This window comes from Lissotriton helveticus, chromosome 7 (assembly GCF_964261635.1).
Source record: "Lissotriton helveticus chromosome 7, aLisHel1.1, whole genome shotgun sequence".
In the NCBI taxonomy this organism is placed as follows: domain Eukaryota; kingdom Metazoa; phylum Chordata; class Amphibia; order Caudata; family Salamandridae; genus Lissotriton; species Lissotriton helveticus.
This window is the reverse complement of record NC_136068.1, coordinates 740,873,566-741,157,913: the sequence shown is the minus strand read 5'-3', so window position 1 is coordinate 741,157,913 and position 284,348 is coordinate 740,873,566. Positions and strand designations below refer to the sequence as shown.

The 284,348-nt window shown below is 45.4% G+C and overlaps 1 protein-coding gene across 3 annotated transcripts; it reads left to right on the top strand.

Annotated features, from left to right (window-relative positions):
• Window positions 1–81,926: 81,926 nt before the first annotated feature.
• On the top strand, window positions 81,927–222,829 carry LOC144769073 (E3 ubiquitin-protein ligase RNF14-like). Of its 3 annotated transcripts, XM_078653071.1 has the most exons (9): window positions 81,958–82,103; window positions 133,152–133,313; window positions 144,467–144,571; window positions 147,676–147,827; window positions 154,382–154,900; window positions 173,178–173,406; window positions 205,558–205,730; window positions 206,102–206,232; window positions 220,636–222,829. In XM_078653071.1, the coding sequence occupies exons 2-9, from the start codon at window positions 133,160–133,162 to the stop codon at window positions 220,691–220,693; spliced, it is 1,521 nt and encodes a 506-aa protein (XP_078509197.1). In that variant the 5' UTR covers window positions 81,958–82,103; window positions 133,152–133,159; the 3' UTR covers window positions 220,694–222,829. The 3 variants fall into 3 exon arrangements, with proteins under 3 accessions (XP_078509198.1, XP_078509199.1, XP_078509197.1); XM_078653072.1 differs by lacking the exon at window positions 144,467–144,571 and having other exon boundaries at window positions 81,927–82,103; XM_078653073.1 differs by lacking the exon at window positions 144,467–144,571 and having other exon boundaries at window positions 81,933–82,103; window positions 147,676–147,838.
• Window positions 222,830–284,348: the final 61,519 nt, after the last annotated feature.

Genomic DNA, 284,348 nt, shown 5'->3' with positions numbered 1-284,348 from the left:
CCTTAGTGGCATCCAACAAAGCAGCTGCGGCCTGGGCCTTCGGATCTAGGTAATGCAGCAGTCCAAATAATGTACGCAGGTTATGTGATGTGGACCTACCCGCCACAAATCCCGATTGATCCGATAGCGCTATTTGCGGTATCATAGGTGTCAGTCTCTCCGCCAGCAATTTAGCATATATCTTGGCATCTAGGTTTATGAGGGACAGCGGCCTATACGAATCTGGACTTGTGGGGTCCTTGCCCGGCTTCAGGAGCGTAATGATCACGGCCTCACGAAGCGACGGGGGGAGGCTTCCAGCCTCAATCGCTTCCATGTACACCCTGTGCAACCTAGGGACTAGGATGTCCGCATATTCTTTATAGAAAGACGCCGTGAGGCCATCAGGGCCAGGCGCCTTGCCCGAGGGCATGCCAGCTATGGTTACACGGATGTCTTCTTGCGTGATCGGCAAATCCATATATTCGCGTGCTCCATTGTTGAACCACGCCAGCGCCACCGTGTCGAGGTAGTCCGTGACCACCTCGTCCGCTGGCTGCACCCTGGAGGTGTAAAGTCTCTCATAGTAAGCTTCCATAGTTTTCAGGAGATCTCCCGGCGTCCGTGCTGTTACGCCAGTGTCGGTGGTCAGTTCCAGAATATATTCCGCACCTCTAGGTTTCCTGAGCATTGCGGCAAGTGTCCTCCCGGGGCGGTCCCCCTCCCCATACCTCCTAGCCTGAGCGTATTTGTGTAGGAATTTCACCTCCCGTACGGCCTCCTCTTGATATTGGGTGAGTTTTGCAGTGAAGGCCGCCTGGGTCGCAGCCGTAGGTGAGCTAATAAGCTCTACCTCCAGAGCTGCCAAGTCTTTTTCGAGCGCAGCTAGTGTAGTTCTTATGGATCTCAGTACGCCAGTCTTGAGCGCCATGCAATGCCCCCTCGTCACCACTTTGCAGGCCTCCCAGAGTGTACCGGGTGAGTCCACAGTCCCCTCATTGAGCGCAAAGAACTCTTCGAGTTTATCTCTCAGCTCTTCTTTGAACACCTGGTCTAGTAAGGCCTGTGAGGGAAACCGCCAGCTGAACGGTTGTGCGTACTGTGCTGGGGTAGCTAAGGTTACTTCCACCGGAGCGTGGTCCGACAACGATCTCGGCAAGTGCACCGCCTTCAAAACCGAAGCATGCAGTTCCCTGGACAGCAGCCAGTAGTCGAGTCTCGACCATGCGGCCCTGTGGGCCGTAATGCAAGTGCCCGCTCGCGCGTGAGGGTGTAATAGCCTCCAGGAGTCTACCAGGGATGCTTCCAAGATAATACCACCCAGAGCCTCAGCCGCCTTCGGGTGGTGCTCACGGGCAGCGCCCTGTCGATCCATTGCGTTAGACAGCACTACGTTGAAGTCACCTGACCACAGTATCGCTGCATTGGTGAATGGACGCATTTTGTCCCATAGCTGCTCATAAAAGGCAGGATTGTCATCATTGGGACCATAGACATTCACAAGCAGTACCTGGATTCCACACAGCACTCCTAGGATTAACGTGTACCTCCCGTTCCCGTCTTTCAGCACTTGGTGTGTCACCCAGTGTAGTCCCTTTCGGATCAGAACCGCCACCCCCCTGGCATAATTCGAGTAGGGGGCATGCACCACCACCCCCCATCTAGTGTGTTTGAGTTGTGGAGCATCAGTGATCTGTAAATGTGTTTCTTGAAGCATGCAGATATCCACATTTTTCCTAGCTAAATAGGCATGAACCAATCTCGCTTTCCTTCTGTCATTCATTCCTCTCACATTCCATGACAGGCAAGTTATTGATGCCATGGCGCCGGACGTATCAGTAGTCGTAGGTGCACTAGACCTTAAGTCACCAGCAGCTGCCATAGTAATACCAAGAGTTGCGTGTACATTCTGACCAATAGTGCGCCCAGCACAGTCCGCCCAAGGCCGAGTAGGCCCCACTCCACAGTCATTCGGAAAGACGACCACCTCCAATCCATCCACAAGCACGCCGCATCGGTGCCATAGACTCTTATGTAATTGACCTCCGGTGACAATATCAACATAGCGTTATCGTAGGTTAACAATGCAAACCAAACATAACCAATCCCCATCCCACCTCCACCACCCGCTCCAACCCCCCAATTAGGTCGTGCAATCATCCCCACCCATACCATCCCAACAGGACAAAGTAACAACAATAGTAGATGGTCGAAACATATTGTGGGAGTCATCCCCTGGGGTACGCGGGTATGTGCCATCTAACCCTGCACTTGTGGCAAGGCGATCGAGCGCAGGCCGGACACTATGAGCTACAGGGCCCCCCGCCCCTCAAACCAAGCGGAGCAACAGTGTTTTAATATCAGAGATCGCAATCAATCAGCAAACAGTAACACATCCCTCACCCAAACGGGCAGCGTCTCAATACCTATCCGCTGTGCGCTTGGCCGGCTTCCCTCCATCAAGCCCCCCTCCCTTACATGAGAAGTCCCCATCAACGGGAGACATAAAGGCACTGTGCATTATTCAACATCACTTAGCTGTGCAGCGTCCCCCTGCTCTGCCACCTCCTGTTGTCCCTTCTGTTCCTTGGCAAGCTGTTTAGCAAATTTCAACGCCGCTTTCGCATCTGTGAAGAATGTGGGCTTGCCCGGGCCCTGAACCCTCAGTTTCGCCGGGTAGATCAGTGAGTATTTCGTGCCAATTTGCTGAAACACTTTTTTCGCAGGCAGAAATTCCCTCCTCGCTAATTGTACTTGTAGCGTGAAATCTGGGTACAGTGCTATCCGGTTGCCCTTGTATTGTATCTCCGCCATACCTCGTGCCAGTCTCAATATCGAGTCCCTATCTCTATAGTTGAGGATCCGGGCCAGGATGGGTCGAGGTGTGGCTCCCGGTTTTGGAATCGGTCCCAATGTACGATGCGCCCTCTCCACCAGGAACATGGGGGACAGTCCTTCTCCAAAGAGGTCTTTCATCATTTGTTCTATGTAACGTTCCATATTTGCAATGTCTGTTGATTCTGCCACTCCCGTAATGCGCACGTTATTCCTTCTGGACCTCGCTTCCAAATCCTCATTCTTCATTTGGATCAGGGCCAACACCTTGTCCATACCACGTAGCTTTTTGTCTAGATCCGACTGGCATTCCTCCGTCTCCGTCACCCGCGTTTCTAACACCCCAACTACTCCTTCTTGCTTGTCCATTCTTCTTGTCATGCCGTCCATCCGAGCAGCCAACGCGTCCATCTTACCATCTATGCCCTGCAGACTTGATTTGAGATCTTGGAACATGGCCTTGATGTCATCCGCTGGCAATACGGGCCGGGCTTCTCCTTGTGATTCCGGCTCCTGGACATCTGGACCCTGTGGTTTCTTGGTCGTCTTATCAAACGCGAGTTTGGGCTGTCTCGTGTCTGGTTTGCCCATGATGGCAGCTGGTTTCGGCGCGCCCACCGACAGTTGTACGAATCCACCCCTCTTCCACTCGCGTCAGCCAGTCAAGGCACCGCGTCTGGCAGCGGGCGTGATATCGGCACGGTATAGTCCACAATGTAGGCAGCGCGCTATGGTATTACAAGCAGTGACCTCAGTCTGGAATCCCGGTGCATAGTCTCACAAAGCCACGATAGTCCGGCTATGGTGCGCTGATATGAGGAGGCAAAGCGCGACCACTGTCCCGATTCAGTTATCTCCCACGTTCCGTAATGTATGCGGTCACAGGCACCAGGACAAAAATGGCGGTTCGCGCCCAAAAGATCAATCGGTGAAGCTGGCAGCTCCGTCCGCCCAGATGTAGCAGCGAGTGGACCTAGCCCCAGGGCACTATCCCCGTCACCAGAGACAGCCACGACCAGGCAGCGCAAACAGAGACCAACTCACTGTGCAGTTGTGGAAGCGAGGTTCGCAGCCGCGCTCTTCTCCGTCCTTCCGCCTCAATTGCCCTGCGTTCCTCGGTCACTGTGGCCGGAGCTGCGATGTAGGTAGCCTCCGCCGCCAGCCCCCGCTGCAATATGCCCGTCAGGCAGACGGCGCGGTCAGAGCCTCCAGACCACGATCTCAGCGGCACAGGTCACTCGTGCGGGGCCGGGGTGGCAGCCACTTCCGGTCGGGCAGTTTCAACGCGAGGTCCCGGCCTGAAAATCCACAGCGGGCCTCGCAGCGTTCACAGGGAAGGGGGACAGGACGCCCCCGGGGCGAAGCCGCACCGCAGTAAAGCTGCCGCCGTTCAGTGCGGGGATACTCCGCTGGCTCAAGGGGCACGAGATCCGAGCCCCAGCGTCTTCAAGAACGGATTATTGCCGCATTAATGTGCTCGATCGGCGGAGCTGCGCGTTCAGGCAGCCATTCCGCTCGGCAGTCAAGCCACGCCCCCGGGGAGAAGCTTCAGTTGAGTAAAATGCCCCCTGGGCATCAATTCTAGCTCCAGGCCCCCACACCTGCCAGAGGGATGCCAGAGTGGACAATAACCGACGCCGGCATGGGCAGAGTGCAGCGTCAGTGTTTCCGTACGTGTGAGCTCGGTAAGAAAGCCCATGGGGAGCGTTTTATAGGTAATTCTAACAGTATGCCCCCTTCCCTGGGGCACCTGATTTGTTAGGATGTAGGAGAGAAATTATTTTGACCATCCTTGGGGCATGAACTACAGATGCTGATTCCCAGGACTGTTCACTAATAGGATAAACCTTTCAACGACTCAAGAACTAAAGCTTACCATGAACATAGTGAGATTCACAAATATTAGAAATGGCAAATTCTGGAAACCCTTGTATATTTGGCTGTGGGGGGATGGTAGGGGAAAAGGTCAGAAACAAAGGGTTTAATTGTGAAACATGGGAAACAGAAGGTACTTGCCAGGAGACAGGCAACTGCAAACAAAAAAACACTGGGTTGACAATGTGATGCCCAAAAAGGGCCAAGAATGAGTGGGCTAAATTTGGGATGCCTCCCTATAAGAGGCAAAAAACAGGGAAATAGCCAAACATTATTTCCCATCATGTAACTGGAATAGTTACTATTTACTAAATGTTGCAAAAACTCAGAGGCTGCAGGTACCTCTAAATCGGTTGAAATAATCTCTGGACTCTTCCTATGATGAGACCTCTGGACACAGAAGAAATGTGAGACTCCAGTTACAATGCGGACACTATTGTTGGAAGCAAACTCAGCATAATGCAATAAAACTACCCAGTTGCTACAAGTATCATTACAAAAACATCATAAAAAATTGCTCCACAGTCTGATAGGTGCTTTCAGTCAACCAACTTGTCTGGGGACGAAATCTAGAAGATAAGGAACAAGAAATTCCCAAAGCCAAGCATTCTATTTTCCAAAACTTTTTTATGTATTCCGGGCCTTTGTTAGAAATGATAGTTGATGGCAATTTATTATGCAGGTGAAAAATATCTTTGATAAAACATCTTGGAGTATCTTGGGCAGAACGTACTTTCTTGAAGGTAGAAAGATGTAGCTTTTTGGAAAAAGTGTTCACGGTGACCATAATGGTAGCCTTACCTTCAGAAGGAGGAAGTTCAACAATAAAATCCGTTGAAAGTATATGGCATGGCCTAGGTGCCTACAGGTAAGGGATGAAGTCAACCATAGTGTTTGGCAGATGATCACTTAAATTGAGCACAAATAGTACACAGTGAAATATACTCATTAGTTACTGTCTGTATGCCACCAAAATTACTGTAGAATGAGATCTAAAAGTGGCAAAGGCAAAGTGGACCATTAGAGAATCCAGGAATTCTTTGAGTTTGTTTGGATCCCCATTAAAGTGCTGGCATCGCAATCTGTGAAGTGGTGGCGTACAGCGCTTCTCCTGATAATATGGTCTAAACTTGATGGTGGAGTGCACTTCTGCCGAAGCCACTGGGCCAGCCAGTGAATAGAAAACACCAAGCTGAACTAGTGCCCTCTTAAGAAAAACACCAAAAGGAAAAAAGCCTTCATGGAGTGCAGTCCAGACTAGTGCATGCAAATAGAGCTTGATGGACACAGGAAGAGTAATTACAGGAAAAGAAGGGCAAGAAAAACAAATCTAAACCTGAGAGCATTGCAATGCAATCAGAAGACCGATTACTGGACTTAAATAGCTTGCCCTGACCTAGAAAAGATCTTGTAACCTGAGATATTAAATCTGCCATCTTGGATGGGGCAGAAACAGCCCACAAGCAAGAGGATGGCTTCGGAAACATAAATCCCATCCACCACAGCGGGGAAAAGCTTCAGGCAAACAAAATGCCACCTGGGCATCCATCCTAGCCCCAGGCATCACCAAAGCCTGCCAGAAGGATGCCAGAGCTGTACCCGGCAGCCTGTTAAGAATTATAACCTTGGATGGCTGTAGCAGGAACATACACCCCGTGGGCAGAAAGAAACTGAAGGGTAGCAGGGAAAACAGTAAGGAAAGACGACTAGGGAGACAGGATTACCGGAGGTTTCCCAGGTTAGGGAGGTAGATGAGACATAATTGCTTTAGACAAGAAGGTCATGGCGCCACATTAACTGTGTAGCTACTCTTAGGCCATCTCGTGGAGCTTCTCAGTTGAGTCCCAAATGTCTCTAAAGAGTGCTTTGTGGGAGACAGTATGTTCCTGAATAAAGGATCTGGGAGTAGTTTTGGTAAAGTAGGTGAATCAATCAATCAATCAATCAATCAAGGCATTTGTATAGCGCGCTACTCACCCGGAAGGGTCTCAAGGCGCTGGGGGAGAGGGGTACGTCACTGCTTGAACAGCCAGGTCTTGAGCTGCTTCCTGAAGGAGAGATGGTCTTGGGTCAGCCGAAGGTGGATGGGGAGGGAGTTCCAAGTCTTGGCTGCCAGGTAGGAGAAGGATCTTCCTCCGGCAGTGGCTCTGCGGATGCGTGGTACGGCGGCGAGGGCGTGGCTGGTCGATCGTAGGAAGCCGCTCCGCACCGAAAACAGCCCGTTGGATCGGATTTCCAGAACCATATACCCAGACTTACGTGGTTATGACGAATTTTAAAGAGGATTAACTCCCTTGGAAGTAGCGTTTTGGGGATTGAGAGAAGCCACAATAGAACGGAAATACTGTATTGGCCCAAGTCCTGATGAGGCCCATAATGAGAGGGCTGAAACGCGTCAACACCTTTATTTAAAAGAAGACCCCAACCAAAAGACTGGGAAACTGTAAATGGGACAATTGACCTTTCAAGGAGTAAAAAAAGACTTGCGACAGATCAAAAATTTTATATGATCTGCTAGACTCCTTGCAAAATAGGTTTGGGGTACTTACTTTGTTTAAAAGGAATGCTGAGGCTAAAGTAAAAGCAAAGCATCCTGTAAAACAAGTTGGGCTAACTACAAAAAACCTTGTAGTGTTTGTTCATTGTTGTATATATTGTATATGTCTGTGTAAAAATATTATGTGTATGTGTGTATATATATTGGTTGGTCGAAATAAGGTAAAAAGAGACTCTAAAAGATAAACAAAAAATCTATTTTTCCTTTCAAAATAAATTGAAAATCAAAAGAAAAATATTTGGTGTTCTTTGTGCAGGGCGGGGTTATCTGTGAATTTAAACATAAGAATTAGATTCATACAAATACATCAAGTATAGAATGAGATAATTAAGTGATCCCATTCTTGAAATAAGTTTTGTTCTAATTAAGTCCAAGGCATCATTTTGTTTTATAAAAACTGGTCGATCGTAGCTGGCGGGTGGGCGTGTAGAATTTCAGGCGGTCGTTGAGGTGCTTGGGGCCCAGGTCGTGGAGAGCCTTGTGTGCGTGGGTGAGGAGCCTGAACGTGATTCTCTTGCTGACGGGGAGCCAGTGCAGGTCTCTCAGGTGGCCGGCGATGTGGCTGTGTTGGGGGATGTCCAGGATGAGTCGTGCGGAGGCGTTCTGGATGCGTTGGAGTCTTTTTTGAAGTTTTGCTGTGGTTCCGGTGTAGAGGGTGTTCCCGTAGTCCAGTCGGCTGGTGACGAGTGCCTCGGTGACGGTCTTCCTGGTTTCGGTGGGGATCCATTGGAAGATCTTGCGGAGCATGCGCAGGGTGTTGAAGCACGATGAGGAGACGGCGTTGACTTGTCTGGTCATCGAGAGGGAGGAGTCCAGGATGAAGCCCAGGTTGCGTGCGTGATCCGTTGGTTTGGGAGGGGTGCCCAGGGCAGGGGGCCACCAGGAATCGTCCCAGGCGGAGGGCGATGATCCCAGGATGAGGACTTCTGTCTTGTCTGAGTTCAGTTTCAGGCGGCTGTTCTTCATCCACTTGGCGACGTCTTTCATCCCTTCGTGTAGGCTGGCTCTGGCGGTGGCGGGGTCGTTGGTGAGGGAGAGGATCAGCTGGGTATCGTCGGCATAGGTGATGATGTTGAGGTTGTGTTGGCATGCGATGGCTGCGAGGGGGCTCATGTAGACGTTGAAGAGGGTTGGGCTGAGTGATGATCCTTGTGGTACGCCGCAGATGACTTTGGTGGCCTCGGATCTGAACGGGGGAGGCGGACTCTCTGGGTTCTTCCGGCAAGGAACTAGATGATCCACTCCAGTGCCTTCTCTTGGATTCCGATGTTGCTGAGGCGCTGCAGTAGGGTGCGGTGGCAGACAGTGTTGAATGCAGCAGAGAGGTCCATGAGGATGAGGGCCGCTGTTTCCCCGTTGTCGAGCAGGGATCTGATGTCGTCGGTGGCTGTGATCAGGGCGGTCTCGGTGCTGTGGTTGGCTCGAAAACCGGACTGCGAGAGGTCGAGGGATCCGTTCGTCTCGAGGAAGGCGGTGAGCTGTCTGTTGACGGTCTTCTCGATGACTTTGGCAGGAAAAGGGAGGAGCGAGATGGGGCGGAAGTTCTTGGTCGTGGGGTCCGCTGTTGGTTTCTTCAGGAGGGCGCTGAGCTCGGTGTGCTTCCAGCTCTCCGGGAAGGTGGCGGTGTGGAAGGAGGTGTTGATGATGTCCCGGAGATGGGGTGCGATGATGGCCTCGGCCTTGTTGAAGACGTAGTGGGGGCAGGGGTCGGTTGGGGATCCGGAGTGGATGGTGTTCATCGTGCGGGTGGTGTCTCTGGTGCTGACCGGGGTCCAGTTGCAGAGGGTGGTGGTGGCGGGCGTTGGTTCGGTGGTTGGGTGCGTGGTCTGTGCGCCGAAGCTGTTGTGTATGTCGGCGATCTTGCTGTGGAAGAACGAGGCGAGTGAGTCGCAGAGGTCTTGCGAGGGAGTGATGTCGTTGTTTCCGGCGCTGGGGTTGGAGAACTCTTTGACGATGCTGAAGAGTTCCTTGCTGTCGTGGGCGTTGTTGTCCAGTCATTCTTTGAGTGCTGTCTTCTTGGTGGCACGGATCAGCTGGTGGTGCTTGCGGGTGGCGTGCTTGAGGGCGGTCCTGTTGTCTGTGGTCTGGTCGTGGCGCCAGGCTTTCTCGAGGGTGCGGCAGTTCTTCTTGGAGTCCTTGAGTTCGTTGGTGAACCAGGGGTTTTTCTTGCTGCCGGGTCTGCTGTGAGGGTTCTTTAGTGGTGCGAGGTCACTGGCGCAGGCGGTCAGCCACTGTGTGAGGTTGCTGGCTGCTTCGTTGGGGTCCGTTGTGCTGGTAGGAGGGTTCTGGCTGAGGGAGGCGGTGAGCTGCTCGGCGGTGATCTTGCTCCAGCTCCGGCGAGGAACCTGTTGCGGGTGGTGGTGGGTCGTGGTTCTTCTGAAGCTGAAGTGGACGCAGCTGTGGTCAGTCCAATGAAGTCCGGTGGAGTGGCTGAAGGAGATGTGGTTGCTGGAGGAGAAGACGGGGTCAAGCGTGTGGCCGGCGTAGTGGGTGGGGGTGTTCACCAGTTGCTTGAGTCCGAGGATGGCGAGGTTGTCCAGCAGGGTGGTGGTGTGGCTGTCATTGTTGTTCTCCAGGTGGAAGTTGAGGTCCCCTAGGAGGATGTAGTCAGCGGAGGGGAGGGCGTGCGGGCTGATGAAGTCTGCGATGTCTTCGCTGAATTGTGTGCGTGGTCCCGGGGGTCTGTAGATGAGGGTGCCTCTGAGGGTCGTCTTGGGGTCGGTGTGTATCTGGAAGTGGAGGTGTTCGGCGGCGGTGAAGGTTTCGTCAAAGTTGGTCGAGATGCGGATGGTGTTCTTGTGTAAGATGGCGATGCCTCCTCCCGTCTGGTTGACGCGGTCCCTCCGGGTGATCTTGTATCCGTCCGGGATGGCTATGGCGATGTCAGGCGCTGAGGAGGCGTTCATCCAGGTTTCCATGAGGAAGGCGACGTCTGGTGCTGTTGTGTCGAGCAGGTTCCAGAGTTCGACGGCGTGCCTGTGGACGGAGCGGGTGTTGAGCAGGTTGCACTTGAGGTGGTTGTTGCTGGGGCTCGGCCTGGCGGGAGCGGTGCAGGTCCGGAGGCAGGAGAACTTGCAGGCTTGGCAGGTGAAGGGTCTGTGGGTGCGTTTCAGGGTGGCTTGGTAGCAGGCGGGGTTCCGGCCGGCGTTGAGTGCGTTGAGGGTGGTGGAGTCGTAAGTCTGTCGTGTGGGTTGGCATCTTCGGGGGCCAGGGGTCCTGGCGCTGGGCGTGGTCCAGGCGCGGACGAGCGTAGACGGGCTTGCCTTTGGCACGCCTTCGGCACACAACCGGCGCGCCCGCTGCGCATCCGCGCGGTCTCCATTTAAGGCGAAGTGGGAGGGAGGGGGAGGCGGGAGCGGGGTGGACACAGAAGAAAAGGGGGCGGGGCTGCGATGTCACGGCGGCGGGGAGCGGGGGCCACACCAGGGGGGTCAACGAACCAGGAAACAGAGGCAAAATACAACACAATATACAGAATACAGCAGAGTCAAGAGCAAGCAATAACAGGGCACAGGTGGGAAAAGAAAACGGCACTACGAGCAGCAGCGGGGGGGCACAGACACAGCTGGAGGGCCGTGAGGCGCGGGGATGTCCTGAGGACAGGTCACACTCACCTGCGCCGCGCGGTCTCCATTTAAGGCCAAGTGGGAGGGAGGGGCAGCTGGGAGGCGGGAGCAGGGTGGACACAGAAGAAAAGGGGGCGGGCCGCGATGTCACGGCGGCGGGAAGCGGGGAGCGGGGGCCACACCAGGGGGGTCAACGAACCAGGAAACAGAGGCAAAATACAACACAATATACAGAATACAGCAGAGGCAAGAGCAAGCAATAACAGGGCACAGGAGGGAAAAGAAAACGGCAAAAAACGGCACTACGAGCAGCAGCGAGGGGGCACAGACACAGCTGGAGGGCCGTGCGGCGCAGGGATGTCCTGAGGACAGGTCACTCTCACCTGCGCCGCGCGGTCTCCATTTAAGGCCAAGTGGGAGGGAGGGGCAGCTGGGAGGCGGGAGCGGGGTGGACACAGAAGAAAAGGGGGCGGGCCGCGATTTCACAGCGGCGGGAAGCGGGGAGCGGGGGCCACACCTGGGGGGTCTACGAACCAGGAAACAGAGGCAAAATACAACACAACATACAGAATACAGCAGAGGCAAGAGCAAGCAATAACAGGGCACAGGAGGGAAAAGAAAAAGGCAAAAAACGGCACTACGAGCAGCAGCGAGGGGGCACAGACACAGCTGGAGGGCCATGTGGCCCGGGGGTGTCCTGAGGACAGGTCACACTCACCTGCGCCTCGCGGTCTCCATTTAAGGCCAAGTGGGAGGGAGGGGCAGCTGGGAGGCGGGAGCAGGGTGGACACAGAAGAAAAGGGGGCAGGCCGCGATGTCACGGCTGCGGGAAGCGGGGAGCGGGGGCCACACCAGGGGGGTCAACGAATCAGGAAACAGAGGCAAAATACAACACAATATACAGAATACAGCAGAGGCAAGAGCAAGCAATAACAGGGCACAGGAGGGAAAAGAAAACGGCAAAAAACTGCACTACGAGCAGTAGCGAGGGGGCACAGACACAGCTGGAGGGCCGTGCGGCGCGGGGGTGTCCTGAGGACAGGTCACACTCACCTGCGCCGCGCGGTCTCCATTTAAGGCCAAGTGGGAGGGAGGGGCAGCTGGGAGGCGGGAGCAGGGTGGACACAGAAGAAAAGGGGGCGGGCCGCGAAGTCACGGCAGCGGGAAGCGGGGAGCGGGGGCCACACCAGGGGGGTCAACGAACCAGGAAACAGAGGCAAAATACAACACAATATACAGAATACAGCAGAGGCAAGAGCAAGCAATAACAGGGCACAGGAAGGAAAAGAAAATGGCAAAAAACGGCACTACGTGCAGCAGAGAGGGGGCACAGACACAGCTGGAGGGCCGTGCGGTACGGGGGTGTCCTGAGAATGGTTAGGCAATACTGAAGATGGTGTTCTTCAATTAGTTTTAACTCCATTAATAAGTGTAATGATTTGTGCAATTACTCTATTCATTTTATTAAAGTTGCTAGACTGTATGGTTAGTAGATATAACAGAAAGAGCAACGGAAAAAGAAAAGATCAATAGATGAGGATAATGACAATTACATGGATCAAGTGTATCAACAACTGAGTCAATTAGAGGAGAATGTCTGATTATCTAAAGAGATGAGGAGGTCAACGACTAGTGGCTGATTAATATAGTTTATTAATGGATTATTTAAAAATATGAATAACGTTTATGAATGGATTATTTAAAAATAATCAAAATGGGGTTGTGGAAGTTCCTTTAAGTGCAAATTTGGGGTGACAACTTACTTGTGCTAATTATTATTTTTTAGTGATGCATTGAGTTCTAACAGATGTTTTAATAATAAACTTGAAATTAGATCACTATTTGATTTAGAAGTGTGATTACTTATGAAAATAGATATGCCACATTTTTGAGTGAGTCTCACTTTATTAAAAAAATGGATGCAGTGTCTGTGTTAGTTCATTTTGCTCCCCTCTCTTCTCCCCCTCCCAATCAGTGGCGCTCTGGAAATCATCTATCCCCACAATTTCTGTGGAGCACAGAAATATTATGACAACACAGGGCTAACTGAATAGAATGAATGTATTGAGAAAAAGTTTTCTTTCCGTTGTTTACCTAATGTATCAAGTCAAGTACCAACTTTATTCGATCTAAATTAATTAGACCATAAAAGCACATCAAAAGAACATAAAAATATAATAAAAACATTTTCAAATCAGTTCATTTAATTTAATTTAAATATTCATCAATCATATAAGTCTCGTTTGTTTCGCTCCCACTTACATTTTGTGCATTCAATTGAGAAAATAGTAAAAGAGATGAAGGAGTGTAAAAACCTCAGCTCAGGGTCCGCCATACATTCCTAATTAATCTCCTATTATAGTTAATCGTAGCAGATTATTAAGATTTTAGTTAGAATCCATATATTATGATATATATCGTATGAATTAATAACAAGATAGTAAAACATCATGAATCAATCACTTATCGAATATCATGTACTATAAATGCATGATGCATTTGTCTTTTAGATCTTTTCTGCTGATTGCTTCCAAGGATGCAGGGTTATTAAAATAGTCTGGGTGACCCAATTCTCGACAGAAACGTTGTATGTATATCAGCCAAGGCATGCATGTGTGCAAAGTTGTAATTAAATAATGAATAATAAGAGTGAAAAAGGTGAGTGTCAAAGTGAAAATAAACAAAATTGTTTTGTAAAACCCTCACTCACCCGTCTATTGGGTGACATGCTTCATCATCGGGTTTTGTTCACCGGGCAGGCCGAATGCGTTTGTTGCACTTAATGGGACATTTTGACTCAAATTTATAGTCAAGCCTGTCCATTAACCATTTTTAGAGGTGTGCCTGCATCAACCTTTATTAAAGTTGGGGTTAGGTTGGAGCTCGCACTCTTTTATCTCACTTTTTTCTCACTATCACTTTTCACACTGTTTTTAATGAGTAAACCAGCTCCACTGCAGTTGCAGGTGTAGTAGCACACCGGGCACGCATTCGGCCTGCCCGGTGAACAAAACACGATGATGAAGCATGTCACCCAATAGACGGGTGAGTGAGGGTTTTACAAAACAATTTTGTTTATTTTTACTTTGACACTCACCTTTTTCACTCTTATTATTCATTATTTAGTCACTCCTTTGTTGCTTAGTGATATTTAGACTAGGGTAGAGGAGTGTCCCTTGAGCCCTATCTCTCTTGTTGTTCTTATATACAAAGTTGTAATTAGGCAGTCCCCTATAATAGAACAAATTAAAGAAGTGTAATCTGATGTTGGGACTTTGTGCCAAAGTAAAATGGGTTGGATCCTAATTAAGTCAGTAAGAAGCAGGGCTCCCAACTCAGCATGACATACAAACATAGAAGCGCTTTTCGGTGTAGCAAGCAGATACCTCAAGAACTAACTTTCCATCAATTGTGCGCCGTACTAACACAGTTGGCCTCATAAATCATGAGCATCTCGAGGGGGGTTTTAGCCAAACTGATGGCAAACTTTGGACGGTCATACAAGCACTAGTTCCCTACTTTAGATAGCGTGACTCCATGTGCCTCTTTTATCGAATAGGACTCCCAAATGTGAGAAATTGTTTGTAAATTCTATAGTGGTGTCCAAAATGTTGATGTCATGACAGGTGCCAGTTTTCCGACCGCAGTTCATTAGAAATTTTTCGATTGATTTACTAGCAAGTCAAGGTTCTGCAAGAAGTCGACAAAATCATTAAATACAGACTGTAGGGCAAGAGGTGTGCGGGCCAATAAAACAGCATCATGAGCATAGAGGAGGACAGGCACAGGGCGGTGGCCCATCTGAGCCAGATCTTTAGGGTGTAGAGTCAGGGCTGTGCCTACATTGTTAATATACAGTGAAAAAAGAAAAGGTGCTAAGACACAGCCTTGTTTTACCCCTCTCTCCACACTGAAAGGCTGCGTGCATTCTCCTGCAGTCCCTTATCTGACCCTAGCTTTCGAACCTGTGTACAAGACTCTCAGAAAGGTAATAATCGGTGTCTCCACTCCCATATCGGATATAATTGTCTGTAACTTAGAGTGATTGACACAGTCAAAGTAGGAGGACAGGTCTACAAATTCCAGATATAAGTGCCCTCGCTTTATCTTAGTATATTTTCCCAATAACATACTCAGATTAATGCCCGTATTGAAGGTCAGAAAAAATACCCTTAAATTCAGCCCATTCTTGAAGCCTATTTAAAATGATACGGCTTGCTATCTTCACTAGGGAGTCAATCAATGAGATCGGTCTATAGCAGGCAGGGTTATTTCGCTCTCCTTTCTTATAGATGGGTACTATTACTGATTCCGCCCATGTGGGGAGAAAACCTTTATTACAACAGGTCCATAAAACAATGGTTAATATTGGTCCCCACAAAGCAATATTGGCTTTATGCAGGTCCACTGGAATAGCATCGGGCCAGGTGCCTTTCCTCCTTTACTAGAGTTTATTGCACTGCTAACTTCCTCCAAATTAAACAGAGTAATTGTGGTAGTTTGTCTAGGAGTTATATCATCGTTAGGTTCAAGTGGTGAGGAGTTAACTGCCTTCCAGAATGCATTGTTGTCATTATTCATACTTGCTTCAGGTATAGAATCCCATGCCTCTTCTATTAGCCATGTTTTCCTTTGTTTCACCGCCTGTTTATAGGCTAATCTACAAGCTTGGACCTCAACTCTACATCTTGGGTTTTTGAGTAGGGCATCATTTAGCCTCTTATTAGCCTTAGCACCTCAGTACAAAGTGAGTCAAACCATCCACTTCTCTCCTTTTTGACTTTCCTAGTAATATGAAGGCTCTCCTTCACACCCTGCGTAATTGCCAAAAAGGCACTAATGATCTCCATGGGCTGTGAAGTGTTGTCTAGACAGATTTCAAAGTTTTCCCCTCTGCTACAGGAAAATTGTTTTAAAAAACCCTCAGGGATGATCTGTTGCCACCGCAGGTAATAGCCATTGAGAGTAGCTAGCTTGGGTTCTCCAATATGGCCCGAGCTGTAACTATGCTGTTTTCTAGATAGTAACACAGATTAAATTTGTACAGACTGCGGAAAATGGTCACTTAGTGGGATAGAGTGAGTGTGAAAGTTAAAAGCATGAACAGCAGAGTTGTTTGATAATAAGACATAATTAATGATACTGTTAACATTTTTCCCATTAAAGCTACATCTAAAGGGGCCATATGGGGATGAAATTTCATTTGAAAATGATAAATCAAAATTTTATAAAAGTTCATTTAATTTATCTCCATATCGGTTGTGAACAAAATGTGTTTGGCCCACGTCATATAAATTAATTATACTGCATGTTTTTTTGGAGGGCAAGCTGCATAATTGGATGTTAAAATCACCCCCGCCCACCCCCAAAATTGAGAGGTTCTTCCTGCAGCTTTTGTCCAGACATTTCTGATCCTCATCCAGTTTGTGTAGGTTTGTTATGATATCACAGCTTGGAGCGTTGTTATACAGGTTAATCACTGCTAGCCTGAGATTTCACAGACAATTACTTGATAGTAAGGATTCATTCATTCTTTAGTTATTTTACTAATTGTAGGTTATTAGCAACAAAAATACATAGGCCGCCTTTTGATCTACTACGTGATGCAGAAACGGCAGGGACATGATATGTTCTAAACCCATTCATGTACACAGGTTCCATGAGCCAAGTCTCTTGGAGACAAATTTAAAGCCCTCGTCAAATTCTAACTTTTCTGGATTACTGATTGTGTTCCGGAGACCTGCCACATTCCAAAATAGAAATCTAGTATTAACAGGAGAGTTGCCGGCACAACTCTCCATACAGTTAATTAGTGTGGTATCAGTAATGGAGTAAATGGTTGGCTGTATAGTGGCAGCAGTTTGAAAAGTATTTAACCCGCTTAGTTCTTGAATAAGTGTCCCATTACCAGGGTTAAACTGAACAATATCAAACTTTGGCCCCCCTCAGAAACCCCAAATGCTCCACGTCAAGTCATTCTAACCCATCAAGATTTGATAAATCCTGAAACCGACTAAATTATAACTTGGATTGGTCCATGGGATTAGAATGCGCGGAGACTTTGGTCGATATAGGTCCCCAATCAAGCTCGGTTGATATAAACAGCATAAGCAGAAACGGTGTTTATAGATCCCTATGTGGTCCTGGTTCTATTCAGGACAGCCTCCACAAATCTTGGTGTTTTAAAAGACAAAACTACATAGCCTCCTGGCAGAGTTTTCCGTGTCCTACCCACCTATTTAATTCGCCTTACCATCTTTATGTCCTCGAACAGATGTTCAGTTAAACCTGATCTGACCCCTAGCCAATGTAATGCTTTAGTCCAAACAATGGTCCATGATGGTAGACTGAAATAGACACGCATTTAGAGCTCCCATACACGCTATTATTATACACTCCATGTAACAAGTGACTGGTTTAAACTAGCCATGTTCGCATGTCACACAGACGTTATTATCTGTAGATTGGGAATCAAAATGCAGTAATACAAAGGGGGAGTAGGATGCAACATTTTATCAATATAGGCCTCGTGTAGAGGCGTGTATGCACTACTGTGTATTGTAACCACATTCCTATAACACATCACAGTATATGCATTCTTCTTAAACCATCAATTCGTACATGTATGTACGATACCTTAGATGACCCTGGATTTTTACACAATTTAACAAAAACAATAAAGATATTTAAAAAACAAAACAAAAAAAGAAAGGTCCACAATTCGATACTCTGAGGTGGTAAGATAGGAACTTTTGCCAAAACAATTACATATGGGGCGGCAGCCGGAGGAAGATCTAAAAAATCAGTTGTCTGCAATAATGGAGCTTGTGTGGGTCTAGTGTTAGCTAACGAAGGTGAACATTACCTGGTTTTTCCCTTACTGACAAGCCTATCCCAGGATAGACAGAAGGCGTTGTGTACTGGGTACATTGATTGCATGCTTGATTGCATGCTTGATATGAATGCCTCTGTGTACTGTTTGTGTGTGGGTTATGACTGAGTGTTGCATTACCAATAATGTCTTGTGATGTTTGTAAAGTAATGCATTTAGTTTCCAGGTATTTTAGTCGAGTGTTGATAGCTTCTAAGGAGACTTTCACAAATTGTTCAAAAGAGTTGACTGCTAAACATAGGGAGTTTACTTTTTGATTATTTAAATCACTGTTCTCTTGAGTAGTTTCAACACTTCTCGGCATTAACCTACATGGAGTCTTATGTTGAAGTTTAGTTTGTTTATTCTGAATGACCTCTTTATTTGCAGAAATAGTTGTAGTACATTCACAAGTCTTTTTTATGCGTTTAGGTGGTGGGGGAGAGTCCAAGTTGGATACATTTATAGTTTCAGATATATGCTAAATGCACAAATTCACCTCCTTGTCAATCACTGTGGGTCTACCTTTACCACTGGTTTTAGGTTTTTTGACATTATTAACGAGGTACTGTAACATAGTCATGGGGGCCGTTATTTGACCTCCACAAACTAGCAAAAACTCCTCAACGGAGGAAATCTGTTTTTCAAAGTGCTGTGTGGCGTTTTAGGCTCCGAGTGAATTTTCCTGATTCATGCCCTTAAATAGGTACAATTCACATTGCCCTTATATAGGCATAGAAATCAATCCCTTATTTAGGCATAGCCCATGCAGACCAAATACCGGCATAGCTACTTCCACCCGTACCAAATGTCACAATGATTTCTTGGAAAATCGGCTTCAGCAGTTAGGGAATTTCCCCTTGTTTGAATATTGATTTGTCCAAGAACTCATGCTTTGTACTTTTCAAAGAACAACTATTCCCTAGAGGTACTTTCCTGATGTTATTATGCCCGACTTTAAGTCAATCTATGGCACTCCTAAACACACTCAAGGTATAAATATACCTTTACTTGCTATGGCAAACTACGGTGGTTTGGAGCAATTCGACTATCTAATTGCCCGACGCATCTCGCTACAGCAAGTGCAGAAGGAAGCTGACTCTCTAGCTGACGCACTGATCAAGAGGTTGCCTCTCTCTCGCCGAGAATCCAGCTCCAGTGTTTCCAAGCTCCCCTTGCGGGGTGTTGGGAAATCGAGTCCTGAGACAGAGATACCAGACCTCCTTCATTCTAAACCAAGGTATGGAGCTGATTAGAACCTAGAGAAACCTTTGGTAGATTCTTGGCAAAAAGCAACTAAACCTATGCTACACAATACTTACTTCTTCTCGCGTACTAGACTTAGGTTAGGTACATTGGGGTAGGCATATTTAGAAGCGCCAGTTGAGTATTTTAGTCAATGTTATTTATGTATGTATTTTTATATGGCTTAGAAACCATACAATGCTTTTACAGTATTCATTTATACTATTCTCGCTGTACGCATTATACTTTGCAGTCTGCTTAACGATTGTAGCAGTTCACTTCTCTTGCATGAGAAAGAAGACTGCTCAATGAACCCTTTTAATGAAAATGCCCGTCTCTCTATTTCTCTGCAAACTCTGTTGAAACAAAGCATGTACGATTGACTAAGTGAAATACTTATCTATTGTTTCCGCGACTCTAAAGATATTTTTTTTTTTATTGGGAAACAAAGTTGTCATGTTTATGCGGTTGTCAGAAGCTAATTCCTTCTTGTGAATTCAAGAACGTTTCTAGTGACCTCTGAGCTATCTGGCACTCACTATTAAGTTTAGTATATTCAATAGAGACCTAGTCGACCTCAGTACTACGTCTTATCTATAGGATATATTATTCCAATGCGCAGAGCCTTTTGGGAATATAGGAACTACACTACATGGCGCCCAACGCTTGGTAAGGCACTAATTTAACGCTAGATACTAAAGTAATTCAGTCGTGCTTTTCTCAGAGACCCCTTTTCCTGTCAAATACTCCAATAGACGTTTGGAGTGGGTAAAGGGATCAAATATTCGCCATAGCTGAGTAGGACGAAAATCCTATGTATTAGTTTTTGGTTTGCTCACTGTTGAAGGATACAGTGTTCCAAAATATTGTGCACCTTATCTTTCTTTCCTTGAAACTTGCTCTGCAAACTTTCATTAAACAAAAATGTCACTCGATGACAATACCGAGGCCGGTGGAGCTACAGGCAGCAACGCCGTACAAGCTTTAAACTTTACAGGTTTCCAAGAGACCGACGATGATGCTATAAGCATTCCAGAAACTTTAAGGAAAGCCATCACTAAGAAATGGCCTATCATCCAGAGGTGGTAGGGTAGTTTTTGTGATAGAGGCACATGAATATCATCAGACAGAGGTATTCTATTCATGGATAATCTTCCCTGAAGCAAATCCAGGAACAAAAGTGTTTCACTTCTACAAAGAAGATGAAGCTCCAGAGGAATAGATTCCTTTCGAGGATGTTGAAATTCCACTAACATACCAAGAGCATGCGCTCTGGTTTAAAGGCGCCCTAAAACATACACATCACATTACCAGGCTCGGTCCACTAGGTAGACCAGGAGCAACATGGCCAGTATTAGCCAGCTATACACCACATCCTGCCATTGAAAATATGACAGATGCGGAACTATTAGTTCAAATAAAAGAGCTAATTAAAATTCACAGACAATTGGTTCAATATGTCATGCGGACCTTTACTGTCCAAACAGCAATAGGGATTCCGCAACATACCCCTTACAAGGGGAACACAAATAAAATTACACCACAGACTGTACAATCGGTCATTGGTAAATTACCCGCAAAACGGGAACAAATTCCATTCTGGGTAGCTCAAAAAATTACTCAAATTGAGGCAGTATTTCCTGATACTACCCCTCATGAAAAAAAACAGGATTCTAACAATCTGTTTACCAATGGGGATCGCACCACACCTGGAGGACTGCGACCCTTGGGGTACAGTCTTTGCTGCAATCTGCACCAAAACACATGGTCATAGACATCCGTCTATGGCGGTAATGCCACACGTTCTGAAACAGATTCAACATTAATACGGGGCAGAGCCTGCTTTAAATTTAGTTATGAAATTACTGAAAGATTTCAAACAGGTCTCAACAATAATATTAGCTAATATTAATGGTGAAGCAGCATCCGTGACGATCCGCCAAAAATTACGAGAATTTGATGTGACTGAGCAACCATAGGAACTGGCCAGAATAATTGAAAAATTGTATGAAGAACTAGGAAGAGACAGTTTGGGTGGTAAACCAGTAAAACCCCGACTGACTGAAAGTCCTGAAAAGGCATTTATTAAAAACACTCCTACTCCTCCCAAAAAGAAGTGGGAGAACACTAAACAAACTTTTAAAGAGAACCATTCTCAATTCTGAGGTAGGTTTCATCAAAATGAACCCTCTGAAAGGAGGTATAACCTCAGGAATAGGGATAATGTGAGAAAACCTGATAGATATCAAGATACTGATACACGTTCCTCTCATACCTTTCAGACTTCATCACAGAAATCCGAAAGAAGAGGACGATCAGAACAAAAAGAAGAACGCGTGAAGTCCAAAGACGATCAAAACTTTCCAAAAAATAAGAAAACTCAATTCACCAAAAAGAAGGTAGCAGGTCTAAAGATCAGACATGCTGAGGATCTTGAGGACATAACTCAAGAACGGGGAATGGGCTCAAATGATGTTGGACAGCGCAGCAGAAGTCACCATAGCTCGCAAGTACTTGAAGGAACATCTGGAGACAGTGGACTTGAATGAGTACATCCAAGTTGAAACTGCAGATACCAGGGTTAGTGTCCCACATAAGTTATATGTAGTAACATTACGGATGGAGGGGGACATAACTAGAAAAATAAGAGCACTCTTTTGGGAGAAGCTGTCTCAGGGTTATGACATTCTTTTAGCTGAACAAGACTGGACACCTGAATTTGTCAGGGAGTGCCCACATGGCGAAAACATCATTATGCCAGCTTTCTCCAATCATATTCCTATTCATAAAAAATATACCTATGCCAGGGAATGGGCAGTAGCCCAGGCTCCTGCATTATATAAAAATCATGTAGGATGGAATGAGGATTCTCCTCAACATAAAATCCAGTTAAAAACTCAACTAACTGCACAGCGGCAGTACCCAGTTAAGCAAGAAGCTAAAAAACAGGTCAGGGAGATATTACATCAACTTGAATATCAAGGGGTGATTGAAACATGCACCTCGTTCATGTCAATCCGTTGTTTCCTGTCTGGAAACCAGACAAGACATATCGTCTAGTTTTGGATTACAGACATTTAAACTACTTTTGCAGTACAAAATGCACACAGTGCAGCACTAATGAATAACATTGTGCGTAAAAAATACAAAACCACATTAGATATTTCTAATGGTTTCTTCTGTCAAAACATTGCACATGAAAGTAGGTATTTGACCACTTTCTCAATCATGGGGACACAGTATCAATTCTGTTGTCTCCCACAGGGATTCAAGAATAGTCCAGGGTTATTTTCAGCTAGAGTAACAGAGTTACTACAAACCTATGATGATAAGGCATTATCATATGTTGATGACATCTATCTAATAGACGATGACTTGGATAGGCACTTGAACAGGGTGAACACCATCATACTTGGATTCGCCTCTAAAGAGTACAAATTCAATTTTAAGAAATCACAAATTGCCCATTTAAGCGTCCTTTTTCTAGGATATGATCTTTCAAGTGAAGGCAAAAGCCTGGCAGTAAACTTTCTAGAGAAATGTGCACTGCTTCAACCTCCAAAACGCTGAAAAACTTACAGTCGATTCTAGGTTTCCTAAATTTCGGAAGAACTTACATTCAAAATTTCTGCAGAAAGGGTTAAACCTCTCTACAAATTAATCAAACCAGATTTCAAACCAGTTAATTGGACTCAAAAACACACAGAAATTGTGCATCACACTCTGCACACGCAGGTGTTTCCGCCACAGTGTCATTATTAAAACAGAGATACTGGTGGCCGCGCATAAGGAAGCAAACCAGAAACTATGTTTTGGAATGTGAAATCTGCCAAAAGATGAAAGTGTCTCCAGTGAAACGTCCTGCGCAGACGCCCCTATTGATTTCAGACAAACCATTAGCTTGCATTTACCTGGATCACTGCGGTCCCTTACAGAGGGATGGTAACTATAAATATATCATGGTCGCAGTGGATTCGTGCTCAAGATTTATTTGGATGTGGCCTCAGCGCTCGGCTGACGCTCGAACTGTTATAAAAGATTTGCGAGTCTTTATTGGCAAAACGCAGTCGGCACGCTACATTCTGACCAGGGTCCTGTATTTAGCTCTCAAGCTTACAAGGAGGCCATGGTCAATATAGGCGTTGCATTGCGGTACTCTAGTCCATCCCATCCTGAGGTAAATTCTGTAGTGGAGAGAAAAAACCGGGACATAAAGCAATCTATAACAGCTAGGGTACTAGGCTCGGGTGACGGGTGGGTTAAACATCTAATAAGTTCCAACGTAGTCTTAATAATCTGCCAAGATGTTCTCTAGGGGGAATCACTCCATATGAAATCCTTTTTGGAACTATAATGATTGTGCAGGATCTCGATTGTCACACTTCAGTGGAGGAACAAAAACCCTTTGATATCAGAGATCGTTTGGCTGTTTTGCAGGACTTAAATGAAATAAGATCCAGACAAAGTAACATACTCCTGAAGCTAACAACCACTGAAGAGAAACCATCCGTCCCAGCAAGACCTGTCTGGATTCCGAAGATTGGGGATCTTGTCGGAGAAAAGATCGAGGACAAGAAGGAATTTGGGCCTTCTTACAGACAACCAGTACCTGTCCTAGCCATCCATGGATCAAGAACAGTATTACTGCCGCCCCTTGCTGGTAAAAAAGAGAACAGGTTTGTGTCCATCGGCCTGGTAGAACCACATCATGTGGCCAATCATAAGTAGTAGGCCAAGTGGACTTCAAAGATGTAGCAGATGCCCAAATCTGGCTACTATCCAAGAGGTTCAAACTAAGAGACTCATCACCTTTGAAGAATCTGCAGTGCGAAAAGAGGGACTATGCAATACAGCCATGGAACTTGTACTTCTTGAGACCCAAATAACAGTTCGTCAAGAAACGCCTGTCTACATTGAAATAGCAACTGACTATACAAATGTAACAAGTGATCAAGTGGTTCCAGCGATTTCACCAAATCCTGATGCAATCCCTACAATTGATACAACTGCCTCTGGCTATTTCATTAACTTTGATACGTTTCCGAGGATCCCAGCGAACCTGAAACGACGCCAGTAAAAAGAACTTTCAAAGAACAAGCGACAGAATAGTTTCATCAATTGGAAAATACTTATCTGGTTTCACCATGGGTTGAACTCTGGATTGTGTTGGGTGTACTTTTATTCTACTTTGGTTGACTCTTGTATTTACTTTGGGTATGCTGATAAATGGAAGATATGTTAAAGAGGACACAGCAAGTAAGAACATCAACTTACTCCTCAAGCGACACAAATCATCTCATCATGAACAAAGAGACTTGTCATCAGTGAACATCACAGCCGTTCCGATACCAGGTGGTATAGCTTGGGACAGAGCTGAATATGACATTCTTTGTCCGGCGGAGCTGTTGAAGATTCCACACCAATTCAAGATTTCCTTGAGTGACTTTGTTTCATCTAGTACCTTTTCTGATGATTGGGACTTCGAGACTGTTAATAATATGATGTCAGACTTAGAAATGTCTGCAAAGTTTACAAATCATGAATACTTAGAAGGTTCATCAGATTATGAACAAATGTATTGTTTTAATCACTTTGGTCATCATTTCTTGCATAAATCTGTAAATCCTAGAAATGTATTAACTTATAACCAATGGGAACATTGTCCTACACCACCAAAGGGTAGCTCAAAAACATTTTTGGGCAAATTTCCATACTTTTCAGGGTATAATGTTTCAAATACAGAATTATTTTACTTTAAAAATGTTAATAGGACAGGAATGAAAAGTATGATGACAAATACAAAGTAAATTTACTCTGCGGCCTTTTATGCTCAGCTGTCCACATTAAGTTTTTTACTTTTGGAAAGACACCATTGAGACAAAAACTGTCTGGGGCACAAAAGACTGGCAAGTGCAGGGATTAGAAGCTTTATTTAGAGCAGCATCATCCCAGAGCAAATAATGTTTTTGAATGACACTGTTCAGCAGACATCTTGTCTTGGATTAGCCAAGATAAAAGATTTAAACAAACCGTCCATACCTACACCTACACCTGATAGTAATAACACTTCAGAGGGGGTGGTCGACGTACATACTATTTTGCTTCAGAACAGAACAGATCCTGATTGGAAAAAATGGTTAATCTGGCCCACAGACACAAACACCTATCAAGATAGATTCCTGAAAAAGACACAAGGTTCACATTCACTAGGCCAGATCCAAGATATGTTAAAAGACAGCCTCCAGGGATAGGAACATCATACAGTGTAGGGAAACTGTGCCCTGAGTGGCTACATAAGTCTACACTGATGTAAGTAAAACTACACTTATCTTTACTTGACGATGGTGCTGACCTGAGGGACTTCTTACAAGGACCTAAAAAACTGCATCAAAAAAGTTTTATATACGCTGGTATCTATGCCATGTATAATGAAGCATCGAAGATTACGCAAGCAGAGATTGCAGAACGAATATGAGAAATTAATCGTATTCATTTAGAGAAATCTCTCTCTGTAGTTGACAATGGGCTAACGACTCTGTCATCCAGGATATATTCTTTGGTATCCTCTGCCATAGACATAATGGAACAGGACTTGGTCATGTTGCAACATGTTCAGTCGCAATTACGTTCTATCATGCTATTAGGCTGGACGTTACAAAACCTTCTTTAGGCAATGTGCCTTGGCGTTTAATCAACACAACGTCACTGTTTTCTAAATTTAATCTCACAGATAAACAAATCAAATTGGCACAGAGGGGAGCAGACTATACGGTGCTGAGCATTGAAAAACTGGAAAGATTGCCATTTACATTTACACAGTGCAATCACTCTGCCTGTTATAATTTTCCATTTTCAGTATTGCTTAAAACGTATACCAGCAGGCCTATATGAAAGGTTGGGTAAAGAATACATAAAGACATCCTGGGAATTACCTTATACACACAGATGTTGGAGTGGGGGGAAAGAAGTGTTTCTTACTGGCAATAATTGTGAAAACGCACTAAGCGGTTCTCTCCTATGTCAGGGTGTAAACTTACACGGGGCCTGCGGTGGTTCCTCGAACAACTTATCCTGCCACCTGCAAGGTTCACCAGCTGTAGTGATTGATCCAATTTTTAGGCAGCTTACTAATGGAAGTTAGATTATGTTGAATGATCACAGCTGCTCAGGCATACTGCCAGGTTTAGCCTATCTCGTAACTGTGTCAGCCAGAGTCACTTGCTGTATGTGTCAAGACCCAGCTTCGCAGGATTCGATTGTTGTAGAATAATGATCAACCTCCTGACATAACCAAGTCCCCTGACATGGGGTTTCCCCCCAGGGTCTTCGAAGTATCAGGCGAGGGACAAAGGTAGGGAAGGGGTCTGCAGGGACAAGGGCTCTGAAATGACACAAACACGACAATTATATACTGTTAAACATTCTACTCTCATGAATTCTCACTAAACAGTTGTAAGTGATGGTGTACCTGTTTGCCCACTGCATTGGATCAAAAACCTTGAATCACACAACCCATATCCGAACATCCTACAAGGGGAAAAAACAACCACTTGATGAATATCTAGTCCAATGGGTTTATATTACATGAATTTTCCTTGTACAGTAATGACCCCTACCCTGTTCGATATCCTTAGATTCGGTAACTTAAACTTCCAATATGTACAATGCACTATCTGCTTTAGACGGGTTGACCTCACCCAGAATAAGCAGACATAAGTCCAGAAGTACAATGATTAGAGGATAGGCTCCCCAAACCTCCCCTACCATCAGATAGTGTTAAAAGCTTCAATACAGAAACCGGTAATACGCGGTTGTGACCGCCGCTGTATTCCGCTTCTGTCTCTGTCTCAAAAATGAAATAAATGTTACGCTCGTGACACGAACGGCAATACGCGGTTGCGTCCACCGCCGTATTCCGTTTTACTCTGCCACCAATTCAATTGATTTCCAACCGATATAAGAGAGGCAATGGCCACTGCCTCTAATCCAAAGAAGAGAAATGCAACACACGGCGTTACGCGGTTTGCACACGCCGTAACCCGCTGTCACAACCAGAAGAGTACTAACAAGGAACAAACAAAGTATCCACCGCTGATGGTCGGATCTAAACCACAACGAAACAGATCCTAAGGAAAACGGCAATACGTGGTTGAGACCGCCGCCGTATTCCGCTTCCTCACTCCAATTACTCACGGGCGCTGAATCTCCGCAGGCAAGACGCTGACTCTCGGGCTCCAGACCGATTTCCTCCAGTGCTTCCTCAGCTGAGGAAGAATCAGGAAACAACACAGATTACGCACGACATCTCGCGCTATCACAGGGCTTAAATCACATTCCTAATTCCGGGCATTATGGGAGATGTAGTTCTTCCCCCATACGAGCCGGCCGCTTGCTACTCCTGACAGTATGCAAGTATTGTTTCCAAAAATCAAGACAGACCCGAGTCGCCGTTATTGCCTTCACTGAACACCTCTATTATACGAATTGATACTTTGAGCAGAATGAAAGCCATTCTTTTACAAACAAGCATTTACAATGCAACGGTTTCGCCTTTGCTAAAGTTAGAGCTATTGGCATTGTAAATGACAAATTTTTTATTTATGTGTTGGTTTTGAAAACTGATAAATAAATGGCATTGTCATTTACATAGCCAATAGCTTAATCTCTTGCAAATGTGAGACCTATTGTACCCTACTGGACGAGCTCAGCAGACAGCAATTACTACCACACACACACACCCAGTGCCAGCCACACACCCAATGCCAGCCACACACCCAGAGCCATACACACACACGCCCAGAGCCACACACACACACACACACACACACACACCCAGAGCCACACACACACACACACCCAGAGCCACACACACACACCCAGAGTCACACACACACACACACATACACACCCAGAGCCACACACACACAAACACACCCAGAGCCACACACACACACACACACCCAGAGTCACACACACACCCAGTGCCACACACACACACACACACCCAGAGCCACAAACACACCCAGAGCCACACACACACCCAGAGCCACACACACACACCCAGACACACACACACACACCCAGAGCCACACACACACACACACCCAGAGCCCTTTCTAATTCGTTCATCATACCACAAAAACGAATAATCAGAAGTTTTAGTTTCTCCACCTCTGCCCTTAATTTCATAATTGGATGTGGCGAAGTTATTGTACCTATAGGCCCACAGGGAAATGCAGGGTTGCTTGCTCCCCTACCTAGGGCAAGAAGCGATTACTGCAAGGTAAGGCCTCTATGGTGAAAGGTAAGCTGTGATGCTGTGGGGTGTTGTGCTCTCTCCTGCATGCTGATTCTACATCAGTAGATAGAGAGGGCGGCCTGGGCAGTAGATTTTCTAGTAATTTTTCCTTTAAAATAACCTGGAAGGGTTTGTGGTTATTTCTTGGAGCTACCCGCTAAATCGCCTTAGGTTGCAGGATCCGCACCTATGATGGATTTGAACTCTTCTATTAAAGAGGTCTATTTCATTTAGGGTACAATTGTTTGGATGTTTAGATCCCTTACTATGCTTTGCAGTGCCCTGCACGAGGTCCAGTGCCTTGCGTTTTCCCAATCTGTAACAGATCTATGTGAGTAAAGGGGTCCACAGCCCTAATAAAGGATAAAACAAAAACCAATGTAGTGGGGGAAAAGGACTTCAATGATCAGCCAGGTTATGGAAAGTAGTCTAGTGAAGTAATCTATAACAAAGAGAGGGGGGTAGAACAAAGAGGGGCAAAGTAGACCAGTAAAATAAAAAAAAACCTTGATATACAAGAAACTTCATTACACTTCCCCAACGTAGCCAAACCTTGAGGGTTTATTAAAACCCACAAACAGAGAAAAAGAACACTTAGCATGGGTGTAAAGTTCACAGTGGCTGATGGGTCACCCCAAGGAAGAGCTCTTTAAATGTCACTTTTAAGCGTCAAGGGTGCAGGAAAGATAGGGCAGAGTGAACTTATGAACATAAGTGACAGTGAAAGGATATTGAAAAACGCAGTACCTTCGGTATCATAAAATGAAAACCCAAGAGGGGCGCAGGAGAAGGATGGGCCAGCCCACGACCCACGTGGGCCCCATGCATTGGGACTGAAGCAAGCGCTTGTAGCATTTTCGCCCCGCCCCCTTCCTCGCAGCTGTTAGCACACGTGCCACCTGGCGTGAACAGCGGTGGGGGGTGGAGTTCCCTTGATTCAGGTTAGTCTGCAGGGGCTGAGAAATCCTTTTCCAAGGTCTGAAGTGTCCCAAATAGTCAAATCACAATACTTGGTAAAACACAATTTAGCCTGCTGCTTGGGCAGCCATCATGAGTCCCTTTCTGTTACATAAGTTTCAAATGCAGCAGCAACAGTGATAAAGCAACATATTTGGTAAGCATCAACGACTTCAGATACAGGTGCAAACTACATTACATCATGTAAGAGGTTATACTAAAGTCCCAGTTGCCATCATGTTTCTTATGCTAAAATTGGCTTCTGTTTGCAGCAGTTTTATGCCTCGTGGCTTCTTTTGGCATACTTTTATATTTCCATTAACATGGTCTCAGAAGCAAAATAAAATGTCCGCTGAAGTGTAACTCTTTAAAGGTGCTGCAAAATTACAACTTGTGAAACGGAGGCACCTATAAGAGGATTTAAAAAAATACCAGCTGCTTTATGCTATCAGTGCTGGCATGTAGCATTGCAGCAGTACCTCTAAATACAAAACATTTTAAGTTACTTCAGTGTATTAGCGCCACAGTTACAGCTGTCCTTTCTGTTCCGGTAGAACGTGCATAGTGTGAACTGCGAAGTCGGAGAACATTTTTCCAATCCTAAGCAGATTGAGTTCATTTTCTTCCAAGATGAAATGTCCCAGAAGATCAGTTTGTAATACATGCACGCTGGCTTTTCTTGCTTTCCTTTGAATGGACATTTCATGATTACACTGGTAAAGACAACGATGGTATTTAACATTAGAGAAGTGGCGTAGCTAGAGCTTTTGGTGCCTGGGGCGATCCCAGAGTTTTTCGGTGCAGGTAAGAGCAGGGGGTGGGGTGGGCGACAGACAACGGTGAGCAGGGGAGGGTGACAGACAATGACGATGGGGGGAGTGTGACATACGACAAGTGGGAGGGGACAGACAATGAGGAAGAATAACAAAAAAATGCTCGAACCTCTGCTTTAAGGACGCAGACATGTTGAAAGCTCTTGGGCTAAGCTCTGGGGAGGGTATTGGGGCTGGGAAGCTTGGGCACTGGCAGGTTAGGATGGTCTCCCTCAGCTCTCGGGTTTAGTGAGGGGGCTGGTGCCATGTCAGCTTCCGGGTCATATGTGAGGGGTCGTCTCGGTTTCTGACGTGTCAGGAGTACTGTACCCGACCCCGGCCTCACCGCCTCAGGCTTGTCCAGGATCTTGGCAGCAGCCGAGCTCAGCTTGTTTGCGAGGCCTTCGGGCAGCTGCGAGGCCAGGAGGTTGGTGTCTAGCTCCAGGAAGGGCATCTCTGCGTCGCCGTGTGTCCGTGGATGTAGGAGCGAAGCCGGTGGGAACTGCAGCGAGATAAGTGCAGAGACCAGAATGCACCTTTGCACACCCGCCTCACTGTGAAGTGAGGGTCAAACGAGGCTCGCCATTGGATGTCCGGGAACCGCCTCTCGGTGCTCTAAAAGAGGCCATACACTGACCTTGGAGTTTGCTCTGAATTTCCTGAAGTTGTACATCAAAGGGAGGAAGTTAGTGGTTACAGCATTACGAGAGAAATTGTTAATGTGATCACCGATCACATTTCAACCACTGGCGGAAGATTTGTAAAAAGAAAATAAAACCTGTCAATTTCCAAGGCACTCGAGTTCTGGCAAAGCTTAGAAGTGTTTGTATACTTCAAATATAACGATACCGCTAGTGTCGCGTGGTGTGTTCACTTGTGTGACAATGTGCGTGAAGAGGAGACTCTACAGAAAACAGAAACAAGCATTTACAAGTGGGGCCGGAGACACGGACAGCGGGAGGGGGGCAGGAACGGGCACACGGACAGCGGGAGGGGGGCGGGAATAGGCACACGGACAGCGGGAGGGGAGGGGAGCACTCACCTGGACTTCTTCCGGCGGCGGTCGGCCTGGAGGAATGACCAAAAACAACCTTCGAAGAAAAAAAAAATAAACCACCGCCGCAATGACGTTCTAAAAGAGGCGGGATGAGTAAAAGTCGCCGGAACGCCCACGAATCTGCTCCGACAATGACGGACAGATCTCTCTTCCAATGGCTAGCCTCCATTTATGGAGCTAGCCAATGGAAGAGAGAGGCGGGACAAAGCCCCATACTGGTAAACATAAGATTTCGCCTGCGCGAGCACTGCTGCGCAGTGCTACGGCCAGGCGAAACCTAAAAACGGTGCCATTGACCTCGGCCAAAGAAACCTATGATCTGCAAGTCGCAAGGACTTCTGCAGAGATACAGACCCTATTAACTACAAACTGCCCTGTACATTTCTCAGAAATGTTAGGTCGTATCTTAAACATAATTTCAAAAAGGGGGTGGTGATGGACAGAGTATCTGAGTTAATCAGAACACTCCTACCCAGTCAACAGATCAGGGCTTGATCCATCACCGTCCCTTGCTCATTGCACCATCAGGATTCAAGCAAGCCGGGCCGTCGACGCCTGAAATGGCAGAAACCGGTCCCCGGAAGCTTGTTTCCTTCCCAGTATAAGAATTGGCTTGGTAGTTTGGTTTGCCCTGTTCCCATCATGCACTGGGACGGGAACAGACTAATTTGCATATAGCCAAGTTCTGAGCTGGGATGGTGCAGTGAGCTAAAAAACGGTGATGGATCAAGCCCTGATCTTTGGACTGGGTAAGAGTGGTCTGCTTAATTCAGGCACTCTGTTCATCACCACCCCCTTTTCAGAATCATTTTGTCCACCATAAGCGTGGAAGGGTATACTCAGATGTGAGTCCCTTGCTCATTGCACCATCAGGATTCAAGCAAGCCGGGCCGACGACGCCTGAAATGGCAGAAACCGGTCCCCGGAAGCTTGTTTCCTTCCCAGTATAAGAATTGGCTTGGTAGTTTGGTTTGCCCTGTTCCCATCATGCACTGGGACGGGAACAGACTAATTTGCATATAGCCAAGTTCTGAGCTGGGATGGTGCAGTGAGCTAAAAAACGGTGATGGATCAAGCCCTGATCTTTGGACTGGGTAAGAGTGGTCTGCTTAATTCAGGCACTCTGTTCATCACCACCCCCTTTTCTGAATCATTTTGTCCACTATAAGCGTGGAAGGGTATACTCAGATGTGAGTCCCTTGCTCATTGCACCATCAGGATTCAAGCAAGCCGGGCCGACGACGCCTGAAATGGCAGAAACCGGTCCCCGGAAGCTTGTTTCCTTCCCAGTATAAGAATTGGCTTGGTAGTTTGGTTTGCCCTGTTCCCATCATGCACTGGGACGGGAACAGACTAATTTGCATATAGCCAAGTTCTGAGCTGGGATGGTGCAGTGAGCTAAAAAACGGTGATGGATCAAGCCCTGATCTTTGGACTGGGTAAGAGTGGTCGGCTTAATTCAGGCACTCTGTTCATCACCACCCCCTTTTCTGAATCATTTTGTCCACCATAAGCGTGGAAGGGTATACTCAGATGTGAGTCCCTTGCTCATTGCACCATCAGGATTCAAGCAAGCCGGGCCGACGACGCCTGAAATGGCAGACACCGGTCCCCGGAAGCTTGTTTCCTTCCCAGTATAAGAATTGGCTTGGTAGTTTGGTTTGCCCTGTTCCCATCATGCACTGGGACGGGAACAGACTAATTTGCATATAGCCAAGTTCTGAGCTGGGATGGTGCAGTGAGCTAAAAAACGGTGATGGATCAAGCCCTGATCTTTGGACTGGGTAAGAGTGGTCTGCTTAATTCAGGCACTCTGTTCATCACCACCCCCTTTTCTGAATCATTTTGTCCACCATAAGCATGGAAGGGTATACTCAGATGTGAGTCCCTTGCTCATTGCACCATCAGGATTCAAGCAAGCCGGGCCGACGACGCCTGAAATGGCAGACACCGGTCCCCGGAAGCTTGTTTCCTTCCCAGTATAAGAATTGGCTTGGTAGTTTGGTTTGCCCTGTTCCCATCATGCACTGGGACGGGAACAGACTCATTTGCATATAGCCAAGTTCTGAGCTGGGATGGTGCAGTGAGCTAAAAAACGGTGATGGATCAAGCCCTGATCTTTGGACTGGGTAAGAGTGGTCTGCTTAATTCAGGCACTCTGTTCATCACCACCCCCTTTTCTGAATCATTTTGTCCACCATAAGCGTGGAAGGGTATACTCAGATGTGAGTCCCTTGCTCATTGCACCATCAGGATTCAAGCAAGCCGGGCCGACGACGCCTGAAATGGCAGAAACCGGTCCCCGGAAGCTTGTTTCCTTCCCAGTATAAGAATTGGCTTGGTAGTTTGGTTTGCCCTGTTCCCATCATGCACTGGGACGGGAACAGACTAATTTGCATATAGCCAAGTTCTGAGCTGGGATGGTGCAGTGAGCTAAAAAACGGTGATGGATCAAGCCCTGATCTTTGGACTGGGTAAGAGTGGTCTGCTTAATTCAGGCACTCTGTTCATCACCACCCCCTTTTCTGTATCTTAAACATGTCTGATGCGAGTGGTATTGTACATGTATTTAAGACGATTTTTTCTGGACTGTTGGCACCTTTTGAAGCAGTCCTAGGAATTTTTTCCAATCTTCGTGCACTCTGTGTTTGGCGGACTGCCTCTCGTTTTGGGACTCGCAGCAGGGATACTATCTTTGCTCCTACTGCTTCGATATGGCAAGCCAAGTCACCAGCGATACCCAGTTCACCATGGAGAACATTCTTCTGGCGATGAAATGTTGTGAACGCATAGTCCAACTTTCTTTTCAGACTTAGAAGATTTGATGTTTTCTCCAAACACTAACACTGACTTTTGAATTGGCACACAGTGTTCTGAGAGACTGTGAATTCGACCTTCATTTTTTCAAAACAAGTTTCTAACTTTGGAAACTCCACCATGCAAGCGCTGGTTACGTCATTACCCAAACCGGGACGTGATGGACTGGATTTGTCCAATTACAGACCCCTTTCCCTACCAGCGACAGAATATAACATTTTAAGTAAGGCCCTCGCCAACCGGATACAGCCCTACCTTAATACACTCATACATAGTGACCAATGCAGATTTTTGCCGACCTGTAGCATCTCTCTCAATACCAGACGGTTACATTATGTCATGAAGGCCACTCCACATGCCTATCAAGCCGCTGAATGCATAGCACTGGATATTAAGCAGGCCTTTGATTCTCTATCCTGTGATTTTATGTTCGCGACTCTCCAATGCTTCGGGTTTCCGGACACATATCTTAAATGGGTGCGCCTACTATATACATCCCCACTGCCCGAGCCCGTACTGGTCGTTACATTTCTGACCAATATATGGTCCACAAGGGTATGAGACAGGGATGCCCGTTATCTCCCCTGTTGTTCGTCCTTGCGCTGGAGCCCCTAGTGATAGCGCTTAGGCAATCAGCAGACCAAGTTCTCATACCCATTGATGGTTCGTCCCATCTAATTTCCATTTATGCGGACAACGTCCTCTTGTACTTACGTCATCTAACAGCCAAGATTTCCCCCCTTCCTGATATTTTTGCCACTTTCGAGCGTCTCTCGGGCCTGGCTATAAACCTGTGAAAGTCTATGGAGTACTTTTTTCATGAAACACCATACCCTAACAATCTACGTTTCGGCAATTATGAATTGCCAGTAGCCCCCACCACTTTTAAATACTTAGGCATTCAAGTTTATAGAACGCAGGCTGATCAAATTGAGGGTAACATAGTACGGGCCATAACAGCCCACCGTGCCAGTGTGGCCTTCTGGTCCTCTCTGCCATTGTCAGTGATGGGGTGTATTGCCAACTCAAAGAAGGTGATACTCCCTCGTCTATTATATTAGTTTGTGAACTTACCTGTCATGGTCCCGCAGGCTATTTTCAATATACTGAATACTATGTTGGTGGGCCTAATTTTGGGAAAGGGCCGTAGGAGAGTGAGCCTACGGAAACTTCAACAAGAGACTCGGAGTGGCGGCCTGGGGGTTCCGGACTTCAGGGCGTACTACTACGCCAGCCAGCTCCAATGGCTGTCTTACTGAACCTCAGGGGGGAATCTGCAGGAAATTAGATATACGCCTAGGGATTTAGACCGGGGCGCATTGCACTCCCTGCTCCTCCCTAAGGCCAAAATCCCAGTGGACAGCCCTCCCCTATTAAAGACTGCAATACAGTTCTGGAGGAAGGGGTTATCATATACCTCCATGGCGACCCCCTATTCGACGAACATCCCCCTCTTGGGCATCCCCACACCGCAGGGTAGGCTTACGAAGGCCAGGATACATGATTGGACGGAGGCGGGAGTGGAGGACGTCGGGGAGTTCTTCAGTGACGGTAACTTGCATGATCCAGACACCTTTCTACAAGCTACGGGCGCACCAACACGTCTGTATCTACTACATGCTACGGTTTCCCATTACATAGAGAACACATGGGCCCCACAACGCACTGAACCCCCACAACATAACTTGGTACACCTCTTATACTATATGGGGAATGGTGGACACCTAGTCCGGTGGCTGTACACGGGCATTCGGGCACACGACGCACCTTCACTTATATCCCTTAGAGCACAATGGTCCGAGGACTCTGCTGCGGAAACCACTGACAAGGCTTGAAAGAGCATGCTAGAACACCCCAAAAGAGTGTCCCGTAACGCTAAATTAAAGTTCATTCAGACGATGATCCTGCATAGGTCGTATCTCACCCCCAAGAGAATTCATCGCATGTTCCTGGATGCCTCACATTGCTGCCCCCATTGTATGGGAGACAAGGCGGACATCCTTCACATGCTATGGTCCTGCCCCCGCCTTCGAGGCTACTGGGAGGGAGTTTGTCAATCTCTGAGCGAAGTCACACAAACCCCTGTCTCGGACGACGCCCTGAACGGCCTCTTAGGTCTGCGTAGACGTAGAAAGGTGCAGAAGGTACGACTACGATTCTTAGACTTAGCCCTCATATTGGCGGTAAGAGCCCTTACCATGAGGTGGAAGTCCCCCAGGTGCCCGGCAGTATCCAGCTGGCAGGCCGACATGATACAGTGGGGTAGAGCTGAGGGTGCAGCCCTTCGGAGGGAAGAAGAGAGGGGACTACGAAGGCAACCCATTTCGATGGAATGGGAGATCATGCTACACGACCTCGAATAACTTGACTTATTTCCCCCACGGAGCACCCTACCCACATAACACGCAGTTTCACCCTGTGCTACTCTAACAATAGTTTCCAGGACTCAGACCCACGCTTCATAACCTACGGGTGACGCAGACTCCTTGGTGTTACACCACACTACTACCATCTCACTTTCGGTTACGACAGGAACTACACATTGACTGACCAGGAGTAGGGGTCTGGAGGGTTAGGGAGGGAGGGGACATGGTTGAATCTGTTCATCTCGTTATTTGGAGATGTGAAAGCTTAAGTTGTATCTTTATCTGCCATAACTGTAATGACCTGGTACTTACGTTGTTGTCAGGAATCATCTGTTCCTCATTTCCTGTCTAATAGGGTGAAAAACGTCTGATAGATTCATGCAATGTATACATATGGTACTTATTACGAGTACAAAAGGACTGTCACCTTATAAAATTCGTTGCATTGGATGTGATGTTACAGTCAGCAATAAAGTATGTTAAAAAAAAAAGAGACTTCATGTGTGAGAACAACTAAAATCCTGCAGTTCCCTGAGTGAGATATCTCTATGTTAATGTTTGCTCTCTAATAGTGCAAAACGTCTGGATAGATTTGCAGCGAACTGGACTTGAAGACACGGCTTTAACCAGAGCAGATAGTTTTGTTGGAAATCACTTCAATATTTATTGAATAAATTAAAAATGCAGATTACACTAAGTAAAATTTACCTGTATCTTCACTGCAAACTTTGGTGCAGATTATTATCATTTTTTTTATTATTTATTGGCAGAGATGACTTCTGGCTATTAAACTCAGCGTCTGTTCTAAAAAAAAAAGTTTCTAACTCTGGAGCTCTATTTTTTCTATGATCAAGCTTTTGTTTTTCCAAATTTGTATTTTTTATTTTTTTTCCACAAAGTAATCTATTCATAGAGAACTAGAATTCTTTGAAAAACTTCCAAGAGACAATATTTGACCTTGTCCACATTCAAACAGTTTTATAATCTGCCATAGAATGGTCTCGCCCTTTTTTCTTCTGTAATTAGGAGCCATTTCATAAATGCATTTTCGTGATTCATTCGGATAGCATTTTCAGATGTCATCTATATGCTTTGAATGAAACATTGCTTAAAATGCATACAGCACATATGCTTTTCGTGTACAACCAGTACCAATGCATTTTTGGGTGGGTTTTAACACATCATGTTTAGATATGTGTTAATGTGTTTAGAACTTAGTAAGTGAATTTTCCGATTCATGCCCTTATATAGGTACAATTCACATAGCCCTTATATTGGCATAGAAATCAATCCCTTATTTAGGCATAGTCCATGCAGACCAAATACAGGCATGGCTACTTCCACCCGTACCAAACGTCACAACGATTTCTTGGGAAATCGGCTTAAGCAGTTAGGGAACTTCCCCTTGCTTGAATATTGATTTGTCCAAGAACTCATGTACTTTGCAAAGAACAACTATTCCCTAGGGGCTCTTTCCTGATGTTATTATGCCAGACTTTACGTCAATCTATGGCACTCCTAAACACACTCAAGGTATAAATATACCTTCACGTGCTATGGCAAACTACGGTGGTTTGGAGCAGTTCGACAATCTACTTGCCCGACGCAGCTCGCTACAGCAAGTCCCGAAACAAGCCGACCCTCCAGCTGAAGCACTGATCAAGAGGCTGCCTCTCTCTCACTGAGAATCCAGCTCCAGTGTTTCCAAGCTCCCCTTGTGGGGTGTTGGGAAATAGAGTCCTGAGACAGAGATACCAGACCTCTTTCATTCTAAACCAAGGTATGGAGCTAATTAGAACCTAGAGAAACCTATGCTACACAATTCTTACTTCTTCTTGCGTACTAGACTTAGGTTAGGTACATTGGGGTAGGCGTATTTAGAAGCACCAGTTGAGTCTTTTAGTCAATGTTATTTATGTATGTATTTTTTTATGGCTTAGAAACCATACAATGCTTTTACAGTATTATTTTATAATACTATTCTTGCTGTACGCATTATACTTTGCAGTCTGCTTAACGATTGTAGCAGTTCACTTATTTTGCATGAGAAAGAAGACTGTTCAATAAACCCTTTAATTGAAAACGCCCGTCTCTCTATTTCGCTGCAAACTCTGTTGAAACGAAGCATGCACGATTTACTGAGTGAAATACTTATCTATTGTTTCCGCAACTCTAGAGATATATTTCTTATTCTTGGGAAACAAAGTTTTCATGTTTATGCGGTTGTCGGACACTAATCCCTTCTTGTGAATTTGAGAAAGTTTCTAGTACCTCTGAGCTAACTGGCACTCACTATTAAGTTTAGTATATTCGATAGAGACCTAGTCGACCTCAGTCCTACGTCTAATCTATAGGATATTATTATTAATCAATGCGCAGAGCCTATTGGGAATATATGAAATACACTATAACCCCCATAGCTCCTGATATGTTTTTAAGTAGTGAGGTCTGTGTCTGAGCTTTTTCTGGGGTGTCCGGTCTTTCGGGATCACCTATAGGTTTCTTTTGCCCATACTTGATTTGGAATAGTTTCAATGAGCTAAATGGATATGTGTGTGTGCAATATAAATAAAAACGAACATACAAGGCAAATAAAAATTGGAATATAGCGATTATAAAATAGTTACTCAACTCCCACTTGCCTTTTAAAATGCACTTAAAGACACCACACAGCACGGCACCATGCGAAGGTCCTCTAGTAGATGAATGATAGATTTCCTAGTATCTCAGAATCTCATTTGAAGCACAGAGTTTATTTTTCTCTCGCCACTTTCTGGTTATTGAAATTCAAGCTCTGAAAAGGCAGTCCAACCCACCTACGCCGAGCCTCAAGGATTCTTGTAAAATAGAAAAAAAGGGAAAGCTACAAGTTCCTTCTATGAAATACAAAGTACCTGTATTCCTGCAGTTTCGCAGTTGTTAAGGCGATGGTGTTACCGTTTCCTCCCAAAACATTCTTATGTCTCAGCGAGGTCCTCTGGCTAGAAGTGATCAACCACCTCTTAGCTTTTTCACCAGGCGACGGTTCCTTTCAGAGCTTACCCTAGGTCAGAATACCGGGGGGGGTGGGGGGGGGGGAGGGGCAGCCCAGCCTCCTCCTGTCTCTGATGGGCCCGCACTAATGTATCATTTTAAAGGATTTCCTTAAGGAAGTTACCTTAAGGAATAGATTTTTTTTTTTCATTTGCGTAGCTGTTTTTTGATTTATAAATACAACCTAACCGTGATCATGCTAAGCTGTATTTGAAGTTTTCATTATTATGCATAAAAACGTGAATTAAAAACGCCAAAGTTTGGGGATTCAGCGCGATTTTCCATTTTCCTCCCGAGACTGTTCGATTATTTTTATATTTTCGCCCTCTTATAGAATGCTGTCAGTACTCTTCATGAGTTTGACAGTTATAATATCTTTGTTTTCTTTGCATGAATAGGGTATTTGCTAAGCTTTGTGATTTTGTAATTGAGACCGTATGGCAGACTTAGACATTTTTGGTATTAAACTTATTATTTCTGTAATAAATCCTGTTTCCCCTATTCTGAACAAGAACAGAGTCATTTAGAGATGTAAGTTTTATTTCGATTTTTAACTCTCCTAAATGAATGATCCATGGTTGGGAGTTGTGTTCTGTTGTGTTTATTGCACCTTTGTCCTCTCGGGGACACCGTCCCCTTTTCCCCTCTTCATGTCATCAGCTGTCCGTTCTAAAATGTTGACACTGACAGCTGATGACTGAAGCGTTTGGTTGCGTTCCTGGAGCTCTTCACCTGAGAACACCTGTACTTCTATACGGCGTTTACTTAACAATTTATGGCGTGGAGCGACCAACACAGAACACCCACTGAGTGAAGATTTACAAGAATGAAAATGTATACAATTTTCTACAGGGGGGTCATCTTGAGGCTTTAAGCAAATTTTCTCAGGTCAGTCAGCATATATGGAAAAAGGCAAATGCGCTGAATGAGTGCAAGTTAGTTTGAAAGGAAATTAAATTGTCTGCATGTGTTTGAAAAATAAATCCATTACTGCGTACACCATTACAAAATATTCAATTATATGGAAAAAGGCAAATGCGCTGAATGAGTGCAAGTTAGTTTGAAAGGAAATTAAATTGTCTGCATGTGTTTGAAAAATAAATCCATTACTGCGTACACCATTACAAAATATTCAATTCTGCGTGCTGCTACGTATGCAAATCAGTTTGAATGTGATAGCTTAAAAGTGCGTAACTGAGTAGCTAAGACTTTGCAGTTACAGTTTGACAGTTCTCCGCATCTACTCATAGCAACCGTCAGCTGTTCGAGCACTCTCTTCCAGTGTGTATTGACATTAATTCCAGATGCGTCACCGTAACCAGGATACTAGTATTACGCTCTTTGTAGTCGTCCAGGCGCCATCTTTGGTAACCTACACAGCTCTCTAGTGAGCAGAGCAGTGTTCAAGTGCGACGCACTTACGCATCACGCAGGAAGACAACGTGCCGCCATCTTGGGAACAGATCACTTCTGTGTCCCTTGCAGATCATTATGGATGTAACTAGACGAGCAGAACTCACTGGGAGGTGTGCTAAGGCAGTCCTATCCGAAAACAGAGAAAAGAAAGAAGAAAGCACTATTTCCAGGGTTACGGAGGTAGGTCGGAGTTTAATAGAGCAAGAAATCTAGTGGCAGTAAACCAGTTTCAGGCTGGGTACACGTAAACAACAAACGATGTTGTTACAGATGTGGTAGCTTCAGCCATTTGGCAAACAACAAGAAATATCCTACAAGAAAAGTTAAATGTACCTTCTGTGGAGTGGATGGCCACTTTCAAAAAGTTTGCAAGAAAAGATCCTCAGGTTCAGTCAAAACGGTAGAGATTGATGATGAGTCTGCTAACATTACATCTGATGAAGACGATGTAAATATGTGTGTTCTAAATATTGATGACGACAGCGTCATGCAAGTCAAAGATAGCCAGGCAAATAGGGTAGGGAAACCTGTGTGCAACATGTCAATTGGAGATGTAAATATAAGTATAGTGGTAGATTCTGGGCCTCCATACACTATCGTAAACAAAAGTGTTTGGGAGGAAAAATGTGTACCATCCCTAGGAAAACAATTAGAGAAATCCGACATTACCATAAAAACATTCAATGGTGATCTCATTGAGGTCTGTGGTTTTAGGAGATTAAATTTCAATTTAAGGGGCAGGGAGTCTGTAGGAAAGCTATATGTATCTTTGTTCGGGCCCTCTGTGTTGGGATGGATGGACCAGGGTAGTCTTGTTGTTATCCTAGACGCCAAAAGTTCTGACCCTGTCCTAGTTTCCAGAATGAGGAGTTTATCAAGTGCTTATTGCTCATGTTTCCTAAAGTGTTTTCAGGGAAGATTGGTAGGTTGAGTGGTTTCAAGCACAAAATACATGTTAAAGTAGGTGCTATTCCTGTCGCCCATAAGGTCTCTATTAAATAAGATGTACAGAATCAACTTGAGAAACAACTGCAGGGTGGTGTCACTGAACAAGTAGAAGCATCTGAATGGGTGGCTCCCTTGGTCGTCGCCAAAAGGGCCAACGGAAATTTGAGGTTATGTGTTGATTTACGTGACTTAAATGACAACATCATTGTTAATCAATTTCCACAACCTAGAATAAACAAATTGCTATCTCATACTAAGGGGGTGAAATGATTCTCATCCATAGACCTTAAGTCAGCCTACCACCCGGTTCCCCTGCACTCTGACAGCAAGAGTCTTCCCACGTTTATAACACCTTTTGGGTGCTACAGGTTTAGGAGAGTGCCTTTCGCACTTGCATTGGCGGCAGCCATGTTCCAGAGGCTTATGCATGAAATCTTCACAGGTGGGAAAGACATACTTATGTTTCAAGATTACATTCTTTTCATGGGTAAAACCAGAGAGGAGCATGACAATAAACTGAATCAGGTTCTCAGTATCCTTGATGCTAAGGGTTTAACTGCTGAGCATAGCAAATTCAAATTTGCATGCACAGAAGTAACATATCTTGGACACAAAATCACTGGAGAAGGAATTTGGCCAAAGAAGGAATTACTGGATGTTATACGTAATGCTCCTGTACCAGGTAACAAGGATGAATTACGATCGTTTTTTGGCCTGGTTGAATTCTATTCTTAATTCATCAAAAAAAATTCAAACAAAACTTACAATTTAAGACAGTTACTCAAGCTTAAGAATAAGTTCTTTTAGTGGGATGCTTGTCAAAGGTTATTTGAATCTTTTAAAAAAGAGATGTGTTCTGTGCTCCCTTTGAAAGGTTTTGCTCCTGCTTTGAAAAACATCATCACTACAGACGCCTGCGGCAAGGGTCTTAGTGCAGTTCTCATGCAGAAAGATGACCATGAAGTGGAATGCAGCATTGCTTTTGCTCTTACCCCCATGGAGAAACAATACTCTGTAATAGAGAGGGAGGAATTAGCATGTGTGTGGGGACTTGAACACTTTTGCCAGTTTGTCTGGGGCAATAAGGTCAGCTTACGTAGTGACCACAAACCCTTGAGAAAGGTTTTCACAACAAAATGTCTCTATGTTGTTTCGGCCAGACTTGCACGAATGTCAGTACGTTTGTTTGATTTCAACTATGAGGTCCAGTATGTGTCTGGTTTCAAAAACGTTTTTGCCTATTTTTTAAGTAGCATGCCCGTCTACTCTGATGCCCCAGTAAATGACAAGGAGTACGAGGAGTTATGTGTTGCAAACATCAATGTGGAATCACATGGAATTTCAATGAATAAATGGAAGTTAAAGCTATCTAAAGATGAAGTCTCATGTGAGGTTCTGGGTATGATTGCCAGAGGTTGGCTTGAAAAGAAGGACGTACCTGAAGAAATTCACCCTTATTGGGAGGTTAAACATGAGTTGTCGGATGAGGATGGTTTGTTGTTGAGAAGCGGAAAGACGATCCCTCCAACTAAACTTAGAAAAGACAATTCTAGACATTTGCCATGAGGGTCAGCTGGGCATCATCAAGACAAAACTTAGAGTAAAGAATTGGTATTGGTGGCCAGGATACCTCAACAGCCGCCTCAACTTCTACCCGCCCACACGCCAGCTTCGATCAACCAGCCACGCCCTCGCCGCCGTCCCCCGCATCCGACGAGCCACCACAGGAGGAAGGTCCTTCACCTACCTGGCCGCCAAGACTTGGAACTCCCTCCCGACCCACCTCCGCCTGACCCAAGACCACCTCGCCTTCAGGAAGCAGCTCAAGACCTGGCTGTTCGAGCAGTAGCGGACCCCCCCCAAGCGCCTTGAGACCCTCCGGGTGAGTAGTGCGCTATATAAATGCTTTGATTGATTGATTGATTGGAGTAAATATTACAATAGAAAGAATAATAAGAGAGTGTACTATGCATAGTAATTCAGTCAAATCCCAGGTTACATTCAGACCCCCAGAACATCCCATCTCATGTCCAACTATTCCATGGGAGGGAGTGGGAATCAACATCATGGGGCCCATTATGGATCATGGTGAACAGGTGCATACCATTGTACTTATTGACCATTTTTCTAAATGGCCTGGAATTGGTTTTGTAATAAAAGCTGATGCCCACGGTGTTGTCAAATTCCTAGATGCATTTGCACGGGTCACAGTCCATTTGAGGTCATGAGGGGCAGATCTCCCATGTCAAAGGACAATATGGGGTGGTTGTCGGCTGCCAGGAGAGTGGACTGGTCTGCTGACCATGTGAAGTGTAGGCTTGAGGAGGCACAGGCAAATTCTCAAAAACGTTTTGACAGGAATCATAGCAGTGAAGTACATTTAATGGTTGGAGACATGATAAGGGTTAAAAGGAGTGTTCACCCGAACAAAGGAGAGAACAAGTTCTCAAAACCCCTCTCCGTGAGCAAAATCTTTTGTAACCCAGACCTTCTCAGTGATGGTAGAGTGTGGCATTTTTCAGCACTGTGCTAGTGTTAACAACCCAAGACAATGGCGTTAGTTCAGGACATTACAGCTCTGTTAGTGATTTGCACAGGTCTATTGATACCAACACTTTAAACTCCGGAGGAGACTACGTAAGTGATTCTGATAACTAGGTTGAAGGTGAATGGTTGCAACCCAATGTTGTTGACATGCATGAATGACATGTATAAACTAAAGCATAATGTCTTTGCTGTCTAATAGATCGATGTTCTCTATATTTTACAGGCATATGAGACATACTCTGTCCTTGTCTGTTGATATTATATCTGAGGTGACAACTTATTGGGAGTAGTTAGCGGAATGATCCGGATGACCCCTTGTTTACTCTGGGGTCGCAACTTAGAAGCAAAGAACTTCTTTGGTAGGTGCAATTTTGCAACAGTACATAGTGGGGGCTTTGTTTATCATGAGGGTTACATAATATCAAAATATTATATGATTGACTGTCATATTACAAGTTTGGACTGGGTAATGGTTTTCTCCTAGTCTTTAGGTTTATCTTCTTTTCCAATTCTTTTTTGTTATGTTCAATATTTAAGACTTGGGCGGGAAATGTTAAGCCATCAGGTTGTATTATTATGAATGAGTTGTCTTTGCCACGATGGGTTGTAATAAATGATCAGGCGTCAAAGGGCAAGCTAAAAGTTTTTTGGTGACATGCGACATGACTGGTGCTCAGCAAGTAGGAATCTGTTTATACACAAGTTGTTTTGATGAACAAAAGGATTAGAGTCAACTTTATGAATATATATTGAATTATGTTGATTGGGAGTGTAGAATAAAAGCATTCTATAACTCCCTTTGTAGTAAGGTTCTCCTGTCTTTGCATTTATATTAAATGTTTGTGTAATTATTTATATGTATTATATTGTATTTAATATATGTTTTTAAATGTGTTTTACAGCCCTGATGAAGTTCTTCTAATAGAACGAAATGCGTTGGCGTATATTTTTCAAATACAAAGAAGAATACAGAATTTTGAGTACTTTCAACACTGGACGGACATTCGTAAAATTATTTTGTTTGGACATTGTAATTGGGTGGTTCAACCTACAGTTGTGAAAGTGTATGTTGGTTAGTCTAACCGCCCCAGAGGAATGGCAGGGGCAGTGGAGTTGCACAGTGTGAGCATAAGGCTCGGTGTTCTGTTTAAAACTTGGAGAGATATTATGTAAGGACTTACTGTTTTGTTTTTACTTAGTGGGAGGTGCATCACAAACCTTGGGTGTTTGTATGGGTTAGCTGTTCCCTTGTTGTTTTGAATTTATTCAAACCCTGTTGCACTCCACTGGTCTCCAATACAACCATAATACAAAGAGAGAAGCAATGGCAAGATTCAAAGACAGGCAAGAGGAGTTTGCCTAAAATGTATTTTCCTCCCAAAAACTAATAGGTAACTCAATGAGTGAACCTAATGCGATGGGGGCATTGAAATCACAATTCCAGAGACTTGAAAGGTTGAAAAAACAAGAACTTTCAAGGTGGTGGGACGGCATCACCTTGCAGCAATACCTGGATAATAATAGGGTCCCACGAGGTTTGAGGATTCTAATCTTCCCTACATTTGAAGATTTAGATGAACACCTAAAAAAATGGGAGGATAATCTATCTCATTCTTCTGCAACTATGATTAAAATCTTAATAGTCCACGCAGAAAAGAAAGCAGCATGCTTACTAGCAGAAATTAGATACATTGGAAAAGGAGATTGAGGCCTACCCACTTACGGAGGTGGTAAAAAAAACTATGAAATTTTAGAAAAAGTGATGGAGGAATATCAGATCTAGCAGAGACAAAAAAGATAAAAAGATACAAAGATTACAGCGAAGGTAGAATATATACCTTTGCCAAGAAGTATGACATGGTTAAGACCACTGAGTCAACTAAGAGAAATAGAGAGGATGTGGCTGAATCTAGATCAATTAGCAGTAGCTCTTTCACCTCCACAGAAAGTGTTCAGTCAGGAAGTGATACAAATGACACCATACCACCACAAGAAAAAAGTAATTTTTTATTGGAGCTGGAAAGGCTACGCCTCACCAGCATACAATAAAAAATATATGCAAGACAAGGCGGGGAGGCGGGGCCTGGCATAAAAAGATAAAAAAGATTTGCCAAAGTTGGGGTGGACTTGCAGTCATCCAAGAAGAATTAAACAATGCTATCATTTAAGATACAGTTGGGAATGGGTTAGACACACTGGTGCTCAATGTTTGTAATTTGTCGATTTCGATTGTTAATCTGTCAGACCACTGTCTTACTACAGAGGAATGTAATGTATTACTAAAAGGTATTGGTTTATGTCCGACACAGGCATGCAAAATTATTGATGTGATCGTTGATTTACATAAGTTCACAAGGATTTTGAAATTAAAACATTTTTTTCACATGAATTTTAAATGTAATGTGCCTGTTGTTTCCTAACTCTGTGACCTCTGGATATACGGTGGGGGAGGTGGAGGCTACACATTTACTGATGACACTAAATGAGGACACTCCTATTTCCTGAGAAGAACTTAATATGGAATTGGGAGTTTTTACCAAATCGGATATAGATAGTGGGTTAAAAATGCGACCTAAATTTACTCCCCAGGTATCTTATCCCAAAATTTACCTTTTTAATACAGGTGTAACTGAGGATCTTCACAAACTATTGAATGATGATCAGTATAGGGATAAGGGCCCATTCAATCTAACTAGGGCAGAACAACAAGCTTTACAGAGTCTAAGGGATTGTGAAAACTTGACAATACGAGATAGCTCAAAGGACAGGGTTTTTGGAATAGGGGGAATGTTGGGCGCTCAGTTAATATTTAACGCAAAGATTCTTAGAAATATAATAGATAGGTGGTGATGCAAGTAGGTGAGAGGATAAGCCCTATAACCCCTCAAAAGGCGTGTGTTCAGGGAACAATACGCTAAGAGACAACAGTATGGTCCTTACTTGGAACACGGTATTCCGCACGGCCGCACAAGAATTCGCCAGCGTTATGAACCACCCTTACAGGGATATTCCACTTACGGGAGTTTACTCGCTCCATTAACCTCTCTAGCACCAGCCCGCGGGATATCCTGATTGAAATACTTCTTTGTTAGCTTTACTGAGCTCGCATCTCCCGCCAGAACCCACGAAAGTTCTTTTTATACATATTGACTTTGGTACTGGATTACCAAGAACTCGAACCCGGCTTCTTTGACTGGAATAGAGAGTCCACATCAGGGACTTTCACATTCAACCTGGTCTTGAGCCGGCCGGGTCGGAAGTATCACCGGCTTAGCGACCTTTTCTGTCTTTTACTTCAACTATACAGCCCTGAGGAGTCGCATTTCAATGCGACGAAACACGTGTCGGCTGGCTGCAAAGACATTAAATGAAGATACCTCTCTAAAGACATTGTGGTTTCTCTGACAGCTGTGACTTAAGTGTACATGTGTCCACCAGGACACTGAAATTTGCGTTACTCTCTTGTTGTGTGCAGTGGGTACTTTGCTGTTGACAATACGAGAAGCCGACAAGGGCGGAAACGTTGCGATTATGAGTGTCATGTGCCATTTTTTCGCTATTTTTATTCACAAAAAATTATTTTCCCTAATCTGACTAATTTTTATGTTACAATAGAGAACTAATGTATGGTGAGTATTTGATGGTGATTGCACAAAACAATTTTGATACTGACCAGAGTAAGTATTATGTGTGTTTGTTGAGTAATGAAGAACATGAATTGTTTAGAGAATAACATGAGAGTAGTAAAAAATGGTTGAGATAAAGGAAGAAAAATGTAGGCATTCAGGTTTACATTCTAGAATTGAAAATGGATCAGGAAATAAGATGTGAGATGTTTATGGTAAGGAATAGTCCTGCAGACACAGAGGGAGTAGAATTTGTAGGTGATAGGGAAAGAGTAATAATGGTAGGTGAAAATGCAGGGGACAAATCTTAGGAAATTAGTAAAGGTCTTTTGGCTGGAGGAGAACCGTTTATGAGGAGAGTTTATTACATTTGTGGAAAGACTGCTTACTTTAATCTGCCGAGAAATTGGGTAGGTTCGGTTATTTGGCTTTTGCTTTCCCTAGAATTTATCATGTGGAAGAATTGAATGAGGAACATAGTTTAGGGAGAGCGAAATTAAGTTTTGGACAAGTGCATTTGATATTTTAGGAGCTGTTATTCCTCCAATGGGAAAAGCAATGAATGATGTGAAGATTTAATGACTGTCTACATTAGTAGATAGGCTTGCTCTAGATACAGGTGAGTCTTTTAGATCAATACCTGTAGACATGGTAGCAACTAGAGCAAGGGTCATGCTGAACCGCCTGGCAGTGAGATTCTTTTGGAGAAAGAGGATGCAGTTTGTAAGGTAATTAAGACTAAGAGGTGTTGCACATGCATCCCAAATTTCAGTGGAGAGATTGATCCTTTCATTACTAACATAACTAATTTGACTCCCAAAATTAATTTGCTGGAATAGCCAGGATTGTGGGAGACAGTATGTTCCTGGATAAAGGATCTGGGTGTAGTTTTGGTAAAGTAGGTGAATGGTTAGGCAATACTGAAGATGGTGTTCTTCAATTAGTTTTAACTCCATTAATAAGTATAATGATTTGTGCAATTACTCTATTCATTTTATTAAAGTTGCTAGAATGTATGGTTAGTAGATATAACAGAAAGAGCAACAAAATATCACGGGAAAAGAAAAGATCAATAGATGAGGATAAGGACAATTACATGGATCAAGTGTATCAACAACTGAGTCAATTAGAGGAGAATGTCTGATTATCTAAAGAGATGAGGATGTCAACGACTAGTGGCTGATTAATATCGTTTATTAATGGATTATTTTAAAATATTAATAACGTTTATGAATGGATTATTTTAAAATAATCAAAAGGGGGTTGTGGAAGTTTTTTTTAAGTGCAAATTTGGGGTGACAACGTGTGCTAATTATTATTTTTTAGTCATGCATAGAGTTGTAACAGATGTTTTAATAATAAACTTGAAATTAGATCACTATATAGATATGCCACATTTTTGAGTGAGCCTCACTTTATTCAAAAAATTGATGCAGTGTCTGTGTTAGTTCATCTTGCTCCCCTCTCTTCTCCCCCTCCCAATCAGTGGCGCTCTGGAAATCATCTATCCCCACAATTTCTGTGGGGCAGAGAAATGTTATGACATCACAGGGCTAACTAAATAGAATGAATGTATTGAGAAAAAGTTTTCTTTCCGTTGTTTACCTAAAGTATCAAGTCAAGTACCAACTTTATTCGATCTAAATTGATAAGACCATAAAAGCACATCAAAAGAACATAAAAATACAACAAAACATTTTCAAATCAGTTCATTTAATTTAATTTAAATATTCATCAATCATATTGGTCTTGTTTGTTTCGCCCCCACTTACATTTTGTGCATTCAATTGAGAAAATAGTAAAAGAGATGGAGTGTAAAAAACTCAGCTCAGGATCCGACATACATTCCTAGTCAATCTCTTATTATAGTTAATTGTAGCAGATTATTAAGATTTTAGTTAGAATCCATATATTATTATATATATATCCTAGAAATTAATAACAAGATAGTAAAACATCATGAATCAATGAATCACCTATCGAATATCATGTACTATAAATGCATGAAGAATTTAGCTTTTAGATCTTTAATGCTGATTGCTTCCAAGGATTCGGGGTTATTAAAATAGTCTGGGTGACCCAAATCTCGACAGAAACATTGTATGTATGTCAGCCAAGGCATGCATGTGTGCAAAGTTGTAATTAGGCCGTCCCCTATAATAGAACGATTTAAAGACGTGTAATCTGATGTCGGGACTTTGTGCCAAAGTAAAATGGGTTGGATCTTAATTAAGTCAGTAAGAAGCAGGCTCCCAACTCAGCATGACATACAAACATAGAAGCGCTTTTGGTGTAGCAAGCAGATACCTCAAGAACTCATTTTCCACCAATTGTGTGCCGTACATTTTGCATGCCCCCATATGCCTGCACAATATAAGCTATACTAACACAGTTGGCCTTATAAATCGTGAGTATCTCAAGGGGGGTGTGTAGCCAACCTGATGGCAACATTTTGTAGGGCCATACAAGCACTTCTAAATAATAGTTCCCTACTTTAGATAGCGTGACTCCATGTGCCTCTTTTATCGAATAGGACTCCCAAATGTGAGAAATTGTTTGTGAATTCTATAGTGGTGTCCAAAATTTTAATGTCGTGACAGGTGCCAGTTTTCCGACCCCAGTTCATTAGGAATGTTTTCGATTGATTTACTAGCAAGTCAAGGTCCTGCAAGAAGTTGACAAAATTAAGTACAGACTGTAGGGCAAGAGGAGTGCGGGCCAATAAAACAGAATCATGAGCATAGAGGGCAGGCACAAGGCGATGGCCCACCTGAGCCAGATCTTTAGGGTGTAGAGTCAGGGCTGTGCCTACATTGTTTATATACAGTGTAAAAAGAAAAGGTGCTAAGACACAGCCCTGTCTCACCCCTCTCTCCACACTGAAAGGCTTTGTGCATTCTCCTGCAGTCCCGTCACTGACCCTAGCTTTCGAACCTGTGTACAAGACTCTCAGAAAGGTAATAATCGGTGTCTCCACTCCCATATCGGATATAATTGTCCGTAACTTAGAGTGATTGACACAGTCAAAGTAGGAGGACAGGTCTACAAATCCCAGATATAAGATCCCTCGCTTTATCTTAGTATATTTTCCCAATAACATACTCAGATTAAGGCCCTGTTCTATAGTCCCAATCCCCTTGCGAAACCCATATTGAAGGTCAGGAAAAATTCCCTTAGATACAGCCCACTTTTGAAGCCTATTTAAAATGATACGGCTCGCTATCTTCACTAGGGAGTCAAGCAATGAGATCGTCTATAGCAGGCAGGGTTATTTTGCTCTCCTTTCTTATAGATGGGTACTATTACGGATTCCGCCCATGTGGGGAGAAAACCTATATTACAAAAGGTCCTTAAAACAATGGTTAATATGGGTCCCCACAAAGCAATATTGGCTTTATACAGGTCCACTGGAATAGCATTGGGCCAGGTGCCTTTCCTCCTTTACTAGAGTTTATTGCACTGCTAACTTCCTCCAAACTAAACAGAGTAATTGTGTTATTTATTTTGTCTAGGAGTTATATCATTGTTAGATTCAAGTGCCTGCACAGAACACACAGTAAATGTTGAGAAAGAATAGATGCCAGAAAAGTGTTTTATCCAATCATCCTCTGGTATCGCAACCACAATCCCCGGGCCAACATCCTCTTTCAATGGTGCGGAGTTAACTGCCTTCCAGAATGCATTGTTGTCATTATTCATACCTGCTGCATGTGTAGCATCCCATGCCTCTTCTATTAGCAAAGTTTTCCTTTGTTTCACCCCCTGTTTATAGGCTAATCTACAAGCCTGGACCTCAACTCTACATCTTGGGTTTTTGTGTAAGGCATCATTTAGCCTCTTATTAGCCTTAGTACTTTGGTACAAAGTGAGTCAAACCATCCACTTCTCTCCTTTTTGACTTTCCAAGTAATATGGAGGCTCTCCTTCACACCCTGCGTAATTGCCAAAAAGGCACAAATGATCTCCATGGGCTGTGAAGTGTTGTCTAGACAGATTTCAAAGTCTTCCCATCTGCTACAGGAACATTGTTTTAAAAAACCCTCAGGGATGATCTGTTGCCACTGCAGTTACTGCCAAGTGCGAGGCTAGACGAGCACGCACTTAGGGCCCGGCCCCCCGGCCCACGCAACGCCATTGGCAGGGTAGGGCAGGCCGGCCGGCCTATCGGTGGCCGGCCTGAGCCGGCGTTTCCGGTCGGGGCGGTGACGTGTGTCCGGTGGGGGCGTGGGGGCAGAGGCCGTGACCTATTTAGGTCAGGGTCACCAGGAACTCTGCCTCTACCTTCGCCCACACCGGACCGGGTCTCGCGCCGCTCGTCCTCGCCACCCGCCCTTGCCTGTAATAGAGAGGATTTGTAACTCTCAGTTAGCCCATCGGCCGTTAGCTTCCCTTCTCCCGTAGTCTCCCCCTTTGCCGCCGGAGGATCGATCGGCTCGGGCAGCGAGGTGCCCTTCCAGCCCTGCGACCGGAGCGGAGCATACAGGGAGAGGAGAGCAGTTGAAGTGGTCAGCAGGCGGCTCGCCAGGTGAGGTGTCGGGGCTCAGGGGGCAGTGGGCGGGTGCGGGCACCCGGAGATCAGGTTTTTCCCCTCCGTCTTCATTCTGTGGTTTACGGCGCGGGGGGCATCTCTGGGGCCCGCGCCCGAACACAGGAGCCTGGAGTGTGTGTTTAGAGGGTCCCGGCACCAACGCCTCTCGAACGACTGTAGCGTGGGCAAGAAGGTAACGAGGGTGGAGGCGCTCGGTGCGAGGCCCCCTAGGGAGCGAGAAAGCGTGCGAAAAGCTAGCGAGTCATGCCAGCCAGGAGTCAGGGCCATAAGCGCAAGGATAAAGATCCGGAGATCGCGCACTTGCTTTCATTGCTACTGGCGAAATTTAATGGAGATGGGGACAGCAGCGGAGGGGAGGGAGATGAGCAGCCTTCTGAGCCAGAAGGAGAGGCCCCGCTCAGTGTAGAGCGCCCCCGCAGACAAGGTGTTCCCCCCAAGGCAGCTTTCCCGCCCTTAGTGAAGAAACCCAGGGTGCAGAAGGCGGGGGGTCGTAGCAAGCGTAGGAATAAGGTTGGCGGGAACACTCCGGCTATTGTTCCTTTGGAACCCGTCATTACTGTAGTGCCTGCGTCCATTCCTAACCCTCAGCCGCATGTGGTGCCGAGCGGTAGCGCACCCAGTGTGCCGGTTGCGCCCCCCCTTGCAGATGGGCCGGGGACTATTGTTGACGAAATTCGAGGAGCCTTGGCAGCACTAGGAACAGCACCGGTGGTGCCGGTAACGACAGCGGCTCCCCCGGCACAGGGAGCGCGCTACAAGAAATATTGACCGCAGTGAGGGCGCTGGCGCAAGGGTCCACACCACAGAATGGGGGAGGAGCGGGAGCGGTACCGCCGGTGGCGGCCCGGCCCCCCCCCCCCGGTAAAGACATCCGCAGCGGCAGCTGTTGCCCCATGGGCACCAGGAAGGGCTGATGAGGGTGCGCTTGGTGAAATAAGGGAACAATTAGCGATTTTGATGAAATCACAGGCCCCTGTCTCGCCAATGGTTAATCAGGCGGCTTCAGTCGTGACATCCACGAATACTACGTCAGGAGGTAAGCCTGAGAATGTGGTCGTGGAGCCTGGAGGGGTGGCGAGAACAGAAGGGGGCCACGGCTATGTGTTATCTAAGCCGGGTCGTTTGGCAACGCATGTGTCACCAGAGGTAAAAGAAAAAATTTGGAAAGGGGAGTATGTCGACATTTTTTCCCTGATAAGACCAAAACGATGGGAAGTGGAGTGCAAAGACAAGGAAGGGAAGGAGAACTCATATAGGGACAGGAGACCGAAAGTTGAGGAATCCATCATGAATTGGCTTTGTGGCTTTCAGGTGTTTATGACTGTGATCATTGAGAAAAAGCCAGAGCTAGCAGGGCCTTTGATTTATTACATGAACAAGGTGCTGAAGGCCCATATGACACATGGGGGCACCGCCTGGCTCGATTACGATAGGGACTTTAGATGGGAAAAGGTGCAAGACCCCGATATTGGATGGGACCAGGTGGAGGTTAATGTGTGGCTCGAGAGCATGAATGGCAAGTCGGGGGGATCCCAAAGCAATAGGCAGCCTTTTCGGACATCCCAGGGAGGGCCGGGGGAAAAGAGAGGGACTTGCTGGGCATTTAATAAAAAAGCATGCACCTGGCCCACTGACAAATGTAGGTTTAAGCACGCATGTTCCTTTTGCGGCCACCCCTCCCACCCTGAGTTCAAATGTATTAAAAAGTCCAAGGAGAGGGGGGGGGAGGCAAGGACATTAAGCCACCTCAACCTTAAGTTGCCCACGCCCGTTGACATAGGGAAATTGATTTATTGGCTGAATCAGTACCCTGACCGATCGGCAGCCAAATTGTTGTTTCATGGTTTTTCGGAGGGTTTTCGCATTCCAGCGCAGGGCGTTACGGCAGTGGAATACTGCCAGAACTTGTTGTCAGCCAGGGCTCAGCCTAGAGTAGTGGAGCTGAAGGTGGAAAAGGAACGGGGTTGGGGCGCGTGGCGGGCCCCTTCCCGGCCCCCCCTTCCGGACTACGTGTGCTCTCCTTTGGGAGTAGTTCCAAAAAAGGAGCAGGGGCAGTTCAGAATGATTCACAATTTGTCAGCCCCAAAAGGGGAGTCAGTTAACGATGCTATTGACCCAGCCCTGTGTTCAGTGACATACTCATCCTTTGACGCTGCTTTGAGTAAACTGAGGGCCCTAGGCCCAAATGCGATTATGGCAAAAACAGACATAGAATCTGCCTTTCGCCTTTTGCCAGTACACCCAGAGGACTATCACTTGTTAGGTTTTCAATTGAATCACCAATTTTACTATGACCGGTGTATGCCTATGGGGTGTGCAATATCATGCAGGTATTTTGAAAGCTTTAGTTGCATATTACAATGGTTGTTTACGCACAGGACGGGCCACAAAGAGGTAGTGCACTACTTGGATGATTTTATGGTAATGGGTCCGGCCTCCTCCACGGCTTGTGCTCAAGCGTTACAGCAGTTGGTATACATGTTCCAGGAATTTAAGATCCCTCTGGCCCCAGGTAAAACGGTGGGCCCAGCGACTTGTATGTCTTTCTTGGGGATCGAGATTGACACTGTGGCAGGGGTATGCAGATTGCCAGCAGACAAGGTCCAGGCCTTTTCCCAGGCCATTGATGCGGCCCTGGCCAGCCCAAAGGTAACTCTACACCAGTTGCAGGTGTTGGTAGGGCAGTTAAACTTTGCCCTCAGGATCATCCCTATGGGCCGCCCTTTCTCCAGATCGATAGCTAGGGCTATGGGGGGCCTGACCCAGAAGCATCACAGGGTGCGTTTACGGGCTGAGGTTAGAGACGACCTGAAAGTATGGCACGACTTCCTAGCAAACTTCAATGGGGCTGTAGTGTGGCCGGCTCCCGCGGTGTCCAACGCTGAATTGGGGCTATTCACGGACGCTGCAGGCAGCATTGGTTTTGGGGCTATTCTGGGTCTGCAGTGGTGTGGTGCCAAATGGCCAGAGGATTGGCACAAGAATGGTTTGACAAAAAACATAGCATTTTTAGAGTTGTTCCCAATCTTGGTAGCAGTAACCATATGGGCAGAGTGTTTCAGGAATAGATCAGTTGTATTCTGGTCAGACAACATGGCGGTGGTAGAGGCCATCAACCGGCAAGGAGCGACATGTACGCATGTTCTGAGACTGTTGAAACGTTTGGTTTTGGCTTGTTTGAAATTGAATCTGTTGTTCAGGGCTGCACACATCCCTGGTGTTGACAATCATGCTGCCGATGCTTTATCTCGTTTTAAGCTGCAGGAATTCCGGAGATATCACCCCGAGGCAGAGGAGCGGATGACGGTGTTTCCACCATCACTGTGGAGGATTGGAGCCCCGCTTTAGCGGGGCTGGTAGGTGCCTCAATGAGTAGCCGCACTCGGAAGGCGTACCAACAGGGTTTTCTGTGTTACAGGACATTAGTGCAGGAAGCTGGGTTCTCCAGTTGGTTTACAGATCAGGCAATGTATCACTTTATACAAACAATCAGTGACCAGGGCAGATCACTTTCGTATGCTAGGTCTCATGTGTCTGCAGTAGGGTTCTTTGCCAGATTAGCGGGCTGTAGGGATCCTGGGGCCTCATTTGTGGTCAAAAGGGCGTTAGCAGGCTGGGCCAGGCGGCAGGGCCCCAGGCGGGATAGCAGACGCCCGTTAGATGTGAAGACTCTGAACGACATACTGTGTGCTCGTCTACTTTCGAGGGCACTTTATTCTCAGCAGTTTTCTCATTAGCCTTTTACGGGGCTTTTCGCCTGGGAGAAATTGTAGGAACTTCCCGGGCTGACCAGGGGGGTGGAATTCAGTTCGAGGACACTAGAATCGGCGCCAGGGGTTTGGAGGTGGTCTTGAGAAAATCCAAGACAGACCAGACAGGTAAAGGGGCCGTGATACTGTTGGGCCCCGCGCCAGAGGCACTTATTTGCCCTGTCGCTTGTATGCAAACATACCTAGCCATCCGCCCGGGGTTGAAGAGTCAGGCTCTATTCATTCATGAGGGGGGGGAATGTGTATCGCAGTACCAGTTTAAAGCGGTGTTGCGGTTAGCCCTAAGTCACATTGGCCTAGGGGACGCTCATTATTCTTCTCATTCCTTCAGGATAGGGGCAGCTACGTTAGCGGCAGAGGCAGGGTTGTCTGCCATGGCAGTGAAAGAGGTGGGCCGTTGGTCTTCTGAATGCTACAGGCGGTACATAAGGCCTGATTTGCTGTGACTGCATGTAATGAGTGACCAGTGCCTAACTTTTCTATTTCCTCTCCGGTTATTAGTATGCCAAGAACGGTGGTGTGGGTATTGGGACACTCGTTCGTTCGGCGGGCAGCAGTGCGATTGCGACAGCGGCGAGTGCGGAAACCACCAGGTCTCGAGGGGACAGAAATGTTGTGGCACGGTGTAGGAGGGATGCGCATCCGGCACCTGCGGCGGCTCGTGGAGGAGATTAGAGAACGTGAGGGACAGCAGTCCCCTGATTTGATCATCATCCACCTGGGCGGCAACGACATGGTAGACCGGGGACGCTTGGCGGTCAGAGAGGCACTGCTCACGGAATTTGCTTGGCTGGGGAGGACCTTCCCACAGGCCAGGATAGCATGGTCTTGCATGATCCCACGACAATGGTGGGGCGACGGAATCCGGGCAAGAGCGGTAAATGTGTCAGTGAGACGTCTCAACGGGGAGCTGGCAAAGTTGTGCTCAGGACAGGGCCGCTTGCTACACCTCCCGCACAAGATGATTTCGGGAGCTTCAATGTTCCATCACGATGGAGTACACCTATCTGACTCTGGCACGGACACTTGGATTAAAGGGATATGGTCCTTTGTGCAGAACTTGCTTGAAGGGGGGAAGGGCGACGGACCTGTGGGCCCTAGTCTCCCTTGTGGCGGAGAAGAGACATTGGACCATTGAAAGAGACTTATAAAAGTGATGGGAGTTCGCCTTGCGCACTCCCTAGGCCAGCACTGAGGGGAGAGAAGGTAAGCCCTCCGCAGGGGGATGGAGGCCACCGGCTGGGGAGGCTAGGGCGTCAGGTACGAGCCTCCAGGCAGCCTGGTGGACGAGAGGTGGGGCCCTGGAAATGGCGGACAAGGACCCGAGGGCTGGGGCCCATCGCTCAGGGGCGCAGGTGGGTTGCACCTTGCGTGGGCATCTCAACCTGGGGAGATGCGAACCAGAAGGACCCTTGGTGCTGGGGGAAGGAATAATATCTTACAATTTTTAGGCACAGTGAATAATAAATAATGTAATTTGATGATTTGCCTCAATAATAGGTAATGTTTTATAGATGTGTTTTTAATAACTGTGCTTGTCATGTTTATGAGTGTTGTCATTAAACATGGCCTTTTTACACCCACCTATCTCAAAGTCTTGGTTAATTGGTGGGTTGGGGCGGGCGTGGAGCATGCTGGGGGATCCGGGTCCTATAGCCATTGAGTAGCTAGCTTGAGTTCTCCAATATGGCCCGAGCTGTAACTATGCTGTTTTCTAGATAGTAATACGGCTTAAATTTGTACAGACTGCGGAAAATGGTTACTTAGTTGGATAGAGTGAGTGTGAAAGTTAAAAGCATGAACAGCAGAGTTGTTTGATAATAAGACATAATTAATGATACTGTTAGCTTTTTTCCCATTAAAGGTACATCTAAATGGGCCACATGGGGATAAAATTTCATTTGAAAATGATAAATCAACATTGTATAAAAGTTCATTTAATTTATCTCCATATCGGTTGTGAATAAAATGTGTTTGGCCCAAGTCATATAAATTAATTATACTGCATGTTTTTTCGGAGGGTAAACTGCATAATTGGATGTTAAAATCAACCCCACCCACCCACAAAATTGAGATTCCTGCAGCTTTTGTCCAGACATTTCAGATCCTCATCCAGTTTGTGTAGGTTTGTTATGATATCACATCTTGGAGGGTTGTTATACAGGTTAATCACTGCTAGCCTAGCCGGACCTGAGATTTCACAGACAATTACTTGATAGTAAGGATTTATTCATTCTTTAGTTATTCTTACTAATTGTAGGTTATTAGCAACAAAAATACATAGGCTGCCTTTTGATCTACTACGTGATGTAGAAACGGCAGGGACATGGTATGTTCTGAACCCATTCATGTACACAGGTTCCATGAGCCAAGTCTCTTGGAAACCAATTTAAAGCCCTCGACAAATTCTAACCATTCTGGATTACTGGTTTTGTTCCGGAGAACTGCCACATTCCAGAATAGAAATCTAATATTAACAGGAGAGTTGCCGGCACAATTCTCCATACAGTTAATTAGTGTGGTATCAGTAATGGAGTAAATGGTTGGCTGTATAGTGGCAGCCGTTTGAAAAGTATTTAACCCGCTTAGTTCTTGAATAAGTGTCCCAGGGTTAAACCGAACAATATCAAACTCTGGCCCCCCTCAGGAGCACCAAATGCTCCACGTCGTCATTCTAACCCATCAAGATTTGATAAATCCTGAAACCGAATAAACGTTGGAACATTATAAATTGGATTGGTCGATGGGATTAGAATGCGTGGAGACTTTGGTCGATTGAGGTCCCCAATCAAGCTCGGTTGATATAAATAGCATAAGGGGAGAGCAGAAACAGTGTTTATAGATACATATGTGGTCCTGGTTCTATTCAGGACAGCCTCCACAAATCTTGGTGTTTTGAAAGACAAAACTACATAGCCTCCTGGCAGAGTTTTCCAGGTCTTACCCACCCATTTAATTCGCCTTACCATCTTTATGTCCTCGAACAGATGTTCAGTTAAACCTGATCTGTTGAGGATGTTACCTAGTGATGGTTACCATGCTATCTCGGAATGTTGGGAGGAGCTGCTCAGTGGGTGAAGGCAGTTGATGCAGATGCAGACATGCCTTGGGGTTGCTCCAAATAACTTAATAAATATATTATTTATCCCAATCTACAAAGTGTACTTTGTAATAATGGCGACGAGGATGGGATAGTGAAGAAGAGTAGAGGATCACAACCACTGGTTAGATCGAGTTGGACAACCCCTGGCGCTGGAAGAAATCAAGGCCAGGAGCACTTTGTGTATAGTGCTTGGTTCATGCAAATTCCTGGAACTTGTCATGAAGGAGTGGTTTTAAGGTTAGTGACAAGTATGTTGGTGAGAGTGCCTTGATAGCACCAGTGTATAGCATACAACAATTACTGGATGAATGTGCAATGATAGCACCAGCGGCTGTTACCGCGTTTCCTTAAGAAAACATGTAATATTGAAGTAGCGAGGATTGAAAAGCACTGAAGAGAAACCTTAACGACAAGCATTTGCCCATAGTGTGTTTATCTGAATCAGCGTAAATGAGTGTCAGTTGAAGATTCAACACTGAATGGATATTTTTAAGTGAAGTATGTCGTTCTGCACTTCTATTTAGTGAAGGAAGGATTTGTATTTAATTAAATTGTTTTGTTGCGTGCGTTGGTACATGAAGAAAGATTGGACCTCTACTGTGCTTAACTGAATTACCCTGATGCGTGTATAACATTGAAGCAGGAAGAAGAATTAGATGCCGGCTGTGCATCGTTATCCTTAATCAAAAGTAAACAAAGCGAGCGCCCAAAACCAGTGCGAGTGAAGCCCTTCACGGACAGACATTCATAGATAAAGAAATTGTGTATTTGAGGCGAGTGCTACTGAAGGTGTGTGAGCGCTAATGGGGCAATAACGAGAAAACGAGCGCTTAATCTGTGCTAGTGAAGCCTTTCAGCAGACAGTGTAATGCTAACAAGGCAGTAACGAGATTATTATTTTTTTGAAGTGTTATTCACAAATAAACCCGTTTGTGAGCCAGCACGAGGAAGAATCAACTTGCGAGGAAAATTAATTGCCTGCTGTGTTTGTTTGAACTGTTCTGCCGAATGTTATTCATAAGTAAACAAAGCGCGAATCAACGAGCGCGTGAAACCTAACGTGAGAGGTGCTGTGGAACAAGTCAATTAGCCAACGTGAGCCCGAGCGCTGTGGAATTTTAATTTTACAAGTAAACAAGTCTATGTGCCAGTGCGAGCAAGAATCTAACACCTACTGTAGCTAATGAGTCGTCCTGCTGCGCGCCTGCACCTAAACGCGAGGGAAGAATCAGAAGCCTGCTGTGAGGCGCGTGCTAAAAAGCTTTTAGGAGGCTTTTAAAAATAAACAAGGCGCGCGTTAAGGACAAGAATAGTTAATCAAGCGCGAGGGAGTGCTTTAAACACTTATAATGAATATTTGATATGTTTTACCTTCCCACACGCGACTGCACAGTGAAGGCTTAACTGGAAGAGCATTAGGAGAGTATGACGCTGTGATAACATCTTGTGTGAGTAGCGTCAGATCTCGGGCTGTGATTAGTGACTGAACAGTTTGAAGGAACAGTACACCAGGAACTGTGATTAGTGACTGTACAGTTTAAAGGAACAGTACACCAGGAGCCAACGTGAAACTGTGATCATCAGTTAATAGTTTAAAAGAGCAGTACACCACATAACTGAAACCAACAATATTTAACTACTACTTGAAGGAACTGTTATTCAATAAGACAACGGTGACTACTGTAATTATTTTAATTTTTTATGTTTACTTTTATCTTGTAAATATTTATTTATATGTACTGACGGTGATATATATATTACTATATTTTGAGCAAGTATTATAAAATAATTAAAACCTCTAACTTCTAAATTTTGGTGTGCCTGCCAGCATGGATCTGTCATCTGTGGTAGCCCCACCAAAATGTTTACAAAACCCAGGGGAACCCTTTATGCCCTGGGAGGATTGGATTGAGACTTCTGAGACCTATCTAGAGGCAATAGGTGGTGAAGATTTCGTATCGGGTAGAAAGGTGTTAAAAAACATTACCTGTCCGCGTTAGAGTAGATTCCACTAACCAAGCAGATGAAGAATCTAATGAAGGTGAAGAAAGAGGAACTAACCATTTTGATGAGTATGTAGAGATAGTAAAAGCTCTAGAAGAGAAGTTTGGAGAAAAAAAATCAACATTGTAGTTGAAAGACACAAGTTTTTCTCTAGAGCACAACAGTCTGGAGAATTTGTTGAGCAGTATATTTCGGTACTTAGAACATTTGCATCTACATGCAAACTTAAAGATCTAACAGAAGAAATAATAAGAGACCAATTTATTAATAACTCTTAGACTTAAAAGATCCCTCCTTAAAAAAATTCATAGAGGTAGCAAGACGCCTGGAAAACACATTAAGTACGTTAAGGAACTCAAATCAAATCAAGTTAAAGATAAGGGGGATCAGACCAAAGTGTGTGCTATTGGAAAGAAAAAGGATAGCAAGCAGACAAGCGACAAGTTTGTTAAAAGTGTGCCTCAAATTAATAAGAACTCCCAACCTAAATATAATCACGCATGTTAGGGATGTGGCAGCCCCAGGCATACAGCTGATTCTGATAAGTGTATAGCGGTCACGGAAAAGTGTTACAAGTGTAAACGAATTGGGCATTTTGCTCGTATGTGCAAAACCAGTACATCCAACAAGTGGAGGCGTACTGTACATGCCATACAAGAGAACAGTGAAGAGGAGTTCTCTGATGAAAGAGAAACAGTAGAAGTGTGTGTGATTTATGATGATGAAATGAATGAAATTCGTGAAGGATACAACCCTCCTAAGTGTATGCTGGGCATCAATGGTACTAAAATCTTAGTGTGGGTGGATTTGTGCTCTCCATATACCATCATAGACAAAGATGCATGGATAAAAATTGGAAAATGCAAGTTGAATTCCCCGGACATTGAACCTGTGGGTTATTGTGTGATTGAGTTACCTTTGATAGGTTTTTTAAAGTGCAAACTATCTCACAAGAAAATGGAAGCAACTAGCAAAGTCTATGTAGTAGCAAAAGGAAGAAACCTTGCTAGGGTGGCGCGAACAAAAATGTTAGGGATTAAATTGGATCCGAACCATCCTGAACAAGTGCTAGTAACAGAGAATTCGGAGAAGAACAAGTGGAGTTTGAAATATCCTAAGTTATTTAGAAGTGAACTAGGGTGCTTAACCAAATTTGAGCATCGCATTGTCCTTAAAGAAAATTACATTCCATGTGTGCACAAGGCAAGTAATGTCCCGTTTGCACTGGGAGAAAAATTAAAGAAGGAACTGCAGAGGTTGTGCGAGGCACAAGTGATTGAACCAATCCAATCATCAGAGTGGCTTAGTCCCATAGTTTTAGCAGGCAAATGGGATGGAAATTTGCGCATGTGCATCGACCTAAGAGACCTCAATCGCAACATTTTAGTTGATCGCTGTCCACTGCCACATATTAATGAGATGATGTCCTCAGTTACCAATGCAGCGTATTTTTCTTAAATTGACCTCTCAAGTGCATATCATCAAGTGTGTTTACACACTGCGTCGAAACACCTCACGTCGTTCATAACACCAGAGGGGGCGTTTAGATTCGTGCGGATGGCATTCGGACTGGCGTCTGCCTCTGCTGTATTCCAGAGAGTAATGTGCAAAATATTGGAGAATTCACACTAAGTTCTAGTATTTCAAGATGAAGTGTTGGTGTGGGGTGAGAACAAGGAGGAACATAATATGATTTTAGATCAAACGCTCAACAAATTGCAGAATGCGAGATTAACAGTAGAGATGGACAAGTGCAAGAATAGAATATTTAGGACACACGTTATCAAAAATGGGAGTTAAACCAAAGAAAGAATTGTTGAATGCCATCGCTGATGCAACAATTACGCTCGTTTCTTGGGTTGGCGGAATTTTATTCAAAATTTGTTCACCATTTCGCTGATAAAGTACATGTTCTGAGAGTGTTAATGAAAAAAGGTAATAGGTTTGCTTGGACGGACGAGTGTCAGAAAGCATTTGAAACGATTAAGGAACAGATCTTGAAGTCTGTGGCTTTAAGACCCTTTAATCCATTAGATCCAAGCATTGTTGTAGTGGATGCAAGAGCGTATGGTTTGGGGGCAGTACTTATGCAAAAACACCTGGGTCAAGAGCGGGTGGTGGCATTTGCGTCACGTACATTGAAGGGTGCAGAGTCAACATATTCAGTTATTGAGAAGGAAGCCCTTGCGTGTTGGTGGGGTGTTGATCACTTCGAAAATTACGTTTGGGGGAGGCATTTCGAGGTCAGATCTGACCATAGGCCGCTCACTGATATTTTCACAACCAAGGGCACAGGGAAGGCAACACCCAGGATAGCCAAGTGGTTGTACAGACTGCAGGGATATGATTTCACTTTGAATTATGTGCTGGGTATACGTAACATTAATGCTGACTGTTTGTCTAGGTTACCATTACAGTGTATAGATGATGATTATGATACTGGTGACGAATATGTGGTGGCGGAGCCATCACGGAAAGTGAGTGGAAGGCTGCAGTGGAGAAAGATGCCATTCTAGTGGAACTCATGCAACATCTGAGTGTACCGACTAGTTCCAGTGTGGAATTGAGAAAAAAAAATTGTGATTATTGGACGGAGTTATCTGTTATCTGTTGTGGACAAAATTATCGGCAGAGATGGAAGATTGGTAGTGCCAAGCGGTTTACGTTCCAGATTACTTAATTTGTTGCATGAAGGACATAGTGGAATGTCAGGGATGAAAAGAAGAGCAAGAATGACATTTTGGTGGCCGGGTTCGGACAAAGATGTAGAGGGATGCGTACGTGACTGCCTGGAGTGCATGTGTAGCAATAAGTCCCATCAAGTTGAGGAGTCTCCTATTATTCCTACCAAATTTCCTGATAAACCGTGGGAAAGAGTAGCGATGGATATTTGTGGGCCATTTAGTTCAAAAGGTATAATGAATACGTTTGCACTTGTGATGATAGATTATCACTCTAAATGGCCTGAGGTGGCTTTTTCTGACGAGATTAAGGCGTCTTATGTCATTGAATTTTGCGATCAAATTTCCAAACATACTTGTCACTGACAATGGACCACAATTCACGGCAGAAGTGTTTGAAAGGTATTTATCCATGATGGGTATCGTACACCACACCACAGCAGTCTACAATCCTAGGGAGAATGGTTTAGTCGAGAGGTTTAACCGAGTGTTGAAGGAGTGTGTTCAGTTGTGTGTGAGCAGTGGGGGCGATTGCAAGGAAGGCGTGAAGGAGATGTTATGGAGCTATAGGCAGGGCTCGACAAATCCACTCGCCCGCTCGCATTTGCGAGGGAGAATGGATGAGGACGAGCTATTTTTAGGTCCTACTCGCCCTTTCTGGCGAGTAGGAAATCAAACTAACTTTTGTCTTCTGTCTTTAAAAACAGAGCAAAAGTGACAAGATAACACGATTTAAAGGCATTTTTATTGCTCACAAAGGAAATGAGCAATAAACATGCCTTTAAATCTTGTTATCTTGTCACTTTTGCTCCGTTTTCAGAGACGGAGGTCAAGTGGGTTGGAGTCAGGTCGAGCAGATTTTCCATGGTACTAGACCTGCAGGACTAGTACCATTTTTCGGATTTGTCGAGCCCTGTATAGGTCTACACCCCATTCGGTCACCAAGGAAACTCCTTTGATGCTTTTAAAGGGAAAACAGGCAGGTACCAGAGTGTCTCCAGTATGGATGCTTAGAGGAAGTACATATTGTCTAGACAAGAAGGGATTGATGGACAGGCTTCGTGAATATCAAGACAAATACACTAATAGACATAATGACAAATTAAAAAATTAAAGAAGGGAGTTTGTTGTTGGTGATTGGGTAAGAACTAAGGTATTCAGCACCCATGGGTCTGAAATGTCAAAATGGTCAAAACCTAAAAGCATAGTCAGGGTGAAGGGATGTAATGTATGGTTATCGGATGGAAATAAATGGAATGTTCGTAGTGTCACATTGTGCAATCCTGAGGAGAGACATATTTTGATAGGAAAACAAGATGGCACAACATCAAGTGAGGAAAATGAGAAAGTACCTGCAATGAACAGAGTGCCGCGCATTAAGAAACGTTCAAAGTGGCAAGATGACTATGAGTGTTAGTAGCTTATTCAGTGTATATATATATACGTAGATGGTGTACAAAATGTTACGTTGTTTACTATCTATATTTCATGTGTTCATTGGTTAAAATGTTATCTTTGAAATATGAGTATACATTTTCTATAAAAATCATTTGTTAAGTTTAAGAAGGGGAGATGTGTTGTATCCCAGCAACCATGTTGTGGATGTTATCTAATGATGGTTACCATGCTATCTCAGAATGTTGGGAGGAGCTGCTCAGTGGATGAAGGCAGTTGATGCAGAAGCAAACATGCCTAGGCGTTGTTCCATGCAACTTAATAAATAAATATATTATTTATCCCACTCTACAAAGTGCACTTTGCAATACTAACTAATGTAATGCTTTAGTCCTAAGAAAGGTCCACAATGGTATACTGAAATAGACACGCATTTAGAGCTCCCATATACGCTATTATTATACAAACCATGTAACAACTGGCTCGTTTAAAATAGCCTGTTCGCATGTCACACAGATGTTATTATCTGTAGACTCAAAATGCAGTAATACAAAGGGGGAGTAGGATGCAACAGTTTATCAGCATAGGCCTTGTGTAGAGGCGTGTGCGCACTACTGTGTATTGTAACCACATTCCTGTAACACATCACAGTTATATGCATTCTTCTTAAACCGTCAACTGTATGTATGTATGATACCTTAGAGGACCCTGGATTTTTACACAATTTAAGAAAAACAATAAATGTATTTAAAAAACAAAACAAAAAAAGAAAGGTCCACAATTCCATACTCAGAGGGGGTAAGATAGGAACTTTTGCCAAAACAATTACATATGGGGCGGCAGCCGGAGGAAGATCTAAAAAATCAGTTGTCTGCAATAATGGGGCTTGTGTGGGTCTAGTGTTAGCTAACGAAGGCGAAACATTACCTGTTTTTTTCCTTACTGACAAGCCTATCCCAGGTTAGACAGAAGGCGTACTGATTGTGTGCGGGTTATGACTGAGTGTTGCATTACCAATAATGTCTTGTGATGTTTGAGTACTCAGTAAAGTAATGCATTTAGATTCCAGGTGTTTTAGTCGAGTGTTGATAGCTTCTAAGGAGACTTTCACGAATTGTTCGAAAGAGTTGACGGCTAAACATATGGAGTCTAGTTTTTGATTATTTAAATCACTGTTCTCTTGAGTAGTTTCAACACTTGCCGGCATTAACCTACAAGGAGGCTTATGTTGAAGTTTAGTTTGTTTATTCTGAATTACCTCTTTATTTGCAGAACTAGTTGCAGTACATTCACAAGGCTTTTTTATGCGTTTAGGTGGCGGGGGAGTGTCCAAGTTGGATACATTTATAGTTTCAGATATATGCTAAATGCACCAATTCACCTCCTTGTCAATCACTGTGGGTCTACCTTTACCACTGGTTTTAGTTTTTTTTGACATTATTAACGAGGTACTGTACCAGTCATGGGGGCCGTTATATGATCTCCACAAACTAACAAAAACTCCTCAACAGAGGAAATCTGTTTCTCTATAGCCCCCCATAGCTCTCAATATGTTTTTAAGTAGTGAGGTCTGTGTCTGAGCTTTTTCTGAGGTTTCCAGTCTTCCGGGATCACCTATAAGTTTATTTTGCCCATACTTGATCTGGAACAGTATCAATGAGCCAAATGGATATGTGTGTGCGCAATATAAATAAAAACGAACATACAAGTCCAATAACAATTGGAATATAGCGATTATAAAATAGTTAAAAAATAGTTACTCAACTCCCACTTTCCTTTTAAATGCACTTAAAGACACCACACAGCACGGCACCATGCGAAGGTCCTCTAGTAGATGAATGATAGATTTCCTAGTATCTCAGAATCTCATTTGCAGCACAGAATTTATTTTTCTCTCGCCGCTTTCTGGTTATTGAAATTCAAGCTCCGAAAAGGCAGTCCAACCCACCTACACCGAGCTTCAAGGATTCTTGTAAAAAAAAATTAAAAAGGGAAAGCTACAAGTTGCTTCTATGAAATACAAAGTACCTGTATTCCTGCAGTGTCGCAGTTAAGGCGATGGTGTTAGCGTTTCCTCCCAAAAAGATTCTTATGTCTCGATGAGGTCCTCTGGCTAGAAGTGATCAACAACCTCTTAGCTTTTTGACCAGGTGACGGTTCCTTTCAGAGCTTACCCTAGGTCAGAACACCAGGGAGGGACCAGCCCAGCCTCCTCCTGTCTCTGATGGGCCCGCCCTAATGTATCATTTTAAAGGATTTCCGTGGAAGTTCTGATGAATGAGTGCACAGAGAACTCTATGAGTTATTGTTTGAGAAATGTTTCATATTAAGTTTACATATCCAGAATGTAGGTACTGAGGAAGCAAGCAGATTTATTTTACCTTAAGGAATACATTAGTTTTAATAACTTCATTATATGAGTAGCTGTTTTTGATTTATAAATACAACCTAAAGGTGATCATGCTATGCTGAATTTGAAATGTTTATTATCATGCATAAAAACGTGAATTAAAAACTCCAAATTTTGGGGATTCAGGGCGATTTTCCATTTTCCTTCCGAGACTGTCCGAATATTTTTATATTTCCTCCCTCTTATAGAATGCTGTCAGTACTCTTCATAAGTTTGACAGTTATAATCTCTTCGTTTTGTTTGCATAAATAGGGTATTTGCTAAGCTTTGTAATTTTGTAATTGAGAACTTACGGCAGATTAAGACACTTTTGTTAATGAACTTATTATTTCTGTAATAAACCCTCTTTCACCTATTCTTAACAAGAACAGTCATTTAGAGATGTAAGTTTTATTTCGATTTTTAACTCTCCCAAATGAATTATCTATGGTTGGGAGTTGTGTTCTGTTGTGTTTGTTGCACCTTTGTTCTCTCGGGGACACGGTCCCCTTTTCCCCTCTTCATGTCATCAGCTGTCCGTTCTAAAATGTTGACACTGACAGATGATGACTGAAGAGTTTGGATGCGTTCCTGGAGCTCTTGACCTGAGAACACCTGTACTTCAAGTACGGCGTTTACATAACAATTTATGGCAAAGAGCGACCAACACAGAACACCCACGGAGTGAAGATTTACGAGAACGAAAATGTTTACAATTTTCTACAGGGAGGTCATCTTGAGGCTCTAAGCGAATTTTCTCAGGTCAGTCAGCATATATGGAAAAAGGCACATGCGCAGAATGGGTGCAAGTTAGTTTGAAAGGAAATTAAATTGTCTGCATGTGTTTGAAAAAGAAATCCATTACTGCGTACACCATTACAAAATATTAAATACTGCGTGCTACTACGTATGCAAATCAGTTTGAATTTGATAGCTTAAAAGTGCGTAACTGAGGAGCTAAGACTTTACAGTTACAGTTTGACAGTTCTCCGCATCTACTCATATCAACCATCAGCTGTTTGAGCACTCTCTTCCAGTGCGTATTTGCATAAATTCCAGACGAGTCACCGTAACCAGGATACTAGTATTACGCTTTTTGACGTCGTCCAGGCGCCATCTTTGGTAACCTACACAGCTCTCTAGTCAGCAGAGCAGTGTTCAAGTGCAGCGCACTTACGCACTTACGCATCATGCAGGCCGCCATCTTGGGAACAGAATCACTTCGGTGAGAATTTGTTTTTAGACGACGTGCGTCTGTAACACTTTACAGACAGTGCATCATTTACACGGAATTTGCGATGCGATATAAAAAGAAGAATTTATTATAACAGCCATGGAGACAAGTATGCTACATTTGTGCTCAATCGCTGATGGGCACAGCATAACATAGACTATAGTTATTCCACTTCAAGGAGAACACTGCTCTAACTTTAGTATACCCTTGTGATTCTCATCACAAGAACGTTGGTACTTATATTTTACACAGTTGTGGTGGCATGTTTATAGGTTATGAATATCTTGATATAAGTACAAATTCTAAATACTATGTTGCGTACAAGTGTGTGGCAGTTCTCTGGGCACATTGACTTTTACAAAGCGCATACTTGCAACATTCAAATATACAAATTTTAAAAAGAGTATAAACATGGCATGCGGATTTTATGCAACTTGTCACCACCTAGAAATTTCTCCCAACAATCGGAGAACCTGTACTTAAATGAGACGAATGGAGGGAGTACTTAATGAACTACATCTCTGCATTTGATGTTGATGCGGAATTCACAGCGGAGGAGAAATACAAGATACTATTGCATTGTTTGGGGGAAGGTGGCATTAAGCTGTACAATGGAATTAATAAGAAAACTAGAGCAGCTGATGAGGGTGATATGTTCGTCAACGCAATAGAAGAGCTTAACAGTTACTATAGACCAACGGTTTGTGTAGCTGTGGATAGTTAAAAGAAATTCACAGAAGGCAGGGAAAGGAAGAAACAACAGATGATTATGTTTCTGCATTGCAGAACTTAGCCATTAATTGTCGTTTTGGAGAATTGCATGACGATTTTATCAGGGACCAAACTGTAATGCAGAGTTCAAACAGCAACATTCAGGAAAGTCTTTGGGCTAAAAGGAAATGTCCCTTGCAGATCATTATGGATGTAGCTAGACAAGCAGAACTCACTGGGAGGTGTGCCAAGGCAGTCCTATCTGAAAACAGAGAAAAGAAAGCACTATTTCCAGGGTTACAGAAGGTAGGCCAGGGTTTAATAGAGTAAGAAATCTAGTGGCAGTCAACCAGTGTCAGGCAGGGTACACGTAAGCAACAAAATATGTTGTTACAGATGTGGTAGCTTCAGCCATTTGGCAAAAAACAAGAAATGTCCTGCAAGAAAAGTTTAATGTTCCTTCTGTGGAGTGGTTGGCCACTTTCAAAAACTTTGCTATAAAAGATCCTCAGGTTCAGTCAAAATGGTGTAGATTAATGACGAGTCTGCTAACATTACATCTGATGAAGACGATGTAAATATGTGTGTTCTAAATATTGATGACGACAGCGTCATGCAAGTCGAGATAGCCAGGCAAATAGGGTAGGGAAACCTGTGTGAAACATGTTAATTGGAGGTGTAAATATAAGTATAGTGGTAGATTCTGGGCCGCCATACACTATCGTAAACAAAAGTGTTTGGAAGCAAAAATGTGTGCCTTCCCTAGGAAAACAATTAGAGATATCAAACATTACCATAAATTATTCAATGGTGATCTCATTGAGGTTTGTGGTTTTAGCAGATTAAATTTTAATTTAATGGACAGGGAGTCAATAGGAAAGCTATATATATCCTTGTTCGGGCCCTCTGTGTTGGGATGGATGGACCAGGGTAGTCTTGTCGTTATCCTAGACCCCAAAAGTTCTGACCCTGTCCTAGTTTCCAGAATGAGGAGGAGTTTAGCAAGTGCTTATTTCTCATGTTTCCTAAAGTGTTTTCAGGGAAGATTGGTAGGTTGAGTGGTTTCAAGCACAAAATACGTGTTACAGCAGGTGCTATTCCTGTCGCCCATAAGGTCTCTATTAAAGAAGATGTACAGAATCAACTTGAGAAACTACTGCAGGGTGGTGTCATTGAACAAGTAAAAGCATCTGAATGGGTGGCTCCCTTGGTCGTTGCCAAGAGGGCCAACGGAAATTTGAGGTTATGTGTTGATTTACGTGACTTAAATGACAACATCTTTGTTAATTAATTTCCACAACCTAGAATAAACTAATTGCTATCTCATACTAAGAGAGTGAAATGATTCTCATCCATAGACCTTAAATCAGCCTACCACCAGATTCCCCTGCACTCTGACAGCAAGAGTCTTACCACGTTTATAACACCTTTTGGGTGCTACAGGTTTAGGAGTGCCTTTCGCACTTGCATCGGCGGCGGCCATGTTCCAGAGGCTTATGCATGAAATCTTCAAAGGTGGGAAAGACATACTTATGTTTCAAGATGCCATTCTTTTCATGGGTAAAACTAGAGAGGACATAACAGAATCAAGCGAAACCGCTTGCCCTCTGCGCACTGTTGCTAGTCCCCTTTGGGTTTACACCATATTCAAGGTATGAATCATTGCTTGTTCAAGATACAAAGAAAACAACATAGACTGTGTTGGAATTCAATCAATGTGTATTTTTTAGTTTTTCCAAATTCTTGTTCATCATATTCTTTAGTTGTGAATGGATACAACAATTTCATTTAATCTTGATGTTATAATCACATCAAACATTTATTTGTTTAATTCATCTTACAAGTTGCCCTGCCCAATGCATTTCGGGCCCCACGGCCCTTCGTCAGGGGCGATACCTGAAATGACAAACATAAAGCATACTTTCACTCCATTGATCGGTCTATCAATGTACAGTAGAATAATTCACCACAGTCACTAATTAGTATTTACAAGAGAATTCTCATATATGCGAAATGATTAATTTCAAAGGGAAAAGAAACCAAAACATCATGCGGGAAGTCATGGCTAGCTACGCAGTGTATGGGCAATAACTCACTTGTGAAACTAAAACCACTGGCGGAAAGAAATGGGGTCTGTGAGATGTAATGTAAGGAGAACGTGGTGCTCCTGATCTGACGTTCCGAAGTGCTAAAAAAAATAATAACAGAGAACAGGAATGAAACCATAATGAATAAGGGTAAGTGCGAATAATTGCGTGAAAGCTGAAGCGTCACACTCACGTAGGCTGTACTGTGATGGCAGGGTGTAATGAAGACAGGAGTCTAATGTTGATCCTGTACAGAGCTGCTACACTGAACCTATGAAGGCGATAAACACACAATAAAAACCTGAGTCATCCGTCCTATTTCTATTCAACAAGACACGATCTCGAAGAAACTAATAACCATGCTCACCAACTTTTCTAAAAACATGTCCATCTACGAGTTTAAATAAAAAACGCTCCGAATAACTATCTGAAACTAACCTTATTAAATCCGAAATGGCTCATGGACTCTGCTCAAATGGTCATGGTGCTAGTTCCAAGTTGACCCGGCTTTCTACAACAAAATTAACAACATGTCTGAAAAAATCCTATCCTGAATGCGCAAATACCCTCTTTCTAAGACAATACGATGTACCTGAAACAGCCGGTATCGGTCGAAAATAACCCACGCTTTCACATCCCGGTATGCGGACGCCAAATGTTGAATGCCGTGTCGAACGCTGAACCGTGTGCGACGACAGTATATGATGACGTGATAAGATCATGAAAATAAACGACGGACTAGACGGAGACGTGGAAAAAGGGTGTAGGAACTGATAACCAAAATGAACAACGGACTAACCGAGCAAGGAGAAAAGAGTGTAGGATGTCATGCGGACGCCATGATATAACGTGTGCAGTGTTGACCTAATCATCTGTATTACATATAATTCACTTCATCAGATACATATACAAGAAAAATTATTCATAGAAAAAAACGAAATGTACAAAATTAATGCAGTCCTTATGCGTGCATTATTTGTGCAGAAATCACAGGAAACAAATAAGGTCCACTCGATCATTGATCCCCTTGGGATCTTGTGTCTGTAATTTCCGAATCCAAAATATCTCTCTCTGTAAAAGAGTCTTGGTGAGACTTTTGCCGGGTGTGGGGGTAACAACTTCAAGGATCTGGAATTTCATTTGCGCTATTGTGTGTCTATTATTCTCCCAGTGTACAGCCAAACTGCTTTTAGTGTTTTTATTCCTGATGGTGCTCTTATGCTCAGATATACGCGTTTTAATCTTTCTTTCTGTTTTGCCTATATACAAAAGTCCGCATGGACACTTAATGGCGTATATAACATTGGCAGTATTACAGTCTGCACTAATCCTTACTGGAATGGTCTCTCCTGTGTGAGGATGCTTTACGGTGTCAGTCACAATAACGTTATTGCAATGAACGCAATTTTGGCATTTTTTCATGCCTTTGTGGGTCAATGTTTTGGTGATAGGGTTAAATTTTAATAGTTCTTTGATTTTCCGAGATCGCTTATATGCAAAAATGGGTTTATTGGCAAACAGCCCTTTGAAATCGGTCTCATGACTCAACAACTCCCAATGTAGAATAATGCTCTTTTTAATCTCATTTGTGCTGGTATTATATTTTGAGACAAATACCTGGCGTTGATGTTGCTGTTTGGTTTTTGTGATGAGTAAGGACTCCCTGGATTGTTTTTCCGTCTGGTCTTTTGCAGTTTCTAACACTGTAGCAGGATACTTTTTGGATGCATACTTAGTGATGATGGTATCCAAATTAGTTTGAAAGGTTTCTGTTTGCGAACAAATTCTTTTGGCTCGCAGCATCAATGAATATGGCAGATTGTTGATGAGATTCCTGGAGTGGAAACTGTTATACATGAGAGCCGTGTTTTTATCAGTCGCCTTGTGGTATACCTCGGTGTGTATGGTATTGTCCTCCAGTTTCACAAGTACGTCCAAGAATGGAATCTCTTTGTCATGTATGTTATAGGTGAATTGGATGTTCTCATCATGCAAGTTCATTTGTGAGATTTTTTGTTCCAACATTTCTTTGGTGTTCTGCCATATCAGAAAGATATCGTCAATATAACGACAGTATAGAATTACATTGTCTGTCCAGTCTCTATCTGTCTTCAAGAACATATCTTCATACCTTGCCATGTATGTATTGGCGTATGCCGGGGCTCCTGAAAAGCCCATTGAAGTACCCTTGTTCTGTAAATAGAAATCACCATTCCACTTGAAATAACTGTGATGTAAACAAAAATGCAAAAGTTCCAACAGAAAAATCTTATTCACAAGTAACTCATCCTGTTTCAACAAGGCCCATTCCACAGCCTCTATACCCGCGGTGTGTGGGATAGAGGTGTATAGGGCCTTAACGTCTAAGGTACACATCAGCATGCCTGGTTTTGCCTGAACTTCCATGAGTTTTTTAAAGAAATGGGTTGTGTCTTTAGTGTAGGAGTACCAAGATTGAACAAACGGTTGTAGAAAGTGATCAATGTATTGACCCAGAGGCTCAAAGATGGTGCCACACCCGGTGACGATAGGACGAAAAGGTGGGTTGGAAAGATCCTTATGGACTTTAAGCAGCATGTATATTCCTGGCTGTTTAGGAAACGAGACCGTCAAAAATTGGCGGGTTTTTTTGTTGATCCATTTCATGTTTTCTGCCTGTTCTAGTATGCTATCCAAGGTTGTATTTAGTTCTTTTATTGGATCTTGGTCCAATTTGAGATAAGTGTTGGTATCAGATATATGTTCCAAAACTTTAGATTCATAGAATGTTTGGTCCATGACGACGATGGCGCCGCCCTTATCTGCTTGTTGGATATGTATCCTGGGATTTTCTGCCAATTCTTTAAGGATCGTTCTATCATGTTTTGAAAAGTTCCAATGACAGCTTTTCTTTGTGTTGATCTGTTTCAAGTCTTTTAATACAAGATTTTCAAATGCATCCAGTATTTTGTGTGATGTTGGTGCTTGAAAAGTAGATTTGGGTCTAAACTCAACATATTCAATAGGATTGGATTCTAAAGGTTGATCCGGAAGATTTGAAAAGAAGTATTTTAATCGCAAAGTCCTCATAAATTTGAAGAAATCAACTTCAGTTTCTAGTGAATTCGTTTGGTAAGTTGGTACAAAAGTCAGTCCTTTATTAAGGATTTTGATTTGTTGAGTAGTCAGTTCATATGTAGAAATATTGATCACTAGGTTTGTCTGGAACTCCTCAGATTCGGTTTTGCTACCTCCTTTGCCTCTCCTGATTTTCCTTTTGTCTTTCCTGGTGGTTGGGTAATATCCGCGTCCTGCGCGGAAAAAGACGTTTTAGAAGAGGAAGCGCTTTCCACTGTTGTCGTGTCACTGATATCTGTGGTTCTTTCAACTACTCGTGGTGGTGCTCTGTTGACATTAGTGTCTCCCTCTGAGGCCATGCTTTCTTGTGACGAGGTGTTGGGGGTTCTTTTGACAAAGGTTCTCCTTTGGGCATACACCTCCGCCCATGTGTATACTTCGTTTAACTTATAATCGAGAGTATCTCGTTTATATTTCCTACGTTTCCCTTCCTGAATCTCCTTGGTATGTTTCTCCATTCTGTTATTCATTTCCTCTAAAAATTTTGACCAATCCTCAGGATCCATTCTGGCCTGAAGATCAGATTCGATGAGTGTGATTTCATCTGTTATCTCTTTGATGACTACTGCTAATTCCTCAATCAACAGTAAAATCAGGTCCAAAGAACATTTATTAAGCACTGCATACCAGCGGTCCATAAAGTCTTTCTTCATATGAAAACGGAATAACATAGGTTTTATGGGCATTCTTAATCCTCTTGGAATTCTCTTTGCCCGGTGATACTGCACAAGAGTGGACGCATGAAGGCGCTGATTCAACTGTCTTTTGGTCAAAAATTCCAATTGTTTTAATTGCTGCGGCAAACTGCTCCCTTGCACATTGAAGGACCTGATGTCATGAATCAGGGAGTATATTTCTGAAGCTTGTTCGTTGGTATAGGCTAAAGTATTAGCCCGATTATCAGTTAGACCTGTAATAGCATCAAACGACATATTTGTGGTGGGTGCTCACTCCCTGTGGACAGGGAATAAAACAAGAATTAGTTGTGGGAGAGGCACTCCTAGGGAGTGCCTCTCCCACAACTAATTCTTGTTTTAAAACCAGAGAGGAGCATGCCAATAAACTGCATCAGGTTATCAGTATCCTTGATGCTAAGGGTTTAACTGCTGAGCATAGAAAATGCAAATTTGCATGCACAGAAGTAACATATCTTGGACACGAGATCACTGGAGAAGAAATTTGGCCAAAGAAGGAATTACTGGGTGCTATACGTAATGCTCCTGTTCCAGGTAACAAGGATGAATTACAATAGTTTTTTGGCCTGGTTGAATTCTATTCTTAATTCATCAAAAAAATGTCAAACAAAACTTATGATTTAAGACAGTTACTCAAGCTTAAGAATGAGTTCTTTTGGTGGGATGCTTATCAAAGGTCATTTGAATCTTTTAAAAAAATAGATGTGTTTTGTGCTCACTTTGAAAGGTTTTGCTCCTGCTTTGAAAAACATAATCACTACAGACGCCAGCGGCAAGGGTCTTGGTGCAGTTCTCATGCAGAAAGATGACCGTGAAGTGGAATGCAGCATTGTTTTTGCTTCCGGCTCTCCTACCCCCATGGAGAAAAAATACTCTGTAATAGAGAGGGAGGCATTAGCATGTGTGTGGGGACTTGAACACTTTTGCCAGTTTGTCTGGGGTAATAAGGTCAACTTACGTAGTAACCACAAACCCTTGAGAAAGGTTTTCACAACAAAATGTCTCTATGCTGTTTCGGCCAGACTTGCACGAATGTCAGTACGTTTGTTTGATTTCAACTATGAGGTCCAGTATGTGCCTGGTTCCAAAAACGTTTTTACCTATTTTTTAAGTAGCATGCCCGTCTACTCTGATGCCCCAGTAAATGACAAGGAGTACGAGGAGTTATGTGTTACAAACATCAATGTGGAATCACACGGAATTTAAATGAATGAATGGAAGTTAAAGCTATCTAAAGATGAAGTCTCATGTGAGGTTCTGGGTATGATTGCCAGAGGTTGGCCTGAAAAGAAGGTCGTACCTGAAGAAATTCACCCTTCCTGGGAGGTTAAACGTGTTGTCGGATGAGGATGGTTTGTTGTTGAGCAGCGGAAAGACGATCCCTCCAACTAAACTTAGAAAAGAAAATTATGGACATTTGCCATGAGGGTCAGCTGGGCATCATCAAGACGAAATTTAGAGTAAAGAATTGGTATTAGTTGCCTGAGGTAAATATTTCAATAGAAAAAATAGTGGGAGAGTGTACTATGCGTAGTAATTCAGTCAAATCCCAGGTTACATTCAGACCCCCAGTACATCTCATCTCATGTCCAACTATGCCATAGGAGGGAGTGGGAATCAACATCATGGGGCCCATTATGGATAATGGTGAACAGGTGCATACCATTGTACTTATTGACCATTTTTCTAAATGGCCTGAATTTGGTTTTGTAATAAAAGCTGATGCCCACGGTGTTGTCAAATTCCTAGATTAAATTTTCGTGAGAGAAGGATTACCAAAATGCTTAGTTAGTGACAACGGGAAAAAATTCACGTCAGAGGTCTTCCAATCGTATCTAACTAGAAACGAGATAAGACAACGTCTGTTTACCATCCTGCTGGTAATGGTGCAGTTAAGCGCTTTAATAGCGTTATTAAGGGCATTATCCAGTTGGCCAAGAATAACGACCTGGTATGGAAACAAGAAATTCTAAAAACATTGTGGGCGTATTGCATAACACCTTGCAGTTGCACGGGTCACAGTCCATTTGAGGTCATGAGGGGCAGATCTCCCATGTCAAAGGACAATATGGGGTGGTTGTCGGCTGCCAGGAGAGTGGACTGGTCTGCTGACCATGTGAAGTGTAGGCTTGAGGAGGCACAGGCAAATTCCCAAAAACTTTTGACAGGAATCATAGCAGTAAAGAAGTACATTTAATGGTTGGAGACATGATAAGGGTTAAAAGGAGTGGTCACCCGAACAAAGGAGAGAACAAGTTCTCAAAACCCCTCTACATGAGCAAAATCTTTTGTAACCCAGACCTTCTCAGTGATGGTAGAGTGTGGCATTTTTCAGCGCTGTGCTAGTGCTAACAACCCAAGACAATGGTGTTAGTTCAGGACATGACAGCTCTGTTAGTGATTTGCACAGATCTATTGATACCAACACTTTCAACTCCAGAGAAGACTACGTAAGTGATTCTGATAACGAGGTTGAAGGTGAATGGTTACAACCCAATGTTGTTGACATGCGTGAATGAAATGTATAAACTAAAGCATAATGTCTTTGCTGTCTAATAGATCGATTTTCTCTATTTTTAGGCATTTGAGACATATTCTGTCCTTGCCTGTTGATATTATATCAGAGGTGATAATTTATTGGGAGTAGTTAGCAGAATGATCCGGATGACCCCTTGTTTACTCTGGGGTCGCAACTTAGAAGCAAAGATCTTATTTGGTAGGTGCAATTTTGCAACAGTACATAGTGGGGGCTTTGTTTATCATGAGGGTTACATAATATCAAAAAATTATATGATTGACTGTCACATTACAAGTTTGGACTGGGTAATGGTTTTCTCCTAGTGTTTATGTTTATCTTCTTTTCCAATTCTTTTTCGTTATGTTCGACATTTAAGACTTGGGGCGGGAAATGTTTAGCCATCAGGTTGTAATATTATGAATGAGTTGTCTTTGCTACGATGGGTTGTAATAAATGATCAGGTGTCAAAGGGCAAGCTAAAAGTTTTTTGATGACATGCGACATGACTGGTGCTCAGCAAGTAGGAATCTGTTTATACACAAGTTGTTTTGATGAACTAAAGCATTATAGCCAACTTTATGAATATATATTGAATTATGTTGATTGGGAGTGTAGAATGAAAGCATTCTATAACTCCCTTTGTAGTAAGGTTCTCCTGTCTTTGCATTTATATTAAATGTTTGTGTATCTATTTATATGTATTATATTGTATTATATATATGTTTTTAAATGTGTTTTACAGCCTTGATGAAGTTCTTCTAATAGAACGAAACGCACTTGGCTGCTTGGTGTATATTTTTCAAATACAAAGAAGAATAAAGAATTTTGAGTACTTTCAACACTGGACGGACATTTGTAAAATTATTTTGTTTGGACATTGTAATTGGGTGGTGCAACCTACAGTTGGTAACATGGATGTATACATACACCAGCCGGGACCGCGGGGACCAGATCCAGGTTATCAGGCAGATGACTCTTCTTTTCCAAATCGGATGCGAGTTGACCCTTTCCCCCCGAGCCCCGATTTTCGCTGAATAGCTTTTAGCATTGAATTTTTTGCTTATTTGAAGTGGCAGTAAGTACGCCGACACTTTTTACCACACACCTTAGCGCGTGTGTAGGTACCACATTGGTTTTGTCACGTGGCTTCATTCACCCTTCGCCACTCACGTATCACCTTCATGGTCCTGAAGAAAGCCCCGTTAATCACTCAGTGGGGGCTGAAACATGTAGACCACCACATATAGTCATCAACTGATAGGTAATTAATCCTTACTTGTTGCATCACACATATTTTAACTCATATCCTGAGCCGCCAATAATAAAATTAAGGCAAGGATTCTCAGAGGTATTTTAAACTGTAGAACTTCACATTACATTTTCGCACCATCACCAGCTCCGCTGTAATCAGGCGTCGTAGAACTACCGGGGGGGCATTCGGCCACCCTGTTGGGACCCTAATGATGAAGCATGACACCAACCAGGTTGGTGTGTGAGGGGTTTTTGAACAACACCCAATGGGACATAGCTCATGCCACAGTGACTACAAGTAATTACATGCGTGTATCAAGATGGAGAGAGAGGACCAGAAAGCTAGTCCTTATCCCCCGGATTATATGTAAGTAAATCAAAAGTGGACTAGCTAAATAATCAAAAGAAAACAAATTGTTTTAATTTATCAAGGACTCAAGTATGTTTTGTCAACGGTTTGTGGCACCTGGTAGGTGTGCTCATAAAGCCCTCACCCACCAACCTAGTTGGTGGCATGCTTCATCATCGGGCCCACCCAGTGACACCTAGCGTGTCCCGGGTGTGCTTCGACGCCTGAAGACAGCGGAGCAGGTATGTCGCTGTGTGTGCGGTGAAGACTGTTATGGATTGTGAGTTTAAAACGGAGGAACTGTCCGAATGGTAGGTTTTCTCTCAGGGGCCGGGGGTGAAAGCTGTTGTAGTGCAGTAGGGAGTTCCTTGCCGTTGGTTTATAGTAAGTCGTCGTGGTTAGGGTTCCATCTTTTGCCCTGATGTCTAGGTCCAGGAAGGGCAATGCTTCGTTACTGGCGGAGCTAGTAAACTTCAAGTATTGGTCCCTGGTATTGAGCCATGTCATGAAGTTGTCCAGGTCAATCTGTGTGCCTTGCCAAATGACCAGGATATCGTCAATGTACCTGTGCCATTTCAGGATATGGTGACTGAAGGGGTTACTGGTCGTGGCAATGTGGGAGCACTCAAAGTCCTGAAGAAAGCCAGCATAGACATAAGGCACTGGCTGAAACATGTTGACACACCCCAGGATGTGGGAGGTCGTAACTCGCCCCTAGCATCCAATAGCCTTATTTTTAACCGCTGACGGTGACCCAGCCAATAAAGTGTATTTGCCCTTGGGCACTGGGATCCCCGCCAAGCCGTTTTAAACTCACAATCCATAACAGTCTTCACCGCACACACAGCGACATACCTGCTCCGCTGTCTTCAGGCGTCGAAGCACACCCGGGACACGCTAGGTGTCACTGGGTGGGCCCGATGATGAAGCATGCCACCAACTAGGTTGGTGGGTGAGGGCTTTATGAGCACACCTACCAGGTGCCACAAACCGTTGACAAAACATACTTGAGTCCTTGATAAATTAAAACAATTTGTTTTCTTTTGATTATTTAGCTAGTCCACTTTTGATTTACTTACAAGTAATTACACCCACATAGTGGGCCCGTCCACATTGTTTAAGTACTATACGCTCCTGGGGACAAGGATGCGCCCCCCCAAAAATCCTTGCTCTCCCATTGATTTCTCTAACATGCATGAATCTCCAACCTGCTCAGAGAGAAGTACGGACTCCGCTTCTGTGCACTGTTCGAACAATACCAGTAGAGTGTGGCAACGTGTTGTTCCACCCATACAGCTTTCCGACTATGTATGTGATTAGTATGTTATTAACAAATGGATATGTAACCCCCTCTTTGCATCCTTTTCCCAATCCCTCCACCCTCCCTATTCCTTACGCACTTTGTTACAATTCAAAAGGGGGAAGATGTGTTCTGTTTCTTTTGTCCTGTCCGGGACACCGTCCCTTTTCTAGCCATCAGCGGCCGACAGCTGGTGACTGAAGCGTTTGGACGTGTTCCCGGAGCGCAACCACCAGAGAATACCGGTGTTGGTCATTCAATAAAGCTTTCCCTAAACTACTTCGAGTACGGCGTTTACTTAACAGGAGAGTAGTCTCTTACTTAGAACAACGAGAACTGGAGCCGAATTAAAAAATATTGAGATACATTATTGGGGATCCGTTGTGTGGGTTCGGCTCCCACACAACTAAGTAGAGTTTATAGCGAATAATAATCGTAGATGTTCATAAACCCACGCATCGCCATTTTAGTTTAAACCTAACGATGAACACCAAAGAAAAATGAATTCAAAATAGGCGCCTTACAAATTCTAGAAATATATCAATTGAGTGAGTTCGTTCTTCCCAAAAGTTTATTTGGTTCAATCATAGAATTACACCTTCGGGTAACGTTCGCGCTATATAAAATCGCATTAAATAAATAGGACCCGCCGAGCACTACTGAACGGCCTACCAAGCCCGCCCTGGAAGCGGTGAATGATGAAGAGTCAAACCATCCCCTTAAAACCAAAGATAGGAGCAGAGAGGGGGATACGTCACAAGCACCGTCCTCGTGACAGCGGGACGTTTAGCCAGTCGGTTAGGCACTAAGGAGTGGTACAGGAGACTCCTGGAGGCTTCGCACTCAGCGATCGTGACGCAGTATACAGGTCGGGTGGCTCTCGTCCGCGGAAGTCTGCCTAGCACAGCTATGGTGTTCACGAAGAAGTGCTGGAAGCAGCAACAGGAAGCGACGCACTCCTGAGTCGTGACGCAATGTGCGGGCCGGGTGGCTCTCGTAGGCGGAAGTCTGCTCATCCACACCTGTTCATGGGGGACAGGGGTGTTCCAGCTTTGTCAGGTCTGATTTCGCCCGCTGATCGGGGGCAAAAGTAATCCAGTGAATAGTAGGACCCGTCAAGAGACGGCAGTCGGGACACCCAACAGGTATATTTTATGATAAATGTACCTCTGTCAAGAAGTAAGGAACAGAGTTTCCGGTCTTTTTTCTGCACGGTTAATGCGAAAGGGAAGCCGGTGCCCTGCTCTCAGGGGGTGCAGTGACACGCAAATAGGTGTGTACAGCCTGACCCAGTATTCTGTACTTACAAGAGGCAAATAACTACTAGTAGCTTATCAAGTGATCCCATGTCATGGGTGCTACTTTTCGCTCGTCCTAGTTTTTTAGTCAGCAGCACTTTCAGTTCTGCGATTTCTCTGTCCATACTTAATATACAAACACAAACTACTAGTGACAGAAATCAAAGTCATGTAGGCTAAAACTCCATAGCTGCCTCAAAGTTTTAGGCACGACATGAAGCCACTTGGCAGTAGAGCTTGACTTGAAACCCCAGCACATTGATGCGGAAAGCTTAGCACGAACCGAGCTGGTTCATTAAACGATTTGTCGTGAAAATGACACAGCAAACGTCATGTTAAAATATGATGCTCTCAAATTGAAGATCTTATTTTTTTGAATGGTTGTTTTTTTATTTTAGTCCATTTGAATATGTCACTGCATAAACATTTGTTAAAAAGGTACTTTCGACATGAAATTTTCCCCACCTTTAACACCCCGACATCGCTCTCATGAGTGAACTAGGAGATCAGTTAGTCATGTACTCTGTATATGTAAAGCCAATATTGTTTGTGGAGCGACATTATGGTCATAATAGCCATACTTAAATATAACACTCAATTTCAGCTGAATTCCTTTAAGCTGATTTCAAATTTGACACTTCATCGAAATGAGGCACAGTGAATTGTAGTGATTTTCATACCATAAATAACGTTAACAAAATAGGGAGTCCCACGAATCGACCCCTCAATGACTATTTTGTGCCTTTTTAGGTTTCGCCTGGCGATCCGCTGCGCAGCAGAAAACTTTTGTTTACAAGTATGTGGCTTATTCCCGCCCCTCTCTTCCATTGGCTAGCTCCATAAATGGAGGCTAACCATTGGAAGAAAGATCTGCCCGTCATTGTCCGAGGCGATTCGTGGGCGTTCCGGCGATTTTTTTTCCCTCTCCGCCCCTTTTAACACGTCATGCGGCGGTGGGCGGATGTTTTTTTTTGGGGACGCCATGTTTTTTTCATTTCATAGTGGCTTTTGCAGGAGTGGGCTGCGCTTCAAACTTGTTGTGCATGTGTGCAATTATGTCTGGCACTTTGTTGGTCCGTGTGCACTGTTCTATATGCATACGTGGAGTAGGTATGGTGTACGTCGGTCACAGTGTGCATGTATAGATACTCTATGCACAACAAAACAAAACCGTTTTGCTTTGTCAGCGTCTCCAGTGCAGTGAATTTGATTACGGTTGGGTCGCGTTTCAGCTACATTTTTATCCCATGCCAAAGAGTTCCCGTACTGTACGGAATTACATTGTATTGTCCATACTTCTTTTGAGTGGGTTATATATTTGTATTACTACTGCTACTTTGCCCCGGATATGATTTCTCCAATGCAGCTGCAGTTCAGCAGTGAATGCTATGCTACAGTGGCGTTCAGATACTCACGCCCACAATACTCCCATGTTGTGAGCTTCTCTCCTATACGTCTCTACGGGCTGCTGAGCAAAGTGAGTTGTCTTAAAACATAAACCTCTATTGGAAAAACATGGTCCGCGTTTGCAAATTTTGTGTCTCACTCGAATCCTTAGCAATAACAACATGGTCATGGAAGAGCAATGTGTTGCACAATTAGAGTGCGCTTCGGGCTGTGCATGTTGGTAAGGAAAACAGAATTAGCCTGCGAAGCAAGAGCTTTACAGTCAATACGGTAGTATCCATAGGCAACTCCAGGCTGAGCAGTGCGGTGTTTGTGCAGCGGGGGAGCTGCAAGGAGCTCGGATGGGGGAAGGCTCAGGATCCTCAAGTGAAAAGTTAGCAACAGACGGCGCGCTCGCGCCCGGGCAGGCTCCGCATCATCTGCAGCAGCCCGGAATCCCTGCAGCTAGTTGTGTTTTGTAGATTTTTTTTCGCTAATCGCTGCCGGTCATAGTCTCTGCTGCCCCATCCAAGTTCTGTTCTCGTCGCTTTTGTTCGCCTTTTGTTTTTGAGACTGGGGTTTTTGTGCTGCTGGTTTTCCCACCTTCTCCTTCTTGCATGGATGAATCATGGCTACGCTTGTGTGCCGGGTCCAGTTCTTAGATGACACAGATCCTTTCAACAGCACCAACTTTCCCGAGCCCACCCGGCCCTGCTCTACACCTTCCGGGAGGACATCGCGCTCATCAACCAGGTGGCAGGGGTGCACCGGCTGCTGAAAGCCCCGCACAAGGTAAGACCGCGGGGTGGGTGTGTGGTGCGGGAGGTGCCCTCCGTGGCGGGCACTGTGCGAGAGTGGGTCGGTCCCTGCAGGAGGACAGTTTAGGGGATCTGATGATTGCAGCCTGGGGTTACGAGTGGGGGTCTTTGTGTTTTACAGCCAGGGGTCCACGGAGGGCTCCTTCACTTTGTATGGAAGGGGGGGGTTTTAATTGGGTGTCACTTTATTGGAAACACAACGTGGATCTGAGACCGCCCACAGTGCGCAAACATACACTGACACTGCACCATTTTTCGAACTGTGTGATGATCACGGGCACAAGTGTGCCCTCTCCCCACATCAGCCATTTACCTGTATCCCCAGCGACCACTCCTGAGCCCAGAGAACAATCTGCGACCCTTTCGGGGTCGTGTAATTTTTTAGCTCCTCGATGCCCCATCTCCCGTGGTGCACCCACCCCGTGCCACAGGCACGCCAGAGCTGGAGGGCTGATGGCAGGACGCGCCTCCAGACAAGAGTTGGTATTGAGAGCGCCACCGAGGATGGGGTGTAGGGTGCACTGCAGTGCTGCTCCACTGCGGGAAACGAGGCAGCCTGCCAGGCTCTGCTGCTGTGTCACCAGATACCACGACTCGCTGCATCACCGTCCCGCATGTGTCGCAGATTTCTTAGACTTCCCCTCCAGTCCAGTGGCATAGATGGGGTGCCATGACCCCTTTGCATGTAATGGGAATAAGCCCCGAACTGCTTCCTTGAGAAGTCAAATTCAGCTGTAATCAGGGTTCACTGGGCCTCTCTGGCCCTGGTACCACTACACGTTCTGCACCACCATACCTATGCCCTTGATCGAGTCACCACCTCTCTCCGCTCTGCGACCTCCCAATGGGCAACCGTCAAACAATTGACTTTTTACATGCAGATCTAGCATACATTCTGTTAAGACGGCAGGTCACCCGCAGACCCACTTTCTACCAGTTGCAGTGATGCCCGCTGGCTGGCCGCCTCACGCCTGGTTATCAGTGAGCCCCGCGCGTTATCCAGTCATCTGTCAAGACGCTGGCCCCAGCCACTTTTACATCCACAGAGAAAGCAGTGGGGGGTCGGAAGGGACGCTGCGACGGGTGGGGGAGGGGTGAGAGGTTCAAAGGTGCCACAGCTGAAACTGCCTCGCCGGCATTTTGTGCCCCATGCCTGCTTTTGCTGGTAGAAACAGTTCCTCGGTGGCTATGCGTTGACAGGGTTGAAAGGCATGCGTTTTTGAGTTTGAGCATCTATCTATGTCACTGCTCGAGCCTCACAGGCGTGCGCACTCTGCACTCACAGGAGCGACAGTGCCTCACTTAGAAGAGACATGTCCCCAAGAGACAGATCAGGACCGCTGGCGTTATGACAGGCATTTATACACACTCCCCAGAGTTAAGGGTTCGGGTATAGTTATGTGTCCTCAGACCCAGGGTTACAAGTGTGTGTAAAAGGCTGAGACTTTGTAAATAGCAATTTTATAATCTGGACGATTATCAAGTGGGAAAGCTACTTGTGCATTTCTCGTAAACAGTTGCTGTGATAAACAGTGCAAGGTGTAACCGGCCAGAGTTCTTAAGTGTGTTCTTTTGGCAAAGCTTTGTGTTTTGCTAAAACCTGCAGTTTGCATTTTTCACTAGCAAAAGTGGACCTGCACTGCAGTTAAAAATCTTTTTTTTTTTTAAAGCCCGCAATGTAAAGGCAAAGCTACAAATTCTAAAAAGCACCTGTTTGAGGTGTTACACATAACATAATGACGCATCGGTGTATATTACTCTGGGCAGTGTTTAATTTCTTTAAAGCGCAGCTCAGAAGCCACAGCGGCGATATTAAATACCTGTGCGCCGAATACCAAGGCTAGTACCTCTTTCATACAATGCCAGACACTCCATGGCCCCTTATCTTACTCTCGCAGGTCCCTACTTTTTTTCCTTGGTGACTTTTTTCTGTCTTTTTCTTCCTCCGTTTTTCCTGTTCGAGTGCCGCTCCCCTAAAATGATTGTCGGTTGGCGCACCTGCTACCACTTACTCAAATTAAGCAAGTACAGCAGTGGGAGAGTTGTCAGCAGTAAATGTTTCTCCCAGTCGTCCTCTGACCTGCAATAGATATTGGCTGTTTAGGTAAGGCTGCAAGTGCTTATGAGACAGCATTTGTTGTTTTGGGTTATTAAGTATAGATTCCGATCGGACTAGCCAGTCAGCTCACAAAAGAGGCTCGCGCAAGTTCTGCTTCCCGCCTGTGCAAGACTACCTGCCATTCTCGGGTTCGGTGCCTCCATTTATCCTGGGTGCAGAGTGTATGGCGGCGCTACTGCTTCCTTAAAGTAATATTCATTGTGTAAAAGCAAATGATGAAGGATACAGATTCTGTCTTGCCCCGCCAATAAGTGTAGATATTGTGGGCATAGAACTCGGTGAGAGATCACCATTGAAGTTATTTATGTCCTGACACGCATTTATTTATGTAGTGCATCATACATGCAATTAACCTAATTCTAAGCACTTTTGGTTTTGGGCTGAAGCAAAGAGAGATGAGTTAATTCACCTACATCACCTAGCAACAAGGTTTTGGTCACATGCCATTATTTGCCCCTATTTCGCCTGGGTCGAAAGTTGACAGGTAAGCCACTACACCACATTCAACATTGAGTTACTGTGTGTACATGTGTGGGTGTATAGAATGGAAATAGGTGAATAACTGGAGACAGGTGTGGTTGTGCATGTTGAAAATTATGTTGTGGGCCATTTACAAACCAATAAAGTTAGGAGTACAATGTGTAACGATACAGTCTTGAACCCACCCGATGTGGGTTATAAAGGCATGTTACGTAGTACGTTGTGGGTTAAAGCCAATGTGTGTTGTGAAAAAACTGTGAGAAACGACAAAGCTTCTGTTTACAATATATTATCCACCAGTTGGTGTCTGGGCACATAAAATGTCTGTCGTGTGTGTTGCTCTGTCTGTGTGTGTTGCTCTGTCTGTGTGTGTTGCTCTGTCTGTGTGTGTTGCTCTGTCTGTGTGTGTTGCTCTGTCTGTGTGTGTGGCTCTGTCTGTGTGTAGCTCTGTCTGTGTGTGGCTCTGTGTGTGTGTTTGTGCTCTGTGTGTGTGTGTGCAAATGCAATAGGTCTCGCATTTGTGAGAGATTAAGCTATTGGCATTGTAAATGACAATGCCATTTATTTATCTGCTTTCAAAACCAACACATAAATACAAAATTTGTCATTTACAATGCCAATAGCTCAAACCTTTACAAAGGCGAAACCGTTGCATTGTAAATGCTTGTTTTCATTTTGCCATCAAAGAGCAATGCTTTTTATTTTTTAACAAATATTTTTATTTGGTTTTCCAACATTCAACAATAAACAAAGTGACTGGTCAAGAGTTATATAGAGTATCCATGTGACATCTGCTGAATACAGGAGGATGAGGGGTCCAAAACGTGGACCTCTGTGTGCAATGGGGAGGGCCAAATATGCCTCTTGGTCACACAGGTGGCTCAATGGTAGCATGTACAGACCTTGTGTCGAGATGAGGACACAAAGTTTGGAAAGGGCTGGGAAGGGGGTTGGAGACCATGGTGCTGCTTGACGTGGGTTGTAGATGGCTTGGGGCTCTGATAGGGCTTAGTTATGCCGGCAGAGGCAGGGTTAGGGAAAGAGGAAGAGCCCCCAGAGGTGGGCGTGTCACAGGAGCCCAGACATAGGAGAGGGGCTCAGATTCCTGAAGGGCTATGTTGCAGGATTCATAGGGGCAGAGTGTCATCTTGAGTGAGGCTGAAGAAGTGGTTGAGGAGGGTGTCCCATGCAGGGGAGATGGGGTGCCTGTAGATAAGCTGGAATGCCTCAAAGCATAAGACCTCTCCCTCGGCTCTCCCCACTGCTGCACTCCCCCGTACCAAGCCTCCAACCTGGGGTGCTGGGGCGATCGCCACTTGAGGGTGATAGCACGCATAGCGAGTAGCAATGCGGGGCTAGCAAGGCGTGCCCTAACCACTACGTGCTTTCCATGTTTGAATACGCCAGGGCGCTGGCCTCTCAGGTTCCTATGTCCAGAAGCTCAGTCACCTCGTGGAGCGTCTCGCGTTTTGCCTGCCAGTATGTGGAGAGGATAGGGCTGGACCAAAGCATCTGCTGGAGGTCTGCAGAACACTCATGGCAGCACAGGCATCTGAGGCAGGCCATGGGGAAGAAGCCGTTGAGCTGGTGCAGCATGAAGTATGCCCTATAGGGTAGGGTGAACTATATAGTCTGAAATCCAGCAGTGCGAAAGACTTGATGTGGGAATTCGAGGGCTCTATCCAATTCAAATGAACCAACAGAAGAAGGTGTAATGTGGGCACAACTTACAAAACGAAACCTCATCAAAGTGAAAACTAAGATTAGTCACTTGTCTAATTGTCTTTGCGTGACACTATATGATTTATTCATTCCTAAGCCAGCTCCAGACCTTCGTTCTTTTCACTTTAGATCTAAAAACACACACATATATATATATATATCACAATATAAACAAAAGTACAAAGATATAAATACAAAGGACACTCAAAACATAAATTATGCAAATACATAAATTCACGAAACAGTGTAACAATCGAATACTTTGTCCTGTCTTCCAAATGTTTGGGGTACATGGGGCTATTTCTCTAGTTACATATCCAGTCCAGTATCTCCTTTGGACATTTTTCTTTCTGAGGATCAGTTTATCCTCCTTCCACGGAGGGACGTATGCATAAACCATAGTGGCTGGTGCCTAAACCTATATCGGCCCAAGCACCTCCGTCATTGTTTTTGTACTCCAGTTCTTTCATTGTCCTGAAGAGGCCCGTATTGAAAGGGCCGAAACGTGTCAACAACTTTTGTTGGATTACGTCTCATACTGGACTCGATGTGTAACTAGGGAAACAGCCATATGTACTTCAAACATTTGGAAGAGAGGCCTAAGTATTCAATTAGACCAGTGACTAATTTGAGTTTTCAGTGTGTTGAGGTTTTGTTTTGTAGTTTATCCCCACATTATACCTTCTTCTGTTGTTTCGCTTGTACATGCCCAGGTATAGCGGGGTTAGTTGGGCAAACCCTTGTTGATTTCTATCTGTGTCCCATTTGTCTCTGAGTGACGTAAGTGGGGTCCCTGTATGTTCCTTCATTGCCCTGTAAAGCCAAGTGATGAGACGATGTCCCGTTCTCGTGGTCTGAAGTGTCTGTATAACTGTGTGTCGGAGGTTCAGTATCCACTAAGGATCATTCGGTACGGAGGGTGTACTGCAGCTGGTGAAACATGGATGTATGACGTTACAACGCATACTTTTACATCGCATGCCTTTACAACGAGGTATTTACAACGAATACCATTACAACGCATAGTGCTTTGGGGCGCTGGATAGTGAATAGTTTAATTTACTATTCCAACTCCAGTCCCCGTGGACACTAGGGAAGGTGTTGGACAGTAAATTAAACGTATTCCCTATCCTAGAGCGCCCCCCAGCGCAATGCGTTGTAATGGTTTGCGTTGTAAAAGTTGCGTCGTAAAGGCACTGCGTGGTAAAAGTTGCGTTGTAAAGGATGTTTCCTGTGAAACATTGACCCCTAAGGAGGGCAATCAAGGAGCAATGCTTTGACCACCTAAATTAATACAGTTGGTTCAATATACTCATATATCACTTTAAAGAGGGAAAGGGAAGTGCCTGGGAATCTTGAGTGGTACTGTTTGGCTTGCTAGTCCCTATGGAATAAGGACGGAGTTAGATGTTTTGCTTGGGTTGCCCACCTCTAATTTAAACAGGCACCGTTTTATAGTACCAACCTCTATTTGGAAGGTATGCAGTGCCATACGGTGTCCACAATAGTATGATGTCTGGACTTTTGCATTTCTGTGGTTCTAAAGTGCTTGTTGGCTTGCTCAGAATAGAGGGATTTTTGACCATTTAAATGTGACAACTGAGTCTTACAGCAGTTTACATTATTATTTCGCAGAATACGTTAGACCTCTTACTTTAATATAACAATATTAGTTTTATGTATAGCACACATTTTCTATTTAATACATCATGAGATGAACTCTTTGCATCTTACAAGCCTTCCTGTTGGGATTATTCCTGAATCCTGCTGTGAAATCGCCTGACGAGGACCTCTAAGATCTGGGTCCCAGCCCTCCCGCCTCCCGCCGCCCGACTCCTTTCTTTCCTGGGGTTTGGCCGCCGAGCGGAGTGCGGTCGAAGGGCCAAGAAGACTACAAGTCCCAGCACCCCTAGCGGCACACGCCGCGACATTTGCGCGCCAGGAGGCGCTCAAAAACAGCGTCACCCCCGTCTCGCGGGACGCCGGGCGAAGCCCGGGCCAAGGGCGGGCCCGTTGTTGCCCGGTAGAGACCGGACCGGGCCACCCCCCTTGGTTCTTATTGCCAATTCTTCCATCTTACAGCACACAGGGTTTTTTTTTCATATGTCCACCATGCCTGGTAGAACCAGAAGTAAAACCAAAACTGCCCTGGCTGTAGCTCAAATCACTGGACCGATAGACCAATTTATCTCACGGACCAATGAGGCAATTGATCATAGTATCTCTCTTCTGGAACGTAGAGTGTCTCTGGACCTCATGAAAGCAAAACGCTCGTCCTTGGGTCTTTTAGCAACTACAGTATCCCCCATCCAGCAAACCCTACCTACCTCTTCCCTTCCCTTACCTGTGACTGTTGCTGATATCAATACAGTCCCATGTACAGTTGATTTATCAGTAACTCAATCAGAGTCCGAATCATTATTATCAGATGACCTAGAGGTCACCCCGGATCTAGAAGCCTGTCAAACACTCGAAAGACTAGAATCAACTATAGATAAACATCTTCGAAGAGTAAGGGAAGGAGCTATTCCCAAACAAGGTAACATGAATCCATATGATAATACAGTAGCTCCTGTCATCCCTACGGGACATGAGAGGGAATCCGGGAGGGATCGATCCTAACAGTCAACACAACCCGCACAATTAATGCCAATTACTTCAACAGAAAACAATTTCTTATTTCCTCCTATTCTTATTGAGGATACAGATAACCCCTGCAAAATATGTAAAACTACATCGCAAATACTAACCTCAATTAAAGACCTTCTTTCTCAGCAGCTGAAACCTATACAAATTAGCATAAGGAACCTGGAAGCTCAATTAGCAATCCTATCACGTACATATCCCAGCACAAAAAATCCACATTTAGCTAAGCAAGGGACAGGAAACGTTATTCACCCCCCAAAAGTATCTCACCAACCACAATCAGCTATAGCAATAAAACAACCTGTCCCGATTATCCCACCCTCTCAAAAACCAAAACATAGTGTTCCAACACAAAAACTGCAAGATTCAATGCCTAGTGTACAAAAGCCCAAAACCACTATGGAGTTGCCCCAACACACGCCCAGCACAGGTCCGGTAAAAACAGGAAAAACTGGGAAAACAGCAGGCAATGTAACCATAAATCATACTATAAATAAATCGATACCTACACCCTCCAAATCAACGGTTACACCCCAGCTGATATCCAAAAAGACACCAAGAGTTAGGCGCCCAGTGCACCTCCCACCAGAGGCTACCCCATATACATTCATTCTTACAGGCGTACCTGAACTAACGGAAGGTATGACTGAAACTGCCTGGTCACTCAAGAACAAGGTCATGCAGTGGCTAAGTATAAACAGACCACTAGAACCATACCACTCTGGAGGGATCTCCACAGTCCGTAGAGTAATATGGGTAAGTGGAGAACCTAAGTCGATCCACGGAGACTGCATTATAGTAACTTGCAGAGATCCATCTACTGTGAACCACATTTGTTCATGGCCCTCACTGGAGAAAAAAGGTGGAATAGATGCCCAACACCTTTCTTTCTTCTATCCACCATTGAATACACATCAATATATTTCCACCTTGAACTGGCAGCACCCCCAAGAAGATCAGTGGAAACAGGTGGGATATAGCTATGGTCACGGAAATAGAAACAGAACTAGAGAATGGCACAAGCAGCCTTGGCAAGGTAGACCCTATCATCCACTGGAGGGCTGGCAGGGTTTTCCAACAAGAAACCGTTATGACTGCCTAGAGATGGTGGATTGACCGTCAAGGCCCCAAAAACTTAAGAGCAAGAACGTCCACATCATGCTTTCTCCACTAAACCCTAGATCCCAGCCATGCCCACTTAAACCCGGAAGTCAATTAAAACAAACTTCGCCTATTAACATAAACTCCAAGCCCGGGACTATTGTAGATACCTGCCACACCATTACTAACGAAGCGATGACCAGAGTTTCGGTTATCCTTATGGATAGTATAGATCTAAATTCTCACCAGTCAAATGATTTGAGAGACACTATTAACTCTCCTTTGATTTCGACAGAGAGTTTTCCTAGTGAACCCCCCGTCTCACACGTATCCCTTGATCCCAATAAATTGAACCTTTCCATAATGTATTGGAATGTCGCAGGACTGTCTTCCAAAATAACGCTAGAATCATGGTCTGAAACAGTAAGGGAACACCAGGTACTCTGTTTTCAGGAAACATGGTCTATTATTCCAAAACACTTAACGGGATACAAAACCTTTTTCACCCCAGCAGTGCAGGGAGCCTTGGGCAGGCCTAAGGGGGGTCTTGTGATTTATGTCGCCAATACTCTCCCTTCTCTATCCATTAAAATGCTAAAAGAATTCCCGACCTATCAAATCATGCAAATAAATTTCACAAATGATTGCACCTATATTTTTATTAATTACTACAATAACTTAACTACATTGGATTGTTTGACAATCCTAGTAGAGATTGCCACTTTCTTAATATCCCTGCAAAATGATTTTAACCAAAATACAGTACCAGGGGTGTGTAATTTATTAAAATATCTACTTGTCCATGGGGCAAGTTGCTTCATAAATCTACTTGTCCTTTAAGAAAATCCACTTGTCCCTTTGGTGCCATGTGGTTCTGTGACAAATTATGGCAGCAATCTCATTATATAAGGGCTTATATACCCTCTCTGATTATGCCAGAGCTCATACCATAGTGGTTCTTGAATGCTGGCAATCCCTTTATGTTGCCACGTTTCTACAGATCTACATACTGGGACTGAAAGTAGTGGTAAGCAATGGTTCGTGGGTTGGAATGCCCTTTAAGTCTGTGCAAATCTACTAACTTGCATGTTTTAAGGGTTTTCAACAGCTCTTCTCTAATATTTTCCAATACTGAGAAATGTTGGAAATTTACTCCTGACAATGGCAGACGTAAACCTTTTTCCAGAGTTGGGAAAAAAGTGGTTGATGGGAAAATGACTTTGCAAACACTCGGGTTTTCGTATAAGCAAATCTACACATGCATATTTGCTCATGATAAACTGCAGTTCACAAATATTTTCCAGGAGTACATTTCTTGCCCTACTTCAATAAATTCTTGTAAATTCCCGAAAGCCATATAGCTGCACTTAATGCAAGGACATATACCAAGGGTGCACAATGAGACTTTCTTTAATAATAGGGCCCCTAATTTGGTCTGGCGTTAACCACAACCGTTTGTGTTTATTAAAATTCTCTCTCCCTCTCTCTGTATCGGCTGGATTCACTGTGAGTGACGGCATTAAGCTCTTTCACACGGAGTATATTGGCACACAAAGTAGTTTAGTTCAGTGGCTGTAACTAATGTTGCAGTGTGTGCTTTTTTAGACATTTTTGTTTTGCTTTTGCCAATGTTTGTTATAATGGTGAGGGCCCGGCAGCTCTCACATCAAGAACGCTTTACAAAAACCATGCCAAAACAAGTCACGTATTAAAAGCGGACACTAATTTCAGACCTACTGGCTTTGCCAATGCTTGTTTATTTTTGTTTCTCATAATCTTATTGAAACTGGTTACACTGATTTTCCAATATCAATTTTTTTGCGAAATACTCGCATGTATCAACACATTTTACTAAATGATGCTGCAAAGAAATGATACCTGAAATTTCACAGTAGTTTAGCAAAATGTATATGTTTCCTACTTTCAGTTTTTTTAGGAACATTTTATATTGAAAGCAAAGAGTCATTAATCTTGCTCTCAAGCTTCTGCAAATATTTGCATCTAATCAGAGAGCATTCTGGGAGCATTCTGCATAGCCTCATATTACTAAACGTTGAAACCGTGAGGACACATTTGTATACTGTAACCACTGTCAGTAGTGCAGTCAGAACTTACATTTACTTAGAGCTGTCCCCCTAATAATCAAGGCTTTCAATTAATGAACCATAAATACAATTTTGAACAGCATTAACATAGGCACACAAATAATTAACTTGACTTCAGGCTCTGCCCTTCCCTGGCCCTTAATGTGCTACTGCAAACTGACAGCAAAAGGGTTTGCGCTGCAGGGGGTTGGGCCTACTTGTCCCAAGGACAAAATACACATTAAAACTTGTTGCCCTTGACCCCAAACAATATGTCCTGGGAGTCGGGCTATAGGAATTCCACATCCCTGAGTACACTTAATATGGGGCGGTGACTTTAATCTCCCACTATGTTTCAACCACAAAAGTGGAAACTGTGGGCTGCAAAACGAACATGGTAGTCCCATGCCCCATTTTGCTCACTCGACCTGTGGAAACAAGTTAAATGAGATTCTATTTTCCTTAGATCTGGACTTTGCAAATGAGTTAGTAGAGCCACAGAAAGATTTTTCTCCAACTTTCCATGGAAGAGGCTTCCTAACAACTATAGACTATATACTGTCCTCCCAATCACTCAAGGGGCAACTAACCAACTTTGTAACCGGGATAAATGTAACGAGTGACCATTATCCAATCAGTGTAAGAATCACCCCAAAAATGGCCAATGCACACCCTGCAAAAATGAGTCTCTTAAACCAAAACTCACTAACCATGAACAAACTGAATGGCTATACAGTCAAATGGGCCAAGATTGACCCGGTGGAAGTAACAGAGAAGATTCTTGAAAAATCTAAGCCTTGGATACTTGAATGCTTATCTTCAGATACTACACCTCGGTCAATCGTCAATAGCTTCCAGAACATCTTAGAAACAATTGGTAATGAACTTTTTGTCAAGTTAAAGAACATTAAGCCCTCTACTACGAGATGGTTCGACGCAGCTTGTCGAAAAGCCCTCTCAAGCTTGAAAGAAGCCTTACATAGACCCACAAGAAACCAAGTGGAAATCTCCAACTTAAGAAAACTTTATAACCTAGCCAGACGGGAACGCAAAAAAGAAATTAAGCAAGACCTATGGACACAACTCCATGACAGCTGCCAACGAAAGGATAGCGCCCTATTCTGGCAAGTTATAAGATCTCCTTTTCTGGCCGATAGTACAGAAGGTCAGCATCTAGATGTAGCAGTTATGGAGGATGACTGGGTTATGCATTTCTCTAAAATCTTCGGTCCATCCTCTCAAAATGCAACAGAAATAGGAACAGAACCAAGTGAAGCCCATACATCGAAGAATAACATCTATCCGATAAATATCCATTTTCATCATAGTGAAGTTATTAAAGCAATTAAGGCATCGAAACCAGGCAAGGCTCCGGGCCCCGATGGAGTTCCAATGGACATTTTTCTCCATAACATAGAACTCTGGTCACCGATAATTACTCAGGTTCTGGCAGCAGTAACATCGGATGGGCTTTTTCAGTCATGGTCAACGTCAACCTTGTTACCCATCTTTAAAAAAGGCGACCGTAACGACCCAGCCTGCTACAGGCCAATCTCCCTTCTGGATTCCATGGGTAAAATTGCAAGTCGAGTGCTCCTGGACCGTTTACAATCTTGGGCCCAGGAAAATAACATCATGACCGACCTGCAATATGGCTTCCAGAAGGGGCTTGGGACCGTGGAACAGGCCCTGAACCTTGCCCTCTTGACCGGGAAATATGTTGGCGCCAAAGGAGGTAACATCTTCCTCGTCTATGTCGACCTCAGTGCGGCATTTGACTGCGTCCAACATGGAAAACTTTGGAAAATACTCAGTGACCTTGGAGTGGATCCACCTTTAATAGTCTTCCTCCGTGAACTTTATTCCAATGCTTCAGGGCGAGTCAGATACGGTACCAACGGTGAGCTGTCCCGCTCATTTCCAATAACAAAGGGAGTAAGACAGGGTTGTGTACTGGCTCCCTTCCTGTTCAATCTTTACACCAATGGACTAGAGCAGGCTATGCTGGAAGGGAGCCAGGATCTACCCCAGATAAACCACCGTCCAATACCGACACTGCTATATGCAGATGATTCAGTCATCCTGGCCCGTACACTAAATCAACTCCAAAAACAAATCAATAAATATAGCAGCGTTATGGACTCACTTGGCCTGAAAATTAATATAAAAAAGACCTTTACCATGCACATTGGCCCCAGGGTCAAAAACCATAAATCAATATTGGTGGATAACACAAAGTTGGAAAAAACCTCTGTTTACCCTTATCTGGGAATTCTTGTGGATGATGCTTTAAACTGGCGTCAAGCTACGGCCACTAGAAACCTCCTTTTTCGGCGTGCAACATCGGCCCTGATTTCTTTTTCGAGAAAACTGGGGAAACCTGCTCCACCTGAACTCTTGAAAGTCTACTATGCTAAGTGCCACAGTGTGGCTACTTATGGAGCAGGCGTGTGGGGGTATGGCCATATAGATCACCTACAAGTAACAGAGAACGGCTTTATCAAATATGTGCTGGCCCTCCCGCAAAGCGCCCCGAACTTTGCTTCCCATAGCGAGCTTGGCATGGAATACATTACAGACACTATCCGTTCCCAACCTATCTTATTGTGGCAATGCATATGGTCCAAACCCGAGTGCCACTTAACACGATCCCTGATCACAGACTGTTTAGCTCTAACCAACTGGCATAAGATCCCATGGTTGGTCTATGTACGGAACTTTTTTAACGACCTTGGCTACAAGTCTTATTTCGATGACCCTCCTACTATCGAAGATATCTCCAGAAAACAGCTAAAGTCAATGTGCTTGGCTCACCTGAGAGAGCTGCGAAACCAGGCAGAGATTACAAAAACTTCGAATACCCAAATTTGCGCAATACAACCTCTCAAAGGTATGCAACCCTACTTGTCCTACTTTCTGTCAAACCACGAGAAATTCTTATTAACAAGATTTCGCTTTAACACTTTTTTTCGTTTAGTTTCTTTTCCTGAAATCCACAACTGGTCCCGCATGCTCATGAACTGTCCATGCGATGGAATATCTCCACAAACAACGATTCACATTATTTTGTTTTGCAAATATTACAAATCTCCACGTAAATCTTGGATTATTCCACTTCTTCGATCTAGTGGTCATAGACAGTGTTATTCTGCATTCCTCTTTCTGCAGTGTTTGGACTCGCCACATGTAGCTAAATTCATAGCGACTTTCTTAAAAGCCACTATCACAATACGCCAAAAACTTTCAAACTGAACAGAAACACTTAAATCATAAGTTTTTTCTTAAGTACCTTTTTAAACTTTGTCTTTCTTAAATTTATGTTTATGATGAAATCTTTTACTATGTACTTTTTATGATTATACAAGTGGTAATCGAATAAAAGTTATTGAACTGAACTGAACATCATGAGATGTGATTATTACCCACATCTATGGTTCTCATTTCATTGACCAAGAAGATTGAGTGAGCACTGCACAAACACATGACGAGAATCAAGGGTTACCCTTTTGATGATATTGAAAAACTGGAAGCATGAAAGGTGTAGTTGGCCTTTCTGGATTACAAATATGTGGATTGTGAGTTGCACATAGTCTGAAAAGTGTGTAATTAGTCTCCAGTGGTTTGCTTGAAAACATTTAGGAGTCAAAGACTGCCATACATTCAGAAATATGTTGATAAACCTTTAAGGAGGGACAGGCTGTTATAATCTCACCAGTCTTCCTTGTCTTAGACCTAAACCTGTCATTTGACAGCTCTCCCTCAGTTGTAATAAATTGCATCTATTGTATGCAAAAAACATAAGCTGAATTGGGAGAAGCTTCAGCCCATGAGGAATGCTGAAAGATGGTGGAGGTTATCGTTCCTCAACATGCGGACTGAATATTAACTCAATCTTTATTAAAAAAGGTCTACTTCCATGCTATACTGTTAAAATTGTTCCAGTGCAAACTATAACAGAAGTATACTTTCATGTTAATCCAATATTTCTGTTTAGTGGAATATGTGATGTCTAGAAATGAATATTGGTTCATATAAACACTTCTGGTTTATACCAGGAAGGCCAAGAGGATGTGAAAAAAATAAGTTGTGAAACACATGTTGGGCAAGTTAGAGTTTCTTACTGTATCGAAATACATAAAATATAGTATTCTTCACCTCCGATAAAGTATTGAGACATTTTCAGAATAAATCTGATGTATTGGATTCCATAATTTTTTTTAAAACAAATTAATTTGTCTCCCTGACTAAGTGGATATGAATTATATGTCCTAAAACTCTTTTTGTCTTTTTATAACAACCTAATTCTATTGCGTTTGAATTTCTTCAGCAATATAAAGATTAGCCAAGTAGCTCCTCATAACAGTCTCTTTTTGCAACACAAATGCACATGATACTACATTAAGTCTGCACGAACAGTACAGGGAACAATTCTTATCTATGGCTTTTGCTGAAACCTAAACTATCCCACCCTCTCTCAAAATTCCCCTTCCTAAGGAAGAAGCAATCATACTGATTCATGTCTAGCATTGTCACTGGCTCAAGGTGTTTAAGAATATTGTCTCTGACAATAGGTCTCCAACGGTAAATGGCAGTGTGGTTTATCTCGTTTCCCAGATTCAGGTACTGGTCCTCCCTCTTCTCTCCCCAGATTCGAAGACGTTAAGGACTTTAAGCTTTTGTGAATAGGTCTTCTTTTGGTGTCCCCCTACTGGAGGTTCCCAATTAAGCACACTCTTTGGTGTTGTCAAACATGTTGCAATACGTTTTTTCCGTGGCCATAAGATGCCAAAGCCTAGCATGCCATTGAGTGATGTCTGGTGGGTCCTTCTTTTTCCAACAGGTTGCCACTGTAGTTTTCATTGCACCCAAACAGTTCCAAAGCACGAGCTTGTCTCCCTTAGATTGGTATTGCCATTCCTGGAGGTGCACTCCAAAAAGGATGAGTATTGCACCGTCTGGGATATCCTACTATGAATCGTAAGCTGTTCAGCAACTAAAAGATTTATATCTTTGGACCCACCCACCAAATGAACATCATATGCCCCACTCTACTCTATCCAGCACAGTCGACTCGTTTGATAGATTTTATGCGTTTTTGCTGGATGCATATACCAATCATATAAAAGCCTGTAACCGGACCTTAAACACTATGTGAGGTTTTATGTAGATCTTGCCGATCGTGGCGTAAGTAGATCCATTGACTCTCTGTGAGTTTCCTTTCAATCAGCGCTTGCCACTTTGCCTTGTGAGAGCAGGTGTTAGTGTCTCAATTATAAGTAATTGATATAGATTACCTCTTTGGAACCCAAGACATAGGTTTCGTGCCTTAGAGTTTTTATGGTCAGATGTAACACCCAATGTCTTAATTTAGCATAATGCAATCTCTTGTGATCGATCCATTTAAACTCTTTTTTACATTAAAAAAATACTTTCCCTTTTCCTTTAGAGTACATATCGATCACCATCACTCTTATCTTTTTATTGGTTCTATTGCGTAACTTGTCTCCTAATGGTCTCTTTGATTTTGTTAAATCACTGCTTTCAGGATAAGTTTAATATGTATTATTTTTTCCTTGCTACTTGCACTACTGAAGCAGGGTTCTGGACCATGACCCATACACTTCAGTTTGTGCCAGTGGCATTCGCTGGAAACATGGGAATTGGTGTTGCTCCTGTTTCACATTAGGGACATCCAGGTGAGTAAAACTACACAGAGCATATTTAATCAGAATCCCTGCTGGACACAGCTCACAGAAGTGTGGTTATCCTGGACTGTTTAGGGCTTAATAAAATGCAACCAGTTTTATATACAAGGGGACTTTCAGTAAAAATGCCATGGTGCTGTGCAAAATTCTAGGACAGTTGTTCCCCACATCCTATTGGAGTGATCGTACGTTTGACTTATCAGCTTGGGCTTAAATTGAAAATCTTAGTTGTGGTTTCTATTTAGTATGAAGTAGAACCTATCCCGTTACAATGAACATAAAGTTGTGGGAGCTCATACCATATGAGCTGCATTAGGGTTGGATATTTCCTGCAGCCCATTGGGTGATCTGACCCATATACCCAGTTTCCAATGAAAACGAACTGGAATAAACCACTGTTTCCTAGTCCTTTGAATCTCGAATAACCTACACGTGTATGAGCTCTACCCTGAACCCAGAAAGTAGGTTACATGCTCTATACACAAGTGGGGAACTAATTATGCTTAAAACTATCGCTTCGTCATAGGAAGAGAGGTCACAATCTAGAATCAGTCTATTTTCCAGTTAAAGCTGAGCTACACACTTCAATAGATATATAATGTAAATATACGTTCATGTTCATATATAAACTACTTTTAAGATTCATGTCTTATCAACGCTTGTGTCTGTCAGAAGAGCAACTTTGAACTCAGGGTTCTCAGACGCGTGTGCTCATGTTCTATGTGGTTTTTTTTGTGCGCTTCGAAGCTTCCTTTTGGTTTTAAGCTACACATAGACAGCACACATATATAATGTGACAATACCGTATTAAGGGGTACCTCAACTCTTAAGGGACTTGAAGTGGTAGTATTTTAAAACGCTAGATATATGCTTGGTGGGTACATTAAAACAGACAATTTTAAACTAATCAAACAATTGGTTTGAGCGTATTTTTTTACAGTACATTACAGTATGGTGCATATTTTACAGTTCCCTGTGCTTTGTTTTAGTGCTAAGATGACTTTCAGCCGCAGTTATTTATGTTTTTCACCTGCCTACTAGAGACTTAATTGACCCAGTACCTCTTCAAGTTCTTTAGGAAAGTAGGCAGCACCTGGCATTAGTGAGTGGAGTCCAAAGGTGAAATAATTTCCTTTTATTATCCAGAGCTGCCCTGTCCTTGTTCCCTCCTCTTTGGCACTCATTTCATAGGGGCACTGTAACATTCCCCCCCAGGCTCTCGCAGTTCGAGCATGGCTAACAAACCCCAGTCGTTATTTTTTTGTTGGCCCAGACTCCCCTTCCCCCCATAGTCTGTTGCAGATGGTCGCTTCTTACCTGGGTTCAATGTGATACTTGTTAACCATGGAAGGCTCAGAGAGGATAGGTGCTACGGGAACACGTCCTCTCACTCCAGCATTATTTCCTCATGGCAGAAAAACACTGCCAGTGAACCGTCTCCCTAGCCTACGCCAACTACCTGTTCTCCATCTCTGCCTTCTCTCACGCCCTTCAGTCGCCACATTCCCATAACCCTTCAAGGGACTGATCTAGAGCTTCACAAGTCACGTGGAGACAAAGAGATACTCTCACTTCACAATTGAAATACGTGATAACACAGGTAAATGCTGTACCCTTGCTTAAAATGTTTGATGCCAGGATCTGGTAGCTATACATAGAAAATAATCTTCATGAGTGGAAATAGGAGGTACTACCCATGACTGGTGGGATCTGGGTTATGAGGATAAACAGCCACCAAGCAGCCATGAATTAGAGTCACAAGTACAGTCCATATAATGGTTGCTAGCCAAAGGCTCCATTCCGAAGAATTGAGACTTCCTGCACAGAAACAATGCATATCCGATACTCACCAGACCAGCTGCAGTGGTGCTTCTGCTTAAGGATATCAGTCAGTCTGTGCTGTCCTGATGAGACCAGTCGATTAGTTTGCTTTGCGTCTAAACGTCGAAAATCCATGGGGGTATCTAGTTAACTAACTTCCAAAATGTGGATATACTCCTGCTAATGTTGAAACGTACTATGGATACCTCGTGTTGTTTCGAATGTATATAGGTAAATACATTGTTTTTCACTGAGTACGTTTTGCAGCTTGCTCTGTCTGCACTGCTGCTTCGTGATGTCATGATGCTTTAAAAATAATTTATGGGTTTAGTATTTCATTTGTTGATAAAGTACCGTACTTACACTGGATCAGGTACCATTGTGTAGTAGATCTTTTGAAAAAAATTGTTCCCTCGGGTCTGCTGCCTATTTCTTTTACTGAGTTGACACGTGTTCCGTACAGGGCGTATGGGTCAGTCCTTGGGTTGATTATGCACCAACCATTTTTAGTTTCCCCATAAGCAGGCATGAGGTAGCAGTCGTCACGCTTGACCATAGCTCAGCTGGTGAATATCTACAGAAATCCTATAGTACGTCCAGTGGATATATAGATTTCTCAGTTCACCACAGGTAAAAACACGTTGGGTCAGAAAAAGCTAAACATGGACCAGCTGTCTTTGCTATTCGGAGAGATTCAGACTTGCAGTTTAGATGTTTTGGCTAGTAGTACTCCAAGTATGATTTCATTGCCACATCCTTAGCATCAAAACATTCAAACATGTTTTTTCAATTTTAGGGCTAGATGAACATTAGACAATGAAATTATGTTTTACGCATTCAATAACTTCAAGATAACACAGAAAAAACTAGCATGTCATCAACTTTTCAAGTAGTTGCGCAGGTACTCTAACAGTGCCACTGGTTTTAAACATCCCCTCCGGGGAATAGTAATTTGCTGGATTGTACAAGAACTTTTGTAGCTACATTTGAAATTATTGGTTAGTTTTTTGATGCTCTTTCCAGCAAACGGAGGGAATTATTCATTTACATATTTACATGCAGTTCTGGTAAAGTTTAGAGCACGAAACGCTGCTTCCAGTTCCGAAAGTTACATTATAGAGTAGCTAATCTTTACACAGAACAAGGAATGAACAGATATCGGGAAACACTCGTGTTTCAGATCAGCCATACGTGGATTTTAGGTATGTTGTTATAGTATTTTATTATTTTGCTTTGGGACAATCACTTGGAGCACAAACCAGCACCTTACACAATCGAAGATTCACTGTTGGTGGTTTGCTACTACGCCCGCCATCTTGGGAGCGAAGGGGACATTTCAAGGCGGCATCTTTGAGCGTTCTAGCGCTCTTGCAGCTCGTGATCCGCCTACTTAAGGCGTCTGTGACCTGGGGGCTAGCCTGGACCAGGTACCCTCGCCATGCAGAATTTTAGCGCTTGCCGCGCATTTTTAGAGCGCCTTACGCTTTTTAATTTCCCGTTTTGTATTTGAGTTGGAATTATTTGGTTTCTCCCCTGTTTAGGTCTCGCCTGTCGATGCGCATGCGCATCGAGCAAGCGAGACTATAGGGGCTCATCCAGACTTTATCTAACTTTCAAGGAATCGTGGCGATTCCTTGCAGTGCCCGTGACTTTTAAGCTCAATGCGCATGTGCATTGAGCTTAAAAGCGCGTGCACAGCCGCCCGCATTCCTCCGACACCTTTGAAGTGAAACTTAGCTTCACTTCAAAGGCCCGGCTTGTTCACACCCACATGCCGCTCTGCCCCGCTCCGCCCCCTCCCCTGAGTCATCCTGCCTGCCCCTTCCCGCCGTGTCGCATTTCTCCTCCCCCCTCCCCTCTCCCCTCTCCCCTCTCTTCCCTCCGTCTTGTTTTCTTTGATGCTGGTATTGCTGGCAGCGGCATTGCGCTTGGAGGGACAGCAACAACATAAAACTGACCATGAAGTTAATCACAGGACCCTGCAGCCGAAGGCTTCGTGCACTGAGCCCTCCCGGCATACACATAATTTTATCGCTCTCTTTCTCTCGCGCTCTCCCTACATCTATAGCTCCCCCTCCCTCTCTCCTGTCTTCCTCTGTCTCACTCTAACTGTGTTCCTCCCTCTGTCTCACTCCCCCTCTCTTTTTCCTCCTCTCTCCCTCCCTCTCCGTCTCGCAGCTTAGATTCACGTTTCTGCCTGTTTCACTCTCTCTTCCAACTCTCACCCCCCTCTCCATTTACTTACACAAATCTCGCAGATACCCCAAGCAGCGGTGCACGCAGTACCAATCCTTCTGTTATGCCACATCTCGCAGCTTAGATTCTTTCGCTCTTTCTTTTAACTCTCCACGTTTCTGCCTGTTTCACTCTCTCTTTTAACTCTCACCCCCCTCTCCATTTACTTACACAAATCTCGCAGATACCCCAAGCAGCGGTGCACGCAGTACCAATCCTTCTGTTATGCCACATCTCGCAGCTTAGATTCATTCGCTCTTTCTTTTAACTCTCCACGTTTCTTCCTGTTTCACTCTCTCTTTTAACTCTCACCCCCCTCTCCATTTACTTACACATATCTCGCAGATACCCCAAGCAGCGGTGCACGCAGTACCAATCCTTCTGTTATGCCACATCTCGCAGCTTAGATTCATTCCCTCTTTCTTTTAACTCCCCACGTTTCTGCCTGTTTCACTCTCTCTTCCAACTCTCACCCCCCTCTCCATTTACTTACACAAATCTCGCAGATACCCCAAGCAGCGGTGCACGCAGTACCAATCCTTCTGTTATGCCACATCTCGCAGCTTAGATTCATTTGCTTTTTTTTTTAACTCTTCACGTTTCTGCCTGTTTCACTCTCTCTTTTAACTCTCACCCCCCTCTCCATTTACGTTTCTGCCTGTTTCACTCAGCCACGCAACGCCACTCAGGCACGCAACGCCACTCACGCACGCAACGCCACTCAGCCACGCAACGCCACTCAGCCACGCAACGCCACTCAGCCACGCAACGCCACTCACCCACGCAACGCCACTCACCCACGCAACGCCACTCACCCACGCAACGCCACTCATGCACGCCACTCACACACGCAACGCCACGCACACATGCAACGCCACTCAGCCACTCACTGCCACTCTGCCACGCAACGCCACTCAGCCACGCAACGCCACTCAGCCACGCAACGCCACTCAGCCACGCAACGCCACTCACCCACGCAACGCCACTCAGCCACGCAACGCCACTCAGCCACGCAACGCCACTCACCCACGCAACGCCACTCACCCACGCAACGCCACTCACCCACGCAACGCCACTCACCCACGCAATGCCACTCACCCACGCAACGCCACTCACCCACGCAACGCCACTCACCCACGCAACGCCACTCAGCCACGCAACGCCACTCAGCCACGCAACGCCACTCAGCCACGCAACGCCACTCAGCCACGCAACGCCACTCACCCACGCAACGCCACTCACCCACGCAACGCCACTCACCCACGCAACGCCACTCACCCACGCAACGCCACTCTGGCACGCAACGCCACTCTGGCACGCAACGCCACTCTGGCACGCAACGCCACTCTGGCACGCAACGCCACTCACCCACGCAACGCCACTCACCCACGCAACGCCACTCAGCCACGCAACGCCACTCAGCCACGCAACGCCACTCAGCCACGCAACGCCACTCACCCACGCAACGCCACTCACCCACGCAACGCCACTCACCCACGCAACGCCACTCACCCACGCAACGCCACTCACCCACGCAACGCCACTCTGGCACGCAACGCCACTCTGGCACGCAACGCCACTCTGGCACGCAACGCCACTCACCCACGCAACGCCACTCTGGCACGCAACGCCACTCTGGCACGCAACGCCACTCACCCACGCAACGCCACTCACCCACGCAACGCCACTCACCCACGCAACGCCACTCACCCACGCAACGCCACTCAGCCACGCAACGCCACTCAGCCACGCAACGCCACTCAGCCACGCAACGCCACTCACCCACGCAACGCCACTCACACACGCAACGCCACTCACACGCAACGCCACTCACCCACGCAACGCCACTCAGCCACGCAACGCCACTCAGCCACGCAACGCCACTCAGCCACGCAACGCCACTCACCCACGCAACGCCACTCACCCACGCAACGCCACTCACCCACGCAACGCCACTCACCCACGCAACGCCACTCAGCCACGCAACGCCACTCACCCACGCAACGCCACTCACCCACGCAACGCCACTCAGCCACGCAACGCCACTCAGCCACGCAACGCCACTCAGCCACGCAACGCCACTCAGCCACGCAACGCCACTCACCCACGCAACGCCACTCACTCACGCAACGCCACTCACCCACGCAACGCCACTCACCCACGCAACGCCACTCAGCCACGCAACGCCACTCACACACGCCACTCACACACGCAACGCCACGCACACATGCAACGCCACTCAGCCACGCACTGCCACTCTGCCACGCAACGCCACTCAGCCACGCAACGCCACTCAGCCACGCAACGCCACTCACACACGCAACGCCACTCACACGCAACGCCACTCACACACGCAACGCCACTCACCCACGCAACGCCACTCACCCACGCAACGCCACTCACCCACGCAATGCCACTCTGGCACGCAACGCCACTCTGGCACGCAACGCCACTCACCCACGCAACGCCACTCACCCACGCAACGCCACTCACCCACGCAACGCCACTCACCCACGCAACGCCACTCACCCACGCAACGCCACTCAGCCACGCAACGCCACTCAGCCACGCAACGCCACTCAGCCACGCAACGCCACTCAGCCACGCAACGCCACTCACACACGCAACGCCACTCACACACGCAACGCCACTCACACGCAACGCCACTCACCCACGCAACGCCACTCAGCCACGCAACGCCACTCAGCCACGCAACGCCACTCAGCCACGCAACGCCACTCAGCCACGCAACGCCACTCACCCACGCAACGCCACTCACCCACGCAACGCCACTCACCCACGCAACGCCACTCACCCACGCAACGCCACTCACCCACGCAACGCCACTCACCCACGCAACGCCACTCAGCCACGCAGCGCCACTCACCCACGCAACGCCACTCACCCACGCAACGCCACTCACCCACGCAACGCCACTCACCCACGCAATGCCACTCACCCACGCAACGCCACTCAGCCACGCAACACCACTCACACACGCCACTCACACACGCAACGACGCAGCAACAAACACGGAGGAATAACACACCTTTACCGCACGAACATTCACATCAATTTGGAAAAAGCCCCGTTGACGCATGTCAAATGCAACGCTACGTCACACAACGTAGAGCTGCGATTGGCTAAAAATTACGTAACGCTCATAATTACATCACCATCAATTAAAAAATAGAACGCTAACATCCCTTACGTAACAAACGTAAAGGGAATACATTGCGTAATACCCTTTACTAGAACAGAAAAAAAAAAACTTTTAATTACATACACTAAATAATTTTAGAAACGTATACACAAGCCAAGTGCGACCAAAAAACACGTACGGCAAAACGGAACACAATCCATGGCAACAAATACACCGAAATAGCAGCCATTGATAAAATAAAAATCAAATGCAAGAAGCCAGGCAGAAAGTACATGCGAGCAGAGAGACCTAATAAAATAATTACATTAGCTTTACAATAAGCAAATCAATAAACAAAAGTATAAAAGTCACAAAGACACGCTTCAATATTATGCTAATTAATTTGTCATTACCTGTCCATCGTAGCAGCTCATTCCCTGAAATAAAGAAAATATAAAAAAGAAAACACACAAAGAGAACATACACAGTGCATACATAAAACTTTTCACTACAACAATAAACAAACAAAAAAAAAAACTGTGCACGCACTACCAATCCTTCCGTTATGCCAGATCTCACAATCTTCCATCACACACGGAGCTGCTCCAGCACAGGCAACGGCAATGCAAGCTTCACTCAAACACGGAGCAGGTACAGCACAGGCAACAGCATTCCCTTACACATGGAACAGGTACAGCACCGAGAGCTGCAGTGCAATCTTCCCTCACACATACATCAGGTACAGCACAGCCGGCAGCAGTGCAAGCTTCCCTCACACACAGAGCAGGTACAGCACAGGCAGCAGCAGTGCAAGCTTCCCTCACACATAGATCAGGTACAGCACAGGCGGCAGCAGTGCAAGCTTCTCTTACACATGCAACAGGTACAGCACCGACAGCAGCAGTGCAAGCTTCCATCACACACGGAGCAGGTATAGCACAGGCAACGGCAATGCAAGCTTCACTCAAACACGGAGCAGGTACAGCACAGCCAACAGCAGTGCAAGCTTCCCTTACACATGGAACAGGTACAGCACCGACAGCAGCAGTGCAAGCTTCCCTCACACATACATCAGGTACAGCACAGGCAGCTGCAGTGCAAGCTTCCATCACACACGGAGCAGGTACTGCACAGGCAACGGCAATGCAAGCTTCACTCAAACACGGAGCAGGTACAGCACAGCCAACAGCAGTGCAAGCTTCCCTTACACATGGAACAGGTACAGCACCGACAGCAGCAGTGCAAGCTTTCATCACACATACATCAGGTACAGCACAGGCGGCAACAGTGCAAGCTTCCCTCACACACGGAGCAGGTACAGCACAGCATACCCTCAGACCCTCACCCTCAACACCTCACCCTCACTAACTTCACCCTTATCACCTCACCCACAATTCCACACCCTCACTCACCCTCACCATCACTCACCCTCACTCACACTCAACACATCACCCTCATCTACACTCAACATCACCATCACTCACCCTCAACATCTCATCCTTAACACCTCACTCTTAACACCTCACTCACCCTCACTCATCCTCAACAAGTCACACTCACTCACCCTTAACACCTCACCCTCACCCTCAATACCATTCAACACCTCACCCTCACCTTCACTCAACATCACCCTCACTCACCCTCAACGACTCACCCTCAGTTACACACACTAACACTCAAAAACGCAACAGCACTCTGCCTCTCCATCATTCACACTCTATCCATCATTCACACACTATCCATCTTTCAGAAACTCTGCATCATTCACCCACTCACCATCATTCACCCAATCTCCATCATTCACCCAATCTCCATCATTCACCCAATCTACAGCATTCACCCAATCTACAGCATTCACCCAATAGACAGCATTCACCCAATAGACAGCATTCACCCAATCTGCAGCATTCACCCAATCTGCAGCATTCACCCAATCTGCAGCATTCACCCAATCTGCAGCATTCACCCAATCTGCAGCATTCACCCACTCTGCAGCATTCACCCACTCTGCAGCATTCACCCACTCTGCAGCATTCACCCACTCTGCAGCATTCACCCACTCTGCAGCATTCACCCACTCTGCAGCATTCACCCACTCTGCAGCATTCACCCACTCTGCAGCATTCACCCACTCTGCAGCATTCACCCACTCTGCAGCATTCACCCACTCTGCAGCATTCACCCACTCTGCAGCATACACCCACTCTGCAGCATTCACCCACTCTGCAGCATTCACCCACTCTGCAGCATTCACCCACTCTGCAGCATTCACCCACTCTGCAATTTGAGGAATGTTAGGCCATTTTCTTACACATAAAGAAATTTCAGGACGGAAAACAAGGGGGTCGACGGAGTATAGCATCAGATACGTTAGACACAAAAAAAACTTAACATCATTGACCTAAAAGGATGCAAGGATGTTAATCAGTCTTCGGGCCAAAAAGTAAATTTAATTCGTACGATATTACAACAATATTACACAAAGGAAACAAATACAAATATGTGGCAGGAAGCGAGGACGAGGAGATACAAAGACACAAGTGAAACAGGCAACTTTTTCGCCGGGCAATAAACAAGCACTATTCATCCGGAGAATGGGACGGTTTAAAGACAGTAGTCAACAGTTACACAAAAAACCGGACGCATACAACAATAGCACTTCTTCTCACGGAATTCCGTCTAATATAAAGCAAATATGACGAAATAAACAAAAATTCAGAAACAATCAAATTTTTCAGAGGGAAATAAACAAGAACGATTCATCCGGAAAATGGGACGCATTGAATACAATAGTCGAGATTTACACAAAAAAAGAAACGCTTAACACAATAGCATTTATCCAGACGGAATTAGTTCAAATACAATAAAACATATTACGAACATAGAAAGAGTCAGTCACAAAAATCTAACGAAAAATACATTAGTTCACTGTACATGTCGTTCATACATTGCTAAAAATACTACAGTCAGCAAAGACACAAAGTTTCATTTCATACTTCAAGTACGTCAATAACAAATTATCCGACTACTTCAGCATCACACAAAAAAATAATAAAAAAACAACTTACATCAATATATTACAACACATTTACCACTTCGAAATGAAACAAACCCCTTTTGTATGTCAAATTACCAAAAAAAGGACATTAATACATTACATTACAGTTTAACAAAACATATGCATTACACATCGGCAATAAAAAACACTACTTTATGTTACATTACAAACATTTACAAATATTACGAGTGAATTAAATAAATTTAGCAAGTATTTAAATTTTACATAGTATATATACTACATTACATTACATTAAAATAAACTTAGGAATACATTCTTACCTGTCAAACGACGCAGCAACACCACCGGGACAAGAACACGCCTTCCGCGCACCAACATTCTCGATCAATGGGGAATTCAACGGTTGACGTATGCAAATCGGAACGCTACGTCAAAAACGTCGCGCTCCGATTGGCTAGAAAAATACGTAAACAAAAAACACACACAACTCAAAAATAAACTAGACCGCTAAACATAGCAGACGTCGACGTGACGCTATACGTCGGCCATTTAAAAAAAAAAAAAAAAACGAGACTACACAAACATGTTACAAAACATACACATAGTTAGTACAATACATACACATTTAAAATTACATACTAATATACACATAAGACTGAAGTAATACAAAGGGGACACCTTTAGTTACAAACAACACATTACTTAATTATTATTAACATATACACACACTCTTAACATCACCCTCACACAACAAAACTATCACACTCTTTCACACACGCTCAGTAACGCTAAAACAACCACGCAACGCCACTCAGGCACGCAACGCCACTCACGCACGCAACGCCACTCAGCCACGCAACGCCACTCAGCCACGCAACGCCACTCACCCACGCAACGCCACTCAGCCACGCAACGCCACTCACCCACGCAACGCCACTCACCCACGCAACGCCACTCATGCACGCCACTCACACACGCAACGCCACGCACACATGCAACGCCACTCAGCCACTCACTGCCACTCTGCCACGCAACGCCACTCAGCCACGCAACGCCACTCAGCCACGCAACGCCACTCAGCCACGCAACGCCACTCACCCACGCAACGCCACTCAGCCACGCAACGCCACTCACCCACGCAACGCCACTCACCCACGCAATGCCACTCACCCACGCAACGCCACTCACCCACGCAACGCCACTCACCCACGCAACGCCACTCAGCCACGCAACGCCACTCAGCCACGCAACGCCACTCAGCCACGCAACGCCACTCAGCCACGCAACGCCACTCACCCATGCAACGCCACTCACCCACCCTCAACCCCTCATCCTAACTCGCAATAACCCTCCCTCACCCTCACCCTCACTCACTCTCACTCTCACTCACCCTCAACACCTCACTCACCCTCAACACCTCACTCACACTCAACTCCTCACTCATCCCCACCCTCACTCACCCTCAACACCTCACCCTCACACAGTGCAATAGGTCTCGTAGGATTTTTAGTTACAGCTTTTACAATTGTTTATTGCTTTTTTGATTTGTAATTCTTTAGCATTGGCAAAAAAAAATAAAAATGCAAAAGATTTACAACAAAAAACCCATAAACAATTCTAAATGCACTAACTCTAATGCTGCGAGACCTATTGCATTTCCAATGCTTGTTTTATGGTTGCTGCCTCCTGCCCACTTACTCGCACCATAATATTGTAAAAGTACCGCTGTTTTAGCGGGTCCGGTCCCGGGGATCTGCTACTACGCCCGCCATCTTGGGAGTGAAGGGGACATTTCAGGGCGCCATCTTTGACCGTTCTAGCGCTCTTGCAGCTCGTGATCCGCCTACTTAAGGCGCTCTTCTCAGCGTGCAGCGGTGACGCGCAGCGGGTGCGCCTTCCCTGCGCCTGAGTCGTGACAGAGTCCTGCCCGTCTGCGCTCGTCAGCGCTTAGGAGGCGTTAGGCGTGGCTGTACTCTGTGCATTTAATTAGATGGATTTCAAGTATTCCAGGAAGGATCTTCTTAGGATTCGGAATTTGACCACTTCTTGTACGCACGCTCCTTTATATCCACTTTGTGGCCCTTATGTTTGTTCTTGCGGTAAGTTCTCATTTCCTTCCCCTACCCCTATTTTAGCTTATATGACGCCTCATTGCTTAGTGGATTCTCTGTCTGCCACTCCCGTTATACATACTTCTCATTTAAAAATCTGGCATCTTAATGTCAGGTCCTTGCCCAAACATTACCAGGATATCCATGACTTGTTATCTCTGGAATCTCCTGATATATTTTGTATGACTGAAACTTGGCTACAGGACGAGGCCACGGCCATACCTAATCTAGCACTTCCTTCGGAATATGCTATCTTTACGCTTAATCGCAACTCAAGAGGTGGAGGTATTGCCATGGCTATTAAGTCCTGCTATCCCTGTATTTGGAAACCTATGGACATAGCTGGTTGTGAATGAGCGTTTTTTGCTATTACAATCAACCATCATTTCACCCTATCTGGACTGTTGATATATAGACCGCCAGGCAGTGATGTACTATTTAGGAAAGCGCTTCCTGAACTTGTCAGTTCCCTTGCGGTAGCCTCAGCCAACTTTAGCATCATTGGGGATTTAAATCTTCATTTTGATGCCCCTGATACTCCAGCGATTTGTGGCATTCTTGCAGACCTAGAGGCTCTTCAGCTCCCGCAGTTGATCCTCCATCCCACGCATGAGTGTGGCCATATTCTGGACCCATTGTTAACCAACTTGAGTGCGGTCAAGGTCAGTTTGCCTAGACCTATAGTTTGGAGTGATCACCATCTGATCGAGTTTCAGGTTACCACTAAGGATCATCCTTTTAAAACATCTGACAGAACAATTCTTAGACGTCCTTGGAAAAACTTAAACTTGCGGATTTTCACCATCTCCTGGAGTCCTCTCCTTTGGGCCCGTTTGAGGATGCTGAGTCCGGTTATACCCTTTTTTACGACTGGGTTACTAAAGCCCTTGACGCCCTGATCCCTGCGGCTTGGAGTAAGAGCCGCCGGTCAGAATCCAGTCCATGGTATAATGATTCCTTACGGCTTCTGAAAGCTACTTGTAGACAAGCAGAGAGAGCTTGGCGCAAGACTTATGAGGTGGGACTGAAAACTTTTTATCTTGCGAAAGTTAAGCTCTATCATCGAGCTGTTTGCAGGGCTCGAGCAGCTTATTACTCACAGGAATTTAATATTAGCCCCAACCCCACAAAGCTGATCTTCAAAGTTTTGAAAGATCTTACTGCTAATAGAGTTTCAGTGCCCGAGGTCTGTTCACTATCACACTGCGAGGATCTCCCGGATTTCTTTGTGGAAAAAGTGACTAATATTTACCGCTCCTTCCCTAGTACTACGCTGGTAAGTGAGGACCTGGTCTCCATTTCATGTACTAATTTGATTTTATCGACACTTCCAGTTCTCTCGGAGGAGGAGTTTGATAAACTGGCGGTTAAAGTGAAATCTGGATCTCCTGTGGATCCACTTAGACCTGCCCAACTTAAAGACTCAGCTGCCTTCTGCTTACCCCCTATTCGTCATCTTATAAATCTATCCATCTCTTCGGGTAAAGTCCCTTTGAGATGGAAACAAGCTCACGTCACTCCCATCCTGAAAAAACCATCACTGGACCCTCTCAAACTCGAGAATTACCGTCCAATCTCCCTCCTCCCGTGGGCTGCGAAGGTGGCAGAAGCCCATGTCAACGGCATTCTGTCCAATCATCTCAGTCCGCTAACATTCTGGACCCTTCGCAGAATGGCTTTCGTGCTGGGCATAGCACTGAGACCGCACTCCTCTCCATGGTTGAACACCTGCGCGCAGTGCTAGATGCGGGTCAAACGGCGGCTCTGATACTATTGGATCTCAGTGCCGCCTTTGACACTGTTTCTCACGCAATACTTCTGCAGCGGCTGGGAGAGGTGGGCATCATGGGTCTGGCGCTGGAATGGTTTCGATCGTTTCTTTCCGATCGTACCTTTCGGGTTTCTACACCTCCCTTCGAGTCCAAATCCCACATCATTGAACAGGGAGTCCCGCAGGGATCAGCATTGAGCCCCACGCTTTTCAATCTTTATGTGCGGCCGCTGGCTGCTGTCGCCAAGTGTTGGGACCTTACGATGGTGTCCTACGCTGACGACACGCAGCTTGCGGTTGCACTTAGTGGGGACTCTGACCCTGAGGCCTCCAACTTCCGTGAGGGTCTCAGTGCGGTGGCAGGATGGATGACGGCCAATTGCCTGCAGCTCAATGCGAAAAAAAACGAGGTATTGATTGTGGGCAAACAGAGTAATCTTTGTGGTGATAAGTGGTGGCCAGCTGATCTGGGCCCTACCCCTACTCCGGTTGTCGAGGTGAAAAATCTGGGCGTTTTGCTGGACTCTACGCTTAGTTTTTCCTGCCATACAAAAAAAGTAGCTGCGACCTGTTTTGGTATCTTACGTGGGCTTAGGCCGGTGTTGACATTTTTTGATGCTCCTACTCGACAACTGATAATTCAGGCAGTTATACTGTCTAGGCTCGATTATGCGAGCTCGTTGTTGCTTGGAGCCAATCAGGCCGAAATTACGAGATTGCAGCGCGTTCAGAACACTGCAGCTAGGGCTCTAGTCGGTCTCCCCAGATTCTGTTCTGCTAGAAGTACTATTTTCAAGCTCCACTGGCTGCCTGTGCTTCAGAGGATAGAATTTAATACCATATGTCTTTCTTTTAAGATATTGAAACTTGCTTCTCCTCAGATACTAGAGCATCTCATTATCCCTTACATTCCTTCCCGTCAGCTGAGATCCTGTGGACAACATTTAGCCGTGGTTCCTCGCTTTTTGAGAAGTAGGTCCGGCGGTCGCTCTTTTAGAGTGCTTGCCCCCAAACTTTGGAACTCTCTTCCTGCCCATGTTCGTGCCCTTGATGATCTTCTGACATTTAGGAAGGATGTATGACGTTACAACGCATACTTTTACAACGCCTACCTTTACATCGCAAGTTTTACAACGCATACCATTACAACGCAAAATGCTTTTGGGCGCTGGATAGTGAATAGTTTAATTTACTATTCCAACTCCAGTCCCCGTGGATAGTAGGGAAGGTGTTGGATAGTACATTAAACCCATTCCCTATCCTAGAGCGCCCCCCAGCGCTATGCGTTGTAATGGTTTGCGTTGTAAAAGTTGCGTCGTAATGGTAGTGCGTTGTAAAAGTTTCGTTGTAAAGGATGTTTCCCATTTAGGAAAGCTGTTAAAACTTATATCTTCCCAAATAGCTGCTAGTTTTCTTCTAATTTGATCCATTTTGTTGCTCTGTTAGTGTTGTGTTCCTTTCCAGGCGCAGCGCCGGGACGCCCCTTAGCTGGGGCAGCTGTGCGCTTAAAAAATGGAGTTAACATAACATAACATAACATAACAATACTGAAACATTGGTGTGAATCACGTGCTAGGCAATCTGAAAAGGATCCCACTGGTCCAGGTACTGATGCCATGTTCTCATCATGTGTCTTGTTATTCTCTTTTGACTTTAAATGCTATTCCTTTGTGTCTGCTACGAAGACTGTGTAAGTGCTAAGTCGTATCGTAGGATGACCCCTAACCTTCCAAAAGGTCGTAATTCAGATAATGGGTCTATTGGGTACACTTGGCTTACCTACCACCACCTCTATATTGTCCAGTTGCAATTGAAGACTTAAACAAGGCACATGCAGTGCCATCATGCTGAAATTTTATAGCGCTTCTGAATTCCTAAAATTAGGTTGTGGCAAGAAAAGCTTGAGCATGGATTTTCTTTACTTTTAAAACTTATTTTTAATGATTGTGCTGTTATCTGTTACAGTGCAAATGAGCCATTGTCTAAAATAATTTTTGTAGCATTCCTACCACTATTTCTGTTATGTTCTCTGCTGCTTGATGTTCTGACACTCACATTGTCTTCACACAGTGCAACTGAATGTCCCACTTAAGTGAAATGTAGAGGACAGTTAGGCTAATGAGCGTCTCCTCCTTCCACCATGCTCAAAGGTCAGCTTTCTACTGGTTGTGGCAACTGCTCTCTGGGCTTCTGATTTATAAGGTTATATCCAATATGGAAATCTCTTTTGCAAACAATGGTGGAAAGCTTGTAGGAACGGCTGTGCATTCCACTTAACACGTTTTTTTAGTCCACTTACTGATTCTTTTTTTATGCGTCATTTATATTGGCACAGACTGTGGCAATCCCCAGTAGTTGGCAGGTTGTCTTTTGCAGTAAAGAAAGCAGTAGTGATGTTATGTTACGTTGAACATAAGCCACATTATCGGCAACTATCATACCAAAGTGAACAATACCTAGTCTAATTAATTTTGCTAAATATTTGTATTGAGCTTATCAGACCCTTACAATACAATACAACGTGGGAGGTTAAGGGAAGGCTACATTGGTTATATCAGGAATTTACACCTCATGTCATAGGTAATAGTCAACATTGTGCACATTGCGGTACGCCAGAGGTAATGCATGATATAAAGAGAGAACTAAAAGTAACATTTATACTCTTAAGGCAAACAGTAGGTACGTTCGCTTAGTGGAGCACAGTGGGACTATAGCAGGCAAGGGTGCGGCAGGTAGGAGCGTTGGGGTATATGAAGGCAATATCAGCAAGGAGCAAGTAGGCATGTCACAGATGTTACATGGGTTTGAGCCTGGGGCGTTACTTAAGCTCGAGATGTCTCTGTGCTCGTGTACAAGACTAAACATGACGTCTTATAAACCATTCCATCAGCATAAACATTGTATGGACGTGCCATATATTCATATCCATACTTTTTTTCTAGTAATTTTCAAAGTAGATTTTTAGAAGATCAGAACATGGGGAAATGTTCTTCTGTAATAGAACCATTACGTTTAGTATACTTTTTCTTTTCAATTGTTTTTATTTGGATTAAAATAAAACCATAGAAGTACACAGCAGTTCCATGATGAATAAAATACATCATCAAAACCGCATCACATAAAACATACTAAAACACTAACAGTAAAATACTAAAAGTAACCCAATTCATAATGATGGCGGTGCCATGTCTGCGGTAGTAGAGTGGTATTTCAATACATTTGTTATAAAGTGCTATTATGATTCTATGCATTAAAACGAGTCTCATTGGGCTAAAAGTCATATTGAAGTCCTCCAGAGAACGTAGGTACAAATAAGCTTCTTTATAATTCCGGATGTTTTTTTGCAAACAATAGTGGTTTTAGATAAAAATGTTCAAATATCGATATAGAGACTTCAAAATAACATAAAGTGTTTTGTGCCTTGAGATGATCTGCTATCATCACATGGGCATTTTTCTGCCACATCTGGCTATTGCTTAATCTTTCGGAAAGCCACCACCAATACATGGGCTGTACCCAGGCTTAGATATGTCAGAACAAAACAATGTTGAGTGATATATTTGTTTAAAAGATACCTCTGTAAGCCCTCATTTGGGCTACAGACAAGTATCTTATCACTGAGGGCTTAAAAGTAACTGTAGCACATCTAGCGTTTACCTTGTTATTAAGAAGTGAAAGCTTCAGTTCTCTCCTACTAAAATACATTGTTGGTTGCTCTTACAATGAGGGATCATTGAACTGAGCCATCTCACTAGTAATGTACGAGAGCCATTGGATTCTCAATGCATTGACTAATCTTAATCAATCCTTAAGGATTGCTTTTGTAAACTTGGTCTCCTCTTTACTCCATATGGCGTGCCACAGATGGATGGGTTTCACCGCTAGTAAATCTTCCGAATGTTGCTTCCCCAGTCCCCTTTGAGGAAGCTGATGTGGTTGATTGTTTAGCCACCGTAGATAATTATTCTCTTGTGTTTGTAAAATGGCAACTTTTACATGACTTCTTAACCCACCACCATAGGAGGCTGCGAAATGCTCTGTAAGTAGTGACTTTATTGAGGGAAGTACAAAGTTTAAGACTGCAAATTGTTCTTTGTTGTTGCCGCAGCTTGGCTGCTGATGCCGCTGAGGCCGAACCTGCTCGCCTAAGCCCCCGGCCCCCAAACTTAACCACCTAAGCCTCCGGGCCTCGGCCCCCGGTCCTAGACCCTTTGTCGTAGGGGAGTTCACCCTGGTGCTCGTACCGGCAGAGGGGCTGCTGGTGGCCATGGCTGGGACCAAAGGACCGATGCTGCGGGGAAAGACAACTCCCTTATTTTAGATCCCGGCGCCCATTGGAGACAGCTGGATGCAGCTGAGAGGCGCGTCTGAGGTAACGAGCGGCGGACTCTGGGGGGAAGCGCAGCTGAGGGAGGGGGCCGCTTTGCTGCCAGAGTCAGAGCCTGCTCCCTTTGACACTGACCCCGGCCTCTCCTGGATGTAAACACCCGGGCAGGGGTGCAACAGCTCCCAGCTCATTCCCCACTGCTGACTCACAGACCAGCGGGTTATAACCAGCTGTGGCACCATGGGTGAGTGGCAGCAGTTGCAGCTGCCTTGTTGTAGGGGGCTGTGGCTGCAGAAAGCTGCCTGTTATAGGGGGCTTTGGCTGCAGAAATCTGAGGTCTTGAGGCTGCGTACCAGCTGTGGGCGCGAGGCCCATTCCTTGGCATTTGGCACTTGATATTTGAATCAAGTTTTGAATCAACAGACCGCCTGCAGGATCATAGTGGTGGTGGTGGCCAGCTGGGGCAGTAACAAGGAGAAATCAACTGCCCTAAAGTTCACCCCGCCGCCCATTAGAATCCAGGGCTTTGTAAACTGCACAGTGCAGGTCCTAAGGAGGAGGGACTTGTCTGCCGTGGTTTCCTACAGCCACCATCAACCGGGCCCAATTGCAGGATGACAAAAAAAAAACTCCATAGCACCAAGAAAATGCTCCAGCAAAGACAACTCTTGAGACTCAAGTATCACCCAGAAATCTACGGAGCACAAAGAACGCAGTACCCGCCTTAAAGTCCTTTCAAAAGAATCCAACAGCAGGCCTTATAACTCAATTTCTAGACAAACGCCCCCCTAACGACGGGGATCCTCCCGTCATGACTGTCCCACTAGCAAGAGCTGAGGCCAGCAACGGAACAGCGCACCTACTAGGGAGTCTCCCTAATAGAAAAACCCTCGCAACACAAGAGCAACGCACACACTTCGGGGACGCCGGTCTCAATCCTGTCCCAGGCCGTGCCGCTCCCCAGGAAATGAACACAAACTTGCAAGAGACTTACTTGTTGACATTACTGCTCAGATACCAGGAAAGTTCGAGCAGGTCGCTACAGCCCAACTACACCACCACCAACATCCTACCCTGTAGAACCCCGTCCAGCTAAGCCCCTTGGAGCGTTTAGGATCTGGGCAAATAAAAGCTGAAGTGTCTGAGTGTCAACAAAACTTTGGGTACCTATTGGCGATATTCTTACAAAATAGGGAAACCAAGATAGAAAGAACACTGGAGCTCACCCCAAAGCTCTTTAGAACGGCCAGAGAAACTTGGCTTCCCCCCCCACCCATTCAAAGCCCACAGCCCATAGCCGTTTCATTAACGACTCATGACCAACTCTAATTAGCAAAACAAACCACTCTACGACAAGGGCATTACTTTGGCAATCAAACAAGACAGAGCTGCAAATCGATCTCCTATCAACCATTGCACAATGCCTAGTGGAACTGAGCAACAAGGTGGACTACATAGAGAACATGCGCAGTGATAATAAGGATAATCGACACTGCAGCTGCTCATGTGCAGCACTTATCGACAAATGGGCAACCCTTCTGGAAATTTTGACAGAATTGGTAGCCTCGCTAAAGGTACAAACAGGATGCACCACCTGCCCGCCGAACAACAGTGGTATTACATCTATAACAAAGTGTGATATCCCACAAATTAACCCGACCATAATTAACTTAGGCAATCCCCCAAAGAAGCTCCACAACCAACACCCAATCGTGGCTATCAACTCTTCAATCAGCTCACTGACGCCAAGTCTCAGTCCCCGGACACTCAGGCAAGGAACCCGAGGGGAAAGCCCTCACACAGAAAAGAAAAGATTAGCCTCTCTCGAGGAAGGCCAAGAAAAAACTAAATAAACAGGAGAAAAAGGCCAAAACTTCCCAAAAAGTTTCCCTTTCAATAACAACCCACAATCAAACATTACAAGCTAATAACGTCAAAACTGGGATCTATCCAATCTTCGCCAAAAAAACAGTTCTAAGTAATATAACACTAACAGCATCAGTTGCAAAACAAGAGTCTGACAAGATACAACATCCAACTCCCCATGCAGGGATCATTACAGCCTACCAGGCCCGGTAACTGAAATACAACTAGTGTCTTCATCAAACACACAAAGTCAAAGCATAACAGCCAATCATGCGCGTTCAAGGAACAAGGACCGAGCACCGGGGCACTCATCAGCCAGGGTCCATCCTCCTTGGACCATCAGAGGACCTTGGATGCAACAATCCTGCCATCTCAAAGCCCCACTTTCAGAACAGAGACCGTTCAACGAGGCATCGGCCTAAGCGCCAACCTAAGCACTCCTCAGACAGGATCAAGAGCCCTGCTTAAAGCAAAACAACCCACGAGGTAATTCTCACGCCCAGATATCACATCAAGGGACATCCTAAACAGGGGCAATATACTTTCGCCTATTTAAGCATATCCCCACTCTGGCTGAAACACAATCGAATGACCTAGCCTGGGTCAAGTTCCTGAGCTTTTCCAGTGATTCCCATGGGGAATCATCATCGATAGGGCTGAGTCGTCACACCCGGGTGGGGCTAACACCAGAAGAATCATTTTTAATAACAGAATGGGGCATTGATATTGCATTCCCTGTACCAGAGAATTATCCAAACGTGCTAACAGAACCCCCACCAATGAATGATGTTTACTCAGTGTTAAGCGGGACAGCGATCAACCATCAAGGACATCCTAGTTGTTCAGTCAAAATCTTGCAACGCTTACAGGATAACAAGCACCTTTGATCACAGGACAGTTTATACCAGTGGATTAATGCAAACCCCTGGTCACGGAACCTGGACTTGCCTCGAAGGCCAGCTACCACTATGGCATCACTAACACCATAAAAGCTGCCTGCCATCGGAATAGCACCAGAATCCCGGGAATCAATACTCAGCTGTCCATAACGTCCTGGAACGTAGCTGGCTTAAAAAGACTTACTGGGTTCAATTTAGTAATTAAATACTTCCAAGAAAATGATACCCTGTGCCTACAAGAGACTTGGGCAACTGTACCCTTTGATTCTGGGCAAATCACTTAATCTCCCCATACCTGAATGTGTAATATAAATACGGTTCTCATGTAAAGTGCTCCAATACCTTCGGGTCGAGTTCGCGCTATATAAATATGCAACAAAAAAAAACCTAAATTCTCCCAGGTTTCTATGAACTCCATTCCGCAGCCATGAAACTCAATATCTTCGTGAGAGCATCTGGCGGTCTCTTAATCTTTATCAATCAAGCTCGCAGAATAGAGACAACCTCAATTGCAACTAACATCCTAGATCTGCAAGCGGCACTCATCAGCGGGCTAAAAAGTAACAATTTATTTATTTATTTTGAAAGTTTTATATAGTGCAAACATGACCACCGAGGGTATCCGAGCGCTTTACAGATTATGCATCACTAAGGGTATAAGCAAACAAAACAGAATAAACAAAGCGACAAAGTCAACGTCTAAGATTGACCAATATTCTTGTTAGGGAAAAGCAAACGGAACAGTAATAAACACAGCGACAAAATCACATTCTAGAATTGTCCGTCAAACTCAAGAGCCAGGTGGCTGGCTCAAAGTCAAGTCTATGGACCCAGAATCAGATGAAGGGGCCAGACTGAGGCAGAAATTTCTTCATCAAGAGCCCTTTGACTTCTTTTTTGAAAAAAACGGTGGAAGGGTTCACCAGATCCTTGGAGCCATACCTGAGAAGGCTCGGTAATATGTCATTTTTTTCTTGAAATTTTTTGTGTTTTAGTAAAAGAGTACTGGTGCCTCTGGAGGCTCTAGAACCACAGGAGAGCTCCAGTTTCTGGGCGAGGTACAGCGGGGTCTTGAAGTGGATGGCTTTGTAACCTATGCATGTAATTTGTAATTGTATCCGAGCTTCATATGGAAGCCAATTCGGGTCCCACAAGTCCGGAGAGATGTGTTGGAATTTTTTTGTGCCAGTTAAGAGCCTAGCAGCGGAATTGAGGAAAGTCCTGAGAGGAGCCGTCCTCATTCTAGGCAGCTGCAAAGTGTTGAGCTACCATAGTCAAGCTTTGAGGTCACTAATGCTTGTACTGCCACCTTTAGGTCATCAGCAAGGAGAAAGGGTTTGAGTTTCCTAAGTAAGCCGAGTTGGAAGTTCGCTCCTATGAGGGAACTGATGTGCTTCTGCACGTTCAGGCTTTTGTCTAGAATGACCCCCAGAGAGGATGCCGAGTCCACGAGGTGCGGTCTACAGTTAAGCAGTCAGCTGATTCCACCATTGTTCCATGACGAGGGATTGGTTGTGTGGTGAGATCAGTAAGAGTTTGGTTTTAGGAGCATTTAGCTTCAGGTGATTGTGTCAACCAGCTTTGAGTTTCTATCAGGACTGAGTTGAGGGACTGAATGTCTTCGGGGAAGCTCTCCTCAGGTATTTTTGGGTATCGTCCACATACTAATAATAATAAATGTTGGATGATTTTAGAATTTCTGTCGGAGGCTCCATGAACAGGTTAAAGAGCGTGGGGGACAGTGCTGAACCTTGGGGGACCCCCAAGGTGACCGGTCCAGGATGGGACACAGATTGGTTCACCTTGAAGCTTTGGGATGTTCTGAAGGAACGCAGAGAAACAGTTTAATACAGGCCCAGAAAGCTCCAGCCTGTGTTCCAGGAGGTCAATTAGGTGATCATGTTTGACAGTATCAAATGCTGACGAAAGGTCCGGAGGATCAATAGGCACGACTCATTGTGATCCAATATTCTCAGCGCATCAAACACGATGTGTGTTAGTTCTGACTCTGTACTATGGCCTGGGCGGAAACCAGATTGGCAGTGGTCCAGGAGTTGGAAATGGTTGATGTGATGACACAGTTGGGTGAGCACACATTTCTCCAGGAGTTTTGCCAAGGTGGGGATGTTAGTGATTGGGCGACAGTTAAGAAGGTCTGTGGGAACAGCATTTGGTTTCTTTAGGATCGGGGTACCTTGACCTGCTTTAAGGCAATCTGGGATAGCACCGTGCGTAAGTGAAGCATTGACGATCATCGTCCCGAGTGTTAGTAAGGAGGATCTCACTTCCGCAAAAAGGTTCGATGGCAGAGGGTCATTGTGGTGATCGGAAGGTTTCAATGTCAACAGCTTTTTGCGAATAGTAGATTCATCCAAGGTTTGGAGCAGACTCCAGGATGCATTGTTTTTGGGGAGGAAGACCTGTATAGAGTCAGTGATATTCAACTCTGAGGGGCGAAGGGTGCTCAGCGGACCATTCGAGAGGTGATCTCGGGTCAAGCGTAATTCAGTCTCGATCTTAGTAGTCTTCTCAGTGACGAATACAGCAAATTCTACACAGTTCGGCAGTGTCCTTTGACACAGAGCCGAGAGGTTAGAATAATTGTTAGCTTGGGACTTGATGAGTTCAAACAGTTTTTTAGGACAGTTTTTTGCTTGATCAAGTTGAGCTCTGAAGAAGGTGGCCTTCAAGCTTCTGATCCGTGTATTGTATATGCTTCGCAAGGATCTCAAGTGGCAAAGATGTTCAAGAGAGGGATACAATCTTCACTTCCTTTCTGCAAGTCTTAAATTTCTTTTTTCGGCATTAAGACTATCATTGAACCACGGTTGGAGAGTTTAGAGGACTTTTAAACTGAAGTGGTGCCACCAAGTCAAGTACATTCAGCATTGCGTGGTTATAGTGGGCCTTAAGGTCATGGAAATCCTACATGTTCATAGAGGGAGGGGTAATATGTTATCCAAAAGTACCAACAGGTCTTGCGAGTTGATGTTCTGTAAACGTTTTTTCAACAGTTTTGGGTTCTTAGGTTGGGATCTGCTTTCTTGACCGATTCAAGGACGAGGAAGGTGATGCAATAGTGGTCTGTCCAGTCACATGGCGTCTTTGATATGCGTAGGGCTGTCACATATTTGGATAAGGTTAATGTCAAGTAGGAAGGATTTAAGGCTATTAACCACCACATCGTTTACATCATTCCAGTGGATCTTGAAATCTCCCAGGAAGATCTGAGTGCACTGGAAATCCGCGGAGGCCGAAATAATGTCCATGATCTGTTCTGTGAAGGGAAGGTTGTTGCGAGGGGGATGGTAAAATGTGTACAGTTTGCGTGAATGATTATTACCCGCAGTCACTTCAATGCATGGGTATTCACAAGACGGCAGGAGGGTGGCTTGAATGACTTTCACTGTTAGATCACTAGGATATAGGCATACGATGCCTCCCCTTTGACCACTCGTTCTGTCCAACCTAATGATATAAAAGTTGGGTGGCGTTAAAAGGTCCAGAATTGGGAGCGGCTGAGTCATTTAACAAGGTTTCCGTCAACATTAAAAGGTCAAGATCCTGGACAAGGATGAGATCTGCAATATCCGCAGCTTGTTTACCAGCCGATCTGCAGTTAAGGAGTGCACATTTGAGACTAACTGGGGGTGAGTTGGTGGAGGTAGAGTGGTGGTTACTATTGTGAGGTTGTTCTCATTTGAGGTTCTAGTGTTTGGTCTAGGTTCCCGGAAGGGATCAGTGGGGATTGATTCAATTAGATACACGTTTGATGGGGTGGAGGGAAGTGGCAGATCAAATGAAAGTAAGAGAGAATGGATATCACTATCCGACAGGGAGGCTCTACATCTGGAGGGTCGAAAGGGGTCATTAGGGTGCAGCGCGGAGGCCCACTTATGGGGTGTGTGAGCGGTGTGGGTACGGTTCGTCTAAGATAGGGGGAAGGGCGCCAGGTACAACCGCAGTCTGGGAGCGAGCGTAGATGGTGATTGGTCATAATGGAGCGGCTTAGTCTGGAATTAACTGACAAATCCTCAGTGAAGTGTGATAGCAATAACCCAATTCGCCTTCTGTTAATCAACTGCTATGTCAACCCTGCCTCCCAGCAAAAAAACACTAAAAACACTGGCAACAAAAATGAATCATCTCTTAAACAAATATGACTTGCACTACCCAGTTATTGTCGGGGACCTGAACACCCGGGAGTTGGGGAATCCGAAAATCTATCTTCCACCTCATACCAGTGCTGCTCCTCTGCAGCATTGTTTTCACAATCCAAACTTGCTCTCTGCAGATGCTATCAAAATGGCTTCAGACCCTTTCTGGTTCCCTTGCCCCACCTTCAGGGACAAGTCTACAATTGACAATATCTTTATCTCAGGTCACCTGGCTTCATATTTTAACAACTTTGAAGTGGTTAACAGGGCCGAGAGTGACCACAGGCTGCTGAGGGTAATCCTTCAGTTAAATGGGAAATCTGCAGTACAACTGAAAACACTAGAGGCCTCAACTGGAGAAGAGCACCATGAAGTTCTTAGTAGAATAAAATGGACTACAAATCTTGGGCCAAAACATTTGGAGTGGATTACATTCAAAGAGTCGAACTCCACAGTCATATGCACCGTTACCCCCCGGAGCACTGGAAAGCAATCCTAGAGGAACTAAAACTTGACCCTAAGGGGTGGCTCGGGAAACACCCAAATGCAGGCCACCCACACTCACCGACTCACTTTACAAATTCACCCAATCGGACTTCACCCAACCAAAAGAAACTTCTTAAAGGCCTTGAAGGCAAGAAGAAAGGGAACCAAAAATCTGCAAACACAGGCAATAACAGTTCTTCACGCGGAACATAGAAATAAAGTCTGGGAGGTACGAGCTAAGAAAAACGAGGCAGAATGGTTGAAAATGTTCACCCTCCTCAAAGAAAGGGGGCATATCCAACTTTGAAAACGTATTAATCAACATAGTAATACCGGCCAGACAAAAGGGAATGGAGTGGCAGCCGCGGAATGGGTCAAACACGCAAAGCACCTATACTCTAACCACCAGAACAAGTCCCACACTCACCACAACTTTTCCCGGTAACATACAAGGTCGACAAAATACCTAACATCACGGAGGCCGAAGTAATTATCTAAATCAGAAAAATTAGGAAAGACTGTGCCCCAGGACCCAATGGGATCCCTGCATCAGTGTTTAAAGCATCACATGTATTCTGGGCAGAGCAGCTCACACCACTCTTCAAGTACGCTTACGCTACTTCAACTGTCCCATTTGGAAAGGCTCTATTCTTTTCCCCATTTATACGAAAGGGGACAGTACGAAACCAGAAAATTACCGTCTTAGTGCTCTATTAGACATTGAAGCGAAAGCGGACGCAAGAATACTACTGAAAGAACTAGAAGCCTGGACAAAAGACAACAACATCCTTCCCCTCTTTCAATCTGGTTTTAGGCCTGAAAGTTCCACCTTGGATAACATCCTAGTACTGGGTCATCTGTCATATCGAGCGACCCAGCCAGCACAATTACCCCTCTTTTGCTGCTTCGTGGACTACAGCACATTTGACCGGGTTGATCGAGGGAAGCTGTGGGAAAAACATGACTCCTGGGGAATCCCCCAACAGTTGCTAAAGGCAATAATTGCACTACATCAGGGGACCTGGGTCTGTATCAAGTCCAGCCAAACCACGGTAACAGCCAAGGTGCCGACCAATAAAGCCTGAAACAAAGGTGTGTCCTCACCCCTCTTCTTTTTAATCTTTATACAGTAGACCTGGGAAAGCCCTGGAAGGAGCAAGGTTACTAACACCAAAGCTGGGGAAAGTGCGGCTCCAAATCCTTCAGTATGCCGACGACATCGCAATAATGGATCATACGCGGTCTGGCCTACAGAAAGCTATAAATGCCCTTCACAGGTACAATCAAAAGGACAACCTTTCGACTAACCAGGAGAACCAAGTTGCCTTTTTTTGGGAAGTATCACTGAAAGCAAACCGCATGATGGCGCCTAGGCGATCTGCAAATCAAAACATGCACGAGTTATAACTACTTAGGCGTCAGGCTATCGGAAGGGGCAATGCCAACAGCCCACCTGAAACATCTAAGAAGCAAGGGGGCCGGCATTATTTACAGTTTGCGACGCCTTACCCAGTGACTTCACAGTCCACCAGCAGAACCAATCCTGAAAGTTTTAAGAGCAAAACTTGTTCCTTCTCTTAACTATGGACATTTAGTCTTCCCCGGCGCCTTCAACAAGCTTCTCGCGAACATCCAAATCTCCGCCTACAAAGATGTTCTAGCTCTCCCACGACAGGCCAGGAGAGCTAGAGTAAGGCTGGAGCTGGGCCTCATTTGCCCGGGTATCACCTGCTCAGGGGACTTATTAAAATACTATATTAGTACTTTGCATGCCTCTGCATCCTCGTTGAAAACCCATATCAAAACAATCTTTGAAGAGAATGGCTCCCCACGGCAGGCACAGTTGGCAGCAGCTATAAGACTACTTGAAATAGAAGCCCAAAATGTGCACAATCTGGACTTCCCAGCAACAGCCTGGAAAAAGACAGTGAACACACAGGTTAAGAGACTATCCTTCGGAAAAGACCAGGAGAACCTACACCATCAATCCAATCTTTCCACACTGGATGCCTCTTACATCCTGGGAAAACCTCAGCCTTATTTAGAGCAAGCCCTGGCAGTTCTGGCCTGGAAAATAATCACTTACTTGAGACTTCTTGCACTGCCTATTTCGTACTTTATCCAGGGCCTGGCAAGACAATTCAGTTGCCTGTTGTCTTTGCATTTACCACCGTGAATCTTGGCTTCATCTGTTGTGTGCTGCCCAAAGTTAACCAGAGAGCGGCACCGCCTGGTACTCCCAATTTGCAGGTCTCACGGCTCCGGACGATGCAGAGAAGTTTCAGACTTGTGCTTCTCTGCTAATATACTCAAACAGTGGCCCAACTAGGGAAATTTACAGATGCAATCCTGGCCGCACTGACAGAAACTATCATGATACAAGACATAACTAGTCGGCCACCCAGCCAGAGCGACTAGGATCAAATAATTTTTAAAACATAACATTAGTCCTGTGTCTACAATAAACCCAGAGCCCTGCTTGGGGTTACAGTCATTACAAAGCTCAGGTTCACAAGGGAACAAAAAAGGTCAAGACCAGTGGACTAAGTAAGTTAACCCAGGTGCCTGGTACCTGGCCCCAAAACCAGGAAAATTCAGTTGTTTTAAACAGCCCGTCATCAAATTCAACATTATTTTATCGGGCACAGGGCCGACTTAAAAGGGCGCACAAACTGGGCCCCCAATTGCAGAAGCGATCCCTATGCACCAGCACTTCAGTTCCAGCCTGGACAATTGCTTTTAACCGCATGCGTGCAGGCGGAATTCCGCTCGTACGCTGAGATTTTTAAAAGCGCACTTTACGTGACGAGCTGGGCTCGTCATCAGCGTGCGAGGAGGCTACCTCATGACGAGCCCAGCTGTAATGCCAGAAACCGGTCCCCGGAAGCTTGTTTCTTTTCCAGTGAAGAATTGGCTTGGTAGTTTGGTCTGCCCTGTTCCCATGATGCACTGGGCCAGGGACAGACTAATTTGCATATGGCCAGGTTCTGAACTGGGCTGGTGCAGTGAGCTAAAAAACGGTGATGGATCAAGCCCTGATCTGTTGACTGGGTAGGAGTGTTCTGATTAACTCAGATACTCTGTCCATCACCACCCCCTTTTTTGAAAATATTTTGGCCACCATGAGTGTGGAAGGGTATGCTCAGACATGAGTCCCTTGCTCACTGCACCATCAGGATTCAAGCAAGCCGGGCCGAAGACGGCTGTAATGCCAGAAACCGGTCCCCGGAAGCTTGTTTCCTTTCCAGTGAAGAATTGGCTTGGTAGTTTGGTCTGCCCTGTTCCCATGATGCACTGGGCCAGGGACAGACTAATTTGCATATGGCCAGGTTCTGAACTGGGCTGGTGCAGTGAGCTAAAAAACGGTGATGGATCAAGCCCTGATCTGTTGACTGGGTAGGAGTGTTCTGATTAACTCAGATACTCTGTCCATCACCACCCCCTTTTTTGAAAATATTTTGGCCACCATGAGTGTGGAAGGGTATGCTCAGACATGAGTCCCTTGCTCACTGCACCATCAGGATTCAAGCAAGCCGGGCCGAAGACGGCTGTAATGCCAGAAACCGGTCCCCGGAAGCTTGTTTCCTTTCCAGTGAAGAATTGGCTTGGTAGTTTGGTCTGCCCTGTTCCCATGATGCACTGGGCCAGGGACAGACTAATTTGCATATGGCCAGGTTCTGAACTGGGCTGGTGCAGTGAGCTAAAAAACGGTGATGGATCAAGCCCTGATCTGTTGACTGGGTAGGAGTGTTCTGATTAACTCAGATACTCTGTCCATCACCACCCCCTTTTTTGAAAATACCCCTAGTAGAGGACATGTGTAGAACAAGACAGGTGCCATGAAGAATCCAGGGACTGCCGACCGGGAAGGGCAGTAGACCACAATGGGTCCGATGGTGTACCTCAATCGGTACAGAGAACCTCCACCAACCGAACAGTGTAGTCACAATCACCCTCACTGTCTTCTGAGATACAGAGCGCAACACACATTTGTCTTCTATTTAGAGTGTGGGCATGAAACTGAGTCTCTGCACATTACAATCCAGCAGCTATGCGGTGAACCACTGGTGTCAAAGGACCGTCTGATGGATCTTCTCTCTTAAAGAGATTGCAATATGGATGCCAGAAGGGCATCCAATGTAGGCTGAAGGGTGTTCATTACTATTTCATGAAGGGAATTGGCATAAACATATTTCATAAGAGTTTATAGTCCAGAAACATAACTTGCTCTGAAGTTAAAGGGACAAAGATTCTGTGCATGTAGAGTTCTGGACCAGAACATGTAACAGCTCGATAAAGCGTTATCAGGAATGTGTCTATACATCTTAGACCCGTGTCTTGGCCACAAACTCGCACCATTCTTCAGCGGCGTGTAAACCATTTCCAATGGAATTGCATTTGTTTATCCATTTGCATTCCAGACTTTGAAGAATCAATGTTCGATTGCCACTTCTCTGTAATATCTGCGCCGTCTCTATCACTTGCCATGTGATGTCAGCCGAGGTATGTTCCATCTCTTGGAAGTGGTGGACCAATGGTGCAGTCGTTTATTTCAGATCTGATCCTGCTCTGGCGTTGAACGATACGAACTCTAACCTATTGAATAGTTTGTCCGATGCATAATTTTTGACGAGGACACCAGAGTCGGTAGACTACATTAGTGGTATTACAGTTCGAAAATTGCTTTAGCGCCACATCTAAATTATTGTGTACACATCTTTTCATATTCTTTGTAAACTGGCAGCCTACACAATTTCCACAGTGATGGTGTCCCTTTATAGGTTCATGGTCCTACGCTGTGTTACAGTTTTGTGGCTTGTAGTTTTGTCATTGGAGGTTGCTTTGGTCCCTAATTTTGCTACCTCCATTAAAGGCAGATCGGGGAAGTTCAAGGGATTCTTCCATGCTTTTGAATATGTACCAATGGTTTTATAATGGTGAAGGTGACTTAATGGGCAAGTGTCAGAACATGGTAATTCAAACGAGTTTATTATTGGATTTCTTGGGCTTAGTTTCAAAAGTTGTTCCAGAGGGTCGTGCCAAGCCCTTTTGACAAGTTTGAGCGGATAACCTCTGTCTATCAGTCGGTTTTCTAGAACACAGTTTCTTTAAAGTAGTCTGCCCTAAGTGTACAGTTACACCGTATTCTGAGGAATTGGCCAGAAGGTAACCCGTTTATTAGGGCATGAGGGTGGAAGCTATTGCAAGTCAAAATAGCATTCCTTTCTGTGGCTTTTCAACAGTAATGTAATTAATCACCCTTTGTCATGTTTGATCTTTAAGTCGAGGAAGGCTACCTCTTCGTTATCGTGATAGCAGGTAAACTTCATTATGATTTGTGCCCAGTGGAATTTTGTGACAAACTCAGACAAATTAAAATTCGTCAGTGCTGGGCAACGCAACACCAAACAAATGAGAGCACTTGGAGGAGGGGCGTTGTCATCCTTTTAATCCACAATTTGTGTCTGAAAGAGCAGCTTTTCATGCAAAGTTTCTAGAGTACTATTCTATGACCATGGAAGGACTGTGAGCTCTGCTCACAATGAATGCCCAGTTCATCTGATAATATGTAAATGCGGGATAACGCCATGATGAAGACTCGTGTTGGAGAAAGCAATGAGTGATGCTATGCTGAATTGATCTCTGTTGAAAAAATTGTATGGATGAAATGCATTTACTGGGCTGATACATTGATATTGAAAAGAAGACAATTAAATGGAACTAAAAGATAAAGAATTTTTACAATGGTCTGGAATTACAAATTATTGGGATGGACAGCTTGTGAATAAATAAACGTCATGAACTGTTTACAGACGAATGAACCCCTTCGCCATGGCACAAATTTTGCCGTGGGAGTTGGGGGTGGCGGTGAGCACAGCGCTGCTGTGCTCCTGACGGAACCACGCCATCATGAGTCACGGCCGGCATGTGCTCATGATGGCGTGGTTCCATCACGGCTGCGGCCGCTCATTAATTCGCCCGCACAGGCGGGGAATTATTGCCTCGATGGCGGAGCGGCAGCCGCATGATGGAACCACGCCATCATAAGCACACGCCGCCCGTGGCTCATGACGGCGTGGTTCCGTCATGCGCACGCAGGGGGTTAATGTGATTAAATGACGGATAATGAGAAATAAAACTCCTTAAGTAGTTTGTGAATTCCGAGAAAGTAGTAAACTTACTACCAAGTGTAAGTTTACCTTTTTTAATCAGGCCCAACGTGTACATCAACCCTCTCCTTTGGAGATATTACTTTAGTTCTTATTGGAAATACATTAAATTGGGTATTTGTCCTTATAATGTGTGTATGGTGCACTCAAACCTGTCCCATTGTTGTTTTTACTAATTGCGCTGAGTGTCTCCCGTTTTACTTCAACAGTTTCACTGCGGTGAGCTGTGCCTCAGCACTTCCCTTTTCCAATGCGTATATTCTGCAATATGCTTAATTTACTCATAGTGATTATACTTCATGAACAAACCTAATCAATGCTTCACTCAATGTTTATAATGGCATATCTTTTTTGTGAAACCATGCTCCCATCAACCAACCTGATAATCTGTTGTACACCGCTACAGTTGTCCTCACTGACAACTCAAGTCAAATCTCAAAATGCACATTCTTACTCACTAATACGCTCTCTCTCTCTGTAAGTTTCAAATGAAAACATGGGAGAATTTGATGAGAAGAAACTAAGAGAAACAGGAGTGGCTTGACTTGTCATTACAAGATTCAGAGACATGGTTGCAAAAAGTATGTGTAATAGTGACTTAAAAAAATCGTTATTTTGCTCTCAGACAGGAAAGCTATGCTATTCTCAAGTTCCATGCTGAGCGCGACCTCATCTTGCATTGTATATCAGGCTGACACATTCAGTTAAAACTGCTGTTAAAGCTTGCAGATAATATAACAGTCGCAGCAGCGCTCTCTTTACTGTTTAGACTTGCGGCAAGGACTGCATTTTGCTGTCAGGTGTAAAAAAATATAGTTGTTCTTTTGTAGGTACATCAATGTCTACAGCAGACTATGAAGCCCAGGAAGATGAACTGCTGGCATTGGCCAGCATTTATGATGAAGATGAGTTCAAGAGAGCTGAGTCTGCACAAGGTGGGGAGATAAGAGTTTGTCTGGATTTACCTGAAAACTTTAGAATATGTGTAAAAGGTGAGTCTGACTGTTTACATTTGCCCTGTGTTCTTAAGATATGGTATATCAGTGTTTTGTCTATACTAGAGAGAAAGTATTTCAATGCGAAGTATGTAAGAGATTCAAGGACAGAATATCAACCTACATCTAAATGAATTCCAGAATATAGACTGTCATCAACGTATATGTATTTACTATTTTCACTTCACATCCACTTACGTTGATGTTATAGTGCAACTCAATATATGTGCAGGCCAATAATAAAAAGTCATTATAAAGAAACAATGGTCCTGGGCCAATTATTCAAGGACGAGTTAGATTAAAATAATTATCAATTTATTTGAGCTTATATTAATCAGCTCACACATGTCTGTAAATCGTGAAAATAATTAAAACAAACATATGTGCAGAAAAACCACTAATTATTAATACAATATATTTATTTAGTCATTTAAGGGAAAAATCATTAGAGGGTCAAGAAGGTAGGGGAATGTTCTAGGGAACGTGTAAGAAAAAGTGCTCAAGTGTATAAATATATAGGAGTCAAGAGAGATCAAAGTGTGTAGAAAAGTATAGGGCATATATTTACAAGACTGTACAGAACTGATATCCAATAAACCGTTAGATGCAACCTGGCCACATGCAAATTATTCATTTGAATTATATTTTCTAGAGTTGTAAGGAGAGCTTCCTTAAGGCTGTAAACGAGGGTAATGGAGAAAGGGGAAATTGGTCCAGGTGCAATAGGGGGTAGCGTCGACGTTTCGATCCGGCTTATCGGCAACCGAGGGACTTTAATACCTCAGCCATGCAGATCTTCCTCAGGACAAGGGGACAGGTGAAGTGACCCTCATCAATCTTGCAATGCACTATGTGAGTCCAAAACCAGGTTACACCAATGCCCGTAAAGTGGCATGGGCCAACGAAGGATAAATACCATTATTCAGTAGATATAAACCTTGACGGTGGTGCCCAGACCATCCATGGAACGTAATATTGAGGCCTGTATGTGTGGCAAGAGTTGGCTGAATGAATCAGGCAAAACTGGGCACCGAGTAATTTATGCGACTGGACGATCTGATCGATGTTCTTACTCCATTGCGTTAACATTTCAGCAGTGTTCTAAAAATCGAGGTAATAAAACCCTGCTTGACTGCATCTTCCTACACAAACAGATATATTTATGCAGAGTACTAAGTCATAGTCGATATTAGCTGAAGCGATTACCACTCCAAGCTTATGCCAGGACCCAACTAATATGCAGCACAATTAACGAACAGTAGTACTTTACCATACGTTTAGAATCGGCAAAAGGGATCTTCGGGTCTCTGGTGTGTCATTCAATGGCTCAAGCCTCAGGATCCCATTTACCTTCTCCCCCTATGTTACTTTACCATGTTCTCAGGACCTTCTTTTTTCTTTTAAATGAGCCAGCTACATTAATGGGACAAAAGGCTGCTTCTGGGCCTGGCTCGATATGCCCACTTCACCCTCTGTTAATTGATCAATTCACTGAAAAAGAAATTGTCCTATTAATTCAAGCCCAAACACCGCGCAAAGCTGCCAGACCAGACAAACTTCCAACAGACATCTATTGGAATTGCTTAAACTTATGGGCACCTGTATTAACTAGGTCGTTCAATAATGTTTGGCCCAAGCCCTTAACTCACTCCAGGCCAGGAAAGCGCAGGGGCCCAATGGGCTCCCAGTGGAAATATATAAGAGGCAAGCTAACGTAATTGATCCCCCTAAGACGGATGTTCCTCAAAGCGCTAAAAGTGGGGAGGCTCCCGCCTGATCTGCGAGAGGCCACGATTGTGGTCATCCACAAGGGTGGGAAACCGGCTGACCAATGCTTGCCATATCGACCTATCTCGCTCCTCAATGTGGAGGCCAAGGTATTGGCTAAAGCTTTGGCGGTGAGACTGCTCTTGGTTCAGCCAGACCTGATACATGTTGATCAGTCGGGGTTCATGCCTCACAGGAGCACTCGGCACAATTTACAATGGCTTTACTGAGTTCTGTACATGACGGAAGACGTGGGCGACACCTAAACTGCATTGACGGCGCTGGACGCCTCAATGGCCTTCAACAGCATAGAATGGCCGTACCTATTTATGGTTCTGCAGTGACTGGGCTTTGGGCCGGCTTCTGCAGTTGGGTGCGTCAGTTGTATGAACAGCCGGTGGCGAGGGTGAGGGTTAACAGAGCGATGTCTCGAGCGTGTCCCCCGCATAGGGGTACCAGGCAGGGATGTCCTCTGTCCCCTCTCCTCTTTGCCGTGGCCCTGGAACCATTGGCCCACTGGATTCGAAGAGACAGGTCTTTCTGGGGCCCGGCACTTACTGATGAGTGGGAGGTGCGTATATCCCTATACGCAGATGACATTTTCCTCTATATGACCAGACCCTACCACTCAATGGCGCAGGCGCTTCATCTCTTCTAATTATATGGTAGCTACTCCGGTTACATGATTAATTGGGCCAAATCTTTGATTTACCCACTTTTGCCCCCCCCCGCACTATCCCCCAGGTCCCGACGAGGTGTCCTGCCTCGATATTTACTGAGGGATTTAAATATCTCGGGGTGTACGTTACTAGGGACAGGGCGGAGTTCTTCACTAAAAATCTTGAGCCACACCTGGGGCGTCAGACGTTGCCCACTGGAGATCCTTGCCTCTCTCCCTGATGGGGCGCGCCGCACTCTTCAAGATGCTGGCATTGTCGCTCCTCCTTTGTATCCTACAAAACACACCATATCCGGTCCCCGGTGGGGTGTTCAGGCGCATATCTCAGGCTCTGCGGACACTGCTCTGGGATGGTGGGAACCCGAGTATAGCGTTGCGTATGGGTGTGCGAAGGGGGGCTGACCCTCCCGGACATCTAGTTGTATTATTGGGTGTCTCAGCTGCAGGTGGTTGATGACTGGATGTATGCGACGGTGTCAGAACCTGCCTATAGGGTGGATAGATATGGCATGCCGGGGGGCAACTGCGAGCCTCTTCTGTACTTACGAAAGTAACGCAGGGACCTACCCTCGCACACTGGGTGCTGGAGGGAGGCCAATAAATATTTGGGGTGGGCAGGCACCATAACGGGTAGGACCCTGCTTTGGTTCAGAGACCAGCTAGTGGAGGTGACAAGACTAACTGGCTTCAAGGGATGGAAACTGATTGGGATTGACTACCTGGGCGATGTCTGGAAGGGGAGCGCCCCTAGATCCTTTGACTATCTCCAAAAATAGTATCAATTGAACGGCTCCCAACACTATCACTATTTGCGCATTACACACGCCCTACGCACTCATATACACACAGACACTTCGATCCCGGAATATTCTCCTATGGAAGACAGGCTCCTACTCTACCCCATCTTAGAGAAGCCCATGTCCACCATCTACTGTAAGCTCATAAATAATATGCCCGACCCCCTGGTTTCCCTGCGAGAGAGATGGGAGGAGGATATCAGAGGTCTGGAAGATGAGGATTGGCAGGACGCCCTGCAGAGCCCCCGTGAAATTGCAATCTGGATAAAGTTCCGTCTTGTACAATTAAAAATCTTGCATCAGGTGTATTACCCGCAAACTCACCTGTTCTCATGGGGCAGGAGCCTGTCTCCCCTGTGTGCGAGAGGTTGTCAGGGGAGGAAACTTTTTTCATATTCTTTGGGATTTCTTGAACATAGTGCCTTTCTGGACCAAAGTAGCACGCACAATAGCGACAATAGTGGGATCGCCGGTCCCGAAGGAACCCAGATGGCTACTACTTATGATTAAATGACCCACAGACTGGTCCAGGTATGACGAGATCTGGTTGGCCACAGCGGCTGGGGTGGCAAAACGGAATATAGCCAGTTGCTGGGGGGCGCAGGCGCCCCCACAATGGGACCAGTGGATGCGGGACTTGGATTGGTGTCAGAGGGCGGAAAAAACGATCTACAAGGCCAGGGGTTGTGCGAAGAAATGGAAGAGGGTCTGGGGTCCTTGGCGGAAGTACAGAGCCATGAAGGGTGAGGTTGGAAAGGAGGGATAATTGTTACTGGTCTATTATACTACCCTGTATGCCTTCAAATGTACAATGTATTGTTATCCTTTTACATGACAATTGAACACTGCTCTGTATTGTATGAGATATTGAGCAAAGTTAATTAAAAAAAAAAAGATTAAAAAAAAATGTTTGGCCCCACGAGGAGATACCACTCTCTTTGAGAAAATCAATACCAGTTCCATTATACAAAAAACGCCCTAGAGTGTTCCCGGAGAATTATGGACTCATTTCGCTGCATGCCAAAGTGAGAAAAATCTTAGGGAAATCATTACTATCTTGTTCAGACCAGTGGTTGGAAGAAAAAGATCTAATATCTGCGTACCAAGCGGGCTTTTGGATAGGCCAGAGTACAGTGGACAAAGTAATGAAATTAAACCTTATTTTTTCAAAATACATATCCCTTAAAAAGTTGTCTTTATACTTGGTTTTTATTAACCTTCAAACTGATTTTGATAGTGTTGATCAATCTACACTATAGCAAATCCTATAGGAACAGGGAGTCCCGGATAAGCTACTATAGCTACTAGTTGCACTGAACTCTGGTAATGCCTCCCAGGTGAAGTATAGTGCCAGAGGTGAATACACAGCCAAGAACCCAATAGAACGGGGTGTCAAGCAAGGATGCCTGTCAGCATCAACGTTATTTAATTGTTATTTAAACAATGCTGTAAAAACATTAATGAACATAGACTTAGACGTGCCGAAAATAAATGAAGAAGCAATTCCAATACTACTCTTTGTGGATGATGCTGTGCTAATGGCCAAAACCGAGTTATCAATGCAGGGTCTTTTGGCAGGTTTTAAGTCATTTTGTATCACTAGAAGCCTTACCATCAATGTTGGAAAAACCAAGTATATGATTTTCAACCAAAAAAACAAACTGAAAGCGACTTTTAGGGTTTACATAAGCCGTTTGATCTTGTGAACACCTATGACTTTCTGGGAATTTGTCTGGATAGCAAACTTTCGTTGGCCCCCCCAGTTGTCTAAGAGTAATAACGTTCTGGCCGAGCAAGCTGGTCAGTACTGAAATTTGCAAAATCAAGCGGAAACCGTTCATTATGTTCAGCTATGCTGGCATATCAAATGAAAGCCGGGACAGGCAGTAAATATGACTCAGAGATTTGGGAGTATAGAAAAACACCATCCATTAAAATTACTGAGAGAACTTTCTACAACGGTTAATGCATTTGAGACTTGGAATACTAATGGATGGCCTGAGAGCAGACTTGGGCATCGAAAAGATTGAGAACCATATTGCCCTAGTGCCAATAAAGTACTGTATCCACATTTGGTCCAAAGAGAAGCATGCTTTATATAGCTTCACACTATCACTTTCTACCCTGGTTTGCCCATATATCAAATGTTTTTTATAATATTTATCTGGAAGACCTCTGGCCCCATCCGGAAAAAAATGACCAAGGCCAGTTTCGATATGGTAATACAGTCTTACTTAGTGCATTCTAATCAACATGCCGTGCTGGTCCATTGCTAAAAAGGTTTATGGTGTTCAGACAAGATAGAGGTTTTGAATCTTTCGTGAAAGAAATGCCCCTAGTGGAATAGAGAACTCTTTATCTAAAATTTTGGTTGCTTCAACAGTCAAAGGATGGTCATCAAAGTCTGATGAGGGTGCAGATCTCTGCCCATGCTCTTTGGGCGGTCCAGAAACAATTATCTATTTTCTCTTGCTGTCTCATTGAACATTAAGCATTTCGAAAAACTATTTATGCCCGCTTTTTCTTAAATATAACATCAGTAAGTGTTAAAAGGCTGTAGCACACTGTATGAGATCAGACAAAAACATTATTATCTGGCAGTGCCATTTTATATTCACGCCACTAGGCAGTCAAGAGTAGGAAGCCCAGGTAATCTTGTTCATACACTTAAAGCTATACTTGAACTTAAAGGCATAGATGAACATAATATTTGAACATTTCTCAAGTTATCTTTGGATCATAACCAGCGATCCCCCAAACTTTTACAACACCACATGCAAACAATTCTTAGGAACGTAATCAACTCCCTTCTAGCTTAATGTTCCAAAAACGTACAATGTGGTTTAACTGAGATATCCCACTGGAGAAAATACCTTTCCTTGTTGCTATTTAGTGCAATAATATGTTGATTGTCCGAGGGGTTTATACTGAGGGCAGGATTAGCGCACTTGCACTTTATGCTTACAAATCTCCGTAATGCCTTGTGCAAGTAATCAATTTTAACGTCATTAACTTTATCCTAGATCCATGTTGTAAAAACAAATCATGTGGTCTTTCTTGAGATATTTCAAATGAGAAAGTTTTTTCCTTTTGCTAATTTAGTGTAATTATAATGATTGCTTGGCGCACTTGCACTTTCTTTGAGATAGCTTAAGATATTTCATTGCAGATAGTCCTTTTTTGTTGCTGTTTAGTGCAATAATATGTTGACTGTCTGAGGGTTAACTCTGGGGGCAGGACTAATGCACTTGCACATCATGTTAACATGTCTGTATAATGCTCCAAGCAAGCAATTGCTCAAACTTAATTAACTGTCTCCTAGATCCACATTGTAAAAATATTATGCCATCTTTCTTGGGATATTTAAACGGGGAACGTCTTTCCTGCTGCTAATATCAGCGCTATACTATGATGATTGCTTGAGGGATCAATAGTGAGAGAATTACTAACGCAGTTGCACTTTCTGCTTTTAAAATTAACAGCACTTAAGTACCCCTCACCATCAACTTGCGCATAATTCTGTGCTTGGGGCATCATAATGCCCTGGACTACTGTTTAGTTGTAGATCTAGTTCGTGAAACTGTAGAAAGGTCCTCTTTGTCTTTATAACTTCCTCCAATGTTAAATCATCGAAATGAACAGATTATTTCTACTTTTATCACGAGTGATTTTAAAGCTAACTGTAAATTTTAAATGTAAAGGTAGTGTTTTAAATTGTCTTGGCAGTTGTTGTGGCCGATTTTGTCCCGGAACAATAAAGATTCAGATAGAAATATTCCCTCTGCTCTCTGAATTGTCTCACTCTTTGACTCCTGGTTTGCAACCTTGGCAGTTGAGAAATATAAGCAGAGCATGAAGGGCCAGATGTACAAATCTTTTTGGAGGTCAACCGTTTATGACTGCAAAAAAACATTTTGAAATGTACAGAAGCCAAATTGCGATTCAGTAACTTGTTACTGAGTTTAAATTTGGTTTTGTGATTCAATATTTGGAAGTGGCGTGTTTAGGGCATCGCTTCGGAATACTGAATCAAAGTGATATGTATTAATGTTTTGCTACTGAATGACAGTTGCAAAACATAGGTTTTTTACTGACTACTGAAAGGTAGTGGTAACCGTTTGCAAATGAGAAAGGGTCACCATAGGAAACCTTCCCTTTTGAGAATGTTTAACAAAATATCTGTTAGGGACCAGCAGTGATCCATGGACCACTGCTACTCTTAAAAACTGAAATTTAAACGTTTCATTTTTTTGTTTGTTTTTGAAACACGTCCCTTTTTTCTATAAAGAAAACGGGCTACATGCCCAAACAAGCATTTGCAATGCAATAGGTCTCGCATTTATGTGAGTTTGAGCTATTGCCATTGCAAATGACAATGTCTTTTATTTATATTTTAAAAACTAAAACAAAAATAAAAGGCATTGTCATTTGAAATGTCAATAGCTCATACTCATGTAAATTCGAGACCTATTGCATTGCAAATGCTTGTATTATCGCGTCGCAGGCAACAGCAGTAGTGAATGAGCCAACTTGCAAAAGACGAGTGTTGGCGCGAGCCGCTGTACGCGTGCACATGTCCTGTCCGTGAAACTGAGAGCGCAGTGGGAGCGTGTGAAAGCTAACATTGCCAGAGAGGAGACGCAGTGCGCGTGCACATTGGCTGTCCAGGCAAGTGCACATATCCTGTCCCCCTTCGCCCACCAACCCGACAACAATGGGTCTCGCCAAGGCGATCAGCTCATGCGCTGCGTCGCTAGGCGAGACCTGAAAATAGGTTTATTTAAAAGCAATCCCGGACATGGTGATCTGCTGTCTCCAGCAGACCACCATCGCTGTGATGACTATGGTTCCTAATGGGTGGCAAACTGTGGCATACTAATGAATGAATGACCCACAGCACTCCCAAGTGTTCAATGTCTACGTTGAGCAAAGGTAATCAATGTAGGGTGTAGCGGTTGTACGCTAGCACACTTATAAAATACCACAAAGTACAGTGCATACCCCGGGGCTTGCGCATTCCACTAAAGTCAACTCTTTGCAAGAACAATCCACGTTTTACCGTAAAATGCTATGGAATCCTTAATAAATGCTCACTTGACTTGATCCTTCTGATTGTGGAAGAACTTTCTAAACTTTTAGAAGAACTTGACGGAGAAGTTACCCAACTCAAACAAGAACTGAGCAGTAAACTTACACCGGAAGAACTGGCCAAAACACTCGAGGATGTTAATAATCAACTTGAAAAATACACTAAAGAAATGAATGAAAGAAAGCTACGAAAATTTAAGAGGGACACAGTTGATTATAATCTTGGTGAGGTTTATAACTGGGCAGAAATATATGCAGCTCGCAGACAACAACGTCCCTATGGAAATAGATCTACTGATGGAGAATCTTCTTCGGATGACTCCATAGGCAAACCGGGCCAAAGAGGCCAACATCAGACACCGACACCACATGAGCAAACTCCATCAACTTCCAAACGATCAGCTACCACTTCGACTCCTTTTTTATCATCAGGCCCGACACAATCGGCGATCCAGGAGGTCCTGCCGCTCAAAATATTCTACAACCAGTGGCGAAATCAACAAGAAGCCATCGGACTTAGTTATCAACATTTCTAGCACCCAGTTGACAGCCGCCCAGAGTCAGGTCTTGGAGGAGGGCATTTCTTTTGTCCCAACTTATCATTCCAATGCATTAGAAACAAGTTTATGAGATCTTTACGTTTGAAACACTTTTTCCAAAATGTTTGTAATCCTCAATCTCAAGGAGACAATGGTACTCTCCTAGACCTTCGTCTCTTCGTCCGAAGAGCAATTTTCAAGCACCTGTCAGCCACAAGATACTGGATACTTTTGAATTGGTAGTACAAAAGATTTACAAGCTATTTACCAAGAGCCACCCAAGCATCGTTCTAACTTATCACGTCATGAGTATCAAGTACTCACACAATTAGCCAACAATCCCAGCGTAACTATCTGCAAAGCAGACAAAGGTGGAGCGCTGGTGGTGCTCGACACCAGCTTTTATCTTGATAGTATCAGTGAGCACCTTAACGACAACACTATATACATGGAAATACAATGTGACCCTACAGCAGACTTCACCCGAGTCTTAGGTACCATTGTCAACCAAGCAGTCATAGCAGGGACTATCACCGAAAGAGACAAACGCTTTCTTGTGAAGGATCATCCTCAAGTGCCATATTTATATATGGTTCCCAAGGTTCACAAACATCCCACCAAACCTCCGTTCCGGCCCATAGTCAGCACATGTAACTCTATCCACGAACCCATTGGAACACACATAGACCGTCACCTTCAATCAAGTGTCAGGAACATGCCTAGCTACATTCAAGACACTACTGACTTCCTCAATAAACTCAATAGGATCAATATCAATTTTGATGAATCCATTCATCTATGCCCTATTGACGTTTGCTCATTATATACCTCCATCCCGCACAATCTTGGACTACAAGCCATGGAAGCTGCATTACTTGCCACAGACAAACCACTATATCTGCAAGTGTTCGTCATGGAACTCACACAGTTTACGTTGCACCACAGCTATTTCACTTGTCTAGATACATTTTACATCCAACTATCTGGCGTGGCAATGGGAAATTGTGCCGCCCCAACCTATGCCAACCTTTTATTCATCAATTTGAAACCGAACACATCACATCTAACCCAGAATGGAACAACCAGCTAATCTGTTACTACCAGTATATTGATGACATCTTTCTGATGTGGAAAGGTTTTGAACTTCAACTGACAACAGCCATAAACAAACTCAATCAAGTTGATGCCAGATTACAATTTACCTTTACCATTAATCAAACACAGATCTCATACTTAGATGTCAACATTCAAATTGAAAATAATAACCTTCAAACATCCATCTTCATTAAGCCCACAAATCGCAACAATTACCTACATTTCACCAGCTTTCACCAGATGAGCCTTAAAAAACACCTGCCATATTCTCAACTCCTCAGAGCTAAACGTATTTCATCCACCTCAGACACGCTCAAAGCTGACAGCTCGATCATATTCAATACATTTCAGCAAAGAGGATACCCAGAGAACAACATTAAAATGGCACAACAGCGTGTTGCGCTGAAAACCAGATCTGAATTATTGCTAACTAAGCAACTTACAGAAAATAAAGACAGTCGCCCTTGCTTCGTGTCTAAATTTTCCACTACCAGCTCACAGATCAAAACTTCCATCATGAAACATTGGCAGTTACTCCAACTTGAACCTGATTTTAACAATATCTTTCAAACACCACTCATTTTTGCATATCAGCGCACTAAAAACATTCAACAACTGCTAAAAACTCAGAAAAGTCCTACGGATACCACCTTCAAGGGAACCTTACCCTGCCACAATTGTGGAAACTGAAACGGAACATTTCATTAACCACTCACATAGCGTCAGCCAGTTACGTTTCCTGATTCTGGAAGTCGTGAACAAAGCCACAGGAAGAGACAACAAGAAATTTCTTTTACAAAGAGAACTTTATTGGATGCATAAACTTAACTCTATCCATCCGAAGGGTCTCAACGAGAGACTCAAATTTAGCTGCCACTTATAAGCATTATTGTGCCTGTTGTTGCCACTATCTTTGTGTTTTGACCCCTCAGCTACTTCTGTAAGTCTCTTCTTTTCTTTCTACCCCGTTGTTTTTCTACCTTTTTATTCTACTCAGTGTATTTCACCCTCACCCTTATTTGCACTTCCGCGTGTACCCCACCTTTTACATTCAGACCACCATTTTACCCTTCTCCCTGACACCTTCTTTCTCAGCTCTTTCCATATTTTGCACCCCATTTCTTTATGATTTACTGTTTAGTGATTTAGCATTCTGGTTGATTCAGCGTTGTATATTCATTTCAGTGTCGTTATACACCGGACTTCAGCGTGTTCCACACATGCCCACTTTTGAGGACCGTCGGCAGCGTTCGCTCATGCCGATTCAGAACGTTTACTCTGCACAATGCGGTAAGCTATCACCCGTGGCATTGCAGCGAGTTGACACTTGGCCCACTTCCTCTTTCGTCTCGTACACTTCGTGTTTCATTGCTTATTTAACTTTAGAGACACCCTTAATCACCGCACCTCTGCAACAAACTATTTTCGTCCCCTTGGCTTTCCTGCAATCACCTCACTATGACTTTTCACATTTGATGACTTCTAACCGTCGAGTTCATCACAATTCCATTTGCTCTTCTTTAGCTACAGCAGTCACTAACCTCCACCTCGTTTTTGCGGGTGTTCTTGGGGTTCACTTAAGCATTTAGCACACCACCAAGCACTCTTTTGACTCCCGTTGACGACCTTGTTTCTTTTAAACACTCAGTACTAGTATGTTATGAACTCACTCGGCATGGCATTTATTTTTTCACCCTCATGTACAGTTTATTTTTTAAGACATCCTGGCTCCTACTTCGCGCTATATCCTCTGTATCTTTTTTCCTTTTAGATATTCCCCCTGATGAAGAGCACTGCTCGAAATGCATAGGGGATGCATTTATGAATATTGAGTAAAATATACAGTTCCTTTGATACGCTACAAAGCATCGATTTGTTTTTGTGACCTTATATCATTTGATTTAAAACATTATGAAGACTGGTTCAAAATAAACTATTTTTGAATCGCACATTATTTGAGATTATATTTTGGTTTCTAAATTCCGAGACGCATTATTGCGCTAGGAGGCTTCGAGATTCATCTTACACAGTGTAAGATTTGTTTGTTAAACTGTGGCATACCTCATTAATGTTAATTTGCGACCCACTAAAGATGGCTAATTAAAAGTTCTAGGGTATCCTAAATTAGGAATTGCAATTTCCTAATTGTGATTCAGTAAGAATCGCAATTTGAAAACGTCCGTTTCTAATTTTTGTGTACATCTGGTCCATAGTTCCTTGGTTAGCTCCAACTGTGCTTGTTAATTTGCCCCGTGAGTCCTGTGAGCCGAGAAGCGGATGGGCCAAGCTTCATCACTTTGCACCTGCTCCACGTGTCAGGACATGAGTGTATGCAAGGCCAGTTTTATCCGCTCACCATCTCTCTGGCCAAGACAGTAATTTAACTTTATCCTGCACCTCAGTCAGTGGGATGTTTAGCAAATTCAAAATAAATACACATGATGAACTGGGGTCATTAATTTTTCATTCTCCGTCACGAGATTCTCTTGGATATCATAGAAGGTGCGTTAGAATAAGAAGCTTAACACAGTCTCCAAACTTCCAAACAAGAAGCAAAGGGATAATGAATCAAAGTGGTTGCACAGAAAAGCCTCACTCAATAGGTATGTGTTCGGTAGTGAGTCAATACAATTAATGGCATTCATCAGCCTTTTTTTGCTTAGCTTGGTTGTCTTTTGACCCACAAAGTCTGGTCCTGCCATATTTGATGTTTGTTAGACAGTGAACTTATTTGTTGCTATGCATTTCTTTTTAGTTGACTATGTAATCTTTTCAGTAGAATTGTTATTTCATTTTTTTCTTTCATCATTTATTTGTTGGATTTATTTGATAAATTTATTGTAGAGGTGAATGTGCTAGACAGCTAGTTGAACGTTTGAAAATACATTTATACTAAGGTACAAGTAGTACCTGAACTATGCAGTGTACATAGCCTATATTAACAGTACTATTCACTTTGTTAACATTCTTTGGCTTTGTACCAGTCTTTGTATTCGGTTTTGTTTTTTTCAAGATGTAGAGGCATGGTAAAATCAAGGTATTGTGAGCGCAGACTCTAAGATACTGTAGCAATAAAAGTATGCACACTTTCAAAATACCTTAAAACAGTTAAATATAGAATGACCACCAGTAGAATAAATTCAATATAGAGTATGCCGGCCAACGCACATTTTCTTCATTATTTTGTGAACTCAGCATCTTATGGTTTATTGTGCACTCGTCCCCATTGCTTCCTGCTGCTATCAAAAACAACAGATAATACTGTCGGAGAGAGAGCAAAGACGCAATGATAATTGAAGCAACCATGTCTAGTTGCCTAGATGACCAAATCGGATCAGGGTGCGTATTAAGACCACATTGGAGGAGGTAAAAATTGAGTCCAAGAGTTGACCGGCTACATGTGTAGGCTTTGTATTAAGTAGTTTCTTTCTTAGCACAGCCAAGTATTTTTTTTTTATTTTACGTGGTGCCTGTTAGATCTTCTATCCATAAATTCATTTTTTTTAGTTACATCACATTTGATTTTCAATGACGTAATACTTGATTTCTTTTCTCTGATAATGCTATTTGAACACTGCTGCATGAAGAGTGAAAGTACAGCAAAAGAGCATTCTACATTGCATGCTTTATTTTGCAGAATAGAGGAACAAACTCTTTATCAGATTCAATTTGAACCACAAAAGCAATCCAACCACCAGCTACCACTGTGACCCCTCAACCCACATGCCCTACCAAGACCCCGCAGTTGATTTAAAAACCTTCTGTGTCCATTGCATCCAGGAAATGCACACAGTCCTCTTAGAGCCAAGTCTGTGTAGCGAATAATTTGGCACTGTTCTAGTATGAAAATAAATCTGCAACTTGATATCTATGCTTGACTGCAGATCTTGCATTTCACAGCATAACATTAACTGTCCCACCATGGCATTTATATGAAAAGTGGATTGAAGAGGCTCTAAGGAATGAATATGCTATACATTTTCTTTCTTAGGCCCTGAATAATAACATCCAGAGGAGTTACGTTGTTGGGGAATAATAATAAAGTATTATGAGGATAGCTCAGGAATGATTTACCTGACCTGTAAATTAGGGCTGGAGAGGGCAGAGAGTGGCTGTGGAGCCTTACAGTTTATCACAATTTTGATGGTACTTGCTTGCTGAACTTCGGGTTGTAGGCAAACTTGTGACTTTTGTTCTGGATTGAAAACTTGTTAATAAAACAGAGTTGATCAGTGGTTAAAAATAGGAGGTGGCTCAACCGAAAGCTTCTAGACAACCTGGAAACATCCGTGAAGAAAGCAATCTAATTTATAAGCTCTCCAGCAGCCCAAATTAGAAATGGCGGCTCACTGATTATTTTCTAATTAATGTTTAAACTGTTTCTTCTATTTTAGGCAATGCAGCTGCAAATAATGAGAATGACAACTTTGAAGACACAGTTTGCTTTTTGCCTCCAATCGTGTTGAACTTTGAACTTCCTCCTGATTACCCCTCAACCTCTGCTCCAATATTTACACTTAGCTGCAAGTGGCTGTCTGCAGTGCAGGTTTGTCTTAAGTATGTTTTTCAGCTTAAGAGGCCATGTTATAAAATCCTTGAACCTCTGTGATGGTTTGGCAGGGAAAAAAATAGCTTTCTGTTTATTGGATGGTGTTCTCTAGAGTTGAAACAATGCATTCGCAAACCAGTCCATTTGCCAAATAAAGTTAACAGTGTCTTTGAATACTACACAGCGCCTTAATTTTAAAACAAATATTATTTTGCCAATCAGAAAACAGCAGATATTTAAGAGCCACCTTCCCATTTACCACGTCTAAATTATCACGTTCAATTTTAGTCTGCTTACCTCTGTTGTGCTGCAGAAGCTAAGTATGTCCATGATCACATATGGAATAAGTGTTGGGACAGCTGACATCTATGGGGCTTACAGTTAGAAGACTAGGTACCCCAGAGAAGCCTAGAGATTTGGATGGATAACGTCCCTTGCAGTTGAGTCAAAAAACAGGTTTTGACGGTTTCAGGCGATCGTGGTTCTTAATCTCTCGTTGCAGAGGTTTTGGGATAACGTTTTTAAACCTAGTTGTCTAGGCTGTGAAAGGTTTTCCAAAATCTAGAATCCACAGCAAAACACAAACAGGTTGGGTAGCACTCACAATACATTTGCAAAAAGAAAGGCGCAGTACAAGGAACGGTGAGCCATGCAAAGTGTCTTGCATTGGAATCTTTACTGGGATCCAATGTAAAGATTTATTTGCTGGCCGCTTATCATCAGACTTTCTCATGCCTTATAATGAACTGCTGCATTCTGAATGAATTGCAAGTGAACGTACAGTAGTCCATTGTCGAAGACCAAGCCAGATTCTATTGCAGTAGTCCCAATACCATTAAATATGCTTGTAAGCTGCTCCGACTTTCTAAGGTGAAAGAAGGAGAATAAGATGGATGCCTCTGCACCCTGAGTTGGAAATGTAGCTATACAAGTGCTCCAAACCCGACATACGGAGTTAATCGCCATCTCAGCGGACTATATTTCTCATAAACTATCTTGCAGGCAGACCAAAACCTATTACATATGGAGCAAACTTATTTGTATATTTAGCAAAAGTTTGGAATTGGAATTGGAATTGATCTGTCATGGCTCAGAATTTGGAAGGAAATGAAAGTTGAAAAATTGACCTGTAAATGTCCCTGACAGAGGGTTTCGGGAAGTGTTGTGAACATTGGAAATTTCAGGTCTTGAGTTATTCTAGAATAAGAACAGTTTGTGGAGATAGTGACAACCGAACTGTACAAGCTTGGGATGAACCTAAATATATGCAACCTATTAAAGGTATCTTCAGATAGAAGCAGTAATTCCAAGGGTACAGCTGTAACATAGTATTAACTGGAAGGAATAATAGAAGAGAAGGCTTGGGGAACACCTTACAGTATCCATGGAAACACTGGTGGCTAAAGGTTGTCATAGATTTAAACTAGTTCAACTCAATTACTTTAAACCATTAGTTTGAGATGTTTGGGGCTAAGGCGCTGGGTTCTGTGAGGTATTGGTTGTTCATAGTTTTAGGGCTGTATATAAGAGTGACAGTGAATGCAGATATTAGATTATGCAGAACCTTCGTCAGTCCTCCTGATGTTTTTTTTCTAGTTACTTTATAGGTTGCTGACAGTTTCGAGGTGGTCAAATATACACTTTTTAGTAACTTAGTCAGGGAATTCAGGCGCTGCTTTAAAAGAAGCTAGTTTGTTGAGCGAGATTGGAAAACATGTTTAAGATCATCTTGTCACCGTTTTGCGTTTGGTAATGTCTCTGACCTAGAGAACTGAGCAAAGAAGTCTTCAACATGGAATACTGACAATCTATGGCGGTGGTCTTCCATGGGCAAATTAGTTCCTTGGTCAATGTGACTAGAAAGGGAATAACACTGAAGATGTACCAGTGGAACCCTGTGTGTACAGGCACTTCATTAATGTTTCAGTTACTCAGTGCGTTTTGTCATATTTTGGTAAAGGAAAGTCTGAGTTGACCCTGCCAGATGTGATGTATAGATTGCACATACATCTATACAATAACCTTACTTATGCAATATTAATAAATGTTAAGGATTTTATCTCTGTACACATCATCAAATAAGGCCCAGATTAGTGGAGCCAAATGTTGTTTTGTATAGCTTGGTAATGTATTTTTGGTTCTGGAATTTGGGTCACAAATTCACACCTTTTTACTCTTTGTATATTGAAGCATTTGTCTGCTATGATACTGAGTTTACGTTGCACATGAAATCCTAATTACCCACTCACTAGACGAAGCAGAAATCATCCACATTTCAGACTGTGTAGAAAAATGTGTATTATTGCAGGAGACTTTTTAGGTCTCGCCTGTCGATGCGCATGCGCATCGAGCTTGCGAGACTATGGGGGCTTATCCACTCTTTGTCCAACTTGCAAGGAATCGTGGCGATTCCTTGCAGTGCCCGTGCAGTGCGCATGAGCATTGAGCTTAAAAGCGCGTGCACATGCCCCCAGCCGCCTGCCTTGCCTACTCTCCCGCCCCCTCACTTCTTGATTGCACGGCCGCTAGGCCGTGCCTCCCCTACTCCCCCCTCCTCCTCCTACTCTCCTCCCCTGTCTGCCTGCCGTGTCGCACCTCTCCCCTCTCCGCCCCCTCCCCTGCCCGCCGTGCTCTCCCCTCCTCTCCTTTCCCACGCTCGCCTCCTGAAAGTCGTCTTCGTTTTGTCTCACCGCTCTCCGTTTACTTTCCTGCCTCCCCCTCTTTCACCCCTTTCTATTTTATATCCCCAATTTTCTCCTTTTTAGTTTTTATTTATTCCACTTCCCCAGCAGCACCGCACACACGCCCCTCCCCCGCTGTCCCCTGGAGCAGCGCGCAGACACCCGCTCCCTCCCCCGGTGACATGTCTCTCGCTGCCTCTGTTTGTGTTGGTGCAGCGAGAAATGTTCTGTCACAATCCCGTCCGTCAAATCCGGCTTCGTATCCTCACTCACAATGTCACGGGCACCGCGGCCTGTGCCCTCACACCTCCGACGACCACTCGGTGCAAATACGGACTCTCTCCCTCAGTACTGCGTCATCAGTGCCTCCCACGGCGACCCCCTCTTCCAACAGACCACCCTCCCAGACCAGCAGCCCTCCTCTCCCTTTCACCCCACAGAAACCGTGCCCGCACTCATGACGTACACGCCGTCCTTTCCTACCCACACACCTGCACTCACACTGCCTCTCATCTTCTGCATCTCACAGCGACAGTCTCTCCTATCCCAGGCGTCCCACGCTGAGTCTATTTCAACTCCGGCTTCCCACAATGACCGTTTCTCCCGCCTCATTGACAGTCTCTCGTTTCCAGTGTCTCTATCTCCTGCATCCCACACTGACAGTCTCTCTCGTATCCTGCACGCCACACTGACAATCTCTCTCATTTGCTGCACCCACCCTACATGACAGTCTCCCACGCCTCGTACACCCAGCAATTACAATATCTTACGTCCCCTGCACGCCACACCGACGGTCTCTCTCGCCTCCTGCACTCCATACTGACAAGTCTCTCTCTCATCCTGCACGCCACACTGACGGTCTCTCTCGCCTCCTGCACTCCACACTGACAAGTCTCTCTCGAATCCTGCACGCCACACTGACGCTCTCTCTCATTCCTATACTCCACACTGACAGTCTCTCTCGAATACTGCACGCCACACTGACGCTCTCTCATTCCTATACTCCACACTGACAGTCTCTCTCGAATACTGCACGCCACACTGACGCTCTCTCTCATTCCTATACTCCACACTGACAGTCTCTCTCGAATCCTGCACTCCACACTGACGGTCTTTCTCGCCTCCTGGATCTTAGGCTGGCAGTCCCTCTCATCTCCAGCATTCTACAGTGACACTCCTCTTTCATCCTGCATGTCTCAGCTGCCTTTTAAATCATCTACGCTCCGCGCTCCACCAGACAAAGGCACCACGAAGCTTTGCTGAGCGGCTATAACTGTCAATGCCTAGAGCGTGGAAACAAATGTCTGGAGCTCGTGTTACAAACACCCTACAGTTGTAGCTAACATGGCATAGCCTCGGGCAACTAATGGTATAATATTGTGCTCTCCATAGCTACACAGTCCTGGACGGCTGCATTGCCCATTGTTGCTCCACCGGGGCAAGAGCTGTGCCACCCTTTGAAGATCCCCGCTGGCTTTGTAAATAAGCCCCGTCTGGGTTATATATATGCCATTTGGCTATCATTAACATCGAGCAGAAGACCTTTCTGTGCCTCCCCTACTCTCCTCCCCCCTCCTTCTCCTACTCTCCTCCCCTGCCTGCCGTGTCGCACCTCTCCCCTCTCCGCCCCACCCCTGCCCGCCGTGCTCTCCCCTCCTCTCCTTTCCCGCGCTCGCCTCCTGAAAGTCGTCTTCGTTGTGTCTCACCGCTCTCCGTTTACTTTCCTGCCTCCCCCTCTTTCACCCCTTTCTGTTTAATATCCCCAATTTTCTACTTTTTAGTTTTATTTATTCCAGTTCGTGTGTCACCTCTTTCTTCCTTTGCCCATCCAACCTCCGTTTTTGTTCTGCCTTTGTCCCCTGCTCAGCAGCCCCGCATGCCTTCCCCAGCAGCACCGCACACACGCCCCTCCCCCGCTGTCCCCGGAGCAGCGCGCAGACACCCGCCCCCTCCCCCGGTGACATGTCTCTCGCTGCCTCTGTTTGTGTTGGTGCAGCGAGAAATGTTCTGTCACAATCCCGGGAAATATCACCACCTCCGGGGATTATTTATTAACAAGCGGGCTCCTGCCCCGCCTCTCTCCTCATTCGATCTCTCTCATTCGGCTTCTTCTGCTGCTCTCCCCTCCTCTCCTTTCCCACGCTCGCCTGGGAGCCCTAATGAAATGTATTGACGCGGGGGCTTAAAAAGTTTGAAGACTAGGGCTCTAGGGCCTATTGGCTTAGCCTGTGGCCAATGTTAAGCTCCAAACTCCTACGAAAGGTGATGTCACCCATCAAATACAGGTAGCCCCGCCCACACTCCACAAACACCCTCTGCCTAACAGCTGAACAAAGCCACACTTGCGTCGAAGTGGAAAGTCCCCGACGATCTCTGTTCGATCTTTAGTCTGCTTTGCTTTCACTTTCTTTTAAGACAGTAAAGTTAGCATTTCCAGGAAAGGAAGGACACCCACGCGCAGTACATGTGAATGCCCTCACCCTCACTCACCCTCAACCCCTCACCCACCCTCAACCCCTCACCCTCAAACCCTCACTCACCCTCACCCACCCTCACCCTCACTCCCCCTCACTCACCCTCAACCCCTCACTCACCCTCACTCACCCTCACTCACCCCTCACCCCTCACCCTCAACCCCTCACTCTCACTCATCCTCACTCACCCTCAACCCCTCACCCTCACCCTCACTCACCCTCACCCACCCTCAACCCCTCACCCTCACTCACCCTCAACCCCTCACCCTCACTCACCCTCACCCTCACCCTCACTCACCCTCACCCTCAACCCCTCACCCTCAATCACCCTCAACCCCTCACCCTCACCCACCCTCACTCACACTCACCCTCACTCACCCTCACCCTCACTCACCCTCACTCACCCTCACTCACCCTCACCCACCCTCAACACCTCATCCTCACTCACCCTCACCCTCACTCACCCTCAACCCCTCACCCTCACTCACCCTCACCCTCACTCACCCTCACCCTCACTCACCCTCAACCCCTCACCCTCAATCCCTCACCCTCACTCACCCTCAACCCCTCACCCTCACTCACACTCAACCCCTCACCCTCACCCTCACTCACCCTCACCCACCCTCACCCTCACTCACCCTCAACCCCTCACCCTCACTCACCCTCACTCACCCTCACTCACCCTTACTCACCTCAACCCCTCACCCACCCTCACTCACCCTCAACCCCTCACCCTCACTCACCCTCAACCCCTCACTCACCCTCACTCACACTCACCCTCACCCACCCTCACGCTCACCCTCACTCACCCTCAACACCTCACCCTCACACAGTGCAATAGCTCTCAGACCATTTCAGTTACAGCTTTTATAAATATTTATGGCTTTTTTTATTTGTAATTCTTTAGCATTGGCTACAGGAAACAAAAATGCTAAACATTTACAAAAAAAACCCATAAACAATTCTAAAAGCACTAACTCTAATGGTGCGAGACCTATTGCATTTCCAATGCTTGTTACTCTGTTGCCCTCAGTTTTAGCACCATTCACTTTCCCTGCAGGTATACTACAGATTACATCACTGTGACAGTTTATTAGCAGGAAATTACCTGAGTAGGAATGTAGGGTGGTCCTAGCAATGTACAGTTATTCAGATCTCAAAGAAAAAGATGGGCTCACTGCACATGGTAGGTAGTATTATTTTATTTTATGATATAAAAATAACTGAAGGTGTTTACAGCCTTATTTCACATAGTAGTTCATTTGAACTAAGACTGTGTGTAAAGCAGCCACCTTGCCGCTATCTATCCTTACTATAAACGTCTTGGTGGATTTTATGCTTAATACTCTGTGAAAGAAGATATTTTATCTCTAATATTGAGGCTTTTCTATTTTAGCTGTCTTATTTATGCCGTCATTTGGACACTTTATGGGAGGAGAACCAAGGAGATGTTGTTTTGTTTGCCTGGATGCAATTTCTAAAAGAAGAAACTCTGGCCTTCCTAAACATCACGTCTCCTTATGAGTTGACAATTTGCACAAAGGGAGCGCTCAGTTGGAAATATCTGCTCCCCAAGAACACCGAGCAGGCCTCCAGTGAGGAAGGACTGACCAAGAGCTGTAAGGTACTTGACGCCCGAGCGATCCAAGATGTGGACTCTTTCTCTAGCCTTCTCAGGGATGTCTTGGACTTTGACCAGGTTCAGCAGAAGAAGTGCTTTGACAGCAAACCATACCTGTGCAACATCTGTTTCTGTGAGAAGCTAGGCAGTGATTGTACACACTTCAAAGAGTGCCATCATGTCTACTGCAACACCTGCCTGACCGGCTACTTCGAAATTCAGATCAAGGATGGCCAGGTGCACGCCCTCAACTGTCCAGAACCCAAGTGCTCTTCAGTTGCTTCACCTGCTCAGGTAACAACAACGTTAATTTCATCAGTACCACGTTCAGGTTTTGGTTTACTGTTTGCATTAAGTTTTGCTGCTATTTGATTATTCAGCAGCAATCACAGCAAATATATGCACTTCTGAGATATATAGTACTGCCATGCTAGGAAGCTCTTCATTCATTCCATTTCTTTGAAAACCGCATTTGACACTGTGTAATAGAATTTAGTTTATAAGAATCCATTTACTTTATTACAATATATCACACATGTATGTAAACTAGTGAACAGAAACTCCTGACAATTTACTTGACTACTAGGATTTCTCTTGGATTAGAAATATAATTGATTTTCATCTAGTTGCTGACCTTTATGGAAGATGAGTATACTTGTCCTTGAATGCCTGCTATTACCATACTACCGTCCTCACTTTAACTTTCAAAATCTACAATTCGAATTATGAATGCAGAGTACAAGAGTTCAAGTGAAAGCTCGGTCTGCTATTTTTAGGTCACACCTAGAGAAAGCTTTTAGCTGTCTGTTTGTGAAAGACCTCGTATGGACCATACCAAAATGCTTTGAGATCAAAGGTGAGGTGCGCAATGTCATTATATATTTAGGCAACCCATTCAGTATTGTGAACTTAACTATTTAACAGATCGGACCGTCCCATATATGCCCAGCAGTGAAGAGTCATTGTTTCTTTGTCCCTCCAAAGAAGATTCTAACAGAACACTGATTTCAGGAACAGTTGTCTAGAAAAACCCTCATAAAAGGTAGACCATGCCTTCTCCGGCTCACAAGCTGACCACGAGGTCTCATGAGACAACGCTGTTACCACAATTTCAATCAGAAATTAAACCTGTTATTATTTCTCCTCATACACCCAGTAGAGAAACATCTGCACATGTTATGACCTTTTGAAGGTCTTTCCAAGAGGAGTCACCACACTTAACATCGCCGTGGAGGTGCGTGAAGCCGAATCTTCAATAATTTTAAAAACTGAAACTTTGACATCCAGCACAAAATCTGGCTTAATTCACCCCGAGTTTACTTGAGACAACTATAGAACTTTTCCAGACATCATCAGCAACAAAGGAAATAGTTTTGATGCTGCAAAGCACCAGAGCAAGATCCATCCTTTTTGAATACTGATCCACAAGTGAAATCTGTAATGCGATTAACTATATAGAAAAGATCTCCCATTCACCCTCTTCCTTTCCCTGGACAAAAACATAACTATGTAATGCAGTTGATTATAAAATATGCAAAACACGAGGAACTGCATTTAAGGCACTAGTCTTGACAGCTCTGATAGGTCGATATGACCAGTGCTCTCTCTATGAAAGCTCGTGTCAATCAATTATCAGGAACTTGTTTCGGTATACTACGGCAATTGCGAAAAATCTTTAAATGGCTGCCACCCGAAACTAGAAAGCCTCTGGTTCAGGGATTGATAATCAGCAGGCTTGATTATGGCAATGCGATGTTTGCTTCCATAAATGAGTCTGCTGACCAAGTTGCAAACCCTCCAGAATAAGGCTGCGAGACTAGTGTTGGGTTTGCCTCCTAGGTCCGCCTCCAAACCCATTCTTAAAATGCTGCACTGGCTACCTGTGCGCCAATGATGCCATTTTAAAATCTTGAGTTTAACCCATAAACCCCTTCATGGCATTGGCCCCGCCTATTTGGCAAAAAAACTAGTCTGGTATACCCCGCCTAGAGCTCTCCGCTCTAGCTCGAAGTTCCTGCTGTCCCAGCCTAGAGTGCGGACGACCAGGAATGGATGTCGGTCCTTTTCATATGTGGCCCCTCAACTTTGGAATAAGTTTCCTTCTCATCTCCTGTCACTCTCCAATCATCTGGAGTTTCGCAGGGGTTTGAAAACGTGGCTTTTTCCCGAAGAAAGACTCCTCCTGCGACGTGTCTCTGCTCTGGTAGGTCGATGCCTCTCTTCTGCAAAGCGCCTTGAGACCTCTTTTGGTGATAAGTGCGCTATATAAAAGCATTTGACATTGACATGCACTGCAAGACCTCGAATTTGCAGATGACGCGCACAAAGGAAAACAAGCATTGGAAATGCAAAAGGCCTCGCCTTTGTGTAAGTTAAAGCAATTCGTTTTGCAAATGGTATTGTTTTTTTGCTTTGTATTAATTAGTTTATGTTGTGTTGCGACATAGAACCAACATACACAAGGATTATTTCTTTAGAAATACCTGTCTGGAATGTTTTAGCAGAAGTTAACGTATTTTCAAAAATAAAGGAACTTGGGGAGTCAGTATGGCTATAGACTTGGTTTCCAACGCATGGAAAGTCACTGTAAAACAATGTGCTCCTATCAATAATGCCCCCGCTGCACTTGTAGCACAGAATACAGCATTTGTGGCCAAGGACGCTTTCCTTCACTGTTGCGTGTCTTAGTAAATGCCCCCGCTGTACTCGTAACACAGAATGCAGCACTCCTTTAGGCAATAGTACCATGTGCGTGAAAGCGTAAATAAATGCCAGTTCTTAGTTCTGTTTCACTCCTAGAAATCACCCCTCTTCAATGCGCGAGTGCGCGCCAGTCCACACAGCTTCTAGCACACCAAAACACGTCTTGCTGGCAGCGCGCTTGTTAACAGCAGCCTTGGGCGCAGGCTCCGGTTGTGGATCAGAGCATTCCAATAATTCCCAATCTAATAAAGGACCTGGGTAACCTCTTTCTAAATTTGGAAGTGCTTCTGACTAAATGGAAAGCTGCAATGTCAAACCGAGTCTCAAAACACCTACGGACGACCTTACTGATTTGGTCAATTACAGACCCTTTTCATTGCTTCCCTTTCTTGGAAAAGTCACAGAGACCCTGGTCAACCAACAACTTGTCTCGTTTTATAAACCCATTCCTATTAGAGCCCTACCAGTCAGGTTGTCGTGCATCTTATAGCACGGAGACAGCCTTGGAGCAGGCTGCTGACACAAGCAGGCTTGCTTTACACCAGGGGAACTCAGCTATCCTGGCTCTCCTGGAGATATCATCTCTCATGCAACCCTAATCCAGAGATTGGGGGAGATCAGTGTCAGAGACAAAGCACTGGAATGGCTGGCAGTAGCGGCCCGTGGTGGGAGTGCTGCCGGGCGCTAACGTAGGGAAGGGCAGGGTGGGGGGTAGTAAACTACAGATTACGGCCGATTAGAGGTAAATAAACATATAAATAAATGAAACTAATTTTGTTGCGCGTGCTGCATCGCCAAATGCGATGGAAGATTATGACAGTAGGATTCTGACAAGTGTGCAAGGAAACACCACTACTTACACAAAGAAAGTGAATGACTGATGCACGGGCTACAACAGGGACCCACCACACCATTCTCATTAGGACTATTCCAAACCACACCATCCCAGTGTAGACCATTGCCACCCAAAGTGTTCCATCTCAACCATCTGTCAGATTCCTGCCTTCAATTTCAGTGTCCAATGTCTACATAAAAGCCACCAACACACACTGGACCTCTGACGATCCAGTGTGTTGCCACAATATCCTTGTCAGAAATAGTCAGACACAGAAATATGGTACCAGGTACCAAAATATCACCACATTAGAATTAATAACCAAAGATCTCCACCTAATGGGAAAATATTTTGAGCACTATATTTATGTCAACAATATATTGACATACAAACGACGCTCCAACTTCTCCTTTACACCATTTCTATTTGGTTCCAACTTCAACAGCCAGAGTACAGTTCACTTTGCAAAGTGTTAGTGTCAAAAGTGGAATCATCATTCTTTCTAACCAACTAACCATTTATTTCTACCTTAATAGCATGTTCACGAATAGAAGTGTGGCAGAAAAAAACCATCTGCCAATTTGCCACTTTCATCAACATTGATAGATCCCACCCCAGTTCTGCCCTCTTCCCACAGCATTGCTGCCACCTAACAGGGCACAAACTGAATGAACATTGTCCTGCATACGTACATGCAGCATGTACGTCACTTCCTACAAGTCTGGTTGCACCTGCATCAACAGAGCAGCCTCGCTCCCTGGGGCTGGCCTGTAGACTCCGACAGCCAAGCAGTCACACAGTGATCCCACCTGAACCTGTAGTAACACACCCAGTGCTGAAGTACTGCTGGTGTTTACACGTGATGGGCGCCAATAACCATTCCATTGAAAAGGGGCGACAGAGGGGGTGCAAGAGAAACTGCAGTTGTGAGATGAAGGCCAGAAGGTGCAGCGAATCTAGGCAGTCTGGGCATGTGGCGGAGCAGTTGCGAACTCCTAAGGGAAGCTTTGGGCCCCTGCATATATGATGTGTAAGAACTAATCACGAGGCACAGGACAGCCACAAACGGCAGTAACAAGAGGTCCCAATAGCACAGATCTTGCAGCAACATACCCAAAGCCAAGAATGTTCGGTGCTACATGGCTGGTGAATCCAAGCCTGCAATCATACACCCAAGTGTGCACTTACACACAGTCAAAATGCCAAGAACCTACAGCAGCGCACAGCCCATAAAAGTCGTTTTTTTGCGGTAATTCAGCTGAAGGAAACCACAAATGTGAAGAACATGCAGTCCAGACAGCCCACAGACTGCTTACAAGCACTGACAACCAACAATGTACAGTGACAAGCAGGCCATTCAGCGCACAACCGTCTCACAGGCACAATCAGTCAACACTGAATATTGGCAGAGTCTACACAGTCCACAGCCTTATCACACGCACTGACAGTGAAACAATGTACAGTAACACACAGTCCAGACAGCCCACAACCTGTTCTCACGCCCAGACTGCCAACAATGTGCAGTGAATGATGCAGAGTGTGCCCACCCCACAGCCTACTCACACGCACTGACAGCCAACAGTGTGAAGTAACACACAGTCCAGACAGCCCACAACCTGCTCACGCGCACGGACAGCCAATAATGTGCAGTGACGCACAGTATACACACCCCACAGCATGCACACAAGCACTTACATCCAAAAATCTACAGTGACACACAGTCCAGGCAGCGTGTCCACACACACGGACAGCCAACAATGTGGAGTAACACACAGTGTACACAGCCCACAGCATGCTCACACACACGCACAGCCAACGCGAGGAGGCACGCACTAGGAGGCACCACTCTGCGGTACACGGCACCGGGAGGCTGCCGTACACCTTATACACCTGCCACTAACGTCAACGTGCATGACGTGTGAAGAGCAGGACAGGTGGATGCTTTTGAGAGCCAATCACACACATGGCCAGATCTATAAATAAGGGCTAGTGTAGGTGGACGAGGTTCATCATTTCCAAGCACCCTCAAAGAACAACGTCAATGATCAGCACTAGAAGCATCGAGGTTAGCCCGGTGGGTTTAGGTCCTGGGCGCATCGTACACAGGGGCTTACATCATTCTGATAGGGTGGACTCATTTCTTAAATCCCGGCAGGGCTCGTTCATCTTTTTACCGCCTTAGGTCGATCGCCCATTGTTCAAATGCCAATTAACCGCCCATTTAGTGCGTGTGCTCAATACGTGGTGCCAGTCGGCCAACGAAGAATGGAACCCTCCTTCGCAATCAGCTGCACACTTTACGACTGGGACCCTCCCTTGGACTTTACCGTCTTTCGAAGCCAGGATTGCTACAATTAATCGTTTCAGTTGCACCCTGACTGTAAAAATGCCCTTTAACGTTAGGACGCTATTTAGCCACGACTCACTACATGTTTATATTCAACATGAATACAACTACCACCCTACAAAGTGCCCAGAGACAACCAAAAGTGGGCTGAAGCAGTGCTTAACCATTCTAATACAATAGGATGATGACGTATCCCAAAGGCGGTTGCCAGTGCAGTGGTGCTAGTGTATGATGTGCTGCTTGCGTCACAGTGATTGTTGCTGCTCCTCTAGTTACAGCTTATGCTGTCACTGTGGTTTGTGCCGGACACAGGCAGCCTTCATGTGTACACTTCTGTCCTTTCAGTATTTATGAAGCCCATAGTCGCACGTGGAGTCGGGCGAGCAGTTAGGACAGCTGTAGTCGCTTCCTCGTATCTTCAGCAGGTGTGCAATTGGCAGCCTCTTTCCGTGCCTATAATCACCAACGCACGCCTGGGGCAATGGCTTCAAGCACAAATGACTCCCTGTAGACCAAACCATCCATCCAATCCATACCACTCACCCAACCATCCATCCCCTCAAACCAACCCACCCACCCATCCATCTATTTTCCATCCACCCTCCCACCCATCCATCTACCAAGCCATCCACCCACCTACCCATCCATCCACAATCCAAAATCCCCCAATCTATCCACCCACCTATCTACCAATCTATCCACCCACCCATCCATCCAATCCATCCCACCCCTACATTCATGACACAAATTATTGTTTTGAATCAAACACCGCAGGCACACTCCTCAGCCTAAAACCAAGATCTGTTCCACTCCTTGACAGTTTCAAACCGGGGCCTGGCCTCTGAGGCTACTGCAAGTCTTCACCACGTGTGCTACTCACAGCAGCGGCCAAAGACTGAATGGCCACGAGCCAGGCGGGTTGCATCTGCTAAGCCGAGACAGAGGTACATTGATGCCCGTGAATGAACAATGCAGCGGAACTTGCTATGATTGGGATTACTTTGAACGTAAATGTGCGTGGCAAAAACAATTAAAGCCCGAGAGGAAGCTTCAAAGTGCCGAGAAGCGATACTCTCAGCATCATGAACTGGGCTCATCAAAGAAAGGACTCGACAGCACGCAGTGCTCTGGCCGAGGCCAGTTCCGCCTCACTTACGTCTGTTCTACGAGGTCCCAGGTAAGTCCGAGATGTCTTCGGATGCCCCGGATAATGCCTAGAGGCCGACGGACTCTAGCGCTGTCACTCATTACCAGAATGAGTCATAGTCAGTCCAACCGTCTATTTAACAACAAAGACCCTGAGAGAGGTTTCTTATTTAGTAATAAAACAGAGAAAACATAAGAAAACGGGCCCGTTCCTTCGAGGGCAACTTTCCGCCTCCACGTTGCATGTTTTATTGTTTTTTGTTGCATTTACATGGCGCGCCATACCACAAGGTGGGACGCCGTAGCGCATTTGCGAACAGTGAGTATGTTATGCTTTGCGTAAAATCCCACTGTAGTGCAACAGGCTTTATCCAGTATTTGGGTGTCTTTCATAGATTCACATGCCTGAATCATTCCCCGTCGTCGAGACGGGAGTCTCCGGTATATAAAAAGTAATGTCTTAGAGACATACATAAAGAAGAATAGGCCCAAAGGTCTCACCTTAGTAGCCTATCCACGTCCTTTTGCAGGAAGGAACAAACAGAGCAGGCCCCAAGGGTCCCACCTTGGTGGCCTATCTGGGTCCTTTTGTAAAAAAGGACCAAATAAAGTAAAACAGCCAATCAGCTACTACCTCCTTCTAGAACCTTCCTGCCAGGAGCCCAAGTCTCTCAGATTTTCTACCGCACGTTGTGCTAGGGAGTCTCCACCTGAGTTCTCCTCAGGAATTTCTCTTTTTTCTCTTTTTCTTCACAAAAGCAACTTTAATTGGTTCTTAAGTCATGTCGGATAGTCAGAGGAAGGGTCTTTTCAGAGCTTGTTCCTCCTGCAGCAAGAAAAGACTTCATGTTGAGGATAAACATGAGACATGTTTATATTGCCTCTACCCTCACCACCAGGCGAAGGACTGCAAGATATGTCGCACCTTCTCCAACAAGACCCTCAAGGACCGAGAAGGTCGACTTCTGTTGTGGCTCAACAGGCTCAAGACCAAGCCTGACGACTTGGTCTCTGAAGGTGAGAGTGTGTCTGGAGCGTCGCATTTTTCATTGAAAAGGCCAAGGGTTTCTTCCCCTAGCCTCACAGACACCCCTCCTATGAAGACTTCTAAAAAGTCCTCAGAGGGCAAGCCATCTGTGTCTGCCAAAGACCTGCCTGTCCCCAGGAAGCAGCCGCTATTACTGGCGACGACGACGATGACGTCGATGGTGCATTCAGCACAGAAAACTGTCTCGACGTCGACGACGACTGTGTCGACGACGACGACGGCGTCGTCGGCTTCCTCCTCGACGACGAGAACGACACCTTCATCGTCGGCGAGTAGACCTACGCCGTCGACCATCCCGGTCACTTCGTCGACGACGACGAGATCATCGTCGAAGACACCGACGTCGACGACCCCGTCGACGAAGACAACGCCGTCGACGAAGTCTATCTCGTCGACGAGGATCATACCGTCGACGGTAGGAAAGCCGTCGACGACGAGTACATCGTCGACGATGGGAACCTTACCGTCGACGAAACTGACGACGACGAAGACGCCGTCTTCGCAGCCACCGTCGACGACGACGAAATTATCGTCGACGAAAACACCATCCACGACACAGTCGACTCCTGCGTCGACGTCTACAGGACCCTGGAAGGAGTCTGCACTCCTGTCCCATGCCATGGATGATTTTCCACCGCAAGTGAGCCATGTCACGTTGAAAATTACTAAACGGCCTATTGCGCCACTTCAGACATCGCCCGGTAGGATTCAGCAAATTCCTCCGGCCTGTCTTCTACAAGGTCAAGAGTCGGACGAGGACTCCTTTACACAGGCTACTAGTCCGTCAGACCTAGTGCTGAAATGCCAAACAACAGACGAGGAGCCGGAAGAAGAGGAAGACCATCTTCAACAACAGGTCCAACCTCCATCCCAGACACAGGTTACTCCTATGGTGTGTCTTCCCGCATCCATCGTCTCGGACCTACAATTCCTCATAAAAGATTACAAGGAAAGGTTCCCGGAGAAACACTCTGCGCCTGCACCTCCAGCAGCTCAGGTGCCAGTTCCTTCATCTCGTCATAGACCCACTCCCCTGTTCCTTGAAAGAACGCAGGTGCCAATTCAGGACGCTCCCTCATCTGATGAAGAGGAGAGGGAACAGGAAGAAGGGGAAGTTGATGACGACCAATCGGACCCGGATGCAGACCAGGACTATGTGGCACATTCTCCGGCCTCTCCGGATCCACAGACCTCGGAATCCCCACCCGCAGATATCGGGGGATTCCACAACATCATTGAGCGGGCTGCCAAGAGGTTCCATATGTCCATGGAAACGCAGGAAACAGAATGTTTCCTTTATGACTTTAAGGAGCCGACGAAGAAAACTTCGAGGTCAATTCCCATTATAGACTATATCTGGAAGCAGGGCAAACAAATCATGCAAGCACCTGCCTCTATACAGGTGATGGTGCCCAGACTTGATAAGAAATACAAGGCCACATCCTCGGCACCGGCATGCCTGACAGGTCACCCTAAACCTGATTCCGTGGTGACTCAAGCGGCGCAAAAGAACTCACGCAATCCAGCCTCACCTCTGTCGACGCCACCAGACAAGGAGGGCAAAAAACTGGATGCCGTCGGCAAGCGCTTTACTACCACATCGGCCATGACTGTAAAGGTAGCTAATTCTATAGCCTTACTGGGCCGTTACAATCGCCAACTCTGGGCGGACATTGCACCATATCTTTCAAATTTACCAGAGGATGTCCGTGAGGAGGCACATTCACTTCTTTTGGAAGGACAGACATCTGCCTCAGAGCTCATAGATTGTGCCATTGATGCCGCCATGACTGGTTTCAGGCAACTGGCAGGGGCTGCAGTCCTGAGGAGACAGGGTTGGCTCAAGGCCACCACTTTCCGCCAGGAGGTGCAGACCAGGATATTGGATATGCCTTACGATGGCCAGCATCTGTTTGGGGAACAGATTGACGCGGCCCTTACCACCATCAAAAAGGACACAGATACAGCCAAAGCCCTGGGTACTTTACAATTTCGGAACCAGTCCTTTCGTGGCAACAGGGGAAGAGGACAACCTACATTCAAAGGTTCCTATCAGAATAGGTCTTCGTACTCATACTCCCAGTCCAAGCCGCAGTTTCAACAGCGACAAACTCAACAGGGACGACAGTCTTCCTACGGCAAATCCAATTACCGAGGAAGGGGCCAAAAACGACCTGCTGGCAACAGACAATGACTTGTCTCCATGGCTAGCCCCTCCACCATCACATTCTTTAAGACTTGGAGGGAAGCTAAAATTCTTCCATCACAATTGGCAATCTATAACAACAGATCGGTGGGTACTTCAACTCATTCGATTTGGACATTCCCTAGAATTCACCTCTATCCCCCCAACAACACCACCGTGCCAACGGTCACACAGGCACCTACGATTACTTCTTCAGGAACTAGCTTCTATGCTGCAGAAGGGGGCGATAGAGCGAGTTCCACAAGCCCACGAGAATCAAGGTTTTTATTCTCACTTCTTCCTAATCCAAACAATGGACCCAAGCCACATGTTCTTTCGACGACCACATGCGAGTCACTCGACCCATTATCAACCATTTGCAATGGTGGACATCACTTCGCCATCTGTCAAAAGGTCGGCCGTTCCTGCTCCCCGCAGAGCCGCACGTAATAACTACGGATGCGTCACTGGAAGGCTGGGGGGCAGTCCTCCAGGAACTCCAGATCAATGGCAAATGGACAACACAGGAATCGAAACTCCATATCAATCTGTTGGAGTTACGAGCGGTCTTCCTAGCTCTACAGGCGTTTCTTCCGCGCATTCATCACTCCCCAGTGCTCGTCAGGACAGACAACACCACGACGATGCACTACCTGAACAAACGGGGGAACACGTTCCATCTCATTATCGCGAGAATCGCAAAAAATCTGGAACACGAAATAGACTTGAAAGCGGAGTATGTCCCGGGCAAGGACAACGTCTTGGCGGACGCACTGAGCAGGGAGAAGTCTCCTTCCCACGAATGGGAACTGGACATGGAGGTGCTGGACAGTATCTTCAAGGAGTGGGGCACCCCGAACATAGACCTCTTTGCCACCAGAGAGAACGCCAAATGCCCAAGCTTCGCAAGCAGGCATCACCACTCAGGCACCCTCGGGAATGCATTTTCCATTGCATGGCGGAACGTCTTCGCGTACGCCTTTCCGCCATTCCCACTGATACCCAGGGTTATCAGAAAGATGAAAGCGGAACCCTGCACTCTGATCCTCATTGCTCCATCCTGGCCGAGGCAGCACTGGTTCACGGAGCTTCATCGCCTCTCTGCCCGACCCCCCTCTTCGCCTGCAGCAGTTTCCAACCCTGATCACAATGTCTCACGGGCAGGTTCTCCATCCGAACCTGAGCTCTCTGAAATTGTCGGCCTGGCTCCTGAATACCGTGAATTCAGCCACCTGAACATCCCGCAGGATTGCAGAGATGTCCTTGCGAAAGCTAGAGCTATTAGCACTAACAAAACCTACTCACTAAAATGGAAGCGATTCTGTTCCTGGTGTGTGGATCATGGCTTGCACCCCTTCAATGCTACTCCACAACAGCTGCTGCCATACTTGTTACATCTTGCGCAATCAGGCCTTGCGCATTCATCCATCAAAGTGCATCTAGCGGCAATTTCCAGGTTCACAAGGACGGCTACAGGCCCATCTTTGTGGGCGGACAGACTCATCAAACAATTCCTAAAAGGCTTATTCAGGTCCTTTCCACGACCGAGACCTATTCCTCCATCGTGGCATCTCAATGTGGTTCTTCATCAACTAATGAAGCATCCCTTTGAACCCATCCATAAGGCAGAAATCAAGTTCCTCTCTTGGAAAACGGCCCTCCTCCTGGCACTCACCTCTGCCAGAAGGGTCAGCGAATTACAGGCTCTATCCATTCAGGATCCTTTTCTTCAATTCAGAGAGGACAGAGTCATTCTTAGGACTAACGCTCGCTTCATTCCAAAAGTCCCCTCTGACTTTCATCTTAACGAACCAGTGGTGCTTAGATCGTTCTTTCCGAATCCCTCCACGGCAGCCAAAAGAACTTTACATTCTCTAGATCTAATGAGATGTCTTAAATTCTACATCGACAGGACACAACACTTTAGGAAGTCATCCCAGCTCTTTATTGCCTTCAGTAGGCCAAGACTGGGCATGCCCTTAACAAAGCAGAGCATTTCACGATGGATCTCTTCTGCGATCACCTTTTGTCATGACAAGGCCGGACGGCCTTTAGACTCACGAGTCGAAGCTCATTCAACTAGAGCCATGTCCACATCTGCGGCGCTGTTCGCTGGAGTGCCGATCTTGGACATCTGCAGAGCGGCGACATGGAAGTCCCCGCACACCTTCACCAGGCACTACTGCCTGGATACTGAGCTGATGAAGGATGCAGCAGTGGGCCGAGCAGTGCTTCGCAATCTATTCCAGTAAGGTGAGCCCTACTACATCCCTCCATCCTTTACGGGTATGCACATTCTCTTGTTGTATTTCTATGACATTGCATTTTGTGATTTAGTCATGAGATATGTATTATCTACATGCTTGTACCTGATGTTCATACAGAATGTGCATAATGTATTGCTCACTACTCTGATTCAGGCATGTGAATCTATGAAAGACACCCAAATACTGGATAAGAAATGCGTTACTTACCTGTAACTGCAGTTATCCAGTATTAGTGTCTTTCATAGATTCCCATGCACCCTCCCACCTCCCCTGGCAGGGCTCACCTTTCTCTCTAATGAGTTTACGCCTAACTAGCTTGGTGCGTACGAAAATCTGAGAGACTTGGGCTCCTGGCAGGAAGGTTCTAGAAGGAGGTAGTAGCTGATTGGCTGTTTTACTTTATTTGGTCCTTTTTTATAAAAGGACCCAGATAGGCCACCAAGGTGGGACCCTTGGGGCCTGCTCTGTTTGGTCCTTCCTGCAAAAGGACGTGGATAGGCTACTAAGGTGAGACCTTTGAGCCTATTCTTCTTTATGTATGTCTCTAAGACATTACTTTTTATATACCGGAGACTCCCGTCTCGACGACGGGGAATGATTCAGGCATGTGAATCTATGAAAGACACTAATACTGGATAACTGCAGTTACAGGTAAGTAACGCATTTCTTCCCCTCTAATGCAGAACGAAATTAAGAAACATTTTTCACCCGCCACTTAAGAATTCTCCTGATCTTTGTGAAATGCTGTTTCAGTGTGATAATTTTACCACCACATCATCAAAACAAGCTCGACCCAGGCGGCTCGCGCTCAGAATGACAAAGAAAGAGAGTGTCCCAGCTAATGAAGGAGACTGTGTCATGCCGCAAGTGAGAGATCGAATCCCGGTGGGCGGGGCCAAAAGGAGACAAGGCGGCAAAAAGGAGGGACTAAGAGGCCTCCTTTACAATCAGAAGGCAGTTTTTTGCATGGGAGATGACGCTACCCAATTAAAAAGATGGGCGGGGCTTCAACTCCCCTTCCAAAACCAGATTGATTTCAAGAAGCTCTCAGATGCCGAGTGCAGCGCATGTGCGCTGCTATCGCCAGCCGAGACCTAACTAGAAGCTCTCGGATGCCCAGAGCAACGCATGTGCGCTGCTATCGCCAGCCGAGACCTAAAAACACAAGACTTAATAGAAATTACAAATTAGGGCATATGGGTTTGAAACCAGGTAAGCAATGTGTTGGCTGACGAACCACATTTTTCATCATAAGCCTATTGTTATTGACTATCCATTAGAGAGCTACAGGGCTATTCGTCAAAAGGTTTGTGCTGGGAAGCTGAATTGGACATGCTGAAGGGCATATGCATGGGGAGAAAGACAAATTTCAACCTGCACTACAGGACATAATACCATTACTACCACCAACAATGGGTTCACAAGTCCTCCTGGCAGAAACTTACTAGTAATAGCTTTGGCAACTTTATCATCAAAGCTCACAAAACCAACATTGACAGCATGTGATAGGGCTAGAAATGCACCTCTGTCTGTTGCATGCTCCTGTAGAGAGGCCCATTTCAAAACAGCCCAAAGGGTGAGTTTAGAGGATCATCTAAAAAACATTTTTTTTAAATCTGAAAAGTAACTAATCATTGACAAATGGGTGCTCCTCATTGTCTGGAATGGCTATACATTGAGCCTCAAACATTACCTTGTTTTCATACTTCCTCCAGGGTACTAAACTTATAATACCCAGAATCTTCATCCTGATGTTCTGCATTAAAAGTACGCAATAGAATTAATGTCAAACTGCTAAAAACAAATGTCTTTACTTTGGTTATTTGATTCTAAGTCCAAAAAAAGCTTTCAACAACTAAATAAAGTATTAGTTCAGGATGTTGGTACATCATTAGATATTTCTGCAGTTATATCAGGGAGCTTGGATGTATGCCAGTCACCCCACGGGATACAATTTTCGGATTTCAGTTTCTCAAAAATACAGAAAAGACCTTTTCTAGAGGAGAAAACAAGCTTGTCATTTCAGGATTCTCCCTTTAGACCTAAAATGAGGTGCACAAATGTTTTCAAAACTCATTGCAATAATTATTGCACATCTAAGAAAGAATCCTTTTTGCATCTGTCTGTATCTAGTCATCTGGATGCTCATGAAGGCTCCAAGGAGATAGCAAAGCAAAATTGAAACACAGGAGGATGGGACACTCTTTCTGATTGTATACGCAGAGAGGTGATAGAGTTAGCCATTTCTTCAATATTTATCAATTTCTATTCAAGGCTATTTTTGCTTTTTCATTCAATGCTGTCCTGTGTTTGATTGTATAATAGTCTTTAGGCTTTCATCTCCATATTTATGGGCTGTGGTCACTCCTGCTTCTCCATGCATTTACAGTATTTGAAAAACAGCGTACGTTCTCTTTGGGAATAAAGAGATAAGCAGTGACTGGAGTTACTTGTCTATTTCGAAATAATGTGTAAAAAAAACTTGTGAATTATTAATGTGGTTTATGATTGACAGTCCTTTCGCACTACGCACTTTTATCACATGTTCATTGCCACAATCCATGGTCACATGTTCACAAGTTTCCTCCCTCCTATTATGTTGCAATGTAGTTTTATAGGATTGTTTTCAGGGGCAAAGAACTCTTCTAGGTTTTGAGAAGTGTTAAATCAGTTGGTTATCCTTGCCAGTAGCCCATGAAGGTCCATAGGTTCGGTTTTACACAAGCTGTGCGTTTATGTAATCTGGCTGGCCCGTCTCAATGTGTAGCACCTTTTAGTTCTGAGAATAGTCTGAAAAAGCATGGCATTTATCTTCATATACTATACTAGCTATGGCCTTTTGTTTGGTTAAGTAAAGGCAGTGCTTACGTAAACACTGTGCCCAAACTTTATGACCGGCTGCTAGCAAATAGGGCTTTTTACAGGAGGAGGTGTGCTCCCATATTTGAGGACCCACTCTTTACAAATGGACCTGGCTTTCTCTAAAACGTTTTTAGGTAATATTACACTTGATGCTATGTACCATGTTTTAATGTGGTTTGCCTGAAACGTTATTTCCCTTTTGCAAAAGAAAAGTATTAGAAATTGTGAAAGAAGTTCTCATGAGTACAAAACCTTCCGTTTCCACAACCATGCGCTATAAAGTGGAACCACCTTGTTTCCACAATGAAAGCGGTTAACTCTAAACCATAGTAAGCCATGAGAACCCTAGTTTTAGGTGCCGTCTTGGCTCTTTGGAAAAGTAAGCAAAGCTCTTCTGCAGTTGGCAGTTTTTCCAGATGAAGAACATTGAATGTGAAATATTTTTGATTTATGAAGAAGGCGACCCTCCTGTGGCAAATTGATCCTCGCCTTCTCAGCAACAAAAACCTGTAGAATGCTTTGCAGGAGACTTGATTTAAAGATCAGTAATTTGGGTGAACACTAGATCATTACAGCTAAGTGATTGGGGTGAATAATTATTAAGTAACATTGACTTCTCCTGTCTGAAAGGGACCTCCTGAATTCAACACAAGAGATTTCGACCCTGTGGTTATACTCTGCTGCTCTTATGGACCTGTGCTGTTTGGTTTAGATTTGGTGGCCTACAGAGGAGTGGTCTACTCATTTTGCTGGTGCCTTTTTGCTTAAGTTCCTCTCACCTGAAGGTGATTTTGGACAGTTGAAAACAAATTAATCCATTTTTCTTGTTTAAATACTATGTATATAGCTCTCCATGGCCCATGTTAGTGTTAATGTTCTTTAGAAAGAAAACATCAAGTAATCAGTGACATTTGTAAGTAAAAAACAAACTCTGTAAAAACCACTGCCTGGTCTGAGTCTTCAAGATGAGCAAGTTCAATTGGAGAACTTGCTGTAGAAGGAGTTATTTGAATAGGTAGGCTTTCATGTATTTTCTTAGTACAGTTGGACTAGAGTTCCAAGCTAATGTGGCAACTGTGGAGAAGGATTGCTTGTTGGTAGATAAGGTTTTGAACTTCAGTAGTTCTTGTAGAAATTAGTCTTTACTTCTCAGTCTTTCTGAATCACTGACAGGGACAATCTTTCGTCGGAGTAGGATGGATTGGTCTCACGGATGGACTTGTTCTCCATGTAGTATTATTTGCGTTGCATTCTTGCTGGAATCAGGAGTAATGTAACTCATTTAGAATGGGTAAAATGTTGTTGAACTTATTGGTGGACTATGTGAGCCCGGACACTGACTGTGGAAAACTTTCAGAAGGGCTGGAGATTTCATCCAGAATACCATTGCCAAAGTCGAACATTTGAGATCTTTTGTTTTCAAATACTGTCTTGGAATTAAGAATTTCATTTTGTTCAGTGTATGGGAGTTTCAGACAGTAAGTTTGAGGGTGAGAATCCTTTTAGGTTAAATGTGTTTAAAATGACTAGGTAGAGTGTCAACAGGAGAAGGAATTCTCTTATGTTTGGGTTGAGTGTGAGGACGTTGTCGGTCATCCAGGCTTAGATTTGGCAAAGGCAAGAATGCTATGCTTCCAATCATAGATGGTTGATGTGAAAGTTGAGCGTTTTCTGCATGTTGATGTCCAGCTACATTGGAGTCTTTCATGATCAGGCTGTGTGGATCCTTGTGGAGGCTGAACAGTGTTGGTAATACAAATTGCGTATTTTATGTTTATGGGGATGAAAACCCCATACTAAATACTCCTCTGTACCTGCAGTAGCACTAAATGGGAGATGCTACATTACGGAGAATTTAGATAACTGGGCAGATTCTCTCTGGCTCCTTCTAGGTGATACAATTGGCTGACACACATTGTTTCGTGCTAGAGGAATGGTCAGATATTCATTGGCATCCATGCAGACTAGGATCCTTGGCATTGCTAATATGTGGGCAAATCAGCCTTAATCTAGTAAGAATTGCATGTGAAATTAGACCTACTGAGATCCATAGGAGCCCACTGTCCATTTTCAACCAATGGAAGAAGAGTTTGGTAAGCCCACAATCCATTTTAAAACTTAATCTTCCAAATCATAAAAGGTATATGTTCTCTACAGCCCCTAATCCATACTCCTAAATAAATTCAGGGACACATTTCATTTTATAGATTCCATCATTGATTGGAGGTGGAGAGGTGCAACCATCCATGAGCTTTTGAAAACTGAAAGCACTCCCAGTAGGGTTTACAAACCTAAAACTTTTATACGGTATGACCAGGATAGTTCGTATGTGTAGTTACCCCCTCCTCCGCATACCTACTTTGGGTGAGATCTAGGAAAATTGTGATGGGCTGGTAGACACAGAAGAGAAACACTCTTGCTTGCCTATGATTGAAGCTATGGGTGACACTATTGGAACAGGTGGAGCTCCACTAGTTCCAGCAGGCATGTCTGCAGGTTGTTGTTAAATAAATCTTCCTCTCCCTGAGGCTGTGACCAGTGTAGCCGAAGGTCCCTGGCAGTTTGAGAATTCTTCCTGTAGGTTTCTAAATTAGAGACAGACCAAGTGAGCATGCAGTGACAACATGTGAATTCCCCCATGGCAGCATGAACTGAAATCCGTCATACTCTGAAAGAACATAATTACCTGAAGACAGAAGAGCCCTCAGTTCAAAAGACCTCTCCATGTAATACGGTTCGAAAAGGAAACTGGCTGACAGGTTACAGTGTTTTTTATTCCATATGGAACTAAAGTTGAAATGTACTGGGAAGGTAATAGATTGTTGTGTGGAAGGCCTGTGTTTATGTAGACCATCTTACGCACACTTTATAAACGTATATTGTGCTGCGTTGCATAGTATTACATGACTTCAAGATTCACAATAAGGTGGTAACATGAGAGCCAGACATAAGATATTTGCGACCAAAAAGGTACGTTTAATATTCCTACCTTCAAGTTTCTAATAAATGGCATGATGATCTTAGTTTTTCTGAATGCTTTCCCTACTAATAAAGGCTAGTCTCTTTAACGGGGGTGGGGTCAGTGCCTTCATTTTTCATGAACTTGGAGAGATGTTTTGTGGGGTGTCATTTTCCTACTCTGCAATGCAGTACAGTGGCTTTACTTTCATCTCTACAGGTGAAGCAGCTGGTTGGAGATCAGTTATTTTCCCGGTATGATCGCCTCCTCCTGCAGTCTAGTTTGGACCTCATGGCAGATGTGGTGTACTGCCCCCGCCCCAGCTGTCAGACTCCAGTGATGCAGGAACCTGGGGGCACTATGGGAATCTGCTCGTGTTGCCACTATGCTTTTTGTACAATGTGTAAAATGACCTATCATGGAGTTTCACCGTGTAAAATAACAGCAGGTACTCTTATTTATTTGTATTTCTTCATCACAAGCCTTAGACTGCTTTCTTGTATTATCAACACGGATGTCACTGCATTTTGTAACAAAAAATGTCATAGTATCATTGAGCACCTCTTTGCTTCTTTGTTATATGGACTATGTGAGTAACAATTGCCATACAGAGAGAAATAGGAACCTCAGTTTCTTAGTGTCATTGTAATTCCCTTTTACCCACCGTATTGGAAGGGCTTATTCACATTCACCTATTTATGAAGATTTCGAAACATGCTTTCTGAATACCTTCTCACAAGTTTTAGATTTGACATATGTCACACTATTAGATCATGGACTGTTGTACTCTGAGTCAGTTTGGTAAACCTTCATGATAACCATTGCCAGAGTTCCTTTAACCAAAGGAGCTAGAGCCTACTGTGAGCCGACTGAATTACCAGGAATCTCCCTTTGAATGCGACTTTGAAGGGGAAGCAAAGTTTGAGGAGCTGGGGCTTCATCTTGCAGCGTGTTCGAAGTAAAACAACTAGTTCAGTCAGCCCATGTGTCAGTCACAATAAATATAATACCCAAGTGGTAATATTAGTTTTGAATATGAGATGATGTATTTATACTAAGGAGATATGATTAACAGCTTAAGGAAGCCTTATGCTACTGATCTGTTCCAATTAAAGTAAATGGTGGTGGTTACTCTGTAGTTACATGTATGCTCTAGCAGATTGTGTGTGCATTTGTGGTAAGTCTAAAATGTAAGCTTAACTTTGTAGCAAGAAGATATCTTACTCATTCTTAGTGTGGAGCCAGAACAAATCTGGTCAGGCAGCTTTAGGGAGAGCTGTGCCTTGCAGACATAGTTTGTACCAGGCAGCAGACTCTCTTCCTCTTCCTCTTCCTCTCTCTCTCTCTCTCTCTCTCTCTCTCTCTCTCTCGCTCAGGTGGTCTCTTCAGAGAAAGAGAGGGGGAATACAATATCTACAGCACATCCCTCACCATTCATGCAGCAAATGCAGCAGTTTGTCTCGCTCACTATGATTTGGAATAATTGGAGAAGGTGGCAGACTTTTTTCCTGGTTGTTAAATAGGAAGAGACAAGAATGGTTCTGGCTGCAATACAGTAGCATCAAGATATGCCTTGAAGACATACGTGGATAGGTGGACTTGGGATTCTGCCACATGTGCCTCAGCTAGGTCCTTAGTCATGGCTAAAATGTACAAGCTTTCTCCTTGCCCTAACTGGCAATAAATGTGTAAGTATTATCTGACTCTTTAAAAACCATTAAAGAAAACACCTAATTTCCGATTGCTCTCTTGACCAGGCATTATGGACTAAGGACAGATTCAACCAGTACCAGATGGTTGCACCCACACAACTTAAACAGTGGCCCTCCAAGCCTCCTGAACTGCAATATTCCTGCTGGGGCAACCCATCTCCAGACCACACCAGAGTCCGAAGAGAGAAGAATCGAAGAACCACTTGTTTCACCAGAAGACAAGCTGGGTTAACTGGGGATCATGTGCTGCCACCATCCAAGATAAGCGAGAAGCAAGAAGGGGTATCCATTTCCCACAAGACTACATGGTTGGACAGGATCCCTTCAGACAAATGAGTGAAATAATCTTAACATCATGTCACTAATTTGGAGAAACCACAATCTATCCCCTCCAGGAAGAGAGGAGTTGGATCCTGCTCCAAGTGCCAGAAGGGGAAAGTGAAGACCTTACTGAGCAAAGGAGGTTATTTGGCCTGGTAACTGCATGTGAGTAGAACCAAATGAATTACCCCTTTTTGAGAACAAGGAATACTATTTACACTCTATGATGAACCTGCATTTTATCTGCAAGTTCATCTGAAAGCAGTCCTTAAAGATGGTAACTGTTGCAGATGTCTTTCATTACCCACTGCAAGATGACTGAATGGAAATTTGAGCCTTTTCAAATGCCTACTTCCACATCCAAATTCACAGGAAATGTCAGATTCCCCAGGTGTACCATGGGCAGAGTGCGCTGGCATATCTGAAAGAAACACGGTCGTTATGGGGGCGGAGCTTGCCGGCGCCGAAGATAGCCGCCTAACAGAGGAGCTCTGCGCAGTTTTTCATCGATCCGCTTAAATATCCTTCATTGGCGCGCTCTCATTCACCTGAGATGAGCAGCCCTACATAGTGTTTGTCTTCCGGAGCCTCCCCGGCCTTGTGCACTTCGCAAGCCGACCGGAAGTAGATGCTGGCCGTGCGGGTGCAACTGATCGGCACGGCTGGAGCGGTGGGACTGCCATCGGGCGCCGATGATTCAGTGCTGCATAAGCTTGCGTCCCCTCTGGCCTAGATGCCAGGTGTGCCCTGCTGGACAGCGTTAAGAGCGGGGCGCCGGACAGTGCGGGGTCATGACTGATGCGCCACGCTCCCCACTACGATTGCGTTGGGATGTCGAGAGCTGCTTGGGTGCGAGGTCAGGCGGCGTGAATGGGACCGGCTCTTGTAACTTCTTGCGATGTGGACCCCCCCCGGCCGACTCACTCTCTCATGAGCTGAGGCCCGCATAGAACTCCGCGTGTGCAGCACTTCTTGCCGTGAGTGGTATATACCGGCGTGGCTGGAGTGTGCTGGGCACGCCTGACGCCTTTGGTGACATTCGGCGATCCCCTGCTGTGTGGCCCTTCTGCTGGATTGGTGCGGCTTGGCAGTACGAGAAGCTCGTGGGGAGAGCTCCGGTTCCTGCGGATCCTTCCCAATCCATTGTGGTACTCATTGCTTAAGCCCGCCTGCTCCAATGCAGAGCTGATGCAAATTAAGTTGTACATTGAGCACAAGACTGCCTACCTGTCCAGACCCTTGGATGGATAATGAGTGGTACACAGCCCTGCTTTGGCTCTGTGTCAGCGGTGGAGGGTGGGTTGCGCTGAGTGGGGTGCTCTATTGCTGGGAGTCGCCTGTGCCCAGTGTTGCCTCACAGTAATTGGTGACCTTGCGGTGGGATTGTTGACCTGACGTCTTCCCAGGTGCCCAGCTGTCTCCAAGGCCCTCTGTGGCTACACGGACTGGTGTGCTAAGGGCCATTTCTGGCTGGAGGTCTGTGGCGCCTGACAATCATCATGGGCCGAACTGACAAGATCCAACAGAAGTTATCCTTTGAAAGCGCCGGCCCAGGGACCATGCGCTCTCAGCCGATGACAGGGATGCAAGTAGGGAGCGGCCTATGGAACTACCGAACAGTGATATCAAAGCCATGCTCACCTCGATGGAGAAGGGTCTACATGACTCTCTAACGGTGCTTGGCACGAAGATCGACTCCCTCTCGCACGCGGAACGTCTCGATATGGCTGAACGACGGTTAACCGAGGTGGAGAAAGCTCAAACGAACGTTGAGTCAAGTCGCAAGCACATGGAAAAGGTGGTACAGTCCCTACAAGACATGGCTGAAGATTTGGAAGCTAGGTCGCGGAGGAACAACTTGCGTATCACGGGCCTGCCGGAATCTACACCCACCAGGAACATGGAGCAATTTGTGGAAAAATTGTTGATACAGCTGCTGGGCGGCGAAACATTCTCGTCCATGTTTGTGGTAGAACCTTAGGACCACGACCGCCTCATGGGGTTCCCCCACGGCCCATCATAGCTAAGTTACTTAATTACCATGATCGGGATGCAGCGCTGAGAGCAGCCAGGGAGAAACAATCGCTTCACTACGAGGGTTCGGTGCTTGCCCTGTTTCCTGATTTCACAGGGGGAGTTCAGGAGGCGCAACGCCTGTGTTTTTCCACTCAGAAAGCAGCTAAGAGAAAAGAATATTGATTATGCGATGCTGTACCCTGCCCAACTCCGAATTAACCGGCAGGGTAGATCTCTCTTCTTCACCGACCCTAAAGCATTGCAGAAAGCGATCAAAGACTGGACCAGGGAGCAGAGGGGCAGCCCGGAGAAGAACGTGGGTGCTGAAGCAGTGGGTGGATTGCTCGATGAGCAGGACTGACCGTGAGGTGGCAGATATCTCGGATAAGGAACTTGTGCTAATGACTCTGGGTTTCACTATAATGTGTTTAGGTGTCTTCTGGTGGGGTGGGTGAGATGTGCTCCCATGGTATTGCGTTGTTTATGATGGGGTACATATTTTCTAGTAGTGGCTGCAGGCTCTTTGGGCTACGAAATGAAAGTTAAATATCTTGCACGCCAATGTGTACTACTCTTAAGTCAATGTACGGACTAACATACACTTTGCCAAAGGTTGGTCTACTAGAGCATAGGTGGCAACCTCTGCCCTCGAGTGATTTTCACACAGGGACTCTTGTTTTTTGCTGTTTTCACGGGTGGGTAGAAGTGGGTGGTGTGGGGTGTTCTTTTTGGGTTTAATTAGCAAGATGTACGTTCTGAGGTTGGGGCAATTCGGGCTTTCGATTCTTCAGGTCCTGTTTGGGGGGCCTTGATGTGGGTGGTGGGAGGTTGGGGTTTGGGTCACAAGCAAGGTTGTATATTGCCTTTATTTGATTTTGCCTGCAGCATAGTTCCCTTCAGTTACATAATATTCAGTGATGGTGGCTTTGTACAACTTCAGGCCACAGGTGACTAAAGAAGGGCACTACCCAGAGGTAGACATACTCAAAGTACTAACCTGGAATGTCCGTGTTCTGAACGATCATAGGAAGGTCCGTAAGGTCATAGCCTACTTTAAGAGACACCACATTGATGTGGCGTTTTTGCAAGAAACTCATCTCCCGCTTACTTCCTCTATGCTGCGCTGTAGGGGCCTATTAGGGTCAGTTCATACAGCAGGTTTCACCACACATGCGCAAGGAGTCCTCACTTGGGCCAATCCCAAGTCCGCTCTTATTCTCACACCACTAGCCACTGATACTGCTGGGAGATATGCTCTCACTAGATGCAGAGGGAAGAATATGGATTTACTGCTAGTTAATATACACGGTCCCAACTTCGACAATCCTGAATTTTTCACAGAACTGGCATGGGTGGTGGGTTGTCTGGCGGGTCCCGCCAGCGGTGGGGTGGAGATCTCAATCTGATTCGTGACCCCTCCCTGGATAGGTCAGGGGGACCTGCACGGCGCATGACGGCGGCGGCTAGGGAGCTGAATAGTATATTGATTGGGGATGTGATGTTTGGTGCTGGAAGCACCCACACACAAGGGTTTACACGCACTATTCTGCATATCATAACATCCACACGCGCATTGATTATTGACTTGCCTCTAGCTCACTTTGCGAAAAAATTCGCACTTGTCAAGTACTACCAAACACGCTTTCCGACCACTCTCCGGTTCTTCTAGTGTTGTAGACGCCCAGCAGGTGCATACCCCCATTTACTTGGCAATTTCCTCCCTATTCCTTGTTAGATGCGGTATTCAAGGAAGAGCTTTTCGAGGCTATAGAGCTCTTCTTCGAAAAGAATGTGAAGTCGGTTGATGACTATCAAATTGTTTGGGAGGCCTTCAAAGTTTACATTCGTGGGATTACCACAGTCAAGCAATCGGGGGTTCTCCGGTCCATATGCTACCGGCTATGTGACCTAGAGGGAAAGATCAGGGACCTGGAAGGCAGGCTGCTGCAGGGTTCTGACGCGGTGCCGGGTAGGGGGTGCTAGCGGAAGCACTGGGGGAAATACAGTCCAGCGGCAGGTGATGAGGTTAAACATCTGCGCAAATATGCCGTGGCCCGGTCGTACGTAGAGAGGGATAGACCAGGTGGGGTCTTGGCTCGGCTACTTTAAGAATCGATGGGAGGCGAAGCAGGTTGTGAAGATTAAGACAACGGAGGGCATGGGGCTATTGGATGCCAAAAAAGTTGCAGATAGATTTCGTCAGTATTACACTTCGCTGTATTCCTCCCGGTCTCCCGCCACGGATGAGGATGTAATTGATTATTTAGCTCATATCTAACTACCCTGGCTGACAGACTTGCACAGGAAATTTCTCATGTGGCCTGTAGAGAGGGATGGCATTTTGTCGGGTTTGTCTTCTATGCGTGCAGGCAGCGCCCCTGGCTCCGATGGTCTCACAGCCACGTTTTATAGAACATTTATTGACCTGCTGCTACCGCAGCTTGCTCAGCTGTTCGACGATATTTGCGTTGCTGGGACGATGCCGCCTACCATGTCGGAGGCAGTGATAATACCTCCGCTCAAGCCAGGCAAGGACCCGGTAGACTGCGCCTCCTACCGACTGCTGTCTCTACTCAATGTGGACACAAAACTGTTTGCAAAAATCCTTGCTAATAGGTTGGTTCCGCTGGTCCCTCTTTTATTTGCTCTGGAGCAGGTGGGATTCGTCCCAGGCAGGAACCCCACATATAACCTACGCACTGTGTTTGGTGCACTGCAACATATTAAACCGGACACACCAGCAGCAGCGTTTTTCTTAGACATAGAAAAGGAATTCGACTCCGTCAAGTGGCCTTTTATGAGACATGTCTTATCCAGGATGGGTATAGGTCCTGACTTTCTACATTTGTTGGCCGTCTTGTACAGCAAGCCTACGGCCTGCATAAAAATTGGCAATATAGTCACTGACCCTATACACATCACCAGGGGCACGAGACAGGGATGCCCACTGTCGCCGTTATTGTATGCCTTGGTGGCGGAGCCTCTCGCGTGTGCAATACGGGAATACCACCAGAACCGGGGGATATGTTTTCCACACTATAGAATTATAGTCTCCACTTATGCAGACAACACGCTGTTGTACGTTAGGCACCCCGAAACTAACCTCTCCGTAGTACTCCGTGAGGTGGTGCGCTTTGGCGGCCTGTCGGGACTCCAGGTCAACTGGTCCAAGTCACTAATTTTTCCTCTCACGCCGAAAACTTCTCAATTCGTCCCTGATTATCCCCTCGTTTGGACCTCGGACGCGGTGCGTTACTTAGGCATTAGAATCCACACAGACTCCGAGAAAGTATTCCGGGAGAATTACGGGACGACCTTTAGTAGGTTGGAGGACGATGTGGAGAGATGGATTAAGCTACCCTTGTCGGTGCTGGGTAGAATATCTATCATGAAAATGGTGGTGCTACCGAGATTGCTATTCTTATTCACGAATATCCCCATGGTTTCCCGAAGGCCTTTTTTCGTCTCCTTACGACGTTGATGGTCCGGCTGGTGTGGGCAGGCAAGCAGCCGCGGGTTAGCTGGCCAATCCTAGTTTTGCCATATTCTATGGGTGGGCTGGGAGCCCCGGATTTTGAACTGTATTATAGAACTGTACAATGTGCACATGCCCACTACTGGATACATGGCTCCCCTGACATTCTGCATCTTAGAATAGGGGCGGAGGTGGCTGCACCATTGCCACTCCCTGCAATGCTGTATCAGAATGTTGATCATAGGGCCTGCATCCTGGACTTAATTAACTCCACCGCAAATGCCTGGTATCAGCTTCTACAGATGCAGGCGGGTGCTATATTATATTCACCGAAAGCTCCTCTGGATTGGTGCACCTGGATAGCCCCTTGTAAAGAAAAGGGAGTCACAAAAGCACTAAGCATGTTGGGAGTCCACACTGTTGGAGATTTGTTTACAGGGGGAGCCTGCAAGGTCTGGGAAGATCACCATCCCACCGCCTTGACTAGATTCCAATTCCACAGAAATAGGCGGGCGCTTAGAGAATTGCTAGGGGATGAATATCTGGAGCCCCCAGAGGTGTCCGTGTTAACTTACATTATTAGTGCTAAGTCCCCGAAAGGCATGGTGGCCAGACTATATAGCATATCTATGGCACACAGAGCGCACCAGTACACGAAGGCTCGCTTGGCGTGGCAGCGTGATTTAGAGACAGCTATAGATGATGACATGTGTACCTATTGCTGCATGAGCACGAAACGCATTTCCCTTAACGGCCGTCACCCGCTGGTGCATTTTAAATACCCGAATAGGGTGTACCACACCCTGGAGAGGCTGCACAGATATGGGCTGCGGTAAAGCGGGGCATGTGACCGCTGCAGGGCACAGGTAACTGACTTATTCCATCAGGCTTGGGGGTGCCCAGGCATTTCGGCATTCTGGGCGGAGGTGTTTAAGGAATTGAGACATATTACAAAACTAGCTCTCGAGCCAGATCCAGCGCTAGCATTACTGGGATATTCTAAGCCCCTACCTAAGGAGGTGAGGCGTTTGATAGACATACAGGAAGAGCGGTACCTCCAGCAATCTTTTGACTGCCTTTCTTTCTCGACTTTTGTCGACTTCTTTTTCGAGTCTTCGACTCCTGGTGCACGCGGGATGCCCTGTTTCAAGCCATGCGGTTCCTGTCATCGGATGATGTCGGTGACAGATCCGCCCAGTGTGTGTCTCTTTTGCCTGGAGCGTGACCACAACCCCAAGTCGTGCTCCGACTGCCGGTCGATGGTGCCAAAGGCTTTGCGGGACCTGTCCCAAAAGCTTCTTGAGCATCGGCAGTCGGCTCCACGCCGTTCGAGGGACAGGTCATGGAGCCACCACCATTCCTCCAAGTCTTCAAAAATCTTCGCACTCGGGGTCGGGTAAGTCGAAGCATAGAAAGAAGTCGAAGAAGCACCGTCGCTCTTCGACTTCTCGTCGGTCGGCCAACCCGACGAGGGTGGTGCCCCTCGTGCGGCTCCACTCGCAGAGCCTGTAGAGTTGACTCTGCGTTTCTCTCCCTTTCCGGGACCCGGAGCGACTTCCTCCCTGCTTCGTACATTCTACGAGGCAATGCATGCCATCTTTGGGCGCACCTTAGGGCCCCGTGGACTCGGTTGGGGGGCCTAGGCCTTCTCCGGCCCGGCGCCGCAGGCCCCCCTTGGATCCAGTCCTGGATCCGGATCGGCGCAGATTGACCTAATTACGCCTCCACCGCTGCTGCTTACTCCGGCACGACTACCCAGTCTGCCCCCCCGGCCGGTGTCGACCCCGGCCTCAATCCCGACATGGACCTGGTGCCGGACCGGCGTCACCCAATGCCCGATCCGACGCTGAGTGGGGTTTATGTGCCCCTTTTAACTCCTGGGGTCCCTTTTTGACCCGAATGGCACCCAGAGGATGAGGAGGAGGACTGGGAGGGGTCAGGTGACCCTCCTGACTGATCAGTTAGACAGAGAACAGGACTAGAGAGAGGAACCGGGGCAGCCAGTGGTTTGGACACCTCCCCTGACCATAGCATGTTGTCTCCTCCTACCGTGGCTACGGAGGAGGGAGCGTCATAAGCAGTGGTGTTGCATAGGGCGGCTGAGGCTCTCAACCTCGAGCTTCCTACTGTAGCGGTCAGGACGAACCTCCTGACAGAGATGCATTAACCGGCTGCGAGCTCTTCGGAGCCCTTGCTGCCGTTTAATGAGGCCATCACCGACGTCCTTTTAGGCACGTGATCCAGACCCAACACGGCGGCTCTCGTGGACAGGATAATTGCCCAACGCCACCGCCAGGCTCTTGGTGACCCCACTTGCCTCTCCCAACACCCCAACCCGGAGAGCTTGGTGGTCCAAGCCTCCACTTCCAAGAGCGCATTCCCTACAGCTCCACCGGAAAGGGAATCCAAGAAGCTGGACCATCTTGGAAAGAAAATGTTCCCTTCCGCCAGCCTTGGACTGCAGTCAGTAAACACTGCATGTCTCTTGGGCCATTATTCCGATTCGGTGTGGGATACGGTTGTGCAGGTGCTGCCTCAGTGTCCGGGGGAGGCCTGGGCAGTGCTCTCCCAGGCTGTTGCCGCCGGGAGAAATGCAGCGAAGTTTACCATCTGTTGTGGGCTGGACAGCACCGACTCTCTGGGCAGGACCATTTCAACGTCAGTAGCGATTGTTCGCTAAGCCTGGATGAGATCGACTGGCTTTTCAGGTGATGTCCAGAATACCTTGATGGACATGCCCTTTGATGGCCGTTGCCTTTTTGGCGACAAAGCAGACAATGCTCTAGTGCGTTTCAAGGGCTAACGGACTATGGCCAAGTCCATGGGCCTCTCCAACCGCCCTGCGCAGTCTGCTTTTCGTCCCTTTCGTGGCTACAGAAGGGGGGACCCGCTACGTTCCGCCCAGAGCCTCAGGCCGCAACGAGTTACCCAACCTTCGCGCGGCCGGCAACGTGGAAACATCTGTCGTGGTTCCGGGGGCCAGCGGGCGGGCCAGTCCACCAACTCCCCCTCTGCAGCAGCCTCCAAACCCTCCTAGTTTGACCTTTCAGGCTCATCAAACGCCAGTGGGCGGCAGGATTCGCCATCATCTCCCCCACTGGCGCACCATCACGTTGGACAGGTGGGTTTTGCAAATAGTCCAAAGGGGCTACTCCCTCCCCTTTGAGACTACCTCTCCAGCCATGCCCCTGAGATACCACCGCATGTCGGAGGATCATCTGGCCCTTCTCCAGCAGGAAGTTTCAGCTCTCTTGGCCAAGGGAGCTATCAAGCGCGTTCCTATCCCAGAAGTAGGTCATGGCTGTTACTCACACTACTTTCTGGTCCCCTAGAAGGACAAGGGCATGCGTCCTAACTTGGATCTCGGGGACGTGAACCGCTTCCTCCGGAAGGAGAAGTTCAAGATGTTTGCGTTTGCTCAGGTCTTGTCTGCCCTCTACCCAGAAGACTGGATGGTAGCTTTGGACTTGCAGGATGCCTATTTTCATATCCCCGTCCTGCCGGCCCATTGGCGTTACCTACGGTTCATGGTAGTCCACGAGCATTTTCAGTTCACCGTGCTCCTCTTTGGCCTTACCAGTGACCCTCAGGTGTTCACGAAAGTGATGCCGGTGGTCGCAGCTCATCTGCGCAGATTCAGTATTCTCCTATCTCGACAACTGGCTGTTGAAGGCTAGCTCGCCCCAGGCAGTCTTCTCCCCCCGCCAGACTACGGCCAACCTCCTGCATTCGCTGGGGTTCTCCATCAATGTGCCAAAGTCACACCTGATTCACTCTCAGAAGCTCCTCTTCATCGGAGCGGTTCTGGACACAACGCGGTTTCGGGTCTATCCTCCCGAACAGCGAGTTCGGCATATTCAGGTTATGATTCCGATCTTTGAGCCTCTATCCCAGGTTTCTGTCAGAATTACTCTGAGGCTGTGGGCCTCATGGCCTCCTGCATCCTGCTGGTCAATAATGGCAGGTGGCATATGCGGGCTCTGCAGTTGGACCTGAAGTTCCAGTGGGCGCAGCATTGTGGGATTCTGTCCGATTGTGTCCAGAGCTCGGAGGGCACTGCTCGACAACTGCTGTGGTGGCTCATGAACCAGGAGTCCGAGCTCCACATCAACCTTCTGGAGCCTCCGGGTCTTGCACTGAAAGCATTCCTTCCCTCTGTCCGGGGACTAGTAGTGCAGGTGTTCACAGACAGCACCACCGCCATGTTGTACTGCAACAAACAGGGCGGGTAGGGATCGTGGACCCTATGTCAAGAGGCCCCCCGCCTCTGGACATGGCTGTAACATCAGGGCATATCCCTGGTGGTTCAACACTTGGCAGGTTCTCTGAACGCCAGGGCGGACGAAATCAACCGCAGGTGCATGATGGGTCACGAATGGCGTCTTCACTCGGAGGTGGTGCAAGGTCTCTTTCAACAGTGGGGTGAGCCTTGGTTAGATATATTCACCACTGAAGAGAACTCGCAATTTCAGCAATTCTGCGCATTGGAATTTCCAAGGCGGCACTCGCTAGGCAACGCTTTTCCTCATGAGTGGAGTTGCGGTCTGCTGTGCGCCTTTCCGCCTATACCACTTCTGCCCAGAGTGCTGAAGAAGATCAGGCGCAATCGGGCCCAAGTCATTCTTGTGGCTCCGGATTGGGTCCGAAGAGTCTGGTATCCTGAGCTGCTCAACATGGCCATCGATCCTCCGATCAGACTGCCTCTTCGGGAGGATCTTCTGTCGCAGCAGCAGGGGACAGTCCTCCATCGAAATTGTCCAGCCTCCACTCCTTACGTGGAGATTGAGCGGCGGCAGTTGACGTCTTTCTGAGGTTCTCTTGTTTCTTTTTTCTCTAGCCCATCAGGGCTCTGTTCTGGGCACTATCAAGGGCTATCTTTCGGCCATCTCTGCCTTCCTTCGGCTACCAGATCAGCCTTCCCTTTTCAAGTCCCTGGCTGTAAGTCGCTTCTTGAAAGGCATAACTCATCTCTTTCCTCCTATTACCTTCGTCATGCCTCAGTGGGACTTGAGCCTGGTTTTAACTTACTTATTGTGCCCTCCCTTTGAGACGCTTAACAACTGTCCTTTTGACTCTCAAAACTGTCTTGAGACAGTCCTCTTGACTCTCAAAACAGCATTCCTGGTGGCCATCACCACTGCCAGACCGAGTGAGTGAGCTCCAGGTGCTTTCTTCTAAGCCTCCTTTTCTCTCTGTACATCCGTACAAAGTTGTCCTTGGGACTCGTCCATCCTTCCTGCCCAAGGTTGTCACTGCTTTCCACATCGGGCAGACTATCACTTTGCCCACCTTCTTTCCTTCTAAAGCGGAAGAGAGGCTCCACGTTCTGGACCCAAAACATGCGCTTTCTTCCCATCTGGATCGCACTAAACAGTTCCGGGTGGATGGCCAACTCTTTGTTGGATACGTGGGTGCCAAGAAAGGTCGGGCCGTACACAAGCGAACCATTTGTCGATGGGTCGTTTTGTGTAGAAAAGCATGCTTTTCTCTGGCTAAAAAGGAGCCTCCAGTGGGGCTATGCTCCCATTGCACCAGGGCGACGGCAGCCACTACTGCCTTGGGAAGAGGAGTTCCTCTACATGACATATGTCAGGCAGCTATGTGGGCATCACTGCACACGTTTACGAAACACTACTTCTTTGGCCGTTCTTTTCTCCAGGACTTTCTGGTGTGATTTTGATTTGCAGACCCACCACCAGGGTTGGTATTGCTGGAGTATCTATTCTAAGGTAATGAATCTCTAACTTACGTGTTTATTTCAGATGAACAAGTTACTTGCCTTCGGTAACGATATATCTGTAAGAAACATTAGTTAGTTTTAGATTCCGTACCCCCCCACCCATCCTCCCCGTTCTGCGTACTGATTTCTAGGGTTAAGGATATCCTTTTAGGGCCCTAGTTTTGTGCACCAGTGGTCAGTGTCTTGCATGGCTCTGCATTTCTGGCGCGGAAAGTAGTGTACAGAACGGACGTCGGCGCACGAGGGGGGCTTCTAAGTAGCTGCAGCGACGTCATCCCAGCGACCACAACGCCGTTGACGGACGCTGAGCCGACCGACGCCTCCTTCCGATGCGCAGAAGTACTGCTTTTTAAAAAAAATTATTTATTGATTTTTTAACAGCAGACAGACAGGAGAAAGATACACAAACAAATACTAGGCTTTACATATATCATAAACATAGATTTAAATGACATTTAAACAGTTATATCGGGTCGCTTCATAACAATACTAAATACCAGCTGGGACAGAAACAAAAGCAAATACATACTAAAAGAAACCCACAACTCTATGTCTTAGAGACCTATCCAATTGGCGACTGGAAGCCATAGTTTATACCCAAACATTTTCTGCCTTAGACCTTTAATTTTATACAATGAGGATTCAAGGTGATATATTGACAATAATTTTCCTTGCCATTTAATAAAATTTGGTGGTTCCGGATCGATCCATTGCGATGTAATACAAGATCTATATACGGACATACATATAAAGATAAAAGCTTCCTCTGCAAATGTCCATTTATGCGATATGTTTTCTTCCAGACCTAATATAACCAGTTGTGTAGTTAGTCTAACATGGATGCCCAAGCTTTGCGTAATAAAAAGCTCAACATCCCCAATAAACTGAGAAAGATTTGGACATAAAAAAAATATATGAGCAGCATCAGCAGCATATAAACTACATCGGCTAGAGTTATTCCGACGTCCTGACTTCCATTTTGCCAATTTCATTGGTGTGTAATATAGATCAAACACCGACATATAGTGCTGACTTTGGAAAGACCCGTTTAATAATGCAATATTGGCTATCTCTATGCTTCTTTCCATATTGACTCGTTCTACACCCAGCTTATCTTGCCATTTCTCTTCATTTGCCCGAAGATCATCTTCTACCGTTGCAAGAAGCAGTTGATACAGAGGACCCATTTTATACCCACCCTTAATTGCCTCGATAATATCTATCTTTCCTAATGCAATCATATTTCCTGACAACTTCTGCTCGCAAAAACTCCGCAGTTGAAGATATTTTAAAAAATCAGCACGAAGCAGTTTATATTTCCTCATAAGGTATTCAAAAGAGGCAAAACTATTCCCTTGAAACAGATCTCCTAGATCACAAACCCCCAACTCTTTCCATCTTGACATCACATGATCGTTAAAAATTTCAGGAAGGAGAGAGCACTTCTGAAGAGGTGTATATAATGTTAAATTATGGGTAATTCCAAGTTTTTTCTTAATTATCCTCCATACCAGATAAGCTGTATAAATTGTTTTAAATGTGGTCGTCTTATAGTAACTTGGTTCCACAATTCTATTTAGGCATTGTTTAGCCTCTGCACCCAGAAGCATCTTGTAGATAGATGGGACAGAGAAATCTTCAGTAGGATCAGCTGATAAGACCAGCACCCCCATATGCTGTAATAACACTATCCAGTGATAAAACTGAAAATTGGGGATGCCCCAACCCCCTCTGTCTCTGGATTGAGTACATTTTCTAAAAGATCTTCAGGCCCGATGATATACCCATAAGAATCTAGAGCACATTCTATCTATTCGGGCAAAATAATGGGAAGAAATTAAAAAGGGAATAGCCCGAAATATATACAAAAATTTGGGAAAAATAAGCATTTTCAGTACATTACTACGCCCAGCAAGAGTAAGTTTTAAATTATCTAATCTCGCTAATGTTTTATTAGAGGCAGCTAGTATAGGGTCCAAATTAGCGGGGATAATATTTTCAACCTTAGCCATAAATTTTATACCCAAGTATGTCGCCTCATTTTCAAATTTAATATTTCCTGGTCGGCCGGCTTCCGAGTGGATAAATTGAGTCTTAGTGACATTTAGTTTATAGCCGGACAGCCGACCGAATGCCTCTGCAGCCTCTATGATATTAGGTATTGCGCTAGTAATGTCAGATGATACCACCGCAATATTATCTGCATACGCACAGACTTTAAACTCCCTATTTTGAATCTGAACAGGTTTAATAGCCCGCTTTTTCTCTAAAGTTAAAATAAAAGGGTCAATATATAAAGCAAAAAGAAGGGGGGAGCAAGGGCAACTTTGCCTCGTCCCCCTTTCTATCAACACCTTCCCAGATAATTTCCCTGCGATCCGAATAGATGCAGCTGGTTCTTTATATAGCACTTTAATAGCTCTAATAAAGGCCTCGGGGAACCCCTTCCTCGCCAAAACTAGCCATAAAAAACTCCACGAGACCCTGTCGAACGCTTTTTCGGCGTCCAACAGGGCCACGCCGACCGGAGAATTCTTCCCCTGTGCCCAGTCCAGCATTGAAATAATCCGCCTTATATGATCAGTGGTTTCCCGATGTTGTATAAAGCTGTGTTGCCTTAACGAAACCAAGCCCGGCATCATATCATTAAGCCTATTGGCTGTCAGCTTCGAATAGATTTTACTGTCCGAATTTAGTAGGGATATTGGTCTATAAGACCACATTTCATTATCGCCCTTCTTTTTAAACACCACTATCGTGGCATTAGTCCAGGACAGGGGAGCATTCCCCGAAAAGGCTTCCTGGCAAACTTCAACCAATTCCACTCTCAGGCTATCCCTAAATAACCGGTAAAATTCCAAGGGGATGTTATCTTGGCCCATAGCTTTTCCCTGGGCTAATCCTAATATTGCCGTCTCTATTTCCCACCATTCTGGGGGCTCCTGTAAGATAGCTTTTTGCATTTCGGACAGAGTTGCTGGGATTACCTCGTTTAAATACCCGTCCATGGCGACCTCCCCAATGTCGTCAGTATATAGCTCCTGATAAAATCCTTGGAATGCGGTCAGAACGCCTTCCTTAGTCTCTTGTAACACCCCCTGCAGATCTCTTACTTTGGGAATATCATTAAAGGCGGCTTTTTCCCTAACCCTTTTGGCCAATACCCTAATAGTTTTCTCACCGAACTCCTACACTTATTCCTTATGTTGGATATATTGTGCCGCTAGATTGTCAGCGATATTCGCATAAGCCCTAGACCTTAGAATAGTAAGTTCCTTCTGAATGTGGTTAAATATATCTGCTTAAACGCCAACCCTTAATGCCTCTGCCAGCTTCTTCTCAGCCCGTAACGTCTGATCAAAATCCTGACGGTGCTTAAGCAGGTTCCTTTTTCTTTTAAATTTGGCAAAACTTAGGGTTTCCCCCCGGACCACTGATTTAAATGCGTCCCAAACTATTGCTATTGAGGCATTACCTTTATTAAACTCAAAATAATCCTGAATTTTTTTGACCATAAGCTGACGATATTCTCCATCCAACAACAGTTTTCTATCAAACGACCACTGCTGAGGCTCTGCCCTCTCTTCCTGTTCAACATCAAGCTCCAATATAACCGGGTTATGATCGGAGACCAACTTGGGATGAATCTCCATTTTAACACTAGCCGTAAATGGAATTGTGATAAAAAAGTAATCCAAACGCGCAAATTTAGCGTGAGGAGCAGAGTAAAATGTAAACCCATCATCTTCTGGGTGCTTTAAGTTCCAGACATCATATAAACCATGATCCATGATCAAACCCCGAAGTGCCTTAAAGACCAACCTCTTTCTTCCCTTATAAACATAATTAGATCTAACATCCACAGCTGCTTCCAGATTTATATTCATATCCCCACACAATACCATAGACAAGGTCCATTGCGCTAATTCTAGATTAAAAAAGTTGAGTAGCTCGGCGTCATCCAAATTTGGTCCATAAACGTTGCACACTTGTAAACCTCATTTGTCCCAATTTAAACACTGCAATGGCCCAACGGCCCCATTTATCAGCTGCAACATTAAGACTGGTTCCAGCCCCCCTTCTTTTAAGAATCGCAACTCCTATTTTCACACCCGTTTGTTTGGAGCAAACTACCAAATCTATACCCATTGTTTTTAGGTATCCTCTATTATCCCATGTCACGTGAGTTTCTTGCAGACACAATATATCGATCTGTAATATCTGCACTAATTTCGCCAGGACCTGACGTTTCTTCGGGTGGTTAAGGCCACAGATATTTAAGGAACAGATCTTAATGTTTCTAGACGAGGCCATTTTTATGCTCTAAATTTATTTCCACTATGAGCTGCCTCCTTTTATAGTTGATAACATAAACATAATAAAAATTAATAACTCCTTGTACTTCTTTTATAGACATGACTAACATTGCTTCCTGCTGATTAGTATCCTTATGCGTCAGCTTCCTCCGGTCTGCGGATGTTTTTCTAACCCCCCACCACCAAAACCCTGAAACCCCCCTACCCCACCTAGCTACTCCCCTCCTTCCCACCCCCACCCACCCTCACCCACCCACTCCCACCCTTCCTATGAGGCCCAGGGACCATAGGACCCTGCTTTGTATGGAGTGCCGTACTCCTCCCCCCTAGCCCCATAGACCAAAAACATACAAGCAGACTTGTTTCATAGTCACTGGAGAAACACATGATAAGAGAGAACATAGAAAGCCCCTAAACAATCCCGATATTATTAACCGTAGAATATTAAGCACAAGGCCCACCCCATAAAAAAAAAACAGGGGGGGAAAAAAAAGGCGAAAAGTCCAACAATGGGACAATTTATCCCTGTTAGAGTGAGTACATCTCGGTCCTTATCACTCCAATGTGTCCAAAAACTCTTTGGCCTATATTTCGGACCAGAAGAATTTCGTTTGACCCTTAGATATAACCTTCAATTTTGCCGGGTTCTGTAGGTACAGCACTGCCCCCTTTTTCTGAAAATCTGGAATCAATTGACGTAAATGCCATCGTTTAGAGACAGTGGCCGTCTCACTGCATTTTTAACCTTGCTGCACGTAGCCTGCATTCGAGCAATCTCCGCTTTACTCTCGCTTCTATGGTCCATCATAGTCTCGTATATAGTGGCTAGGGTAATCTCCTGTGGAGGACCTAAGGCTAGCGGGGGCACTACTGCGTGTGTATGAGTGCCAGATTCCTCTCTTTCACTCTCAGTTGTTGCTGGATTTACTCCCTTTAAATTCTCTACAGGGAAAGTGCCATTTTCTTGCCGAGATATTTTTTCCTCCGCCTCTTGATGGTAGTGACAATGGAGTTTGGGGAGTTCACACTGTGTCTTAAATCATCTGCAGAACTGCTCCCTTCACTATAGAACCCCCCAGTTTGACTCACAATTGACCCCTCATCCTGAGAAGCCTCAGATAGTGAGTAAAAGTTCAGATTCTCGGCGGATTCATATGCCATTGCACCTACCTGTGCCCGGTCGCGTAGGGCTAATGGGTCCATTTCAACAGCTAGGTTATCCTGGCTACCCCTTATATTTTCATCTGTGAGCGCGAGAACTCCATCTCCCATAATGCACCTATCTGGCTCAGACTTGTTCAGATTAGGGCTACATTGCTCCAGATCTGTATTTGAATCTACAGATTGTGGTGCCTCTTCTAATATTTCCTCTATGGGCACCTTTGTAGGCAACTCTGTTGCAGTTCTATTTTCATCTCCTCCGTCGGGCAGTTCCGTCGGAGATACACTGTTACGTGCATTCTGCTGCTCAAACATGGCAGGGAGAGTTTGAGTTCCTTGCTTAGCTGCACACGCTGCCGGCCCCGCTTTCCCCCGGCTATCCCCACCTTTTTTAGAGTTCGTTTTCATAATATCATTATGTTCTGTATTATTGCAAACTCGCTCACCCGCCATAGCAGAATCCAGGGGTGTAGCTCCAGCCGGGTTCTCGGGGGCTTCTACCATCGGTTGCTCTTTATTCTTCCCGCTGCGGGTAGTGACCTTTGGCGTCTCACTCGGTTTCCCGCGACCTTTCGGAGGCATTTTTTTCCTCTTTGCGGTTCCTCCTCGCCCTTGGATAGCCCCAAAGCGGTGGCTAAACAAAAATACGGGCAACCACCGTAGAGCAAGTTTATTCTGTGGTAAGAGCAAAGGCCAAAACATTAGCGTTCACGCCGCTGCAAAGCTGAGTCTGCCAAATGCCGCTCACACACACAGACCTCCGGAGGTCAGCTCACGTCCTTCTGCTGCAGCCAGATCCGGGACACACCTCCACTGCTTCTCGTAACCTGCCGGGGAAGGAGCTCAGAGGTATGTTCTTCTTTCTTTCCTCTTTTTCCATACCAGGTCAACAGAAAACGTGTAAGAGGATTTCCAAAGTTCTGCCAAAAGAAAACCTTTCCAATTCCATTTTACGATGATGAGAGGCTATGCTCCACTCCAGCAACTCCGCTATGGTCAAGAGGTGTAGGAGAGAGGACAGAGCTGTTCACACAGCCCACGCCACAGCCGTCATCTTGCCTCCCAGATGGCGCAGAAGTACTGCTGACGAAAAAGTTGTAGATTCCTTACCTTAGAATTACCCCCAGGCGTCAGACTGGATGCAGAAAGTTTTTTTCGTGCGCAGAATTACTGCTGACGAAAAAAACTTTCTGCATCCGGTCTGACGCCTGGGGGTATTTCTAAGGTAAGGAATCTACAACTAACTAATGTTTCTTACAAATATATCGCTACTGAAGGTAAGTAACTTGTTCTTCAAAGCTTTGGTCTACGTTCTGCACACCCTTCACCAAGCTTCTGCGCAGTCTGCACTTGGAGTCGTCACAAAGTTGCTGGTGCCAGTTGCTACACATTTACAGTTAGGGGGTGTAAGAAAGTGCGCTCTTTTTGAATGGTTGCTCCCACCGTTTCCTAAACTGCTGATGTACTCTCTGGCCACAGGTCAGCCCCTTGTAAATGGTACCACAGGTACCAAGAGCACTGTGGCCACGGAAGGCCTCTATGGGCTGCAGCACTTATTGTGCCTCCCTTAGAGGCCCTGTACCTTTACACACACATACTTCCTTTGTGGGCAGTGTGTTTTGGTGCAGAACAAAGTGAAGAGACAACATGGCACACATCCCTGTGTGCCATGCCTACACCCCACTGCTCTGGCATAGATTTGCCACCCCTCCAGCTGGTTGCACTATAACAGTGGTGAGGTTACAGGTGCGTGGGCCCTGTACCCCTACAGTATCTAAGCCAATTCTTATACATTGTAAGTGTAGTAATGCCATTAAGAGTATATGGTGCTGTGAGTTTGTCATTGCGAACTCCACAGTACCATTTTTGTTGAAATCTTTTTTTATTGAATTTATGCAGTCCTGATTAATTATACATATGCTTACAATGCCTCTCTATGCCTTTCCTTTAACATTTGCAATTGTTACATTGTGTACACATTTACAGATTGTCAGTACTGCACAGGATGTAATATTAACAATGCAGTGTTTATCATGCATAGCCGTTACATATAGACAACTTTATGAGGTAAGGAGTTATTACTTACTTTAACTTTGGGCATCTTTTCACTTTGCGTAAGTCTAGCTGTCAGGCACAGTTGTGTGTAAACATATTAGACATTCTGTCTAGCATATTAAACATAGAAAAGAAAAGAACAATGATACAACATAAGAAACCAACAACTTTGACCTTGCCCTTAGTATCCTCCCCGGGTTTCCCGCATGTGTACTCGTATCTTGGCGCTACTGATGTATCTTACAGTGTCCCTGGTCTGTGGCGCATGCGCCTACATGACTTTGTGTGTCAAATAGTTGACCATGGATTATCGCACTATGTCCTCAGGTAGCCTATCCGGCTTATGTCTCTTGCCCGTCCGCCCCTACGTCAGATGATCTCTCGGGCCGCTCCCTTTCGCATTCTTGTAGCTCGCTCAGGAGAACATCCCACTGTGCTGCTATAGGGGGCTGTCGCAAACCTAATGTTTCTTCACGCCTAATGGCGATGCTTTCTGCTTTGGCCCACGCGAACTCCACAGTACCATAATGGCTTTCTGAAAACTGTTTGGTATCAAACTTCTCAGCACATTAAACCCACACTGATGCCAGTGTGGGATTTAATGAAAAATGCACACAAGGGTCATCTTAGAGATGCCCCCTGAAAAACAACCTAACACTAGTGTCCAGGCTGAGTGGCTGCTCACCAGCTGCCACCACTAGATGTGTATCTGGACCCCTGGGTCGAGAGCCTGCTGCTCTCGGGGGTCTGAAACAATGCGCATCCTGGGACGTGGTGCCAAGTATCCTCCTCCAGGATGGGCAAGGTCCACAAAAGGGAAGCTTCAAAGGCGTTGGTGCCTTTGTGAGCTTCCCCAGCTCTTTTGCTGCTTCCAGCAACTGGCCCCCACCAGTTCTGATCCCCACTTTGGGCAGGTGAATCAGCAGGGAAACCAAGTGAGAAAGGGAGGTGTGCCAACCCCACCCCTCAGGTGGGGGGGGCGAGGTGAGGCACAACTCTCAGTCCCTGCCATCTTGCAGATGGGGGGGTCCCAGCCAACCAGAGTGAAGCATATGCCCCCCTCCCACTGGAGGGTGGCATAATGGGAGGTGTACCCACCCCAAGGAAGAGACCCATTGGTCCCAACCTTTACTTACCTGTAACGCGTTAATCTAGTATTTAGGGGCACCCCTGAACCTTGCCTCCTCAGACAAGAACTGACTAAGAAGAAAAGAAAAAGGCCAAAGAAGCTGTGCCAAAGCTAAGAAGAGGAGGCCGCCCACTCCCTTGGCCCAAGCCCTACCGGCCTGTTTCCACCCCCGAACCTGCAGAAGCGAAATCCCGGTATGTCCTGCAGCAAGCAGCCTCAAAAACCCAACGGATCTGCCTTGCCTTCCACCCCAAAGACTTTGTCTCCCGTGAACACTGCATTTGTTCACCCACAGACTCTGCCTCCGGCTAAATCTGTTATTCTGCACTACTCTGCACCCGACTCCCTCGTCCCCAGGTTCAGTGGCCCAACACCACTAAGAGGTCTCCCCGTCGATCCTGACCTGAGATCTGGTGATCTCTGACCTGCCTCGACCCTCTCCGTGACGCCTGCAGTCTCTTTCTGGAGGATCTCCCCGACCTGAGCTAGTAAGAAAGCCCAACGCCTAAAGACACCTCTGCACCTGACGTCCCACGGCCTTGGGTGGCCCAACCCACGGTGTTCCAGCATCCCCAGGCATCCCAACTTACCTCTCCAGCCGGTGGTCACCTCCAGAAGATCTTCATCCACGAGCCTGCAGTCCTTGTCAAAACTGGAGAATCCCCATTAAAACCAACAGGGCAACCAACCCCAAAACAGCACCTTGCATCTAGCTGCCCCTGCACCGTTTCTGGTGTACTTTGGGTGCTAACTCAAATCCCCCTTTCCCCTGAGTCTACCACCAGGGACTTAGCTCCTACAACCCTGTGGCCTGCTTGTGAGCAGGCACCAACCGGATGCCCCCTATCCCCATTGGATAACATTGGGCCTCAACACTCTGACCTGGCCGCCCTAGTGCCACTGAGAGTGCATCCTTGACCCTGGGGGAACCCTAGTTCTAACCCCAGAAACTCAAGCCCAAAGACCGAGGACCCATAGGAATACATTGACTTTTTTCCCTTGAAAAATGTTCTAAGTGTGGAGTTTATTTGAAGGAAAACCTGAAAACTTAACTTTGAAAAACTGATTTTACTTACCTTTTCTCTAGGAAATGTCCCAGTGTGATATCTAGGCATATCACACTGAGTAGAAAACGTAACTTAAAAAGTAATCTGGAAAGTAAATTCAACATTTTTAACTTAACTGTATTTCAATCAATTGCATTTGAACTTGCATTCAGTTGTAAAACACTGCATAAGATTTTGCAAATCATTTATTTCACTTACCTGTGCCGGGCTTGGCTTGGTCCTAGAAATAAAATAACTTAATAATATTTTTATACAAAAGAAATTGGTCTGAGTTCAGTCTTTGAGTGTGTGACATCATTTGCTGATTAAGTGTGTACAACAAATTCTTAACACTACCCTCTTATAAAGCCTTAGTGCTCACCCACACCACCACAAATAGAGAGTAAGGTGCCATCTACTTTTACCTCTGCCTACCTTTGGGGTTCCACTGGACTCTGTGCACACTATACCTCATTTTGATATAGTATATACAGAGCCAGCTTCCTTGAAAGTATTGGCTGCGGAAGCTGCCCTCGCACCCACTAACTTCTTTCAAGAACTTGGACTGGGTGTCAACTTTGCCAAGTTCAGCTTGTCCTATCCAGATCCATAGTGTGTCTAGACACTCTGCTGCATACATAGTGATGCAGAATCCGGCCAGCTTAACATGGTCGAGGCTATTCTAGAGAGATCTGCTTTCATAAGTCAATCCAGGATAATTATAGCCAGATAATCATGGTGCTTTTGAGACTAACGCCTTTGGGCATCATTATGGTCCAATGTGCTGATTGCCAATTTTCACCCAAAGGTCGAACTGCAAAGATAGTGGACGCAGATTCCGGAGACTGGCAAGATGTTTTCCAGGCAACAGGACACAGGAAAGCAGCCCTGTGCTGGTAGAGCTACTGACCGCATCTTAGAGCTGGAATGCCCTTGTTAATAGTAGATCACTAGAAGACTGGTGCCCATCTGTGTCCCCTATTGAGCAAAACCGTGTGGCTGAACCACGAACAAATATTAAACATCCTTATACTCTAGTTCAGGACTGCGTATTGAGAGAAAAACAATAATAGTGATAACAGGCAACATGATGACAATGTTTAGTCGTCTTAAACAGGGCAGAGCCCATTCTCTCTCATTATCCGAAGAAGTGGAGGGCATATAGAGGTGTGCTGTCAGACTAAAAAATAATATTACTGCAAAACACATGTTAAGAGAAACAAGAAAGCAGCTGGCCTCAGCAGAGCAGGGTCAACTCAATCCTGTGGGAACTAAACCAAGCGATGGTTGACTATCTGTTTACCATGTGAGGCACCCTTAAGTTATATCTCTTTATGACAAAGAAAAATGCCATATCCTCCTGCTTCGCCTTCAGGTTTCCAAAATCCGTATCAATGGGGAAGTACTCTCTGTGGCTTTGGACAGGCAGTTTCTATGCTCTTTGCCACGATTTCCTCCACTGCACTAGTTGGTTTTGGTACTCTTGGCGTTCCATGCTTCTAGCGGCACCAAACTCTGCTTGAAAGATGTAGTATCCCAAACTGCTCCACATGTTGGTCACTTTCATCCACAAGTATGCAACAGACTTCTGAGCAGGAACCTGGGCAAGAACCGTAACCAAAGCCTGGACTGTCTCAAACTCTAGGCATGGCTCCTACATTTCTACAATTCATATATTACATTTGGGTTGCTCCAAGGAGTACATGAAAGTTTGGTCAGTTCCAGGATCGAGTCTACAGATGCTCATTTGACAAAGTGAAAGGAGTAGTGTGCTTGCTGCTTTCAATGCAATGTGCATCTGATATTGAGTGAGCCACACAAACTGTTGCCCAGATGAACAGGCTGTTTTTAAATCTGTCATGAAGGGCTTACCTAAAGGCCTACTCTGAATCGAAATGAGAACTGAATGTGGCGCTTTTATCTCTTATGATTCAATAATTTATAGCTATGCAGCGCTGTGAACTTGAGGACTCACAATAAAAAGAGCCTTCAAAGCAATGCTTCTTGTTTTCATATCAAACTGGCTCCTCAGGATTCAGCCTTTCCAAGAGTATCTTGCTGATGAGTGAATTCCCTCATGAGGACTGCCAAGACCTCTCACCACTAACATCAGGCAAACGGATTACAATTCCAGAATCTATGGATTTAGGAAGAATTATGGTAAATCTGGTGCTCCTAGTTCTTTCTCTTTACAAATTAGTTGCAGATGTCTGCATAGCAAGCAGCAGCAGAGAATAATATCTAGTACAAGTGTCACCTGTGCACAAATCTGCCTTCTGCCCCAGCCCTTTTCCACTACCTATGACAGCCCAGTTCCCAAATGTTTTTCTGCCCTGTAAGGAAGGAGCACAGCATGTGTTTGAAAAGGCAATTGTACGTGTGTAGTGAATGAGGAAGATTAAGAACTGACAATACTGGAATCGCTATGAAGATAAATGTTCCTAACTTCATTCTCCCTATGTCATTGGGAACCTGTTTCTGGAGCTTCAGAATGCTGGGATTTGGTGACAGTCTGTAGGAGCTGAGCATCTTCTGCATGGTGTACTCCCACATTGTTGCCCCATCTGTTTTTGCTGGCTTTAGAACTCTATGCACTTTATCCTGCTAACCAGTAGTAAAATGCTAGTGCTTCTCCTTAAAAATTATGAAATTGGTATATCTCTAATTGGCATATTTATCTTAACTGGAAGTCCCTAGTACATGGTATAAAGTTACCCAGAGTCTGTAAGTTAAATACGCTGTGTGGACGACAGCACCATTTGTGCCATCCACTACAGAGATGGTGTAAAACATGGCTTCTGGCTTGCCAAAGTAGCATGACGAAATCTGATTTTAAACTGCAATTCGATCTGTCATAATGAGCTTTTTTTGACAGTTCTTCCTTTTAAATATGTATATTTCCCCCCAAAGTAGGCCTTGATGCCCCTAATTCAGGGTGCACAGTATTTTAAAGTAGGACATATATACATTTAGTGTACCACATGTCCTAATAGTGACCAGTGACTAGTCCCCAAAAGCTATTTTCACTATAGCAAGTCTGGCCGTTCCATAGTAAGGCAAGGATGCAAAATTAAAATTAATAAAGCCATTAAGCAGCTAGGAAACAGCTAGGAATGTCATTCTTGGACTCTTTACAATATTTATTAACTGGTGAAGTCTGATTCTTAATAAATATTAAGGAAAATTTACTTTTAGAAGTTTAACTTTTCCTTGTCCAAAGCTTCTGGAGGCTAATTTGAACCAGCCTTCAGCTGCTGCCCTCTGATTGCTTAGCCCTGAATGAGATGTGAAAACTGCTCCCAGATGTCAGATGACACCTAAAAAGGCCTATACCTCCTTCCCCCAGTCAGCCATGCTCTATTTATCGGAAAGAGCTGCCCCAAGGACAGGCATGAAGTGCCCACAGAAGAGGGTTTGCTCCTTTCCCTAGCTACTTCTCTGGGTTGGTTACACAGGCTCTGCACAAGAGGGGAAGGGTTTTACCATCTTGGATTTAGACCGAAAGAGACACTGTAGGACTGTTTGCTGTAGGACACGCAGAAAATGCTGCAACAGTGGGTAGGGGTTAACCCTGGGAATTATAACCTTATTGATTGAGAAGGGTTAAGGAATCCTCCACCTCCCCACAGGATGGCACCATGCATAAATGTAGGATCCCCAGTACCCTCCTCGCAACACTACTAGACCTGTGGAAGATTTTAAGAAGACTGATCCTGCTGTTTGAGACCTGAGAAGAACTCTGAATGACTGTTCTCCCACTTCTGACCAGTACAAAGAAGTTGACTCCAAGGGTCCAAAGGCTGACCTCATATTAAAGCTATAGGCAGGGACAAAACAAATTACGAGAGGCCTTTCTTGCAATTGCCCAGATCCACTGGCCATGAACTCTGCTGGTGGCTACTACTGGAGTGAGTCTTGAACCCCAAGAGCTATTGCTGATTACCGGAACCCTGTGCTGTGTCAATGCATATTCCTCCTAACATCCTAGGAAACCTGGGACGTAGAAACTTTTTGTCTTCAAGAACCTCCGAGGGAGCAGGGCAAACCTGCCAAGCAGATCCAGCCTGTATGCTTGCTTCTGGGCTAGAGAATCAGGTTTTTCCAGCTTCGATATCTTAGGCAGCAGCAAGTTTGATTCAGTGAGAAGTCTCAGTGAAGGTATCCGACCTCACAGAGCCCTTTTTGGTTACAGTCGTAGCCTTGCCTTGCTGAAATAATCAGAGCTCCAAAAAAGTGACTATCTGGCCTACGAGCGAACTTCTATGCGTGCAAATTTCTAATTTCTCCCACTTGAAGCTTTCATGCCAAACCTCAACGGCTTCACCAGGACCTCATCAGTTGGCTATCCAACCTACTGGAGCCCTCCTCAGTCACTGCCTGCTACATTGCCTTGCTGCCGATTTTTGACTTCCTTATCAAGTGTCCCAAGGTACAGGGCTGGCTTTAGTGCTGGTGGTGCCTGATGCGACAGTCTTATTTGGCACCCTCCATCTTGACATCCTTCTCCACTAATTCCCTCACTAGCACTCTCCAACTGTCCCCCACCTCTCCATTGTCCCTCTCTGACGTACATTTCATTTTTTTTAAAGTGCCTACTCATAGTTCACTCACACTCAGTTTTGTGATGTGCATGGTACACGTTATTTGAAGCAGTCACATTATCCCTCTGTGCTAGTTTATGATGAGTAAAAACTGCGACTAGACACAATTCTGATCTCTCACCAGCAGTAACATTAATCACCAGAGTTATCTTAACATTTTTATTGTTACCTGAAAACTGCTGGAAGCACAATAAAGTTTTCATGTGCTTTTAAACCTGTATGTTTGAACACATCACCCCCAACCGAAGTCAAAGCCAGGTGCGGCTATACCAGTTGCACATCCCTAGAATTAGCCATGCCAAGGTAAGTCCGCTGATGGGGTCAAACCTGGTTACTGTATCCAACCTGTGCTCCTTAGAGGTCAGCCTCAATCCCGCATGGTGCCAGTGTATCACTACCCGTTGACCATGGTTGGCGCTTAACACTTTTAGGCGCTATATTTATTTAAAACTAAAAATCATATCTCCAGGTCTCCTTATTTGATTGGTTGTTTTGGTGTAATTTTATTTATAAACATGTACTCTATTATTCTAAATTGGTTTGGGATTTTTCTTGTGCGTTTTTTTTACTTTATTACTGTTTTGGTGTTGCATAAATACTTTACACATTGCTTCTAAGTTAAGCCTGACCTCTCTGTGCAATAGCTTCCAGTGGTTGAGCTTAGGTTTATTTAGTGACTTTAGTGGTTCACCCTGACATGGATTGTGATTTCTTATTTGAGGTTGGCAGTTACCATTCTCAACTAATGCACCAGTTTCTTACACAGCCTATATGAAAGTAATTAGCAAACAGGTTGTGGAGAATACCCTGGCTGCTACCTTCATCTTTGTAAGAATATTTGTCTCATGAGCTTTGCATGCAAAAGGCATGAGGGTAGTCCAAGTGGCTGCCCTACATATTTTTTACAAGTGGTACATGCCTTTGGAAAGAACCCAATTCAGCATTAGCTCTGGTAGAATAGGAATAAACTATTGAATATTGTTCAAGTCCTTTTTCACCATAAGCATTCTGCATACACACGACAATCTGCCTAACAATTGTGGCATTTGCTACTTTTATGGGTGTGGTCAGATAATCTTTCACACCATCTAAGGTGATAGGTGATCAGAAAGCAGAGTAGACTGAAAACAAGTAATCATTCTTTCCCTGTAAAACTTAAACTCCAGGTTTTGTGCAGTTTCTTCATCCAGGAAAACATGACTGTTTTTTTTCCTTGTTCAGATACAATTATGTTACAGAAATAGTGGAACTTTCAGCTTCATGCTGAGAAATAATCACAATAAAGAAGTTACTTTTCTCTGGCAAGAGATCCTGGATGGGAGGATTTAAGAGAAGAGCGTTTGTACAGGGGTTCATCAAGCATGTGATCAGGAGCCGTATGAAACCATATAAGAAACGAAATACTGTCTTGGAATTGTATTACAAAGCACACATCCCCAACATGCCATGCTGTGCTGCTGCATAGGTAATCATTGTGCCACCGTGTCTTTACTCTGAAGGAATACACTGCCACCACAACACAATGCCAAAACAAAACCTGGGCCACCAGCAATTCTCCCATGAAACCCAGTGTGCAGCACATAAACTCTGCTCTACTCCTCCATTGCCTGTTGAATTTTCCATTCACATTTTGGGTTACAGCATTATGATTGGGTTACAGTAGATGCCACAAGTCACAGAGTAAGTCAGTGAGAATAACTCGGCAAATTCAATCGTTAAACTCCAGATTGTAGATATAACTTTCTAGGCAACACCTCCTTCAAGACATAGATCGATTAATCTATGATTTCGTCTACAATATTTCCCATAGGGTCAGTGATGATCCAATGACTGAATTATTTCAATATTTGAGAAAACTTTTTGTTCAAATTCCTTATTTCTATTTCTACGATGCTATCATAATTGCCAGCCACAAATGGCCTCGAATGTAAACTTCGCGTCACACTGGCATTAAGCGTCCAAACTAAATATGAACACTTCTTTTCTCAAGAAAGAATCGTTTTCTTGAGAAAAGAAGTGTTATATTATATCCACAATCTGGAAATTAACGATTAAATATGCCAAGTACATCAAAGTCAAATATTTGGCCCATATCAAGCAGACAGCCATAAAACTTATTTAGTAAATTGTGGCATTCCTGACGAAGGCGCAAAGTGTGCCGAAACGTGCGTTGAAGACTTATCTCTTGCCACAGATTATTTTATTTATTTTATTTAAATATTTTTATTGATTGAACAAAAATGACAGACATTTCACTCATCTGCTGATAATCCCATTACATCACGTCATATTGTTCACATATATAAATCAAGTTTGGCAAAGGTATACTTTACATAATTTGTGCTCCATTCCCCGTCATCCTCAGTTCTAACTCTACCATTGGTGACACACAAATATCTCCTTTGTACAGATTCCATTTTGACCACTTCCTATCCCATTTCTTCGGGCACCCCCTAGCAATAAATACTTCCTTCTCGGCTATCATGCATTTATCCATTTCCTTATTCCACACTGCCACTTCTGGTGGTCGACACAGATTATTTTTTATTGTAATTTGTGTATATCATTGCAACATTTTGTAAAATTGATTTATTGTTGATGTAGTAATACACTTTTTTAAAAAAAAACAAGGTTTACCATCTTTTTGGTGTCCTTTTTATAAAATTGTTTTTATATTGTTAATGATTGTTTAATTGAAAATAAAGACTGATATATATATATATATATATATATATTTCATGGTCGTTACACTGAGTTCTTTATAATTTTGTTTGTATGATTATGTTGATATTAGTGAAATTGTTCTTTGCCTAGGAATTTATTCTCTTTTGCATTATTGCCCTTCCCTAGGAATTGTGAAATCTATTTTACAGGGGCTCCTTGATACCTACAATTAAAAAGATGACTTTTCCCATCTTGGTCATCTAAGAACACCGACCATGGGGCCCTGTTGGAATTTTATAGGGAAAAATCAACCTGCATCCCTACTATGTAAATGCGCAGTGCCCTGATTCCTGGTCTCATACTGCTGTCACTTACCAATGTAATGAGATATCACCTGCTATGATGCTTTTATCTGCATTTTACGGGTCAAAGGCCAGCCAACCCGTAATTTTACATTCCCCTAACTTTGACTAGAAATGTCTTGGTGGAAATGGTGTTAGTTGCTGCAGTAGATATTTGTTATGAACTACTGTTACTTTGCACTTTTTTGTTTTTAATCTTGGAAGTGGTTTGCTTTCTAATAAAATTGTTCATGCACCCACTATCCAATTTTAACAATAGCACTTTCACTCACAATTTTTTGTTTAGCACTGCTTCCAGTTACCACTTTCTAGAATACCTATGTCTACATTGTGGACATACCATCTTGTGACATGGCCCAAATGATGACAAAAAGGGCGGTTCAGAGTGTGTAACTGATGGGAACATAATCACATCATGATCAGTCCCGATGTATTTCACTGAGTTCACAGGAGTACAGGTTACAGAGTGGACACAGATTGAACGCAGAGTTAGTAGTTATCCCAGACCCACAGTTATTTCCTGTTAGTATAGTTGCTGCAGTCTGCCAGGCACTGAAGCGAACATCCACCATGGGAGAGATGGGCCTTTGCTGTCCTTTTCATCAAGAGCTTTCGCTTAGGGCCATGTAGGAACTTTTTAGGGAAAATCAGTCTGCCTCCTACTACTTAAAATATGGTTGCAATGGCTTGGGCTAGCTTTCCTGATTCTGGAGCATTTAGACCCTCTCTAAGAGCGGCCTTTAAATTCCAAAGTGCCCAGTAACTTGAATTCAGAGTCTTCATTTATGGCTATGGAAGACCCTTGAAATCAGCACAACGACACACATTGCTGCACCCTACTCCCCCAGAAACCTATAACTCCTGTAACTTCCGTGCCCCTGGAATTATCGGGACCCACTGTAACGTCAATTTTGGCGAGGGCAAATAGTGGTTATTTTTCCAGTGCACTTGCAATTAATGCCTATGTGCATACCACACTGCCAAGCCTCAGGAAATCATCGATAATATTTGGGAGCCTGGGCAGTGGAACAACACCCCATCATCCGCTCAGCCTCTGCTCCAAATCCTATAGGTGTGCACTGTCTGATAATACTTGCCTGATTTGGAGCGGAGGGAGAGTTGAAGAGTGAGCTCTTTGCTGACTTTGGTGGAAATATTACCATGCCCTGAATATTACTGTTGTGATGACGTAAAGCTAGATAGTGATGGTGCAGATCTGAAAATGCACTGATGATTACTGTGTGGGGTATATATGAGCGTGTACAAAGAATTAATGAGTGATGGTGCATACTTGGCCTAGTGGCCAAAGTTTGCAATTGCAGTATAGAACTGGACCAGCACTGGAGCCATATGAGTCGATATCTGAACATGCATTGAATATTACATGGTACCTTAAATTTGAATCTGAAAATGCATAAAAGTGGTAACTCGTGGCATATTGTATGCACTTGTGGCACACTGGTGCCCACACCTGTGTTAATGCTTCTACTGACATAACGATGGTAATTCTTACTGTACTTTTCTCATTATTGGTGCAAGTGTAGTGCTCAAATTGGCTTGTGTAATGCTTGAATTGGGTTATTACTGGTAATTCTTGAAATGTTCTAACATTGTCACTATTTCTGTCTGGTGCTTCAGCCTGGAAGATTGGTGTAACCTGTCTGCCTCAATCTGCATACTCCGACATTCAATCATTCATGCACTTTGTCATTCAACCTGCCATTAACTCATACACACAATTTCGCCAATCAGTGAACCAACACTTTCATTGATAAGAAATAGCCAAACATGTTGATTGTTGCCATTGCTTGTTTCCCATAGTAAGTAAGAACGTGGAAAGTAGGCTAGTTGAACAGATGTAAAGTGTGAGTGTTCTCTTTTAAAAAATATGTTAGGGTCCTGCAGTTTAGGACCTGAATGAGTAGAGGTGAAGAATGTGCTTGAACTTTGATCTCTTTCAACTCTAGCATTTAATTTGTTTTCTGTGTATTTCTTAATAAGAAAAGCTAATAGCGTTGCGCAACGAGTACCTAGAAGCTGATGAGACCACTAAAAGATTTCTGGAGAAACGTTATGGCAAGAGGGTGATCCAGAAAGCTGTAGAGGAAATGGAAAGTAAAGATTGGCTGGAGAAGAACTCTAAGGCCTGCCCACGTTGTGGCACACACATCCAGGTGAGTTCAGAAAGATTTATGGGAAAAGATCAGTATTGTGGGGCTAAATTGTAAAATAATAAGCAAACCAAATATTTAGCATTCACAGCATGCTTAATATTTTGCTATTGCACACACAATTTAGAAGTGTCCTCTTAACCTCTGCTGTGCTATATTTTGCTGTTTCTTCTGCCTCTTTCAAACCTTTCCAATGATGTGGAAGAAATCAGTATGTTTTTACTTCTAAGTTTACTCATGCTTCCCATCCGCGCTATCTTAAATAAAGCGCACATTTAACCAGCAAGGTCTAAAAGTGCTTTGTGAATCGAATCCCAAAATGTTACTGGTATTTTAACAAGTTTCTTGTATGCACTACTTTTTTGGGTTGATAGAAAATCGATGGCTGCAACAAGATGACCTGCACTGGGTGCGCACAATACTTCTGCTGGATATGCATGGGTTCGTTGTCTAGAGTCAATCCATACTCCCATTTCAACGATCCAGGATCAGGGTGCTTTAATCAGTGAGTATTACCAGTTCCTTTTTTCTATATATTTAACGGAACAGCGCTCCTGGTTGTTGGTTTTTTTGTATTCTAATGTCCTCAGTCAAAATCATCCTTTTCAGTTTTTAAAGACTCTTTGAATTTAGCTCCTTTACAGTTAAAAGATTAAAACATAAACATCTTGCATCCTAAAAATAACAAAACCACACAATTGTTGTGAAAACCTAAAAAATGCAGGAGAAGATGATGTTAAAAAAGGAGATGCTTGCTCAGTGAAAGTAGGGGAGAAAGTCCCAGATTGGGTACGTTCTAGAAGTAAACTTCTGCAATATGAAATTATCCTATGTTCAAGAAATTCTTAAATACTCCTATTTCTAATGGATTCATCTTCCTGCAGTTTTCTCTCCTAATGAATATCCTTTCAGATGTCAGACTGCTCTGGAATACTTTTACCCGGTAATAACGCTCCATCCAGATGTAGCTTTAACCGCACCGTTTCCTCTCTATCATGACTATATCTGTCTCTATTAGGGGGCTGCCAGTATGCTGGCATCCTTTCCTATTTTTCCACTTCTCAGCCCTTAGCTCTCTCCTGCTTAATCTATGAAAATTCCTCAGATTTTGACGGTGACCAAGTCAAATGTTTCATCAGTAAATCTCAGATTCCAAGCCCTACCCTAGGTGCAGCAACAATATGTTTTTATCAAGGTATATCCAAGCTTGGGCAATTGTCTTTTTGAAACGCGGAGCCCCAAATGCTTGTTAAGGTGCGTCTTCGGTGCATAATGACTCTTCTTCATGACCTGGGCTTTATTATCAGCTCCCAGAAGTCCTATATTACTCTGACACATTGATTGGCCTTTGTAGGGGTTTAGGGGGGTCCTGGGCACTATCCTCTCAAAGGATTTTCGTTCTGATAGGATCATGAATATTCAGAGGTTTCTAAGGTTTCTGACTTAAACACAACTTCCGGTTCTACCGGACTTACATTTGCCTGCCCTCATGCAACCTGTTGGTACTACACACCAGAGGCAGGTGAGGACCTTCCTGTGGTGTTTGCAACTGCATTGGTTACAGCCTCATGGCAGTCACTAGCTGCAGATTTCTCCATAGAGTCAACATGATCTGCACTGGTGCATCCCCCTCCACTGAAATGGTTAATCTGTACAACCTTCTAAAGACTCAAGCTACCATGGTCATGGACTCCTCACTGGGCAGGGGTGTTCATTTGGGCAACAAGATGGTACATGACCTTTGGTCCATGTGAGAGTAGGATCTGCTCATACATTTGCTTGAGTGGGAGTGAAGGTCTCATCCTTGACAAGGAGCTGTTTCTCCCTTCCATCTTTGAATTCAGGAGAGTGTCTTGCAGATTCTGTCAGAAATCTCTGTCACAATCCATTACAACAACAGTCATGGCGGGGCAGGCTTGTGAACTCTGTCTGGCTAGGTAATTCATCTAGTAGTTTGCGCAGTGATGGGGAATTTTCTTGAAAATAACTTATTTTGCAGAGTCTTTCAGCATGAGAGGGTTGGCTCTAAGTCCTCTCTCGCTGTATGGCCATGAGTGGCTACTTCACCCCTAATTGATGAAGATTGGTGTGTGCATCTGTGAATCTCTTTCCCATGGCTCTATATGGGAAGTATCTTCTGGTTTTAGCCATACACTTCCCTCTGAATGATTCCCTTGGTGAAGACAAAGGTCATTTAGTCTTATGGCCTGCTGGACATGTTTCCACTGAGTCTGCTTCTGTTGAAGGTATTGCAGACGGTGGGTGAGGACTAGGCACAGTAGAACCTGATTGGGCAAGGAGGATTACATATGTCAGTCTGTTATCACTCAGCATTCAGCCACCTGTTCCTCTCTTGCAACAAGATGGAATGAGATTGAGCAGTCACTATATGCATGTATAGAAAACCTCACGCAACAATTGTCCACTGTGAATAACTAATAGCATTTTTAAAGCACCAGTACCCCAAAGGGCCCTTTGATGCTGTTACTAAAAACTGTCTGGCGAAACAGGTAAATCATCAGCTTTATCTGAAGCTTATCAATTAGGTTCACAGCCTGAAGTCTAGTGCATTCCATATCGTGGGAGCCTGAACTGGTGTGGGGGGCCGTGGCCAGCAGCCAATTGGGTAGCGCCACTTTGAGGGTGCTCCCGCTGGCCTTCCCTAATCTGACATCCTCTTTGTATTGGGAAAATACTGCACCCAAACCCCTGCAAAAATTCTCAGGTTGTGGAGATGTGGAGACTGGAGACTTATCAGTTGGAAAATTGAAAATCAAGAGCATTACGGAGTCCCTCCAAACAACAACTTGACTCGAGGCTGCAACTAAAATGATGGCTAGAGAGCAAAGCTGTATGCAGCAGTATCCCAGTCCCAGCGCTTGCCTGGAATCACATGAACTGCACTGCAGCCTAGACTGGGAACAGAACTCTGGGCTGAGTAGAGAAGTGATCCAGGCAGTTGAACAGGACCGACCCACATCCCAGACAGTGTGTGCAGGAATGGCTTACCTGGCTGTTGGGCCAGGCTACCCAAACCTGAAAGGACGTGCCCACCAATCACCGTAATCCGAGACAAACTAGATTGACACAAGCATGCTTTGACCATTGTTCCACCTTATATAGAAATACACATTAGGGCTCAAGTGAGACTGTATGTATAATCCTTGACTTCGTGGCTCGCCCTAGATCAGACGTGGAACTCAGGGCTATCAGATCAGCCTATAACAGCAGAGGAGATAAGGGGCTTTCACTTGAGCCCAGCGTGAAATAATAGCCCTGAGGCAAATGGAAAGCCAATTGAGTGTTATTGACCGTACTCCGAAATTCTTGTACCAAAGCTATTGCAACTATATAACACTTCTCTTGAGATTGCTTAGCTCCATGAAACGGCCAGTGAAGCCCTGGTGGTCTCGCTACTAAGACCTCAGTGAGTTATGCTTGATATGGCTTCATGATTATCTCCCTGAAAGGCCAATGTAGCCCTGACGGTCTCGCTATTAAGACTTCAATGAGTTATGCTTGAAATGGCTTCATGATTATCTCCCTGAAACGGCCAATGAAACCCTGGTGGTCTCGCTACTAAGACCTCAATGAGCTATGCTTGATATGGCTTCATGATTATCTCCTTGAAACGGCCAGTGAAGCCCTGGTGGTCTCGCTACTAAGACCTCAGTGAGTTATGCTTGATATGGCTTCATGATTATCTCCCTGAAAGGCCAATGTAGCCCTGACGGTCTCGCTATTAAGACTTCAATGAGTTATGCTTGATATGGCTTCATGATTATCTCAATGAAACGGCCAATGAAGCCCTGGTGGTCTCGCTACTAAGACTTCAATGAGTTATGCTTGATATGGCTTCATGATTATCTCCTTGAAACGGCCAGTGAAGCCCTGGTGGTCTCGCTACTAAGACCTCAATGAGCTATGCTTGATATGGCTTCATGATTATCTCAATGAAACGGCCAATGAATCCCTGGTGGTCTCGCTACTAAGACTTCAATGAGTTATGCTTGATATGGCTTCATGATTATCTCCTTGAAACGGCCAGTGAAGCCCTGGTGGTCTCGCTACTAAGACTTCAATGAGCTATGCTTGATATGGCTTCATGATTATCTCCCTGAAACGGCCAATGGAGCCCTGGTGGTCTCGCTACTAAGGCCTCAATGAGCTATGCTTGATATGGCTTCATGATTATCTCCTTGAAACGGCCAGTGAAGCCCTGGTGATCTCGCTACTAAGACTTCAATGAGCTATGCTTGATATGGCTTCATGATTATCTCCTTGAAACGGCCAGTGAAGCCCTGGTGGTCTCGCTACTAAGACTTCAATGAGCTATGCTTGATATGGCTTCATGATTATCTCATGAAACGGCCAACGAAGCACTTGTGGTCTCGCTACTAAGACTTCAATGAGTTATACTTGATATGGCTTCATGATTATCTCCCTGAAACGGCCAATGGAGCCCTGGTGGTCTCGCTACTAAGACCTCAATGAGCTATGCTTGATATGGCTTCATGATTATCTCCTTGAAACGGCCAGTGAAGCCCTGGTGGTCTCGCTACTAAGGCCTCAATGAGCTATGCTTGATATGGCTTCATGATAATCTCCTTGAAACGGCCAGTGAAGCCCTGGTGATCTCGCTACTAAGACTTCAATGAGCTATGCTTGATATGGCTTCATGATTATCTCCTTGAAACGGCCAGTGAAGCCCTGGTGGTCTCGCTACTAAGACCTCAATGAGCTATGCTTGATATGGCTTCATGATTATCTCAATAAAACGGCCAATGATGCCCTGGTGGTCTCGCTACTAAGACTTCAATGAGTTATGCTTGATATGGCTTCATGATTATCTCCTTGAAACGGCCAGTGAAGCCCTGGTGGTCTCGCTACTAAGGCCTCAATGAGCTATGCTTGATATGGCTTCATGATTATCTCATGAAACGGACAACGAAGCACTTGTGGTCTCGCTACTAAGACTTCAATGAGTTATGCTTGATATGGCTTCATGATTATCTCCCTGAAACGGCCAGTGAAGCCATGGTGGTCTCGCTACTAAGGCCTCAATGAGTTATGCTTGATATGGCTTCATGATTATCTCCCTGAAACGGCCAATGAAACCCTTGTGGTCTCGCTACTAAGGCCTCAATGAGCAATGCTTGATATGGCTTCATGATTATCTCCCTGAAACGGCCAATGGAGCCCTGGTGGTCTCGCTACTAAGACTTCAATGTGCTATGCTTGATATGGCTTCTTGATTATCTCCCTGAAACGGCCAATGAAGCCCTGGTGGTCTCGCTACTAAGACCTCGATGAGCTATGCTTGATATGGCTTCATGATTATCTCATGAAACGGCCAATGAAGCCCTGGTGGTCTCGCTACTAAGACCTCAATGAGCTATGCTTGATATGGCTTCATGATTATCTCCCTGAAACGGCCAATGAAACCCTGGTAGTCTTGCTACTAAGACTTCAATGAGCTCCGCCTCGTCTCCATTTTGAAGACTGATATAGGATTAGAAAAAATTCTGGCAAACACCTTACTCCCCTGAAGCCTCATTTGGTGCATAAAAATCAAAACGCATTAATTTCAGGTTGGAATACATCTCTAACTATCCAGCAACTATTCTACGTGATTGGGAGCGCACCCATGTCCTAATTTAAAGTTGTGGAAGTTCGCTTTTTATTGGGAAAATACAATGGAAAAATGCAGCTGCCCTTTACCTTTTCCCCCACATATTTTACCCAGGTTCACTCTGTCGGTGAAAGGGCGGTGAAACTGTCTGGAAATGCACCAAACTTATGGGGGAAAAGTGAGAAACATGTAGAAAGGCTGGTTGCTTTAAAGCTTCCCATCTACGATTGCTGGAAGCCCTGTCCTCCAGTGTTGGGTGCGCATATTTCACCTGCCTTTTCGCAGTTGGTGGTTGTGTGTGTAAAATAGGCATGTATATTTTGTGTTCAGAATTGACACATACCTAAAAAGTATAACATTTCTTTCTACTGGCATGCTGGTTCACTGCCAAGAAAACCTACCTCTGAAAAAACTATTTTGTAATCAAAAGTTTGATTCCGGTGATTGGCTTGATTACACAGTTTCACAATTTATTTGATGCCTGACATAAATGTATATCCTATGTCTCCACCATGGCGTCCGCAGAAATGTTTCCAGGGCGGGCACATTTTTAACTTCATCACCATCCCCCTTGCACCCTTCTCCCCCTCCCCCTTGCACCCTTCTCCCCCTCCCCCTTGCAGCCTTCTCCCCCTCCCCCTTGTACCCTACTCCACCTCCGCATTGCACCCTTTTCTACCTTGCACCATTCTCCCCTCTGCCTTGCACCCTTCTCCCCTCTGCCTTGCACCCTTCTCGGCCACCCCCTTGCACCCTTCCCACCCAATGGAGGGGGCTGCCACCTGGAACAATGGCACCATTTCAAAAGCATGATGGACTAGGGCTGGCCCTGACTGGGCCCACAGACGCACTGGCGATCCAGGGGGGGGCAAGAGCCCCCCCCCCGCGGACGCCCATGGTCTTCACCACACCACGGCCTTCACAAGATTCAAACTCGCAACCACAAATGCACTTTTTTCAAAGGCATCCTTCAAAGCTTCAGAGTCAGTGCCCTGTGGTGTGAAAAACTTCCGTCTTTTGTGCACTTGTTTTATATATTTACCACAAGAATGAAACGAATGTAATTCCAACAAGGCCTTGCACACATTTGCCTTTTGAGTCCGTGTCCCACGTGTGCAAATCATGATCCCTTCTGCATACAGCGCTGGTCACAGAAAAGGTCTGGTGACTGAGCGCTTAACTGTGCAGTCATTCTAAGTGCCAGAAATCTGCATCCTGAAGAAGAGATTCGGTTTTCCATAAATAGAGTGCGCACATTTTTATCACCTTACGCGGATTTGTAAAAACCGCATGAGTGGATAATGTGTGGTACTGTGAGTTAGCTATAAATGAGAGCCTCGGTGTAAATCCCTTTCCACTAATGTTGAGAAAGCCTTTGACGCATTAGGCTGGAGATACCTGCGCCAGGGATTACATAAATGTGGAATAGGCAGTTAGTTCCATGATGAGAAGGATTCAATTGTTATATACAAAACTCCCGGCTTGAGTTCAGGTTGGTGAGTCAATTTCTGAGACGTACAATGTTAATAGAGAAATGCAGTAGGGATGCCCACTATCCCCAATCTTCTTTCTCCTAGCATTGAAACCCTTTGCTGTACCACTGAGAAAGGGCATCGAGGAATGGGGTATTCCTTTGATACATGAGATCTCCCGATACGCCGATATTTTACTATTTATGAAAGATGGTTGGGGCAGTCTATGGCAAGTATTTAAAATCCTAAATTTAACAAACCTATTGTCAGGAAGTTCGACCAATTGGAGCAAATCTAGCCTATTCCGTATGTCTACAGACATGCCTCTCACTGAGGCTTAGACACAAATACCGGTACTATCTTGGAAACCTTACCCATTTTGGTACCTGGCTTATTAGAATATACCAACTGACCAGGGTGGGCTGGGGTTTCAGATGTGAAATTCCATTACTTAGCTGCAAGTTACAATCACTCAGTTGATGGATGGGTGGTCAATGTATTCTGGAAGACCGTTCAAGATGGGAGTTTATTTATTATGCAGGTACAAAAGAACTTGTTTCTCAACTTTCTTCCTTGAATCCTTTGATGTCCCCCCGTTGCTCGCAGACCGCATATAACCAGTCCCTGTGGGCTGCAGTGCCGTTGAAAGATGTCCCAGAGGGCACAAGTACTTTACAGCAATGGCGTAGCAATAGAACCTGCAGCCCCCACGGAGCTGGTGGCCCCGAGCTCAGGTCCTCCCCCAGGCAGTGTGCACGGGCAGCAAGCCCCTGGCTTGAGAGCTCTTGACTGGGTCCTGAGCATGGGTGGGCCCCTCCATGTAATTTGAATTTGCGGGGTATAAGTACAACTACTGTCAGATTTCTAGATCTGCCACTACTTTTGTGTCCTGTAAAGCCAGTGTTGCCTCTCGCTTCACTGCAAAGGCTCCCCACCCAATCCAGATGCTGCTCTCATGCTGTACCTAGCATCAGAGCAGCACCTAAATTGGCCTGAGCGGGCTGGTTTACATTCGCTCAGGCACAGGGAGCCTCAAGCTTTTCTCCAACCCGGCTGTACAACACAGCTGAGTTGGAGAAACCTAATTGCTCATGTCTGTTTGGCCCGCCTAAGACTGCTGGCAAAACTGAGGTGCACTTATAAGTGCCTACCCCTCCTACCTACTGCTGACATGCAGTTCATCAGCATGGCACGCCCTACCCTCAGCTGGCAATAAGGTAAGAAAAATAAAATGACAATAAAATGGTTTTGTTATCATTTTATTTTTCAGTGGGGTGACTCTCCTCCGCCATAGTTGAGGAGCCGCCCCTGTGTACTGTGCAAAGAGTCCAGCTATTCTTTATAAGTGGAAGGGGCTTGCTCTAGCAATCCCAAGGTGCTCTCTTAGGGGGTAGTGTAGTTGAGAACCCTTAGGCTTATCATAGGGGATTGCTAGACAACTTCTGTAATGACACAGACAATAAATAATACACATTAATTAATATGGAGATCTACAGCAATTTATTTTAAAAATGACATGTTTTTATTTATATTTAGATACCAAAATCATCACGATCAGGTAAGTACGTTTCAAGTTAGAAATATTCACAGTTATTTAAAGTCGACACTGCAATTTCTGAAGCGGTACTGTTATCCTATGGAGGAAAGGCATATACTGCAAACAGGTACCTTACAGTGACTTACAGGATCAATCTTCTGGACTTATGGTGAGTATGGGGCAAGGTCCAAGGCAGCACCAGCAGGTCACCTTGGGCAGCTCTGTGGCGGCCCGGTGCAGAGGTGCAACACAGCATCGGGTGCCCCGTTGAAGTCAATAGGGATCGTTCTGGTCAAAAAGAGGTTGCAGGCTGGGACTGGGGGGCAGGTCTTGCTAAACCAACCAGGGGGCTCAGCTCTCACGATGGGGACACCTTTGGTCCTATTCTCCTCTGCCCAGGTGGCCAGGTTTAAAGGTGTCCTGAGGCATCAGGTTTCTGTCACTGGAGACACTTGCTGTGTAAGGGGCTGGCACAACGAGGCTGCAGGCGGTGTCAGAAGGTCCACAGTTGATAAGCCAAAGGTGGGCTTCGGATATGGAGCGTCTGGGCATCACGCTGGCATAGTGGGCACACTTTAACTCGGGCTAGGTGGCACAAGTGCAGTGGTGCTGTCCGATGTCAGGTTTTTGGGGATCCGGATTCCTCGAAGCTCTTCTGTGGTGCCTGCAGGATGCAGTGGAGCAGCTCCTCTATTCCACGAGAATTCCTGGATCTTGGGTGATTGCTGTAAGTCCTGCCAGGCTTTTGGAGGCACAGGCAGCTGCAGAACGGTTTCGTCTTGGGTGCTTTTGTCGAGGACAGCAAGCAGGCTGATAGGGTTGACGCCAAGTCAGTTGCTGGTCTTCTCTTCTTGCTTTTGTGACTCTTCAGCGTCCATCTTCTTTCAGGTCAGCAGGATCTGATTTTCTGGTGTCAGGGGCTCCTCTAAATACCAAATGTTGATGTGTAAGGAGAGTATACGATAGTAGCCAATGGGCTACTTACCCCTAGGGTCACGACGCCTCCTTTAGTACCAATTCCTGTGGAAGCGGGCATAACCCTGTCCCAGACTTGCACATTCTGCCTTCACAAAGATGTGTACCATGTCCTGTTTTCACTTTTGTCTGCACCAAGACATGCAGCGTGCAATGGCAGTTGCATCAGTTAGATGAGGGGTCCCTTATTGTGGCATAGTACATGCTGCAGCCCTTAGAGACCCTCTTTAGTACCCTTGCCCTAGGTATCTGGGGGACCATTTACTAGGGACATAGAGTGGTGCTAAAGGTATTGCCTATTAGGGGGCAATTGTACAGTTTTAAGGAAAGAGAGCTGGTACTGGGGACATGGTTAACAAGAACCCAGTGCACTTTCTGTCAAAATTGGATTGAATGCCAGGCAAAAAGTGGGGGTGACCATGTCAAAAAGGGGCATTTTCCTACAACTAGGTTTATGGTTATGCTTAGTTAAAGTTTAACTATATTGTTCATTTATTGTTTCTTCATGTACAAACTGTTGTAGGGACTCCTGAGTAGGATGTTAAGCAACTAACACGATAAATATTCAGTATAAGTCAGAAAGATATGGTGTATGTATAGCTTAAAATGTGTCATTGGGTGCTCTGTGTGCTGCAATGTTTTGTGAATTATATATTATCACATATTCAAAAATGAATGCATGTTACAGACCTCAGTTTTACTCACAATGTCCAACAGACTCTATTATTACATAAATGCCTGTAAAGAGTATTGAAAAATCAATGGGAGCCTGAACTGAGAAGGAGCAGCTGCTCTTAAATCTAGATACCAGTTAGTGCTCCTTATCTTTACTATGAAGGTCCTGCAGAGGAATGTACCAAGTGACTTTAGAGGACGGAACACAAGTTCTAGCTAGTTGAGACTTTTACAGTGTAGTTGTATACTGGGAGCTAGTGCAGTGCTCCAAATGGTGCTGGGACATGGTTTCATCTCTTCCGCCTAGAAAATCCTAGACCATTGCATACAACACACATAGAAACTGTACAGAAAGGTTTTTGGGAAGGTTAATATTTAAAGCACTTCACTTCCCCAATCTAAAATGTACTGTGGTTTATGCCTTTTAGTTGGAAACAGCAAAACTTAACCTCAGCGATACTCTGAAGCTTGAGTGATCCATCAGAGAGAATTTCTGACTCGCTCCAGGTCAAAATCCAATTAAAAAATGTTGGCTCTTCTGAGGTGGTGAGAGAAGGTCTTCCCTTTGCACCAAATATTTTAAGTACTATTTTGGAGTGATTTATTTGTGGATAGAGTTCATTCACCTCTGGATGTCCCAGATCTAGGCCCGGCCTGGATTCATTAGAAACCTTTTTTATAGATCTGGATTTCTTCTGCAATAAATTGCAGTGACGTATGACAGTCTTACAATAAATGAAAAAGTGGTACAGATATCTATTAAACAGTGTGGTGGAACAGTGATGTTGTTGGCAAGACTCTGTAATCAAGAGTGCTGGTTTCTGATAGAAATGGTACTTGCTTGAAGTGTTGAGGTCACTGATCCACGAAAGATTTAAACCATCTAACTGACTATTCTAAAGCTCCTGCCACTTTGGATAACTGCTGAAAAAGGATTGCATGGTCCACGTTCTTGGAGGCCGCAGACAAGTATAACATTACAAGAATGGAAGCCGCCTACACCATGGTCTAAAACCCTACTGGATAAGAAATGGGATTTGTTTGAAGTCCACCCAATATTGTACATGTTGGACTGTGGTCTTTTGTTACTATATTGTGACAGAACTTGCAAGGTAGTTATTGGCCAAGAAATTGGCAGCATCAGAAGAAAAGAATTAAGGCTTCTTTAAAAATAGTGTCACTAAGCCTTCTTTAAGTAACTTGGGGCCTGATTTAGAGTTTGGTGAATGGGGTACAATGCACTTGTAATAAAGCAGATGGGATATCCGTCATGTAGGATGGAGCACGCTTCTGTCATACTGTAAGTCAGGCCCTTTGGAACAAAGGACTTTTGCATAGATATAGTTATCAGGTTGCATATAATGGGTGCAAAGACGTTGGAATGTTGTATGAAAAGCCAAGCACGGCATGCAGTCTCTCATATGGAGTCAGTGGGTTAACTTTTTTTTAAGACGCAAGCTCCGATCAGTCTGATTAAGCTGAAATATGTTCTAATTACAAATTGGTGAGGCTCTGACAAACGCAGATGCATCTGGTTATTTGGTATTCGGGATCAGAGCTTGACGTATTTTCTGAATTTGTCAGAAAAGTGCTTATTGGGCTTGTCACAAAGCGGTTTAAAGGGAGTACAAGTTGTAGCATTACAAGAATTAACAGCTGTTGCAAGTGAAGTAAAAAGTATTGTTGGCTGAAAGCTTTTTTATGACTCTTTTAATTAATTGAGTTGTCAGCAACACAACAGCAGTACATATGGTGTCAAATAACACCAAACTTGTGTTCTTCTATGGATAAATGTGGACTAGGGATCCCAGATTGACAGTTCCAACAGTATTAATCTCAACACACATCTGGTTGCCTCTCTCTTTTACACAACATGTACGTCAAAATGTTGGCACCATTGGCCAGATATCTTTCTGTATTCTTTCCTGATATATCAATCAATCAGGGGTTTTAGGGCGCGCTACTCAAGGGCCTCAAAGCGCATGGGGAGGGGTGGCAGCTCCGGTCAGTTGAAGAGCCAGATCTTGAGGGTCTTCCTGAAGATGTGCGGGGTGGGGGTACGTCTGATGTCGATCGGGAGCCCGTTCTTGGTCTTGGCTGCGATGTAGGAGAAGGTTCTTCCACCCGTTCTTGCTCTGCGAATTCGCGGGGGTTCGGCAAGGGCAAGGTGGGCGGATCTGAGATTCCTTTTGGGTGCGTGGAAGGAGATTCTGTTGTTGAGATATTGGGGTCCGGTGTTGTGGAGGCATTTGTGGATGAGTATCTTGAAAGTTACTCTTTTCTCAACGGGGAGCCAGTGGAGGTTTCACAGGTTTTGGGTGATATGTTTGTGTCGAAGGATGCAGAGGACGAGTCTGTTCTGTATGGTCTGAAGTTTGTGGAGAAGAGTCTTGTTGATCCCGGCGTAGAGGGCGTTTTCGTAGTCCAGTCTGCTGGTTATGAGTGCATGGGTGATGGTCTTCCTTGATTCGGGGGGGATCCATTTGAAGGTCTTCCGGAGAATGCGGAGGGTGTTGAAGAAGGTGCAGGCAACAGCGTTGATCTGTCGGCTCATGGAGAGGGAGGAGTCCAGTATGATGCAGAGTATTCGGGCGTGGTCTGTGATGGTGGGGGGCTGCCAAGGGCGATGGACAACCAGGTGTTGTCCCATGCAGAGGGGGAGGGCCCGGGGACGAGGACCTCTATCTTCTCCGAGTTGAGCTTCAGGCAGCTGCTGCTCATCCAGGATGCAAAGCCCTTCATTCCTTATTGGAAGTTGAGTCTGGTGGTGATGGGGTCCTTGGTGAGGGAGAGGATGAGCTGGGTGTCGTCGGCGTAGGATACTATGCTGAGTCAGTGTTGTCTGACGATGTCAGAGGGGGGCATGAAGGGGAACTGCCTCCAGACCAAAAAAGTGATTTTCAGACGATGGGTTCCTCATCAACTGGATAATGTTGCTGCGCCTCCGAACAAGAAAAGCTAGTTTATTACCAGCATACACTGACAGCCAGTTGACAGAGGAGAAGCGTTTTTCGTGGCACAATAACTTTGACTGCACTTTTCCTTAGTGCCTGAGGTTATCAGCTATCCCAAGAGAGAATGTTGTTCTCTGATTCTAACAGCTAGCCTGTACAGGGCCAGGACAATATTATTTCACAAATCTGCTGTAGTTTGCTCCCTCAAGATAAACCTAATCTACCTGATCTATCAAAACAATAGGTCAAGACTTGCACCCCAAGTTAACATTGTTGAATCTCATGGCCTGGCTCCAGGCTTTCTGCATTTGTTTTGGCCATTACCGCCTGGACCCAGTAGTTTCACTGCCCCCATAAGATGCTACCCTACCTCGTTCTACTGGCCAAAGAAAGTCTTACATATACATCGTTTAGAAATCAGAACCTCGGGCCAGCTCTATGCCTTCTTCAGATAACCTGGAAGAGAGCATCCAATTACAAAACTGCTCGATGATGAGTATCTCTGCCTCTAGTACCTTTCACCACAGTAAGGCTAATTGTCTTCTTACAGTGAAAGTGACTGCTTATTCCAGAGGAAGTATGTCCCTTATGGAGGCATTGCACATAGGAGTGCTGCTACATGTCCACAAACCCCCACATTGAAAAACAGATATACCTCACCAAACCTTACAGCCTGGACCAGGGGCTGGCTATTTGATGGCTCAAGGAGTACTGTGTAATCTTTTGTGTCTCAGGTGAGCATGCTTCTAACTTTTAAGTATTAATGTAGTTAATGCTTGCATGTGCATGTGAATTTATTGAACATCCAATTCTTGGGAAGAAGTAAGTTAATTACTTGTAACTGCGGTCCTCCTGCGTTGGTATATCTCAAATTCTCATGTGATTCCCCCAACCCCACTCTTCCCTTTCCCCACCCAGAGGCTCACTCTGTTCATCTAATCTTTCACTCTTGTCTTATGAAATCTGAGGTGTGGTGGCTCATAGGGGGTGTTAAAAGTTCAGCACTGTTGTTCCATTGGCAAAAATGTGGGCAAATTTCAGTGAGTTGAATATACTTCTAAATAAACACGATTATTTTACCTCGGGCATGTTAATACTTTCTACTTCTATGCTAAAAAAAAGGATTCTTCGCTTACCGGCTGGTAATGATTCAAGCATGTGAATCTATGAACGAACTCAACCCTGAAGAACTTTAATTACAGGTAAGTAATATTTCTAAAGATTAATACTTGGTGATTAAGCCTCATTTAGCAGCAGGTTGTCATAACCATTTGCTTTATATTGTGTCCCTGGGAGATAAAGTCTAAAAGACAGATAAGTGTCTCCTAAGCATAACACTGATGTCCAGGTACTCTGAAATTTGTTAGCCTGTGGTGCTGGATCGCCGTGGAAGGAAGAATCACAGGTACAAACATCATTTGCAAGTGTCTATTATCTTGACCACTCTCAGAGTACTCGTTTCAACGTCAACCCTGCTAGGATCCGTTCATTCCATCTTTTACTTTAACCCACTTCTTTAAGCTTTTGATGTCCACCAAACAATGTTAATAGCCCGGTCTGTGTTTATTTTATTTATTTTGTTTCAATTCAATTAATTTTATTTGTAAACTGTTGATATTAAAAGAGAACTTGCTAACTAGAAAACTATCTGGATTTTCTTCAGGTTGTTTCGTGCCTTGGAAGGGGATGGTGACATTTGGGATGCCATTGATGACATTTAACAAAGGTTTTGAAAGCCATAGAAAGGAGGAATGCACGAATGACAGATGAAGCTCAATGATTTTCCCTTGATCGCACTTTAATCATGCAAAATGCTTAGCCAGCAGTTATTATGGCTGCAGGAAGCCAGGCTTTGCAATATTCTTATTTCAATGAAAGAACTTTTTAAACTCTTCACTTGTATGTAAGTTGGCAACTATACGCACATAATACTATAATTTGACAAAAAAGGAATAGCAAGTTTTGTAATTCGTATTATGGTTTGTTTACTGTTGAAATGTGTTCCTCAATAGGTGATTTTAGGTACACTATTTATTCTTCAAGGCAGACACGTGGTATAAGGCACCAAAAAGATTTCTTTGCTACACATTAATGTATTCTCATTTTTAGAGAAACATGCTGAACCTGGCTACGTAAGCCACAGTTTTGTTGCACTACAAAAATGCAAGATTTGTAGAAAGTGCCAATATAATTTGCTTGAGATCTGGATTAGACAATATAAAAAAAAGAGAGGGTTCCTTCTTTGTTCCTTGACTGACATCCAATCCCAGGCGGTGGAAATGAAAAGCCAGAGGCTGTTCAGTAGTCTGTTTCATTCAGATTCATTGCAGGGTCAGTGTCACTTTGACTTGCCCCAAGTTGTCCTGCCACCCTTTCTTCATTTCCAGCCTCAGGGCCGGCTCTGAGGTTTGAATTAGTTTCAAAACTATGGAACCCTTTAGAGAATGGAATGAGGCACGCGAAGAAAGAAAGTGTGGTTAAACGTGCATGCCCGCTGCCTCCATTTTGTGGCGTATGAAACAGTTCCATTTTTAAGCCTTCTCAAATCGGCTCAGCTTCAGAACGTTAGATTGGCATGGCATGCAAACAAGCACCTTGGTGCTGTTAAACTGGACTACGCTGTAATGAACACAATCTGAACACAGCCACGAATCACCACCACACGTACTCCAAAGTACATAATAAGAAAATTAATGACCATTCAGAAGGCACATAATGAAATGTGGGTAGTTTAAAATTTTTCTGAAACTACTGAGCATAGCATGCTTTTTTCCTCGTCCTTTATATACTTGAAATCTGCTTGAAAAGCTCCTTTTTCCGTTTGAATGGTCTTCTGTAAAAGTACATTTAACTGTGCCGTAGGTCTTCAGAGTTTTGGAGACTCCTGCACTAGTCAGAAGCACTTCGTAGCTATTTATGGAAAGAATGCTGAGTTAAGCATCAATACAGGCTCTGGTAAAGTATTAATAAAGGGGGTCTTAGAATTACGAGAACTAGTAAGTAATACCTTGAGATGTATATACCCACTAGGTATGCGTGCCAGCAGAAGTTCTGGTTGTCCGTGTGAATGTTTTCTTTATGTTTATAGTTAAAGCCATTGCTTGGTTAAATGTTTTCTTCTTCTAGTAAGTTTTATTGCACACAAACGTAAGCGTAAATACGTTTGTTATCAATGGACATGTTCATTAGTGGGATAGCATAACTTTGGATGATGTATTTACTAAAGTTTAGCTCACTCTGGCACTAGGGTGGCTGATCGATTCGGTCATTAAGATTCCTCTGCACTGTATGATGCATATTTACATTCTGCATGACATGTAAGAGTTTGAATAACAATTGGCCTGGTTGGAAGTGTGAGAAATAGGTTTATGGCATTTCTAGACCACCTAGCTTGATTTACTACTTTTGAAAAGATTGAGATTAATCTTCTCTTGAAAAGATATCTGCAAGACGTCTCTGCTTTTTAGGGTCACAAACTGCAATACCAAACATCAAGCCACTTCAGCCTTTAATTCTTCGATTACCGTAATGTCTCTAGCATAGATAGCTCAAAAAGGCCTTTATTTTTATGATACATATTATGGGCATTAAATCACGGCCTCTTTATCATAGATTATGCCAGGGCCCCCATTTGTGAGGTACCGTTTTGGTTTAATTTTCTTTGTAGCCATAAAAGCAGAGCACAAAAATGCCTCAGTGACTGACTTGTAAGCACAAGCTCCCACTTTCCTTTTTATGAACTCTTATAATGGTGTCTTCAACATTTTGTTTCTGGAACATTTTGCTACTAGAGACTTTTAACTTGGGAGTGGATCTCAGATGACTGCCCTCAATACAAGGGTTTTGCTAAAAACACAGTTCATAGCGCTCAGTGTCTTGTTTCTCCCTTTTTAGGTCTTCGCCTAGCGAAGGCTGCGCTTGCGCAGTCTCGCTGGGGAGAACTGATGTTTTGCAGAGTGTTGTCTTGAACCCGCCCCTCTTCTCCATTGGCTGGCTTCCTAAACGGAGGCCAGCCAATGGAGGAGAGGGGCGTCACTCTGTTTAAGCTCCCGTCTTTTTGGGATTCGGGGGTGTGTTTTTTACTTTCTTTCTCTCCTCTTCCCATTGGCTGGATTTTAATCTTCCTGCCAATGGGAAGAGGAGAGAAAGAAAAACACGCCCCCGAATCCCAAAATGACGCTGTGTTTCTCAGAGGCATTTCTGCTGGGCCTCGGAGAAACGTGGTGGTGTTTCCGGAGTTGCTCCGCTCGCCTCCCCCCCTTCCCTCTGCCGCAGCTCTGCTCTTCCCGCTCTCGCCTCCCCCCCCTTCCCTCTGCCGCAGCTCTCCTCCTCCCGCTCTCGCCTCCCCCCTTCCCTCTGCCCTAGCTGCCGCGAACACGGGAGCAGCTCGCCTCAATCTCCGCTCTCAGCCCCAATTCTCCGCGGCAGGAGGAGCCATTGACACTGCGAGAGGCAGAGCTCGGAGGAGGAGGGGCGGGAGTAAGAAGGTCCAGCCAATGACAGGCCACTGCACGGAACTTACACTCTTTCACAGCCAACCGCAGTCCCTCTCTGGCTGTAGTGGGGGTGAGTGCGTGGGGTCGGTGTTTACAGACCGGGGAATGTTGTTCCCGAGACGTTGAGGGAGTAGGAGGCACGGGTGTCTAGCGCTTCCCCAGGGACATTAGAACCGAAGAAGCTATTGGTGCGCAATGGCTCCCAGATCTAGTTGGTGCTGGCAGACGTTGACGTCACAACAGCGGTGGACATGGCGGCTGGAAACAAAGTTGCGAGAGAAACAAGTGCGCAGCTAGAAATCCCGGCGACCTCGCCGGCGGGGCGCTTCGACTTCACTAGGCAAAAGTGCAAGAGGTTTTTTTCTATTTCGGGTCACCCATCCCATGTGGAGAGGAGCACGACCTTTCTCCAAAGAGATCTGCTTACCCCGAGTCACCTCTGTCCTCGCCAACCTAAATGCATGACACCTTAATTGCGTAGTGGTGAGTGTCCAGTACATGACTGGAGTTTGTAATAAGGTGGCAGATTTTTTTCAACAGATTGCCTCTTCCTTTGACAGACATACAAGATGGGGATATTTGAACAAGTCAGTGGGACCTGTTTGGGTGAGAGAACAAGTGTAATTCCACCAGAAGGGAGTCAAGCGTAGGAACACGATCTGGTGTTGGCAGAGGCTAAGGCTAGGATTACAGGAGGGTGGCCTACTAAGAGCTTTCTTCAGAGTTGAAGGTATTTTGGGAGTTGACACGAGAGTTGTGAGAGGGGGAGAACCTGCCCCAACCCTACTGTCTGCCCTTGACTCGGCCAGTGCCTGCTCGCATCTACCCCAGTGAGTGTCGGTTCTCTCCACTCTTTGCTCCATCTGCTTACGAAAGTTCCCTCTAACTGCCCCTTCTCTTGCATCCCTACCTGCCCCAACCACCTCTCTGCCCTGGACCCCCCAAGTGCCTGCCCTCATCTACCCCAGTGTCAGTCTCTCCACTCTCTGCCCGATTTGTTCCACTAACTGCCCCTTCTCATGCATCTGTACCTGCCCCAGCCCTTTGGTTTGCCCTTTACACCGCCAGTAACTGCCTGCATCTACCCCAGTGAGTGTCCGTTCTCTCTACTATGTGCTGCATCACTTTCTACCCCATCTCTCCCTTAAATTCCCTCAAACTGCCCCTTCTCTTGCATCCGTACCTGCCCCAACCCTACGGTCTGCCTTTGACCCCGCCAGTGCCTGCCCTCATCTACCCCAGTGTCAGTCTCTCCACTCTCTGCCCATCTGTTCCTCTAACTGCCTCTTCCCTTGCATCTGTACCTGCCCCAGCCCGCCCTTGAACACGAACCTCATCCACTCCATTAAGCATAATTTCTTTACACTCTATCCCCACTGCCCCATATATGTTCCTCTGATTGCCCTTCTCCTGCCTCTCCATCTGCCCTTACACGCACCATCAATCTGATATATTTACGCCCCTGTCCTGCTGCCCTCTGACTCGAATACCTACTTTATCTGCCCCCTTGCTGATCCTTTCTCGTCCCTCCAATGGTCTCTATTAGCCTCTGACATACTTGCTCCTGCCTGGTTTACCCTCCAGCTGTCCCAGCTCCCTTCCTTAATCCCACCCTGCGTCTCTCAGCTCCTCTATCACCTTGATCACAACTTTAAAAAAAAACATGACCCAACCCTCTTTAATCTATCTTTCGAGTGCTTATTTTTCTTTCTCACTTTTTTCTCGATTTCTTATTTATTTGTCCGCACCCGTGGTTCCTGTCCTTGTTTCTCACCGTCCTTACTTATCTCGCTCCATTTTGTACTTTCTTGCTTTTATCCTTCACTGTTCATCCCCTTTTCATTATATCTTCTTCTGCGTAACCCTTCTCGTTTGGTATGATGTATTGAATTGTAGCATTTGCATAGCGCCTCATACCCCAGCATGACCTCAAAGCACTTTTGGTAGAACGAGTAGGAGGCCACTTTATTCATTGGGAGTGATTGGTAGACAGTGGCCTATGAGGGAAGACTTTTGGTGTTATGAGAGGTTTAGAGGGGTGTTCCAAACGTGGTAAAAGTAGCTGCACATATGTACGAGGGAAGTGAAGAGGAGTATGAGGGCTACAGTCACATCCTGCGTCTTCTTCCGAATTTGCTGCAAAGTAAACAACACCCGGGGGAAGAATACCGAGAGTGGGGTGATAATTGCCAACGCAGATAGGACCCACCAAAAGCCGCCTGGTTTGTGGCTCTGTGTGTGTGTGGCTCTGTGTGTGTGTGTGTGTGTGTGTGGCTCTGTGTGTGTGTGGCTCTGTGTGTTTGTGTGTGTGTGTGTGTGTGTGTGTGTGTGGCTCTGTGTGTGTGTGTGTGTGGCTCTGTGTGTGTGTGCGTGTGGCTCTGTGCGTGTGGCTGTGTGTGTGTGGCTCTGTGTGTGGCTCTGTGTGTGTGGCTGTGTGTGTGTGTGGCTGTCTGTGTGTGTGGCTCTGTGTGTGTGTGGCTCTGTGTGTGTGTGGCTCTGTTTGTGCTCTGTGTGTGTGTGTGGCTCTGTGTGTGTGTGTGGCTCTGTGTGTGTGGGTGTGTGTGTGTGTGGCTTTGTGTGTGTGGCTCTGTGTGTGTGGCTCTGTGTGTGTGTGTGTGGCTGTGTGTGTGTGTGTGGCGCTCTGTGTGTATGTGTGTGGCTCTCTGTGTGTGTATGTGTGTGGCTCTCTATGTGTGTGCGTGCAAATGCAATAGGTCTCGCATTTGCGAAAGATTAAGCTATTGCCATTGTAAATGACGAAGCCATTTATTTCTCTGTTCTCAAAACCAACACAAATAAAAAGTTTGTCATTTACAATGCCAATAGCTCTAACTTTTGCAAAGGCGAGACCGTTGCATTGTGAATGCTTGTTTGTAAAATTGTAGAAGAAATTGTCAGGGTCTCTTTGCATCACTCTTCTGAAAACGGACTGTTTTTGACCTGAATACCCTTGGTTGAGAATAGACCAGCATGAATGTTCTGACAGGGATTAAAAGTGAAACCAAAATATTTGTCCTTAACATAGTTTGAGTAAACTTCTTATTTATTTTTAAAATAACAATTAAATCTACACTTTTGAAACCATCCTAAAACGGTAGTTATGGGTTTGCATTTTACAATTGTATTATTAGCCGAAAGTTTGTCATCATGATTATTTTTAAAGATTATTTGTCCATTGATTAACAGAAACCTAAACTTTGCCAAATGCTGTTTACATTTTGAGGCGTCCTATGACTGTTGCTTAAAGGAGCTCAATGTCAGATGGCTCCTTCTAAATATCTTTGAAAAAGGGTATTTTGGGAAATCCAGAACAAATATTTTAGTCCAGAGTCGCACTTCCCCATTGACCACCTGCTGCTGTTTTCCATGCAAAATGTCTTTCATTGAAAATAGGTGAGATCAGAGTTGAAAGCCACAATATTTTTGAAGGTGAGAATTACTTTTTTGACTGGCATGACCCATCAGTGTAAAATCCACATGATCCCACTCTGAATGTTCCATATGATTTGTCAGTAGTGTGTGGGAAAGACACATTTTGTGAAAGCTGCAGTGGTGCACCATTCTTCTCCCAACCAGAAGTTCCTCTTAAATGGAACAGTCCGTTTACACATTAAAGACTGGTGTCCATTTTTATGGTTGGTATCTCCTCTTGGGCCTTAGAAATGTGTGCGACAGTGGCGGGGAGCAAAGGGACTTCTGAAAATTAGAAACATTAACTATATGTCGTCAGATCTTTCACTGCAAATCATGTGAATAAGGTCACTCTTGCTTTTCTGTTTCTTTCATTATGGTCACTGAGTAACAAGATTTCAAGCAAGATGGAATTCAGTTCTTAAGCAAACATGCACAACTTCGTGGTAGTGAAGCAAATTTTTTCCAACAAAAAGTGGGAATTTGTACATATTGCAAACGTTTCCTCATTTTAGTAATGTTTACCATAATCTTGTTAATCATGCCGTCATCTTATGTTATGTAACATTAATTTTTCTTTTGTTAAATATCCAATAACATTCAAGGCACACCGAAGCATTCAAAAAGAAGAGAAATGTGGTGTCGTTTTGTTAAAACAACATTTAAAACAATGTGAAAGAAGTTATTATAAAATAAGCTTTTCCAGTGACAGTGGTATATCACTGACTTAAAACACATTGTGATGGTTTTAGTGGGTAATAGATGACTTTAAAATCATAAAATGAAGGTGGTGCAGTTATTGAAAAAGGGTTAAAAATTGGTTATTCAAAACCTAACTTGGTCTCTTCGGAAAAATAAATTACGAAAGGGCAACATATGAAAAAGTTCAGTCATAAAGTACACTGTTTCAAGTGAAATGTGACGGTTTGGTCTGCCCTGTGGATGGTAAAGTCCTATCTTAAACCAGCTTTATTCTTCCATATAATTCAGAAAGCAGTTCTATAATTCCTAGCAAGTTTTCACTAAATAGACACTAAGTCTCCAGCTTGAAGAGTATCTCTGTTCGAAATAGTTTGTCTTGCCTGGAGCGTCTTTCACTTTGCCTGCTCAGTGACCCCTCATAGCTGATGAAAAATTGCTTTTAAATTCCTTAATACTTGCTCAATAAGGATTTCCTGGCTCATAGCTTGACACCCATTCATTTTACAGTTGATTTGAGGAGGCAGGCTGATTTATCTGCTAAAGTATACACAAAGTGACCAAAAAAAATGATAATAAACCTTCCTGGGGTAATACGAAGTGTCCTAAAAATATCGTTTTTTATTCTTCTTGGGGCAGGAAAAATTTATAAATAGCAGAAGTTGGAAGACACCATTTAAAAAAAATAACAAATTTGACTTGATTTGAATGTAAAAGAAGCATTCATACTTGCACTCACGGAGTGGCAGCTTTTAAGGTCACAATTAGTGTGAACATATAACGTCAAACATGATTTTGTGGTGTTATTTTTAAACCCAGTCTGTTTAACGGTGATGAGCTAGCTTTATTTTGTGAAGTACCCATCTTGGAATTCAGAGAGCAGTACATTTAAAACACCGTTGCTTTCTTAAAGAAACCTCCCCCAATTCTTTTTGCATCTTTCTGGACAAGAACCTTTTGTGCAAATAAATTTTACCTTAAGAATGCTATATTTCCTTTGTTTATTTGTACATTTTATTCATCCTATTGACAAGTTTTTTTTTCTTTCGAGAACGAAAGGTGAAGCTTGCTCACAGGTCACCACTGCTTATTTCAAACGTCGTGATCAAAGCACTAATCTATTTTGGTTTTGGGAGTAAACCTCAGTCATTTTTCAGATGAAAAGGGTAGGGCAATGGGGGTGGGGGGAGCAGGGTGCTGTTAAATATGGACCTGTATTACCCGGTTCTTTCTTCTCCGACAAAGATATAACAAGGGCCTATACGTTTCCTCCGTTCAAATTTTTATCGAGATAATATACCTGCATTGGTAATACATTGGTAGATTAGCTGAAGGGGAATCCTTCCCACAAACTGCCTGTAAGCATTTTGTATCATAAGAATCATTTTAAATCAAACCAAGTCTATAACACCAAATCTGTATTCTTTTCAATTTCCTAACGTTGGCGACCCATTCACTGTACCCGTAGTTGTTCTCCTGCAGACCCTTACTACACCCAGACTTCATAAATGTACCAGAGGTCCTAGAACAGCGCTGTATGGGCATGCAAAATGATTCCCTTCAGGAGCTTTGGCCATTTGTAAATCGAAACCTCAGTATGTTAGCTGATCATCTCTGCTGTTAAGAATGTAGAGCCTGTTAAGACCGTCATTGTTAATCAAACAAAACATTTGACACATTTTAGAAACTTGGTTGCAGATTGTTATCCACACATTGTTTACTTGCAGTTCTGCACAATGCAACCCATACTGTTTTACATTTATTTGGCTTCTGAAAAAAAGTAGCAAAAATAAATAATTGTGAATTGTGTCAGATCAGCAAGTGCTTTGCATTCACGCAATAACCTGAAAATTGTGCAGTCATCCTTAAAAGGACATCTTAAGTAGGGTACAGGGTAGGCAGTATAGAGATTTATTTTGTTTCTTTTGGGCCATCCGGCTGTGGTGGTTACACTTTTTTGCCGTTTGCTTGACAAACACTTTGCACCACAGGCTTAAAATCAAGAAGTTAACACGTTTTAGCACACAGTTTGTACTTTTCTAATACTTACTGAAGTTAATCCTAAAAATGTTTCACTATCGGCTGGCTGTGTAAAATTAATAAATATAATTTTAAGTTCATGGTAAAAGCAATAAAATAAAATATTTTATTTAAAACGCTGCATTTGTGCCTTTTTTATTAAAATCTTTGGGCTCGTGTTCTCCATCCTTTCATTACCTTTGTGGAAGACCTTCACTAACCACATTATTTATTTTTTATATCGGCTTGCTCTTTAGAGACACACAGATTATGGTATGTTTTCAACAAATACTGATGTACTTCAGGATGTTAATAAATATATGAATGGGTGATGTCAAATTGTCTCTGCCATTTGTACAGCTCAGAGTTCGTCTTGTTACACCACTTTGTTGGCCAGTTTATACTTCTCTATACTGGCATTATCTCTAAAAGTCCATGTAGAAGAGGCAAGGTTGCCAGTGTTGAGTGGAGTGAAAGTAAGGATGGGTTCCAGGCTTGTGCATTACAGTCTGCAAATGTGTTTTGTGGTCTGTTGCCCGTCATGTTGTCATTAATATATAGAACAATACATTTCTCTTCTTCTCAATGAAGCTGTGTGATGACTGACAAACAGAAGGATGTTGTGGCTATTATCCTTCTGACCACACAATTTTCAAGGCACTCTTTTTTTGTATTTACAGGCCCTTACAGTGCATTATGTGCACCATATCTAATTCGAAACCTGCCACTCACTTAACATGTCACATGAGTGTATAGGTTGATTCTGGGATATGGTGTTTGTGCCTCATTGCCTAGGACTTCTCACCTTAAATATTATGGTACTCCGCGCAAAGATTACATTTCAGGGGTAGATGTCCCTGCCCAAGACATCAAAACAAATCCTAAGTCGAAAGGACTCCAACCAAATGAAACCTAAGGGGGATTTAAGTTCCCTTTTGTGGTGGTTTAGTAGGAATCCACATCAGAAAGGTATGTTTATTTATCTGCACTAAAGCTTAACTATTTCAAGCCTTGTGACCTAGTATTACATGTCTTACATGCGGTGTTCAACTGTTTCTGCCCCCACTATTCAGGCATTTCCATCATGAGCATGTGCAAGTATGTATTTGGAAGGCTGGACATCAGATAGTGAATTAAAGCCTCCAACAGGGTTTATTTTAATGACCGATTCCATGCTGGTAGGATTAAAATGTTATTTAAAGGAGGTCATGGAGCTCCAACAAGGAAGTTTGGCAGTTGATTATTCGGCCTCAAGATTTCAAAGGAAATATACCAATCCCAGGCAAAGGCACATTCCTGCTCGATACGTAGGAGGACCGATAGTAGGAAGTGTAATTTCAATGAAACGCTTGCAGAAGTATATTGAGTGTACTTGAGGGTCAACTTCAGTTCTGCCAGTGGATTACCATAGATTATGCTGGCCTTGCCCTCTTGCTTCGGGCACTCTGTTTCAATGTGTAGAACGGAGAGATTTAACCATTCATAGCTTTGCACAGCAAGGTCTGGATGTGGGCATCGTTCCTTTACCTTTTTGAAGAAAGAACAGTCCCTTCCAATAGCGACACTGTCTCTCAGTTAATTCCAGAATTACAGATAAAAGCCCCTCAAAAGCAATGCTGATGATTAATAGAAAGAACATTCTGTAAAGGCTTATATTATCTTCTTGGTGTTAATTCATTTAGTAGGAGGAATTCTGTTCATTTCCTTTTTCTCACAAACTTCTGTTGGGTCTGGCTGTTCAGCGCTGGGACTGCTGGTCTGAAGTCACTTAGCTAAGTTGCGACCTTTAGGCCTGAAAATACAGTCTAGAATGATAAAGACAAGAACAACTAACATGTATTGAGGGTTGAAGCTAAATGGAAGAGTATGGAAAAGCAAGACAAATCAAAAGCGTCGAACTTGACAACCTATACAGGCCATACTTTAGTTGTTGGATAGACAGGTTATACAGAGTCTTAACGTTAAGATCCTTTGAATAAATGTCACAATGTCCAGAGAGGTTTTCTTGGTTCTGTATTTATTAATATTAAAAGAGAAAAGGAACAGCTGACACATTTTTTGCCCATATGGCTGGCATACCAAGGGCTTTTTCAAGACGGATCGATACACCATGAGCATATCATATTGTTAACAAGTTCATACAGAACATAGATGTAGTGATCAGAAAATAAGTATATTAGAACATATAAAAGAACGGGAAAATTATGCAAATAAAAGATTGTAACAGAAAAGAAAGAGAAAAGTAGAAAAATGAAAAAAGGAAATAATAAATATAAGAAAAATAAACAAAACAATAGTTATCACCTACTTGATCAGTATTGTGTGAAGAAGGCAGATTATCATCCTGCTAGAGTACGTAATGAAGGTTTATAATATATAAATATACATGTATCGGGAAAAACCAATTGGTTAACTCTCACAAAAAAAGTCATCATATTTGCTTGTTTTAAATAAACTGAACCAGGAGGACTAGTTGTGCTTAAGTTTATGGTTGTAACAGGGAGAAAAACGGGTTCTTACAATTGCATAAGAAAAGAGAGTAAAATGGAAAAGGATCAGATGAACCACAGAAATAGTAACCAAGGAGAGTAGCATCAGTGTACACAGGTCGTAGAAGGGGGGTGGTGGTAGGGGTGGGGTGGGGTTGGTGACGGATTCCATCTGATATAAATCATTGCACAGTACATAATCAACAATCAAATACAATATTTAAATGTCACTAACTTATATGGAAACTCAAGTAAATCACGAGAAAAGAGGTACCCATGAGTAATGAGGAACTAGTGTTGTCATAATACTGAGTGACTGTATGGGTGAGTATTCAGTCTCAAACCATACTTACCAAGAATGATTCAAAAGTATATCCAAACTATTTAGGATAACATAGTAAAGCATAGGAAATTGGTTAGTAGTGATGTTTCTGTAAGTTAGCCGCCTAAAACAAGGCACAGTAATGCATAGAACAGGCGCTATGTGAGGAACCTGTAGGTTTACTTTAGTTGGCCATTGGAATGCATGTCTACCTTGGGCCACCCACATGCGAGTTCTCGGGGTAATTTAAGGATGATGTTTAACAAGGGCATTTCTTTTGAGTCCCAGATACCAACAGTGATGAAAGTTGCATATTTTTTAACCTCTTTAAAATGTGTCCCATATTGTTATTTTCTCATCGTACTCTGGTAATTCAAGTCTTGGTGCCAGTAAAGATAAATTATTGCTCTGCAGTATATGTCATTCGCCTTGAAATTTGATTTGTGATGGATACTTCTAACTGTAGATTCCTCACTTTTAAAATATTTCCCAGGCTCCAGACTGGATCCAAAGGTTTTACAGCAGTACTCCCATACACTGCTATGTGGCATCTTTCACTCTGTGTTGGCCTTGTTCCACCTTGGAAGTAACGGAGTGGAGCCACATATAAGCGCTACCCCTGAATGCTCACTTCAGTTCCATTCTTTCCATACCTTCGAACAAAGATTCAGACCGCTACTTCTTTTTTTCATAGGCTGAGGAATTCTTTCAGATTGCTTTTCCTTTGTGCAATGGAATGAAGTTTCCCACTGAATACTAGAGAGTTCAAGCCGTGCCAGGATGGTCCCGAACAAAGTGTGCCTTTTGTGTTTGGGCTCTGAGCCACGCAAAGAATGTGTCCTCATGCACACGAAGGCGATCCAGGATCGTGACATGAAGTTGTAGGCCACTGAACACCGAAACATGTCACAGACCTCTCGTAAATCTACTCCAAGTCGACGGTGCAGACCTGTTACTGCTTTTGAGGCAATTCCTGTGATAGATCTTCGTGGTCCAAGTCATCCGCTAGTTTGAAGTCCAAGTTGAAGAAGCATAATAAGTCGAAGCGGGACTCTACCCTATTCTGCCACTTCGTCCAAAGAGAAGTCGGAAAGGTGGCAAGGTGCCGATAGACCCGGATCTCAATCTCTGATTGAGAAGCTGTTTCAACAACTGGTCCTGTTGTGTCCTGAATCTTCTGGGCTGGTGGCACAACAGCAGCAATTTGAGACTTTTAAGGAAGCTGTGCTGCATATTTTGGCAATCTTCGGCTTTCTCTGGCTCGTCGTTGGGCCCAAGGATATGCACAATCTGGTTCAGACAAAGCACGTTCTTTTCCACTGAGCCTTCCCAGAGCCCACATCCTCTGTTTTGGATCCAATTCTAACGAGAGTTTGCCACCACTTGATAATGACAATGGGGGTGATTTACCCCCACATTATGATGATGATCGTTTCTATGTGGACTTAAAGGATGCCATGGAATTTCATCATGGCCCGACCAACAGAGGAGCGAGCCTTATTTTCCATAGTGATCAGACAAGCAGTTAAGTTCCTGGACCTATAGCGGCCTTCTGTTAAAGTCAAAACAGATTTATTTTCTGAGGTCTTGTACCTAGGTGAGCCTCATTTGAGCCCTTCTATTTACTGAAACATCGACTAACACCCTTATGGGCACTAGGCCAAGCCATACTCTTGCCCATCGGTGAACAGGCAGGTGACCAGATGCCACAGACCGACATCTGTTGACCTAGATTTTCTAATGCAGCATCCCACTACTCAGAGTTTGGTGGTCCAGGCTTACACTATCAAAGTGAATCTCAGTGTGTTCCCTGCTACTCTAGACAGGAAGTGAAAAAGGATTGAGTCATTCAAAAAGTGAGTGTTCTCTTCAGCCTGTTTGATACTGGGCAGTCAATGCAGTCTGCCTTTTAGGCAGTTATGCGAAATCCCTCTGAATCAAGGCCAGTGAGACCTTGCCAGCAGTCCCTAAAGAGTTCAGGGCCTACTTGGCTCAAACCATTCAAGATCGACAGGATAAGGCTAAATGTATCATTTGGGCTTGCCAAGACACTACTGATAGCTTGGGGTAAGCAGTCTGCACAAATGTTGTGCTCCGTTGTCACGAGTAGATGCAACCACAGGCTTTTCTGGAGACGTGCAAGCAAATGTCTGCCTTTTTTTCCAGAAACTGCTGATTCTGATGAATACTTCTACCTGCAGATTCTTCACCTTTTAAATATCTCAGGCGTCAGACTGTGGCGCTGACACCAAGGCTCCAGCCAGGTCAGCCATACCACGATTTCCTGACCCCGGAACAGATCAAGCTCTGTTTTTCAACACACTGTTTGACGTTTTCCGATGACCCATAGTCCCCTCTGAAGTACCTTCTGGCCCAACAGGACCAATGGGATATGCATTTGGAGCCATCCCAGCACCATATTTTGCATCCCCTTTTTCTACGTTCCTGCCATTACCACAGACGTGAACTATGGTGCCAGTACATGCCACAGGCTTGATGCCTCCTCCTCTTAACATACAGTTGGGCCCTTCAATGCCATGCCAGCAGTCAACAATGATTTCTCCGGTGCAGCATGGGATGCCACCAGTTCCACAAACCGCGCTGCAGGTTCCACGGCACTCAACCCAGAGACCTGACAATTGCCTCTAATTGAGTTTCCTCCTCAACAGCTATCAAGAAGGGAGTCTCGGTATCTCATAGTGAAAAGAAGATTCTATTTTTGGTACTGTGACCCCAGTGAAGATGCCTGTGTGGATACAGAGACGGGCAGTCTTTGATCTTGGACCCAGACGACACATGACTGAAGGACACTAGTGGGCTAGACACTTTGTCTGAATGGGAACTATATTCTCCTGCTGGATTGCTCACTCCTGAGGTAACCTCTTATCACACCATTATTTAAGCTTCCCTCCATAGAAACCAAAGCAAACATCTTCATGGAAGTGCTTCTTGCTACATCCCATTCTGCTGACCCCTTACTACCTTTTATGAAGCCCTTACAGAGCCCAATTTGGTGGTGTGGGGGAAACAAATGTGTTCCATTTCTTTGCACCGAGTAATTCCACAAAAATACAGACTGGCCCTGGGTAATCTAGCCTTTCCATCATCACACCTGTCGCCATAGAGCCTCGTAGTCCAGGCATCCTGCTCGTCCATGCTCTCTCTGGGTGCTTTCCCTACAACTCCATCAGACAGAAAGTAGAAAAAGACAAAGCAGTTTGCAAAAAAGTTGTTTTCTGCTAGTAGTATGGCTCTCTAATCCGTAAATGCCACCTGTCTCATGGGATGTTAGACACATGCGCTCTGCGACATGGCCCAGCTAGAAGCATCTAACTTGCCGGACCACCTTCAGGCCCATTTCTCAGAGCTGATACTAGACGACCAAGCATCAGCAAAGTGGGTCATCCAGTCCTGGCAAGACATATTAGACTCTTGAGCTATGGAAACTTTAATTTTGCCTCAACGCATGCCTGAGAAAATGAGGTGGTTCCAAGGATGTGCAATCCAGCCTTATGGACTTTAAATTTGATGGGGCATGCCACTTTGGAGCAAAGACTGACTCCACCCTGGAGAGGTTCAAAGATAGCAAGCTGACGGCAAGATCTCTTGGCTTCAAGGCACAACATAATGACTATTGACAATTCAAAAGATTTTATTGATTCTCGAGGGGGGGGTTTGGTGCCCTCTCTGCACATCCTGTTCATAGGGGCTGAACTGGACACCACATTGATTCAAGCCTTTCCCCCTCCATAGAAGATTAAAGACATTTAGGCTATGATTCTGATGTTTCAGAATGGCGTTCAAGTGCCAGTCCTTATGGTCTTACACCTGCTACCTTTCTGCATTCTGTTGGTCACTCACACACGCTATCAAATGAGTGCCCTCCAGTCGTTTCTCTGCAGACAGTAGTTTCAACATGGCATAAATCCATTACGATCTCCAGGGGACACTGTGTTAGCTTTAGAGTGGTGGAAGGCAATATTAATCAAAGGAAGCCAATACAGCCCCTGCAGGCAGTGGCAAGAGTCATCACAGATGCTTTCATCCCAGGGTGGTGCGCTCGCATGCAGAACTTGAGATCAGAGCCATTATCGTGGTTGTCAGAAGCACCGAGTATAATACGCCACTAACCTTCAGTACAGCCAGCGGGAGCGATGCCGTGAAGAGTAGTTTCCCACTTTCCCAGAAAACACTAGTCTCACCTCAGCGGAATGACACGCTAGAGTAAAAGAAGTATCCAGGGGAAAAGGGAAGGGGATAAAATAATAGAGATGTCCTGCTTCAGCACGGGTTTGGTATCAATCTCTTGGCACCCTCAGGGACCCCTGCAGGTGATAGAAAGCAAGAAAAGAATAAGTAGCAGCACACGCATTCACTGTGAATAGAGTACTGGTGTTAGCAATCCACATACCTTATAATCACTCTAGCCAGAACAGCGAGTTCCCCCATGTAACAGAACGTTAATGTACGGCAGTCCCGGTTAGGACACAATCACTAGACAGCACACAATCTGAACCACACACACCTTTTGGATCCTCTTGGCAGGGTATACACTCAAGATGATAAACAATTCTCCACGAGAGGAGAGCGCCTTTATGCGCAGTCTCCGACTCTCATGCAGGATACCAAATACCTGGGGTGAGTAAAGGTGATCAATGCTTGGAAGAAGACTCCTGTAGAGAGAAGAGCGCCTTTATGCGCAGTCTCCGATTCTCTATGTACTGGGTATCTGAATGGCGTTGAGTGTTACCTCATATTCAGTTTCTAAGGGGTTGTGGGCAGCGCTACAAGCGCTAAAATAAAGAAATGCTGGCAAGCGCTTCACGCGCTGAAGGAATATTCCGGTAAACGCTATACGCGCTGGAAACAAGGAAATGCTGGCAACCGCTTCATGCTCTGAAGGAATATTCCGGTAAGCGCTACACGCGCTGGAAACAAAGAAATGCGGGAAAGCGCTTCTCGCGCTGAAGGACACTCGGTGAGCGCTACACGCGCTGGGCAAAGAAATGCTGGCAAGTGCTTCACGCGCTGAAGGAATATTCCGGTAAGCGCCACACGCGCTGGAAACAAAGAAATGCTGATAAGCGCTTCTCGCGCTGGAAGAAAACACCCACGGCACCAAAGCGTTCTGGCGGGTGCTCTTGGCTCTGAGAACACTGGGCTGAGCATCTAACCTCTTCCTGCCCTGGAAGAGACTTGCGATATCCGGGACGGGACTCCTGGTAGCTCACTGCTCCGCACTTGGGTCGTGCGGCGGGGAAAAGAACGGACAGAGTTGCGGCTTCTCAGAAGAAGTCAGATCACAGAAAATACCAGACGGGTCTCCGGACGGCTCCGTAGAAAGTTTGTCAAGCCCCATTTTAGGCAAAGGTGGGGCTTAAGTAGGGACTCACTCTGAGTTCTCGGATCCCACTTCCTGTAGCTTGGCCCCTAGGACTCTTGGGACATGTAGTTCCCTTCAATGCTCGACGTTTCACACATGTGGCAATCGCAACGGGGGAAAGGTGTTGTATCCCTCTGAAGTGTTTATGTGCCCTGTCTGTCTTGGTGCCTATAACTCCTACAGAACCCCCTTTCGAGGACCGCAGACTCGGCGGTCGTCCTGGCTTCCCTGGGTGTATCGCATGGAATTGCTCTATCAACTCGGGACAATTGAGGTTCTGTATCTGCTCCCACGTCCTGTCTTCAACCCCAAACCCTTTCCAGTCCAAAAGATACTGTACTCTGCCTCGGACCAATCAGGAATCAAGGAGGGATCGAACCTCAAACTCCTCTTGTCCTTCCACTTCAGTAGGGAGAGGCCGGTCAGGCAGCCTCATACTAGAGGGACATGGCTGGAGCAAGAAGACATGAAAGACAGGATGGATATGCCAGGATGCTGGCAGGGATAACCTCATGGCTACAGGATTGATAACTCTCTCTATACCGTAGGGACCTATATATCTGGGTTTCAGTTTATTCACCCCTTTGAGGTGAAGGTTCCTGGTGGACAGCCATACCTTATCTCCTACTTGGTACTTTGGCTCTGGGTTTCTCTTCCTATCTGCAAACTGTTTTTGCGTCTGTTGAGCGGATAAGAGATTATTTGTTGCATCGATTAACACTGCCTTGAGGTGGGCATGGTGTTCTTGAATACTCGGGACCTGGGATTGGATAGGCCATTCAAACGGGAGCATATTGGGATGGTACCCATTCACACAAAAGAAAGGGGAGCAGCCCAACGTCGTATGCTCCGCGTTGTTGTAGGCAAATTCCGCGGTCCATAACAAGGCATACCAATCGGTTGTGTTCTGAAGCGAAAAGCAGCGGAGGTATTGTTCTACGGTCTGGTTTAACCATTCTGTTTTCCCATCGGTTTGAGGATGATAGCTGCTTGATAGTTTAGCATCTATTTTCATAGAGATGCACAGGGCCTTCCAAAATCGGGATGTAAACTGCGAACCCCTGTCTGTAATTAAGACCCTCGGAATACCATGAAGTTTAACTATGTTTTGCAGGAATACTAAAGCCAATTCGGAGGATGTGGGTAATTGTTTGAGAGGTATAAAGTGGCCCATTTTTCTTAGATGATCGATGACCACTAAAATGGTTGTGGATCCGTCACAAGGTGGCATTTCAACAACGAAATTGTCACGCCTGCTAGCTATTCAGAGTGCACGCAGACAACGCGAGGCCAATCCAAGATGGCCGCGCGTCACTGCGCATGTGCGAGGGGATCGGGCAGGAAACTAAAGCCTGACCTCCCCGCTACTCTGAGCTTCGCGCTCTAGTTTCTCGTCGCTACTTGCGGCACGTCACTTTCGCCTCGCCTCGTTTCACTCACTATGTTTCCTGTCGTGGACCCTGATTGTCGGATCCATATCGTAGCCTGATTTCCAAGTTGATCTTCGTTGCTTGAAGTATTCTATTTACGCTTTTGCTGAAGCGCTGATGTGCTTCCCAGAACCTCGTTGTTTAGAGGCTTTCTCTCGGTATTCCGCCTTATCCTCTTTGCGGTATATTCAGAGTTTCCCCTTATTTTTTGATTCACTTATTGTCCCCTGTGCCGGCTGTCTTCTCTCTGAGTCCTTGTGGGGGCCCCTTGCCTACGCTCTTGCGGATCCGCTTTTTGGCCGGACTAAGGTTCCGTCAAACGGCCGGCCTTGCGGGCGAGGGTTGCTGGTGCCTCCTGTTGGATTCTGGGAGTTGTGGTCCACCTGGTGGAACATTCCTTTTTTGTTTGTTTCCCTTTTCCACATTGAGTTTGCTGGATTTCCTGGATGCTGGCATTCGTCACAGTGCAGGGGAAAGACGACCTGGTAACGCGCTTGTAGCGCACTTTTATCATTTAAACATATCCTTTGTGAGGGTTCTGTTGGTTCTTATACATATGCTTACTACTCTTCCAGACACTCTATAGCCGTGATCCTATAAGTTCTATTGTTCAACCACGCAGTTCAGCCTGTTGCTTTTCAGAGGTAAGACAAGTACAGACCCATATCATTACTCATTGGTGTTTATCATACCCCGTGGCTACATGCTTTCATTCATAACAGGCATCCCGTGGTACCTAGACACTGTGAACGTTTAGGAATGCAGATGGATCCCTAGAATCCCAGGTCACTCCTTGTCTTTACCAGGTAATAGGCTATATTTGTAGAAAAATATAAGAAAGGCTTGCTGCTTGTTGTTGTACTAATTAACCTTTCCTTTTAGCACCAGCTTCCTCCAGAGAGAGAGATCCGTCAAAGAAGTCCTGTGTCTCTTCCCCCTCTTACCTTGTTTTGTTCCCTCCTTTCCCTCCAGATCACCATTGCGTTCTAGTGTTTGATAGCCGCAATAGGTGTAGGGGGGACGGGTTGGGTTAGACTTCGGTTCCTGGCACTCCTGCGGAAACTGCCTTTGGCTCCTTACAGAAATCCATTGATACCGTATGCCATGGTTTGGGAGGAATAGGTAAGGGTTGCAGAAGCCCTGTCGGTTTAGTATGCCTTGCTTTCCCTTGAGCACATACTGCACAGTTCTGTACATATGTTTCCGTGTCCTTTCTTAACGAAGGCCACCAAAAGGAACGCTCTATGTTAGCAATAGTCTTATACCGTCCCAAATGTCCTCCCAGCGTTGAGTCGTGAGCCCAGGCTAACACTCTTTCCTGCAAGACGCGTTGTGGGACGTATAAGGCCTGGAAGTGATACAGTAGATCCTCTTTCATGGCGCGGCGTTCAGGGCTTTCTTGGATCCAGGTGTTGCTGTCTATATCGGATACTGCCACCTTAAGATCCTCAAGGAAATCGTGGGACTCAATCAATGCCAACAAAGGTCCAGAAAAGCATTTATTCGGAAGTATAGATGGTGGTTCGGACTGGTCCATCTGGGGTGTGTTGTGGGGATCCTCGCTACGAGACAGGGCACCGGCCTTTCCTTTTTGAGGCCCAGGTCTGTATTTAATCACAAAGTCCTAGTCCGATAAGAACAATGTCCATCTTAACTGGCGTGGTGTTAGGGCTTTAGCTGTTTTCAGGAACAACAGGTTTCTATGATCTGTATAGATTTCTATGACATGACGTGCCCCAAGGAGATAGTGCCTCCATTCTTAGCATGCCCTTTTAATGGACAGCAGTTCTTTGTCGGATATGGAGTAGTTGATTTCACTCGGGGAGAGTTTCTTCGAGAAATAGGCCACTGGGTGAAGTTGTCCTGTAGAAGGATGTCGCTGCGATAATACCCCACCGAGTGCATGCTGAGAGGCGTCTGTCTCCAAGATGAACGGTAATTGTGTATCTGGGTGCCGTAGAACGGGGGCTTGTGTGAACCTTTCTTTGAGCGTTTGAAAAGATGTTTCAGCTTCTTTTCCCCATATAAAAGGGGTGTTTTTTCGTAATATACTAGAGATGGGATGAATTATCTTGGAAAAATCCTTGCTAAAACGCCTGTAATAGTTAGCGAAACCCAGGAAGCTTTGAACGGATTTTACATTCTGTGGAGTTTTCCAGTCTGTTATAGCCTCTACCTTGCCGGTTTCCATCTGGAAGCCGTTTTCGTTAATGATGTATCCCAGGAAGGCCACTTCTGGGGCGTGAAACAAACACTTCTCCAACTTAGCGTACAGTGAATTTTTTTGTAGTCGTTCTAGGACGGTTTTCACATGGAGAATGTGTTCTGAATAAGAGGTGGAGTAAACCGGAATATCGTCGATGTAGACGATGCAGATGGTGTTCAGTAAGCCCCGTAACACTTCATCCATGAAGTATTGGAACGCTGCGGGGGCATTACACAGCCCAAAGGGCATTACTCGGTATTCATAGAGCCCGAACTTGGTCCGGAAGGCGGTTTTCCACTCATCCCCCTGTTTTACTCTTACCAAGTGGTAGGCTCCTCGCAGGTCTAATCTCGTGAAATATCTGCTCCCTTTCAGTTGGTCCAATAGCACCGGAATCAGGGGTAAAGGGTAACGGTTTTTTATCGTAATGCGATTGATAGCTCGATAATCAATACACGTACGTAATTCGTCGCAGTCTTTTTTCGAAATGAAAAAGAGAGGCAGATGAAGCAGGCGAGGAAGAATGTCTGATGAAGCCGGAAGCAAGGTTTTTGTCCAAGTAACTTCGTAGATACCGTGTTTCAGGCTCAGTAAGAGCATAGATCCTGCTACAAGGGATTTCAGCTCCGGGGGTCAGCTCAATTGGGCAATCATAAACCCGATGAGGGGGAAGTTGTGTAGCCTTTTGTTTGTCCAACACCAGCCTGTATTCTTCATATTTTCTTGGTAAGGACATGGTACAGCAAAAGGCAGGAGCAGAGCAAGCAGTGGCCAACAAGATGGCTCGCGATCCCTCGTGGTTTTCTTCTGATAACCTGGCATGATGGGTGCAGTGTTTACTACAATACAGGGAGTTTAACGTTACGGTGCGATCTGCCCATCCTATGGCAGGATCATGAAAGGTCAGCCATGGCATGCCCAATATTAATCAGGACTGAGGAGTATCGATGACATCGAACTGGATGGTTTCGAAATGGTTTTCCCCTAACCTCATTGTGATAGGAACGGTGTGGTACCAGATAGGTCCTGAAGTAAGGGCTGTTCCATCGACTGCGTTTACCTGGGTGGGTACCTTCTTCTTTTCCCATACCACTCCTATGGTTCTGGAATACTCTTGGTCGATAAAATTGCCTGTTGCCCCGGAGTCCAATAAGGCCGCCACCGTGATACGATGGTTTTCTTCCAAATACAGCTGTACTTTAACGGTGAGATGTGTCACCGTGGTCAGGAGTGTACGGGCAATCACAGACGAGATCGTTGTACAGGCGCCTGGTGAATCAGTGACCTCCTCCTGATTCAAGCCTGTCAGTTTTCCGACGCCTCTTTAGGGCCGATCGACGCTTGCCCTCTTTGATTCATACTCCTCTCTGGAAGCTGTGCCCGGGCTCTACATTCCCTGATGAAGTGGCCTCCCTTACCACAATACATGCATAGTTTCATCTTCCTCCGTTTGTCCCTTTCTTCTTTGGTGAGGGGGTCTCGGATACCTCCGATCTGCATGGGTTCAGGTCTATCACTTTGCTTAGGTGTTTCCTCATGCGGGGTTCTTGGCCGAGAGACGAGGAAACGTAAATCACCTTTTGATCTATCCCCTATTCGTTCTTGTAGACGGTGATCCAGTTGTACCATAAGGTCTATAATTTCTTCACAAGTCGGGGGTAGTGGCACCACCTGGGAGAGGACATCTTTTAACTCTCCCCACAACCCTTGATAAAAAAGGGAGGTTTGTTTCTCCTGCGGCCAGTCGGTTTCCACAACGAGTCGGTTGAATGTTGTAATGTATGACAGCAGATCCTGAGAACCCTGTCGGATGGTTAGTAATTCACGGTCTAGGGATAACATATGAGAATTGCGATCGAACAGTTTTCTCATCTCCAGACAAAAATTCGAGAATCTGTGCAAGACAGGATCGTTGTGCTCCATCAAGGGAATGGTCCAACTGGCAGCATTCCCTCCCATATACGACATCATGAATGCAGTTTTGGAAGCCTCGTCCTGAAAGACTGCAGGCTTGCATAGGAAATGTAGACATTGGTTCAAAAATGTTTCGAATTTTTTCGGGTCTCCGTAGAAACGCTCAGGAGGAGCTAAGGGTATTCCTGTATTCTGCAGGACGTGAACTGTCGGCACAGAACCAGTAGCGGATGGAAAAGCAGGACTGGTGCCGAAGAACCCTCCACTATGTGTAGGGGCTGATGGCTGCGTGGTAGTGGCAGGAGGGGACAAAGTTGCTTCCTTTATATATGACTTGCTGCCCTGTCTAGTAAGACCCGCTACCTCTCTCCTTATGGTACCCATCTCCTTCCTAAGTTCCTGGTTCTCTAGCCTTGAGGTTTGCATCTCCTGCTGTAAGGCGTTAAGGCTCTCTAGCAGTGATGCTAACACCACATTAGTATCCATCGCTTGGGCTGGCGCTAAACTTGGGCTTGACAATCTGTTGTGGTTGTCAGAAGCACCGAGTATAATACGCCACTAACCTTCAGTACAGCCAGCGGGAGCGATGACGTGAAGAGTAGTTTCCCACTTTCCCAGAAAACACTAGTCTCACCTCAGCGGAATGACACGCTAGAGTAAGAGAAGTATCCAGGGGAAAAGGGAAGGGGATAAAATAATAGAGATGTCCTGCTTCAGCACGGGTTTGGTATCAATCTCTTGGCACCCTCGGGGACCCCTGCAGGTGATAGAAAGCAAGAAAAGAATAAGTAGCAGCACATGCATTCACTGTGAATAGAGTACTGGTGTTAGCAATCCACATACCTTATAATCACTCTAGCCAGAACAGCGAGTTCCCCCATGAAACAGAACGTTAATGTACGGCAGTCCCAGTTAGGACACAATCACTAGACAGCACACAATCTGAACCACACACACCTTTTGGATCCTCTTGGCAGGGTATACACTCAAGATGATAAACAATTCTCCACGAGAGGAGAGCGCCTTTATACGCAGCCTCCGACTCTCATGCAGGATACCAAATACCTGGGGTGAGTAGAGGTGATCAACACTTGGAAGAAGACTCCTGTAGAGAGGAGAGCGCCTTTATGCGCAGTCTCCGATTCTCTATGTACTGGGTATCTGAATGGCGTCGAGTGTTACCTCATATTCAGTTTCTAAGGGGTTGTGGGCAGCGCTACAAGCGCTAAAATAAAGAAATGCTGGCAAGCGCTTCACGCGCTGAAGGAATATTCCGGTAAGTGCTACACGCGCTGGAAACAAAGAAATGCGGGAAAGCGCTTCTCGCGCTGAAGGACACTCGGTGAGCGCTACACGCGCTGGGCAAAGAAATGCTGGCAAGCGCTTCACGCGCTGAAGGAATATTCCGGTAAGCGCCACACGCGCTGGAAACAAAGAAATGCTGATAAGCGCTTCTCGCGCTGGAAGAAAACACCCACGGCACCAAAGCGTTCTCGCGGGTGCTCTTGGCTCTGAGAACGCTGGGCTGAGAAGCTAACCTCTTCCTGCCCTGGAAGAGACTTGCGATATCCGGGACGGGACTCCTGGTAGCTCACTGCTCCGCACTTGGGTCGTGCGGCGGGGAAAAGAACGGACAGCGTTGCGACTTCTCAGAAGAAGTCAGATCACAGAAAATACCAGACGGGTCTCTGGACGGCTCCGTAGAAAGTTTGTCAAGCCCCGTTTTAGGCAAAGGCGGGGCTTAAGTAGGGACTCATTCTGAGTTCTCGGATCCCACTTCCTGTAGCTTGGCCCCTAGGACTCTTGGGACATGTAGTTCCCTTCAATGCTCGACGTTTCACACATGTGGCAATCGCAACGGGGGAAAGGTGTTGTATCCCTCTGAAGTGTTTATGTGCCCTGTCTGTCTTGGTGCCTATAACTCCTACAGCCATGCACATCAATCTGCTCTGTGTATGGGCTATCTGGCTGGTGCTCAAGGCCTTCTTGTTTTCCATTTGTGGCTAGTCTGTCCAGATCTTGACAGACAATATGACCATTATGCAGTACATCAACAAACAGTGTAGAGTAAGTTTGCATCTTCTGTGCCAGAAAGCTCTGCAGCACTGGTTCAAGGTGCAACATCATCAGATTTGGGTGGTTACCAACCACCTGACCGGTCTACTGAATGTCTGAGTGGACAGTCTGTCTGTGCCATCTTGCTGATAATACGTGAGGACTTCGTCCAGGGGTTGTCCAACACATCTGCAGCTTTTGGGCCACTCCTCTAGTGGATCTCTTTACCACTCGCGACAACTGCTCATTGCCTTAAATTCTGCACCCTCCAGTATCCAAAGCAGAAAGCTTTAGCGGATACGGTTCGCTTGAAGTGGAACTTTCCACTTCACTACATGTTTCCTAATATGCCATTGATTTGTCAGGTATTAAGGAAGATCCGTCTTGACTGGGCCCAAGTCATTGTGATAGCTCCAGACTAGCCTCGAAGAGTGCGTTATGTGGACCTGATGCACCTCTTCCTCTGTCCCCCCCCTGTCTCCCTCACAGGGTGGACCCCCTATCGCACTTGCTGGGGCAGGTTCTGCACCCCAGCCTTGCGAGCCTCCATTTTCATGCCTGGAGATTAAGCAAGGTAACCTGAATTCCTTTTCTTTACCTCCTGAAGTGGTGGATGTCATTCTCTGTCCCAGTAGAAATTCCACTAAAATAGTTTATTCTGGGACATGGGGTAGGTTCATGAAGTGGTGTACAGTTGAAATGCCCTCTTCAGGCCTGGTTATCGGAGATCTTATGTTTTGCCTTTTTACTGACTCAACAAGGGTGCATAGTAGGCAAGGTCAAATGCTATTTATCGTTTTTTCTGTCTCCCGGATCAATCATCCCTCTTCAAATCCCCATAGTTATCATGTCTATGAAAGGTCTCTCGGTTAGCTTTCCTCCATCATGGCTCATAATGCCACAATGGATTCTAAACCTTGTTCTTATTTTTCTAATGTGTGCTCTGTTTGAGCCTTTGCACAGTTGTCCGGTGCAACGTCTTACTTTTCAGACAGTGTTTCTTATTGCCATCACACCGGCAAGGCTTGTAAGTAAACTGCTCTCTTTCCTCACAAGCTGATTCTCAGAACCAGGGCAGCTTTTCTGTCCAAAGTGTTTACGCCCTTTCATCTAGGCCAATCCATAAGCCTATCGGCCTTCTTTCCCTTGCCTCATCCCATAAAAGAGGAGGAGAGGCTCCACAGACTGGACCCCCAGAGAGCTGTCAGATTCGTTTTTGACAGAACTAAAGAATTCAGAGTTGATGACAAGCTGTTCATCAAAAATGTAGGGAAGATGAAGAACAAGGCAGTACACAGGTAGATTTTGTTACATTGGAACATTTACTACATCAAAATGTGCAACACCTTGGCTCACAAAGAACTGTGAGAAGGCATCAGGGCTCATTCTACTAGACCTAAGTTCTCTACCGCTGCTCTGGCAAAAGGGACTTCCCTGCTTATTTTACGAAGCATCACTGCTTGGATTCAGAAGTGATAAAGGAATGTGACTTTGCACATTCAGTTCTCAATGATTTCTTAGTTTTGCACCCACCTCCTGTTGGGGGACTCTTGGGCAATCTATTCGAAAGGTGTGGAATCTCCAGATAGTATTATCCTTTAGAAGAAAAGGTTTCTTGCCTTTGGTGACGATCTTTAGGGTGGGTACACTATCTACCTTCAGATGTCTCACTGACTCACCCTCCTCCCCGTTTTCTGGCTGGTTGCTGAGTAAAGCTTCTAAAGAAGGTTCCAATTCGGTAAATTGTACTGCACCTAGTTCATCTGATGTTTTTATCCATTTGCCTCAAAAGCGTGTGGGTGCTTTATGGCTAAAGTGATGTTACCAACACGCCGAAGCAGAGTCAGTGCCCCTTACCTGCACAGAGAGCTATTGAAGAGTTTCTGGATTCCGTCTGACGCCTGGGATATTTAGAAGTTGAGGAATCTACAGGTAGCTTTAGTATCTACATAGTAAGTAACTTTTTCATCTGCCCTCAAATGCTTTACGGAGGTTAGGGCCACAGTGTATTTCTTAGGCCTTTCTGCTCCTGCCAGTTTCCTCATCAGTTTCAACCCTTCTGAGATTACTCCAGTGAATTGGCATGTAGACACCGCCAGGCTCAGCCACCATCTCAGCAGTCACCCCAGTCCTTTTGTGGTCTGGGTTCAAGGAGACCTTACAGGTCTCCAGGGACAATGTTCTTCGTAATCTCCCTTCCCTGAAGAATCAGCGCCTGGGCTGTTTGGTTTTACATAGAGCGGCACATAACCTTCTTGTGGGAGACAGGATCTGACATTTCCTCCTAAGGTGGCAGTGTATCAAATCCAACAAATGGGTCCTCCAGATCATCCGGCAGAGTTATGCCTTCCTGTTTTTTCTGACCAATTCACCTTCCTCCCACATCTGAGCAGCTTTCAGAGAAGTATCCATCTTTCTGCAAGAGGTACAAGCTCTACTGGCACCTAGAGCCATTAAGAGGGTGCCAGCCTTAGAAGTAGGGATGGGTTGTTACTTCAGCTATTTCCAGGTGCCAAAGGAGGACATGAGGCCATTGTCCTATTTTAGATCTTTGCCCTCTGAATGGCTTTCTATGGAAGGCTACATTTAAAACGCTCACTTGGCCAAAGTTCTGCCTGGCCTGGATCCGGGCGACAGCATGGTAGCCTTGGACTTGCAGGACATGTACTTTCATGTGCCCATCCTTCAGTCCCACAGATGTTACCTGCAGGGATCAAGCAGACACCCTAAATGTCACCCTCCCCTGATGGCAGTCGATCAAATCCAACAGAAGAGCCTAAGTACAAAAAATTGAAATGACAAGATAATCATGTATATTTCTATAATAGATTGATTTTGATTGAATTGAAATTACAAGAGTAAATTAAATGAATTTTTGGATGAGTCAAATAAGGATTGAAAGACTAATAAATTAAAATCTCGACATTGAAAAAGGATAAAAGCTTGGTTTCAATTATTAAAGCTCATCTGAGCACCGTGACGCCTGAGCACATTGGGACTGCACTAGCAGGAGTGCAGCTATTTATAAATTGGTATGTGTGTCTGTGGTTGGAGGACACGCCAAGGGAGCACGACCAAACGTGCCAAGAATTATTGTGAAGCAAGATTTAAAATTGCTTAGATGGGTGCAAAACGAAGGTTTGATCTCATATGGTGATTATTCTCATTATTGAAGTTAGAAACGAACTATTGATGTTGGCACAACAATCTTTGTCTGAACAATTACTCCCCACCTCATAGCTGTTGTGTCAGAATTATTGCACCTCGGTTTCCACTTCTTCAAACGACTCCAGACTCTTCCTTTTGCTGCTAAGTAGTGCAGCTGAGGAGAATGTGAGAAGAGTACAGTATGTCTCCACCAGAGATAATCCCCTATGTGGTTTTTTGTGGAAAATTGAAAATTATTGCAATGGTATTTTGAATTTGTGCATATTTGTATAATAACTATAAGCCAATGTTTTGTCGTTTCTAAGTGTATAAATAACCAGCGTTACTATTACCCAATTAAATAGTACTCATTCATTTAATTCTCTGAAAGACATGGGGCCGAGTTGACCTTGCCAGGGTTCAAGCTCAAAACATCCAGGTCACCAAAATAAGTCAACAGAGAGCACTTAAAGCTCTGAGCCATCTTTCCATTTATACTTTCCCGGTGTCATCAGCCAATGCTTCATCTCTTTCCCAGTTAATTATAAAATAGGGTCGAAAATTAGGGTGACCGGGAGGAATTTATCAATATCTCTGCATAAAAAGTAGAGAACGATGTATTGTTTCACACTCAATTGTGATAAGGCAGTGCCTGTCTTCTTGCCTTTTTCAGATGTTTTCACAAGTAAATCTGGTGAATTTGAACAGAATGCACCTCTAAACACAATTAATGCGGGGATTTTCAGGTGTTGTGTACTTAATGAAGACAGTAGCTCAGATTCCTCACCCTCAGTTTGTAGTGATTCGGTGAACTGAAATAGCCATGAAAGTACACACCAATTAATGTTTTCACTAAACTGTTAGCATGTCATATTTTGACCTGCTCCAATGATTGACAGTTGTGGGGAAAATCAAGTGTTGCAAGAACACACCACCACTCCCGGCTTCCTCCGCCTCCTGTCTGCCATGCAGTGAGGATGCCCATTGACCTAGTGTCCATGTGCCCAAGTCATTGGCAGAACCAACCGGCCTTATCTCTTAGGCACAAAATTCATACACTCACAGATCAATATTCAAGACGTGGCTCCCTAACAAAGAATATGACAAGATACACCATCACATGCTGGATCAGACTCTACCACAGAAACATCAGAAGCAGGTGAAAAGAAACCAGGCCACCAAAAATGCTATGAAGCCATTCCAGTAGCAAAATTATGCTATATAAAAGCTGATATTAAGACTAAATTAATTGAACCATAGGTTGCACAGGCACGAAGCCCAGAACCAGGGATAGTGTTGTATATTGGAATGCTACTCAGTCACAAACGTGACTGGTATCCCGTCCACCAAATTAATTTCATTATATCCTATAGAACTTGTAATACGGCAAACAGGATATCCGTCACGTTTATGATGGAGTATACCATACTGCAATAGTCAGAACTTAATTTATCTTATCACCTGCCCTTGTCATCTGAAGTACGTGGGGATGACCACCAGAAAGATAAAAGTCAGGATTTCGGAGCATAAAAGCACCATTAGGTGTAGAAAGCAAGCCACACGTCTCACTAATCATTTCCTGACGGTGGGTCATACACACACGGACTTCACTTGGACAGTAATAGAACAACCAATGATTCCAGCCCATATGACAGATGTCAGCAAATACCTTTTCAAGCGAGAACAAAAATGGGTATACAGATTAAATACAGATAAAGAGGGCCTCAATGAGACGATACCTTGGATGTCGCTATAATCGATACCCTGATAAAGTGACTCTTTCATGCCACTGATGACCAAGTTAATGCTCATACAGTATTCTGAAGACCAATATAGTGCTTTTAAGTATCCAATGAGGCAATACTTTGGTTGTCGCTATGTCTTTGACGAGTGACTTCTTCATGCCACAGATGACCTGTATAATGCCAATGCAGCATATGAGGACTAGTATAGTGCTGCAGCAGTCTCTAGGGACCCATAATGTATTCTATTGCTGAAGAGAGGTTCTATCTAAACACAAACTCTGTCGTCTTTTATTCATTGACTAAAGAGGACAAGACAATGAGTCTTGGTTTCTATAAATACCAACATCCATAGATTGGGTAGACTTGTCCAGTTGTCGAGGTATTAGATAATATAATGATATGGTTCATTATCCTCTCCTATTTTTGGTTCCTATAACCTCCATCTGGCGTTCCTCATTTGTTGAGTTTGGCATCTGTTGTAATTATATCAGATCATATTTACAAATTCTATTATTTTTGTGCAGCACGTAATATTATATTAATAGCCGCTTCTCTGAAAAATAGTTATTGGCCAGTGAGGTCTTTAGCAATACAAGGAGATAAGAACTAAGGACAGAGACGTGTTCGAACTACAAATCCCGGCATTTCGAACGCGTGATGAGACGCCAGCACGTCATGACGTCACACGCAGTCGCGAACACGGAAGCAATAATAACGGAAGACCTGACCCGCCCGGTACCTCCCCGAGCCGGCCCAGAGGGACGCCCGGAGTACCGACGGGCAGGTAAGGATCCGTTTTTAATTCTGGGGTGGCAATATGCAAGCGAGGTGCTATTTTGATAGTCACCGCCAGCCCACATAGAGCAAGCAGGGAAACAGAGGTTCTAGCCCTTTCCATATACCCTGAGCGATCAGCAGTGAGAAATATTAACATGGGATTTCTCAAAGAGAGCATCGCTAACTCAAGGGGACATGAAATAATAACAACATGGGAATCAATTGTTGTCTGCCGTCTACTCAAATATAGAGGATTCCTAACTTATGAACAAGAACAGCGACGTTTACAGCCAAGCCTATTTCTCCAACTTAACGCTAAAACTAACGCCATCCATACGATTAAGTTGGGGACACACATAAGACCGTGCTGTATACAGCTATACTATACTATATGTGCACTGTCATTGACGATGCACGTTTAAGAACTCTCTCAGTTTGCTCCCGTTTTGAACTATGTAGATCGTTTGTTAACTACCAATATGACATAGCTATGAACTGCATCTGTTTACTTTTAATAGAGCGGTGCTTTACGTACCTGAGCCGCAGCCAGGTGAGGTGAAGGACCCACATTCTACCAAGAAGGTGAGTGGGTGACACAATGTTGTCGGGCTTCCTGTATACTTAAATAGATATGGGAAACGTTTCCAAACAAACATATGGGCATCATTGACTAAGATGTCATGTGTTAATACTAATGTGTTTTATATGTGACGTAGTTGTGATTTTAGGTAACACTAATCTATTCTTATCTCTGGACGCCATTATTTCAGGTATCTGGTAGATCACGGTGGATTCATAACGTCCAGGTGACATTTATGGAATTTATTCACTTGGGTGACTATTTGATTATTCACATTTATGCAGTAGCGAAGTATTGGTTCTGAAGAAGGCAGCGGACACCAAGTCCCCTGACTGCTGAAACATGTCGACCTTTGAAATTAGATAGTAGCTATTTGTTGAAAACTACTATATTTCCGCACTGATTTTTAGCCTTGGAAGCATGAGAGATACCTAATAAATTGTTCTATCACTATACTCTCCAATTTTAGTTTTCTCACCATCACTTTCATTTTCCACACGCACTGCTTTTCAGGTATCGTTGTCAGATTACCCTTACACACCCTACATAACATTGGGGCATCCATTTTTCCATCAAGGGATGCAATAATACTCTCCTTGGTGTAAGGAGTCCCACATGATGACAAGGGCGGCATCGAACGATATCTGATGGGAATTTTCCATACCTGAGAAGTATCCTTCATCATTGAGGACTTCTGTCGAGCTAGGAATAGGCTGGTTTTTCACAACTTCTGACGACTATAGACCCACAATTACCTTTTGTTGTATGAAACTGACGACTATAGACCCACAATTACCTTTTGTTGTATGAAACTGTATTTAGGGGTATGTAATTGTGCATGGTCGTTAAACTCCCCAGGGACCCTCACCCTATCCGTTTTCTTGTTGTATACCATACACCAAGATGGTAATCAGGCTCATAATCACTGGGTCCATGGGGATCCAGTGAGACTCCAACATGCAAACAAACTTTGGCGCCTCCTACATTTGGCATCCCTACAATTTTATGAGATCCATCCTTTATCATGTAGAAATCTGCAGCTATAGAACGATTCATGAAGTACTACCTCGCATACTTTCATAAGGATATCCAAAACGTGACCTAGGATTCAGCAGAATGCTGGCAACGATATGGCTTCCAATATTGACGCTGTGGCTGGATTGAGCCTTGTTAGTTGCATAAAAATGACGCAATATGTTTTACAAAGGTGTGGGGATGCTATAGTAGCACTTTCATGACTTTGGTGCAATGCCTAGATGAATGGTGCCCAGCCATATGCAGCATGGTTGGAACATCGATCGTCTAGGCATTGTTACTTCTCCCCTGACGTCAGTAGTACATTGATTGTTTATGTGGAGATGTGTTTTGTTGTGTGAGGTTTCTATTTTTATTCTGCCATAAGTTTGTTTTTTCAATAATGTGATGTGCCAATTAGAAATTTTAGATTTTAGGCAGGCACGATTAAGATTGAAGCACCTAACTGCAGCCATTTATTGAACATTGGCATTACTGTGCATCTTTTCCTATTTGACTTTGTTGTACTACAAACTATGCCAAAAAACATTGTCGCACAGGGCGACACCAGAGCTAAAGCTAGGCCTGCTCTGAACTGTACAGAGGTCCCAGTCTCATTTGGCTGCGTTCCGTATTATGAGTCCATGTTTTTTTATTCTATGTCATGAGCAAAGCATAATTTACTGTGGTTCTTCTATTGTAACCGCCAATCCAGCTTAATATATTCCCGCACAAGGGGGCCCATGCCCTTAACCCTGCCACTCACAGGTCCTTACTGGAGATCATTGGGTATATTAAAGAGTGATTGATGCAATACTGTAATTAATCTCAGCCACTGGTAATCACTTGAAGCTGCATTCCCAATTCCTCGTTATTTTGCACACAATGCCACCTCAGTTTTGACCCAGCAATATGCAAATCAGTCTTGCCCCTGCTGCAACAGGAATAGTCCAGCCCAAACTGCTGAGCCAGGCCTTTCCTGAACAGGAACACTATCAACCCAGGACCGGTTTAGCTCTAGTGTTGGGCTCTTCAGCTGGGTACAGCTTGGTGCCAGTGACATAATGTGCACGGGACCCACATCTGTGCATACCCATCCCACAAAAAAGTGATGTATGGAATGCTTGAATTAATCTCAGCCACGGGTAAACACTCGGGCCGCATCCCAATCCATTGTTATTTTGCACTCCATACCAGTTCAGTTTGGACCCAGTTATATGCAAATAAGTCTTGTCCCTGCTCCAGTAGGAACAGTCCAGCCCAAACTGCCAAGCCAGGTTCTCCTTGAAATGGAACACAAGCAACCAAGGACCAGTTTTTCCGTAGTTAAGGAATCATTAGCCGGGTACAGTTTGGCTCAAGTTATACAGTATGCACGGGACCCATGTCTGGGCATACCCATCCCACTTAGGGTGACACAATGAGTATACAAAACAGTGATGGATTGAATTCTTGAATTAATCTCAGCCACTGGTAATCACACGCCGTATCGCAATCTATCGTTATTATGCACACCATGCCACCTCAATTTGGACTCAGCAATTTTTTTTATCTGCTTTTATATGGGTTTTTACAAACAGAGGCAGTTTTGCACAATATTGGCATCTTGATGAATAATACATAGCAACATTTCAAATATCAGTTAGACAGTGCAGTGCAGATGCGTTACCACAGTAAGCTCGAACAATCTCTGGTGCCCATTACTGCCAAGGGGTGTATGTGAGCGTGGTGTGCAGGCAGGTGTCGCTGTTCTGATCATTTTAGCCAGGGTGACACACCGGAGGTGGGTATGGAAAATGGTGATTTGAACTTGGGGTAAGGCATACCTGATGGAGCTAGGGACCCTAGACGCACCCTTGTGGGGGAGGCTTAGTACTTAGTGACTGGGACCATATGTTGTGTCAAGAGCAGGACGGGCGTAAGCCCTGTAAAGGCCCTCACTGTATATAGCCACACTGTTGTAGGGGAGATCTTAATAACGTACTCCCAATTGAGGTATCGACATTAGGGTGGATGGCTTTTTTGGCTTCATCTGACCCCCAAAGGGGCTGAGGGGAACCAGGAGCATGATACCCACAGAGCAGCACCTTGGGCCTGGATTTATGGGGTAGCTCGGTGTTTCGGGTAAGCTCCTAGAAGTGATCTTGGAGGGCATCCCAAGCTGTGGAGATCGGTTGCTTACGGAAGTGTTGGGCTTCTTCTTACTTCAGGGCCTCTCCCTCTTTCTTCCCCCCACTTCCGCATTGCTCTGTTCCAGGCTGCCACCAGAGGAGCTTGTTCTGATCTCCATTGCCGCGTGAGAACTCTTTTAGTGAGCAGGAGAACCATGTTGGTGAAGCGAGCTTCCACCCATTGTTGCATTGTGTGCTTTTAAAATTCCCAGTCAAAAAGGGGGGTGGTGATGGACAGAGTATCTGAATTAAGCAGAACACTCCTACCCAGTCAAAAGATCAGGGCTTGATCCATCACCGTTTTTTCAGCTCACTGCACCATCCCAGTTCAGAACCTGGCTATATGCAAATTAGTCTGTCCCTGGCCCAGTGCATCATGGGAACAGGGCAGGCCAAACTACCAAGCCAATTCTTCACTGAAAAGGAAACAAGCTTCCGGGGACCGGTTTCTGGGATTGCAGCCGTCTTCGGCCCGGCTTGCTTGAATCCTGATGGTGCAGTGAGCAAGGGACTCACATCTGAGCATACCCTTCCACACTTGTGGTGGCTAAAACGATTCAAAAAGGGGGGTGGTGATGGACAGAGTATCTGAATTAAGCAGAACACTCCTACCCAGTCAAAAGATCAGGGCTTGATCCATCACCATTTTTTAGCTCACTGCACCATCCCAGTTCAGAACCTGGCTATATGCAAATTAGTCTGTCCCTGGCCCAGTGCATCATGGGAACAGGGCAGACCAAACTACCAAGCCAATTCTTCACTGGAAAGGAAACCAGCTTCCGGGGACCGGTTTCTGGCATTGCAGCCGTCTTCGGCCCGGCTTGCTTGAATTCTGATGGTGCAGTGAGCAAGGGACTCACATCTGAGCATACCCTTCCACACTTGTGGTGGCTAAAACGATTCAAAAAGGGGGGTGGTGATGGACAGAGTATCTGAATTAAGCAGAACACTCCTACCCAGTCAAAAGATCAGGGCTTGATCCATCACCGTTTTTTAGCTCACTGCACCATCCCAGTTCAGAACCTGGCTATATGCAAATTAGTCTGTCCCTGGCCCAGTGCATCATGGGAACAGGGCAGACCAAACTACCAAGCCAATTCTTCACTGGAAAGGAAACAAGCTTCCGGGGACCGGTTTCTGGCATTGCAGCCGTCTTCGGCCCGGCTTGCTTGAATCCTGATGGTGCAGTGAGCAAGGGACTCACATCTGAGCATACCCTTCCACACTTGTGGTGGCTAAAACGATTCAAAAAGGGGGGTGGTGATGGACAGAGTATCTGAATTAAGCAGAACACTCCTACACAGTCAAAAGATCAGGGCTTGATCCATCACCGTTTCTTAGCTCACTGCACCATCCCAGTTCAGAACCTGGCTATATGCAAATTAGTCTGTCCCTGGCCCAGTGCATCATGGGAACAGGGCAGACCAAACTACCAAGCCAATTCTTCACTGGAAAGGAAACCAGCTTCCGGGGACCAGTTTCTGGCATTGCAGCCGTCTTCGGCCCGGCTTGCTTGAATCCTGATGGTGCAGTGAGCAAGGGACTCACATCTGAGCATACCCTTCCACACTTGTGGTGGCTAAAACGATTCAAAAAGGGGGGTGGTGATGGACAGAGTATCTGAATTAAGCAGAACACTCCTACCCAGTCAAAAGATCAGGGCTTGATCCATCACCGTTTTTTAGCTCACTGCACCATCCCAGTTCAGAACCTGGCTATATGCAAATTAGTCTGTCCCTGGCCCAGTGCATCATGGGAACAGGGCAGACCAAACTACCAAGCCAATTCTTCACTGGAAAGGAAACAAGCTTCCGGGGACCGGTTTCTGGCATTGCAGCCGTCTTCGGCCCGGCTTGCTTGAATCCTGATGGTGCAGTGAGCAAGGGACTCACATCTGAGCATACCCTTCCACACTTGTGGTGGCTAAAACGATTCAAAAAGGGGGGTGGTGATGGACAGAGTATCTGAATTAAGCAGAACACTCCTACCCAGTCAAAAGATCAGGGCTTGATCCATCACCGTTTCTTAGCTCACGGCACCATCCCAGTTCAGAACCTGGCTATATGCAAATTAGTCTGTCCCTGGCCCAGTGCATCATGGGAACAGGGCAGACCAAACTACCAAGCCAATTCTTCACTGGAAAGGAAACAAGCTTCCGGGGACCTGTTTCTGGCATTGCAGCCGTCTTCGGCCCGGCTTACTTGAATCCTGATGGTGCAGTGAGCAAGGGACTCACATCTGAGCATACCCTTCCACACTTGTGGTGGCTAAAACGATTCAAAAAGGGGGGTGGTGATGGACAGAGTATCTGAATTAAGCAGAACACTCCTACCCAGTCAAAAGATCAGGGCTTGATCCATCACCGTTTTTTAGCTCACTGCACCATCCCAGTTCAGAACCTGGCTATATGCAAATTAGTCTGTCCCTGGCCCAGTGCATCATGGGAACAGGGCAGACCAAACTACCAAGCCAATTCTTCACTGGAAAGGAAACAAGCTTCCGGGGACCGTTTTCTGGCATTGCAGCCGTCTTCGGCCCGGCTTGCTTGAATCCTGATGGTGCAGTGAGCAAGGGACTCACATCTGAGCATACCCTTCCACACTTGTGGTGGCTAAAACGATTCAAAATGGGGGGGTGGTGATGGACAGAGTATCTGAATTAAGCAGAACACTCCTACCCAGTCAAAAGATCAGGGCTTGATCCATCACCGTTTTTTAGCTCACTGCACCATCCCAGTTCAGAACCTGGCTATATGCAAATTAGTCTGTCCCTGGCCCAGTGCATCATGGGAACAGGGCAGACCAAACTACCAAGCCAATTCTTCACTGGAAAGGAAACAAGCTTCCGGGGACCGGTTTCTGGCATTGCAGCCGTCTTCGGCCCGGCTTGCTTGAATCCTGATGGTGCAGTGAGCAAGGGACTCACATCTGAGCATACCCTTCCACACTTGTGGTGGCTAAAACGATTCAAAAAGGGGGGTGGTGATGGACAGAGTATCTGAATTAAGCAGAACACTCCTACCCAGTCAAAAGAATCAGGGCTTGATCCATCATCGTTTTTTAGCTCACTGCACCATCCCAGTTCAGAACCTGGCTATATGCAAATTAGTCTGTCCCTGGCCCAGTGCATCATGGGAACAGGGCAGACCAAACTACCAAGCCAATTCTTCACTGGAAAGGAAACAAGCTTCCGGGGACCGGTTTCTGGCATTGCAGCCGTCTTCGGCCCGGCTTGCTTGAATCCTGATGGTGCAGTGAGCAAGGGACTCACATCTGAGCATACCCTTCCACACTTGTGGTGGCTAAAACGATTCCAAATGGGGGGTGGTGATGGACAGAAAATTCCCAGGGCACTGGCCTCCCCTGTGTTAATGTCCGCAATCTTGGCGACCTTGTGTATCATGGTATGGACAGAATACCTATAGGTGGATAGGTTCAGGCAGGACCACAGCATATGCTGCAAATCTGCAGATGCTGACTGACAGCGAGGGCACTTGAGATGAGCATTGGGGAAATAGCGGTTGAGCTGCGCTGTTGTCAGGTAGGCGTGGTGAAGAATGTGAAACTTAATACATTTAAATTGTGCATTCCGGGACACCCGTTGTGGGAACTCCAGAGCCTGGTCCCACTTGGTGTTGTGCAGTATTTGGCCCAGGTCCTCCTCCCATTTACATCACAGCACCACCAGAAAAAGCCCAGTGTTTTACTGAATGGCTTTATAGAGCAACGTTATCAGGTGGCGCCGTTCCCCATGTGAAGCAAGGTTTGTATTACAGAGTGCGTTTGGGGTTCTTCATCCTGCGTGTGCCAGAGGGTGTGAAATGCTGCGTATTTTTCCATATGTGAGGAATTGACCTCTCGGTATGGCTTAGTCAGAGGTGAGTTGATCAAAGGTGAGGAGATGACCATCAGCGAATAAGTGAGTTGTGTCATCTAAGAGGATTCCCCACGCCCCAGCCTCCAACCTGAGCCGAACTGCGAGGGGTTCCATAGCTATGGCGAATAGGAGGGAGACGGGGGAACAATCCTGTCTAGTGCCTCTACCCACTGAGAATGGTGTTGAGATGAGTTTGCCTAGATGGATCCTAGAGGTAGGGTTGTTATATAGTAATTTTGTGTAGGCCAGGAGACGAGGCCTTACCCCTAGTCTCCCCAGCACCTGGAATAGGTAATCCCAGGTGATCGTATCAAACATCTTTTCCAAATCCAGTATTAAGCATGCTGCCTGTGGAAACCACTAGAGGACCTGATCCTTCACCTGAAACAGCTGACATATTTTGGGACGTGCAGCGACCCACGGCAAACCCGTTCCGGTTGCGATGTATAAGGCAGGGTAATTCCCGAGTGTACCTGTCCACTAGGATTTTCCCCAATATTTTGTAATCAGCACCAAGGATAGCTATCGGCTTATATGGTGATAACTGGGTCGGATCCCCATCTGGTTTTGGCAGGGACACAAGGAGAGACTCCTGAAGTGATGGAAACAGTTCCCCTACTCAGAGAGCTTTGTAAATACCTCCGCTAATCTGGCTACTAGGCTCATGGCAAATGTGCTATAGTACTCTATGGGGAGCCTATATAGGCCAGTGGTTTTATTTTGGTCATACCTGCGAATTTCCTGTTTGATTTCAAGCACCATGATATAGGCGTCAATGACCTCTCTGGCCGCATCAGGATTCATGGTAGTGAGAGGCCTGCTAGAAAATCACCCACCCATTCGATGCTCGATATATAGTGGAGTAATACTCGTAGAATGTGTTTATAATATTGTTTTTCGTAAAGAGATTGCCACCGTTGGGCAGGGGTATTTCCAGGATCAGACTAGAGAGGGAATCTTGCTGGACCAGCCATTCTAGGAGACAACCAGATATCTTGGACAGTGTTAAAGCACAGGATGCCCTCAAGGCAGACATAAAGACTGAGTGGGGCCGAGTAGAATGAACAGATTCTGGAATACAGGTGTGCAGTTCACCAGACATTGGAGAGCGACCACTGGCAGAGACTCATTTTGCAAAGCGTGTCGACCGGGCATGCGAGGGGGCACAGGGGAGCGAGGAATGAGACTGATCAAGCTGTAAGTCAAGTACGCAGTTGTAATCCCCTCTCAGTACCCAAGGGATCCCAGTCCTGTGTGCTAGTACCCCTGAGAGAGCGGCCTGAAAAGGCACACTGATCCATGTTCGGGGCACATATGCTTCCCAAGAGGATACTGAGCCTCAACAGCACCTATCACTGCTTCTTGCCTACAACTGTTTTGAGCACCTGGAAGAGGATACCCGGTCGTATCCAGGCTAGCATCCCACAAATATATGTGGAGTATGTAGTGGCAAAGACAGCCCCCCTCAAGCGCTTTGGCAAGCGCAGCAGATCTACAGCAGTACTATGAGTTTCTTGAAGGGTATAATGACCCTTGATGTATGAGTAGGCAGAAATTCGCCTTCTCGTCATGTGTGTTCCACACACATTCAAGGTGGGGAACTTGACATTAGCTGTTAGCGCCTTGGGGTATGGCGTCCCAATAGGGTTCACCAGTTGGCGTTGGGTGGTCGCCTGCTCCCTATATGTCGGGTATGGTATTTCTACGTGACCAAATTGTGTGATGGTGATCTGTGGGAACAGAAGAACAAACCAGAACAACTTTGTGAGCCTACAACAAACGGCTGTACGCCCAAACTAACTGGGGTGTCAATGCCTGTATTAGTAGACATCTCACTGTAATGGCTGTTAGTTCAGTCCTATGTGTCTCTGGGGTCAGTGATGAAAGGTGACTTGCCATCCACTAGAATTTTTGGCGAGTTGGGAACAGCATTGGAGTATTGAAGGCCTAGCTCCCTCAGCCGTTTCTTTACTTGCAAGAAGGAAGCGCACTGGCGCTGAATTGCCTGGGTGTCATCCAGAAACAACAGAATAGTCTTTTTCTCGAGTTTCTAGGGTCGATGTATGCAATGATACGTGTATGTATAAAAACGAAATCAAATCACTGTTGTTGAAATCCCCCGATATACCCTCTCTATCAACCCCAAGTCAAAAAAAAACGTGGTCAGCCAGTCCCTAGGCCTGAGGCTACTGATTGACAATTCACAGGTGGTGTGGCAAGTAACTAGCAGGACAAACACACAAACAGGAAAAACCTAGATCAGTCCCACAGATAGGCAAATAGTCCTGGGACACTGGCACCAATAAAATGCACATGGCCGGAGGAGCAAGCGTTAACAAAACACCATAAAGTTAGATGACACATGAAGTTAGGAAAACTCAGCCAATCAGGGCACAGCACACACTACACACACAGTAATCATGCTCTGCCCATGCTGGACATATGGACACGTTACCCACATGCCTTCATTGTGTCCATGCAAGGTCAGGACCCACTTGCAATTGCCATCAGGTGGGAGTTATTTATGACCAGGCCAACATTCCACTCCCGAAACAGGATCTATGAACTGTTTTAAGATGCTTCAAGAAATTTATAAAAAGACATTCAAAACGATTGTACTTTGAGTCAGTCCTCCGTTTCTGTATGCTGCACTCCCATGATGCCCAGATGTGGGTCCCATGCTCACTGTGTCACTGAAACCAAGATATCCCTGGCTGAAGAGCCCAAAGCAAGGCGTAACCGGTCCTGGGTTGCTTGTGTTCCGGTTCAGGGAGGACCTGGCCTGACAGTTCTGGCTGGACTGTTCCCCTGAGGAATAAGGCCAAGATTGATTTTCATATGGCTGGGTCCAAGCTGAGGTGGCATGGTGGGCGAAAAAAGATGGATTAGGATGCACCTGAGCAATTGCCAGTAGCTGAGATTAATTCAAGCATACCACCCATCACCTTGTTGTTTTTCAATCAATACACTTGTAGAGCGCGCTACTCACCCGTGAGGGTCTCAAGGCGCGATGGGCTGAGGGGGGGGGGGAAGGTGCTGCTACTGAAAGTGAGGTGGTCCTGGGTCAGTCGTAGGTGGGCGGGGAGGGAGTTCCATGTCTTGGCCGCCAGGTAGGAGAATGATCTTCCTCCGGCGGTGGTTTTGCGGATCCGTGGGACGGTGGCGAGGGCGAGGCTGGCGGAGCGGAGTTTGCGTATTGGAGTGTAGAACGTGAGGCAGTTGTTTAGGTATTGAGGACCTATGTCGTGGAGCGCTTTGTGTGTTTGGGTGAGGAGCCTGAACGTGATCCTTTTGTTGATGGGGAGCCAGTGCAGGTCTCTCAGGTGGTCTGATATGTGGCTGTGGCGAGGGATGTTGAGGATGAGTCGTGCGGAGGCATTCTGTATGCTTTGTAGTCTTTTCTGAAGTTTGACTGTGGTTCCTGCGTATAGGGTGTTCCCGTTGTCTAGTCAGCTGGTGACGAGGGCCTGGGTGACCGTCTTTCTAGTTCCGGTAGGGATCCACCTGAAGATCTTACAGAGCATTCGCAGAGTGTTGAAGCATGAAGATGAAATGGCGTTGACTTGCTTGGTCATCGTGAGGGAGGAGTCCAGGATGAATCCCAGGTTGCGTGCATGGTCAGTGGGTGTTGGTGCGGTGCCCAGTTCTTTGGGGCACCAGCAGTCGTCCCAGGCGGATGGGGATGGTCCGAGGATGAAGACCTCCGTCTTGTCTGAGTTCAGTTTCAGATGGCTGAGTTTCATCCATTCAGCGACGTTTTTCATTCCTTCCTGGAGGTTGAGCTTGGAGGTGGCTGGGTCTGTGGTGAGGGAGAGTATCAGCTGGGTGTCGTCGGTGTATGAGATGATGTTGAGGTTGTGTTTGCGTGCGATGGTGGCGAGGGGGCTCATGTAGATATTGAAGAGGGTCGGGCTGAGCGATGAGCCCTGGGGTACGCCGCAGATGTTCTCGTGGCCGCGGAGTGGAAGGGAGGGAGGCGGACTCTCTGGGTTCTGTCGGAGAGGAACGAGGTGATCCAGTCCAGGGCTTTACCTTGGATCCCGGTGTTGTGGAGGCGGGTTGTTAGGGTGCGATGGCAGACTGTTTCAAAGGCGGCTGAGAGGTCTAGGAGGATGAGGGTGGTGGTTTCCACGTTGTCGAGTAGGGTCCTGATGTCGTCGGCTGCGATGAGGGCGGTCTCGGTGCTGTGGTTGGCTCGAAATCCAGACTGGGATGGGTCGAGGGATCCATTGGCCTCGAGGAATGCGGTCAACTGTTTATTGACGATCTTCTTGATCACTTTCGCCGGGAAGGGAAGAAGAGAGATGGGGCGGAAGTTTTTGAGGTCTTTAGGGTCCGCTGTGGGTTTCTTCAGTAGGGCGTTTATCTCTGCGTGCTTCCAGCTCTCAAGAAGGTGGCAGACGCAAGGGAGTTGTTTATGACATTCTGTAGGTGGGGAGCGATGATGGTGTCGGCTTTGTTGAAGATGTGGTGAGGGCATGGGTCGGAAAGGAGAGCCGGAGTGGATGGTGTTCATAGCGTGGGCGGTGTCATCGGTGCTGATGGGAGTCCAAGTGGTGAGGGTGGTTGTAGGGGCCGTTGGTTTGGTGGCAGGGGGCGGATTCTGTGCACCGAAGCTGTGGTTATTGGCGCTCTTGCGGTGAAAGAACGTGGCGAGGGAGTTGCAAAGGTCTTGCAATGGTGTGATGTCGTTGCTGTTGGCGTTGGGATTGGAGAGCCCGTTTACGATGCTGAAGAGTTCCTTGCTGTTGTTTGTGTTGTTGTCCAGCCGTTCTTTGAATCATGTCTTTTTGGCGGTGCGGATCAGCTGGTGGTGTTTGCGGGTGGCGTTCTTGAGGGCTGTCATGTTTTCTGTCGTCGGTTCGCGGCATGAGGTTTTCTCGAGGGTTCGGCAGGATTTCTTCAATTCTTTGAGGTCGTCGGTGAACCATGTTGTTTCCTGTTGCCGGGCTTCCCTGGAGGGTTCTTCAGTGGTGCAAGGGTGTCGGCGCAGTTGACGATCCACTGTGTGTGAGGTTGCAGGCTGCGTCATTGGTGTCAGCTGAGGTGATAGGTGGGTTCTGGCTCAGTGATGTGGTTAGCTGGTTTGCCGTGACTTTGCTCCAGCATCTACGGGGGATCTGTTGCGGGCGGTGGTGGGATGTGGTCTTCTTAAAGGTGAAGTGGATGCATCTGTGGTCGTTCCAGTGTAGTCCGGTGGAGGGGCTGAAGGCAACGTGGCTGCTGGCAGAGAAGATGGGGTCGAGCGTGTGGCCGGTGTAGTGGGTGGGGGTGTTCACCAGTTGCTTGAGTCCGAGGTTGTCGAGCAGGGTGGTGGTGTTGTCATTGTTGTTCTCCAAGTGGAAGTTCATGTCCCCTAGGAGGATGTAGTCTGATGAGGCGAGGGCATGTGGGCTGATGAAGTCGGCGATGGTTTCACTGAATTGTGTGCGTGGGCCCCGGGGGTCTGTAGCGAGGGTTCCTCTGAGGGTGGTTGGGGTCGGTGTGGATCTGGAAGTGTAGGTGTTCGGCGGTGGTGAGGGCATCTTCGGAGTTGGTTGTGACGTCGATGGTGTTCCTGTAGATGATGGCGATTCCTCCTCCGGTTTGGTTGACGCGGTCCTTTCGGGTGATCTTGTAGCCGTCCGGGATGGCTATGGCAATGTCGGGGGCTGAAGAGGCGTTCATCCAGGTTTCTGTGAGGAAGGCGACGTCTGGTGCTGTTGTATTGAGGAGGTCCCAGAGTTTGATGGCGTGCTTGTGGACGGAGCGGGTGTTGAGCAGGATGCACTTGAGTGGGTTGTTGTTGTTGCCTGGTCTGGGTGGTGGGACGTAGGTTCGGACGCAGGTGAATTTGCAGGTTTGGCAGGAGAAGGGTCCGTGGGTGCGCTTCGGAGTGGCTTGGTAGCAGGCGGCTGGTTGGCCGGTGTTGAGTGCATGGAGGGTGGTGGTGTCATATCTCAGTCGGGTTTCTTGGTTTCGGCGGGGGCCATGGATTCTGGCACTGGGCGCGGTCCGGGCGCAGATGGGCTTGCCTTTGGCGCGCCAGCGGCGGGCCCGCTGCACGCGTCCGCTGCGCGGCCTCCATAAGAAGGGTTATGGGAGGTAGGAGCAGCTGGGAGGCGGGCGGCGAATGGGGCACTAGGGGGCGGGGCCACAGGGAGGCAGCGGCGGGAAGCGCGAGGGAGGGGAGCGGGTGGGGGGCAGGGGGGAAGGGCACAGGTACTGGGGTGACGCAAAAATGAGGAGAGCAGTGAAAAAAGTAGAAAAGAGTGAGAGAAAGAAAAGGCAGGTACAATGGCACAGAGAATGGAAAGAAGAAAGGCAGGAACAGTCCGAGGCAGAAGAGGAGGACTGCAACAAAACACGCTACTCAGCGGGACAGCGGCGGCACAGGGGGGCGACCTACCTGGTGACAGGGTTTTTAGAGATTATCGGGTGCCAGTGTGCTTATGGTGGTCCTGGCCCTCCATGATGACCCATGGTTCCCTGGGAAAAGTCATGGGCCCTAACGAGTGCCCATTTGTATAGCGCACCTGATTTAGGTGGGGGAACCCATTTTTTTACTTTTTTTTCCATAAACAACTTTATTTCAGCTTTCTCCTGTTTAGAAAATCCTCCACTTCGATGCATGTCAATGGGGAAATTAATTTTCTCCGTTGGTTATAAATATTCCTGTTCTGTATTCCAAAATGTTGGTATGATGTATTTATTTATTTTTTAAAACATTTTTATTGGCATTTTCTTTAATTAAGTACATCACATCAGTATTGGCGACAGTGACATAAGAAGATATATCACATACATGTTACACCTTAACATGAGGCCGAATAACATCGTGGTTGAAAGCCTCCCGGACAGTCCCAGAATTGGTGATATTTTTTAGGAGCAAGTGGTGAGGCAGTATCAGTATTCGTCTACATGTTGGTATGATGTATACCCAATGTGCCTATATGTGCCCACAGATTACCAGATGAGATTGCTGCCTAGCTCCACGTCGTCACGAGGCCAACCTTTATAGTTCAAGGCTATCACCTGACAGACTAATGTGATGTGAGGAATAGTAGACATCTCAAATCACTCAGCATTGTTTCTTAAAATATTTCTTTATTGATTTTCAGTTAATACGAAACCAAAACAAAGAAAGCACACAGTCTCAGATAGCAATTACAATAAGTTATTCCTCAGTCTTATTGTTACATACATGTAGAGCCCAGACATCCCCTGCACAATACAAATATATTGCGAAGCATGCATAGTACGACACATACATTACTTTTTCCCCCACTCAATAAGAAATACTTGATGGTGTAGAACCAGCTTTTTGGAGACCTCTCCCCCACTAGGAGAGTCAAAGCCAGCGGTGCAGGGGACACCTAGAATCTACGGGTTATTCTCGCTTAAATCATACATTACCAAAGAGACCAGGACAGCCAGCCTTGGAGGGAAGTAAGTTATTTATTAGCTCGAGCTAAGGACAGGGTCCCAGAATGGTACAAAGACAATTCTACAGAGACTGCTGCTTTACTCCGCAGCCTACACATATTTATAGCGCTAGCCACGCCCATTTGCACAGTAAAAGTTCCTTATTCAGATAAGTTCCTCATCTGACAAGTTCTTCGTCAGCCTTGTGTGGTGCAATCATGGCCAGGGGACATCTGTCTCTGATTGCACAATGTACGCAGCCCCGTGCTTCCTTGCCCAACTGGTGTGGTCATGGAGCACAGCCTTGTGCTTCCTCTATCAGTTGGTGTGGTCACAGGGCAGCTGGTCGTGACAGGCTGAGTTACCAACAATGGACAGGATGTGGCTGAGTCTCTGGCACAACTGGGGGGGGGGGGTGAGGAACACAGGCAGCTTCTCGGAATCGGCTCGACCACAAGGAGCAGGGAGGGTTGGGCAAGTTTTGACAGGGACGTGGAAAGCAATTCTTCACCAGGTTGCCGAGTGCATGGCAACACAAAATGGAGTCATGTGGGTCATTTTAAAATGCAGTTCAACAGTGGCATGATGGTCCTTCCCCTCCAGATGGATGTAATTAGTATCCATTACACATTTTTGGTATATCCAGTATCGTACATTACACAGGTCCTTCCGAATTCTGTCTCATGCATGGGAGTGCCCACCTCTGTTTCCACTGTGCCCGCAGAGTCATCCAGGAGCTCCACCCATATCTACAGATCTTCAATCACTTTATTACATCTAGGGCATACTCCCTGGGTATATCTTACTCAGTACAATAGATCTACGTCCGGTAAATACGTTGCAGAAAGTTAAACTCTATAAGCTTGAATCTTGCATTTCAAGAGTACAAGACATCTCCCAGTCTCAGTCTCACACCTGTTCCCCCAAAATCCATTCTGTGTGTTACTCTTGCCGTAGTCGCCAATCTGGGTCTATCCAACATCATCGCTCTACACGTGTTTGTCACTGCCCAATAATTGCAATCAGCTGGGACCCATCTGATCACAGAACTTCCTGAAAATCAAGCCCTTTTCACCTTATCTCAATGAACAGTCTGAATTTATACTGTATAACTATCTATTGTTGAATTATGAAGGAGTTGTAGTGTCGTGTGAGTTAGCAATGATGGAATCCTTGTGGCTCCTGACGGACTCCGTAGAACTGTGACGTAAGCATTAAAGTGTAGCGAAGTGAATGCAGCTCTAGAATGTTGAGTTTGCGGTTACACGCAGATCAATAAAGACGTGTTATACTAAGGTCCGTGTGTGGTGTAGTCATTGACAAGTACCCAGGCTGGGAAGGATGATACAACTGGCGACAAAATAGAGGATAAGTAACAGAAGATCGACAGTGCTCTCCCAGAGAGTTTATCATGGTCCAGCAAACTGCTCTTGTGTACCATGTGTACCTCCGTCAAAGTGCAGAATCGACGTTTGTTGTATGTGACGTCAAAGCGCAGCCCCAGTCTTGTGAATCATTTGAAGGCAACAAATGCTACACTGTGAAGTCTACACATAGTTGGTCAAGAGCCTGCTGGTAAAGGAGTAATGAGACATACCGCACCACCACACCCTCTACAGCTATACATCATATGAAGTGATAACGCTAAAGGCAGATGCAACCAGATTTTGAAAGAGCAGCAAAGTGCAACATATAGCTGCAATAAGAACCGCTGCGAGGCAGAGATCAACCAGGTGTCCGACAGTACACAGAGATGCCTAAAAGCAAAGTGAACCCGAAACAAGAATCGGTCATCTGCTTACCAGAGCTAATTAATGAGATTCATCATACCACAGCGCTGGGTGAAGAAGGGTCCAGGGTTGTGTGATGGAGCGATCTGATAGAGACATCTAGCCTCAGATTCCTTAACTTAGAGTATCTCCCCAGGCGTCAGACTGGATCCGGAAAATCTTTTTTCCCTAGCAATACCTCTGCACGCCGGGAGGCAGTGTCGCCTGGCTCCGTCCTGACATTGTACACAGAAGTGACGTTAACTGAGCCATGTAAGCCCCTCCCAGCGTGCTGATGTCAGTTTTCTTCTTTTTTTTGGCGTGGTTCCGGGAAAGTGATACCTCGGGCCTGTTTTTGTTACTTACAGGCCTTTTTGATGCCTTTTGCGTCCAGGACTAGTGTGTCCGATGCCCCTTGCGGGCTTCACACTGTGCCGGTCCTGCTTGCAACAGAGGTCAGTGACAGGCCCTCACGACATCTGTATGTAGTGCTTGGGAGAGCACCATGATGCTGTGGAGTGAGCCCCTTGCCGTCCGCTGTGGCTGAAATCCCTGCGGGAATGCCGCATGAATCTGCTGTCTGCACGGATGTCCCGAACTGGCCCCTTGTGACACAGGTCTCCTTCTCCAGCGGAGTCGTCCACGCAGCGCCAGTCCTCACGGGCGGACCTTCTTGTTCAGGGCAGGTCCCAGGACCGTCGCCGTCATTTGCCTACCTCAGGTAAGCATTTGCCTCCCCGGCACGCCTCCGGGCCCCACGGGGGGGTAGGGACTCAGGTTGGGACACCGCCGGCGGGTTTACCCTCGGCTCCAACCGAGTGCCCTGACTCTGACACCAGTGTCGCCGCGACGTTGGGACACGGCCAGGAGGGGCATCCCATGACATCTAGCCCTTCCATAGCGCAGTTGCACAGTCTTTCGAGGCTCCCTGCGGCATCCCTGGAGGTAGATACAGCGTGGTGCACAACACTGCTTCGGTGTACTCTCTCCCGCAGGTTTTCACCTCGGGGAATGTTGAGTCGACGCCGGTCCAACTCCGAGCTGTCGGGACCTTTTTGGAGGTCGCTGACGCCGGCTCCACTTGAAAAGTCGAGGCCTTTTCGGAGGTCGCTGATGCTTGCTCCACTCCACCAGTTGGGGCCTTTTCAGAGGTCTCCAATGCTGGCTCGACGTCGCCTCGACGCGGATCGACGCCAGTACCGTCTCCAGCTTTATTGGTGGAGGATGTGTTCACGGTGGGTTTCACCCCCCTCTGAGTCATTTCACTGCTCCAGCGCAGGTGACAGTGGAGCTTTGGCCTACTAATCCTTCTGCTGAACCTCTATTAGGAGGCCCGTTTAGCTTGCGTCCATTGCAGTCTGTTTGCAGGGCTGCAGACATTGTTAGGATGGAGCCGCACTTAGTCTCTAGTCCTTCTGAGCTCTTTTTATGGATATTCTCTACCAGGGTGTGGGGAATATGGAACCATTGTTACCTTTTGCGGAGTCATTGTTTGACATCCTAACGTGGGCCCGGCCCTCCTCGGGGGGATCCCGTGGATCGTGCTGTGGCACATCACCATCAGCTGGCTCCCGCCTGTTTGAACCTCCATCCTGGAGCTGGTGGACTTGTGCTTCAGGCAGCTCTCTCTGTGACACCTGTTCCGTTACATCCTCCCACTCGGGAGTCTCGGTGGTTGGAGTCATATGGCCGCGATGTGTTTGCATCCGCCAGCTCGGGACTCCGGTCCCTGAACACGTGTGTATTTGTTCGGGATCAATATGCCCTTTGAGACGCTGTTGAACGGCTCCTCCCCTCCTTGCCGGAGAACTCTCCTGCCAATGTAGCCCGCTCATCCATGATGGCCATGATATGGCGCACTTTTCAATTCGGTCTGCCATGGCCAACACGGACTCTGTGGGTCGTACTATATCCAGGCCGGTTGCCATATGCCGCCATGCGTGGTTGCGTGCTGGCGTTTTTCCCAGAGCATGTTTAGGAGCGGCTTAGAGATATTCCATTTTATGGTGTCACTCTTTTTGACGCCCATGCTGATATGGCGGTCAGGCGCCTCCTGTCAATGTATCTTCCTCAGTTTTAATCTTTGTGGAGGATTTTTGGTTTTGTGACAGTGCCATCCCTTTCTTTTCTTTTACCCGTTGTGGGCTGCAGATGTTTTGGGTTGTGTGGCTGCACTTATTCTGGTACAGATGGTTAAGCTGTGTTTATCTTTCTTTTGAGCCTCTGCCTACGAGCTTGTCTCAAGAGGGACCCTTCTTTTGTAGGGTTGTGCCTTACCCTATATGGGGTATTTCTTGGCAATCGTGCTGCTACTCTTCCTTGCCCTGGAACTTTTGACGCAAGCTGACTCTTCCTACTGTTGTAGGATGTGTCCTCTGGTGAGATCCATAGGATTGGTTTCTCTCCAAGGGTTCCCAATGGTTGTCTACAGTTGGTCCGTAATACATCCTTGTCTCCGTAGGGGGTTTTGTCGCCCTGGCGTGTTCCCACAACCTCGCTGTACACGTCTTGCATGCCTATCGGTGGACATGCGTCCCCGGGGGGGGGGGGGGTTCCTTGCTTCTTGCTGGACATGGAGTCCGGCTTGTCCCTTCCTGTCCTGTGCATATTCCTAGTTCTCAAGGAGTGACTCTGGTCTATGCCTTGCAGCCACTGGATATGTGCTCCACCCCTGATGTTTTTCTGGGTGGGTGTTCTTTCTCAATTCTGGCACAGGTGTCTTGGTGGACGGTGTCGGCCTTTGGCGGTGTAGGCTTTTGGCGCCAGGCTTCTATTTGTACCTTCTTTCTATCCTTTATGAGCAGTCTTGTGGTCTATGTTTCCACTGTCTCACGGGAGACCAGGATTTTTTTCCCCTCTGGGACCTGTTATTTTTTCTGCATTCTTAACTATTATGCAGCACACCAGTGCCATGGTACTGCTTGCATGACTCCCCTATTTAGGATTAGTCACTCCACGTATGTGTGTCGACATTCCTGTCTCTTTGTGGGTATATCGTGGATTCTACACGCCACAGGGGTGTTAGCATGCTAAGTCTTTTTGCCTTAGTGTCAGACATTCTTGCTTACTCTTTCCTTCAGGATAGTGTCCTCTATGTGTTCATAGCCTTGCGGGTTATCTACTCACAGTGGTGCCTTTTAATTAGTTTGGCTACATGCCTACCTCCTGAGCTTGCTCAATGGTGGCTCCTCTGTCTCTGTTGGCACTAGGCTCTGGGCTCGGCCCTGCCACTGTTGTCACATGTCCTACGCAGTACACATTAATGTGTTTTTTCTTACACCCACGGGCCTCATGCTGTGGCTCCTGCTCTGGGGTGGACAGTCTTACAACTGTCCTCTGTTTCTTGTGGCTTCCACTGTGGTGTGTGTTCAGGCGGTATGCTCTACCGTTATCATGTTGTTTGACCCTTGGAACTTTGTTCCTCTTGGATTATAGGGACCAATGCTTGGATCCTTCTTGAAGGTCTCGCTGTATTGTTTCTTACGTTGGCCCTGAATTTTCTAGTTCTGTTTTCCTTTCATCTGTGTCTGGGCGAGAGAGGTCCCTCGTCGGATTTGGTGTCTTTACCATCCCTTGTTCATACTCCTTAAGGTGGTCATGGGTCTGATGCCCGTTGTCCTGGTAGTGCGTTTTCCACCGGTTTTCATCAGCAGTTGCCGAATATGTTCCTCTGGAATTTGGTGGTTGTTTCGCAGACCCTCCTCCTATGGGGTATGGCTTTGGAATCTGTTCTAAGTTAAGGAATCTGTGGCTAGATGTCCCTATCAGATGGGAGAGTTACTTACCTTCGGTAACAATATATTTGGTAGAGACACAGTCTAGCCGCAGATTCCTTAATGCCTGCCCATCCTCCCCACTCTGTGAAGGCCTATTCATATGGTGTTTTTCCACCTAGCCCCACTTTCTGGATGCCTTGGTCTTCCAGAGGTGTGCTCTCGCACCTCACTCTGGGGTAGGGTGTGTTGTTCTGCGTGGGGTCCTTCGGACTCCCCTCCGTCCTAGTGTTGGTTGGTGGCATATTCTCGCACCTTCCTTTGGCGCAGGGGGTATGGTTCGGCTTTCGAGCCCTTTGGCTCTCCACTCTGTTCACGTTTTAAGGTGGTTCAGGTCTATACTTTTTACTATCTTCTCATGTTGTTCCACCTGTGCTCCTCACGTGTGGAGTTATTCTGTTTTTCTTTCCCTCCTACCACCTACACGTATGCCTCCTTCTTTCTCTGGTAGTCGGTTGGGTTCTCTCTGGTGCTACAGTACTTCAATCTCTGGAGAGTGTGTGTAGTGAGCTTTCTAGTGGTTGTTCACTTCTAGTTACTTGTCTTGCAACATGTTGCTTCAATATTGTGCTTCTTTAATTTCACTCCTGTGGTGACAAGCTGTGCCTGGCTTGTCATGTCTTTCATGCTGCAGTTGTTGCCCCTTGAGGTGGGGCATGGCTTGGCACTTTGTTGGGTTCTTGCTCACAGCACGTACTCCGTGAGCTCCTTTCAGTCCCTCCGGGAGTCTGGGTGCTTTTTCTACGATTTTGTTCTTTTTTAACACACTGTTCCTATGCTATTGAAGTTTTTCGCACGGCTCCACGTCGTGGCATGGAAAAGTTTCCTGCAGAAAACTGCCGTCAGCACGCCGGGAGGGACTTATATGGCTCCATTGACGTCACTTCCGTGGACAACATCAGGACGGCGTGCAGAGGTATTGCTGGGGGGAAAAAGATTTTCCGGATCCAGTCTGACGCCTGGGGAGATATTCTAAGTTAAGGAATTTGCGGCTAGACTGCCTCTACCAGATATATTATTACCTAAGGTAAGTAACTCTCCCTTCATACTCAAAGTGGCACACCCCCAAAGCTGCTGGGTGGTGACTCAGAACAACTCCAAAGGTCTTCCAAAAAGTAAAGGGCTCCCATGGAGACCAAGAGGGAGCTTGAGGTTCCACAGATAGTCTAAGGTGATCCAGAGGGCAGCATAGCACACGGCCTTAGAGATGGTATGGATGAAGCAGGTTCTAGTGGACAGCACATAGTGTCGAGGAGAACTCCACCCTCAGTGTCCGCCAATCTCATAAATGGTTACAATGCTGCCTTCTTCTTGAAACTACCACCATCATTTGATACCACCAAAAAGCTGAATATTGGCAACTGATGGACTGCTTGGATAGAGACATTTGATGATTTCATTGATGCGCTAGAGGAGACAGGTGGCTGGAAGTTTATCAAATAGCTTAAGAATCTTAAATGGTGAAGGTGTAAAATAAGTCATAAAGAAAATGCAGCAAGTTTACATATGTCAAATTAAAGAAACCTTGAATCTCAAGTTCAATCCAATGCCAAATGTAGATCATGAAAGGTACATTTTCAGTCAAGAACGAGAAAAAGTTGGTGAAACCAACAATTAATTTGTTGAGAGACTGACACCCTCATCAAGCACTGTAAGTTCAATGAGTTTAATGATGAGGAAGCTATACACCTCAGAGTGATTGATGGATTCCTGTCAGCCTCATTTTGATGACAAATGTTGAAAGAAACTCTTAGTCTGGAGTGAGTTCTCATGGCTTCCAGAGCTGAAGAACATGCCAATTGACAAACTGCTGATATGGCGACGGAAGGTGCCCAGAGGGAGTCAGTCATGGACATGAAAAGCAAGCAAAAGCACAAGGCAGAGGACACAGAGTGATATCTCCACGGAAAAAGAAGTTGTGCTTCAGGTGTGGATTTTCTTTTCCACACGAAGATAAATGTCCTGCCATTGGACAGATCTGCAAAAGCCGTGTTGAAGAAGATCCATTTTGTAACGTTCTGCAAGGTGAAGGAAAAGGTACTTGCATCATAGCGTGAAGACAAAACAGCTGACCGAACGTTCCAGAAGTGACGTTTGACACACCCAAGAAGTCAAGCAACAACCCCAAAAAAGGCAAGTTGACACCAAACGAAGTCGATCGTCATCTAAATCTTCGTCAAATAGCTCATCAATATCAAGTGAAGATAGTTGTGCAATGTAGATGGTTACGACATAGAAAATTGCACATGTTGGACTGGCCGCATGTGAGGAAAAACACAGCTCAAAGAAAAATGTACATAACAAAGTACCAAAGTCAATCAAACATTGTCCGAAGAATACACTAAAAGTCAATGGTTGCTTAATGCCTTTTATTATCGACAGTGGTGTGTCGATAAACATTAACTCAAAAACAACAGTTGAACTGGGGTGGAGTGGAGTGCAAAAAAACAATCGATTTAGGCCCAGATCTCTGTACTGGGGTGAATGTATGACATTGATCTGCATTCTGTCCATCAACTGTTGTTTTTGCATTTGTCACCCCGAGTGGGATGGGTATGCTCAGACGTGAGTCCCATGCTCTCCACACCACTGGAGTGAAGCTATCCTGGCTGAAGACGCCTGGACTGTTCCCATGAGGCACAGGGTCAAGGCTGATTTGCTTATGGCCATGTCTGAACTGGGGTGGAGGGAAGTGCAAAAAAACGATGGATTTAGGCCCAGATCTCTGTACTGGGGTGAATGTATGACATTGATCTGCATTCTGTCCATCAACTGTTTTTGCATTTGTCACCCCAAGTGGGATGGGTATGCTCAGACGTGAGTCCCATGCTCTCCACACCACTGGAGTCAAGCTATCCTGGCTGAAGACGGCTGATAGCCAGAAACCGGTCCTAGGATGCTTGATTCCGGTCCAGGAAAGACATGGCTTGGCAGTTCGGGCTGGACTGTTCCCATGAGGCACAGGGTCAAGGCTGATTTGCATATGGCCATGTCTGAACTGGGGTGGTGTGGAGTGCAAAAAAAGATGGATTTAGGCCCAGATCTCTGTACTGGGGTGAAAGTATGACATTGATCTGCATTCTGTCCATCAACTGTTGTTTTTGCATTTGTCACCCCGAGTGGGATGGGTATGCTCAGACGTGAGTCCCATGCTCTCCACACCACTGGAGTCAAGCTATCCTGGCTGAAGACAGCTGATAGCCAGAAACCGGTCCTAGGATGCTTGATTCCGATCCAGGAAAGACATGGCTTGGCAGTCGGGCTGGACTGTTCCCATGAGGCACAGGGTCAAGGCTGATTTGCATATGGCCATGTCTGAACTGGGGTGGTGTGGAGTGCAAAAAAACGATGGATTTAGGCCCAGATCTCTGTACTGGGGTGAATGTATGACATTGATCTGCATTCTGTCCATCAACTGTTGGTTTTGCATTTGTCACCCCGAGTGGGATGGATATGCTCAGACGTGAGTCCCATGCCCTCCACACCACTGGAGTCAAGCTATCCTGTCTGAAGACGGCTGATAGCCAGAAACCGGTCCTAGGATGCTTGATTCCGGTCCAGGAAAGACATGGCTTGGCAGTTTGGGCAGGACTGTTCCCATGAGGCACAGGGTCAAGGCTGATTTGCATATGGCCATGTCTGAACTGGGGTGGTGTGGAGTGCAAAAAAAACGATGTATTTAGGCCCAGATCTCTGTACTGGGGTGAATGTATGACATTGATCTGCATTCTGTCCAGCAACTGTTGTTTTTGCATTTGTCACCCCGAGTGGGATGGGTATGCTCAGTCGTGAGTCCCATGCTCTCCACACCACTGGAGTCAAGCTATCCTGGCTGAAGACGGCTGATAGCCAGAAACCGGTCCTAGGATGCTTGATTCCGGTCCAGGAAAGACATGGCTGGGCAGTTCGGGCTGGACTGTTCCCATGAGGCACAGGGTCAAGGCTGATTTGTATATGGCCATGTCTGAACTGGGGTGGTGTGGAGTACAAAAAACCAATCGATTTAGGCCCAGATCTCTGTACTGGGGTGAATGTATGACATTGATCTGCATTCTGTCCATCAACTGTTGTTTTTGCATTCGTCACCCCGAGTGGGATGGGTATGCTCAGACGTGAGTCCCATGCTCTCCACACCACTGGAGTCAAGCTATCCTGGCTGAAGACGGCTGATAGCCAGAAACCAGTCCTAGGATGCTTGATTCCGGTCCAGGAAAAACATGGCTTGGCAGTTTGGGCTGGACTGTTCCCATGAGGCACAGTGTCAAGGCTGATTTGCATATGGCCATGTCTGCACTGGGGTGGTGTGGAGTGCAAAAAAACAAACTATGGATTTAGGCCCAGATCTCTGTACTGGGGTGAATATATGACATTGATCTGCATTCTGTCCATCAACTGTTGTTTTTGCATTTGTCACCCCGAGTGGGATGGGTATGCTCAGACGTGAGTCCCATGCTCTCCACACCACTGGGGTCAAGCTATCCTGGCTGAAGACGGCTGATAGCTAGAAACCGGTCCTAGGATGCTTGATTCCGATCCAGGAAAGACATGGCTTGGCAGTTCGAGCTGGACTGTTCCCATGAGGCACAGGGTCAAGGCTGATTTGCATATGACCATGTGTGAACTGGGGTGGTGTGGAGTGCAAAAAAACGATGGATTTAGGCCCAGATCTCTGTACTGGGGTGAATGTATGACATTGATCTGCATTCTGTCCATTAACTGTTGTTTTTGCATCGATAAACATTAAGCGTGAGGAGAAATACAATGAATTATCTCCATTGCCCCGACTTACGCCTTTGAAAACTAAAGTATATAAATGAGCTGCATTGAAACTATTAAAAAGTAAAAGTTCATTTATAGCGACAGCGAAACACAAGAAAACAAATGTACAAGCACCCATTCATGTACTTCAAGGTACAGCGTCAAATGTCTGTTTGCTCAGCTTCAGCAGAGCTGCTGATACGAGACTGATATCAGTGAACTATAACATGAATGGTATGTCAATTCCCTTTGTTGTTTCATGGGTTGGGAAAACTCAAGACTATGAAAGTACAATTACACATTAATGAAGATGGCCATCCCATTGTTCAAAGACACAGGTACATTGCATTTTATTTACAGGAAGCTGCTGAATAAGAACTTGATCATTGAGTGCCATGGGTTTCTCCAATAGTGGTACCACCCAAAAAGGGCAGTGAAGGAGCTGTGCGAACCTGTGTGGATATACATCAAGTGAACAAGGTATTTGAAAGAAAATGACATCCATGTCCGCACACTGCTGATGTAACACAATTGAATGATGTAAAGGTATTCTTTCGCCTTGAATCAAATAAAGGCTATCATCAGTTGGAACTCAAGGAGAATTGTAGGTACATTACAACTTTTTCTACACATATTGAGCTGTTCTGTTACAAAAGACTATGTTTTGGAGTCTCATCAGCTCCTTTGACCCATGCGTCTTGTAATTATGTGATTATTCTTGCTTTTAATCCTACTTAATGTCGATATTGTATGTGTTACCCTCCTTCCAACCTTTTTGTGAAGCGCTCTGATATCTTTCGGGATCTTGTTCGCGCTATATAAAACTTTATAAATCAATAAAATAAATAAATAGTGATGACATTGGGTTTCGGAGTGAAACAGAAGGAACACCACAAAGCTCTCACGCAAGTGTGTCGTTTGCTCGCTAATGCAGGTTTAACTTTGAATGCTGAGAAATGGGAATTCCATAAGACAAAGTTAAAATTCTCTGCCCATATCTTTTCTGATGGGGGCATGGCACCTGATCGAGCTACAATGCAAGCTTTGTCACCTGCCAGTCACCCACAAGATGTTTCCATGATATGTTCATTCCTTGGCATGGGCAGCTGCTGTTCAAGATATATACAAGATTTTTGCCACTGTGAATTCTCCGTTAAGAGACTTGACAAAAAGAATGTTTCATTTTATTAGTCACATGAATTTGAGCAAAGCTTCAAGAAAATCAAACAAGCTATTGAGAATGCTACTGAAATGGCATACTTTGACTTAAAGCTTCATAACGAGGTTGTTATTGACACTAGCCTGGTCGGGTTATGTGCAATCCTTGCACCACAGGTGAAAACCCTGCAACCTTGATGTTTGGGAGAACCATGACGACCAAGTTACCTCAATGAACCACCAGAAGATCAAGTACTGAGGAAGATATATGTGTAAACGACTTGAATCATGAACAGAAAATGAAGGCCTATGAAGACAAGCACTGACATGCAAAGACGTTATTTTCACTAGAGCAGATTGTGTATTTGTCCGTCGTCTAGAAAACGGGAATCTGATGCTCCCTTTGATACTGAGCCCTTTCATACTGTGACCACTAAAGGACACATGGTGACTGTCCAACATCCTGGGACGTCCATTCCTCAATATTCTTTGCATTTCTGTCATGGACCCCAATGGTGCACTAACCTTGTGAGCGAGATCCAGCGGGAGCAATGACTGGTTCTCGAAGCCCCCCCCCCCCCCCCCCCCCCCCACACTGTCCCACCGGAGGAGAAATAGACTCCTTACAGCGGAGCAGGGCCGGAGGGGCTGGGGAACGTAAACCGGGATTGTAGGAAAAACAAGGAAAGACTGCTGTCACCTTCCTGATACTTCTCAGGAATGCGTCTCTGGTAGTTTCTGCAGGTGGGGAGAACCAACACATGAGACAGGTAAGTGTCCGCTAACTCTTCGTCAGAAAGAACCCTCCCAGCAACCCCCTCCTGCCCACCCACAGTGGAACTCATGTGGGAATAGCGAGGCTCTTTTCCTGAGAGCGTGTTCTGTAGAACTGCCAATCCGAAATAACAGAGCAGCGTAAGGGCGTAGAGGCAACGGGACCTCGGGGAGCTGGGAATCCGTGAGCTTCCCCCGGTTTCTACCGTTAATCAGCACTTGGTCGGTAGTGACCGTGGTAGTCTACAAAATGATAGCCAAATTCCCTTGAAAGTGTAGGGCGCTGAATAAGAGCGGGACCTCGGGGAGCTGGGCATCCGTGAGCTTCCCCCGGTTCCTACCGCGTTAGTACCAAGGCAAGGGACCCCTCTTAGTTAACAAAGTAAAGACAAAACCAAAGAAAGGAAATTGAATTACAACACGCCCTTCTGGTGCTTGTAACGGAACCTCGAGGCGCTTCCTTCAGCGGCCCGGGTTCCGTCCGTAGTCTCGCGGGAACATGCAGCAGCAGCGTCGCTTCACTTTCTCAGCAACGATGGTGCCGGCAGGCACAGGAGGCGCGTAGGTGCCGATTCTTCGGGTGGCGTCAATGAAGGCAGGTAAGGCTGGAAGTACGGGAACCCGTACACGAGGATCCGCCTTCAGCTCAGACTGGCGAAATCAGTGACAAGCACCGGATCCCCCTGGTGGCCGGCACTATATACCGCCCGACCTCCAGGCAGCAACCGGTGCTTGTCTGAGAGTTTGCTGGGAGTCGTAGTTCTCACAGCCTCATGAAGCACGTCGGACTGTGACAATTTCTGGCATATGGCTCATCGCTCGTCAGGCACTGATGTCAATGTAGAGATGGGATCTGAAAGGACAAGTGAAAACCCCCAGACTGCTGTTGTTTGTACATCACCATCGCAGGTCATGGACACTTCTACTGCCTGTCCCAAGTTTCTTAAGACACAGCCGGGATGTGTAACTAAAGCATCACGAAGACTCGTTGAAGAGCTATGATTGTGTATATATTTGTAGAAAAAATATCTATTTGTATTTAACAGTGGGGGAGATGTAGTGTTGTGTGAGTTAGCAACTCAGACTGGGGAGGATGCTACAGGAGTATCTATGTATCTCCCCCAAGCCTAAGGCAAAGCCTGAGTTCGAGAAACGAAAACACTCCATCTAGCTGCCCTATCTAACTAACTGACCTCTCAAAAAAAATAAGTCTATTATCACCATGCATTCCTATCCTTACATTATTCTGGATCTACAACAGTATCTTGTGTCATATTCCTGAACCCTGTAATACCTGTCTGCATGAGGGCAACAATAAGTCCACCCGGCCAACATTACCAGTATCATTCTCCTCCAATCCCTATTGAACAGTATTGATCCACTTTAGAAGCCTCCATAGAAGAGTGTATAGGACCGTTCTCCTTCATCCCCAATGCCCGTCCCTGCCCTGCACCCGCCTACGCTGTTGGGAGTCAGACTACCTTGATCGTGCAGTCAATTGACCAGATCTCTGAGTTCAACAGTTGCTTCCTGGGTTCCAGCCAGGTCACCCACCGCCAACCAAACAAGACCGATTCCGTTGCTGTGAAGAAATGAGACTTCCCATCATGTTGAAATCACAGCTTTGGCAAGTCTACCAGTTCGATGTTCATGTTCTGCAAGGTTTCCTCTGTTTAGAGAGCTCCTTCGCTGACCTTCCGTAGATCCGTTTTCAGGAGATTAACCACCATTGATATAGCATCTGTCTTATCTCCAAAGTGTGTCCAGACTTCTCAATGATGGCTAGGATCTGTGATGATCCCTCTGTTGTGTCTGGCAGAAACATCTTAGCCTGCAGAGCAGAGTCCTGCTATAACTGCTTTGAGGGTTGAGGCAAGAGTAGACAGATGAGGCGATGCCTCAGAGGAGCGGTGGCGGCAGAAGGTGCAAGCAATGAGGCCCAACGCTTCCTCTTCGGGGTTCCAGGGTATGCCGTTCATCGCCCAACACTCAAACCACTGCAATCTCGACGTGCGCTACCATTGCATGTCTGACTGCCAAGTCTCTTAATCACAGGTACCACTTGGATGTGCAGCAGACCTGCAGTTCATTCCCCTTCGCTCTCCAGGGCAGCTGACAGGCGCATCGCCCTTCCTCAGGGCCAGCTGAACTCCCCCACCTGAATAGGCTCCAAGAGCAGCAATTGCGCCTAAGGGGCAAAACCTCCCCAAAACTCCATCTGTGGCTCCAGTGTTTCGGGGAGGATCGCCAAGTTCATCGGGTTCAGGAGCACCATCTTGCATACACCCCTGCCATGTTGCCACCAATAGCGCCTCTGAATTGCCTCGCCACCCCTAGTACTCCATCAACGTGATTCAGCAATTCTCTTCCTCAGGATGTATGGTTAAGTGGAACAGGCCCTGCCATCTTCTCAGTGCCGTCATGCCTGATCAGGATGCAGCAGGATTATGAAAAGGCTGCGTAGCTCAGAACAACTATGTACTGTTAGCCATCTTGTTTGGCCACGCCCCCATCACTCAGCATGGTTAGTCATCCAAGTAACACTGCAACCTGTTTTTAAGCCCAAGAGTGTGGGTGCCATCTTCTCTTTGTGGAGACAACGTAGAGCAGACCATGTTTGGTATAAAATTCAGTATATGCTGCCCTCGTATACATTGCCAGCAATCAAAACTGACTTTCTGTAAAGTGCAGCAATTGCCAGCAACAGTCAATTTTAAGCTGTTTGACCAAATTTTCATTATCATTTTTCAGGAGTGTGGAGAAGCATCACAAAATGTTTGGGGAGTGGTAGGACTGAGATATGGAAAGCATTTTGAGGGTGAATTCCATCTCCCTCTATAAATCAGGCCACAGAAACACTGAAACTCAGGTGAATACTGAGTTTATCATCTGGGATTACTTATCATATTGTATACCAGTCTCTTTACTGTCTCCTAAAGTAAGCCAAGACTGCTCGCTAACGCCACTTTAGAGAGGCAAGTTCATAAAAATAAATTATTTTTATACAATTTGAATGAAATAGCATTATGCATTGACACATCAGTGGTAAATATCAGTATCCACAACAGATACTTGCCAGTAATCCCCTACTCCCATGGGATCCAAAGAAATAGTCATGTGCCTATGTATGCCTTTTACCCATTATATGAAAATATTAAGAGTACTTAGAAACTAACAGGCGGCAGGCAGTGCTGTAGTGGCGCTTACTAGTTTATGCACGTCACGTCATGACGTGACGTGCGGCGGCCATCTTAGATGATGCGCGCGCATCCAGGAGTGAAGGCGCGAGTTCCGAGAGGAACACAGCGCCGGCCCGGCGCTCTTCAGTAAAGGATAAATATAAATAAAGAAACGCATTTACCTCACCACTGAGTCATCGAATTATTGCAGAATGGCAACGTTACAGTGGCGACGAGGTCGGGACGCGACCAGAACCCTCGTGAGAGAATCACGGTAGCCCAGCACAAACAGACCCTGGGAGAAACAGACAGAACCGGTGAGGCCACGCAAGACACGCGCAGCGCCAACGGAGTACAGCCAAGACCGATGACACAGATAAGTGCCAATAAAAGAGAAAGACAAATAAACTGAAGAGCGTGGCAGAGCCCAAATCCGCCCGAACAGAGAAGTCAGCAGGGGGGCGGCGCACAGACCATGCACCAGCTAGAAAAGCGCGCCAAACCTAAAACAGCTCCCTTACACTAGAGGCAGCGAGCTGGCAGCCACAAAGCAAGAGGAGGGGGCTGACACCGAGAGTCCCCGGGCACAACCCTACAAAGCAGAAGCAGACAGCACCCCAGGCAGCCCCACCAGCAAAGCGGACAGAGCATCCATAGGCAAGGGAGAGAGGATGAGCACACCAGCGGGGTATGCCATAGCGCCGGTCCAGTTCCTACCGAAACCAGGGGAACCATTGATGAAATGGGAGGACTGGCGAGAATACATAGACAACTTCATAGGGGTTCTGGAGGACGAAAATGAAGAGGAATTCACCTCCAAAAGGAAGAAACGCATATTACTACTAAATCTGGGACCAGAAGGACTCAGGATATACAAGAGCCTGGTGCCCAAACAAAGAGATAGCACGGACGATGATGTATATGCCCATGCCATTGATGACCTAAATGAACATTATCGACCCACTGTATGTGTATCAGTCGACAGATTCAATTTCCAGCAGAGGAAACAACGATCTGGTGAGTCGATTGAAGAATATGTGGCGGCCCTGAAGAAACCAGCGACCACGTGCAAGTACAAAGAGTGGGAGGAGGAATTTATCAAAGACCAGATAGTGATGCACACCTCCAGCACAAATGTTCAGGACAAGCTGTGGGCGAGTGGAGACACCACACTCAAAGACGTGATGGTCATCGTCAAGAGGGCAGAGCTGGCACGCAGGTGCGCTGACGCTACCAAGAAAGACACAGCACCCAGTACCATGGTAAACAAAGTATACAAAGAGGAACCTCGGAGGGACCAGAAATACAAGGGCCCCGAAAAGAAAGGTCACAACAAATGGCAAGGTAGCACTGGACAGCATGGATGGCAACCCGGCAACGACACTAAAAAGACGTGCTACAGGTGTGGGAGTTGGTCCCACGAGGCACACGACAGAAGATGTCCCGCGTTCAGGGCCAAGTGCATGCACTGTGGCATCATCGGCCATTACGAGAAGGTGTGCCGGAAGAAATTGTCAAAGAATGCGGTGAGATACGTCGACCAAGAAGAGGAGAACCAGGATGAGACCCAGGAAGAAGAAGTTGTCACGGTCTTGTGCATTTATGATCAGATCTTGAGCGTGGAGGGGACGAGGACAACCAAACCAGTACTGGAAATGAAGATGGGTGGAATAACCGTCGAGGTGGTGGCAGATACTGGCTCCCCCTTCACCATAGTGCAAAGAGCGGTGTGGAACGACACCTTCAGACCCAAGCTAGGACCAGAGTTGGAGAAACTGGACATCCGACCAGTTACATATAACGGTGACCGCATCCCCATGGTGGGTTTCCGACTCCTAAAGTTTGAGTTCAGAGGCCGTTCAGCGATGTGTAAACTGTACGTCTCAGAGAAGGGACCGTCTGTACTGGGATGGCTGGATCAGGGTGACTTGGGAATAAAACTGGACCCAGGAGGAAAAGAACAGATCCTGCTCACTGAACCGGACACCTGGCCCAATTTGACGAGGTGGAAAGAGAGTTATCCAAAGGTATTCGGAGGTACAGTGGGAAAGCTGGAGAGGTTCCAACACAAGATTATACTCAAGAACGACGCCAGTCCAGTGGCCCACAAAGTAAGGAATGTACCGATAGCTGTAAGGGAGGCAGTCCAAACAGAACTTCAAGACTTGGAAAAGAAAGGGATAATTGAACCTATCACCTGTGCGGAATGGCTCGCACCGTTGGTGGTAGTCATGAAGCCCAATGGAAAGGTCAGGCTTTGTGTTGACTTGAGGGAGTTAAACAAGAATATTGTCGTGGAAAAATTCCCCCTCCCAAGAATTGAGGAAATGTTGGCAAGAACCAGAGGGGTCAAGTGGTACTCCACCATCGATTTGACCTCCGCTTACCACCAAATAGAATTGCACCAAGACAGCAGAAAACTCACTTCATTCATCACCCCATTCGGCTGCTACCAGTTCCGCCGCATGCCGTTTGGACTGGCCTCGGCAGCCGCCGTGTTCCAGAAACTAATGCACCAGCTGTTTAGGGACATAACGGGCATTCAATATTTCCAGGACGACATTCTGGTGATGGGGCGAGACAAAATAGACCACGATCAGAAGCTGGAAAAGGTGCTGAAAACCCTGGAAAACAAAGGCCTCACGGCCGAGTGGACAAGATGCCGACTGGGTTTGGAGTCAGTGACCTATTTAGGCCATGAAATTGGGGTTCAAGGCATCACGCCAAAGACAGAAAATGTGAAGGCAATCGCTGAAGCTCCGCCACCCACCAACAAAGAGTAGGTTAGATCGTTTTTGGGTATGGCGGAGTACTACAGTAAATTTGT

Excerpts from the sequence above, each read along its gene's own strand:
- LOC144769073 (XM_078653071.1), top strand. The coding sequence starts at position 133,160 with ATGTCTACAGCAGACTATGAAGCCCAGGAAGATGAACTGCTGGCATTG. Across the intron at positions 144,572-147,675 it reads CGTTTACTCTGCACAATGCG|GCAATGCAGCTGCAAATAAT; the intron begins GTAAGCTATCAC and ends CTTCTATTTTAG. Across the intron at positions 154,901-173,177 it reads CAGTTGCTTCACCTGCTCAG|GTGAAGCAGCTGGTTGGAGA; the intron begins GTAACAACAACG and ends TCATCTCTACAG.